Source organism: Trichoplusia ni, chromosome 14 (genome assembly GCF_003590095.1).
Source record: "Trichoplusia ni isolate ovarian cell line Hi5 chromosome 14, tn1, whole genome shotgun sequence".
In the NCBI taxonomy this organism is placed as follows: domain Eukaryota; kingdom Metazoa; phylum Arthropoda; class Insecta; order Lepidoptera; family Noctuidae; genus Trichoplusia; species Trichoplusia ni.
The window spans coordinates 5,640,213-5,928,570 of NC_039491.1; the positions used below are offsets into that span (position 1 = coordinate 5,640,213).

A 288,358-nucleotide genomic window follows, 5' to 3' on the forward strand; every position below is an offset into this window, starting at 1 on the left:
TGGTGTCAAGTAATAGCTAATTATGAGTTGCATTCCCAAATTGACTTTTAAGTGCGGTCGTTCTTTTTATTCTATAGACCCAAATGTCATACATAAGTACTCAAATATCTGCGCAATAGTTCTTCAAACGACACATTATTAAACATGACGACGACAACAACTTGTTATATACGATGACGGGAATTTCTGAAAATACCTTGCAACAACTGTGGATAACACGTTTTCCGCAGTACTGTTTTAGTTAAGTGGAAATGATTTATAATAATGTAACTGTATGATAAACTGAGCCTCCAAACAGTTAAGTGATTTGCAAATGTGGAGAACTGATGCAATGGAACTTTAACCAACGTTAAAGTTGTGAAACTACTTATATGGATCGTCTTTCGTGTCTTTTGCAAACTCCTGTGAGATCCTAAGCATCATTTTTTTATATCATTGTGTTCCTACATATCATTAAAAGTTATGTCTGATTCGTGTTTAATATTTAAACCAAAACCCGACTTATGACGTCAAACCTTCAAAGAAGTATCTGTTAGATCACTATTGAGTAATAAACGATCAAAAAGCCTTTTTGCATACTATGAATTATTATCACGTAATCGTTACAAGCATGAGTTTATTCATACTATTAGTTAACTATAAATCTTATGCACCTTATATTAAAGTTTAACTTGTATTGTTTCAGATGCCCCGAATGATGCGAATTACATGATATGTGGTGTCGTGATCGCAATGGCCCTCGTTGGGCTTATTATAGTGTTGCTGGCCCTAACAATAAAGTAAGTGAATTCATACAAAACTAGGAGCTTACCATCACATACAAAAGTAACTGGTGGAGTTGTGAGACAGAGATCTTCTTTATAGTCAGTTGTCTCGCTTCCTCAACAGCATGACAGGTGATGGTGGTCCCTTGTACTACAATAACTAATATTAAAAATACTATTTCTAACACATCCTTCCCTGAAAGATTTACGCGTGAAAAACGAAGGAATTTCAATTTTTCTTGCTTTAGCAACCGAAAATGTTCAAAGTCCACAATAAATATCGTAGGATGTCTAAGTATAAAAGCACTTGTGAAATTGTTCGTCGCATAAATACCCTATTAATATTATTCTATCTATATCAATCAATTAGATGACTCTGCGATTTACGTCCTTAATTATATTGTTAATGAATAGTTTGTTACGCATATACGCCTTAACTACTAAACAGATTTTGAAAAGTCATTCATCTATCATAAGCTAAATTAGGAGCGAGAAACGCTACTTACACTTTAGCATCAATAGTCGTGATGCTAGTTGAATTAAAAATACGGTAAAATATGATTTAGAACCGATAGAAACTCGTAAAATAAAACTGATTGATCGTACTAGACTGTTCTTTAGCTTCGGTCATGTAACTGATATAAAATATGATAAACTGTATGTTTTCATTGGTCTTCTTGATTGATGTGAGCGGTAAATCAATGATCATTGATTGTAAAACGCAAATAAGGCCAAATTGTACAGACTGAGTATTGTATACGTTAAAAGTATGATGTGTATCTGTAGATGTATTTGATGATGGCATTCAATACAAATATTACTCAAATTTAGTTGAAATTTATTTCGAATAATGTTCATAAAATATTTCTATGCAGCCATTTATTCAAATGTCTGCAGACGGTTTCGTGCCACTCAACTATTTATAAAACTAAAATTTTAAAATCATTTTTAAATCAATGTAAAAGTATATGAATGATACTTAATATAATTGTAATTTGAAAAAAATAAACTTTCTGTGCCTGATGAATTGTCCGGTTTTTGTTATCGCAAAACGTAAAAAATACAAAAGCATTTTTCCAATGGTTTTAAATGACTATCTGTCCCTTTTTACACTTAAAGATATTAGACGGCATGAAAGAGACGGCAACTAAAAGGTAATTAACTTCAGGAATTGGACAATAGATTAAATCGTCACCTTCTGATAAGTCATTGTTCTAGTCACATTGATATATAAACGGGAAACAAAACGTAATCAGCATTAACATTATCAACTTCAATACAAGGTACGGAAGTTAATATAATGGTGGGTGTGTGTAAAAAGGTCAGCTTTATTGAAAAATCCTTCGCAGTTCTATAGTAGTAGATAAGACTTCAGAATCATTCTTAATCTGTTTTTGATTATTAACCGAGGACAAAATTCTTGACACTAATAAATAATTAGGCCTTTCTATAGAGATGAGGAATCTGGTAAAAATTATGGTCAAGGTTCGAGTTTCGTTCGAGTTCGCGAGTTCCCAAGCGATTATCACGATCCTAAAGTAATATGTGAAAGAGAGATGCCGCTCTATACCGTACAATGCTCTGTCACGCTTAAACATTAATAATAATATTTCTAGGTTGCAGTAGACCCATCAGGCATTGAAGATTTTTGTGCCCTAACACAGGTCTTAAGTACTTGATTTTAAGAGATTCATTTTATTACTTATAGAATGACACGTATCACTGCGTAATGTAATAAGACTATGGATACGCTGAACATTCCAACCCTGATTAACTTTCTCCTGGACTGAGCGTCAGTCTATTTTGAACTCAGATGGAATGCTGGCACCAAAACAGCAAGTGGAGTTCATTTGATGTTTCCGTTTGTACTTTTATTCTTTAACTATCTTGAACTAGAAATGTCTAGAACTTGTTTTCGAGGATCAGTCTTTGGATTGAGAGGTTTATTGATTCTATGAGTAATTGCCTTTTTTGCCTTAACTGTTTTTAGGAAAATTTCGTTTGTAAAGTATAACGTGTTTTCAATACACCCTGTGTAAGTACTTGGATTTGATCCTAGGCAAATTTTTGCTCAGAGATAAATTTATATATTCCATTAATACTTAAGTTATATTGTCTACTCTTAAGTTTTCATTAGTAAAATGCAAAAGGCAATCCAGATACTTTTTTTTAGGCTTATTAATTTTAAAATGGAATATAGTGAAAGGAGGTTTTAAGGACAACTCTTTGCTCGCATTCAACTTATTTAAAACACAAAATACAATGACTAAACATTGTTATATAATTTTGAACACTTGTTATACTTACTTACACTACTTATGTATCAATCGATATAAGCAGACTTATCTAAGGACAGACGCAATTTGATTGCAAGTAGATAGAGATACATCATATACGAGGGTGCCTATGTATGCAGTATGTGGGTGACTGCAGTTTTGGCAGTTTGACAAAGATTTCCGTGATTCTTTGAATTCCCAGTCAGTATAATCACTCTGCACTGACGTTTAACGTTTAGAAAGTACTCGTAAAATGATTTATTTAGATTTAGATGACGTGTGAATTAAGTAAGGGAGGTAATTTCTTGAATTCGTCATTTGTTTTGTAAAATGCCGCTTTTGAGGAAAATAGAAAATGTTATTTGCTCAATTTTGCCTGAATATATATTGTTATCAATGGATAAGTGATGTTTTTGTTTTTTATAGATTATATACTTACTTATCTTTTCCTTATATCATCTTACTTAATAGGTGCTCAGATTATCTTGTAATCAATATGTAGGTATTACGTTTTTACAAGCAAAGCGCCACAATATAATAGTGATTCCACGCTAATCGCTTTAATCAAGATAATTATTTATTTGGCAAACAAATAAATTATCAATATCTTCAGTATTTCCTTGAAGTCACATTCGAAACAGATACCTACAATCATTAGCTTTTATTTCCTTATGAACTTAAAAAATGAATTGGAATTATTGTCCTCTTTCAAAAACTCCAAGTTAATATATTCGTGTTAAATCAGTTAATTTATATTTCTTAAGAACATTACACAATAGTAAGATGACGTGATTGACGTTTGATATTATAATACAAACGGCTTGCAGCGTTCACAATTCAAGACTAATCATAACGTCAAGGCAATAGAATGGCAGAACATCTGTACTGGGTCATTTCAAGGATTTGCGAAATGTTCGTACAGTACAGTCTACAACACACCCACAAATAATACCGAAACCCAAAAATCGACCTTAACTGTATAAGAATTAAGTCACTTTATCAATATCAAAGTATTGTTCTCTCAGCGGTCGACTGTACTGCCTTATTGCAATGGTCATGAGTCATACTATGTTTATTTTTTTTGTTTGTGTTTTGTTTTAAATATTTTGAATTTAGAGTTACTGCTCGGTCAAGGAAACTATTTTTGAATGCGGAACCTTATGATTTCAGATTTTAAAAGCAGATTTAAATGTTTTGTAACAAACTAATTGTTATGAGTTTTATTTCAAAACTTATAGTTCTGAGACTTATGTCAGATTTTTTTACTTAGAAATCTTGTCCGTTGAATGAATTATGTTTTGATTTATATTGAATTTAAGGAATTCAACCTTAAAAAAACAGGTAAAAAACGTATTTTATTAAGACGGGTTTAAATACCTATGAGGTATTGTTTATAATGTATCATCAAGCGCTTTTTATGTTAAGGAAAACCACAGGTTTTTCCAACCAATTTCACGAATATCAACACAGGTATTTCTTAAAACCGTATTACATAATACCTACCAGTTCAACGAAATTCCCCTTTTTAAGTGGCATTAAAAACAAAAAAAAAAACGAGACAGCTTCCAATAAAAAACAAGTAATTGAACAGTAACAATCATTCCTTAAATATTATTGATTTCTCTTTGAACTTTCTTTTAAGACTTCCAGCGTTATTCCTTTGTCTGACAACTGCATCGTCAATCACATGCACAAACAAACGGATTTGGAATAAACATTCTAAAAGAAGGTCGCATAAATATTTATCCCGTTGTAGGAATCGAATTAGCAACCTTGACCTCAAGAATTCCTTTCAAGTCAATTGGGTCATCAGATCATCGCTTTGTTCTAACAGTTCTTGTTATGATCTGTTAGTTCATAGTATCAGCATTAGCAAAACTTTCATCACACCATCTTAAGACTATTTACTACAAGACTACAAGCAACTATACAAACTCAAACTTTTTCGTCTGTCTTCAAAGTTGTCGGTTTGTGAAGACGTGTGTTGACTTGTATGAATGTGCCAAGGTGTATAGCTAACTAGTCACTTAAAAAATAATGTTTTCTCTTAACTACCTTCATTTGTTTCGGCTGTTTGTGGGTATTTAACATAAATATCTTAGAAACTTGTCATCAGCTAGTCTGCGCGCTGCCTTTTAAATGTCGAACGTGTCTTTCGGTAAAAATTGTGAATAGTGTCTTATATAGGTATCAAAATGCATTTACTTCGTATCTTTAAAAAAACATTCAAGAAGATTATACTTAAAATGTAAGTTAATTCAAGTGTTAATGTTATTTACACTCGAAAAGTATCGAGGCGACAGAATTTTGCTTGCTCATTACGTCGAATATCTTTTATTAAGTATTGTCAATCAGTTAGAGACAATTTCAAAAGCTATTTATGCTAAAAACACTTATTCGTAATAATTAACGTCTTGTCCTATTATATTACTCTTATAATTATTAAATTATGCAGCGAAGAGAATTTCCAATTATGTCAAGCTATAAAAAACTACTTCGTGACCTGTCAAAACATTTGAATAATAAAGAATTCTTTCCATTACCAAAAAAACCTTGCAAAGTCAATGTCACGCCACACGAGTATTTCGACATGAATTAACATATAGGGTACTGAAGCCCTATATGGCAGATAATTATCTATGTGATAGGATACATTGAAAACCAGTTCCATCCAGTTATCACTAAATATTTCTATTATTACACCAATAGACGTAAAACTAATTTCACTTTATTGGTGACATCGATTTAAGCTTAGTGTTTAAGGTTATCTTTTCCTGTTAAGTAAGCTTTCTAATTTGAAACTTCGTGCTGATAGAATACGTCATAGTTTTGAAAAATACTCTGAACTATAAATGTCTTTGATTCGTAATATCGATCAAAAATCTTTGGGGACTTCAGTACAAAATTACAGTACTGGCCTAAGAAGACATAGCTTACAAGTTCAGAGTACAGACGCCATTTATTTTTACGAAACAAATATCATTGCGTGTCTAGTTCGCACCACAATTTACCAGTAAACGTTAGTTTTTAATAAGCCACGTCCCTAGTTAATTGATATTTCCGCGTTGGATCACTAGAGCTCTAATTAATCCCACAGCTGGTTGGTCAAAGGCTACACAAATTGTTTTGCACATGTTTTTGATTACCATTTCATGTTCACGCAATGCTAGGCGTCGTACACACCTACTATGATGCGTGTGGAATTATAGTTATTTGTAAGGACGAAAAAAGATACCATTTATATAAATTATGTATTATTATATCACAGTCTGAGTGAGTCACAGTGTTTCGAGATAATATATTTAAATACCTGCTTACAACTACTTTAAGCCTTGACTAGCAAATACACAGGTAAAAAATAAATATAAGTCATAGCTAAAGAACATCTGGTTATATAATGGTATGAAATATTCAATGATATAAAAGAGAAATAAAAATATTTCAAGGTGTTAACGTTATTCACAGAGCAGAATTATTATAACATTTGTGTAACAGTCAAACATAATCCTGTATATTATTAGAAAATTTGCAATTTAACGAATACGAAACGCATAAAGAACCCCAAGGTTTGGTACCCACGTTACTCTGGAAGTTTGCCAGATTTCAGCAAGTCTGGACATTACAATGATCTCTGTTTATTTTTGTTAACTGTGCTGTTTTAAAATCGCAAATCACCGCTATCAAATCGCCATTTCGGCCAAAACCACTGGCCATCACATCACTCGGCAAGGGGCAGTTTCACCAAACCATGCAATATGTTTGTGTGTTTACACCTGCAAATAGCTTCAGACCCATCATTTTTGTTAACTGCGAACAATTACCGATACTTTAAATACGAGTGGTACTAAAATAGGATATTAAAGATCAAAACATTGCCGACCAAACAGTTTATTTTATGTTCCACGATAAATTTTTGATAATTATGATACCACTGAAACTGCATGAAATCTTCATCCTATCTGCTGGAATTTTGTATAATTAGATTGAAAATTCTTCAAATTCTTAGATTGTGAACACATGATTCGTAGTTATTATTAAACGTTTTCTTTGGTATGAAATGAAAACAATCAAATTGAAGTAGTTTTTCATTCGATCTATTAAAATTGAACAGTAAAATATAGGCACAAGCAATACAGCCCTAACATTGCTTTTATAGTTATAATTCTTGACCTAAAATTTCCCTGTATCTACATTATTATAGTAACAATGTTTTGAATCAGTTTGCGTATTGTTGAATAACGTCTATTGCTGCATTGAATACAACAATCCAGTGATGTTAGCCACGCCAGTCAAAACGAGGTCAGCTATTGTGGTCATCTACCATGGCTACTCTGCAGGGCATGGCGTTCCCACGGCGTGCACAAATAAATACATGGATCGATATATACCATTTATCCCAGATCTTTTGTACATTTACGTACAACTTTTTTTTAATCCGTTGAATGTCCTTTTACAAATCTTTAACTTATATGATAAGTTTAGCTCCAGTTTTAGTTGACTATCTTATAAAAGTCTGTAATGAACTGCAATTCGTGTTATGAAAACAATATTTCTGGAACGCAATAGCGTGGTTTTGTTTTGTTTTTTCGAGATTACATTAAAAGTGTCGCGTTATCTAATCGGTACATAACAATACTATTAGTTCAGCAATAACATTATCAGCTCGCTTTGCATAACAGAAAGCTGTGTAAGCTTTGACGTCAATGTTTGATCGAACGCTCTCCAATGTGTTATCGGGTTTGTTTTATTTTTGATTTTGTGCTTGCAACATTTCTGAAACACAATTTTAAATCATAGCAAAGGCAATCTACAAGTAAAATATTTAACCGTGATACACAAACAATTCTCATTCGATTGTCTTGTCTCTTACGGGCTACGCTATTTGTTATGTATGAATGCGACGTACGGGGACCGACATCCGTTGACGTCCAACTGTTTTCAGTTAAGCCACGACGAGCGTATAACAAAGCAGTCTTCGAAGAGATCATTTGAATTTGAAAGACGTGCTCGGCTGAAGAAAACAATGTATTAATTTGTTATACTTATCAAATATGCGAATTTGTAAGAGTGTGTATTCAAGTGTGTGTCCAATGTTATTGGTGCTGGCAAATATCAGGATAAAGGATAGTTCGCGTGTTGTGCACAGTCGTCGTCCGCATTGTCAATGTGAAGTTTCCTGGATATGGAAATGGGTGGAAATGAATGCAAATTACAGTAACGCCACGGACTATTACGAAGGGCTTTACAGTGCGGGGTCGGGTCCCCTTAACATTGCAATAAGGTAACGGGAGAGGTGCGTGTTCAGTCGCCACCCACCGCTGCGCGAGGCGTGGTGGCCGGCGCCACGAACGCCGCTCAGGCAGTCAAATAGTCACCGTCGGTACGGCCGTGTGTATTGAAAACTCGCACAGCGGCTGTCTGCCAGTGTGCGCCAAAACGGCCGTCCGCGCGCCTCACGTTGGCGGCTTGCCTCAACTGTCCTCACCTACTAAGTCTCCTATAACCTGTGTCTGTAAAGTGTCTGTGCCCGCGTTTCGATGCTCTTCTCTCCAATCGCCGTCGAGGCGATGAAGTGCAAAGAGGAAAACTGTGAAGTCGGCGTGGTGCTAGAACACAACTCCTTGATCGTGTTGTCCGTTGACAAGACCATCGTCTGCCTATGCGGAAGGGATAGGAACAATCCCTTCGAGCGCGGGTAATTCTCATCGTTCTGCATTATGGTACGACGCTAACTGATTACCTCGCCTTAACTCCTGTCTACTAACAACTGGTAATCGCAAACGCTTTATTGTTGAAATATTTCAGCTGTATTGCTATCGATATTTAGCCACATAAACGGGCTGAATTCCTTAAATCCTTTGAACTGTGATTGTACCATACCATGAGGTCTTAAAAATTGTTCACTATCAAAACTATCAAAACGAAAAACCTGTTCACTATCATTTTAATATGCTCGAAGGTTGTCGTCGATATGGTCAAGGCAAATTTCTTACGAATGGCCATATTCCAGTCTATATTTACCTATTTATATTTGCTAGTACAATAACTGGACATTTCAATTTTGAGTCGCGTTTAGGTTTCCGTGTTCACTGATTGGCTATTTTATGCAACGTTCACCGTTCTATTTAAAATCTAACAATTCGATTGAATGAGTCAGAATATTGTAACCGGTGGCTGACAAAAAACTATAGTGGGATATATACATCTTATATCTATATAATGCTTCTAGGAACAGCATGATGACCGAAGAACCGAACAAGGTCGTGGCCGGCCGTACAATGGCTTTTGTCGAATAATGCCTAAAAACTCGTACGCGACGTTTATTATTACTTATTAATTATTCATATGGAATAATTAAAAATTACGAACCAAGTTTGTGAAATGTTGCGCATAACATTTCATGTAAAATGCTTTCAATCTGGGTAACTTCAAATTGTATAAAGCATAGATATACCTATATCAATTCACAGCTGATTTACGATACCAGAAACTGGGAAGTGGTTAACGAGCTGGGTACTGGGTACGCGGAAGTTTATGATAAGTAGATAAATAGAAGCACATAAATATTGTACGTAGAAAAGTAATTAGTTTACATAGTAGGTTATAACAAAAAAGGTTAAATAAGGCGGAGGTTGAGCATGATAACCTTCTGTCTATATCGGTAACACGTTAACCTACAGTCTCGGCAGGTGTCAGTGTGCAGGTGTGACGGACTTTCTTCAAACATTTAAATAACCTATGTGCCAATGATTTCGTAAACACGGACATGCTCGATGTAAACAAAACATTGCCAAGAACTGTATCTAAGATCAGAGACTCATTACTTCCAACGAGGTTAGATTAAACCCGATTTAAACAAACACTTGAAGCCCGAACTAGGCGGGTACCAAAAAGTTTTAAATAATGAAAGTTCGAAAGTCGTTGCTCTTTGTACTGTGGATTGTCGTCGTGGCCTTATTTAAGGTTGTGTACAAAACAACGTAGTAAAATAACATTGTTATTATTTTGAAATGGTAATTTAGTGGCAATTATTTCGTCATCGTGTGTTAGTTGGGGCCTCATTAAAAATGTACCCCTGTTGACTCCCATCATTCTGTTTGACGTCAGTACTCACAATCGAATGCCGCCAATAACCATTTTATCAATACATATATTGAATGTTTGTTATTGTTCTGAGATCTTGTTCCTCTTGGGAACTTCGTGCGTGGAACATCAGTTGGGCTAGTACAGATTAATGAACCAACAAATAAGAATGTTCTAATTAGAATTCATTCTTTCATAAATAAAAACAAAACTTAAAAAATAAGTGTTACTCAAGATATCGGTAAATTTCAAAAGGTGGAATAACAATCGCTAATGATATTCAATAACGTCAAAATATCGTATGGCATTACAAAGATTACGCCGCAGATAGCCTCTGATTGACGCAATAAGAGGTCAGAAAAAATATTTTGTTACTAAGAGATGTTTCTGCCATCCAATAGTTAGGTGTCATCTATAAACATCGTGCTTGATATGAATTTGTTTATACTTACGTCATTGGAGACAAAAGATGCTGATGTTCCCTAGAACAACCAGTTTATCGGAAATCTAAATTTTTCGATGTTAAACGATTCATGACAAGACACGACTGTTTGGTTACAACTAAATCATCCGTGATACACGAAATCGATCTCTTAGATTTCACGAAGGTCTGCTTATATTCTCAGTGTAATGTTTACATCCGCCGGCTATTGCACAAGCAGTATTTAAAGAAACATTTGACTATGCAATCTTGTGTTAGTACTAACTGATAATGAAACAAATGACACGGCCTGTTGAGTAGACGACGGAGAGCACTTGTCACAGCGCACTATTGTTATTATTTAAGTTTCAATGTCAAACAATTACACCGCAGGTACGCACAACCATCATTTAATCACAGAGTTTAATAGAGATTAAGTCTCTGTCCGTTACAAAGGAGGCTAAAACCTTCTTCAAAAATTACTTTATTCGAAATACCAGTACTTAGATAGATTTTGGTAGACAGCTCAGTCTGAAACGACTTAAAAATCAATATTCATACAGCAGGTACGTCTTCACACAAATATTTTGCATGGTTGTATAAAATGTGGTTTAGGTAAATTGGCATCAAGCGAGTTATGAAAATAACTTGTATAATCGCAAAATAACCTACAACATTTCGCTCTTTAAAGAATCTACTTTTTTTCTGGTTTATAACAATATCCTCTAGACGGATCTCAAGGGTAACGACTTATAATGGCTTACTACCTGTGTTTTTTATCCCACCAGGCACTATTCGAGTCAAAGGCCCGGAGCTTTGCTTAAGTTAGTCGTTGCTAAGGGCATTGCACCTTTGCGTTCTCCCTTGCCCTGCAGCCCTACTTTGAGTTTTGGAGGCGAAAGCTCTCAAAATGAACCTCCCTTACCGTCACGTGAATGCAAGTGTTGGACAGAAAGAGATGCAATGTCAGCGTTGAGTGCGTCTACTTTATCCATAAACCCAACTGTGCGTAAAGTATTAGCTATACATTACTACGCATATTTATATTGTGGACTTTGAACTCGTTTAATGGTGAAATGCAGAACTCTCTCTTGGTTTATCATTACGTCTGAAATCAACAGGAGCGAGTTTCAATACTTAGAGAGCACTTTTTTGCTAGCTGTAATGTGATTTAATAAGTTAGGACATCTCATTTAGGATTTTGGAGTTTATAAATTATACCAGTTTATGATTGCGCTAAATGTTTATTTGTGTTTGTTGTTGTGTTGTTATGAAAAACAGCATGCTACACCTTCATGAGCATAACAACACTGCGTACTAGAAATAATGCTTTTATTAAAAAACAGGTCCAGTTGGCGCAAGAATAACTAATTGCTACGGAATATATTTAACCAGTTTTACACTCACAGTCTTCGCAGATGTTTTAATATGGTATTACCAGTTACTTTTCAAAGAAGCCCAATTTGCATATATAAAATGTGCCGGCTATGCGGGACAAACCAACGGTCAGGCCTTCTGGTGCGTCATAATCACAACGATACGATAGCGTCGAGCGCCGCCGCCACGCCACCATTCGTAGTTTTTCGCGGAAAACGGTCATATCGTCAACCTCAACCGTTCCCTCCCCCCCACTGCCCCTCTCTGCCCGCGCTGGCGCCGCGTCATAAGCGCGTCTATAAAAGCCATGCGCGCCCCTCCACTTCAACTCAGACGCATGGAGTACTCCGTAGAGGTCGTTTGGCACGAGCGAGCGCTTTGCTAGGCACCTGCCGGCCAATCTTCACGATATAATTCTAGTCACCAACCGCGAAGCTCTAGCTCGCGTAACGCGGTTTGCCGCGCGTTCCTACGAACAGTGATATGTGCAATAGCCTTACAACAAAATAATTGTGATAATTTATTTAAATTACTTAGTTATTAGTTACAAGAGTCACGAAGACCGCGATCGGCTGTGAGTGAAAACTGTGAATTGAAATGTTGTGACTGCCCGATTGGAACTTGTTACCTGTGAGCCAACCCAGTGTGATCAGTTATTCTTGCGTTAACGGACCGTTTACCACAATGGTTGGAAATAACGGTACTATGATGGCGATTCGCATCGTCCACAGCAAGCTGCGCAAGCGGGAGGAGCACTCGGCTTCCGTGCACCCAGCTGAAGTTCTTCAGGCTGCGCCTGCACCGCAGCCGGAGCCTCTTGCCTTCCGCCAGCAGCCGCTGTGGCAGTTTCCGCCGCCGCTGCCCCCGCCTTACGTCTATCCTCACGATCAGGTGTGTACACATGTTCATAACAAACAAAAACAACAATTATATCAATGCCGCTTATCTATTTCAAGAATTGAAACCAGCTCCAGTCGTTATACTTGACCCCAATACTGTTTTAACTAGCATCAATGTCCAACTGCAACACATTTCACTACAAAACTCCGTTTGCCTCGGAAACAAACAAACAATATTGAAAGTTGCATGTTGGGAAAGAAACGTTACATTATAATACGAAAGAAATCGTGACTGGTTCGACCCTCCCCGCCACTGAGAGAGAGCTGGTTGAACACGTAGGTAGACACGATATCTATGTGCGAAATAAATTTAAATGTCGGGACATGCTTGTTGAATAGAAAGCTGCACAAGGCGAGCATGTCGTAATACTCCGACCTTCTTTCTTGCCGTCTTATGAACAAAAGAGGCTACGCAAACGTCTGACTAAAATTTAAACTTGTTAAAACGCTGACCCCAATATTACGCTCTAATAACCGCTTCCCGAGGTGAGCTTACCTGCGAAACGGCCTATTGATTTGTTATATCGAATCGTACACTGTGTTTGTACAACGGCTGCATGACCACATATTGAGACGGCACACCAGGAAGTAGATAATGCTAATGTGTCTTTGAATAGCGCATTCAAGGCTTGCCTCATTCTAGCTTGGCCTCAACATTACTTTGAAACATTAGCTTCCTAGACATGTACGAGCTTTTTTTCCAACTTGAAAACGAGTAAAACTAGAAGACCTCTACTTCCGAGTACATGTCTTCGTATAAAAGTAAAACATTCAAACAAAAACGCGTTTCCTACAAAACATAATAGAAAAGACTTCTTTCTCTGCCGGCTTGACAACAGACTAAAAATAACGCTCGACTGATGTATTGTATAACAGACGAAGTTATTTCACGCAACGGGCCAAAAATGTATTGAACGCATTGGGGTCGATAACGGTATTGAAATCGGGTAGATTAGGGGTCAAACACCTGGTGTGAACTCCCAAACGTGTCTCGGAACTCGCCTAATGAGACTAATAATTTCTTCTCCATTGTTTATAGGACAACTTGATGCAGCCGCACGGCAACGAGCGTGCGAGTTTCCGCAGTCTTCGCAAGAACATCGGTGGTCGTTGGAAGCGACTAGTGAAAAAGAAGCCTGAACAGGAAGTTTACACGATCCCGCCTGAGCTCAAGCCACAGCTCAAACAAATATACGTGTACTAACTGCACGTTCTAGTAATTATAGCTGAAGCAGGATACTTCGCTGCGTTGATCTAAAGGCGATGACATCAACCTCAACTCGACGGTTGTAAAACATCAACTTTTATCATTACTCGAATATCAAAATTGTAAACCTGCACGGCTCGACAGCCACTATCTCTGAACATATCCCTTTCGACCAATTAATTCTAATGACCAATGTAACTAAAATATTCTTCTTTCATTCAACACTTCATTGTGATTTTAAAGCCTAGAAATTGTATTATTAAGTATTAGAATTTGATGTTTGTGACTTGTGAGTGTTGTCCCGTTGCAGATCGTATGAGAGTGATAGTCAAATGAATTTAGTTTAATTAATTTAAAGATATGAATGTGAATTAGGAAGATGCGGTCGCGCATACTAGTGACGAAAATCCAATAATTATGAATAAACAATTATGATGCCTTGTTAAGTGTAATTTTGACTAATTAGGGCATTTCGTAGTTCATTAACTTATTGTAGACATGATCGTATTCGTAAGTGAACTCCGATCAAAATAGTTTATGAACTTATACATACAGATGTATATGTGTGGGAGCTGACGTTTGAGACATCTTATTGTTTGATGCAGTATTTTTAGATCATTCATTTTGTGTTGCGAGTGAGACTGAATAATGGTACAATTTTAAGTGTAACGTGACATTGAAATTTTGCGAATAAAATACACAATATTTTCTGATATTATTGACTATAAGTATCAAATATCAAACAATATCACGATGGAATATCAAATGACCTAGTTGTTGAATGTTGAGTTGCTCGAATTGCTTTTGTAGTATAATTATTCAGATTTTCGCCCGGTCCTTACTGTGATAAATAATTAAAATGGAAGGAATAAAGAATATTATTGACAGAAAGATGTAGTTTTAACTTGATTGCCTTAATACCTTGTCAATTAAAGTCTAGCAAGGGCCGACGGTCGAGAATTTTGATAGCTCATATTGAGCCCTGATATTTTGATGATGTAAGCTGATAGATAATAGGTAGAATTGAGCCATGAATATATTTTTTCTTTCATTAAATTAACTGTTGCTGTAGAAAAAAACATGTTATAACTTTAATTTTAACATCGTGAGAAGTTTTTTGTTTTGAAAAAATGTAATCTTTCGTTGAAATATTGGAAAATAAATTCCATCATTATACTGAAATGCTTTGTTTCCTTATTAAAAAACCTTGTACAGACGACCAATAACTACAAGTAAAAATACAAATACGTCAATGAAATGCACCGCGTCAGACGCGTGGAAAGAATTTGAGGTTATGCTGACCCAAACAGTTTTCTCTCCTTAATTTGTGAATGAAAACAAACAACAATAACATTGAAATTTGCAAATGGTCCATCGAGTGCGACGGAAGAAAACAAATCAGATTGTTTTATTATTAAAAGAAGTAAACTTAGCAACCAAACAATACAAACAAAGTGTAGAATTAAGTATCCGTCGAATATTCAATAAGAAGACCCGTCGCTCCATCTGTCGTTTAATATATTTTTAAAATGAGCGCCCTCTACTGTCGAACACTGAAAACTAAAATAAGTCATAAAAGCGCCATCTATACATTTTCTTGCAAACTTCTTAGTCAGAAAAATATCACGTTCCTATAAGTACTTGATTTTTCAAGAAGTCCGTACACCTCAATACAGATGGCAGTGATTTCAACTAAAAGAAACTTTTTTTAACTGAGTTCGACTAAATATTTATATAGGTGTATTACTTAGAATCCCTAAAGTAAATTCATAGATTAATTTATTTCTACAACAACGTAGGTATATGGTATAATTTGAAAAGCTTTCCAGCACATTAATGAGCGAGTTAATGGAGAGGTTTACCGGTTTCCCTTTTCGACACTAAAAGGCTTTGTAAATAATTAACCCGTTTGGTTAAAATGGAGTTGAGAGGAACGCGAGCCCGCATGATATCGGCCTCGAGTCTCGACCCTAAACCGCTAACCTTTGAGAGATTAGTTTGTATTAGGAAATTATCTTCTTTGTGTCAGTAGAGGGTGATGGAGGCATCCGTACTGAATGTTGCTATTAGTCTAGTTAATTACAGTTGTAATAATAAGGGTGAATGCTGTCCGAATTAATAAACAAACTTAATATCGATGCAGGCTGTTCTTATGTACAGTTCACTAACATAAATAATGCTCAGTTTCTCTTTTGTTGCCATTAAACCAACATGGCCGAAATAAATAAAAAAACTGTGAAGTACAAGTTAGCCAATCTCATCCAACTCTCATCATTAATTAATGCAGCTGGTGGCAGCTGCTCGACACATAATATTTTATGTTTAAAACTTATATTCTGACTTAGACCGGCCACTATAAATGTTATGCCATTGTATGCAACGGGTATTACTTCAATTGTTTTGGAATATTATGTAACCTTGTATACACGTGTGCAGATTACACCTGCAATTAGTCAAGAGTAATTTATTGAGGGGCTTTTAATGTACCTACTCATTAAATAAGTAGTAGATACATTAAAAAGTAAACCATTTGGCTCACAACTTATTTACAAAATAATATTGTGTAGGTACTTGTTCATCATACATATTATTATATCTGTTCCCCACTAATAAGGTTCGGCTCAATGTTAACTTTGATGAATTTTTCATGTCGTTTCATTATTTTTTTCATTTTCTTTTCGACTAACTTACTTACCTATCGATTGGATTAAACATACATTATAATTAATACAAAACTAAACTACATTAAACCAAAAAATACTCAACAAGAATATAACAAAGTAAAACTGACCCCTCTACATCTAAAATTAAATTTCCGATCCAGTACTAATGATCTATCAGCCCTTGGATGCGATTACGGGTGTCTAGCAAAGCTCTTGAACGCCTTAGGGCAGCACGTGACGCGGTCCTTTGTTGTTACATAAATAAGCATCATTGTGTGGAAGAGGGCGAGCCCTCATTATAACGGGCGACGTGTCAATCTATCTGACTAGATTTTGAAAGGCTGTGCGTGATTTGGGAGCCCTTCTGTGGTTGCGGAAGTTTGTACTTGTCTTGTCTTCTTTATTCTTGCTTGCTCTGCCATTTATTGTTTTTATCTTCCTTTCATGATTTTTAACTTAAACGGTACGGTACTATTAATGTACTGCAATATTTTTTTTCACAATTTAATCTTTAAAATGATCAAAAACAAACCCTATACCGCGTTAGCTCCAATCTCTAAGTTGAGGAACCTGCTAACCGAGTAACTAGACACGGTTGTTGATTAGATACATAAAATAACGAAATGAGAAGCTGGGTCTGATTTATAGAAGAATATTATTTGTTTTTTGTTAGTAACAACAACAATATTCGAAATTCAACAGAAAATACTTCTAGAACAAGTCAGCTCATAGATAAGCTTGAAAACTAGTCATTTGGATTAATAAAACAGTCATCGTACAAAATAATTAAAAAATTATCGATACACTTAGTCGTAAATATGACTGTCAAATCAGTATTCAACGATATTTTTATGGTATCTAGAATACGTATCGTCGTGTAGAAATATCGCAACTTGCATGTGATATGGTGAATATGGCCCTAAAATCTCTATAAAACCTGTCTGCTTGCACTATGGAGTTTCAATACATTCATTGGTTGTTGTGGAACAGAGACGGTGTTATACAAAACGCGTTATCCGTCTCGTTTCTGCAATAGTAATACAGTTGAGGTACACATAGAATGTTACGAAGGGTTCCTATCTAGATGGTGAGCAAGTCACCTGGTTCTATAAACATTTTACGATCACTTATACACTTATATATTGGATGCGCAATCACTGTGGCATTTCTTATAAGTTTATTTTATGGTAGACAGCACGAAGGTCGATATCTGACTGGATCTGGACTATATGACGTGGTTAACGAGTTGAAAAGAGCATCGTTTCATTTCTCTGCTAAATGTTCTATGTCTACATGAAAACAAATAATTCGGCCACCCAGAAAATGTCACTACATGCCAAAGTAAACTTGTAACTGTTGTAACATACCCTGAATATTTATTCAAATTACAAATCACTAAATCAGGAAAAGCTTTTGTTTTTCTCTGGGTAAAAAGTTAAATCAATAAAACAATCCACTTAGCATTAATTTCGATTTGATTAGTTCCCGCCCCAGCAAAAACCGTAGATTCATGAATAAATATGAACGCCCGTTATCACAAGTAAACAAAGGTTCGGACGGAAACCTTAACAAAAACGAATTTTCTTTGAGAGCTGCTACTAAAACGAAGCGACCTAATTTCTCTTAACAAGTCGTTTTAATCCATTTACTAAAGTGCTAAAAAGTGGGACAATCGACAAATGTAAAAATTCGATCGACGTGTGCCAATGTAATTTGGTTTTAGTTTGATCAGTCATTTTGGTCTGCAGTGGAGAATATACTAGCTAGTAAAGCACAATGACATATACTTTTTAGGAAATATTAAACGGAAATTAAGGTTCATTTATTTTCAGTTACAGATGAGAGTAAATTGTGCCAATAGAGCTGAAAACTAAACTGAGAGGAAACTTTAAAAGCCTTTCGGACCACAAACTGAACATAAAACTATTTAATTTATGGGATCTAAATTAACTTTTTTAATTGAGTATTTGGTTATTTGTAATTAAGGATAACGAAAACAGACTGTGCAGAGACACGTCAAACGTTAGCATTTTACATTAACGGTTATACTATTGTACATATTTAGTTCCAAGCTAGTGTCTTATTAGTCTTGAGAGCTAAATGAAACGAAAGCTCTACATATTGAATACTTGATAGCGTCCAGCTTATTTGTTGGCGTCTAGATCCAGTTTTTTATTTTAACTTATTGAATGAAACGAGCAGATGTCACGGTTGAAGTTAACTTAGATTTTATTTGCTACTTGATGTTGAGAGTGTAATAAAATTCAGCAGTAGGCTACTGATTAAAGGGAAATGTATAATTGCACGAAATTTTAAATGTACATTTAATATTATATGAATTAACGAAGTCTATTTAGTAAGACTTTCTCTATTTTTCTTGTGTTTATCAGAACCTTTTTTGTTATTTTCCGTTCATTATTCTCATTTTGAGAGAAAAGAAATACGAAATAATCACTGTTAACGACTACTTTCAATATGCTTGTCAATTATGTAGATTACTTAGATATTTTTAATATACATTGACAGCTAAGTGCTCTATTATGTAAAATATTTAAAGGTGAAGCAAAATGATCTTCAAAGGAGCATTAAGATTATTCAAAGATGTGAACATTCCAATTACATTTTCCCTTATAACTTTCCGCATAATCCAAAATCTACATACGCCGAAGCTTACTCCTAAATAGGTGTTAAAATTAAAAGCATAAATCTACGTGAAACGTTGAAGTACAGTATAATTACAGTAGCTATTTGTAATTCATGGGCAGGCTGGCCTCCTGAGCCATTACGTGAGTCCCCTCCACTGAATGAGTACAAGTATGCGGTAACATATTATAGGGATTTAATTGCACTAGATACGACACGACACGTGATACTAGGCCGGTTTAAAAAAACACAAAATGAATTAAATACTTATTTTACGGTTGTGTACAAAACGGATTCTACTAAGTAACACAAACAAAGTTGTCACCATATCTGTCACCAGGGTGTATCACATGAACTGGCTATTTAAAAAAAACATGAACCCTGGTATTTCTCTGCAATTAATTCTAAAGATGAACATAAAGGTTAAGCAATTATTGTAACACATTCACCGAAATATTTAACTAGCCGTTATTATTGTGATGTAAATGGTAGTTTGTCTTAATAGATAAAAAAGACAAGACGTAGTTTATTTTCTGCGGCTTGCTTTTTCAATGTCATATTCAGATACTAAAATAATTATATCCATGTACAAAAGTGCGCTTGGCCAACAATCGTCATTTGAATGAACAAGAGAATTCCAGGGGCCTCTTTAGTACGAATTAAGTAGGTTTAAGAGTAGAGGATAGTGCAAATTGAACGTGACAACAGGACGACAGACGGATTTACTCTACCTGTATATAGGCTGTACTTATATATGTTTATGGAAGCTTAGTGCTAGTTTTAATGGGAACTTAGCGGATTTCAAAAGTATTATAGTTTTTTCTGGATTATACGCACCGAGGTTATATTAAAAAACTACCTGAAACCTGTCAGTTATTTTATAAGAAACAAAATACAACAAGCTTTTCATAGAATTAGTTCTTTACACTTTTTAAAAGGGATTCTTATAGTAAGATTTATTGTATTCATACAGATCACATTCAAGAACTCGGCTTTTGTCAACTAGTGGTAATTTTAATCCTTTAAAACGTAAAGAGATAAATTTTACCGCCTTGTTTCCTATGAAGCTATAATCCTTTGTTTCATTATCCTCATTGTGGTCAAGTATAAAAATCTACTGAGAAAAAGGTCGCAAAGATTTTCCTAAGGATAGTAGCAGTGGATACTGCAACTCTATCAAGCCGAGCTTGCATTGTTTATAAACTTCGTCCATCGCACCGTTTTAAAACTGTTTACAATTTTATAAAAGTCGATCAATTTTCCCTTACAAGATACATCAAGATAAGTTCACCTTGTCTTATTATTAAAGTTTCCAACCTAGAAAACTTGAACTTTCAAATTTATTTAAAATTTATTAAGGCGGAATTTCTCAATCCAGCTTTAGCCAAGCGTTTAGCTTTGCCCAGATATTGAAATTTTGATTATCTGCAAACATTTTCAAGAGTATACATTCTCAATACGCATTTTACGGGATCTTATCGGCTTTCGTACAGTATTGAAGTTGTAAAAAGTTTAGCCCCTTTTCATGTAACATTTGCTTGTGTAACCAAATTATCAATACACACAAGATCTGTTGATCCGACCTTAAGGTAAATAGTTTAAGGTTGAAAATCCCTTGGGCATTTTTATTAAGGGTAAAACCGTGGAAGTAAGTGGAAGTTCGTCTCATATCTTGTCATAACATTTTACTGTTACAATACGTATACATATAAGACGTCTGTAAGTATGGCAATGTACTAAGGAAATTGGCTACGTCGTAATCTGAACAGAACTTTGAATCATTTTTCACTACAGATTCTAGAGATTGGTGTCTAGAAATTCACTGGCTTTACTGTCTCACCTGTTTATAAACCCCTCATTCTTTTTGTGGCTGTCAGTGTATATGCATGACCCTTTCGATTATTAATTAGTAGAGACAAATCCTTATGTTTTAAAAAATAGATCGCGTGAATAACATTTTTTTTTGGACAGCTTTAAATAAAGTTGATCGAACCAAATAACAATCCTTGTATGGGGGAAGAGATAGTCCATTGTAAATAAACCGTACCCTACCTAAACTAATTTATTGAAGACCTGTCACTGACAGCTTTAGCCAATACTTTATGCACATAACCCTGACCTAGGGGTCGACGCCCTCGGACTTACCCCAGAGAGCCTACCGCGACCTCTAATATCAATATATTGCTGATATAGAAAAGAGATACTGCTCTACGCTGTATAGAGCGTTGTCATGCTCACACAACGGCATTAATATTACTTGAACAGTTGGTGTTTGGCCCCCTGAAGGCGAATCACATGGCACTACGCATCGCCGCGCTTTCGTGGTTAAAGGATTTAGTGTCACACAAGTTTCTATTAAAACCACCGTACTATTGCTAGGTCAGACTGAGAGACAAGCACATTGCGGTCTCTGTACGAACCACACGTTTCAAGGGCTTTGTAGTTTAGGTTTATAATGGAGAAAGTATATTTTGGTCTATTTTCTACGTAGTTCTACATTTTTATTTTTTGATTTGTGTTAAGAAAATGTTAATTTTATTTTTGGAACATTGTTTGAATTGTCAGAAAATAATTATATTAAATTGAACATTTTGTTGATAACGTGTTCTTTAATTTCCGCATCACTCGGAGCACGAAGAAGAGAGAGAGATCATGAAGAATCTTAGTGACCTCAAAGATTCAAATTTAAAGAAATGAAATTTCGTCCAAGTCCACACAAAACAAACAAAGTTTTCATAAATCACAGAAACATACACAACACCACTTAGTAATGAGTAATTGGAAAAATATCGTACTTGCAAAGCAGATGTCTCTCAATTTTCTCGACAAACGAAGCGCAAAAATAATGTTCCTCCTTTCGTATATAGATTCGATGTATTACAAAGGATAAGTTTCCAATTGACTAGACAATATCAAAGGGCGAGGCATTAACGCAATGAGGGTTGTATTTTCATGTAGGGAAACAGCAGAATGAGATATTGAGACAGTATCACATACGTACTCAGATCCGACGGACTGATAGTCTCGGTACTTATTTGTTTTGAGTACTTATAATTTGAAGAATGAAAAACAAATGTAATAATGAATAATGGAAATGTACGACACACGTGGATTCGAAATTTGTGTTTGTTGTATGTACTTCGAGTTAAACCCTTTTTCTCACATGAAGGGAGTTATGAAAAAGAAAGTATGAACGGCGGCGGCTAACTTGTTTTGATTCTTATCAAAAATAGTAAAGAATACTAACTAAGTCACCTCTCAATTAAATAAAGGTTTTTTTGCCAGGTGAATTAAAATTATTATTTAAAAATTATTTCTACAACAGGTTGTTTGTAATTAGGGACTTAATACGCTATTTTATTTTATTAAATAAACAAAACATGTGAAATGAATACACTTTTGTTCAAAAAAGGCAGGTCATTGCAGGTATCAAATTATTTAATGTTCAACTGCGATTGTCCATTTAGCTACCTTCAACCTTAAACTATGTAATTTATTAAACTTAATATAAAAGCTCTGTCAAAAAAACAATTTTGTTTTGTTCCAGAATTGTATTTGAAGAATTTAATCACGATGATACAAATCCTAACAGTTACTGTGCTTGAAGCTAGTAATATCATTTAGAGTCAAGTATATGTTTTAATTTGCTATTTGTAATCGCTTTTTTCTTCGTCCACATCCAAGTTTTTATTAAAATCATATCTCATAATTTCCTTTTTCGTTTGTTCATTCTACGAGGCTATGAACAAAAGCAATATCTCATTCGTTACATATGACTTTAATAAAAAGTACAATTGAGATACAATTTATGAAATTCATTACAATTTCAAAAATATTAAACAAAGCTTCAGTTTCGCAGAAAATAACAAAATGTAAGTTACTCAAATTACCATTTTGGGACGACCAATCAATTAATTTATAAGATTGTAAGTAAACCCCAACCGGTATAAATTGTAACCCCGAATAAAATTCCAATTTCTCCCTTTGTTCCTTCATTGAAAATCTTGAAAACACTTTTAATTTCTTCCATTACTTAAAACATACCCTATTGGAGACTTTTCATTTGTGATGTTTAACCAACGGATTGACTTTTCGATTGACTTGAGCAGTTCAAAAGGGCGGAGGGCCCGAAATTAACGCAATGTAGGGTGTGCAATGAAGGAGCGATCGCTTCAAAGGGCAACTGATTTTCGTATTTTCTTTGTAAAATATATTCTACAAAGAAAATTGTGTGATAGAAAGTTTATGCGGTATGTGTTGCTTTGAACTGCGTTCTAAAGCGCTAATTAATTAACCAATTAAATCAATGAATCATGAACATTGTTTCTTATTTCTTTGTTTATGATGTTTTTTAATATTATACGGCTTTGCTGCTAATAATTGAAGTCGATTCAGCGCGTGATATTCATTGTCTAACTAATAAATTACTATAAAATTTATCGAATTCGAATCCAAAAACGTATGCAAAGAAATCCTTACAAAACTCAGACTCAGACACAAAAATACATATTTTACTTGGATGATTCGCAGCAATTAGTCAAGTCGAAGTCCTTAACATTTAGCAGTTGCTAATTGAGTGCATCACAATGCAGCCGATGAAATAGCACGGTTCCATTTGGACGCGCATCGTTCACGATCCAATGAATAAATAAATAGCTTTTGGATCCAGACGGCTGTTAAGTGTTATGAGTGATTTTTAGTCCTGGGAGCACGGCGTCTGCGATTACTTTGAAACTTTACAGTCGTTGCGTCAATAATGTGCGTTTTCAAGCGTTTATTTTTTTCCCGACCAATCATTTTCTACTTTTAATAACGATTTATTTTAGGCACTCTGCATGTAGATTTTACGTATGTATATCTTTGTAAACGGCGAATGACACAAGGGAATCTTTTGAAATTTGTCTACAGATCATCGATTTTTTTCTCAAAGGATGAAATTGTGCGTTAGGTTGTAATAAATATTGAACAATGTTACATATACCGATGTCAATATAACATTTCTACAACAATTATAGTAATGTTAATAAATGTCTATTACCATTATTTTGTAAGATCCCATTGTGTACTAAGCAATAATGCTGCATGTTTGTGCATCAGTAGTACTTTCATATCAATTTGTAATGGTCTGATAAATGTATTGATTGGAAGTCAATAGTAGAAAATAACAGACTGCATTGCTATTACACGTGTGGGGTTTTACCCGCCGTATAAGCGATGAGTTGTTTTCAATTTTATTTAACGGTTTCAAATGGATTAAGAGTCAATTCGATTAATAAAGGTACGGTTTTAATTGTATATTTACGGAAATGTTACTGACTTATTAAATTGTAATTAAAATTTTACTTGTTATTGTTAATAAGACTCCGCTGTCCGTCAGTATGCTCAACTGTCTGTTCGGCTGTATATAATGAACCGTGATTGCTAGACAGTTAAAATTTTGACAGATTATGTATTTGAAGCTACTTCTATAACAACAAATATAGATAGACGAAGAAGAAACGAATAAGAAACGATTTCTAAGGTCATAAATATATGTAAGGGAAAAATAAATTTAACGGTGGGCTTCCTGAAACTTAAATTTTCACCCCACTGATTTATTTTATGCATCAATTAAGACTGGTACTTGACCGGTTTGTAAATATCACAATTTCAATATACCATTCACCAATTATAAAAACCATAACACATACAAGTTATTAAGTTGTTGGCACTCTTTTCACATGTCTTGTGTAGACATATTTGCTGGCAAAAGCGATTGAAACACTATCCAAGGCTAAGTCAGGCTTTTAGCAACTTGCCAAACGGATGCCATTGCCATATTTTAGTCTATTGACATCATGTCATAAAGTTATATAATAGCCTACATTATTAAACAACATTTTCAAGATTAAAGGTTATTGAAAGACAACTCTACACATAGGTTACATCTAAGAGCTTTTCAAAAAAATTGGTACTTGAATAGTTTAGTTTAAATCTGCATCCCTAAGTCATAGCCCCATAGCCCTCACAAACAAATAAATAAAACCTTAAAAATAACTACAAATTCTTTTTTAGCCGTTTACCTTAAATGACAATACCTAAGCAGTTACAAAAGAGTCTTCAAATCTTTTAAATACAGAGTTACAATATCAAGACCCGACTGATGGGAGTCATAAAACATTAAAGCGGTTGCTAACGATGAGTAATTGATTCCGGATGACACCTTGCAAAGGGCAAGGGCAATCAGAAGCGAAAAGCTCCTTCATTTGATAGTAGCGTAGGTCAGAAATCATTGCACCTGTTGTATATTTTAAACTGCTCTATTTTTTATAGTTCTGTTTAAGTAAGTAATGAGGGTCTAATATTTTATACGCAATATCTGTGAAAGTTGTGGAATTAAAACTAAACAAAGCTTTTATGAGTATTTGATAACCGATAAACATACTTGACTTGACAAAGAAAAAATGATCGTGCACATCACACATACATTTGTCCTGGGTGATAATCGAACTTGTGGTATATAATAGCAATCGGAGCCTTACCACTGGACCAACAGGCCAGTCAATTTATGAACATCTTCTGAAAACAAATAATCTGATGATCATGTTAAAGTTTGTATCAATATGTTCCAAAAAACACAGGACATTAATTACAAACACGCAGCTTAACCACCTTATCCTCTAAATTTTTTCGACGATTGTAGGTATTGCTGTTAATAATAATATAGATTCTATATGAACTGGTATTTCTACATTGTTACACACGAACATAAATGAAACAAACTGTATAATGGTAAAATGACGCACAATAAAGTAACAATTTTTGAGTTATGATTAGTCATACAATTATGAATCCTAGTCCATTGTAATAAGAGTTAAAATAACCAATAATTGGATATTAAAAGATATTAAATGAAGATTTACACGAATGTCGGTGCACTAAAACCCGTTTTATGGGTTGTTTCGTACTATAAAAATGTTATGGCAGTATTTTGTTGTGAAAAAAACAAGGTAGAAAATATAAAATTGACAGGCCATGTTTTATGTGTCGTCAATACTAAGCTTTGCTGAAACGGTTCATTACGTATTTATGTAAATGTAAAGTTTATTACACAAAGTATAGATTCTGTTCTAGTACCGAGTTGGAAAAGCGGACCATAAATCCGATGAACGACCGTTTAAATGTAACGAAATACGAGAATTACAAAATGGTTCCTATTAAAATTTAGGTTGAGTTTTGAAGCTCAATATTAAATCTAAAACAAAGCTCAAAAGGGTAACGTAAATTGAGAAGACAATGTTTATTAAATCAGAGCTTAATAAAATAAATTGACTGACTGTCAGAATATTTTGTTAAATTCTATCGTATACCTGACATGTATTAAAGAAAAGTGAACATAAAGCGATAAAGTTTTTTGGAGAGAGTGTATATCAATTTTTAATTTCAATTTAATTACACTAGGGTTATATTCAAGATAGTTGCCGTACTCAATTCAAATTAAAATAAATCTCTTTTAACTAAAGCCTGTCTACTGTAAAGAACAATGTTTAGCATAACGATATTTGCTTAAGTGGAGCACAATTATGTCCAAATGCTATTGAGAACTGCATGTAGAGCACCAGCGAACAATCCCAGGAATTTCAAGCTTCGAGTAGTTAACACATTAATGCCAGGAAATATTAAGTAGATCGTTTAGGCAAACGCAATACTAAGCATCTCTAACACTATTTAATTAATTTTCGGTACATAGCGTCGATATTTAAAACCTGACCAAATTTTGATGTTATTTGATGATGATGGTTAATGTAAAGCATTGTCGTATCCAGTATTAGTTATATACCCGAGATATATATCGTATCTATGGTTGCAATATAAGAAAGTAGCAAAATTGCAAGTTTATATTCTTAGCGCAGAGTAATTCTATTGAAAATTCAAATCCTATTTTATTCACAGTAATTTGCCAAAAATGGGTCAGAGAAATTCTAGAAGCACTAGCGTTAGACTTCACTAATAAAGTGATCCTATTTTGTAAATGGGTTGACATGAGTTCAAAAAGATCATTGAAAATAAAAAGAAAATGGGTCTACAAGTTTATACGTACAAAATATAATGGTAAGCTCTCTTCTCATATATCGGATGTTACACCAACAACTTTTATCATTACAGAAATCTTTGTCATTTTCATAAAAGTTAATATCCTATTACGTAAAATGAGTCCAAGTAGATTTTCCATACAGTATTTATAGAATAGTTCTCCTAGGTCGTATAGTCGTAGAACCAATGTCGTAGAATTCGCTACGAGCGTCGTAGCTCCGTAGCTGTGTACGGTCTCGGTATAAATATTTCAGTACAGGAAATTATGCTTCTACTGATACTGTTCCCGTGCAAGGTTTTGAATGGAAAAGCGAGTCTTCGACTGCTAAACTGGAATGGAACCTGAATTATGTATTTCGGATCTGTTTTATTGATAATTCAGAGTAAGGTTTAAAACGCTAGGCATGAATAATATATGCTTTTTATCGAATATCATACTTTGTTAGTCTCAGAAATGTTTCGTCCTATTCTCTCATTGCTAGAACAGTCACAAACTAAAGCTTGAACAAATATATATAAATTCTATTCAATTAAAAAATATAATATTCGGAATCAGTAATTGGCATTATAGCATTCGTGTTTCGTTTTAATGATTCCCATTTGATGTACATTTAATAATATTTGCTAATCGAATTTCACTACGCGTTTGCAATGTGGTGCGTAAATAACACCATTATCGGAACATTGATTTTATTAACATACCTCATTTACAATATTTGAATTATGTTCACTAATATCGTATATCTAATCATAGACCTCAAATGTAATTTGATTTTCAGACATAAATAATCGTAACCTAAAAAAATCGTGACTTATCCCTACTAATATTATACATGCGAAAGTAACTCTGTCTGTCTGTCTGTCTGTTACGCTTTCACGTGTAAACCACTGAACTGATTTTAATGAAATTTGGTACAGAGATAGAGTTGACCTTGAGAAAGAACAAAGAATAGTTTTTATCCCAGACTTTTGAAGAGTTCTCTTGGAAACGCGTATTAACCGACATCGACGCGGGCGAAGCCGCGGGGGAAAAGCTAGTTCTTCAGATAATAATCATTGACAATGACGATGCAATTATTTAATACAGTTTTATATACAAGTTGAAGAATAACTAGACTTTAACACATTGTACTTTCGTTCAAATAATAATTAACTCTAACAATTTAATTAGAATTCCTATTAACGGAACTAGTTTAAAATTAAATTATTTATCTAAACGCATAGCAATTCGCTTTAACGCACTAATGCTATCGTATCCATGACGGCCGTGTATGGAATTATGTATTATTTATTTACGCTTCGTTGATACGGAAATTGCAGTTTTGTAATATTCACGAGAGACGGTGCTGGATTAAATTCGAAGGTTCTAATGTATAAGCTTAAAGCGTAAGCGCTTTGGAATTGGTATTTTGTATCAAAGTGATCAATATACAGACGATTTAAGTGTTATTTGTTCACTGGGTACAATTCAATTACTATTTTTTTTACTTTTGCTTCGATTTTTACGCTAGGCAACAGTACAACTCACTAAATTGTGAAATAATTAAAAACACTTTTACGTTTTTAAGATTACTCTCTGCCACTGCACCTAATTTTTACGATTCCCTATTGCACACTCTTCCACTTGTCAGCCATATTAGTATTTTTTGCTTAAATTTAACTTATCAATATTTCATTGTCAGTTTCTTCGCCATACAACTTTTTACTATGTTAAAAAACGAAAAAGCAAGTCTATGAAGTATTATTTAAAAAAAATGTAAAGAAACATGTACCTAATCGTTTCCAGGTAATATCAATACTGTTATACTTTGCACCACATAGGTACGGGTGCAGCAAACCCGGGGGAGAGTGTTAGTGAGTTCGTTTGAATGATTCGACACCTCCCCAGAGATTCAACCCTTTCAACAACTCGAGGGTGCAATTTCACATTATAATAAGCAATTTTTGAGTTCAAATGTAGCAACGAAAGATGTAACGAGAAGAATCCTTTTGTTATTAATGTAGAGGAAGAGTTTTAATCTTGTAAAAGTAATTGTGCTTTAGTTATGGAAGTATGTATAAGGATTATTTTAAACTTATATACAGCCAATAATACCTATTGCTTTGGCAAATATGTTTTACTTTACAACAATGAAAGTTTTGTACATTTGAATTGTTAAGTTGAGTTTTATACAGCCGTTCAAATAACTGCCGTTGCATTAGTACTCATATTTTGCTAGTTATCAAATTAAAACAGGATATGTTGATTTCATACAAACCAATGCCTTTTATAAATCCCACATAAAAGATTAAAGTAAAAGTGTCAAAAACTCAAGTGGTACTTTTCATACGTTGAAAAGGCGAGGACGTGTCGTGGATTCAAAGCCACGGCCCTCAAGCAACGTCTGACACTTTCAAGCCATTCCAATCAAAGCCAGCCCTTAAATATTAAAAGCTCGTTACACTAATGAATCGTATCTGATTTTGCCGTCGTCTGCAACGCCTTCAATGTCTTTTGGCCTTCTTTACATCAGTTTCTTAAGAAATCTTTTGTTAAAAATACCTGGTTTTTTGCTTGTGTCAAATAATCGTTGTTATTTTTCAACGAAAGTATACATGAAATAACCTTTTTGGATTACACTAAAATTTTCATGTTTTCTCTCAAATATATGAATAATGAAGAAGAATGAAGTCATTATTAATTGAGGTCGCCACTCAAAGCTTCAAAGTCAACTTCTATAAGAAACGTTATGAATAAAGAAAAAAATATCACCGAACTTTCAAACTCTGTCATTTATATCACAAATTAATGTCAAGTTCTAAAAAAAACAAGAGACAACAAACGCCAAACAACAAAAGGAACAAAGAAATGCAACTAACGATCGTCATTTATCACAACAGAATCACATTTAAAGTCCGTCCTAAAGAATCAATGTTTTGTAACAAACATTTCTATCCGTATTTTGTTTTAAGGAAAATCCATTGGCATTGTAACTGATACAATACATTTTACTTATAGTGCAGAGCTGCACACCTCGGTGTTTCACGTCGATTGATCGGGAATAGGGATGCTGATCGAGTAGGCGACACGGAGCGTAAAATGAGTTGTTCGCATCGCCGCTTCGGTCGTCTGCCAACACTGTTCGCCAGTAAACATCTATTGTCTTGCTCGTAAAACGTACAAAGATTTTGTTCGGAAATTGCAAACGTCTTAGGTATCCTCCCCCCGTGCCGTGGCAGTAAAGTCGCTTTCATTACATCAACTTATTGGATAGATTCCAATATTTTTTGTACGATTGCATCCGTTTTCGTATTGCGTACGATTATCGATGAGCTCCATACGTCAGGGTTCAAATACATCAGAACGTGTAATTTTTCTGTTCGATGTAAAAACGGAGTTATTTTAAGAGACAGTTTTTCTTTCAGTTTTTTCTGTAGTCGGTGGATAAAACTTGTTACGCTGAAATTATCATTGTGTTTAATGGGTGTTTGGCGAGGGTTATTATAACTGTTTGTTTTAACTGGTAAATTAACACTAATGGACAATATGGAAACCCAATTAGTGTTCGATAGTTTCGGTAATAGTGATGTGTATTATGGCTCTTGCTTAGTTATCGTGTAGTTTAATCACCGTGTTAAATATGATTTATAATAATTTATGACTTGTGGCATTATAATAATATATATCAAGCAATAAACATGCACAAATACTATTGCTCTACAAACAACAACAAAACAACCAAAAAATAAACAAATTCGTATCCATTCGCGCAAAATTTTAAACCTTATTTAACTTGGCAAACTTTTGTATGCCCTTATTGATATTAAAACATCTTTTTGCTTTGAACAATTTTGCAGGGTTATTTTTCAATCAGCAATTTAGTAAAAGTCAAATGTAACAATTTTGTTTTCGTCATTTCTATTGATTTTATGCCTAAACATTATACTGCTAATAGTCATTCACGTTAATGCCAAATAACGTTATGCGAAGTCAATTTATGGAAAAAAAATAGCCTTCAAGATAATATATTATGCCAACCTGAACTGTATGAGTAAAAGCCAAAGCTCATTATACCAAAACCGTTACGCCAAAGTATATTTAAAGAGGAAGACGAAGGGCTACCAAACTGCATGTGTTTACAAAAATGTTTAAAAATGAAATCTAAACATTTAGTTATTTTTTACTTAGCTATAAACTTTGTTACTTTTCTAGTGTTCCTTAAACAGAAAGAGGAAAGCTAAACTTTTTGAGGAAGCTAGCCACTGGCGTACATGTTTGAAAAGATGCAAGAATGTGGAGGAAGCAATAAGAACATGTAAAGGATGGTGGCATGCGATGTTCTGTTGTTTTTACTTTTCCCCATGAGACAAAGACCCGGTGTTTCGTTCGTGTATTCATGGGGCACAATGTTGTTGTCTTTCTGAAACGTAGATCAGATTATGAATGTACATATTTGGGCTTGCAAAAATTCTAAGATTATAACTTTTGTTACAACTATTCGCCAGGTGAGGTTTGGAACAAGAAATGAATAATTTTATCAACGATTGTAATGATTATCAACCATTCTATCCCATTTCTCGGAGGGTAATAAATATACCCATTGTTCAGCAGTAAATGCATATTTTTGTAGAAAATGTATGTTAGGTTTCTTTAATTTCTCTGCCCGTCCTCTAAAATTAGAAATTCAAATTATTTTTACATTCATTTTACGGTCGCCAAGGATGGCGTAACTGACCGTCTCATAAAGATTTCTTCACCTATCACAAAATGTGCTATAAAAGACAGTTTAATTAAACTTGTTGTGTTAACACTTCGGTAGCTAATAGAGTTGTTTACGATGCCGATGGTCGAATAATTCAAGCTGTGTTATTGCCAATCAGACGTTGAGATTGTTTTTCACATTTTCAATTGAACTCGCGAAGCATTTAATGGGTAACTGAATTTGGTTTAATATTCCGTTGAAAAATATCGTAATGATTGAAAATTAATCGGGCTAAAAATATGGTGACTGAATTAACTGAATTTAAATTAAAGATTATTTTTAATGAAACCAGATGCTTATTTATCATGAAAAAAGTTCGATACCGGGAAATAGAGGTAAATATCACAAAGGGAAGTCATAAAATATTGATACGGATATTATTATTTCGTATTATAGACGGGCTTTAGCCATAATAAGTATTCGCTGAATATGAGACACGAATCTGATCTTTACTGTTTTGACGTAAAACCAAAACGAAAATATAGATAAATGGCGGAATAAAACCTCCTTGTTTATTTTAAGTTTTAAATTATAAAATAAACTAAAACAAATGCAGTTGAAAACACTGCTTCTATTTAAATTGTGAACCACATCCTTTTTAAGAAACTCTATTAAAGTTTTACGACGCTGCTTTTATTATCTAGACGGTAGCTTGTCACTTTATATAAGTACCTCATTATCACCTTTATCCAACGTTAATGTGTATGCTAATCGTGGTTTTTAAATTATGCTTCGGCACTAAACGCCGCTTAGCATAAAGCAAATTGCACTTTACTTAACTCATCAGAATAAAATCATGCTTATTTTTTTTACTTAAATTGAAATAACGATGTTTTTATTTTATGCTATTTTATTAACAGTCATTTTAAATTCAAGCAGGGTTTTTATGGCTTTTGGAAAAATATTGATTATAGAAAAAAATACATTACAATATTTTGTCTTTAATTATTTTATTTTGTTTAAATAAACATAGTATAACGTTCACTGTATTCACTGAAAACTTTCATGCTAATGAAACTTAATTGCGGTCAACAACTTTGAATGTATATTTTCTTCGGTCTGACGTAAAGCTTCAAACTGAAACACTTTGTGTATCGAGAGTAGATTGCAATTAAGGCACGAACTTGTTTCTAGGGAACAACGTTTTTAACACAGCCACTACAGCCAGTGTTTGACAATCAACTGCAGTCTATTGCAGTACCAATTATCGAACGCACGACACGGTAATTTTGATCAATAACGCAAAAGCTTTTTTAATCCATTTGTATTGCAGTTTTTTTTCGCTTCTTTATTGGAATACAATAAGGCTGATACATTGTTTTTTTGCGCATTGAAACATAAACGAATAAGTTTTCGTTGAAAACATTATTGTTTGTTATGTCTTTGTTAAGACAATAATTTAATGTTTACCGAAAATCAAATTGCGACCTTCAAATTTTCTTTATCAATGTTGATGACTAAACAAATCGTCTACATCGCAGACACTCCGAGTATGTATGTTCTTAAGTCGCACATAGAACGGCTAAGTTGGCACCAGACCCCACGACGAAATCCCCAGCCTGTTTGTACGGAACACGTTCCTATTATTATTAAAGTAATTTTCTCGTATGCGCAAAAATTAAAGTTTCTTGCAACAATATGTTCGGGCCGTGTGCGTCGTAACTTTGTTCCTTTAGTTTACACTAACTTGTATGCGAGGCATTATCTTAGTAACACAGGCAAAGTAGTAAGAACGAGTAGAATACGACACGTTCTTGCTTAAGAGAAACTGTTTGTCAAGGTAATATCACGTTTCGTTTTATAAATACGGGAGCTAAGTAAAACTTAAGCTAGACTTGTATGAGTAAGATTTTCATCTATGTTGCAGGGTTTAACAGTCTGCAAGAGGTTTTTGTATACTGGTCTCTTTAGTGTAAAGGTTTAAACTGTTTCACCTTTTTATTACACAGTAGATATATAACACTATTAAGTGAGACCAAAAATAGAATGTCATACAGGACGATCGTCAATATTTTTTTTTAATATAAATTCACAAAAAAGTTTCAGTTGAACAGTTTTTTTATTCACTGCAGTTCGGTGTCCTCGTATTTTTTTTCTTTAGAAAGTCGACCCTGAAATTTCTCTCTATTAAAAAAAAACTATTATGGCCAGCAATATTTACTCAATCTATTATATGGTACTATATAAGATGGTAAGTTAGGTTCTAACTTTAGTATATCTATTCTTACAAGTAGAAATATATACTACAAGGTGCATCAAACTATATGCATCGTGATTAATCCACTATCAAGAATATTGTGCCGTGATCCCATGTGGTATACTGTTTGAGTTATAGAGCGATACTAAAATTAACCAAGTTTCTACAAGGAAAGTGTTTATGTTGCGTCAGATACTACACTTTGTAATAGTTAATGTGCTGATGTTTATGTTGGCGTTGAAAGCGAATTTTACTGCTAGCATATAATGTGTGGAATATAATTATTCGCTTATAAAAGGTATTAATCAACTATAGTTGGTTTAAAAACAGGCAAGTCCAAGTCGGAACCGACACCGAGTTTTCCGTATAAATAGGCAGTAGAAATACATAATATGTGAAAATTTCAACTGTCTAGCTAGCACTTTTCATGAGATGCATCCTAGTGATGGACACACGGACAAAAATAGGACCCTTAGTAATAGAAGTCCGTTTTTCCCTTTGGGTACGGAACCCTAAAAAGTATTAAACATAGAAATGGTACTTTATATCACTTATTTATAGTACAGACTTGCGGGACAGCGTGCGTGACTATTATCATTTCTCCGGCCATTTTAAACCCTGAAATGCTACAGTAATGAGTGCAGTAAAATATTTTTCGTTTGCAATACAGCATATCCTTTTGACATGGCATGAATAAATAAAAAAAAACTCCAACCACAATAATAGTTAGTCCTTTTGAAGGGAAGTTAATTTTTCTTTAGTGGGACCTGAATAAGCAGATTAATTAGTGGCAACAAGGCGACTTTGTATGCTTCCATTTTCCATTGTGATGTTGTGAAAACTGAGACACACCTCATTGTTATACGATCATTGTGCAGCTCGGCTTCTGAATAGACGTGTGTTAAGGATTTTCTTGTAGAAAACCGAAACAAGTTTCAGGGAAAATAAATTAACAGTTTTCTAAAGGCTGCTTTTCTATTCGTTTTTTCGAAACAAAAGGTGTTAAGCTAGTTGGTTAGTTCATTGTTTTATTTGAGCTGAACGTTGAGGCTGAAATCTATTACGGTATACTGGAATTCGAAGATGAACTATAAAATCGTTCTTTCATTTAATTATCATTGTGATTTGATGTTAAAATTATATTATATGTTTTTGTAGTCTGGCTTGGCAATCCTCCTCGGAGGACTAAGTATATTCTTTATGGCAAGAATAGTATTTTGGTAGGGAGATGGTAGCTTAGTAACAATTTCTACAAAAATCGCTTAGCAGTAAATCCAGTACAGTTTCCCTTGAATAAAGCATGGTTGAAATGACACAAAATTTCGACGTCGTGTAAACTCTGCTAAGTCTTGTCGCCAACGCACGTACAAAGGAAAATGAGCGGGGACTTAAACGCGTTAGACTCACGATCTCTTTGCATAGTTGAATTAGCTGACAATGTGCGCAAGCATTCGAATTTAACAGATTTAGATGGTTACATTTATTCATAGGAGATTTTATGAGATATGGCTAAATACGGAAACGTCATTTAAGTCAAGTATTATGCAATCGTATTTTGAAAATGTAGCTACAAGTTTCAGTTTTATAAAATTTCCGATATTTTTTTTCTTATAACCAAATGTCATTCGTTGTAGTTGCAATCTCCTTAGGCACATAATATCTGGCCTCAAATCACGTTCGCTTTTTGTGTGGATAAAAATAAACATAGATTATATCCAATCAAAAAGGTTGGTCTTTTAAAAATAACCCATAATTAGGCTTCCATTTCAATAAAGTAGCTCTAAATATAAGCCTATTAAAAACCGATTTCTTAAAGTATCGGATAAACAATAATGCAGTATTCATTCAGTGTATCCAAGCTGCAACAAACTTGCTAAGAAAATGTATTTTTAAATCGTCGCCGTCGCGTCTTCTTGCTGAATCCACTCAATTAGTAACGGGCTAGGCGTCATTAATTATAGCGCTCAGACACTGTACCTACCCTTGCTGATACTGTGGTAGTTATTGAGACGTAGTCCTCCTTTTATATTTGAATAACTTGTTGGTTGGTTTCTTGAAATGATGTTTTTTTTTGAGATTTTTAGTATGGCGACAGTTAAGCGTGAGTCCAATCTCGTACTCATATTCTTAAAAAAAACAAATCGGTCTCAAACCAAATTTATAACAGTAAGTACCGTACGGTGCGGCGTTAGGTGCAATAGGAACACTTCATTTGTAAAATTAACTACTCAGTTATCACGATCCACAGTAACAGACTTGAATGTTTAGTTTTTACAGAACACTAAAAAGGACTAATGAATGAAATAGTCATTTCATCCGAAGATTTGAAATGACTGGTACTGCGATAAATATCAAGGTATGGTTTTAATTTTATAATTCGGTTACTTTCTACTAGTTTCTAGAAATGCTGTTACGACACAAAGATATTTAGTTTTTTTTAAGTAGTCCTTTGTTTCCTAAAAATTATGGTCAGTGTCATGATAGTTATTGAGATATTTTATAGTTCTTCATAGTAAGCATTGGTTTCTTAAAATGTTGTGATTTCAAGTGATTTAATTTCGTGATAATTCATATCACGAAATTGTCTATAAACGTTTTTGTTGTATGTTGGTTATGCTCTTAGTTTTATTGAATGGGTATTTCTATTTAGCAAGGGAAAAAAATCTCTTTTTCAGTGTTTCTGGAAATGGAAAATAGAGAAGAAATCAATAATAGTGTTTCTAATGAAATTCGTAATTAATATAAAATAACACGAAACTTCGATAGCTGTAATTATGTTTAAAGATAAAAACAATTTTAACAAAATTAGATATTTATTTATTTCTTAGTAGTTAGACGACTGGATAATAAAATAAGTTTTTAGTTAGAATATTGGATAGGACAGTTTTTTGTAGTTAACAATGAATTGAAGTATCCATCAATTTTGCCCAAAGTTAGCTAATCAACCTACTTTTTTCGCTTCGTAATTAAAAAAGAAAAGTTTTTATTCCTCTTGAGGTAAAAAGCTAAGAGAAAGGGGTATCGCTATCTACGTGATAAAAAAGGAAGTCCTTTCAGCATCGCAAGTGTGCTTAGTCACTATCGTTAGTATTTTGTCTTTCTTTCTAAATCACATATTTTTGTGATTTAGAAAGGTATAACATACATTATTATAAATATAAGCAGTTATTTTGATAGAAATATATTCAGATAACAATAAAAAGGATCAATCGTTTTAATGTTTTCGAAACATCTTCACTTTCGAAAAAAACATTTTACTATTAGTTCATTTTATTATCATACACAATTCGCAATACCATCTAAAAGCTCTGAAGAAAAATGTACACAGTAAATCGAAATCATCTCTTGCAATCTGTTAAAGCGACTTCGAAATAGTAAATTTAAAGTCGACCCTCCAATCGATTCGAGTATTCCCCTATTCACAGCACAAGCGCTTCCGAGTGTAATAAAAAACTAATATCAAACTTTTACAACTACTAAGTTTTGACAAGGAAATTCAATACCTGCTCCGAATGATGTCAACTTTTACACAAATTATATTTCCAGTGTAAAACGAAATAGATTTAAGTCCGTATTTTGGTATTAACGCAATGATTTTACTTCAATACCAATATTTATCATGATCAATTTGCTGTGGTTCATAATGATTTATACTTTTGAAACCATTTTTTTATGTAGCGGACAATAAAGCTTTGAGTTTTGATATATTGTCGCGATATATATCCGGCGTTAAATTAGTGCCGAGGAAAAGGAACAGGACACACCACACCGTTAGAGTAAATTTTGAGCAAATAAAACGTGCTATTTGCCAAACACATGCAAGCCAAAACTATAGGTCTGGTCAGAAAGTTTCGTTGCCAAGTTTCGGGCAGACAGGTGGCAGACGCTTTCCGCCAAGCCAATAAATCACTGAGCTACTTGGTATTGCCCAGGATGCCCCGATACGCCGAGCAACTCCTGATTAATGTGCCTGATTTGACCGCTACCCGGATTTATAGAAAAAAAAACTATATTCCAGTCTTTCGCTGGTTTGGGGAAGGTTTATTAAGTAATCTGATGGACTAAAAAAGGAAAGAGAAAATCGCTTTTTAATTCATTTCAGTAAACCACAGCATTTTTATTTTTAACAGGAGTAAGAAAATATATTGACGATTATAACTGGCTGCTAACGCAAGTAACGCTAAATGAAATTTTATAGCTACACTTTCAGAATAGTAAGGCGTTATTGTCTCCGTCACAATATACATATTGACGCGTATAAGTAAAAGCAAATAGACTTTACAATATGTACCAACACATAACCATACGTATGTACACATCCACCCTTCTTCGACAAAGGAAAAGTTTTCAGTTCAAGCGTCTGAAAAATATTACCCAACTTAAGTTTAATCTCTTGAAAACGCTCAAGGAAACAATTGTAAATAGGAACTCTTCGTTTAAACAACGGGGATGTTTGTCGGGACTACGGAGTTGTTGCGACACGAATAAAAATATCAAATACGGGATCATAATGGATTTGTATGTGGGCTCTTTGTTTGCGAAAGTAAGTATTACAGCTAAGATATTCTGGAAAGAAAACGCCTAGTCAAAGCCATTAGCAAGCAAAGTTTAAGCTGATGTCACAACATAGAGAACTGTAAATAGACTACGTAATAGAAATTCACAACTATCCGTTCTAAGTTACGAAGAAAATCATTTTGTGAATTCAGTAAACATTTTATCGTTTCAATTTCGTTGAAATATATTTGTACAGAAAACTATTTGTACTTCGTAATTCTGCTTCTGGCGTCTCTAACAAGATGTCACAATCGATTCTAAGAATCTTACAATTGATAGATTTAATGTTTAAACTAGATGCTGCTGTTGCAAAAACTTATTGCAAAATTTTCAGAATTTTTCTTCGTTCTTTAAACAAATATAAAAATTCCGATAAACAGTTTGTAGTCGCGATATAGCTTTAAGTGCCGAGCTACAAGTTAAACTACTGATAGCAAACATTCAATTTTTAAGGTTTCGCACCCAAAAGTGTAAGGAACCCGATTTTCATTCGTCTGTCACTATGCTGCATCTCATAATAATGCTATGGGCATATTTTCTCAGCCCCGGACCAGCCTGTTCCCTATTATTTTTGAGGAACCTTCGTGTAATGTGCGGCTCAGATGCACAATGAATGAACGGGGCCCCATATAAGCCCCTGGACCGCAAGATCCTTGATGGCTGAAATCTTTATTGCATTTTTTTCTTAGTCCTACCGGTACGAAACCCGTCATCGTCAGTGTCATGAGTTTGACTTATATTTGACCGATTGTATAAATTTAAACTAACTTTAAAATTTTCAAACCTCTTTAAAGCAATACATAACGTAAAACGTATGGTGAAATACATATAAACACCGAGAAAAGCGGCATATTCTAAAAGCCAATTGTTGAGTAAAAACTTTTACATTATACTTACTTAGTGCTAAATAATATTAACCGGATCACGGACACGGAGCAATGATCGGCCATCTATCTCGAAGAGGCATTACTTGCCTCTTTGTACGTAGGCATGAATCATAATGTATCTTAAAAGGATGCGAATATGACTGGATGCTCAAAGGGCCGTCCACTCGAGCTCGCGAGCTGCTTCGAGTGGGTTCGGTTCTTTGAGAAGACCCTTGCAGGTTAAATGCTGCCCTTGTTCACGTCAACGTTGCGTGCCGAGTTATGTAAGTCGTTTTACTTTGTATTGATCTTACTGTAACTGGCTTATATGGTATACAATATAATAAAAAGAAACCCGGTCAAGAATTGTAAAATTATAGGTATGTTTTTTTGCAGAAATATATCGGTTAACGAGATAGAGCCTGGTAACGTATGGACTTACGGAAAGATGAGATGACAGTGGAGTCTAAATAACAGGTTTCCGTTCCTTGGCATGGGGAACCCCAAAGTTAGAGAAAGAAACTTAGTAACACTTTTTAATTTTAAGTTCTAATATACGAAGTGAATATACGTAAATATTACTGTCGTAGTGGCATAATAAAACACTAGCAATGTACAATTAACACTATTTTCATAGTTCTAAATATTCAGCACAGCCAGCAGTAAAAAAGAGTTTTACATAAAACTCTACAGATACGATCAGAATTTCTATCAGATAAGCTAGTAATGTTTAAACTATAAATTAAGACTTCATTCTTTTACATTAATAAATCGGGGAAGTCTGCTTCGTTGCCCAGTAGCTTCATAATATTTCCTTTATTCGCCAATAAGTAGTTTCATTATCGATATTCTACTTTTATTTAAAAACGTATTTGAAAAATCAACCTTAAATCTAAAAAACTAGACTTTAAAATACGCTGTACTCATAAAATCGAAAGAAACCTTGATACCATTGTTCTATGCTAAGAAATATACCTCAAAGGAGAACTGGATGAACTTTTATTTATGTAAGACGTCATCAGATTTAGAATAACGCAAAAAGGGAAAATGTAAAAATAACGAGCACACCACAGCCATTCCTCCGCGATTCTGTAAACAAAACTTATCTTGTTTATACACGAGAGTGACTGTAACAATAATATCATAATAAACTTGCGGAAAGCTTTTTATTGTCATAGCTATGGTCACAAATAAATTGCTACAGTAGTCAGGAAGGTCTATTTATAAAACGTAGAAGATATAATTTTCCCCGCAAGTTGGGGAAAAGCAAATAATTCATAGACACACAGCAGCGTAGGTGTATACAAAGTGGGTAACGGTTACACAGCTGTGTAAAGAAATAAATAAGAATGTCCGTACATTGTTTTGAGTGAATTTGCAATTTCACACTGTCCTGAATTAGATTAATTATAATTATGTAATTCTTTGTTATCTACTTACAGATTTGTTCTACTTAAAGGCTTATTTAACAATACAGACAGAGAGTATGTAAGACTGGTATTGCGGTTAATAAAAAATATCAAACAATTATTTTACTATTTAAGTAAATGTTTCCGCAAAGATAAATAAACCTAAATAATTGGGTCAATATTTACATTTATGTATATGTAGTACTTGCCGAAACTAGTTATAAAAAAAAACCCGAGTCTGACTTACAACTCTGACCGCACCATAGAAATAGGACAACGCAAAATAAATTTGTATGGTCACTTCAATTTATTTGTTGTTAAAGTCAATACATTATTTGTAAAAAGTCAACAGTGTAGCTTGATAGCTACACTGCTGACTAAGGACAAAGACGAACGGACAGACAGCAGTGCTTCTGTTATAGGGATATTTTTTACCAAAAAAGAATCCAGAATTTCAAAATTAAGCATAATTATAATACTTCATATTAAAGTGTAGAGTAGTGGAAACTTTAAAAATGAGGTATCTCATTTCTGGGAGTAATTGGTAACGAAACCGTCCATCCTGAATTTTATTTCGAGCCTGCGTTTTAATTGTCCATATGATTCTTTTTGTACTGCCACTAACAAAGGATTTTCGTTTATAGCTGGGAACGTATGCCTTTTATTTCTTTATGTTTTATTCCTTCATTTTGGCCGAGTTTAACTTTAGCGGAGCGTACCATCATTTTATATTACGCTGCGGTGTGACTGCCGGCATTTTTAATAAGTTTATTACTGTACGGCCACTAACGAACGGTCGCGGGCCGGAACACAAATTGACAATAAATAACAAATGACTAAGTGAATCTTCACCCTTTGCGTGTAATTACTGTGAAGGTATCTTTGTACTTGTTTTTTGTTTACTGGTCGAGTGAAACTTTAGAGGATATTGTGTTTTATTGCCTTTACAGCATGTTGGTTTTTACTGACATTTATGTCATTGATGTGTGTAAATATTTTTTGTCTAGCCAACCTAGAGTACAGGTGAAATCGCCTCTTTCTATTTGGACAGGGAAAAGCGCATCCACGAACAGCGGACGGACAACAAGCTTTAGCTTGATCGGTTATGAAATCGGTTTAAATAAAATTTTAAATTAGTTTATGACCTCCAAAGGTTAAGAGATGAGGTAACAGAAACATCATGTGTATATTAGTCAAATCATTTTCTACTTCTCTCCGACTAGTTTTGGACCTAGCCGGAGTCAAACAACAACAAATACTGTTCTAATTTGACCACGTTACTAAAGGTACTTTTCTTGCAATTAATTGTTATGAATATTAAGAGTGAAGCTTTAAATTAGCGAAAAACATAACGATGACCACAATTCCTATTAATCGTAACCACAACAGCCACAAAAACTATTGCAATAGTTGATGTAAATAAATAATCATTTATTTGAAAACCTTTACAATTGTGGTTGAAACACCATTGTGTTTTATTTTTTATTTGTTCAAATATTAATCGTGAAAAATACTGAATTCGGTATGATTCTATTTTAAAGCCCATAATATTTTTACGATCATTCATCAATCTAGCCTTTTCCTATGTTGGGGTCTTCAAGTCCAACCGGATGTAGCTCAATAAACAAGTAGTTTTACAAGAAGCAACTGCCTGTCTGACCACCTCAACCCAGTTACTAGGGTATCACGATACCCTGTAGTCTTTCTAGCTTCTGACTACCCATATCGACTGTCAAAGTTGTATAAATAACAGCGAAGATCCACAATTTAACGTGCATTCCGAAACAAGTATCAAGTATAGCTTCTGACGATTCCAACAAATATATAAATATTGTAAGATTACAAAGATTTATACAAGGATATAACCCCACACAAAATCCCACACGAATTAATTAAAAGTGCCATTATTATTTAACAGATCGCGTCCGTGTGTCAACCGCCAATTAAGATCCATTAAACATGGTATCGTCTCATCTCAGTCGTTCATCACATAAATTGTTAAGGACTTTCTTGTAGCAGTTAATCATAGGAATAGATGTAATAAATACTAGATATGACCACATTTTTCTGTGTTCTAGTGTAATTGTTTGAAAGTAAGTAGAGTTCTTATTATTGTTTTGCCTTGTGTTTATCCTAATACGTATGAGTTAAATTAATAACTTTCTTGAGGCTTAGTCATTATATTGACCAACATGACTCAAGAACATTTGTCGAAATTGCTCGACTGATTGAGGACTGCCGTTACAACTAGCCGCGCGAAGCTGAAAAATACGCGTCGATTATAATTATAAAGATTGTCTAATATATAAAATTCTCGTGTCACAGTGTACGTAATTGAAATCCTCCGAAATGGTTCTATATATTCTCATGAAGTTTTGTGTGCATATTGGGTGGGTTTGAGAAACACACAAACATTTTTTTTCCTTTTTTTAATCCCCTATTTTTCATATGGCAAACAACGTTTGCTGGGTCAGCTAGTAAAAAATAAAATATTTCGACCAAATCTTATGTCACATTTTTGGTAACACAAATCAACTCCACAATAACAGCAACTTTATCTTAATTGTGTTAGGTTTATTTTGTTCAAACTAACATTTAAATGTAATGTTCGAGACACAAGTGTTACTGCGTTCCATTTCCAACAAAGTCGGAATTCACTAAATCTGTGTAAGTTATCACAGTGATGTTAACAGCGCTTCTAGTACGCAATAAAATGGTTCTTACAATATCGTGTAGTAGTCCTTATTAATGTTACACGAACTTTTGTAATTCGGACGTAGTGAATATTTTCTGGGTTTTAACGTCATTTCACTATTAATAAGACTTATTTTATTATTTATCTTCAAACATTCTAAAACTGTTGTGTTTTGTTTTTTCAAGCTGCGTTCTTTAATCTTAATGATATGAACATTAGGTTTATTAGGATAAGTCGAAGGAGACAGGGGTGACAAAGAGCGCACTGGATGGACGAAACAGCTAAGCTTGCGGGACATTCCTGGCTTGGGGATACAAAGGTATTAGTGAAAATTTGAGACCTCACAGCAATTCGTATTACATTATCCATTATTTGACGAAATCAAAAGGGAACCATTCCCTCTCAACGGTACCAAAACAATTAGCCGTAAAGGAACCAGGATGTACACAAAGTATTATATACAGCTAGCGTCAGCAAAATTGTGTTAAATGCCAAAGTTGTTGACTCGTTTTTTTCTAAAGCTTAAAATTAAAAAAGGGTACCAGATAAAATTGTATCAACATAGTTAAATCCAAGGGTAGCTTTACCTTTGAATTTGTGCCTTGATTTTATGAAAAGAACCCATATTTTAAATTACAGAGGACGCAAGCTGGGTCATTGCTAAAAAATACCTACCAGTAAATGTTTTTTATATTATCATATTTTTGATGATTTTGAAAAGTTTCCAAGCCACATAACAACTCGTACAATAGACATTATTACAAATGTCTAAATGGTTCTTATTTCATTAACAAGCCGATTCACATCGGGTGCCAGTCTTCCGATTAGAAGATTATTATTTAATTAAAGCGACAGCCTTTTAATTGGCTTGCGTTGTTTTCTTCAAGTGCGATTCTGGTACTAATTTAAAGCTCGTAAAGGTTTAAATAGAGTTCAGGATGAAAGCAAATGATATTGTATATTTACTAACTAGCTTCCTCGATAGGACGTTTTCTTTGCATCTTGGATTCACAATATTTTAATAAGTATCTCAAAACTATATTTCAGAATTTAGAATGGAAATCTGATATTACGAGCTTTTTATACTAATATAGACCCAAGCCTGATCTAGATCTGATCTAATCTAGCAAAAATACCTTAAAAACTGATCGTTCAACATGATATAATTTTTAATCTAAAAGTTGACAAAGAATAGGTACACTCATTACTCTATTATCTATATTCTATACTAATATATAAAGCTGAAGAGTTTGTTTGTTTCAACGAGCTAATCTCAGGAACTACTGGTTCACATTGAAAAAATATTTTTGTATTGAATAGACCATTCATCGAGGAAGGTTTTAGGCTATATACCATCACGATGCGACTAATAGGAGCGAAGATATAATGGGAAATATGGAAAAAGCAGGGCAGGTATAAATTATAACTTATATCTTCTAACCACGCGGACGAAGTCGCGGGCAACAGCTAGTATTTAATATAGGCAACAAACCTAAAGGACCATAAACCAAAGAGTACATATTTTCCTGCAGTCATTTCATTCGAGACACGGGTTACTTCACTTACCAGCGATTTTAAGCATTTCCTGAGATTTTGGTCAGAAAGAGTCGATTTATCTAAAACAAGATTTATTATAGTCGTTAACACTGTAGATATCAAAAAGAATATAATTTACGCCTTGGTGTATTGTAAAATTTGTCTTGTACCTAAATTAAATTATATCTTACCAATCTACATAAATAAATGCAAAACGTAGTGGGATATATTTACGTGGAGACGGACTCTGAAATGAAAAGAGGATTTTAACCAGTGGGATTTCTACAACCCTATAAATATTTACATATTAGTATTTTTGCTTGGATTTCTTATTACTAATTTTCACATCAAAAGTTCATAATTAATACGGAAGAATATTATCCTATATACAAACTTGTATTTTAATAACATCTTTTAATAAGTTTTGTTAATTTCAAATAAAATTTCGCAATCGTGCAAAGTAATGACAATGGAAATTAAAAGAGCATCTAGCGAGACGTCGCGACGTCTTAAGATTAAAGTTTACACAACAGAAATATTTCTGAAACGTTGACTTGGAAAAGTTTCGTCTTTGTCATGTAAGAAAATACGAAGCGAGATCGTTTGTCTTGGACCGAGTGAAGCACTAAACTCAAGAGTTTGCATCCCGGCAATAAATATTCGTAAGAATGTATAACCAGATACAGAAGGGAATTAAAACGATGGATCTAGATTTCTAAAAGCTTTTACTACTTAAACAAAGTTGACTTTTTTGGTCTGTAATTCAGTTATTAATAAGGCGATTTGGTACGGTCTGGTAAGCCAGACAAATGGCCATTAGAGTCCATTAAAATTCAATAATACTTGTGAAAACATAGATGCCTAATAATAGCTGGTATTAAATGATTGAAAATTTCCTTAACGTCTAATGTAGATTATAGCTTTAGTATTGCCGATAAAAAAATACTATTATACTTCTATTTTAATTGGTAATTCTGATACAAAGTAAAATAAAATACAATAATTGATTTCTTATAAATTCAGTACCTGCCTATAAAATTTACAAATAAAATCAACATAAATGAAAACCAAAAGCATTAGTCAGATACTTACGCAATTAGACCCAATTTCAGCCTGAATCTCAAAACGTAATCGTTACAAATTAGTTAAATAATGGCGGTCTTTGTTCCATCGTCTTTAAGTTTTAATTACTAATTCCAGTTTTGTCCTTTAGAGTAGTGTTTAGTAGTTGTACGCCTATTTCAGCTTTAAGTTCCCGTTATTTCGTTTATAACACGAGCCGAGCCTAAGCCTAATACAATTTGCTGAGCGCAATTGAAATCGCTGTGAACCGATAATTTCCTAACTGAATAGACATAATGACACGGAACGGCACGGGTAAAACACGGAAGGTTTAATGAAAAATACTTTACTGGTTTAATAAAAGTAGGTACACAGTTTTTTGTTTTTTAAGATCGTAATATTACGCTTTTGTCTTTACGTATGCTTTTTGTTATAATAAAAACTCAAGTTGATAAATAAACAATTTGGCATTGGTATCTTTTTTACAAAATAAAACACAACATTCGATGAAAAGAAAAAAGTGAAGACAATTTATACATCATTAGCACATCTACGTATTGCTTTACCATATATTATTATGTTTAGGTCAACAAATCAATACCAAAAGTTCTTCTCAAACATCCCAAGATACATTATCGTATATAAAAGTAATTTTTTCTTCGAATCAAAATCATAATCTTGCTCCGAGTTTTGATAAAATACCTATATTTTTCAGAAGTATAATGTACCTTACATACCTAGAGCGAATATAAAACAAAAGCGGACACAAACAATAGTTTGTACGATTTCATGGGCCGTGTATTCTCTTTGTGTCTGAATAGTGCTAAAGAAATTACGCGGAGCGCAACAGGCTTATTGTGAAAAATACTTTTAAAAGAGAACCACGCGAAAACTATATTTTCTTTTTTTGAATACGAATTTTTGATGTTGTACATCTACATTGATTATAACTATGAGTCGTACAATGAATGTTAGTGTATAAATGTTTCTTTTTTGTAAATGGCTGCTTTGATTTTGTATGCTTTTATTGCGTATATTACATGTGAAAAACTTCGCTGTTGTAGTAAATAATTTTGACTCGTCAAAATTCGTATATTTCAGTCAAATATCATAAGTCGAGCAATTGAATATTATCCATTTACTATGGTTACTACTTGACAGTTTAAAGTGAAATGAAAAGTCAGGAACGAAAGAACATTAGAATATACTTATCAACTACGATTCAGTAACATTACCAAGAAACAGTAGCAAACACGAACTTTTCCCGAGAATGGTTTGAATTATTTATTTCGTTACCAACCAAGAAATTTCATTACACCACACAACTGTTGAAGAATGGTTTTACCTTTTTAAAGCACGATAAAAAATGAAAACAATAATTTATCAACTATTTTCAGGTATTAGGTACAAGTAATTGTAATTAAAAAATAATATTGTGTGGTAAACACAAAACCCTATTACAAAGGCATCGTTGTCTATCCATCCGTCTGCTACCAGGCTGCATCTCATGAACCGTGATAGGTAGAGAGATGAAATTTCCATATCCAGTTCTTGCATAAATTTGTTTTTCTTAAACCTATTTGTACGAAACCCTTAGGGTCACAAGCTCGAATAACATTGGACGGATTTTACATTAAAAAAGGAGTCACATTTAATATTCTAAAAGACTGACTTAAATTCCAAGCAAGAAAATTAAAGCTGTATTTATTATTTGAAAGTCTTATCCCGTTTAATATTTAAAAGACGACAAATACAAATACATCGGCAGCATACGATGCACTCGAAGAGAAAATCCAATGCCGCAAGTTTTGACCACTAGAAATATGTATATTGTAAAGTAAGCAAAACCAGTAACAGCTACGAATAGAAAAGAAGTTTGTATTCTAGTAGACACCAAGTTTTCTGAAAAACCAAATCCCACCAAAACATTTTCATGTAAAATGTTGCCAAGACGACCTCATATGATTCGCACTGTCAAAAAGTTGATCTCATGTAGAGCCAAGCTTCTAACGCTACACGCCCTAACTCTACAAGGCCTAACTTCACAAACTCTACACCTTAGTCAAAATGTGATACATTGATATGTTCAATAAATCTTCTATTGACAATATATCCGGAAAATTTTGTTGATCTAGCATAATCCAAACCCAAGTTATGAGGGTTCAAAAAAACGACGAAGCGCTTCGAGAAAAGGTAGGTAGTGCCCAGGCCGTTGCGCTTCGCTGGGCTCGTCTTGGCGGGGGCACTACCGTGCCCCCAGATAACATTTAAACGTTGCCTTAAATAAAAAGGCGTAGTTTATGAACCTATCTTTAAAGCCTAAAATAACAAGCCGGTTTCGAATGAAATAAAATCAATACATGAAAATTGAAATCAGCATTCACGACTATATATTTAAACCACCGTGTTTTTAGTTCTATTTACGCCCCGATCCACGTAATTTTAATAAAGGTCATGTACGGTTCAATTTGGAAAATTCACATTACTAATAACTATATTGTTATCATATTTACAAGCGCATGTTTTTCCTTTATCTTTGAAAGTAAAATAAGAAAAGGTCTACTTTATTACAGCATTGAACAAGTAAATAACTACTAAATTATTTTGTTGTACTTACCAATTTTTTTGTTTATGTAAATATACGTGATATAGCTATGTTTAAATCCACTCATGAGCACATAAAGACTTCTCGCTGCATAATGGACTCGGTTGTCTGATTGTTCCATGATTATCTAATCAAGGACCAATCATGTGGATGTACGTCTTGAGTCTTGACATAAGTACTCTTGTCCACACTAGAGTTATGGCGCCAGTGTCGGCTAATGACATATCTGCAATTCTGCAGGACTATTAGCAAGTGGGCGATGATTGAAATTGTGGAATAAAGAAAAATAGATGGAAGTGGCACTCAGGCTATAAGGAGACATGAAAGATCTTAAGATGATTAATTTGACCATGTATATAATATGCCTTTTTTATTAAAATATTTCTTGCATACAAATGTACCAATACACGCTTATCCTACACAGGATATCGATAGGATCGAACCCGAGACGCGATGTGCTCAGTAGGGTTGGTGAGTTAACCTCAACCAGTCAGCTCTCCGAGCAGCCGTTGTATTTTGCCTCGTTTTTTTTAAACTCACTTTAAGATACTATCTTTTTTTATATTTGATGTATTCAATAAAAGCTAAAGAAAATCGGTAGTAAATCTGCGTCACGGGTCTCTCATGGCACTTCCCTCTACTGGTGCATGTTCCGTGAGTGAAATTAAATACACATTAGACTTGTCATAAGTAGAAACGTTTTTTTTTTACAGCAATTGAATTATTCGTGGTAAGACAAGGCTTCTAACTTATTGCTTATTAAGTAAATGACAAGGTGCGAAAAAAAACACTAATCTTAGATGAAAGCTGTTCCGTGGTGGCGCCAATTTGAGGGAGACCTTTGCCGAGCAGTGGGAAACTATAGGATAGAAGAAAAATAAACTTAATCGTTGTATGAATTTTAGTTTATATTCAACTAAAATACATTACATAAAATATAATTGAGCTTTATTTTATAGCTTTACTAGTAAAGTTTGTGAACGTTCCCTGACCAGTACTGGTCGCTAAATTGCGAGGAGTTATAAGCTGTTATGTTCAGCTAGCAAGCACTTTCGTGCAAGTAAATTATAATTAAGCAAAATCATAGTCAAGCGCGTGGCAATTATGACAATAGTTGGTAATTCACTTGTTTCTGCTATGAGTATTTAAGGGGTAGTTAAAACATTTCCATAGGTGTTTACCTATATTTTTGACATCACGAAAATTTGGTGATTCACGACCACAAAAAGTGGTCCTATTGCTTGATAAAGCAGTCTTCTCTTGTTAAATAGGAATTTTCACGTACGAGTTAGCGATTTCAGATCCCAGTTCTTCTCTTAAGCATTCTGGGAATTGGTACCTTATTATAAAAACAATTTGAAACTTTAAAATTGTTCTATAAAATATAGACAAAAAGTCCTCTTATGTAAAACGAAAGAGACTAAAAATCTAGGCCGTAAGAACAATAATAAAAGTTTATAACTGGGATAAGCTTCGTTGCCAAGCACGGATAAGAAGCACAAAATTTATAGGTCACATTATAGGAGCTGCCTCGTGAAGTAGAAAATAGCATCGGAGGTTATACGACTCGAAAATAACTACAAACTAAAATATTATTAGTCATTTGCCGAAAATATAAGGAGCTTTGATATAAAAAAAAAAACAAGTGAGTCTTGAAATGTAAATTGAAAAGTAAGTGTATCGTCTATAATATATTACATTTTTATTAGAAATTCCATTTATGTCTATATTACTAAATAAAATTTTAATATATTCAAACTAAAGTACCTATTTTATCACGCATTTCAACCCTAACACATGGTTTTGAAGCGTAGATAAAAGGCATAAAGATAATTAAAATACAAACACACAAAGGAATGGTCCTAAGCTATGCTTACCGCTAGAATTTATTTTCAGAGTGCTGTCAAAACTTTGATAGTCACCATTACTTCAAAACGTGTGTTTGCGACTGTACAAACAGGGTTGTCAAAAGCATTATAAACGAAATTTCGTGCATATTTGCAACCCTTAAAAGTATTGTGTTAATTTTACCCTCGGATTGGTACGGTTGGTATGCTTTGACGTGCCCTCTACGAGATGATGCAGATGTTCCCATAAAAGCTTTTGTTTCATTGAGATTCAATATAAAAACTTAGATGGGTATGTTGTTTAAAAATATTCTGACTATGTTCCTTTCATCTATTTCCCTCGCTTTAACATTGAATTAAACTCAGCTATAGGTATTGAGATGGTTATAAATCTAGATATTTTGATCACATTATTTATTTATCTACTTTTCTTGTCATTTTGCACACTGAATTTAATAAATTGTTTTTAATGAATATTAAAAAAACGAATTGTTAAGAAAAATCTTTTTTTATTTTCGTATGTGTTGTTTTTCGTGCCGATGGGTAGCTCTAGCCAAATTATTCTAGTAATCGTTTTTAAGGAACTAAAGAAAACACTGGAAATTAAATAAAACTTCCAAAGATGTATATAATTAAACGTTACGCAATGATAACAAACAAGATGACCCTATTGGTCAAGTACAATACTACAGGATGTTCCTAAATTACTTACTTTATAAATGTAAATATTTTTATTGTGTCTAGTCGTTTTTTTTAAGAAATTTTTAAATAAGTAAACGATTACTAGTAAATGAGTAACACGATTACACACAAGTTTTATGTAATATTGAATAATCCATTGTATTGTGTGTACACCTGTGGCCACGTGTGAGGTTATTGGCCGGGTTAGTGGGTTAAGTATTACAGCTGCTTATGATTTTGTTTACATTTCTTTAACTACTATTTAACGCGGGTTTGCTGAAATTCTATAAAAATAATCAATCTAAAATATATTTCTCGTTTATATTTGTAGTTTTCTTACATTTTTATTCACTCAATGAAATTATTGGCATGTCCTTGATTCCCAGCATCGAGAACTTTCACAACTGACCAAGGGCATACTTGGATATTCAGTTCGAAAACGAAAGTTTTTCTTCTTTTTTTTTAATTAATCACCTTTTCCATCTGTACTAAGCATATTACTATTGAAGGAAAATAAATAAATAGCTCAAAAGTATAACAAAACATTTGTATGATTTTTTTCAAACTTGACTCACATTTTGTACCGATATATTTGTCAATAGATTGACACGAAATGCCACTCATGCCTAGATAATTATGTAACGAATTCCAACATGACTAATTATATAATATTTACCGACCTAATTTAATTAAAAATATGTGCAGCTTTAACAAAGCAATTTGTGTAAATGTTGTCTCACTGACTCATTTTACTTTTACTTATAAAAGCATATCTTTGGCCAAACTAATTCATTGAGTTTACACATTTTGCAACACACTGTACATTGACTAGCGATAAAATTGTTTATGACATTTAAATAAGTTTTTTCGCAGAAGACTTAATATAAGTGTTATATTTGTAAACTATAAGAACAGTTTTGTAGGAAAAAGTGAATCGTTTGTTATTAAGCATCTAACATGGAAAGTAAATTGTTATTTTTCATTTGTTTCGTAGCTAGTGTATGGGAAGTTTTCCCAATGGCGCTAAAAGGCCCCGTTATGACGAGGTACGACCCTTGCGGTCTAGGAGTGATACATTTTGATAGGTTGAGAGAAAATTACTGGAAAGGGTTTGTGCACTTTGAACTGTATAAAACGTTGATTCCTACTAAAGTGGAGATAGTTTTTAAGGATGAAGTTACTTTGGCTGCGGTAAGTGGGATATTTTTCTATAAATGAAGGAATGGTATATTCATATTTCTAGTTTTAAGGTTGATTGTTTTTGAAAGTTGAAATATAATTAATGATAGTGTAATGATACTCTTCTTCCTATATAGTCCCTTCATGTTTTTACTGTATTTCTTTCAGATTCCCGGAACACTGAATATCACTGCAAGTCGAACTAGCAAAAACAACTTTATTGTAGAGTCAACTCGCATGATACCTCAGCGCTACGAATTTGTCATTTCCATTGACAATTTAAAAACAAATCAAAGTGATGTGCCCGTGGTTGTGTTGTTAACCATGAATAATATCACATTATGCAACGCTGAAATTAAGGTATGTTTTTAAAACTTTGATTTGAAAAGCATGGAAAGTTTACTGGTCTAAAGAGTTGTGGAGGTCAAATAGGCAAATAAGTGAGAAATGGAAACCTACAGCTGTACATGACGAAAAAAATGTTGGACTTTTAAAAGATAAAGCAAAATAAAAGGAAAAAAGCTGAGCAATAACGTTATTGACTGACTCATTCATACAAAAAAATAAGGCATCAATGCGTTTACTTAATAAATGTAAAAACAAGAACATCAATTTCAGGCATCACAGACTATCAAATCGTTGAACGTGTCCCAGCAGTATCCATACAGCGGATACGCTCAGGTTTGTGGACGAAGGTCTTTAGGCCATACTGAGCTGGTCTCCACAAGGACTGAGGCGGAGGCCGGGGACTGGCCTTGGCATGTAGCTATACTAGTCATAGATAAAAAAGGATTGCCCCGGTATGAGTGTGGGGGAAATATCGTGTCTACTACTGCTATTGTGACAGGTGAGATTTTATATCAAGAAGTTTTGCTCAACCATACTTACATATTGTTTTACATGAAACTTATAAAAATATTATTTTTAAAGGACGAATTCCTGAAAATGGGACAAATGCAATCATAACATTCTTTTTAGCTTTGGGTATGATAGCAATTATAAAAAACGGTGTAATGGAAATTTATGTAACTTTATAATTATTTACAGCGGGCCATTGCGTTTTCAAAAACGGTGCAATAAGGAAAGCGAGCAATATCATCATAGTAGCTGGTACAAAAAATTACAAGGATTTTAATGAAACTGGTCGACAGGAATTTATCGTAAGTATTAAAGAATACAGATGACATTGTATTTTTAAGTTAGCCAACCCCGCATGAGTCAGTAGACAAGCACCAAAATGCTTAAAACAAGTACTCAATTAAACGTAATTACTTAATCCCTACTATAATAATATTATAAATGCGAAAGTAACTCTGTCTGTCTGTTACGCTTTCACGTCTAAAGCACTGAACTGATTTTAATGAAATTCGGTACAGAGGTAGAGTTGACCTTGAGAAAGAACATAGGATAGTTTTTATCCCTTACTTTTGAAGAGTTCTCTTGGAAACGAGATATAACCGAACTCGACGCGGGCGAAGGCGCGGGCGGAAAGCTAGTCTCACATAAAAAGAGTCAAGATCAAAATATAACCGAGATTTATTTCCCAAATAACACGGAATGACTCTATATAAATTTCTTGGCAAAAATTCAAACTAGGATGCTTGTAAGAATACCGTATTGGGGAAACTCAATAACGGTATATAACAGGAAAAGCTTTCGAAAATTTAGTTGAAAATATTTACCTGCTACTGTCTCGTGTTTCAGGCAGAAGAAATAATACTCCATCCAGCTTACGATGATGACTTCGCTACATCCGATGTAGCAGTCATTAAAGTCAAAGGGCTAATATTTACGGAATACGTACAACCAATTTGCATTTATGGGCCTGTGTATGACAAGAGCCAACTCTTTGGAGTCGAAGCTACGGTAAGCAAAAATCATTACTTGAATTTTCTTATTCTATTTTATGACATGCCACATAGTAGTTAATTTGTAGAACGCACACAATATTCGAAAAATCAGTGCTTGCATTGGAATTGAACTGCACCCCTGTGATTTGGTAGTCGTCCGTTCTCCTAACTAGCATATTACAGGTTAATAGTTTTACACTTAGATAAGAGCACCATTTTCCGTCAAGCCGTAAGCCGTCATCTTAACTCTTCCTTTAAAGGTTTATACGTATCCGTTACAATGAAGAAACTTCAATATTGTACGAACTTGCTCGAGGTGAACGGTTCGCTTTTAATAAATTTCCTTGTTTTATAACTAACTAAAAGTTCTGACCTTTCCTACTTGCGCTTACTTAGAATAGAAATACTATATTCCCACTATTTTCATTATACCACCTAATCATTGAGCCAATTAGATTAAAGAACCAAGTAATCCTCCTTTATCAGAAGACTCATTTGGTTTTATTAAATTCCACCTTAACCCAGCCTACTTAAAGTTTAGTTTTCCATATCACGCTCAGATGGTACGATTTCTAAAATATTTTATGTCTCCTGCAGGTTGTAGGATTCGGTACCACCGAGTACGACAAGCTATCAGATGTCTTAAGGTCCACTTACACGGTAATACAAAATGATACCGTGTGTATTGACTTCTCTCCAAAGCTTTACTCCAGTTTGCTGAACGAATTCACTCTCTGCGTTGGATATGGACCTTCTTCTAGTAAGTGTTTTGTTTTGGATTTCAGTTAGGTGAATTCAAATATAATGCTTATAAGGCAGCATGGTACAAGCAGAATAAAGGAATGATGACGTCAGAACTTATTACTGATTTCAAATCAAGATCCATTCTCCTCATTGAAAACTCTTGAAGGATTAAAGATCTTTTATTGCTGCGGCGGTGAAAAGAAAGACTATGGAATAAGACCTATCTCATTAATTTTTCTCTTATCATAGGTTGAAGTAAAATGTATATCAATACAAATAAATCAGTAAATGTCAAACAATAACAACTTACTTCTTTCTTCAGGTATTAACCCTCGCAACGGCGACAGTGGAGGCGGTCTTGTGATAAGCACAGTCCAGTCCGACCACAAGATAAGCTGGTTCCTCCGCGGGGTACTCTCGAAGTGCGGAGTTACCCCGGGACATAAAACCTGTGACCCCAAATACTACGTAGTGTACACAGATGTTGCCCCACACTACGGCTGGATATACCACCACGCTGGCTTGGAGTACCGAAATAACATTATGTGGTGAACAACGGTTAAGTGTTTCTTGGCAATTGAATGCCGAAGTTTCAGTGCAATGTGAAAATGAATTGTCACAATCAGTTATGGTATCTTTTCAACGAAGTTGTGTATTATACGTAGGTGTGTATACCTAACTGTAACTAAGGGGTTTATAATAAAAGTAAGTGTGATATTATTATATGAATAAATATTGTTAGTTCATAGAAATGTTGTAGGTAAATAAAGACTTTTAGAATTACATTAAAAAAATGTATTTTAATTATATTCAAAAACATGTTTCGCCACTAAATTTAAAATGATGTGTAAATGCACGAAATTAAGATGAAAAATTTTGTATAAATGAAACAGAAGGTAAAATATTTATGAACTACGTTAGTACGTTTTCAAATGCAATGCTGTATGATAAACTTAGATAAAAAATACAATAACATTTAAATGAACTAAACTTTTTTTATTGAAACTCAATAAAAATCATGAACATAATAAATATTTTCTAGGAGCTTCACTTCGGCAACCGCTCCTGCATAATTTATTAGAATCTTATTAAAATGTCAGACTACAAAAAAGATTTCGATATTAAAAAAGTCTCTATTATGTTCGGAAACTAGCCGCGTTGTTTCAGCCACTTTATTTTTATTTATTCTTTTTGTTTTGGGGCCTGAATGCAAGCTTTGCAATATTCCTTTTATAACTATAGTTAAAAATAAATAAGATCGACTTTTTTAGTTAACTTCCATTGAAGTCTCAATTTTATAAGTTTGTTTTTGTTTATAAACACATATCCTCATATTTAAATAAAGTGTCATGGTCCATAACAATGTAACGTATTCTTCCGCACAATACCGCATTCTCTTAGTGCTAAGCACGTATGTACAATTCTGGGAGGCGAAATTGAAAACAAAAGCTTGCATAGTAAAACTGCAGTCGTATAATTTGCATTCACAAAAATAAGCAAGGACTAAAAGGGTACTAAGTATGTCGAGGCAGGCGGCGACCTAACGAAGCTTTGCGACTAGACCACCGGTGCATGACCGTGCATTAAATTAGTCGCCAACAAACATACTCTGCTAGCCACGGCTTGTCCTACTACGGAATACTCTGACTTGATACAGTTCCATGACAATTGTAAAGCACTCAGAAATAACACAATTTTTGTGGAATATTTATCATTTTTTGTTTCAAATAAATCAGTCTCGACATCCGAGTTGGTTTCCACTCTATATTTTTGTTCACGACAACCAATATTCGGTCAGCGAAGAGTCTGGTAAATAAAACAATTGAATGTTTTAATTGTTTTTATCAGCTTGCTGACACTTTCACCGTTTTGGTTCAGTTTACTAGCATTCAGTAAAGGGGAAGTAAGGAAGTAATTTAATTAAGTAATTAACTACAGAAACGCGGTAATCGCATGTAACAACGCAGTTTCACTGACTTCGTTTATAAAAATAGAGCTACCATAAAAACTACCACACAAGTTCTAAACATTTTCAACACCCTTATTTCTATTTACATAAGTTTTAAAATTCAATGTCTAAGCCCCTAAAAAGGCGCAAAACGTTTATGACCATTAATGTTTCCTTTTTTGTAGGTATTAAAGTTAGCGTCAAGTAATCCTCTGTTTTCCATGTAAAAGCATTCCACACCTGGGATCCTTACGTGACACTACGCAATAAAGGCTTCTGTGTTGCAAAACTAACTTCTTATCAAAATCCACTGTTATCTTAATAGAAATAAGGTTCAATTTTCGAAATAGCTTGGAAAATGAAGGAACGGGAATGAGGTCAATGGAGCAAGAAGCTGAATGCGTTTGATAACTCGGAATAGGTAAAAGACTAGAATGCTAGTAGTGTGTTGACTACAACAGACTTGAATGTAAGTGCGACTGAGAATATAAAATCGCGTGTCTATTATCACGGAAATTCAAGAAACTTAAAAGGAAACTAGAGAGCAACAAAATGCAAGGAAATATCAATTTACGGAAAGTCAAGTTAAGGAAAAGCCCTACGTGTTTCTCGACAGTAGATACGATTACTAATATAAAAATAGTTTCTACTTTAGGAGTAGAATTTAAACTCTAGAAAACGCCTTAAATTTCAAAACAAAACTCCTCAAAATGATTTTCACTTCATAAATTACCATCGGCTTTAATTTGTCACCTCTATCCAGTTACTTGATCTGAGGTATACAGTGGTTACAAAAACTTTATTGCACGCAATGCGTGCCTGAGCGACGTCAACTGTAGTGTGAACCATGTGTTTCATTTGTTATCCCCTTTTTATATTTCCTTTAAGTTACAGTATACTGCGACAAATTTTACTCATTCTTTAACTTAAATGAACTAAAAGAAAATAAAACACAATGTTTGTTTACTCAGTCAGATGGCTGTTAAATATAAAGTCCTGTCAAGTCAGTAGTAAGTCAGTAGTCAAGGAAATTGATTACTTACAAATGTCGCTACTATTTTATAATTAGGAAATAAAAAAGAAATTTCTAAAGTATTTTCGGCAAGATTCCAGTTACAGATGAAATGGAATTTAAATGGAATGAAATTAGTTTAGAAAAGAAGTCTCATTTTAGTATTAATTGATTAATATAACTGTTTCCAAACCTAAGAATATTTATACCCGAAACACTAGAAAAAAGTTAAATGTAAAACTCCTTGCAAATTCGATGCTAAATAATTATTAGTTGTCATGTTTTTTGTTGAATTATCTAATTTAATAATAATCCACATTATAATGAAAATAATTGAAAGTAAAAAAAGATCTTCGAGTATAGCTATATCATAATGATGTGAAATTTATCTAACGCCCCCTCGTCTATCTGTTAAGAAAGTGGCATAATGATACTGACAAAGCGAGAATTTATTCTGTAGCGATAACAAGAACACTTTTTTATATCAAAATCAAAGCGTTGTTCAAGTTTCTTTGATGTCCCACAATTCCTTTTCAACTGGGAATCGAATTCGAAGCACGTAAAGTTATAATCATGTTGGAGTCCTCCAATGTTTGATAAAGTCTCACTCGTATGTTGTCGGAGAAATGGCGTACAATTTGTGAGCTTTAAATAAAACTTCGGAATTCTATTTTTAGTAAATTTTCGTTTTTATTTAATCAATTTTAAATAAATATCGTTTTGTTTGATTTAAAATTGATCATCTATATGACAATACATGACTTTTCCCAGCTGTGGACCAGTCCAGCTAAAAAGGATTACAAAATTTAATTGCTAATTTATAACTCAAAATTATTTAGATCTTAAGAAAGCAATCAAAATCCTTTAAACAATTATAACCAAGAGCTGAAATTTAGTGCCAAAATAAATAAGGTTGAAATTTATTAAGCTTTATGCTTACTAATTTGAAAATCTTTTATTGATCTCTAGCGGCTAACTCTAAAAGAGTTATGACTGCTTAACCGATAGGCAAGGCTTACCAACTTTAATCAACCGAGTCCACCCCAATGGGGGTTTCAATCTCGGCTTATGACGTAGCGGGCGTAGAGGCTAAAGAGCTGAATCTGATATTAATCATTTACAGGGAACTTGAAGTAAGTAAACAAAAACAGTAAGCAAAAAATGTTTTTTCAATGGGTGAGGTAAGAATTAGTATTTAAAATCTTTGTTGTAAACCAACATAGCAACAATTAGCCTTACAAGTATTTTATTTTAGTATTTTATTTTGGTGCTCGTATTTATACTGGCAAATGGAACAGTTAGGCCGGCCGGCCCGAACGTCCGATTGGCCGGGATTTTAGTCGAAAATTGCCCAAATGAAAGCTCAATGAACGTGTCACGGCGAGTCGCCGGGCACATTTGTCCACGTCTCGAATTCTCCGCAATGCCGTACACTAGGGATGGGAAAAGTCGATGTCAAATAAAAATGATGCCATTTCAAAGTTGACGTCCGTTTATTGAGTATAAAGTTTATAATAAATGCGAGCACAATGCAGAATGTTATTAATTTTAATCGGAAATCGTAACAATAATAAAATCAAGCGTAGAGGTTATCGCAAATTGACATGTGATTGGCACAATCGCCCTTTACTAAGTAAGTGGGCAAATAGGACAATATTGTGATCAATGGTCTCAATTGTTAAATATTATAATATAATTTATTTGTGGTTGATATATTTTTTGGTCAGAACAATTTCCTTTAGTTGGATGAGTCTCCATTTAAGATTAACATATTAATGCTATTTTTATAAGGGTCAGGTTTGTTATGAATATTCTTTTATTCAATTCTCATTTTACTTAGTTCATCCACTTAAAATATGGTATGAACAAATAATATCCCTTTCCAATTTATATTTATCTTTTATTTCGATATATCACCAAAGTCATGTACAGCTCTAGATGACAAAATTCGCCCAAGGGGTCGCGGGTTGGGTCATCACTGAAAACGATCCGGATGCCGTGGCTATGACACAATGCGTTGCCAAATGTTTTCTAATAATGCCATGTATTTATAAAAATAAAAGAGTTATGTAAAGTTGCCGTTTGTATTCTGTTTTATTGATCTATTCGATTTATTTTTTCTTTCCATGATATTTTCATACTTTTTTAATATCGATAAAGCAACAGGCTTTGATAAAACAGAATTTATGTCACAAATACGCGAAGAAACTACAAAATATTTAATCCGAATAAATAATATTGTTTATTCAATTCTAAACTTTCGTAAAATACAAACTTCCGTACAGTATCTTGAAAGGCATTAGAATAAGCAGGTACTATCTACACAATTATTCATAACATGACCTAAATCCGACAACAGCTGTTTATTCATAACTTTTATATCACGAAAACAACTACGGTATCTTTATTTATATTGTATATGTGAGCAAGCTAAGTTTCAGGATTGTTCATAATATCCGGTGTAAAACTAAACCCTTGGACGCTTCCTGAGGGTCTACCACCATCTTTTGTAGTAAAACCGTCGCAAATGAGAAGTTGAGATGCTACTCTAGGCCTGTAGTACGTTGTCTCGCTTCCACGATTGCAATTGACTCAGTTTGAGAAGTGGTGGTAGCTCCCCTGGCCCATTAAATTAAATGTGCAGGCTTTAAGGTAACGGCTACTTATGCTTCCACGTAGCTCGGATATTATTTTGATCCAACCTCTTTTACTTCAAGATTCCAGTGCCGGAAGACATTGAGATTTTTTTGCCTTCTTTTATGACGATATTTCAGAGTTTTTTTGTGGCCAGTGGTCGACTGTGTTTTTGCAAAAATATTTGAAGGTACAATATTAAATATAATATTATTATGTACTTTCATACTTTAAAATTTTCAGAACTTTGATATCTTTCGATAGTGTTTTGATTATTGAATTGTGGGTGTTTTTTAGTTCCTAGTTCGCCCTTGTTCTGATATTTAAAAGTTCACATCACGCTCATATATTTGCGAGTATGTAGAGCTAGTAAACAAAATTCTAAGTTGGTAAACTTTTTGAATTGTTAGTAAGGAAAAGTCAGTCGCATAAAAGTAGTAATAAGTTTTTGCCTAAAACGTAAAAAATATGAAGAGTTAGTTTACAAACATTTAAACCATACACATAAAAGCACAAAGCCTCAAGAAGGTTACATGTTATCGACATATATACGTCAGCAATTTTCTTTATAAACAAGGAAATAAGAAACAAAACAACATCGAATTTACTTATCCCTTTAATGTATATATCCCTTTCAAAAAGGTTGTTAATTACTTTATCCTCTTTCCTTCCCTAACTTTTCTTTTTGGCAAGATACAATTTTTTGTTCTTCAAAATTCAATGAAACGGGACGAAAATTAATATAACTAGTGCCAGTAATATGTTAACCGTAAAGTTTTCTCATTAAACTAAATGTTTAAGGATTGGTCCCGGATTATTTCAACCTATAGCTGGGAGTGAGTGTATGTACATAATACAGATATGTTTCATGATATTATGTGGAATTAACGCTTTGTCACTATAAATATTGGAATTTTAGTCTGTTTGAGAAGCTATTTTAATATCCTCTAGTCAAAAGTTAAATCTACACATCAGATGACATAACTACAGCAAAGTAACTAACATCACAAAATTTAAAAAGAATCCCACAATCACCCTTTAAAACAGACCATTCACACAACCTCAATAAAATGTCGTGATACTCAAACTCAAAGCAAAAAACCTTTCAAGCGTGTGCCGGAGTCGAGAAATATGCACAAAGCCGTCGAAGCCCAATTGACCTAAATGGACACACAAATAGTAAAGGGAAGGCTCGCACGAGGTCATTATTCGCTCCGCAGTCCAGCAAAAGTGTCAGGACGAAGGAAGACGGACATTTATCTAAATCCTAAGGGCACCAGTGATTTTTGGAAGGATGTATTAGTGCGTAATGGGGTTTTTTCGTGAAATCAACGAGCCCCTGAATTATTTAGGCACAGTGGTAATGGTTCTCGGATGAATGGAGTTTGTTTGTTTCTTTGTTTTTCATTTGTTTCGGTATTTTTGCTTTCGTGGTGATGTAATTGTTTTGTATTTACTTAAGTGATGACCGTATTGTTTTCTGTTTATGCAGTTTTTAGATTTGGTTTCTTTATACGCAAAACAAGATATACAATTACATAATACTTGAATAATATATAGCACCTTATTGTGTGCGTAGCTGTAAACTACCGCATGCTTACTCATATTTAACAAACAAAATTATCATATCACCAAAATTACATAAATATGATAAATAGTTAAGCAGCACAAACGGCTGATGATTGCCAAGTAAAATAATGCGTAAAAATAAGTACAGAGCCTTCAATTTTCAAGTCGACTAAACATACGACCGACCAAGCCTAAAACAAAGTCAAGAAACGTCATTTCCGAGATGATTCCATAACTTTCCTTTCCTTCCCTAAATTTTTATTACAACAATAACAACAACGCTTATAACAAAGTATCCCAACGTTGGAAAAAATTATACATCTCTCTAAAAGGAGCTAGTTATATTTAAAAAAACCTTTCTGTAGGCCGAGCAGGAGCAATCTTTTGGTCCATTAAATTGTTCACGCTCTCCGCCTATGGAAATTGGACGTAAAACGAAATAATGTTAGTAAGGAAATAGTTCACTGAGATTTGTAGCGTCGTTAGACAACTAGTTGGGACATCTACCTTCTGTCTTCGTTTTACCGTAAAATAAGGTTAGTGCAAAAAGGTTTAACTGAGATAAACCCCGTCATACCGTTGTTTATATTCTAAGGGTAAGTCTTTTACATTCAATCTGCTTTAAGCTCCCTTTACTTTTGCAACATTGTTGAAGTTTAATATTTGATACAAAAAATCCAAGTTTTTAAAGTCTATGAAGTAATACGAAGATGTTAGAGGAACTAATGTTTTTTACAAGTTCAGAGAGCGTTTGACTCGTTAAAATTCACTGTGGTTAGTACTAACATCTTATAACTTTTGACATGTACACAAAGTGTTTTATCAAAGCCAAGTCGTACCCGTAATACTACTTGAGCGCATAGAAATAAGCAACTTTCTAAGTGACAGTAATATTCTTTTCTGAATAAAAATGTTGGTCTCCTTACATACATAGACTAGCTGTTGCCCGCGACTTCGTTCGCGTGGTTAGAAGATATCAGTCATGATTTATACCGGCCCTGTTTTTTCCACATTTCCTATTGTATCTTCGCTCCTATTAGTCGCAGCGTGATGGTTTACAGTCTAAAACCTTCCTCGATGAATGGTCTATTCAACACAAAAACATTTTTTCAATTTGAATCCAGTAGTTTCTGAGATTAGCGCGTTCAAACAAACAAACTGTTCCGCTCTATATATATAAATAAGTATAGATTACTTGATTATTTTGTAGGGTCCTTGCTGTGCAATATACAAAATTTTTACAAAATCAACCTTAAAAAAACATGTTTATCCACACAAATTTTAATTTTAAACTACCGGGTTTTTATTTACAGCAAGCGTGATGTCACTATAATCCTAACAATTGAAACAATCAAGTCGAATAGCAATTATACACGTTATATTTCGAACGAACTCACAATGCAATATCAAAGTGCAGATTCTAACATAATTTCACGGGCCACTACATTCCAGTTAAATCACGATAGATATAAATCTACTGGAAGGGTCTTTTTATATATAACATAAGCAATAATAAAGGCAACTTCAAATAAATTCAGGGCTTTTTATGTGTATTAATGGATATATATTTTTTCTTACAAAAAGGATCGTATTTTAATTCCTTGCAGAAATAAATGCAGTAAAAATAACTAAAATAAACAAGCGCATTGAAGGCTCTACCTAGCGGTTGAATATTAAAATTTTACTCGAAACAACTGTAATCAGACCTCGTTGAGATATTCCAAGGAATTATCTTGAAGACTAGTTGTCGGACATTTTTCATTCTTATTACAAAGGTGGCTGACTTTCCTGTACCTTGGTTTATCTATATAGCTACAGGTAACGGCTTGAAACAGTTATTTAATCAATAAAATATTTCATTTGATTGGACTTGGTTCACGTATTTGGACATATATTACACCAAAGTTTTGCAAGGCTTCGCAGAATCTTTTTAGCTTTCCATATCATCTTTTTAGCTTTCCATGCTTAAACCTTTTTAGGTTTAAGCTCGAACCCTATCACTGAAACTTCCCTGTCTGTCCGTCCATCACCAGGCAGTTAGGTACAAAGTTGAATTTTTTGCAGTTACGTAACCTATTTCTGCTACTGATATAAAAAGCAATCTAAAAATAAACTTTTAGATTAAGCAACGATTGCTATTGTCATAAATTTAACATCAACGAACGTATTCGTTTATCTGTAGCTATGTTTATACGAATCCCTCTGTTTGACGAGTCCGACTCTCACTTGACCGGTTTTTATTTACATTTTCATTCAGCAGTTAAGACTTTATTACTTTACGTTAAAAACATACGTTTGTTCCTATCTCTATAACCCTCAACTGATTTATTAAAATCTTATTAGTCAGTACTTAGTCATGTCTCTTCATTACGCCAAATTACTTTAATATTATTTACAAGCAATAGCAGTGTTAGCGCACATAAACCTCTCCTAAAATGGAGGCAATACGCGTCGCCAACAGGCTAGGCAAGCGGGTTAATGACCGCAAAGCCAGCCCTTACGCATCGGTGACGCTGCTTAATCTTAGCCCATGTAAAGGTATATGTACCTACTAGGAATAACATGGCCTGTTCATTCAGGCATATATTGTGCTGCAAATTTGTTACAATGCGAGTTACTATAATACTGAGGAATTTTAAGTTAGCATACCTTTTTTTTATAATCTATCTATACTAATATATAAACCTGAAGAGTTTGTTTGTTTGTTTGTTTGTTTGTTTGAACGCGCTAATCTCAGGAACTACTGGTCCAAATTGAAAAATTCTTTTTGTGTTGAGTAGACAATTAATCGAGGAAGGCTTTAGGCTATAAACCATCACGCTGCGACTAATAGGAGCGAAGATACAATGGAAAATGTGAAAAAAATACAGGAGGGGTATAAATCATAACTTACATCTTCTTCTACCCACGGGAACGAAGTCGCGGGCAACAGCTAGTTTCAAATAAACAGTGATTTAAAATATATAAAAAAATAAGAAAAAACCAATGACTCACCTAATTTGTTTTCGAGTCTGAAATTCTGATTAAAATAGAACAATTTTTGTCAAAAAAACATTAAGAAAGAGAGAGAGAGAAAATACAATATGACCTAAGTTAAATAAACAATTTAGTTGTGAGCCATTATCACTATTTTCACCTATTTTATTTTCGAGTCGGAAGCATTGATATTTTTTAGAGCAAAGAAATGTTATTTTTGTTTTTATATTATCTTTCGCTCTTCCTTTTCATTTGTCCTGTACTGTAAGTATGTTTAGGCAATTTTTGGCTTAAATATTCTAAGAAGTGTTTTTCTATGTCCAGTGTCGCTTCTGATAGTGCAATGTTCTGGGTTTGCAGAGAAAACTAGGTTGGAATAATCTAGTTTATCTGCAGAGTTAGCCAGCGTCATGATAAGCCAAGCAAGTCATTTATTTCAATTTAAACTATAGAAAAATATCTAATATGTTCATTAGTGTTTAAATGATATTAATCGTATGACTTGCATGTTTGTGCTATGTTTTCATCATTGCATAGGCATGATAATATATCGATGCTTCAGTGAAATTTAAAAAATAATTTTCTCAAATATCTCACAAGTAGAACGATACGAACTATTTCATGTTCAATGAAAAATAAATAAACAATCCATTCAACAAAATCGGTTCAGGTTTGAGAAAATTCTCATTGCAATATACATAATATGATCGCTGCCTATAATGACTCTGTCAATTTTTAAGATAAGAAAAATAACATAATTTACATCATGACATAGCATTGGTTTTTTTTTCTTAAATATTGTTAGATTTAGAATTCATTTCATTTAAGTAAAAGGAACTGGCCACACAGCACATTTGAATAGAGAATCAGCATCAGTTACCAAACACACCGGTAGTATTTACAGTGCTTCTACGAAGACATTTGCCATCAGGAATATTCGGTTATCGTCGGTAAACATCGTTGCATCACACGATTCCCGGAGTTCCGATAGTGTCAGTTGTAATCAAACGGTCGTGGAGTAAGGACGTATCAATGAATTCAAAAATGTAGAGTCAATGGCAGGTTATAACTGACTTCGTACAAAATGCTGAGGTCGACATTTTTTTGCTTGAATTCAATTTGGATCGGCAACTGTTAGAGGATTGGAAAATATATAAAAAAGCGAATAAATATTAATAATTTAATCATATTCTGCTCATTTGTTAAATTTTTAGACAGCACGATTTCCATGCTTAATGTATATTGAAATCGTTTGAGTTCACACAAATACGATAAACACTGAATTCATATTTAAGTATGAAGAAACTAAAACCAAGCCAAGTTGGCTTATTTTAAATTATTTAAATACTTTGAAAACCTAACTCTATTTTATAGCAAAATTAATTATATTTAAATGTTGATGAATATTTTACACAAAAGAGGGTCTAACCCGCATCGCTGGCTTTATGCAAACTTATATAAAGCAACTTCGTTTAGTTGCAGCTCCGAAATGAGATAAAACAGGTCAAGTAGTTTAATGAATAACAATAACAGCTTTAGCAAAGTAAACTTGGACCCACTTTCCCGTTTGTGGTTAATTAGCTTTCGTAAGTAAACAGGTGGGTCACGTACAGTTATATTGTGAAGTCTGTTGTAGACGTCCAGTAGTCTCACAATAGATCATTGTGAACGGCCGCGAGGGAATATCGCCATAATCACCACGCTTGCCATGTTACAACTTCTGATTAGTGCGAGAAAATTGCAATGGCTTCTTATGAACTTGTTGTTTCTTATGTTCCTTGTGCTTATTGTTGTGTATTAAGTTGTAACTTTTGAATAATATCAACGTATTAGATTTTAATGATCGATTGCTCGTACCTCACCAGGTTGTCCGAATATAACACGGTAAATATGAAGACCTTAATTAACATTTTTTATAATTTTAAATCATTAAGTGTAAAATAACAGACACATTGATGACACGCCAAAGAGTTATAAATTCTTAAGCTTTATTTGAAAACAAAATTGGAGCAGAATCAAATTAAAAGTAGTTCGTTCAGAAAAAAATGGCGCTTCGGCGTTAAATAAACAAAACAACGCATAATATATCATTCGACACGGTGACCACCCGCTGCTCATATTAAATTCGTCTTTCTGACTGTATTTTTCCCATTACTACGATGTTTAGTTACATAAACAAACATTGGGCAACATTAAAAAGCAACTTGGTGTTTTCTAACAGAAATGAACGACAAACATCACATCGAATATTATAATTGGATTTAAAAAATGAATACAAAATATCACGTGGTGCGATGCGCACCTCTATGAAACGAAACGATTAAGCTACAAAATGTCAAAAAGCAAAAGCACGGAGTATTAGGGGCGGCGACCGCGGCTTATACAGGGGAGAGGGGGGCGAAGGGGAGCGTGGTCGTCAGTTTCTCGCCGACCACCGCGCCGCGAGCACGCTTTGTAATGCTCTCAGTAGTTTGACGCGATATGGCCTCGTCTACGAACGGCAACATCGTCGTCGAGTGGTTGCGTTCGCTCCACTTGGGCCAATACGCGGAAAGTTTTATTGACAACGGATATGATGACTTAGAAATATGTAAACAAGTAGGAGAACCAGATTTGGATGCCATTGGTGTCCTTAACCCTGCACATCGCCAGCGACTTCTACACTCTGTCAGATCATTGAGGGAAGAAGGAGCGGCGGCTGTTTACTTTACTTTGGAAGAAGCAGCCGCCGCTCGAGACCCATGTAGATGTGAAGAAGAGGCAAGGAAGGAGCAGGCGACAGCAGCAGTAGAACCGGCTAAATACGTGGACGAATATGAAGAAGGAAAAGCAGAGTTAGTGAAGATACCCCGGATGCAACTAAAGCGTTTGCTTCGCGAACGTCTTGCTCAGGATGGGATTCGTCTTAGTCTTCAGCCATATTCCACAACGGTCAGTGTGTAGCCCTTAATTGTGGGCAGTGCTCTTCGCGGTATCGACACGTGATTTGTGAAAGTGACAGGAATTTTATGAATGTTTAGTGTGTCTGGAGTGAGATGTGAGAGTTTGCACGATGTATACACGGAGCCGACCGCGTAGAGACACTGCCCGCGCCTTGTTATTTCTTTTGAATTAGTCTGTGTGTGGTGCGGCCCGTCTTCGACCGCCCCGAGCGAATCGCTCCTCGGGACGTGTTGCCATAAAGTTTGTTGCGTGCGTGATTTCCCTCGAGATGAGGAGTTTGCGCGCCTTCCTGTCGTGAGAAGATTGTAATCGCGTGCCTGCCGGCTCTAAATTGGGTTTTACGATAAATCGCGAAACCTGTTTTAGCTCCCTTAGGCGTTAATTAGTAATACAGCTTGTTCTGACATGAAACAAAGATCTAATTTTGCAATTACCACCTATATTCCGATGAAAAGTGAAATTTATATTCATAATGTTGTCGGCACTAAAGTTACTCGTGACTTTCTGGTTAGGTTTTTATTCTTAATCGTTCACTGCACTAATAATCAAGGAATTTGAGGTATAATGGAAAACTAAATTAAAACGCCTACATTAAAAATAAATGGCAGTAAATTATAAAACAAATAAACAAGTGTCAATGTTGATAGTAATAAATATGAGAACTAACTGCTATTATAAACAACAAACGAGGGGTCTCATTAAAAGTTTACGTATAAAATAAAGTCCCTTTTATTAGGTCATTATAAGAAGGTAATGATATGTTATTGTACAGAAGTTTATTATTTCACTAGTAAACGTTATCTTCATCACATGGGCGGAAGCGCTTAGTTGATATTTTAATTGAGGTGTTATTAATTATTCCGTTGGGTTGTGATTAAGAGGGTGGAATATTACTAAGAGGGCACGCCTTTCCAAATAGCATAAATCGTAACTAGAAAATGTTCATACGTAACTTCTGCCTGCATGTCGAGTTCTTATCGTTCATTGCTTTTATTCATATCTTTATCAATAATGCATGTTGGTTCCGATTTGATAGCACTGATTACTTTGGGATTATTATCATAATTCAGGAAATTCAGAGGCAAATATTGTTTTTGTAACAATATTTAGATGCTAATTTTAAAGAAAGAGGTTTCAGTAAATCTCTCCAGATTGCTTAATTATCTAATAATAAAAAATTATAATGCTTAATAAAAGTTGTGGTTTTATCTTGTCCATCAAATAATTAGAAAGGTACCCACTTGTACCACCTTTCTAAGATTGCAAATAATAAACGTGAATGTTACTGAGCTTACCTCAATATAATTGACTAATTACGGATGATTACTTCGTGTATTTACTTGGTCATAAATGTCTAATGTTTCGGTGCGGCCATAGGCGCTATTACTTCCCTGGGTATAAAACCCAACACAAAATCCATAAATAGCTTTCCGCGTATTCTTTACTTTTTACTACTTGCAGAATTTCTTTGTTTCAAACCTGGCTTACAATGCATTGTTTCTAATAATTTCGCTAACAAGTGGTTGGAAAATGGCACGCCACAGTGTATTGTACAATACAAAAACGATTCGAAAATAAAATAAATTCCAGAGGAATTTCCAAGGGAATGTTAACTTGCAATGTAAGTTAAGTTTCAACGAAGTTCAGCCTTACATCTATCCAATATTAAGAGTTTATTTCATATTTTTTATATCGCAATGTGAAGCGACGAGCCTACCGTAATTACCTGTGATGATTTTTTTACCGGTTTTCGGTCTCCATGTTCAAACCTGTTCGGTCTCAAGTGCGCCAAGAACCCACGTCAAACAGGCGCGCATTGGATCGCAGGCAAAAAACAATCTAAGAATGCCACTGGCATTACAAACTCCGAATCGAATCCAAGTATAGCTCGCTTAGTTACATTGTGATCTATAAATGTGCTCAGCATTCAATAGGGACGTTAAAGACATTAAATATTTTCACATTGACATTAAACTAATTATTTCCATACAATTTCCCCATCGGAAATTTCAAAAGCACTGACGTTGATGACATTAATGTCGTCATTTGTATCAGTGTTGCTATTAATGTAGCGGGCTGTCATAGTTACATGTTTCGGCTAATTGTTAGCGAGGCACATTGTGATCCCACCCCCATATCTACCTGAGAACACTCCTTTTAACTTTACGGTTAACAATGGCATTGGCTAGGATTTTTTTGTCCACCGGCGCTTTGTTAAGCGATTAGCGCCGGAACTGTGCACAAAAGCTTTGACGAAATTTGGTGGTATCAGTATCGTAGTTCCGATTATTGGCCAATATTTGTATTCTGTTGGCGCACATTGTGTCTTGTACATCCGTTGTACGATCGATGTTTTTGTCAAAAGTTAGGGTCGCTCGTGTCGCAGACTGGGGTAGGACAGTGCCAGTACAACAATTTATAAACAAAAACAATGCTGCAGTATCTAACGGAATATCTGATACTGTTGATGTTTTATGATGACGATTACGAGAACAACTCTTAGAATTCATGCTTAAGCTATTTTCAAAAAGTAATAAATGAAAGTGGTATTCCCGGTCCCTATAGGAACTTTATCCTGCTGGCAAATTGGTATAATAGTAACATTAAATATCATTTTCAGTGATAATCCTTTCCCAGTATCAGTATCTATTACAAATTCTACTCTTTTGTGCTATATGAGTGAGCCCATTATGATCCACAGCTTCCTTTAGACTGCTAATTTTAATCAAGGGGTGGCGATGTGCGGATGTTACGGATTATATCGACATTAACGCCTCTAAATGGATACGATTCCATTATAAATGATACATGACGGCATTTTATTAGCCTGGACGTAAAGGGCAAGAATCATTATCGAATATAGTTACGTCCACAAAATTTTTCGCCTGCTCTAAAAGTTGGAGATCAACAAAAAAAGGAGGTTGACAAAAATAGTCTGTATAGAAAAGTTTGATGAGCTAAGTTGAAGTTTATAAAAAAGTAATTAAAGTATTAAAATCGATAGTCTTATCAACAATTGGAACGTCTAAATTGACAGCTCTAGTCGCGATAGCGTCAGCAAAAAAGTCGGCCCTTTTACATTCTGACTCACATACAAAACGGTTTAAAATACCACATGTATTTAAAAAGTGTCTCACGATCAATCTTTGCTTTAATACGAAAAAAGGCTACTATCTTCTATAAACTAGAATGGTTCACTAAACAAATCCGAGTCGATGAAGAAAAAAAAAATTAATGAACGTTCCAATGGCTCTCATAAGAATTACTTTATGGATGTAGGGAAAAAGGATACCAAAAAGGTCGATAGATATTTGTGAATGAATTTTGTTGAGTAAGAGAATTTTAAATTTCTTGCTTAAATTTCAAAGAAGTGGAGAAAATAAAGTTTTAATTTTCATTTATTTTAAATTGCTTTTGATTTTCTTTTGTTACTAGAATTGGTAAAACAGCTGTTGGTATAATTAGTTAGCAACCTTTTGGTATAAAATCCCGTTCATGCTAAATCAAAAGTTATATTCATTGAGCTATGTAGCGTTTTTTGTTAGACTAATATTTGTTTTAATTAAAATTGTGCTATACAAAGAGTTGTTTGCTTTTGAGGCGAGGTTTAAAATTAGCTCGAGCGGGTTTTTCTACCTGTGTCGCCGCTTTGTTACAATGAATGTGTGCGAAGTCACGCGGTGTCGAGACTCCTTGGTATTCCTCCGTCGCTCGGGTTTTATGTGAGCCTAGTAATTTTAATCACATGCAGCGTAATAATCCTGTAGATGAGTTAACGGGACTTTACTTAGACTTCGGGTCACGTAATAATTAATTGTTATGTAACATCACTCATTATTAATATTTAATTTATGTATTGACAGTGCCAACAGAATATCGTATTTACCACGTGTTTTAAAAGCATTCAAGGTAATATCTAAGTACAAAGAGAAATCTAACTTAAAACAAAAAAAAATAATCATTCATCAAAGAAACTAGTCTAATAATTTCCCAAGGTCAGGAACATCTACAATAGAAGTTCGGCAGGTGCGACACGATCTGAGTGAGTTTGCTTGACGCTTTCAGATGTTTGCTGTGCCCACAGACTGCTGGCCCAAAGTCGACAAACTTAGAGATTTGCTCTACGGCTCACCAAGGAGATTAGCATCAGTAATTGTAAGGCCAGGGAAGTTTGCGGAATCTATAGTTGGCGGAATTAGATTTGTATTTTGTCAAGTCTGGTCTTTGTTGAATGTTCATTATGTTTAATTTGATAACTAAGGAGTTATTTACATCTTGATTAAGTTTATATTACGTTTCGGTGTTGTCTGTGTTTGGTCAATGTTGGTTGAATTTATTTAGGGTTTAGTCTAGCGTCGCGTCGTGCCTGCTGTATTGTTATTTTCTACAAATATGAAATATTATATAGCTCCATTATATAAACGGGGTCGGCCATTGTTAGTATAAATCCAGTGTTACTAGGACTATCTTTATTATACTTTGAACTTAAACTATTATTATTTGAATTTATGACGTTTGAACAGTAAAGATTGAAGTATATGGCCGTGGAAGGAGTATGGCTCAATTTGTGCAGAACGCAATTCCAATCTATCTTGGTTTACTGTTTTCAATAAAAATCGTCGAAGAAATGGGGCTTTGCACGTACAGAGAAATATATATTTGCTTTTGATACGAAGCCGCGAGATTATAGCTTTCTACCTTTCAAGTTTAAACCTTAGCTTCTTATACGAAACCAAACAAAGTTTATACAATAATATTTCTCTTTTGAGGTACTCCGTTAAGAGTTTAAGCTATTATTGCTTACCGATAGCGTAGGTAGGAGCTGTTACTTTGTCATCTTGACATCAAAATGTTTGGTAGCACTATTTACATTAAGTTTAAAGTGCTTGCGATACGACGAGGCTTGAGAGGTAGAGAGTGGATACTTTCATTAAAATTTTTAACGGTACCTACCGAACATCGTTAGTCAAGAAATAATAATTAACACGCAATGGGTATTAAAAATTCTTCATATTAAAATTTGTACATAGGTTGTGACGTAATTTTACCGATACTGTTTTATTTAGTAGTCAATAATAAAAGTAATGAACACTGCAACTTCCTGCCACACTTCCAATTATTTAGTGTCGGCGCATTGCGCAAACAATTGACACTAATTCCGTAATTGTGCTTGGCTAGACACATCGACGTCCACTTTTTTAAAACTCCACACATGCGCAGTAACTTCTCGAAACAGCTAATGAATAACGCTAATGAGAGCTAACTTGCCTAATTATATTTCGATACACATGATTTCGAAAAACAGAAATTTGTATTCGGCCAAGTAAGAAGTACAGATACACATGCTACATATGAAAAAAAAAAACATCATAGGTTGAAATATTTACGTGTCTTTATATCATTACTCACCACTCCACTTATGTTTCTATCAATACTAGGTAAGTGATGCGATAAAATAACTCATATCAGTAAAGAAAAATGTGAATCACCTATCGCTTTATCTTTGCCTTCGCCAGACAACTTATAAACATTAATTATTCCTTCGTGACCTTCTGTGATATTTCTAAGGTTGAAGAAGAATACGGCTATTAATGTACACAATACAAAATAATAGCCAAACAATTCTAATTTCGGAATAAACAAATGAAGAGCGTAAAAAAGTCATGATAACTGCTTCCAAAATAACTCAACCTTTACTGCCCACACAATACGAGTCGATGTTGTTCGATGTAACGTGTAGGTAAAGTATAATACGTAATAATACTATAATATTACCTAGTCAATATACGAACAAGGGTTTCATAATACAATCCTATTAAAATCTTAATACCAAATTACAAAGGAATGGACTTACAGAATAAAGAAGTCCAAATTAAATCACGTAACGTTACGCAAAATTTAATCTGGTCAGTGACAGGATGAGGTTGTGTAGTAATAAAACTAGTTGGATAAGAAAGGAGGTCCATACTCGGGTTTTATGGGAGCGGCTATGAAAATTAAATGAAAAACTCACTGGATATTGGATCGGAGAGTCGCATTTACCTGCTTTGCTTATACGGTTATATTTTAATCTTATTAACTGAACTTGGGGAAAAAGCAAAAATTGTTTATTATGTTTCGATGTTCACATTTTTGACATAATGTGAAAGTTTAGACATTTCGTTCAAGAGGTAACTTGTAAGAGCTTTTGTCTTTAAGCGACTAACCTTCAAATAAACTTATGCTATGTAATATGCACCTATAGATTAAGTGGTTTTCGAGTAAAAACCTTCAAAGCTGTGTAAAAAAAATCACGTAGAACTTAAAATACTCTTCCTAATAAAATAATATTAGGAAGATTATTCAAGTAAAAGAGCATTTTCGAAGTTGCTCATAAAAATAAGCCTTTAAACATCAGTAAGCGATACAAATGACAGTTCTCTTACTACAACCTGTCTACTGGAAGATTTATTTATAAGAGTTCTTAATCAAACACAAGGACCTTCCGAGAAGGTGAACTTCAAAATAAACCTTTGGTGTCTTTGTTTTGGCTTCTTAGGTGGCTTTCTCGCATTGAGTTTGTTAGTTTTTTACTACATAAATAAACGTTTAGTTCATTGGGAGTGTTCAATTCTTTTGTTCTTTGTTAAAACAAACGTTGCTTGATTTACAGAATGACAATGAACTGCATCTATGTTTTTTTTAGAATATAAAACCTTTTTCGGGTAACATCGATATTTTTGATGCCAGTTTCCGCAGTACCTTTTTTATTTTCCCGTAAATTTACAGAATAACAGCGTATATTTTTGTGTATGGAGCGCCGTACCATCCACTATCCAAAAAAAAAATCTTCACTTGATTCCATGCAAAATTCAGGACTGAAACTGGAAACGCAAATTTTAAGGTTCTGTTATGATAAGCGGAAATAGAAAAAAATATTTCCAAAAATTAAACTTTTCAGGAACCTAAAATCCAAAATCTTTTCGTTTAAAGCTGTTTTTTTTCTGTGCACTATGCACTATGCTCCTGCTAACCACCCATAAAAAAATATTTAATAATAACCAAAAAGCTTATAAAAACATGGAAGAGCAACAAATTTTTGGAAGCGTCACAAATTGGTGACAATAGCAAAATAAACTTCGCGGTCCTTTTGTATGCACGTCGTTTCACACTTCAGTGTTAGTTTTAAATGTTAACGCTCTATGCGGCATCGATCAAACATTGGCCGATCGCAAACACAGGATATTAATAGTCACGTCGTTTAGTATTTGTTTATTGTCTACCGTGGTCGGTTTCGGTAAATAAAACTGTTTCGGGTTCAAATATCCTGACTTTTCATTTTGTTCACAGGAACTGTTATTAACTTTTATAGGATTCTACATGTTTAAAAAATCTTTACTAAATATGTACGAATGTTACTTTAGTGATACAGGTACATGCGCTTTAAGCATATTTAACTTTACGAGAAGCAGTTATGTAAACGAATTCTTAATTGACCAAATTGGCGAAATCATTAAGACTGTCTGGTCAAATGGTAACATACGAAATTAATCACTACTGAATGACAAATTGCCTTGCAAATTCTCACAAACATAGATCAAAGCATTAACCTTTTCTGAACCTGAACTTTCAGTAATATTCGTAATAAAGTGTGAATATTCATATTGCGTCTAAAATTGTTATAAATGCAGAACACATTTTCAAAATTCAAGTTATGATTTTGGAATATGAAACAAAAAACCAAAGCTTTTATAATTAGTGTAAAATTGTATACGATTAACGTAGTCTCTTGTTTCGAACATGTTTGTGTACATAACATACCTGCCGGTTGCGTGCTATGTGGGTACTGGAATGCCGCCTTGGTGGTCCTTACGCCACAGCCAACAAGGTCAGTGAGTAAGTGTCCTTCTACGGTTGCATCTTCCAGCTTTCGATGTACAGTCGTGTTATAAATCTCCCTAAAAGTTCATTTAAAAGTCAGAATACTGTGAAACACAAAATTATCATAAAGTTTTCCGATTGCAAATTCTTACAATTTAATGTTTATCTTTTAACTTACTGCGGTCTCATGGACACATTTATTTTCCGAACAAACCTCAGTAAATGCTAAAAGAATAAAAAAGATCAATGTAAACCGCCGACAGCGATTACTTTATATTTGTTCATTGTTCTACTAACAAAATAACAATGTTATCTAAGGATAAGTGAGATTAAATTCTCTTTAAACAGTAAACTAATATTGGCTTGTTTTCTCAGAAAATTGTTTTACCTACTATGATAATACGTTTCTGCTGGTAACAATTAACATCGTTTATAGACAAAGGTAAATCTTGGTTTTAAATAGCTATTGCCTGCAGGCTGTAGTCAATAGTCAAAGAGCTTATTACAGACGTGGTTGTCTGAAACAGATTTGAGTTTAAGTCTATAAATTATTGAAATCTGACTAGAGATCATTAGACAGAGTTCTATTTTTGTTTCTATTAAATGGTAAGTTGATAAGTTAATTTATTATATTGTGGTACTAAATTCTTTTATATACTTGCGTACCCTACTAATATTGATAGTAAAAAATAAAATGCCTAAACTTTTTGCTTGTTGTTCAAGGTAAAAGTATTTTCCATTAATCTTCATCTTGTTTGAATCGTTATTCCGGATAAGTCCGATTTTCGACTTTCTCTATTTAGACCTGTCGATATTGTTCTGAAGTATTTTGGTTCTCACTCGTATTTACTGTAGGGTAAATTTGGTCGTGTTTATGTAATATTAAATAGTTTAAAGTACTGTAAGGAATATTTGAAAGTGCAAGTCAAAGTCATGTTTTGTTATAATACAAGTTTGTTTAAAAACAGGAGCCAATTAAATCAAGAAACTGGAAAGAAAAAACGCAATGAAACTTTATTACATTTGTAATCATGTCGTTTAAATAAGTTTTCAGAAACAAAACCGTAATGATTAAAATTATTAAAATGCTCAATCAATGAAATTGATAATCATTTAAATTTATCTTAAAGACGTGCATCGATTATTCAGATTTTTTTCCTTGCTCCAATTATGTACATTATTAAAAAAGGATACAATTTACGTTTCCGCCTATAATGAGCGACATTCGAATGCTATTATTTTCGTATTAACTCGTGATCGATTCAGACCACTGGACATGAATTTGGTCCCGAACAAAATTGGTTAATAATGATAGGTTGGTCGAAACAATGCAGCTTCCCCGATTTATATTTTTTATTTAGAACGTTTTCTCGAATCTATTAAGTTTACCGTTGAAGGTTAGGCAGGGGTTGTACAATATAGGTCGCTTTTGTTTCAATCAAGTTAAATTTACTAAAAACCAAGAAAATATAATAATAAATTTTTGATGACTTCGTTAATATGACAATAAAATTCTGACTTTACAAAAGTAAAATACATCCACTAGACATCAAAAACCAATAAAATACAACAACAGTTATTAAATAACCCATCAAAGTGACGCTATCTGATAATAACATCACAGAGGAAACTGTTTGAATCAAATTTTCGCCTAAGTAACTTAATATGTAATAGTCCATGAACTTAGATTTACCTCAGGAGGTTAAACTGATCGGGTTTCATGTTTGTGCCGTGAATGGGACGATAAACCGTCTTATTTAATACCTTGGCGTGGGTTGACCACGCACGTACGCATTCGTTGGCTTTTTTCATTTTTATATCCATCAAGTAAGGCGCCTCAGTACGACGGTCGCAGCGGGATGTGCCATAGGTGTCCATGATTCATTTAATTTATTACACACATGTGAATCGTCTTTTTTTGCTGGCACCTCTTGTTTAGGTATGTTTTATTAACGACGATCAATAATTTTTAATGTTGATGCACCGCTATGGGTAATGGAATGCTGGAAATGTGGACAGTAAGAAAACTCTCCATAATATTATTATTGTCTTGAAGTTTGATTATTACTCGTACTTCTCTTATATAATTACCACATAGCCAGCCAATAAATTGTATTTGTACAATATGTTTTCTCTCTAATGAACGTTTAGTTTGAAAACATTGGAGCAACGTAGGTAGGTCCTCACTGGTGTTGTATAGAAGTTCCAGTAAATAAGTCGGTCTAGGCAGCTGTAACCTGAACTTTACTGCTAAATCCGTTAATTGGTTACTGGTAACGTGTTATTTATAGCGGCAATGTTTGGGTTAACTAGGCGAAGGCGCCTTAGAAGGACATCTAAATACATACTAATACAACCTCTCGTAATTAACGTTTCAGTTTACTTGAAATTCTTTAAATCTAGTGACATGAAGTAAATTATTATTGAACATACTAATTTAGCATTATTCAAGTAAAAAAAATGCTCTTATGTGTCATGCTCTCTTTTTTATTATCAACGAACGTAGGTACTAAGAAATATTGTAAAACGTCATGAGTAATGTGGCAATAGCTTAGGGGCGTTAGGTAGTTAATATTGAAAAAAAATCTTCACAAAGAAAAAACGGAAAAAAATCCTCACTAAACTTAAACACAACCCACAAAATCGTTTTGTGGTCTATATTTACTCAATATAACTACAAAATTATGTAATAAGGACCTGTCCCAAACATAGTTCTAGTTTCAAGAGCCAAGAGCCCTTGATACTTTTATTTCAGCCATGAACGATAATCCCACAGTAATTCCGACGATATTCCCCAAACCAGCTGACCAAAGGTCTAGACGATCGTCAAAAGCCCTTATTTCTTTATAAATTGGACGAACTACTCCTCGTGTATTGCTTAGTCAAAGAGGTCTTGGATATTGGGCACCACTTAGGAATTCAATATACATTTATTTTATGTAAGTTATATTATATTCTAATAGGTCTAGAGATTGATGTGTATTTTGAATGATAAATGAATTGATAAGCTCTTCATTGGCGATCTTGAATTGGTTAAAAAAATGAATAAATCTTTAGCAATCAACTAGGCTGTCTTTATTAATGTAAGGTTCCTTTACTAGTGGAATATAAAACCGTTTTATGGAGAGGAATAATGTATAAGAGAAAGTCATCATCAAATCAGGTTTCTTGAAAACTTGTCAATCCAGATGAAAAAAGAAAAACGGAATTTCCACTTAAACAGAAATGAAACTTGCTGTTTTGCCTAAGCGTCTATTACGTATTGATCGGCACCTCTTCCTAACAACACACGTTACAACTTATGAATATTATTCAAAGGAAGATACAGTCCACTACCAAGCGAGTTTTGTTTTTTAATCAGCATATCTACATTTCTAACGTACTTGAGGTCATTATAACAAAACTAGCTAATCAAATATTTAAATGTGCGTCGGCTTACGAACTATTGCTTTCATGTGTAACGGATTCCCATTATCTATCCAAGTGCCACAATCTATTCACATGTTTATTTAATATTTACAACGAAATACATTTAGGACAGCTGATAACGGATTAGTACACGTTTCTCTGAATATCGAATACGTCACGACATGCCTTTTGCCTACCTATTTATGTTGTGTTCCGAGTTTCAATGTAGAGTCGACTCATGAATGTCTTTTCGGAATAAATTGATTATTGGAACTTAAAGGTTAATTTAATTGTCAATCGCGTACCTACTAATAGTTTGTACGTGATTAATTTAGTTTGCAATTACTATTATGGCAAGAGTAGTAGAGACAGAAAAATACTTAAGATTTTGAGAATTTTGAATGACTACCTAATAATGAACAAAATACGTGTCACAATTATAATTAATTTAAATGGTAAAAAGGTTGTAATACTGATTTATCAAGTACAAATCTTCAACTTGTTCAAAAAATAAAAACAATTGAAAATAAAACCAGCGCTTTATGGGCTCTCAATACAGTCCATTGTGCGGAAAGAGATCCTAATGGCACTCGAATTGAAACTTTCACTTAGTTTGCTTGAAATTGATTAAGGCTAAAATTGAATAGGAATCGTGTTAATACCAACTTTTTGTAGCTAAATTCGAAGATTTCTCGGTAACTGTTTCAATTATTCGCTGAAGAAAAGGAATAAAATGATTGTACATCAAGAAATACTTAGTATTTTTGGGCGGCGTATTTATAGACCAAATAAAATATAGTTTCTAGGTAAAGCGGCTACCTAGGTTCCTACACGTTTATAAAGATTACTTTGCGTGTTTACATGCTGCCAAAACAAAATACTTAATAGGAATAAAGACACGTTAACAATGTTCCAACAGGGAAAGTCCCTCAAATGTTAGACACCATAAGATGAATCACTGTCCTAAATTCTTTTACTTGAGTGACGCATTCGCCAGTGAACTGAGTCAGGGTGCTCAGGGTAGATATATATCTTTTTTTACAACTAGCCAACCCGGACCGTGCTGTAACGGGAACAATGCATTCCTGTTGTTACGTTCGGTCAACAAAAAGGCAACAAGAGCAAATGTTTTTTGTCGCCAGCCCCGCTAAATTAAACAGGGAAGCTGATTTTGTTTTATTTTTTTTCGGCGCTATTTTGTTTTACTGAACACGAAAGCTATGCTGAAGCAGTAAATGACCTCTATTATGGCAGTTAATGAAAAAAAAATGGCGTGGCCTTTTTTTTCAAACGTGGTATTTAAATAGGGCTGATTGGAGCTCCTGCAAATTAGTCACCTGTGTTGACTTTTTGGGATGGATTTTTTGTTCTTTTTACAACATGTCTTATTGTGTTTGTTGTTTTCGGTTAGTTTAAGTGAAATACCTTTATTGCTATAATTTCCTAATACCGAGAAGACATTAATTGCCGTAACTTCCAATTCCTTGTAAACTCCACTAAACGCTTAAAGATCACACAAAACTAAAATACAGCTGTAATTAAAGCCAAAAATACCTTCAGCCGAATACGGACCGAAAAAATATGCACAGTTTCGATTTTACGATTACATCCGTTAAGATTTTATTTACAAAGTATAAGCTATATACATAATAAATAACTAAGAAATGCGGCTTAACGTTGTTTTGCATGCCCACAATCGGCAGTAACTTGACTAAATATTATGTCGCGTGCAATATAAATTCGGTAGGCAGACGCAATTAAACATTTACGATTAATTTTACGACTACAGTCCTCAAAGCGTATACTGTTGTATTCAAATCAATGCAATATAATATACAAAATGAGAATTTTGTATACGTGAGTCAACGAGCAAAGAAATTATTACGGGCATAATTTAAAATTTATTAAGCCACATAATTTTGACGAAAATTAAGACAACCGATGCGAAAATAACCATTGATGCCTGTCAGGCAGTTATCCCCTTGGCAAATTTGCATGATTTGACCAAAGAATAAGCATCCTTCGTGAGTGTGGTTTTAAGGATCAAATTAGAGTAAATAAAACATTTATATACAGTTAATGACAAAAGGATACAAAATTAATCAACGATTCCTGGACACGCTACGACGAATCCTTACTAAAATTACCACCATGTCTTTTTCTGAGTATCAGATACATTAATGTTAATTCAATTTGTTGTAGTCTTTATGTTTAATGCATTAAGGAACTTTGTTCGTGTATAACATGGACTAAACGTGTTGTGTTGGCAGTGTTGACCCAACCAAGGGTTCGATTAACATTCCTTGCTCCGTATGATCGCTTCGGGATCCAATCAGGCCGGTGTTCACATAATTGTTTGCGGACATGATTTTATCGGAAAACTACAACGGTTCGGGACAGCGAGGCGATTCATGCCATGCATGAGAGAAATTATACGAGTATGTACCCTCAACAGTTCTGCAACCAAAATTGCGAGCGATAACCCAACGGAAATTCATATCGGGCTTTCAATAAAAAACTGTACAGAATTTTATGACAGTATTCTCACATGGAGAATTAAACGAAAACTCACGATATGTGACAGGTGGACAACGCGGAGAGCAGGATATTAATTATTGCGACGGCAAATGAGTCCTTGAACTTTATATTGTCTGAGTTACAATAAATTAAAATGCAATAAAACTACAGGTATAAATAGTATGAACATCTGTTTTTTCTCAACCTGTTTTGTAAAATATACGCTCTAAAAGAATGTAAGACAAGTCATGATTTTAATATATTTTAGGAATGTGGTCCAAAATGTTTAATTAATTTGCGCCTGTCCAAGCATGGTACTGCGAAACCATCATTTAGCATCAGAGCAGCTACTTTGCGAGGTCGTATATCGTTACCAGTGTCCCTTAATCTAGCGGTAACTGTGGAACAACAAAACTCATTACTCGGCGCTATTCGAGGCTGTACCTGCAAGTACTGGCAAGCTCGCGTTGGGCGCGTGGTGTGAGACAAATGAGGTAGCGGTCGACGTAAGAATTTGTATGCTGGTATAAGAATTAATGATACCGTTTGGAAGTGAGTTTGTTACTAAAGCTAGTGATTAATAAAGCTGAGCAAAATTGAAAACTTTTAACTTCAATTTAATCTGTTTTTAAATTGGATTCAATTTGCGTATTGCAGTATTTAATCTATGCAATATTCAATTCGCGAGCGATTCGGAATTCGTAATAATTTTGTTTTCTGTGAAAGAGAAATAATATACGATCACTAAAAATACTTGCCCCACAAACATGCATTTAAACATCACCATATTAATATCAAACGCACCTAAGCCAGTTCATAACGCAAACCCTTCGGCCCCACCCCACTAAGTCTTATAAAGGAACATAATGCTATAACTTTAACATAAACGCCAGTAAATCTCTCACAACCGGCTATAGACAAAGGTGACATCTGAAATACGAGCAAGCCCTGCGGCTTACTTTTACTATGAAAGTTTATCACTTGCGCCGCCTCGTTATTTGGCTTAGGAGATTAGCAAATGGGGGCAACTTGTTCGGTTTACGAAGCCTAAGCCAGACCACTAAACCCGGGAGAACTTGCCGCTACCTTGGTATGAGGATTTTTAATTATATCATTAACTGGACCGACGCGCGTGCGTGCCGATTAGCAGTTTTATAGCTATGAAGCCGCGCTATGCAGTAATTTATGGGATATAGTGTGGAAAGCTGAGTTACATGAAGCAATTTTGTTCAGTTAATATGTTCCTGTATCACGCTTTTTTAAAGTGTAATTTTAAGTATCAACACGGTGTAATATTGCCTGAATACACGTAAGTCCTGAACTACGTGCATGAAATAAATTTATATTCTTAAAGTATAGGATGATAAAAATAAAAAGAGCTCACTGATCGTCTGTGTTTTGACATCTATTCGACATTCAACTAAGTAGTAACTTTTTATAGTATTTTATGTCAATCAAAAGAAAAATACTCACGAAATAAAACGACTTTTTACGAGGCAAATACAAAATTATTTGGTAGAGACACAATCTCCAAGAATTCAATTTTCTCATTTGATTTTCTAAAAGCGTTTACCTGTCAAAAAGTCGGTTTACAAATATTAAGTATCGTCTTACTTATCTGTCGATCAGATTATGAATCTCAATTCGCAATAATCGGCTTACGTATTAATCTCCTTTTTTCTATTATAAAACTCCTCTGACTTAATGATGAATTTCAAATCGTTATATAACTGGTACAAAAATAAATTAAATTTTAAATTATGTTCATAATATTGGTTTACGAGATGAGTAAATTTAATGAAGGTTAGATAATTCGTTCTGCAGAAGTGTTGTTGGAAACCGTTGTTGCTACAGTTCTTATTAAAACTTTAATCAAGTCCGTACTCTTTTAATCTAGAAACATCGGTGCAAGTCAGCTCGGGGTACATTGCTAATTTAAATTTTAGCAATTTATAAATACACTTAATTAGCTTAACGTGTTCAAAACACATGCTGCCCAGGTGAATTAAGAACACCTGCTGTATTATTCCTGTACGAAACTTAATATGGAGAGCAACTTTTTTATATTCCTTATAATTTTGCAACCCGATAACTCATGTGACCAAGAAGGACAGATGAGCCACTTAACTCACGGTCTATTGAATTTCTGCCGGATCAAACTCTCAATGTAATCAAAGGATATAAAAGGAAGACGGGATTCTTTGTTTTTATTAGCAAGCTTTTTATCCATACTTACTTGCGTATAGGTAGTTCAATCAATCATTTAGCGAAAAGAATTTCGAGCAATGGAATATATTTTTGAGAACCAAAAGAAATTCTCAGTGAACAAAAACTGGGTTAATGTGTATCTTTCGTATTGTTCTAATAGGTATATTTATTTTAAGCATGACAGTGAAAAATCACTCGTGTATTTGAAATTGTTTAACGAAATTTTGAGCATATTATTTCCCGTAGAATGAACAAAGATGTGTTCGACAAATCCAATTTCTCAATTAATAGGAGACAAAACTACCGCTATTGTTCAAGCTCGGTTCCAATCTCTGATTGTAAATAGGCTTTCATAACACGAGAACTCAATCGCTTACATTTCGTACAACCTGTAGAAGCCTCACAAAAGCTAAAATAGATTTTAGAATTTACATTGACAAATGATTTAATCGAATAGAACTACTATCGAACCGTTTTAAGGAAATGTTTCAAGGAACTTTACTCAGAATTCATCTCCTTCCATCGTTTTTGTCGAATACTATCCAAAATAAATAAAGAAAATCGAAGTATTTTAAAATTGGCTACATTAGCGAGAAGTAAACATAACATCAAACGGTGTCCAGTTACGAACTTAGAACAATCAATTAGACTTAAAAGAACGAAATATCTTCAGAAAAGTGGAAACAAAGACCTATTAAAACAATAGCCGAAGCTTTGGTTCGTTATAAGAGTATATTTTCACGAAATTTCTAACGACATCAACTTTAAGTTACTTGTCACTTCGTCCAAATGGCAGTCATTTATTTTGAACAAGTTCAAAACTAACTAAGGGAAAAACTGCTACAGTAGTTACATCACGCTTCGGCCACGAATTGTGAATGGGACACACGGGGCTGTAGATTAAAGCGCTAGTGTGCATTACTTGTGAGGACAATTGTAATATTGTTCTTCTTTGTTAGCCTAGCAGTAGTTTTTTAGCATTTATATTTTTATACTCTCTGTTAAGAATGCCATTGTAGATGAAATTTTAATTTAACAGCCTGTCTCATTTTGTAATTCAATACATCGTAATATATTTGGTCTGTGATATGATTCAGTTCATATTTTATAATAGTTAACTGGCTTATCTTAAATCAGAAGTCGATTTGTAACAACATTGTATTTGAATAGGGCTGTAAACCAGCCTTTTCCTAAGTTATTGTCATTAGATCTTCCCTAAAGGGACTTTCTCTCATTCATTGCAGAGTCGTGCCTGTTTATTTTACTGTCCGTGTTACACACATGTTTGGAAAGGAAAAGAGGAAAACTTTCATTTTTACGCCGTCTAACGGATTCAATATCGACGCGGCTTGAATGAGTTTGGGGGGTGGAAAAATCGTTAATCATCCCTTTGTTGGAATTTTGTTACGGCCTAACTCGTTGCTCGCCTGTTTGGGCTTCCATTTTTCCTTTTGAATGCTGAAAGTGGGGCCGTTCTTGACGAATTGTTTTCATGGGAAAACAAAAACGAATTCGCCGAGATTCGGGTAAGTAATATGTAGGGGGAGTTCAGACAGGAATTTTCTTTGAGACACGCGCATTTGTATTCAATTCTGTAATTACAAAAAGTTTGTGTTCACACAGTGATTGCTTACAATCATATTACATAAGTGGAACACTACGATATAACATGGACTATGCCTCGTATATTACAATCTCAAGAACGATTAAGCTGTCAACTTTTTCACATAAATTCACACGTATAGAATGTAATCCGGTTTCGTATCATCCTATGTAACACGACACTACTTCTATTGCGTTAAAACAAGTGATGTGATAAACCTCAGATCACACTCTCAATTACAATTGCGGTTATCTTATACCTCGGGCTTATTGAGAGGAAAAGAAATTGAATATTACGTTTTAATCTTTTTGTTTGCGGAGACACTGATACCGATAGGCAGAAGTTGATTCAAAATATTGTGTATTGAATTTTTTCTTTTATAGGTACGGAAAAAAATGGTTTCTTTGATTACTTTCAATGTGAGTTTTTGTAGCTGAATTATGTTTTTTTAATATACTTTTCTCATACCTTCTACATGGTACATATTATGTCTATAAAATAGCAAAATATCACACGGCAATAGTCAAGTAGGATCACGGTCGTTTTTGGGAAAGGTTCGTTTTCAAATTAGACTAATTGATAGTCAATCATCAAATTAAATTAAAACAAAGTTTGTTTAATACCTATTAATTACAACTTAGCCGTTACATCGATGTTCTATTATAGGAAATTTCAAATAACTATTGCCTGCTAACGTATCATTTTTGTTTTAACCAATAGTTATAGTTGTTACATTAACGTACAACTACTTAACTTTATTTTATATGGGCAGCACTCTTCAAATAGTTCAAAAGAGCAATTTTTTTTAGTCATCTATAGCTAAAATTTGATTTGGTTAACCGTATTTTTTTATTTAATATTATACATTTATTTCTTGAATGTACTTATATTAAGTACTCATGTTTTATCCTTCAAAGAATATTGCCTAATGATGCTCAAGTTGCCAACAATTTTGAAGCCAAACTTAGCTAAAGCGTAGGTAAAATCTACTTCATGAGTATAAGAGAAACCAAGCTAATTACGATGTGTAACGTCTTATGCAACTACAAGACAAAGCGTTTTATATGAATAGTCGTCCGTTATTTATCCTACTAATATTATAAACGCGAAGCTCGTAAGGAGAAAAGTACTTACGTTTGTTACAATTTCACCCAAAAACCACTGAACGGATTTAGACGAAACTTCATACACAGATAGTTTATAACTTATTTATATATTATTCCGATTGTAAGTTCCCGTGAGATTGTTTTCGATTTGTAGCGGCCTGGCCCGCAGGATAGCTAGCACGCTATATTCTTTGTGCGTCAAACTGTCAATAGCTACGTGAAAGAGAATACACGATATTGCTCGCACCGGATTCCTGTGAAAGCCAGTTACTTGGTCGATTGAAGTCAACTTATTTACAAACTAATCTTCAGACAACTGAAGTAGTATTTATAAATCAGTATGAGACGTACCTAGAAACCAACAAATAAGCTCAACCTGTGATCCTCAACTATTATTATATAATTAACAACATGATATTCTTTTTATCTGATCTTATACCTCAATCACGAACTTTTTATGAAATAAACTCTTTACTAATGAGCCTATTTCTTTTTAACGTAGTTCTGTTGCAGGTTTCTCATTTTGAAATATGAATCGATTCTTGCAAAGGCCTATATTCCATTGAATACAACAGAGGTACTAGCGAATGGTGTTATTACAGTCGAGTGCACTTACCAGTTCGGGGAAAACATGCTTGTAGTTATTTGATATAAGGCGTATTTAAAGTGACATAAATACAACTTATCACTAAGTCGTTGCGGGTCTACCTTACATCTACTTATACTTTTCAGAATCGCGTGCGACTTAATATAAACAGCGCGGGGCAGTTCAAACGTGTTACGTATGAAATGTTTTCAGGTGTTGCATGTTTCAGGGGCTCATTATTCAGATTTATATAAAAGATTAAGCTTTTCGACTCTAATGCGATTAATAGTGGCACTACGTTTTATTGTGCATATTTTATTTATACTCCCAGGTTTTAATTAAATCTAAAATATATCAAAGATTAATAACCAGTGATTGAATAATTTAAAATATATTTTCAATCCATATATCACACAAGGAAAGCACACAATTTTGTACTGGATTTGACGACGAAAATACTCAACAAAAATGTTATCCTCTAATATTGAAATCAAGCACAAAACTACTGTGAAATTAAAAGGAAACGTAAAAACAAACATTTAATCGAAACGTTGTTTGCCGTAGTACACCCATCATCAAAGCCAACATCCAAATTTTAACAAAACAAACACAAATCAAATAGCTCAAACAAAAAATTAAATTGTCCAAACAAACCATGTCTGGCAATAATTATTTAACAAATAAGTAGCGATCCGGTCACAGGTTATCAGTCCCCCAGTTTACACAGCATTGTCGAATCGAAATCAGCGCTGTATAAATACTACAGTAGCTCTCAGATATGCCGACTTACTGGATCCATCCGATTGTTAGAATTAATCCATAAGCGCAAGCGTGTTATGTAAATATGGTTTCTAAGTTTGATGAAAATAAAATAAAATATTATATTTTCCATGTACTGTTTCTTTTTAAGCTTTAAGTAATTTACTTGAATACTATGAGAATGTTATAAAAATATTTATTGTTTAAACAGAAATTCTGTAAAAATGTAGGCAAGATAAAAATATTTAAAAGAATTATTAACACTGCTTGCAAATTCAGTGCTTTTCTACTGTTGAATAACAATTGTATCAAGTACAATAAAAATTAATTAGCGGTTTGAATATTGTTGTTTACATTCTCGCTCCCGCTTATCACTTAGACCAGCCTTCCCAAACGCAACTGTGTCAACACAGTCGAGATAATTCGAATACTCGATGAGGAATGTGTTTTCTTATCTCAAGGTTTGCGAGCAACCGGCGGGTTCTTTGATGAACTTGTAACGAGCAACGCTGCCCGACTAAGATAATAGCCATTTCAAGTTTTGTTACTTTTACTAATGAAGTACGGATCTTCAGAAAATAAATCATTTGATATTAAGGAAGTTTTGCTTTGATTCATTTTAAACTTGAACTTCTTCCTGTTATTATAACTGCATATAAATAACGGTTATCGTCTGTGATTGCAATTTTAAGAAAGTAGTTTATATACTTATAACTTTGTTTCTATAATTGCTTTGTAAACAAAAGATTGTTTACGTACCTCTCAAAATATTATGGCGTAGTTTACAAACACAAAGTCATCACATTGATAACTCAGTTCACAGACAACGGAGCGAAGTTCGGTGTCGAACGCACAGCTTTGTGAATGCTCACAACTCAATCTGAACTTAGATTTCAGGCCTACATGTTCAACCGCCGAATATCTGAGAGGGATTGTATATGTCACTATTTTGTGAAACAATAAAATAAGGAAAAAGCTCGAATAACATATATATTCTTACCAAAGATCCTTAAGTATTTTAAAAGCTACTTCTACATAAAAAAATTGTGTTTAATAATGTTTTAGGAAGCCGAACATCTGAGACCTAGATTGACCATTAGATCAACTGATTGTTGGTTGTCTATACCTACCTAGAAAAATCAAAGCTTACCGATCTACCGTCCCTAGCACCACCCCACACGTTTATCCCATACTAAGGGGTGCCCGTTGCTATGCTATTTACATTGTTTTAAATTCCAATCGCAAATGGAAACAATGTCTTTCGTATAACGTTGACATCCTGCCAGTGATGCAGAAAAACAGCACTTGTATAATATAAATGAAAAAGTTCCCTAAAATCAATAATGTACTTCATAAAATACCAATATTATGAAACAAACCCATAATCTTTAAGCCTTGCTATTTATATCATCGATACTTTTAAGTCCGTTGCATTTGCCGGCATGGCTTTGAACTTCGAGAGTGCAACGACCCCATATCACTTAGTACACAGGTGTAATGTGAAGATCGCCGGTGTAAATATGTTTGTTCTGCATATAAATATCTACTCTATAATTGGATGTTCAGCTACTTTGAGTCACGCACTTAACCGGAGTGAACGTCTAGACTCTCGACGAGTTTACTTCTGTTTTAATTACGTTTAATCAACTAATGTATTATTTGCATTTTATCGATAGTTTTCTGCTTTTAAAGGTTCTTTCCTTGCATTATTCTCCGTGTAATTCCACTTTAAGCCTTAACTTATGGCTTGAAATCCCCAAGACGCAACGCAATTCGGGTAAGCAAGCGTGGTGATCAATACTTGTTCCTTGAGAATGGACTATTGCTGAACGAAAACGGACCATTGTAATTATATACATTTGTAGGTACTTACTAAGACTTGGAAGTTATATGTAACGTTTATAATGTAGTGTGTTATTGTTTGTAAATGAACCTTAGTTGCACATGAGTCGATAACAACCAGCTTTCATGCAGGTGATTGTAGCGTAATTAAATTATGCAAATTGGTTAAATGGTTTCTATCTTGATTTGACTAGCTAAATAGACTCAGCAGACATATAACTCAAGTGCTCAACTAAGCAGGTTACTATATAATAATGAAATTAAACAGCGTTGCTTGAATCGAGCAACAAAAAAAGCTTATGTTCAATATGCGATATGATTACAGATTACCAATGAGTTATGTTTTTATGAGAAATTTATTTTAAAATCTGCTACAAAAATATTACACGATTCTTTCCAATGGTAGTTCGATATCAAACCTAAGCTCTTTTCGACAAATGAAAAGAAATAGCGTGATAAAGGCAATACATAGAATATTCTTTATTGTACACCACATAAGTACAGCGACAGAGACGTGTCAATTGGTGATACATTCGACATCGTGTTAGATAAAAATGTAACATTGCATTAATAAGCAGATTAATAGACAAGATAAAATAGTCCATATTATTTCAAACATTTCCATTGCAAAAGTGATACGGTATAAGCCTACGGAAGTAACCTAAATCCCGACTTTGTTTTCATTTTTCTATTTTTTTCGTATAACCGCTGTCTATAATTCCATGATAGTTAAATCGGCTTGTGTATTCTAACATCGAACAATAGTTCGGTTACGTTTGATTGATGGTTTCAAAAGTTTCATTTCGAGAATAGACCCGTTTTAATTGCTTTGGGGATCAAATAGATTTTTATGAATGTCCGTGAGCCAGAGAGATGTATCTGCAATTTTATTTTTATGGTGTTTGAGATTAAAAGTTTATTTTAAATCAACTTGTTAGTACCCAACCACAAATTACAACCTATATAATTTCATCATTCGAACTAAAAGCAAGGATCATTTAGGCATGAAATAAATTGAATTGCGTTAAGTAAAAATTTACCTGAAGTACGTTGCTAAGCTATACCTAAAAATGAGACCTATATATAACCCGAAAATGAAAATGAAAACTAGTTGATTACTAACATAACTCTGTTAATCATGGATTCAAAAACTCAAATCAAGTTCTATTTCACTACACGAATATTTTATGTGACTTTAATCAACTTGATAAATGTTCATTCACACAGTTAGCGCCAAATTGAAAAGTTTTGATAACGTGAATAAGCTAACCAACACTTTCTTGATTACCTATTTATAAACACAAAAAAGTACGAAACAGCAATTCCAGTATTTCATATCTGTGACAGGTATAACGGTTACGAAAAACTTCGCAGCTCTGTCAACTGAAGGCTATTCAAAATGGAAATCTGTTGGTGTTTCGTTAAGGTTTGTTTTTGTTTGTTGTATAGCTGTTGTGTTAAGGCCTGGGAACATCAGACTCACGCGATACGAATATAAACATGCCACTGAAGGTCTCAAAACTCGGCGTATATTTTCTAATAGACGAACGCATATTTTCTTGTAATGGTCAAACTTCGGCGATGGGAGCAAGCGAAGTTCGGAAGATTTGTTGTGTTTTAAACCTGTTGTAGAACGTTGAAGGTAACGTTTTATTTTATGGTTGCGTTGTTTCAGGTGTATCTACCTGCTAGCTATTCATTTTTTGAGATTGATCAGTTCTTATATAAGATAATACAGGAAGCATTTTGTTTTGTTAAACAAGAGGATAAAAATATTCTAGGAAGGTGCGTAATTAGAATGCACGGATAGCCGAGTGGGTAAGGTTACCACTCGAACCCTCTGCGCGTCTTGTCGTGAGTTCGATCCCTCCAGAGTAAAAGCGTTGGTGCTATCCACGAATTCTTGACCTGAGTCTGGGTGTCTTTGTGCATGTGACACGACATGTTCCCAATTTTATCTAACTTAACTTTGATAAAATACGTACTTTTGATTAGAAATTTTTAAACGCTTTTTTAACATCATTTCAGTTAATTACGGGCTAATAAAACACAAGCTGTCGAGGAAACTTTCATTCACATATAACATTTATATCAACATACGATGTACACTCGCATATTCGATCGCGATATTTATTATTCCTTTGTCACGAATATCGGAATTCGAATAAAAACTATGCATTATACAGGGCGGCCACTCATCCGTATTCCTACAAACTGTAGCCAAGCCTATTCGAAGTCACCCTGGGGTCCTTTGAATTGCAAAATGCCTCAGCCATTACAAGAAATTGTATAAAAAGTGAACCTCGACGTTATAAGTCAGATGGAAACGCTCTCAATGCTCAGTTTTATGTAATTGAAATGGCAAACAAACTTTCTACGGAAAGTAATATTGTGAATTGATAAGTTAAATCTCTTGGGGTTTAGATTACGTACTTACAAGAGAATTTTATTCAAGGATACTTTTTAATTTCTTAAAGTTAAATAAAGAATCTTTTCTACATATTATCTGTTTTTTCTTTCAATAAGCCTAATATTTATTCGGCAAAGAGCCCACTTCTTCATTTCTTCAAAACACGGGACTTGACGGGACACTTATTTCAGGTCGTCGCCTTTTTCATTGAGGAAGGCAACAAATATCTTAAAGGCTTACGCGCGAGCACAGCTAGTGTAATGTGTTTTGTTTTCACACGTTTTCTCCATGAAAGGAGGTACAACATGGTAAAGCAAATAACGCAGAAGGCAACTAATCTGAGACAAACTGTGTCTTACCGTACTAATCGGCACGTTGGGAGCCGTTAACGCATCCGGCCGGCGGTCTTTAGGCTGGTTTATTCGCTTTTCTGCGAAAGCCTTTTTAGCATTACTATTATACCTATAGTTCTTAAGTTCATTTTGACAAGTTTGAAGAACAAAATAATGTCTCGTGTTAGTCGGATAATATTGAAATAAATTTTACGTCACTCGTCGCTTTAGCTCTAGATTTAGATGAAAATAACCAAGATGAAATATGATTATTATATGACCAATTTCCAATGATTTCAAAAGGACTTAAGTTGTTAAAACAACATAAATACATACGAGCTGCTACTAATATTTCTTAGAGTAGGTGCTAAAGTTAACTTCGATTCGTTAGACTAATTAGAACTAGACGAGTGAAACACGAATTCATTGCAGAAACAACCATAAATTACCTCTTACCCTATATTTACATAACAGAGAGTTATTTCCTAAAGCCATTGGGCTATTGAATGGCCGGTATACTTGTTTATTTACGGAGTACAGAGGATGTTCCTCAATTTTGAGGTAAATTAACCCCTGCATGGTTGATAGTAATTATTCCACCCTTTCTATGACACGAATTATTTGTCGGAGACTCCCATTTTGAAAATAAAATTTTGGTTTTAGCAATTTTACAAAAACTAGACTAATATTTGTGTTTTGTTAGGTTCAGAACTTTTTGTGGGTGTAGATAAATGTTTGAAAGTTGGCGATGAAATTTCAATTTAATTTTTATGAATGGAAATATATTTCCATTTTTTCAAACGAAAATACGAGAAAGAAATATATAGGACAAACTACACATCAATAAGTCTGCACATCTAGCGTAATATGCGTGGTTAGTTCCACGTTCCTCGGTAATGCACGGCCGACCTTATTCCCCGATCGGCTGGAAAGATGAAGTTAATGCTGCCATTAGGATATCTCACACATTTGAATAGTTTCCACGGTATGAAGATCTTGTCGCGTACTTGCGAACTAGCTGACCCGTGTTATGGTTTTATGTTATTTTTTATGAAGTATTTTCATATTTATATTCAATTCGATGAAATAATGAATTTGCCTATATTTTAGTGGGCAATATCTTCGAACATTTTGCTTTAAGATGTATTTCATTAAACTTTTCTGTAACCATGTTTATTTTTTGTTACAGGTAAGGCGGTTTTTATACACAGCATTTGGTAAAGTGATTTTTTAAAAATTTGGCTTTAAAGTAACAGTTTCGATGGACACAACAAAATCAATAGAACCGTGCTTTCAAAAGGTAAAATCAAATCAATACAAAAATGTTGTCCAACTGAATCACGTCCAATCTCACGGTACGTAAAGTAACGAATAATACTTACTAGCTTTACGCGAGTGCAAAGGGATTCGTTAAAAGGGTAAAGCAGCCTCGTCACATTGTTTATTTAGTCCGCTCGTCGGTCGGCAAGCCTAATCCGGATCGATCGTCTGCCGGAATGTTCGAGCCGGCGTTTGAGCCATTCCCCGTCACGTATGCAGTATTTACAAGTTTTTAGGGAGCTTGCAAGGTTTCCGTGCGTGTTCTTGAACGACAAAGAAATATAAATATTTAGTCGATACTTTTTTCTACGTAGCTTTGTCATAATTGCACAAATGGATTTGTTGGTTTGCAGATAGGTAATAATTTATAGTGATCATAATTGATAATGATGATAGAAATAGTTAAACAGTTACTGTTGAATAAATTATCATATCAATAGAATTAGGTAGTCATAATTCCTGGATTAGCGGATTTGGCGAATTCGGTATTAGCAAGGTCCCATAAATTATTATGTTTACATTTTAATAGACATATGATTAAATATATTTATTTTAGTTAAAACTATAATAACACGATAATTAAAATTATTCACGGCAAATAACTATATTCGCAACCCTGACATACGTCCTCTCTCATAGCCACTCACTATAAAATTAACATAACATTTTTTGTAATTCTTTGCAGCACTAAATCATGGTCCGACAAATCTAAATTGGTCTCTACAAGTTCCCATCAACTTTATTAAGTAACTTAGTCAAAACAGGATGTACGGGTCTTTTAACAATGGTTGCTTTCACGTCGTCTGTCATCAGTTGATTGTTACTGCTATCCTTTTTTATTTCTTGTGTTTAATGTCGTGCGTCCCTTTCGTCCGTACTGCGAACCTCGTGTTTATAATCACTATGCAAATTGGAGCATTTCAATATAGCGCTTGAACGAGACCAATGCGGCTTATTGTAATTGAGTTCTTTATGTTTTTGATTACGAACGTTTGACGATTTGATTATTACATTTTCGGTATAAGTTTTGATTTAATAGATTTAATCAAGTACTGGTTATTTGAGTTTCGTAACAACCCTTCAATGTTAGAGTTTGGAAGGTGTTTGAAAGTTTTTATTGGTTGTTGTATGTTTTTAATATGCTCAATTGCTTACAATAGAATCTTGTTTGCTTCAAGCATCATTGCGTCAATGTAATTTATTAGCGTAAGTAGAAGTTAAGAGTATTGCTATATTAATATTACTATTATGTCTAAATTCCAAAACAAGTAGCCACCAGTATTTGTTCAAATTGAATAGTTTAATGATACTAATTTATTTGCTAAATCGGGTACTAAACCTGAATAAGCTACCAATTAATTATTCCCTGTAAGTGCTATTACTTACTCTAAAGAATTTATATCATTACTAACGATAACTGCAATGTAGTCCGGTATCTGGTTCAGACCACAAAACGAAACCCGAACAAAGTTGATTTCCGTCAAGTAATGGTCGAAATAAGTCAACATTGTTCAATAGTACATGACATGCTGTCTGCTGTTGAACTAAATACTATTCAACACGTTGATTTACGATTTGTTTAGTCGACTAATAAGCAGGCTTGTGCTTAAGCACTTTGTAATTGGAGAGCGGTGGTAAGGAAATTTTGATTTATCGAACTCGTTTTTTAGCTGTCTCACCAAGCTATTTGCAATCAGTTGTTTGTTCCTTCACACCAATACTAACTATTTAAAGTTCGTACAGTTCTCCGAGTAAAGTCAAATTCCTGCAATAAAGAAGCCCTTTAGGTTTGTATAAATTACAAAGGCATTAACAGTCAGAACAGAATTCGTTCCCTACCCATAAAGATCCGGCCGGAAATAGCCACGCTCAATTTTACGAACTGATAAATACTAATAACATTACTCTAACCATTCAAGACGATAACGGAACCCCGCGTAATTTAAAAGAACGATTACATTAGCATCTTGTTACCGCATGCCGAGATCACCCCTTATAAAGTTGCCAAAACATCCTTTGATCTTCACATTGTTTTGTCCGGCTCACGGAAATTTATTTTGAACACAGTACCCTTGGGCGCCGTATTTTATTCAAAGTTGGTATAAGATCTACACAAATACCCCCTTATGCGTAACCATTGGTAGGAATGTGTTAAGAATAGTTTCGAAGATATGCAATGCATAAAACTTATAGAATGTACGAACATTAGGTAGAGGTTTCCAGCAAGCAACATTAAGAATTATAGTTCATTGTATACACAAGAACAATAGTAAATTTGAGGCTAGAAACAGCGGAGACAGAAAACAAATTGCTTCTAAGAAACGTCGTAGATAAAACGTTTGCAATTTGTCATTCATTATCATATGTTTGCTATCTCAAAGGTAAGTTTGTGGAGTGCGGAAAAAAGACGACATGTGTGGCTTCTTCAAAGCGCCAGCCAATTCAATTTCTTGTGCGCGAAAAAAATGCAACTTGCAGGAGAATATGAATTTATTTTTCCTTGAGTGTTAAGAACATCCAAAAATACTTGATTACTGACTGTCTTGAACTCCTTTAAAGATTAAGACTTCTAATCGTGTCCGTCCCTTGCGATAGAAGCGGTCTTGTGGGAAGATAAAGGACTTACCTCTTCAAAAGTCGGACCCCTTTACTATTGTGAAGTGCATATTAAAGCGGGCGGAGCTTTTCTTGTGAATTGGCTCCTTGATTTGAAGTTTACAGTCGTCGAAAGCCAATTCACGGGTTAAATAATTCCGACTAATTCTTGGATTTGTTATGGCAAAGGGGTTTGTTTATATAAAACAGCGACGGTTTTCTTTGACTTTTAGTAACTGCGGTGACGTAATTTATCCATCTAATTTATTAGTAGTATTATTACCAAATAGTTTAAAAAATGTATCAAGATTTTGATGATTATCATGTAGAATAAAATAATGCTAATAAAAGGTAACTCCAGTACAACAGGTAATAAAAAACTAGACTAGCTTTATGCGATAAATCAACTTGGCTGCTGAATGGGCAATCGAATATTCATGCGTGTAACATGGACCTGTTAATATAACGAACATCCAAAGCCACTTCTACATAGACCTTAATTATGTAAATGTCTATGATATAAAGCCCCATTTTATTACACGCGTAATTGTTTTTGCATATTCAGATTATTTTATTGCTAAAAAACAACGCTCATTACTATAATTAGAATAGGAATCGTATTAAATTTGTCATGTTTATTTAGAACGTGTGCCCAAGGTTTAATATATGGTAAATTTTAATGTGATATTGAAGATAAAAAAGATTAAATGCAATACTAAAATTTTATGACTTCGAAATAGCTATGAATGTAAAGTGAAACCAAACTGTTGGCGACGGTATAAACGAGATATAAAATATTAACTTCTCGAGTATTGTATTAAAACCGGATCAAAGATTTCCTTTCGTTTTATTAAGATACGATATTGTTTTAATAGTTTATTTCTTGACAATAAAACCCGGCCGTTGCATAACAGTTATTAAATGAATTAAAAATATAAATAGAAAATTAAGACCAGCCTGTTGACCTTCCTCCAGTATCAAGAATATCGAATGTTTTAGGTATTCAATTCAACAAATCGATTAGCCTTATTCGATAACATTTTGTATCATTAATATTGACTACAATGTAAACAGCGGATCCTCGAGAGAATAAAAATCTGTTAGTTAATAACAGCAGTATTTTGCAAGCTCTATTCAGTGTACAGTAGTCACGAAGAATAACGTTTTGTACGCCTCCCTTGAGATTGAACAGAGAGATGGAAATTTCTTAGCCTTAGTTACTTAGACTTGAGTACAAAACAAGATTTGTAAATATAAATGCTTTTCTCGTAACGTCGTAGATCGGTGAGAGGATTTTGTTTTTATCGCTGAAGTAATTTTATTATTGTTACTGAAATCGATAGATCACAATTATAAAAATATTTTTTGTCATAGTATTCTATGTAACTGTGCTAAAGTTTAAAACACCATTTCAAAATCAAATATGAAAATCGCTTTCAAAAATAAAAACCGTACTAGAATTTTTACTTCCATATAACGGGCATAAAAGAATCATTTTTCAATTTGCCAATACCGATTCTTGTGAATGTTTCACGCAAAAACGTACACGACACACGATAGCCACCTACGTTGCGGAGTGAAGCGGATTGTTGCTACTTTTTTATTCGCCCGAGTTCCGACAAAAAAGCAATCTATGAATCGGCCGCTTGCCCACCACCGTTTTACCGACGTAAAAGTTCAAATCATGACTTATTCCATCGAAACTCGGTCGATAATCGCGGCATTTTAAATTTTGAAATTATTAAACAGCTCGGTCGTGTAATACGAGATTTGCGGCCATGAAAGCCAGTGTCGCTGAGCTTCGTGTATTAGATTACCTACTTTGCGGTTTGAGGAGACGCCATGAGCATTGTGGTTACAAAGCTTCTCACGGTGCGCACTGTTCCTAGCCCGTACGTGTCTAATCCGAATTCCTTCTATTGTTTCAAGCGGAAGGTGTTATTAACACGTTTTATCTTCGCCTCTAACAGTACAAGCTGGTTAAAAGCTCTAACCGTAATTCGAACACGCTTTTTTATTTAATTTAAAAATATGTAGTTTATATTCACAGCACCTTCGAGACATTTTTCCTCTCGTAAGAATATTATTCTGCGGGGTATTCTAAAGATACTATGAAACTGTATGCGGTGTAAGTCTTGTGAACGGTCCGGGTAATTTATTCGTCCCCTAAAGCAGTGCATCACCGAAGACTGCGCTGCTGCTGCCCGTAGCGTGGGCGGCACCCACCATTGTGACAAAATAATGTCTCCTCACTATAACCTTCTTACACTCACTATTTCAACCAAGAAAACACCTTATTCTTAGAACTACAAAACTCTTATTCGCGCGGATCTTTGGACCAGATGGTACGCCGCGATAGCGCTGAATAATCAACGCTTAAAACGTCTGGAAAAGGAAGATACGGTAATGTAATATGAATAACAAAACGACAGAGATATATTCCTATTTAATTCTTATTACTTACGACCAACAATGGTGATAAATTATAAGAGTTAATTCTATTTGTATATCTCGGACTGTGTAGTCACACTTCTTAATCAATAACTGCGTTAATATGTGGTAGCTAAATAGTATTGTTTGGTTGCGTAGAGTTCGCTTTGATCTATTTTTGATCGGACTCGATAGAGTAGGGCCGCGTTGGTACGATTGCGTTTCTGAGTCGAGTCGGCGTCGCAGCTCCAATTTTCCAGAAGAGTGAGTTTCCAGCAATTGATGCGTTGTGACGCGGCGACAGCTCGCGAGCTTGCGATTAATTACTTTCGCCAAGTCGACTCCGCCGTAGCCGGGTAGGGCTTCGCTTCAACTGTCGTGTAAGTTTTTGTTACACCGTTTTTGCATGCAAAACTTGCAGTCGGAATAAATTGAATTGATACGTGGCAACACTCGACTACACCAGCTGTGTCTGTATCTGACACATCTTAAAACGGCAAAGGCTTTTAATTACTTGTTACAAACGTATCCATTTAAAGATTTTATCTCACTAACGCGCACTAACTGTCGTCATATAAGTGCCCACTATTAACTCTGAATAAACAGTCTTGCTAAAGCGAATACAATTTAAATCCGTTTATTTAGAAAACATATTTTGCTGCTGTTATCTTGTCTAACATTGCTGTGGTCTTTCTGCATTTGTGGAATGTTTTAAATTTAATTCAATGAAGGTCATTTACATTTACCCTACGAATGATTTTTGGCCTATTATTTATTAACCTAAGACTATTTTCAGTAAGTATCGAAATGAGTTTGAAATTTAAAAACAATACATTAGGTAAGGACTAATTTACCTAATACATAAAAATAATTCAATACACAAATACTTGAGTTAAATAAAAATAACAAGGAAACATTAATATACACCTTCATACCTTCCCAGCACTCCTCGTGTCGACAATTTGACATATCAATATTGTACAGACAACTTCAAGTAGCAGTAATTTTGATGTCGTACACGAGAAACGTTTTACCTACCTGGGTCTACCTGGGACCCGCTTCAGGCGTTTAACCTCGTGGAAAATGTGAATAGTAACTTATTCCCGTCAGTGGCATTGCTCGGCCGGCGATGTGTGAATTGGGCTGGGAGTGTGCGTGGCTCAGTGCCAACGCTGTGCCTCCACCCGACTGCACGTACGTGTGTACTGATTTATGAGACTAACTTTACCACTGCTTAGCAGTTTGTGTCCGATTATAAAGGATGGTGATGGAGGCTATAAAGGGCAAACAACAGCTCCAGTAATCATTATTGTTTAGTTTATTTACGTTAGTACTGAGCTGTTCACATAAATTATGAAGAAACGGGTTGTAATCTAGAAGATGTAATGAATAAAATACCTAGTGGTACTGCACAACGCGTCGCGGGTTCGATCCACGAATGCTTTTAGTTTGTCTTAATGTCTTTGTGCATTTGTCTTGAATATTTGCGAAACAACTGGGACATAAGGATCACATTTCTTAAAAGTTGTTTTAAAAATAAAGTATATCAATGTCTTCATCAATATTTGTTTTAAGAATTACTTGTATTTCTGTTTACCAACCATGACACACAATTATAAACTTTCTTTACCTCTAGCCACAATAAGATATTGTAAGGTATTCAATAGAAGTTCCACCTAGACTGAGTCTAGCCTTTGACATGCTAATGTTGGGGACAATCAACATGTGGCGAGTTACTCACGCAAAACCAATTTGATCGGGGCATCAATTTAGAGAGCTGTTACTAAACATTACATAGTACAGTGAAGGTTAAATATTAAAGTGTTATTTACTAAATTGATTAAGTTTAATATACATCTAAAATGAAACAAATTAAAAGGCTATGTAATAGGTATTGTGTTCGTGTCCTGGGGCCCACAATGCTCCCATAATGTATATACCCATTTAACATGAACGTACCAAGTTTGGAGTACTTGCAAGACTTGTTAGAAAAGTATTGTTAAATAGGTTGTTAATCCGTGATTTTTGGTAAATTATAGAGAATCCTACTACTATTATAAAGGCAAAAGTTTGTAATTATGGATGTATGGATGTTTGTTACTCTTTCACGTAAAAACTACTGAATGGATTTGAATGAAACTTTACCACAATATAGCTTATACATCAGAATAACACATAGGCTACAATTTTTGAGGTTTCTAATGTGAGGTCGTAAAAAAACTCATTTTTGCGCTTACATTGCAAACGCTGACTGAATCCTACAAGATAGATAGAAGGCAGATAGATAGATAGAAGGCAGGTATAAATTATAACTTATATCTTCTAACCACGCGGACGAAGTCGCGGGCAACAGCTAGTTAGAATATATAAGGTCTCGAAAGTACCTTTAAAACACGCAATTGTCACACCCTTATCGTAATCAATCAAAAATCTTTACTTTCTGCTTCCAAGGGTTACGAATTCATAATGTTAAGTAATTTGGACTTTAACTACAACACTTAAAGTTGTAAATAAATAAGTTGACGATCAACCCCTGACACGGTTGTCACTTCAAAATTGACATCTGGCATTTGCTTTGATATTATTGACGGGCTAATTCATTAGTCTTCACTCTAGGGGCGCACACACTATAATATTTATGTATAAATGTTAGCAAACAAGACACAACCCTAAAAGAGTAATAATAAAGTTTATTTTACTTTAATCATAATTTTAATGTAAAGATTTTTGAATAATGTTCGTAACTTGGGCAATCTATAATAGTCTTGACTGGTTAACTAATTTTTAAATTGGAATGTTCTTGGGTAACCTTAAATTTGCCCAGTATTGCAAAACCAAATATCATATAAAAATAAATGAGGAAATCTAAACTTTTTTCAACTAAAAAGCTGTCCAAAAATTATGAATAGACTTTCAACGGAAACTCACCTTATTTGACTTACCTTGTACGTTCTTCATGAAAAATCCAGATCGTTATTCAACATCGCGTGACATTGAATTATAAGACAAATTGTACCCATTCTTGTATTCAGTACAACAATTTTTTTTCCCTGTAAGAATGGGTCTGCCAACAATTTTTCTCCCCACTCTTGAACTTCTGGAATAATATATCGCGCTACTCAATTATTTACTCTTGAAACTTGTAAGGGTTGGTTTCTCAGAATTTGATGTTAAATCAGTTATAGGTAACAGTGCTAATAAGCGTGGAACAAACTTTAGTAGGTTACTCTAACAAGCTTGCTTTCGAAAACGATTGAATAAATCAGTCGGAGTGAAGGTTCGTGCATTTTTTTAATTGATTCAGCTTGGTATCATAATTTATTCAGCTAGAACGTAAGGTAAATGCAGTGACATTTAAAACTTAATTAAGGAATTACTGCAACAATGAACAGTCCATAAATTCATACAAAATACATTCATTATCACTTTGCATTTGACTGTACTGCAGTAAAGCAGTAAAGCAAGTCTTACATTATCGATTCGTTAAAACCTCGGTCATTAGCATGTAATTAGAAAGAAGCCACAGGAAACTGGCCATAAATAGATAGATTACTGGTTCATAGAAAAAAATAACAAACACATACGTGCTCACATCATAAAAGAACATTTCCAAATAAAGTTATATTGTTTCCAGCCAGCGTTACTCTACGTCTATTTAATCCCGAAACAGTATTATATCCAAGACTGTAATAAACCGTAGTCGTGTTTAGCAGTGGATCTCCTAAACCCAGTTTTGGTTACGACTCTACAGATTAGGGAACTTCTAATCAAGTTTATTAAGTTCCTAACATTTAACCCGGTTTTACCATTATCGGAGAAAAGGTCGTGACGTGAAATTATTTTTTGCCGTCTCAGCCAAAAAGGTTTCACACTCTTTGTTCTTCTTAAGAAAGAACACAATAGTAATTAAATGTTTGACAAAACAACAACATTATTATTGAGAATCCGAGAAGTCAAAAACGAATATCGAATATAAAGGAAAATACGTTGACAGAAGTAAACGCACTGAAAATTGTGAAATAGCGCAACCTATTTCACAATTTTCAGTGCGTTTGAACAACTTATGCCTAATTCTAACTTTAAATAATTCAAATGCCTAATTCTATAAAGGTTTCTAAAGTAATTACTGTGTGTGAGACAAATAGCTGAGTATGTTATAAATTACTGAAAGGGCGTACTAATAACTCTATGATAAATTCCGTTAAGCTCGCTTGACAATAGAACTAGGCTCCTAGGGTTTTGTAGACTATGTAAGCATAAAGGAGACTAATATAATTGTTAGTTGTCACACATCGTTAGGTAAAATAAGCTTACAATAGGTACCGGTACCAGTGAAGCATGTTTACACTCTATGAAATTCGAATACTACTCGAATATCATTTCAGTCTTGTTTTTAGTACAATTTATTATTTATTTGCAATTTTCATACGTTCGCCTGTTTGATATTCAAATGGTGTTCCACAAACTAGGTATATTCTTTTCAATTCTGTTCTACTGTATGTCGGTATATTTTATTTATGGAAGTTCTACATCGATGTTGTATACGGGTAGGTTCATGTCGTCGCTCGCGCCCTTAGCCTTGCAGTTTCGAAGGGTACGTATTTCCGATTAAAGCACCTTGCTTCCCCCTTACCTTTCCTCACTTATTGTGTCACCCTCGTCACGATTTTTCATAGACGTGGTTCTGCCATCCTCTTCAACACACTTGATTTGCGAAGCACGTATACTTTGCCAACATAAAATTGTATTCAACCCTTTATTTTGAACTTTTATCCTTTGTAATAAGGATTGTCTTAAGCGCAAAGTAATTTCAGTGATGTGCGCAGACTATCTCATCGTATTGTCTGAGTTGTAGGGGCGGTGTTTCGTTCTGCGGCGACATCGTTCAGTGCACCTTATTGGAAAAATAAATCGAATACTCAAAGCTTTCGTGCTTGGCCGTCGTTATCAATAATCCGAGTACATTCTCGACTTCTTGCCTACCAATTGATTTAAACACCCACTTAGCATGGCGTAAAATGATTTCAAATTTTGCAGACAAATTGCGGTTGTTGGTTTAGTTTGCAAATCGTTCTTGATAATAAATCCTGATTTACGTTTATATTGCGACGCAATAAATGATGATTACAACAATATTTTAATCTTTAATTTCGGCCATACAATACATTCAAATCAACTGACTCAAAATGCAATTACAATAATTGCAATTGTAAAAAGAAATAAGCACAATATGTTATGAGTTTATTACGGTCCAATTACTTATATGACGGAACAATTCCTTATTAATAATGATGGTAGTAGTCAGCAATTTATATTTATGCGTCGTCATGGTAACGGGATATAGTTTTTGCGGACCACAGAACCCCTTTGTTGGAAAAACTTCACGTCAGTTAATTACGGCGTGTGAAGTTTTGGCAGGTTCGTGGAGTTTTTACGTTCACTGCATAAGGTAGGGAGTTAGTTTAGCGTAAGCTTTAAGAAAAAGATAAATTACTTTTTCCTTTGTTTTGGGTAAGATTGTATATTGGGGAAATAAATGAACTTGATGTTTAGCCGAATAACAAAGTTAAGTTAACATGCCAAATGCCACAGCGCGACGTGATGCCATTACCATCTAGACTTGTCACTAACATTTATTCTCCAGCACTGGAACAAACATTAGCAAAAAAATAAGCCATAGAAAGTGGTCGTTAAAAACGTTCGAAAAAAAAGCGAAGTAGGATGTCTTGCCTATATTGTGTTCCCAAAAAAAGGAGTTATCTAATTCTCGTAAAATAAGGTACGGTTAAGGTTACGGAGAGGTTGATTGAATTGACGCACAACACACTTTGGCTTTTAAGGCATAAAATATTGGTTCCACCATAAATATACAAGTTATGTGTGTTGACGGACGTTGTCACGCTCGCGTGCTACTTTCATGCATAACAAAATTATCTATCTTTTGTTATGACAGGTTATATTAAGGGATAAAAGGTTTATACGCCTATATTTTGCAGCATAAGTGCGGTATATGATGGCGTATTTTGGATGTAGGTATGACACTAATGTGAGTCATTTTAGATTGCACTGACTTAGATTATAAAGAATGGGAGTTGAAACTTATATGTGTCAAAGCTGCGTCAAGCGGTTTTATCGGATTTTTATTATATTATTTCACGAGTTAGGATAACACAGAAAATACTCTTAAAAATAACTAGATTTTATGTTCTCAGTTCGAAAATAACTATCTAAATTATCCATTAGGTACTAAAAGTTTGTTAAGAAGTCGAACTTAGTGTTATAAATAAATCTGAACTTTGCCCACCAACGTCAAAACAATAGTGCACGGAGACGAGTCGAGGTGTTCATTATTGTCGATAAAAACAACTTTTCTTAGTGAAAAATCACGTCAAAGGCGATACTTTGTGTTGAATACTTTTCACTCGTTTGTTTTTTTTTATCGATTAAACACGAATCGGACAAAGATCTTTAAATTGATAGGGATGTTTAACAATATCTCGAAAATGAGTTGTATTTTGGTAGGTATTAAGTAGAAGTTTTTCTTATACCTACTCGCTGTTTTATTTTTTAAAGGTTAATTTTAAAATATTTCGCAATTAAGGATATGTCAACTTTCGACTCATTTTGAGTTCTAAAAAAGCAGCCTCCCCACCAAGCAACGAGAAACCCACATTTTAAATTAGTTAATTAATTTTCTGATTCAATAAAATTAGGTGCTACTTCATCAAAGGTCAAATTATATAACGTTGATTATTTCAATAGAAACACTAAATCACTTTAGAACTATAATCAAACTGAAATAGTGTGCTAATGATGTTGCGTTTCAAATAACCCGCGGTTTTTTGTAACATGAATACAATCTAATTTAACACCTTCAACCTTTGTAATAAGAATTATAATCGACCCCAAAAGAGAACACATTCTTATTCATTTTAATTTCAGTTAATAATAGCAAAGATTGCAATTTAAAAATCCGAAAATGACAAGTCAAACAAAAAATATATTCAGATCGTACCGTGACAGATTTATTCGAAGTTGAAAACGATTATTAATCCAAGAGAATCCCAAAACAAATAAATGAAAGAAAAACAAACATTCATTGTATATATGACTTACACTCAAAGGAAATTAATCAACAGAGTTCGATGGGTCTGGGGCTATCAGTTCTTACAGTAAGATTGTTGCAGTTGTGGAAGGGAGAGACCGCTATTAAAGTTGTATAGCGCTCTCTCTCTTTCTCAACCACAATTAAATTACTTAGATATTCGGTGCGGCCTCAGGTTCAATATTGATAATAATACTGGCGATCATATTTCATGATCACTTGATTGATTTACAACGGTCGAGATGCTTGCTTTCCAATCGGATTTATTGTTTGCGGTCGCAGGTAAATATTTGGCGCGGAAGTAAAGTGGCTGGAAGTGATTCCGAAAACTGGTTGGACAGTTATTTTGTTTGCTTCACATTTCATTTATAAAAAGGTATAAAATATTCAGGTTTCTGTTTTCTTTTGAAAAATAAAGAAAATGTGTTATGCGAACCTTGGATTTTTTTTAGTTTTTATATGTTATTAAGATAAAGTGTTTTTTTTAAGATATAAAAGTATATAACGAAACGAAAGAAAATTCTAAACAACTCAGACTTCAAAATCAATTAAAAACTTCGCAGCAACAGGCGAAAATCAAAATATACCATTAAGTACTAGAGTTGTATTTATGCTCAATACTGTTTAACTAGAAAATACATAAATAACTAATGATGGAACAACTGTTCGTCATTAAATTGAAGCTTCCTATTGGCTCAATAGTTAAGCAATCATACTGAGCTCTCTTATTTGTAATTAATGTACTTTATAATAGAGAATAAATTAATATACAATGTTGAGAAATACATTGCAGACAAGATTTGTGTGACTATTCATAAATTAAAATCACGGAAATCAATCAATGAATCTATGAACATCTTTGTGAAAGGTTAGCTTGAGCTTTAGTGACATTATTAATAACTACCAATATAATTTTACAATGGGTAATATTAATATTTTTATATTAATTATATTTTTTTATAAATTATCCATGTGACATGATGACATGTGATGTACTTCCTCAGACCTCTAACAACCAACTTTGTGTGACATACACTGTCTAAATATAAGGAACTCCCAATGTTGCCTTCTTTAGTACTTTACATAGTACTCAAACTTTTGTTTTCTCGATTTACTGTATTTAATGGTTTTTTTTTATCACGCCCATTTAAATGAATCGCGCATTACTAACAAAAACTTACTATCAAAATAATTAATTTAAATTAATTATTTTGATATGATTCATAGCTTACAATATAAAAAAGAAACCGCTGTCAGGTCAATTTGTTAAAATAATTGTTTTTCCCAATTTAAAACTTCGAAATATTTAACTTCACATTAGCCATTTAACCTTAGATTAGAGGATTTGATTAACTTTATAGTTTCTTTAAAATAAGTTAAAAAATTGTGACTCTTTATCTTCTCATTGCGTGAGACAGCTACCAATATATTATTCAAGTCGAGACGGCTACAAAAAAAGGTTTGGCACTTCAAGCAGGTTTGTTTTTTTCTACACAATTAATCAGATTTAAACACGACCGTGTATTTGTATATCTAAACATTCAAATTAATCATTCGAAAATATCAACCGCATTTGATTGATACGTTTTGATAAATTTAATTAAGTAGCCGAATATTTTTAAATTTAACAAAATAAGGAAATTTTATTATTAGTAGGAAAAAGGAATAAATAATTTAATAGTTGTGTAAACATATCAATCAAGTGTATTTAATGTACTGAAGACGCTTTAGAACTATTAAAGTTGACAGTAATTTAAAGGAGAGTGCTGCCCGTTAATTTCCTCGGACTACTTCGCTACGATTTTGTTTTAAAACAACCATTATAATTCGTGAACATTATTCTCTAAAGTCAATTACAAACAACCATAACATGAGGACTTCCTCTTGTAAATTACGTAGACAGGAATTTATTTGCGAGTCAAAAGTACTATTTCTGTCACAGAATACGAACTAACAGATAAATTTATCTCGTATGGCTGTAAAATTTGAGCATATTCGTGAAAATAAAGACAGGTTTAGTTAAAAATTTGAAACATGCAGCACTCAAACCAATAGGTATTTTGGTGACGTGTTTTCAAACTAAAACATAGTTTTTTTTAAGCAAACATTTTTCAAAGTATTCTCTCTTAAATCAACATTTATTGGCAGGGTCTTAAAAACGTATTTTTAAAATCTATTTGGAAAGCGTATCTAGAAAATACTCCACAATTATTCATTGATAAGCGATTACTATTAAAATGATTTCGATCGTTCGGAAGTGTACTTACATCTATCAATTTGTTCGGTTGCTTCTGGTCAACAGGTCAAGCATTGATAAAATATGGTTTGTTAAGTGGCCATTCTTTTATAACGGTCGCATCGGGTGGGAAATACACTTTTAGTAACTACAATGGATTGTTTGAAAGTTATTGTTTAATGACTCATAATTCGGTTACATTTAATTTTACAAAGTTATTATTTACTACCGGTTTGAAGATACCCTGAAAATTACAGACCTTATCGGGAACTGCCAAGAATTGAGTTACAAAAATCCTACCGATATAATACTGAGATAGTCACATATGAAATGAAATTTAATTAAGCAAATGCGTATCGTTATCTTTTTTTATTTGTTTTATTGAAAGAGTTACCAATTGCAGCAAACTAACTACTGTTATAGCTAGTGCACCAAATCATAAATTTTAGTGAATAGAGGTATCGACAAAAATCCAATTATAATGTGAAACCCTGCGGCCCGGCTCCCCGGTAGACAAAGAGCGCAAGACAAACTAATCTAACTTATGAACTTCACTAAATTGTTACTGTCCACACTTGTCACCGCTAAGGGACACCGCACCGATCGAAGACTGAGCTTCGCAAGGCCAGAACAATGTACAAGGGGTTAGTGATGCTTGTGACTTTTGCGGTTTTCTTTTTGTTATTCTGGTGCATTTTATAAAAAAATGAATACTGCAAGTTACAGTTTATAATATTTATTGTAAAACTTAAGAGCAGAGTATTTCTTTACCTAAACAGTTGGTTTTTTGGTTACAATCCAAAAATCAAACTTATCCACAAAAATGACCCCAGATTTTGTTCGGACACAATATGAAATGACTTTTTCCTGTCATTTAATAAAGCCGTCGTCGAACATTCATCCATCAGAGCGAGTCATCTGTGCGACGTTGACGTTCCTCCATTATTTATTTGGCAACGATCATCATCATTATAGTGGATTAATCTTTGAAAATGTATAAAGGTAGAGACGAGTAGCGGATTAGAGAACACTCGAGAATGCTAGATAATTTACTGTTTCTAAGTACAATCCAATGATACGTCGAATAATAACCATTACTGTCTGAACATTCGTAGATGCTTTATGAAGCTGAACGAATAGTAAATGAGGAATAGATCTTTGCAGAGCTTTTGAAAATAATACTGGTGTTCCTTAGAATTATTCTAGTGATATTGGATAAAATTTTACTTAAAGCTATTAAAAAAATAGTACAGTCACTCAGTTACCAGACAAACAGTTGGCAGAGTACTTTCTATTCACCGTTACCTAACAAAATAATGTTTCTGGGAGCTAAAACTAATCTGTCCACATACAATTTTCATTCCCAGTACAACTAATAGTCGGAGGAGGAGCTCGTGGCTAAGCTATAACTGCGTAAGTGATTCGATCACAGGTTAAGCTATGCTTGACGCGGTTGGTCCGTAGATGGGTGACCATCTTTGTCATAACGAGTTCCTCCGTGTTTCGGAAGGCACGTTAAATTGTGGGTCCCGGCTGTTATTCCTACATCTTTGACAGTCGTTACAGGTAGTCAGAAGCTTGAAAAAGTCTGACAGCCAGTCTAACCAAGGGGTATCGTGTTGCCCAGGTAACTGGGTTGAGAAGGTCAGATAGGCAGTCGCTCCTTGTAAAACACTGGTACTTAGCTGAAACCGGTTGGACTGGTAGCCGACCCCAACATAGTTGGGAAAAGGCTACGCCAATGATGATACAACTAATAGTCGGAGATGAAAAAATCTAGTTTAGTAATTCTATCATGATTAGTATGAGGTTCTATTGTCCACATCCGGTGTTTACCGCGGTTACCTCTCCCTTGCGCCCACAGAAGTGGCTGCGTCCAATTACATCGAAACGCGTTGTTCCCAACCATAATTTGTCCGAGATCACAGTAATTTGGTATTTTGTAATATTCCATTATAAAGCATCCAAGATCCGCGTGACTTTAGTGACTTATAAATTGTAGAGCCAAATTGATGGCCGGCAAAAACTGCACTGTTGGTATTCCGGTACATTTTAGATGCATGGGAAACGGTTTTGTGCTGAATATCGTAAATACGGTATAAGGTAATTAAGTTTTGTTAATTGGATATGGTAGGACATAAATTGCCGTATTTGCTCACTACGAGCAATTAGATTTAATACTAAATTGTTCTGGGCCCATCGATTATGTATTAGCATTTTGATATTAATGTCTCTATCCTTTCTTAGCAAGCTGATAATACTCCAATATTGAATGTTTGTGAATTTATTGAATCTATAATATTACAATGTCTTACTACATTCGCTTTAAGTATTCGACTGTTTCTCGACTGAATTATTTCATGCTACTTCAAAATGTTTTCTAACTCGTTTTTGTAACGGTTGGATTACTGTTTGTGTCAGTGAATACCAACATTTCAAAGTCCAAAACACTCTGCACTCCCAACTATTTCGAAAGTTACCCTACAAAGGGTATAAATGATTAAAGTGCACACATGTATAGGTACATCATTGTATGTCAGAGGGCACGTCATAATCCACCCAAGCACGAAGATTAACATTTAAACAAGTTTTATGTAAATCATACTGGATGAAACCAGTTTCATTTTTGTGATCGCTCGCTTGGAAATACTTGCTTTCTTTGAAATTGCATCACCCTTTAGATTAGTTTCTAGGTACTGAGTATTCTTAATTTCATCTAGACAGTAGAAAGTATTTACATAAAATACAAATCTCCTTTTAAGTTTACTTTTAATTATTTAATTTACAGAATATTTGAATATTGAAGGTGTAAATAACAGTAGTAAAAATCACCAGATTCGAATTTAGATAAGACCGTATCCTCCTAAAAATTAGAATTGAATTGATATTCATGAAGCAACCAATCACAGCGCCTCAAAACGACCTCACTAGAAATTTACCAATCAACTGATGTAGACGCAAAATCTGAGTTAAGAAGTTAAATATTCAAATACCTAAATTTACTTGGCAACCATTAAGCGACCTTGAAACGTCCGGAAAGTGCCTTTCGGTCTAATAAATTAGCGGCTAACCACGGTCTGAGTGACGTATAGATCTCCATTGAGGGGTTAAGCCGTAATTTAAGTAAATGCTGGTTGAAACTATAATTGTTTGTGTAATATCAGCTCTGTTTACTTTCAATTCGAGCCTCGTACGTAAACATAAGCATATGACTGGCTAACTAAAGATACACAAGTACATGCGTCCATATCAGGTTCTTAGTTCAATAAACCTTAGAAAATAAATCTCATCTTATTTCTTAATTAATGTAATAAGTATTTTATATAACTCGGATGCCGAGCAACGCCGCGGTCATTGCTAGTTGTAAACAAATTATACTTTCATCGGTATTCTCTAATGAAATAGCTTTGTCTATAGGGCCCTATAAGTTTTACAGCGTTCAATATTAAAGGTATTTCAACCAATTAGCAAGCTATGCAGTAACCACCCCTTCGATGTAACCCCGCCTTTTTCTTTGTTCAGTTTGAGAACTAAATAATGAACGACAACTATTGTTTTACCCTATCGTAATATAAGCCGTGATCATAAACTTATGGCTGCAAAAACCATTATTGGCCCGACAAAGGTCCTACACTTATTTGCAGGCATGCACATTATTAGGGTGTTTGCACGGTTCAGTTGTCATGTATTGGCTTGATAATTTGAAATCATAATGCATGTGTATTGTACTTCTCAGGTAACATGCTGCCGTTTCGGACACCTGAAAAGACAGTCAAATTAAAACATGCCTGTTCACATTTTTTATTCATTAAAAATCTTGTAATTTATATTTTAATTTAATTTTTTTTTGCTATGCACACTGAGCATCAATTAAAGTAAAAATTAAATAAAAATCCATCACAGAAGAAAGGGTTGGTTTTGGTAGACAAGGACATGTTACCAAATATGGATATACCAATTTAAATGATAAGTATCAAGGAGATTTCACTCTTTCATTTCCGCTTTTGAGCAAAGCTATAGCTAAGCACGTACGCGGAAAACATCATCCGTTTACAGCCGTGTAAAAACTTCACGGCACATGGAATAGAAAACGCCATTTCCAGCGCATCCGTAATTTACTATCGGAGCTATCGTATCCGTCGACTGACTGATTCGATTCCGCCGCGAGCTCTCCTTGGTGTGGAAATAACATGTCACTCAAATACAAACGATAATAAATTCAATTTTCTCTCACCCGAGCCGTCAAAATGACGGCCGGACAGGATTAAACCGCGTCCCATTCGCCTTTTGTTCGCCACAATTTCTCCCTACGCTGTTTTTTGACCATTTGTATCTTTTTTCAAACGTCCCTAGACTTCAGACAGATGAAAAACCTCTTTGGAGCTCTTTGCGGATAAAAAATAAACTTAATGCTAATGAAAGAATAATAAAATTGTCTGCGCGTTAAATCAAAGTGGTCTTTGATTTTATATGACTTTTTGTTAGCCGATGATTAAACGTTAAAGCTGCTTGCAATTTATATTTATAACAGTTAAATCTCTTCATAAAGTGAAGTGGTTTTTAATGTTTAATTAACATTCTTGAATGTAGTTCTAAGAATTCTGCGTTCTGTTATTTATAAATTGCAGAAGTTTATAATAATCTAATTATATGTAGGTATACAGCAGGACGCTCCAAGATTTTTTTAAAGTTTAAAACATAAATAACGCAAAATATTAGTTAGATGAATATAGCATACCTGATGGATGAGATAACTCAAGAGAACGCGAAGAACCAAAACGTTTCTCTAAGAAGAAATAAAAAAATATTTTGTGACCACATTAGTTAATTTCGTAAGCTAACTTCCTTAATACACAAACATTGTTGCAGAACTTTATTCACAATAAGAGGCAAACCAGTCGTTCTTGGAATTCATGATCGTGTTACCTCGCACTGCCGCCAATTAAACCACGTTCTACCCTCCTTTTATTTTTATTGCACACACGATACGCGGATTGAGTCGGCACTAACTTACGCCGTCTGATAGGTATTTTAAGAGAATTCTTTAAAGCCACAATTACTATTTAAAGCTACTTGAGAATTTAAATGGCTGATATCGTTATTAAGATTGTCATGATTTGGGTTTTAATGCTCATTCGATAGATTACATTTGAATTTAATAAAATATGTGTTCTTACAAACCAGCTTCACCGTATTTTTGATACTGTTATTATAATCAGGTAATTAGAGCTATATTTAAAATTTGACTTTGTACTAATATTGATTCCATAAACGAATCCTATCATTTTACTGTCTCAAAATATTTGATTTGGTACGTGGCGCTCCGGAGATTACAAAACACGTTTTAAATCTTTTACGAAACATTCAATTCCCGAACCCACGTCTATGAAGATTTAATTTCAAAAATCGAATAATCCGAATCGACTTCGTGTACGTTCGGTACCACACGAATATCGGATTCCATAATAGCGTTCCGCAGAGAAAATGTTTTATTGGCCTTGTCGCCTCTCTGGGCAGCAATAAAGGCCAAGACTATCGCGGCTGTATAAAACGCACCTTTATTATTTCTTTGTTTTGCATTGGATTGTTCGACTTAGCGTTTGCCGTATCGACAATCGGATTATGAACGCGACCACAGTCGCAACGTCGAGTCGAGCCGCCATTTTCATATCGTTCAATACAAAGCTATGCATTTGAAGTCCACAGTAAATTGCAGTGAATATTACACAGTCAATTTATTTATCAGTTACTCGAAGATAGTGCGAAATATTAGTATTGTACAACAAAATAGTGTTGTCTTATATCTTATGGTGTTAAAGCAGAATATTTTATTCTGAGTCATTGTTTTCGAACAAATGTTTGCGATTAAAAATACAATGACGTTTGTTTTTCACTTCGCATCGCACGAGCTTCAGTATCCCTATTAATTATCCGCGATAAAGTTACATGCAACAAATCGATTAACTGTTTTTGTCAAAGGTAACGGTACCTACCCAATCCTGTTCCAATAACAAAATTAAGGTTGAAAAAAATGCGTGCTCCATTCACTGAATCGGCAATTTGCATGCGTAACATCAAGCCGTAACAGCCTCGCTCCGGTCCGAATTATCCAGAATAAGGTGCAATAAAAGGTTTTTTTTTCATCAGGTATTCAGGCCCGATTTAGCTAAGTTAGTATTTGGATATTACAGTAATACCTGAACCAGGTTGTAGGAGGCCATTTTTAGTACGTTTCATGTATTTGAACTATTCTAAGATTTTTATATTCTCTAATAAAAATACCGCGTAAATAAATATTGTTTTGGTCGAATAAAACTATCATTACAAAATTCTAAAATTAATGTAAAAATATTATGACTAGTCAACCAATACGATGTATCTATTTCTTGTCTTTGATAGGTATATTATTTTAGGAGATAAAAATAAATGGTCAAAACACGATATCCATTATTTTAAGTGGTCACAGTACATGGTAATAGAATTTTAATAACTCCTACTTATATCAAGCGGCGTCGTTTCAAGTTTAATCGCGAGTGGCAGTCGCCGCTAACCATTCTAAGTCAGCATGATACGTTGACAATTCAATACCTTGCATTAAGATAAGGCTTATTACAAAATATCACATGACGTCTTGAGCGACGCGCCACATAAAATTCTTTGTGGGGGTCCGTAAATAGTACCTTTAAACAAACATAATGTTTGTACCTTCAATTTGAAATCCCGATTTAAAGAGTTTTGCGTAGAAAATACTGTACATAAAAAGTCTTTAAGAGATGAGGTAAAACTAACAGGATTAAATAAATAAAACGAATGTGTCAGCTTTGTTTATGCTAATAACTGATAAAGATATTAAATAAATAAGTTAAAAAAGTACCTTTAAAACTTTTGTAAACACTTAAGTTTTTTGTCCTATCATACCATATGTCACAAATTCATATAAAACCATCTGGAGATCTATAGGCCATTTTTCGGCATTAAGATCTATTTAGATAAGTTAATTCAACTAATACCTACTTCTAATTTTACGTACGGTACTTTTAAGTTACTATTATTACTCCAATACTTTTCGTACACGTGCAGTAGTTTATCAGTCAAGATAACATGTGGGTGTCTTTCTAGACAGCCATGCATGACTAATGTATTTGGTCATGTCTTTCTAGCAAGGTAGTGGCATACTTGAAACTTTATAAGTAATTTTATATAAATAAATGAGAGAAATAAATATATAACATCAAAAAGGCACAGTTTTTGAATATTTGACCTGACGTCTCAAAAATCTGTTCATATTAATGATGTTCACATTGATGCGTTAAATACTCATAGGCATGAGTCAAACATACAAAGCATGACAAAAGTGTTGAGCCCTCATTCGGGGAGTAAACCCCAAAGGTACGGACCAAAGGAATAAAAACCTGTTACGTATCACGCAACAGATCGCGTTCTTTGTGTGCGTGCCTTTATAAAAGTTTGTCCGATACTTCTGTCCGACGCGAGCTTTATCATACTCTACTTAAGTTCTGAGTGTCATTTGTATGTATCGTTCATACCGAGTTTTTTATTTTGAACGAATTAACATAAGTACTTTAATGTGTTTGAAATTGTTTAGCTGGTTAATGGATGGTAGTGGTTTGTAACAGTTATATTAAAAGTGCTTATTCGTTATATTATATTTGCTGTCATGAATATGGTACTTGGTTTTTTCCTAAGATTAACTTATCTTTACCAATTATTGTCAAGTTTCAATCGGAATGATTGATAAAGTAGAGGAAAACTTTCATATCATCATCATCATCTCAGCCTATCGCCGTCCACTGCTGAACGTAGGCCTCCCCCAAAGAGCGCCAACCATTCCGGTCCTGGGCAGCCCACATCTATCCGCAAAACTTTCATATAGCAACATAAATTGATTTCAGACGATAAGTTCAATAAAACTGACCCCGAACTCGTGTCCTTGACCTGATTTTTCCTGTCAGACGAAAGCAAAGAATATTACGTTAACTGATGCGTAGCTTACATGTTACTTAAGGGAATAAGAGTTTTCTGGTTTTATGTGTCAATATGAATTGTTTATTTTTTATGTAACAAATACATTTCTTGTAAGAAAGACTAGATTTAATATTTTCTTTTAATCACAAGACAGAGGTTTAAATGCCGTTCTAAAAAAATGAAATCCGCTATTTACTAATCCAAATAAAACAAAATTGTGTTCTAATTCCAAAATTTAAATTTTCTTCTAACCTTTTTTGTATTTTTGTTTCAGGTAAGCATTACGTCATAAAACGGACCTGAGCAGTCTCAATGAATATTGTACGGCCTACAGTTCAAGCCTCGAACTTGTATTCCCTTTGATGCCTCACTCTAAATGCGTGTAAGTACACACGATGATGCACAGTCACTGGATGTGTTACGATATAATTATCGCGTGCATTTACTTCAATGGAACTTAATATAGAGTGTGGTAAAAGGAAGCATTGCTTGGACTAATGCAGTATCCTGAATTAAAACCTACGTATATGGTAGGTAGGTTTTTGAGCCTTACTTAAATTAAATTACCTAAAACTTGCTGACTTAAGGTAAATTTTTGACTATCTTTGGTGATTGAATTTTGTTACGTAAAAGTTTGATTTTACTCTCGAATGTAGTAACAAAAAAAAAACCTTTTTGTTAGGAATTTATTATGACGGGCAGCTAAAAGTGGATTGGCGGAGTGGGCTTGTGTGCCACTAGTTACCTATGTATATATTAAAAAAACGTTTGTAACTCCGTACAAAAATAACGAACTAGAATATTCAAATAATTTCGATGCACTTTAAAAAATCGATACCGAAAAAGAATCTAACTGGAAGTAAAATATCAAAATACAATAATATTAAAATAGAAATTTGAATAAATCTATTCAGGAAATTGATTATAAACGTTTCCATCGCTAGTATATCCATGTTCTATGATTATAAACTCGAGGGAATGTCCTTTGAAGTCCACCGCTAGACCGGTGGTCCACAATTACACTCTCTTCTTATTGTTTCTTCACATCTCGGCTTCCGTTCATTCGCATTGTCCATTAAAGGATCACAGGCTAATGGTTCACAGTTTGTCGAACGATGTTTTGTTTTATCGCTCCATATACTTTGTTTTTTAAATGATTATGAGGTGATGTATTGAAGTGAGGTGAACTTTGATGTTTATGCCTGTTTGATAATTTTATTACGATCTTTGCTAGCTTTAACGTGAAACTATATGTAACGCGTTACGAAATATTTTAAAATGTTGTTTGGAAAAGTGTTATTAATATTAATTTATCGGACGTATATCTGTCAATTTGCCTCGCTTATTATCGCCACTGTAAATTTTTCTCTATCAAAAAGTTCAATCATGCTATCGTAAAATCATAATAGATTAATACGTATTCTATTTTCGTAGTTACTTATTGCCTTTAAGAGGATTTCGTAGCAGTGAGACGTTTACAAGAGCCCTAACAATGTTATTCTTCTCCTTGACAAGCTGTGGCGGGAAGCCGCGCGATCAATCATCGAATAGTGCGGTACCCGGTACGTTTGAGCGTCGGCGACGTGCCAACTGTCGATCCACTCGATCCGGACCGTATCGATAGGAATCGGAACTGATGTTCGTGTCGTTTTTTGTAGTGTTTTGTTTGTAATTATGCTATGGAGCTAATATTATTGATATGAATATTTTAGTTACGTTTTTTATTTCATAATGTTATACGCTTTGCCGTTTATATGGAAACGTTTTAATGTAATTATAAACCCAGACAAGACCGAGATTGATAAAGCACGATAAAAATAAAATGAATAAGATCTAAAAAAACAACATTTTAATTTTCGAAATATCCTATTCTCTTCACAGAAAAGGTGACAAACTATCGAACTAACTAAAAGGGATGTCACCTACAGACATCACTATATTTGAGCCCCTTTCCAAGAGGATTTAATCGGGATAATACATGTGTCGCATCTTATTACCAATCTGAGATTGTTGCAGGAGCAAACAAGCTTTAGGCCCTCTATATTGCGAGTCAACATGATATCACTTACGGAACCTTTCCTCGCAAAGTGTATTTGTATTGATGAATTCTTTTTCATCTTTTAGTGTATCCACTTACAAAGAGCGGATTACTCTATTCACATTACCTTATTATCGATTTCCGTGAATCGGAGGGTTTTCGGATTATATCGACAACATAATCGACATCCCTAATTCGGGGTAATTAGTTATTAACTTGGAAATAGAAGTTCGCACCGATTCATATTAAAGTGTTAACGATGGTCGAAAGAGCTCCTAATAAATTTATAATTCGAAGTAATCGTAAACGCGTACAATCTGAATCGCTGTTAAATAAAACATATTTGATTTTACAGCTTTCTAGTGACAAACGCAATAAATTTCATACTGGGAACTCGTAAAAAGTGTATCGTATATAGATGTCAGCGCTCCGTCGACTTAATGCGACGTTGAATTAGTTCCTCTTAACTTTTTAATAAACAAACTCAAATGACATAATAGTTAGGTTACGATACTACACGTGATTACTATTAAAGTGGCTGTGAGACCCAGCCATAAAACGTTTCGTGTATTAGAATACGTTATGTCTCTCGAATAGAGTTTTTATTAATAGTTTAACTATTTATGGTTTAATTATGTCAACCTGTTGAGATGAAACGAAATGATTAGTTGTGCGTTATTAAAAGTAGTATTTATGACAATGAAACTTGTTTCTGGGCTTGGCTTGGTAAATAAATTAAAACATGTTTTTTTTCGTGTCGAAGAAAGTTGTTATGCTCTTATATCAGATTCAACTAGGAGAGTCAAAGAGTAACTGCAATTTTCACATCTAAATTTATACCACGGATAATTCTTGTTATAATAATTTTATCTAAATAAGCACCTTTAATTAAATACAGTGAACAACCAACAAAATCGACGTAATTTAGTCTTCGCTACGACAATTTGTCAGTTAAAATCCGTCATAATTAATAATGTTATCGTGTTACTCAATTAATGCTGAGATATTTATAACCCTTCTGTATTTATAATATTTATGGGTAACGAGGCAAATTGATGGCAACAAGGGACACTTCGTCTTTAAAGTGATTGGTTACCGGCGATAGTTGATATTTGATATTAAATTAGATAGAATACACAAGTAATAGTTCATGAAGGTTTACGACAAGTATTTATTTATTTTTATCGATGTAACCAGCATGTATTACGAAATTCGGTTGTTTTTGAGGGAAATAGAAAAACAAATGCGAGTGAAGAAATAAAAAAATAATTTGCAAAAATGATTGGTCACCCACAAAATTGACGACCGTACCGAACGCAGTTTCTGTTATTAGGTATAGTCTCAGTTGGAAAACATAACCTGCAAACATTTTCTTTATCCTTACTATTACGGTTCATGAGTTACCAATTGGTAACAAACGGACGGACGATCGAAAGATAGTGGAGTCTTAGAAATAGGATTCTGTTTACATTGAACGTCGCTAGTCTCTAGTTTATCCCAATTAGTTGGAGTGTTTGTATTAAGAAAATTCAAAGTTATTGAATTTCGAGCTATGCGGTGAATGTTAATAGGCCAGCCTATCCATCAATAGAAAATACCTACGCCTTTTCAAGTATTCCTGAAAGGGTAGGCATCCCACTGATATTTTAATTGAATAAAAGGAATGGAACTTAATCTGATAATCTGAATCCAAGTGTCGGTAGAGGTAGCCTTGAGAATAATTGAATTTAATTAGAACAAAGTACTTACCTGTATAGTAACAGTCATATTTCTTCTAAGACTTCTTACTATCCCGCCATAGAACTCTTTCACAATATTTTGAAAGTTAATTGAAAAGAAATAGGGTCGATTATCACTTAAACATTTTTACAAGGAAGATTTACAAACGTATTCGTCCGTATAATTGTAGTTATACGTGTAAAGAATTTCTTAATTGATATAATAAATTAAATGGCTCGGTAAAGTCTTTCGGCTCTTTTGTGATAACGTTTTAAGATTATGAGATTTATTAGAACACGGAAACTGTGTACTAATTGGCGTTTTATGGGAGTATGAGCGTGTTTGTCTTTTCTTTACAATGTTATGAACATATTAAAAGCTTTAAAAATTCAGCGGTTCCCATAACTTACTCACATATAAGTGCTATTAAATATTGATCGAGGTTTTACAGACCATTGTTTATGTGCGTTCGTTTATATGGCAAATAAAATATAAATATTTATAATTTATTTTAATAAAACTTTCAAATCAAGGAATAGTTTTGTTCAAATTAAAGAGAAGTTAAATTTATAGTTTTTCGCAGTGAATTGTATTTGTTATTTAATCAAAAAATTGAACATTTTACTTTACTGCTTCATACAATTGGTAATTTGTTTTTGATTGCTATTGCTTTAATATAATATTAAACGCTTACAATACTTGCTACTCTGCAATGTTCAGGTTTTTATTTTTTTAACAAATAATGCATAATTCTTCGGCCGTTTCACCGCAAATCATGTATTCCTTTATTGTGCATCAATTCCCATTGACAAGGGAAGTAATTATGGCCTCATTAAAGTGACCATGGGAACGTAGTCTATTTCTATTTATTCCTATGTATAACAGACATTTCTGCAGTACAATTGTACCTGTTAAATGTTTGTTAATTACCTTTTGGGTGTTGCGGTTTTGAACAGAAATTAATCATCATTATACTACAATCATGTCGGTCAAACAAATTCAATAAATTCTATTTGTATTTTCATACATTCGGATACATTTCCCTTGTTTGTACATTTCGTAATGTATTGTTATACCAAGTCAAACATTGATAAGCGTCCATTAAATGCACTTGCTAGTTAAATGTACATATAAAGTGTATTTTAACTGCTTTGCAGCGGATATTAGCCACTAAACGTTCCCGTGGGACTCTACTTGTGATTACACCGCTTCAGTTCACTAAAGTGGCTTTTGTTTAAAGTTTTATAATTTATGACACTTTTGGTAGGTGACATGGTGGCTGTGTTGAGTAAATTACTTAAGTGTGACGATGAAAGACGACTTACTGGGAAGTTTCGTCTAGCACCTTGGAACTACTACCTTAATGTGGTATGACTGCTTTGTTTCTAAACAAAAATTTTGCAATTAATACGTTGTACGTTGTTGTACGTCAATAAAGAAATATATTATGACAAAAGTCAACACAAATTAAATAGCCTGTAAATTGGTGTTTTCAAACAAAAAAGTAATTTAAACTTGACCAGTGTTTGTTTAGAGGGTGATTGGGTATCATGTCGTAATTACCATAATGGTCAACGCAGCCCAATTCCTTTGAGCCCCTTCCTGTATTTACAAGAATGTAAATAATTGCAGAACGGAATAATAATGATATTAACTCAAATTGTTACCCAAATACTTATTATTTTAATAATTTTACAGATTATGTATTAATTTTAACACCGAAAAGGTTGTTTTTGAGTGCAGCAATTTTATAATGACATGAATAAACATGAACCTTGTATAATTAATTGCCAAATTTGCCACATTTTACATAAAACAAGCCCACAATTTATTAAATGACTGATGATGTGGGGATTGAAAATGTTACTTTATTTTTACAGTGACAAAATTGTCTCTACATTGTAGGAGTATTTAACTTAAGCTTAGTCAGTGTAATGTGCTTATGAGTATAATACACTCCTAAACGGAAGCTCGACTACCGCTACATTTAAGTCCGAAACAAAATTAGAATAGTCCACTGGGCATTCCGACAACGAAATACTAAGCTGCATTACAATTTTCATCGCTCGAACAATCACACACGGCTTTGATTTACGTAGGTACGGACTTATCTCAGATGAAAAGCCGACTTCTCTAAGATAAAAGGAATAAATCACATGTCAGACGACCGACTTACGCTGCACGAATCCTGAATCTCGTCGGGAAATACCTTCTCCCTCAAAGATAATCTATAACTTTGTTTTGTTGGCTATATTACTATCAATTTATAGTTTCATATTGGACCGCCGTTTTCGAGGTTCAACTGTTTGTTTTATTCATGTGTTTTTATAGTACATCTTTCTCAACGTTTGACAGCGCTTTCTATACAGAAATGAGGTAAACATTTTAGTTTGTGGGCGTAGGATTTCGAATAAAGTATTGATTAAACGTCACGCATAGCGTTAACGTGTCCAATTCAAGAACGGTTTGGAAGTCAGGATGTATAATGAAGTTGTCATTGCGTTCGGAAGTATATAAGTGAGGGGCGGTAGGCCAGCGGGTCATTAGTGGCCCAACACTCAGGAGCGATAAGATAAGCCAAGTTCGGCCCCTTTACGCCTTATCGTCACGTCAAAATATTTTATGTGCCTGCGATTAGTAGCCCAACAAAAAACTGTAGAAGCAATTATTATAATTGTTTGGCTGTGGGAAGCCGGTCTTAAGGATTGTGGCTCTGACTATATAAGGTAAAACTGCTCTTGAATGGATTCTTATTTGATCCCATACTTAGTATCCAGTTTTTGTCGAGTACAAAAAATGTTGAGAAAATATGGTAAAATAACAGTCTCATACATAAATAAATATACCAATACTTCAAGTGACAAAGCTTAACGTGTTTTTGATATTACTTGTTTTTGGACCGCTTAAGATAAAAACGTTTCTTTAATACTGAGTTTTCAGCTCGTCGTATTCAGTTCCCAATAAGTGGTATCACTAAAATTGAGTATCGCGTGTTACGAATAAAAATCTATGATGACTATGTCGTAAAAAGATTTTTGGTACGCCTGGAACTTATGAATAAGTCATAGAGATTTCAGTCATAACCGTTGCCTCCTTCGCGAAGTAACCTCGCCTGTTCACTTGGACGTAAAATGTTGAGCAACGTTTTTAACCCTCTCAACACGCAAAGAAAGTAATACTCGTAATGTAGGTATAATGCCTTTTCTATTTTCAAGCTGAGCTTGTTATACATTCAATTTAGGATATAAGTACTCCTTTTCGTGAGCTCTTTACTTATTTTGTGAGGAAAAAAATCTAGTTGAAGATATGATAATGTTGGTCTTTCTCCTTGAACATCAAATGGAACTACCGGACGGGTATTAATGGTACTTTGGCTGTTGCAGTCATTAAGATACTCTTGAACAGAGTTCGGATCATTACTTTTGACTTGCTTAAGTTAAACCGATCAGAATAAAAATACGTTTAGACTGGCTTCAAATTGTACAAAGTGTTATGTTTATTTTTGTTGGAGCGGCGAGTCTAGTTTTAATATAAACTCGTTAAGGAGCTGGTATTATTTATATCAATTAAGAGCAAAATAAAATTTTGAAATAATTGTAGTATATTTAATTTATTCTCCAAATGCAATTAAAATTGTATTTCGATGCAAAATATTAATTAATCAGAACACAATACGAGGACCTCAAAACTCACCTCACATTTTTCATGTTAACTGGCGTACTTATTACGTTATGCGAAACTAAAAGAGTAATAATAAAAGGAGTATTTAACAAGTAGGTACCAAAAAGTTTTCAGTTTTCAGCAATTGTTGTGTATTTAATTTGTATTAATTCAAATAAATGGAACATTAGGAATCGAATTTCAAAATAACTTATGACCTTTGTGAAGTGTTGGCAACGATCACACTGTAAATGTCAAATCCCCGCAAGCTATAAAGCTAGGAGCGTAAAAACAAACGAATAACGGAGTTAGACGGACGTCTATCACTTTGTACGGAACTTTTTTCTAATGGAAACCGTTCTATATACTCGTACACAGCTGAAACCCGGATTGGGAATTGTTGCCGGAAAATGGAGACATACTTGCCTGTCACTTGGGACCTTATTAACTTTATGGATCTGTATATTCACGAACGTATTATGTAACTAAGTGTACTTTTGTACGATACGTATAAATGTAATAGCGTTTAATATTCCTTTGTACTTAACAATTGTCTATTAAATTAAAGCTTATATATTATGCTTTACGGAGATATTAAAAGTTGGTTTAAAGATGATTATTTTAATTTGTGTGTAATCGAATTAAGTAGAAGAAAATATTATTTTCTTTCACGTTGATTCACTCTATCTGGGTAGCCTGTTAGCCTTGTAAATTCTCCTTCTCTTCTCCAAGAAGACAACCAATTTGCTCATCATTTTGATGTTATATCGACGTTTATCAATACTATATATCGCCACATTATACATTCAAAAGTTAATACAGAAATCACTACGCGCAGATGTCGAATAACAAGTTTACGTATTCGTAGTACGACACGTACCACTAAGTACGCTATTACGTAGCATTTCCGACAGTAAATTGCGTATCGATGTTCCCGCACTATGTGATTTCACGGTGGAGCGTGTTAATTTTGCCAATATTACCCCTGTTATATGCTAACATACAGAATACATGCGTATACCGTCGTTTCCTGCGCAACATACCTATGTTGTGATTAAACACATGCATGGATTATAATATGAATTGTTCGTGAACTTTTAAGCGTTATACTTAAGTTTTGCCTTTTAGTATTTGTAATGTGTTATGAGGTTATGTATAAGTGTATTTTTTGTTTTCGGTATAACAGGGTAAAAACAGACCCCTATTATTAAGGCTCCACTGTCTGTACCTCCGTCTATATGAGGCCTCGTGAAGATTATGTCTTATTTGTTTTTGAAATTTCGTGAGCCCAATATTTCTGTTGCCGCTTTTACGACAAATACTAAAAACAAAACTCAAAGTTTAGTAACAGTCATGAGTGACCGGTATTTTGTGCCATAAAATGTAATCCAAGTTAATTTTACTTCTGATACTGTTAGCATGTTATAGGTATATGGCATCGCTTTACTTCAAGACAGTGATCGTGAGCTCATTAGCAAGCGCATAATCCATATCTCCATCTACAAGTTTCTGGCCTGAGCAACTGCTGTCTGATCTCCGCGACAATTAGGGATACCAGATTTCTCAAAATGATATCGCTAGCTTTACAAGTTTCAACAAACAATAATTTCAAGGATGAGGAGACAATTATTTGCGAGATAAGACCAAGTTAAGGTAACTTTATTCACACTAAGCCTCAGTATAAATAAAGTTCTCGTAAATCGATGGTAAGAGTATATTCCTTTATATTGTTGCTCGTTGCTTTTCATTCTACGCAATAGCGTATAGGACAGCCCTATTATACGACTAGGCTATTCTTATAAGCTAAAGTAAATTGTTATTAACAATGTCGCGAAGATGAAAGCCTGTAAGTTATTATGCGTCGTCCATTACTTACAGACTCAACATAAATCAAAAAAGTAAAATTACCTTAGAAGCCCCGTACGACTGAACGGTGACACGTACATAATAATTATTGTTATTACACTCATCTATCGCGGACTGTCTCCAACGGGAATGTAAACCCATAATTTTCGAAAGCTCGCATTTAGGAGCTCATAAGCAACATAAATTTGATCAAACAAATAGCTCGTTACATGCGCTCTACGTCACACCGCCACCAGCTGCCCATTCATTGTCATTTACTTTGATGGTCTATTGATCCTGGGAGGCACGCTGGCTTGTTATTAATATACCACAAGCCATAAACTTGGAGCGCATTGTTGTACATCGGTAATTCCTTGACCAAAAATGGGCACTAAATTAGCTGCCTTGTTGATGCCTTAATCCAATGTACTGTTATTGGACATTATTGTCGCTATTCTACGTGTATAAAGTTGTGTTACATTTACAATATGATATACCTATTTTTATGGTAGAAGCTTATATACTTTACCTTCTTTTCCTGATCTGTACTCAAGTTTCCAGATAAAAAGATTATTATTAGATTCGGGATTTTTTTGTCATAGGCGACCTGTTTCAAATCCTTATTGATGTAAACAAACAGTAAGTACTGTATTTATAAATACAATATTTAGTGTGAAAATAAATAAAGCTGTTAATGTTCTTCATAATAACATATCATTATAAAAATATAAACATGTACACTCCCGTTTGAACGACGTGATTGATTAGATTTTAATGCTCTCATTAAATTATCGGATGACTTGATACAATCTGTATTCGACTATTTGTAACAATTTACGGAATTTAAGTAATCTGCTTTAGATTCATTATTCTTAATTGAACTTCTTCACCCAATTTATATTACTAGAATCTGAAGCGTTAACTGGTCTGCCAAAACATTTACTTTGCCAGCGTTCGTGTAGTGTTTTTAAAAACTTCTTTAAATCATTCATTCGTGCTTCGTGCTTTCAAAACGATCAGTTCAACGATTTTTTATTTTCATGTTTTTACTTGTATCGTATGCCAACTAGTTGATATAAAGATTTTTTAAAGACGTTTGGAATGCTTGTCTTACCTTTTAGGATCCCATACCCTTTCTTTTTTCTTTTTTCATTGACCTGCTACTAGCGCCAAACTCTAAACTTAGTAACTCTTCTACTACATAAACGCTAACTCCATTCATCTTGGACCAAATAGTCATGCGTAGACTCCCGAACAGAACTATCCCTTTTGTTGTATAAGATCAAAGAGGCACTTGGTACGAAGGGACACGACATAATTGATGGCATCTTTTGTGCATTATTAAGCAACCATACCTACCTTAATAGAACCTTTATGTGTGATAACTCATTAGTCAATGTTAGTATGTTGTTTAATTGTTATGATAACAATATTATTGGGTTTGAAACTATCAAGTTAATAAATGTTTTAGTTTATTTTCGGAATTACTTCATGGTTAGAGACTTGCTCTTTTTAAGGGCGTACTCATGTACACAGATCCAAAACACGTAATACTTTGTTAAGAACTTTAAAAAAATAAAATATTATTATTATTAATTTAATTACTATATTTGGATATATTTTATGTCATAACCTTAAATTCCGGTTATACGTATGTTCAAATGGATTCTGAGACATCTTGTAAATCGTATTAATTATCTTTATTTTAATCAGTGAACAAGACTTCTGTATTCATAAATCTGGTTAATATGGTATCTATAATTTTAATATATTCATTCCATAATAATTTATGGCACTAATATTTTAAAATTGATTTGAATTTTATGTTAATAAATTGTCATGTAAATGTCTCAACTCCGTAGGGGTCTTTGAACCGGTAAAGGTTTATTGCGGTTACACAAAGAAAATTTGACCATTATAATTGTGACAGAAGGTTATGAGATGAATAAAAAACTTGTTATTTTTTAAATAACAGTTACAATTATAAGGTGCTTTATGGACATTCAATAAACATTGTGATGATGTTTTTTTTACTATTCATATCATATATTGAGTAAAACAAAAAAATGGAAATACGGCCTAACTTCCCTCTAATAATTCAGTTGCAATTCATAAAAGAATCTGCATTTATAAGTTATCTAAGCTTCATAGAATTTCGTAAAGATTTGTCAAATAAACTAGATACACATACATGTGAAAATCTCAAGTACAGTAAGAAGCTTTCTGTCATTCAAAAAATAGGAGAGAGTGAATTAGGCTCAGTATCCCGTAATGCGGTGCTGAATGGAGCTTGACACGAGTAGACACAATGACGAGGATTCTAGTACCTCTGTAATAAATGGGGCATATAATACGACATACTGGGATTCTCAGCTAATGTTAAGCTATTTTTGCATAGGTATTTGCGTAGAGCCCTAAAGAGATAGTAGAAATTGCATGAAAAGGGTCATTTTGCGTGAAATAGGATTTTAAAAAACATTTTTTATGTTTGAAAATATGGATACAGATATATTACATATTAATAATACAATAATACAAGCTCGTTACAACTGTCCTACTGCCTCTATTTTTTTTTCTATTTAGGAAAGAATGACAAAAGTCGGTGCTTACGAACGAACACATTTGAAATAATTCGTGCTTTCCATTCCATAATTACTTTCAACAATTTCAGTAGATACTCTGTTATCATTTTGTATTTACTTCAGTACTGTGACACTTGATGTCATTGGCCTATATAATTAAAAAAAAATACTCCACATGTAATCATTTTCCCTGAACATGTTAATCAAAGTCTATATTTCTAACTAGCGTTAAGTACCGTTAAAGTCACCTGGTACCTATTATTGCCCGTTGTTATTACTTAATTGTTGAACAAAACACGCACGGATTGTCGCATGTCAAGCCACAAAAGTGATGGTTTAATGCCTTTAATAATACTAATACCTTACACTTTTGAGTAATTTAATGTTTGTGCTTATACGTACTCGTAAAAGGCGCATACAGTAAAATACTTTAATATTAATGCAAAATAGTTATTTAAAAGTTTGAAGTAGTGACTTAATGAAGACGACATCAGATTCTTATTAAAAATAATACGAATTAGATGGATTTCATTTTTTAAGGGTAAAACTTAGTTCTAGTCTTTGATCAGAATGTAGGTTAATATACCTACCAACGTATTGAAGTTTTCTGGTTTCCCTTTGTCTTTACTCACATATTGCGTTAGAGTTGCTAAAACAGTAAATCCTCTTTAAATCATAGAATCATCTAAAGACGCCTACGCCTGGCACATATTGTTCTATGCCGTCATTAGTGCACGATAGCCTGAACACAGACGCATTTCACGGGCGAAGCGTGCCCTAACCCTCAGCCGAGTCACGTGCAAACAGTACATTATACGACCACCTTGCATCAAATTGTATTAAAGGTGTATAGTATGACCTATATAACGAAATTGCCACCTGCAGACCAGGAGTTTCAATCGTTGAAGTTCGAACGCCCGAAATGACATAGCTGAGTCACTTGACTGTCAACTATTTGGACAGTGTGGTGACGTAATCAAACGAAGTTGTAGTACCTACTCCAAAAAGTGAGTTAAATCTAATCTACTAGATATCTAAGAAATTAAACCTAACTTATCACTTTACCCAAGATTAATAGACGCTCTATTTTATGTGTCTGAAAAAATAAAGCCATTCTACATCAGAATTAAATTCCTTAACCTCTATCCGGTGTAGGCTATCTAACCTCATAATGCCATCCCCCTACGCCTCTCGCTCTTTTTTTATTATTATTTACCCATCTCATCCCTGGCCAACAGATTTTCGCGTTTTTACAAATGCATCTAAGATAAATTATTAAATAAAAAGTAGTCGTCTTAATTATGTTGTCGTCTTTACAGCAAGAATTTTGAAAATAAATCATTCTAAGACCATAAAATTCTAACCGTTTCTAAAAGCGACTTTAGCTTTCAAGTAATGTGTAGGCGTTAACAGATCTTCCCGTGGGATCGTGTTGATAACTCTATGCCATGTAGGTCTCCTTGCAATTAATGTCAGTAGCTTGTCAGATTGCGGCATCGCACTGCACTGTCGGTTTACGTAGAGTTTGTAGGCACTGTATTGCCACTAAAATAATTGAAGCTCGTGAGATTCGTTTTAACATTGAAGATGGAATAATGATATAAATAGACTTCGATGATTTTTTTTTTATAATTAAAAGGAAACAAATTTATTTCATGGTAGGTAAACGAAGCTCTTGTCGATAAACCAGAATGTTTGGAAAGTCAAATAATATTTCTTTTGTTTAGGAACCTGTATTGAACCTATATAATATAAACCTATGTCTATTAAGACTTTCATAAAGTACACAAAAACGGATATCCACATACATAATACGCAGGCCTAAATTGTTCGACGCCACGTACCACCAGGGACCCTCCGGAGCGCTGTCAATTCAGCAATCGTTAGTATCACAACAACTTCCTTTGTATCTTTTGTTCACACAATTTGCGTCACGTGAGAGCTAATGAAGCTGTCTGGAGCTTTGTGGGGGACCAAACGGTTTGGACGGCGAATAACGTGATAAGAGAATAAAAGCCGAATTAGGGCGCCGCCATTTTTATTGACTGTAGAACAATGTGAGAACATATTTTGATGAGAGGTTTTTTGTGAATGGAGCTTGAATAGAAATATACTTTTCCATATACCTAAGAGAGCGTATATTACCCCGAGTTAGTATCCTTTTACTGATATAAAGTCCGTTTTGTTATTATTGTTTCGTTCAGTAAAATGGTTTATACCAAATTACAAACTAGAGAAGTAAACAAATTACTTATTCACTTATAACCAACAACTAGGAAAAAACATCAAAGCAAAAATGAACAGAAATTATGCATGAAAAACACACAACGCCGACAAAGACGTATTAATTCACCTGCACTACAATTTCGTGCTAAAAAGGCTGGTTTAAAAAATAAGGTTCTAGAATCGTGAATGGGTAAAACACAGTTCATAGTTAACACGTCAAAGTGACGGAAGCAAGCTCTTAATTAAACCTTTGGCGTTAGATTTTACTGGCAGTGTCCGTACAGAATCGATTCTGTATACACTAAATCTCATCAAGGCATTGAAATTTAATTAGCCATGTACCTGACAGGGTCTTCCGTCTCTTTTTGACACTTGACAAATGACAGAGAGGTTAAGGATCCGATAAACTCTTGGTAACGGTAGGAAGTGGCGTCGAGGCGCATATCCGGCGTATTGTTGGCAGTACGGTCTGAGAACTGTTGAATGCTTTAGACTAATTAACAATTACGTAAACACTTCTATGAAGGAGTAATTATGTCAAACTATGTCTCTGTTTCGTATTATAATTATTTTTAGAGGAAATATAAACGTATGGAATCATCTACTACCAAAAACCAGCGATTAAAACATTGTTCTTCTACGGATGTAAAAATTTCGTTCGAGCTTTGTCGTCAAATAAATAAAATCGTTTGACGTTTCACACTGTCACACGGTTCACGCTTGTGATAATGTGTCATTAGTAAGGTCGACTTTCAATTAACTAATTAATTTATAAGTCGTTAAGCGACGAAGAATATAAATGTCAAGTGTTGATCACTTATGACTTTGAATATCTATTTAAAGCATTATGTTTACGACTTCATAAACTTTTAATGTAAAAAGCTATATACGCAAAAGTGAAATTAAAATAGTATAATTAAAACACATAAAAGCCATTATGTTGTTAAAAGTTTAAAAGTATGCAAAATCTTGTGCTTTATCGTTGACTGAGTTACAAAATTGAATGTACCTTCTTAAAATAAATTAAAGGCATTTCTTTTCTTCTATTTGTCATTCCTTTTCTTGTCTATTTTATAGAAACTTTTTCTTCACAATAAAATTCTTCAATTAGGCACACATCCGATTATCAACGCTATTCTTAAGCACATAAGATACTTAAATTTGACTTCGTAAACAATAATAAATTTGCTTTAAGTTTTGTCGTGTACCGCGCTAGCTTTTCATTTAATCCACTCGACGGTACAAGCAGCAAGTAAATGACGCGTGTAAGGCAACGCGAAGCAATTTGGCAGCCATTCCCGTGCCGGCTTAGTGCAATAAGACTACTATTTTCACGGAAAATAATATTTGAATAGGAACATTGATCCTCAAATAGATCTCTTGTAATGTCTGAACATTCTCTTCCGTCTGCCAATATTCGGTTAGTAGATGTTTTAAGGAATTGTAGACTGCATGTGTGACTAGATTCGTCCCGCGTTTTGCGATCGATTTTCATATCAAACAAGAAAATTAAAGTTATGGTAAATGGCGATCTGTAGGTGTAGTCCAGATGTGGTGATTTTCAAACCCAAAACTTAAATAAAATTGTTTTCTCTTTTACCTAGGATCATTCAGACAGAAATTACCTCATTAATGAGATGTATCTTAGGATTTCAAAAGAAATAGGGACGGTATTGAGAATTTTGTAGTCGTTATAAATAGGTCAAACATTTCGCAGATAAACTACATCTCTTATCGCTTAGTTCCACATTTGGCTTGGCAGTAGTAGTCAGATGCACTTTAACTAAAACATTCTATATTTGTTTTTATCCCTGGAGCAAGGTGATATATTTAAATATTTAATTGTGACTGTTAAGCCTTACAAACAGCTCAACAATGAACTCGTAAAATCGTCGTTATTCGAACAAGACAACTTTAATTCTAAATCAATATGTACCCATTGTAACAGCTAACTTAATCAAAATCCAAGTATCCGCTCGAAAAACAAAAGTCGGCAACAAATAAGATTATCCGTTTATCGTTAAAATACTTAGAAAGTAAACAAAACTTAATCAACGTCGTAATCCAACGTCCCTTCTTCATCAATTCTATTTTCAATTGCCAAACTTCAACGCGTAAACTCTTCGTAAACTTTTAAAGTTTAAACACAAATCTTACTATTGTTTTCTTAATATAATTTTGTAGCTCCACTGGCTATTATTACGCCGTTACTCTTATAAAACAACTTAAAGATATTTGGCAGAGGTTTCGCTGAGGTTGGATTGCTACGAGTTCTAAGTTGTAGAAATATTGAACGTTGCCAACTATTGTATAATCAGAATGTAGTATCTATTGGAAATTGAGAAGTAGAATGGACTGTCAAGTTATGTTAAATTGAAGATGGAGATAATTTGAGTGTTGACCTAAAAACTTATTTAGTGTTGCCTTTATAGAAATTTGTTTATCTCGTACTCATCGGCGCTCGTTCTGATTTATCTACAAGAAATTTTGTTAATAAACACGCATTTTAAAAAAGTGTGTTTCTGATATTTAAAACAAAATTATAAATAAGGAAAAAAATCTAATCTCATATTTTTTTATTTGGATTTACTTAGTCAAAACGTTTTAGATTCAAAATATTTTCAATTTCCGCCGTAGGTGTTGTTAAGATTTTATATGAAAGTATATTTATGACACATCATTTTACTTTCATCTCACCCGAATTTTATTAACAAAATTATCTATATCACCGATAATCGAGATATCATTGATCTCAATGGACGTAATTAACTTCGTTGATGGCGTTTTTGTTGCATCAAAAGCCTTTATTATCAATAAACTGTCAGATTTAAATAATATATGCATTATTAAAATTAATTTTACATTATTACGTAAATATTTAATTAATTCTATTAGATGTAATACGAAGCCTAATATTATTGAAATTAAATTGACACTTGATTGAAAATGTAACGTCCTTTCTAATTTTAAAAACATGTTAATAGTGAGGATTAATTTTTATGGATAATATCCTGTTATCTAATTTTTGTTATCTAAATTAAAGAAAATCATGATTTCCCTAATGTCTGAGTTTTTGTTACTCAATTCTAGGATAAATTAGATGGAAAACACGCTTAAAGCTATTTATTTTTGAAATGCAAAAGAAGAGCAGACCTTTCTATAATTTACTACAGCCGTAAACATGCCTACAGAAATTCCTAGTCGAGCCGCGAAACGTTTCTAAAGGAAGTGAAAACCATGCGGCCAGACACATAAAATATTGAAATGTATCCATTGGCCGTGCGAGAGGAATAACCTCACCTGGAGGCCTACCAACTACTCTTAAAAGATAAAAATAAAAATTAATAAATAATGACTGTATCAGATTTAAATCGCACAAGTTTCAGATGGCTCGGTCGACTATACAAACCAAAATTAACTGAACTCGCTTGATCCATTCGGGAGCTATGATGCCTCTTACAATCGCGTCAAGCTAATACGCTAATACACAGCTCTTTTTGCGTCGAGGGTGAATCAGCTGCAGCCATCTTTTGTTGCAGTTGTGGAAGCAAGGTAGTATAGCGCATTGTTTTGCTCCAACAACTTGAAAAGGTGATGGTAGGCCGCCTAGTCCTCCTTGCAATATTCAGGATTCAAGTCTTGCCAGACTCCTAAGTTTACTGCACTTTATTTAAGTTGAGGTTCCACAGAAATAGTTTCGTGACTGCGACTGTGTCTGGGTCTCTGCGGTAAAGGAATGGAATTAAACGCCTCGTCTACCAAATTATAGCTCGGGTGGATTCCTACTAATATAATACTGAAACTATGATGCAGTTGTTTTAATACCGCTACATCACATAATACTGCTTCCTAGATATTGGCATTCGATTGTGTATTTTTATTTGTAAACAAACATGTTTATGACTGATTTTCGTTATGATGTAAGAGATTATCGATATCGTCAACTGTTTTAATGTTTGGCACCAAAGAATGTTAAAAATTGTATTTTTAAATTAAATTAAATAACTCACAAGTTTATGCTTAGTGACAGAAAGGTGATCACCCCTGCAGTAATTGGTTGATACTAACTGTAATTTACTCACATAGCTGTAGGAAAAAGATTGCAATGTAATTGCACATCATTGCGTATTATACAATCTACCTCATTACTGTATCAACTTATTCATTTGATAGCAGACGGTAACAACTTCGATATTAATTCACCAACTATACTATTTTCCTTAGCATCTATCAATATGACGTTTACATTCATCATGAAAAGTACCTAAAACAATTTTACCCACCGCTGTCTAGATTATTACCTTTGATAGCAAACTGTAATTATTACTCGTACAATACAAACTATAATTTACTGTTCACTGTGCTGTTTGCCAACCATCACCTCCCAAAGTAATATTACGCTGTTAATATTAAGCTGTTGTAGAAAAGAGACACCATGAAATCACGTAGAGCGCTGTCACCCTCCCTCAAATTCAATAAAACTGCTTTAAAACATGGTGTTAGAGTCCTGAATTAGGTACGGTAATGACTGAAATATGTCGGTCTTTTTATTTATTTGTTTGCGGCTCTACCTTTCCGTATTCATGCTACGTATCTTTTTAATGTATTGCTTTTCTTTGAGTCTCTATCTTTTAATGTCGAGAATTCTAGAAACGTTTGTCGGTTTTCAATTTAGGTCGTCGTACTGAAGTGTTAGTAGCGAGGTAAATAATGAATTATGTTACTAACTTGTTAAGGCTTTGTGAAATATACTTAAACTAAAATATACTATCATTTGTTATTCTATATATAAAAGGCACTTATATGGTTTATCGTAATTGCTTTTTATTTTGACTTAATGCTTTTCTAGATAAGGAAGCCACTCGAAATACAGGCAATAACTCACTGTTTTCAAGTACTCCATCTAACATAAACTAACCGCATAGTCCGCATACAAACATCAAAGACAATCCGTAAATATTTTAATTGCGAAACACTTGAGCTATTCTAGTGACATCTGTAACTCAGATTTGCTCTGCTATTGCTTTTAATGCCTTACGCACTTACAAAGTTTAAATACCTATGATAGCAAGCAAATAAACCAAGGTAATAAAGTTTATTATTGTAAACAATGAAGTCTATAACAATATAAAGCCTCATTTGGGATGATTGTCTGTGAACCCAAATTACTAAGTCGTTAAGCTATAAATACAACAGAACTCTCAAGAAATATAGGATACCTAGTTGTGGTTCCGTAGTATCGTATTTTGAGGTCGCTAAGCGAGGTCACGGACAGCGTAACATTTCGTAATATGCGTGAGCATAATCGTAAACATCAAAAGCGGTGCGCGTAAATAGCACAAGCGGTAAGCGTAAATCTTTTAAGCGATCGTTAAGCTCAACCGCGTTGTGATCGTCAATGTATTGATTGCATTATATCGCCCTACACTGCGACCGCAATGCGCTCCGATTTCAATTATTCACTTGCTACATTTTTAATCATGTCCCGTGTTTGAAAATTCAGGCGTACAAAAAAGCTGTGCCGCCACAAAATAAAATAATGAAGACAAAATATCACTCAAAATTTCATCCACACAAATAAGTTACGTTTGACATTTCTGTCGTAGCAGTTAAAACAGTAATTACGAAGGAGCCCGTCTAACGTTTCCCCGGGGTATTCAACTAAAACGCAATTTACGCCCGTCGAGATTCGAGGGGTACCAACAAAAAAACCGAGCCGTATCTACATGTCGCTTGCATTCGACGACGCGACTCATTTCTGAGAAGACAAATTACGGAATCCGTGGCAGTTGGCCGCGTAAAAAATGCAGCAATTAACTACCAGACGACGGGACCGGAATAACTATCACTATTTTGGGTGAACGATCATTTCGCTCGTTATTTTAGACTGTTTATGTTTTTTTCGACGTCAATAACTTTCCGTTAGTAGGAATATACAAATTACATATAACTAACTTGCCACTATAAACATCAAAAGGAAATACTTTGTAGACAATGTTTGATTGTTATTTTATTCGAAACGACTCCATTGAAAGATGTTTAATTCTAGCTTCTTATAACATCTCTGGATGCGAACGTCTGTGAGAAATAACAAATGATTCCGGCTAATATTATTGCGGTAGCTTGCTAGCTCGAGGCGTATGCTCGTTTAAACTTCACAGATTTATAGTTCATAAGCCGGTCGAAAAGTAAATCGTAAAAACGAGAGGCCGTTTGCACTTGCAATGCCAATAAAATAATAAAGCAGTAAAAATAAATTCATCTCAACGGGGTGCATGTTTCAAGCGTGGAGAGATTTAATTGCTTTCATTTCATCCACTACGCGCGATAATTGTCAGTTATTTTATAATGGAAGGGTAAATTATGAAACGTAGTAGAAGAGATACGATTTAATATCAAAGTTGCTTGAAAAGCTAATGCCGCTGAGATAGCGGTTGTCAATTAATTATGAAGGCAAAATGCAGTGTAACATAATCAGTTATTTATCACAGATGTGACAGAGCGAGTCGTTTGTCAGTGGTTTCACCCACGGCGCTACGTCTTGGGCATCCGTCAACACATTTACCTTTAAAATTATAATATGAACCTTAAAGAAGGCTCAATAAGGAGTTTAATTGGTAAACAACGGCTTATTAGTTGTTTTGATGACAACCTAAGATTACCAGCTTATCTGATTTCATCGCCTTGAAAGACTTATTTTTAACTCAAGCGAACGTGAGCAACTTTCAAAGATGACGCCGACAGAATAAATAAATTATAATAAAGGCATAAATGGTGCATTAATGTTCCGCAATTGCACTGCTCCTCTAACTTTCCCATATAAAACATAGGAATGTAATGAGTGCATTAAATTTACAACACAAATACGAGGCTCCCAGCGCGCGTACAGTTGGTTAAATCAAAAAGCCGCCGTCAATGCGCCTGTCTTCTTGTGCGACGAACAGAATGCAATCCATGCAGCGTCGGCTCCCACAATCAGGCCGGCAACCGCCCGACTAAAGAGAAGAATTCAAACAACGGCTTTTTGAGCGGCCCTTCACCATTCAAATTAGCTTAATGCGTTCAGCACAAAGCTTTGCGATAAGCGTGGAAACCGGGAAGCTGCTCGTTCCAAAAGATCGCGTAGATATTTTTAATCAAAACATTTGGGGATTTCGTCGAACTTTTCTGAATTGACGGGTTATCGAAACGAAGTTAGAAAAGTGTCGATTGCGCGATTTCCTTTCGTCATTAGTGATTCTTGGGTAAGGAAAGAGTTGTGCCTCGAGTTCCGCCGCAGACAGTAGTCTGTGTAGTGACTTATCTGAAAATAGACAACAGATGTAGGTATCGTTTGCAACCATTCGTCGTCGCACAACACGCGCGCTCGACCGTTGACAGATTGGACGTTTTAAATTTAGAACGCTCATCCTTTATTTTGTACCTTTAATGAAATATGGGCTGCCGATTCAAAAGTTTATTTTTGTTTTTCAACTGTGCGCTGATTTGTGTTCCGAGTTTATCTATTTATGCTATTGAAAAGTGTCACGATTGACAAAAAACAAATGCGAATAATTTATTTAAATTATTCTTTTATCTGTATTATAAAAGCTGATACCATGAAACGAGTTTGGACTTCCGAAGTCAGTATTATCAATTTTCAATATGTGTGGTTCCATTGACAGTATTTCGATGTTTGCGGTAAAATATACGAATAGGGAATATTTACGATCAAACGATTGAGTTTCTGTTGAATGTGTAGCATGCTTCCATTCGGCTGACACTTGCTACCCACGTGTTGTATTCAAATGCTTTTGTTTATGTATTATGTGGTTTATGGACAACGGAATACGCCCGCGATTCTACAATAGATTATGCTAAGTAAAATATTTTATTGTAATACCTATTCAAGCCGTTTCTTTGATCGTATAAAACATTTTATGAGCAGCGCATTATGTTGAAATGCTGATGAGTATAATATAATTCGAAACCATTTTTGTGCAATAAAAAATATTACTATATTATTCAAACAACTGAAAAATTAAATTAGCGTATAATATTAATAAAAGTGGCCTTGGGGAATAAATGACATAATGGTTTCAGGATATACCTACTATTTAAAACGTTATTTTTCTTTATTTAGACGGTTATTGTAGCATTACAACTTCCAAACGTGTTAAGCAAAACTGTAAACATGCGAGGATTTTTTTCCTTTTCTTAATAAGGTAATCTTATTTTGAATAAATAAAAAGGGAATTTACATTCAAAATTTGTGATCTTCTAACAATTTCGTAAGCAGATATAGATGGATGAACTACATCCATCTATATCTGTTATCCAGCCGTATATCACAGAGCAGCCCCATGAGTCATGGAACGTAATCCCTTGTTATTTGACAACCGTGTTATTATCCGATATTATCAAGAGCGTAGGCAGTGTTTATCAATGTACGTAGGTACTATGCAACTTCAACTGTTGAGGAAACAATACGTCATTGTCAATCTTCACTCGCCCAATTAAATGAATAACCTCCGGTTTGTCTGTAATTTCTTTGACTGTCACTTTGAATTAATGCTTTCTCACTTCAAATTCATCACGTTCTTTTGCCTCGATACGTTTTGTTGCGGCCTAAACTGTATTTGTTTTATAATTAATTTTATGTAGCGTTAAATAATTGGTGTGAGATATTTAGGGAGTTCCTGACATTTATCATTTTAAATTTTCTTGTTAGTTTAAATCTCATTATTAGGAGAAGTTATAACTGCCTGAAATGAAACTAAACACTGATATAAAAATAGATACGGCTTTTAATTCTTTTAACATTTTACTTTGAAAAGTTTATCAATAAGGCTAACTTTTAAAAAGCTTCACAGCTTTAACCACATTTCCAATGTCTCAAAAGTTTCATATTTAAGTTTAACTTAAACAAACCGAAGTGAAGGAGGCGTCGCGTCTGCGTTTTTGTTTCTCTTTTACAATAACTCGAAGAAATATTATTCCCGTCGTAATATACTCGTAATACGAGATGGGGCTGGCGTACTATTTTATTATCTCGAGAATACTCCAGACACGCATCATCTATGACATCAAAACTCAATATCCGTCTGGTACATTTGTTATAGATTTCACATTTCCTGGCTAGAGTGCTTCGCTACCCCATTTTGCACGATAAATATTATGAAATACAACTCTCAAGTCAACTTTCCAATACTCGTGGACATTAAATTTTACGAGTGTATGATAGTCTTATTTCACGGGTTATTGTTTGGGTAATCTTCTAGTAATAGGGTATCGTATTCCGTACATAAATGTGGTTTAGAGATAGGGTATTACTAGTATTGTGCAACTATCTAACTGTAGATAGCTAACAATCCTTTGTTAATTTTCAGTTCAAACGATTTCCAATATTGCTGTAATGTTTCACTATATCTAGAGGGAACGCTTTACATTTTACTTCGTTAAGCTATTGTTTGTATTAAGTACACAACAGTATAAAAATATATTTTGACTCTGCTATAACAGCAATCTTGTATTATAATACAACCCAGTCTGTAAAAGTCAAACTACTGAAAAAAAAACTCTTCTCATATAAAGTATCTAGTATGAACGTTGTATTTAATTGAAACTTTCATCCTACAAGAAAAGCATGAATGAGTCCATCCATTTGAGGCTGCAACGCGCGGGGGGCAGGTGAATCTGTATATAAATCGTGTCAGTCGCATCGGCTCTGTGGCACGCGGAACCTCGTCTTATTGTGCGGCCATTTGTTTTGTTCAGCGTCCGACGGGACGCGTTATTTTAGATTCGCCATCTCTAATGTTCAAGATGTGGTTTGGTTGCGAATTGTCGAGATTGTTACATTTTAAATGTAGAGCTGTATTAATACTATGTTTAATTATAATATTATACATGAAGACCTTATCACGTAGGTAATTTATCTTGATCTAATAATTATTATATTATACATCAATATAAATTACTTTATAATTATTTTCAACTATGTAATTAAAAACCATATTGTTTAATTATTTTTTTGTTTAATTATTGTCATTATTATAATTCACACTAGTCTTTGTTTCAAACATTTCTTTGTTGAGTCTAGAATAGAAATCAATGGACAATTTATTCTAGCGGAGCTTTCTACTTATTTCTTTATTTTCTATTTCTAAATTGGGAATATGGTATACCTTTTATTATCACAATCGTTAAAGACGTACTATAAAATGGAAATTATTCTGTTGTCATTTTACACAAGACATTTTCGTAAACATGTTAAATCACATGACAGTGTTTGTGATGAGTCCCGACTCAGAATACAATCTTACCTCAATTCCGCTGACTCAATTCCAGTAATTCCCATTTCTAATGCAAGTAAAGTAGCGCCACATTTTCCATTGTCTCTTCTGTTTTGCTCTCGTCTTTCGCGTGTAATGCTATTTTAGATTCGTGATCTCTTAATAGTATTTGCTATTCCAATACTTGCTACTGAATAAACCCGCTTAGAAAATCTTTGTCGAGAGATAAATTGCATTGTCGAGTTCAGGTTTTTTTTCTAATGTTTTTCTAATACATAAGTTTGTTTTAACTGGTTTCTGGTGAGTGGGGTGTTTTGTTGATTCCTAAGCTTGAAATAAATTGAATAAAACAATTTTATTATGCTCTAATTATTATGCAACAGAACCAGTGACTATAGACTATTTAGTCCTTTTTTTGCGTACCAGTATGGCAGAAATCACCTAATTGCTTGTCTATAGGGGAAAATATATCCAATTAAAAATACATTAACATTCACTATCTGTAGTCATTATATTCGTTATACGGGTTTGGAGGTGATAAAAAGAGATTGTTTATTCAGTTTTACTTCACGTTACTCAAGATTCGTTAGTTTATTTGCACATAACAATTTGTACTGACAAATATCATCAACATTCAGTTATTCTGTAGTTAATTCAGTAAAATAAAATCGTATATGTTGATCCTAACAAAATTCTAATAGCTTAATTTCACATGTATTGACGCGATCTGAGTGAAAAATATAACAACCTTCTTCCACCGTGTTCGGATAATTAATACTGCATCGAATACCTTAGGGTCCGTTGAACCCAGCATACAATGGATGTAATGGCACAACATGAGCCGACAGGCGTCTGCCTCACAAAGGCTTGGACTGTCACAGACCGCCGCGGCTAACTAGGACCGCTGGATAGTAAGTAGATGGTAGATTCCATCAGGGTTGTATTGAAATTTATTATTGAAGACAAGGAAATGTTGAAGATTTTATTGGAAAATATTATGAACGTTAAATGTTGGAAAATATTTTTTTTTGGATGGAATAGAATATATTTCTTTAGCTAAATTTGTCATGTATATGCAGGTCATTTCTATAATGATTAGTAGGTATTTTATCTTATATTTATATTTATTAAACGCCTTCAGTATTCAGTGTAGTACCTTTAGGTGATTCTCCTAAATGGAATAAACACATTTAAAGGGTACAAATATGAGTTAAGCTCTACTGGGCATTAAAAACTCACACAGACCTCAACGCAACCCAACACTTCAAAAATCTGAAAACAAAAATTTAATATTATTTAACATTAGTTGTTCTAGACTCCAGACATATACTTACAGCACGGCATCCGGGACCAGTTTTATGACAGAGCCTTAATGGTGACTCCTAGCCTGTCCGCATCTGTTCCCTTGATGAGCATAAATTACAGATTAAACCAGTATTTTACTGGCTATTATATTCATTTTATACTTTTATGTCCTGAGTGCATCGTTTATAGATTTTTTGTGCACTTATTATCCGCTTTAACTGAATTCGTATGATGATGAGTGATTACTGGACAGACTGTACTAGCAAGTTGTATGTAGCGACAGGTTTCAGTTTTTTTTTTATGTAAAGTATGTACATAATGTATTATGTTCGCGTAGGTCGTAAAATTTGTATCTTCTCGCTTCTGCTGGTAAATACGAGATGTTCTTTGTTACGTTGCGCTATTAATTTTGATGTGTTCAAGAAAATATTGCTCATTCGTTTAAGTTAACTTTACCTTACCGAAACAGATAAAACTATAGTTAGGAAATATGGTTAAAGTGAAGCTAAAATTGGCACGAGAAAGGAGAGGCCTATGCCCAGCAGTGGGAGGCTAAAGGCTGTGGATGATGACAATTTACCAATTTGGATATGACACGATTTCTTTTATAAAATAATACATAAACGTTAGAGTTCCTACTGCATCAGTAAAAATACGTTTTGTTAATGTTTCCATAAGTACCGTTTGTGCCAAGTTGTATCATGGAAAGGCTATGCAAAACGCGTCGCTAAAAGGCTTGCAACCAAGCGCAACCACAAACGCTGGACAGAATCTACACCTATTTATTAACGAGCCGACAATTTAAAGCAAACTAGAAACTCATTTAGTGGCCATTACCTCGAACTAACTACCGGTAAGCAGATTAAAATGCATGCCAAAAGTTTAAATTTATGTACCGGACGCTCTCTTCAATTAAACTTGTTATAATGAAACTTTGGAAAAACTGAGTAAATTTCCACGGAGAGACGACGCAAATAATTCCCAAGTTTTGCAATTTATACTCATTTTAAAGTTGAGTTCGATGGCGCAGACTTTTCACCAGTAACCCACGGACTGAATTGATTATTTTAACGCTTTCGGATCTTTTCAACTTGATAATTTCGTCTTCCTTGTTGTGTTCAAGTTTAATTTAAGCCGGTGACTTGTTCAGTAATCTGATATTTTAATGTAACGGTAAAATATGTTTGATACTTCTTGAAGGTCCATTCGTTAACCCAAAGCGTCTTTAATTAATGAAAAACCTATGATTTGCTTACAAACAATTAATATAATACAAACTCATTCAAGTTTAAAAAATATTTTTAACTGTCGTTTGTTTTTCACAATTGTGAGAAAATTGTCACACCTTCCTATCCCAACAATCATAACATGAATATAGGTACTACAACAACAAAAAGGTTACATCCTGTAACTTCGGTAAAATTAAAATAATTTATTATTCATTATGTAAACAATGGAACACAATGTTAATGATATTTAAACACGAAAAAACATTCTCATAAATACTTTTATAAAATTAACTTAACACACACGGTAATTAACATTTACATACGAGCCAACAATTTATTCAGTAACCAATGCTCGTTGCTCAGTGATACCTGTGCTCGCATAGACAACTAATGCAATTCCACGAATAATCTCAAACAAAACGATAAAAGAATTCCCCGAATGCCATGTTCTGTTTCTATTACCTAACTTTTCGTTTGGTTGTTTTTCGTAAACATTCCAGCTGCCGTTGGCAAACCATTCAATGAACCCGTTTCTATGCTCTAAACGACTGGTCGTGGTCTAAATATACCATTTAAATTCAAGAGCAGTTACTATGCCTTCTACTAAAGCATCATGAGCTATTTATTATTGTCTTTTATGGCGGTTCTTTGACTTAGTTCGCCCACTCTGCAATATTTTTAAGTTTTTCAGCCAGCAAAAGCTATTGAGTATTCTTTTTCGATGAAGATGCAACACGAGCGTGGGAAGCTTCAATAGTCAGCAGCACTCCGCTCGGATAGAGTTAATGAATTTCTTTAGTTGAGTATTCACAAAGCAATGGCATTCCGCAAGAGTTCATTTGAACAGCTTCCACGGGAAAATAAATAAAAATCGGCCGCATCAAATTGTACGGAGTTAGTTCGAAGCAAGGTCTCGCGAGCACTTTCTCATGCAAAAGTCGAACGGTTACTTTAATTCTTAGCTCGAGCACTTGTCGGTTTTACGAGCGTGGAGCGATTTAATCCACTTAAAACGCAGAGCACAAACTCCAAGCCGACAAAGCTCTCAGCCGCTCTCATTTAAAAATGGAAATAAACCTTCGGCCATCTTTGACTCAATGCGACCGCTAGTGGAATTCTAAGTGCGATCTCCAATGATACAGCTTTGATTTTTTACCTATTTGATAGATGGGCTTTAATTAAATTTATGTGATCATTTGTAAGAAGGATGAAGAGAACTTGCAAGGTACAGGATGTCTACTCATGCAAGTAACAGGAAACAGTAGACTAAATGTGACTGCCACATGCAAGACATTGAATTTCTGACGTTGACAATATTAAAGCTAGACCACCAGTGTCGAGAGCGGTAATGTGTGTGTTGACAGATTGAGTGTTTGTTTTGACTAATCCTTAGAATTAGCTTATTTATACGAATTCATGAGAAACTATATTTCATCTCACAAACCACTTTCATCTAGTTTAACAATTTAATTTTAAATTAATTTCATTTTAGCATTTTATTTTTTCATTTTTCAGCTCAAGCTTTCACCGAAACCATATTTCCAATTATCCAGTCTGATATTCAATTAATCTTAGTTTATATTAATACAAGTTATTCAAAAGCGTAAACGAGTTTTAAAAAGCGATTACCGGATAATTTCTTTTCTATCTTCTCCGAAGGAATTTCGAAAATTATCCGCCCTTAGTCCTCGTCTTTAGCTTTTCCTTCATAATGAAAGAGCTTCGCGGCGAGATTATTTTGACTTGTTTATTTTACTCCTCATTGCCGCCGGTCATGGACACAACTTTTTATTTGCATTTGTTTTCATTTCATCTTTTTCCATGAATCGACATTGGTAAGGCACCTACCTAAGTACGATATAAAATAAGATTATAATTAAATTTAATATTCATATCTCGTATTATATCATTAATTACATCCCACATAATATTTTACCTGTATTTCCTGCTCAATTTACCTTAATGACTCTATATGGTTTTGTTTTTGTAAAAACTGATGGGTTTCCACTTTCCTTTCCATTTGAAGCTTAAGTACAAATCTTTGACTGAACATTTTCACGCCGCCATTAGCGTTACAATTCATCCTGTGATTACCAACGAGATTTAAGACGATATTGGTTACGGAATTAACTTTAAAGCGGTTCTCATATTAGCTTTAACGGGTTATTTGTTTGCTGTTTAGTTGTTAATTATTTCATAAACCATGCGTAGGTACTTATCGGGATCGTTTTACTAGTTTTAAAGAAAACCGGCCTTAGTCATACGAGCCCCGAGTAAAAGTTTCATTCAGAAACCACTAAATTAAAATACCGAAGCATACTGAATTCCAGGAATGGTATCTCCTAACATTTGTTTAACTTAATTTTGATAGCATGTAGTTGGTTCTGGTAACTTGTATTTGGTATTACAAAAGTACATTACCAAAACGCCACGAGCAGTCCTAAAACGAAACTCCTTAACCCGTACTCTTTACTCACCACTTCAGGTTACTGAAAGTCTTTAAACAAACAGGAAAGAAAAACATACATGTTGTTTTATGTCTTCGCAGACGCATAAATTGTAAACAAAAATGTTTGCCATATACATTTCAATTTACGATCAAAACCAATCAAACAACAACAAATAACGTAATATCTTTAAACCTTTAAATCTCTCTGACTTTAATTACTTCACTTTACGCCAATTTTCCCCTTTCTTGAGATTCAACGGAAATTGTGCGGAAAAGTCACTTTAGGTAAATAGGTCTAGGTACGTAATTACCTTTTTTCAATTTCGTTAATTATGCTGCGTCAGATTAATTTGGACATTGTTTGTCCTGAAATTGTCAGACGTAAAAGGACTCGGGAGATAGTAAAATTCATATTCATAAGTGCCCATGTTTATATTTCGAGGACGATAATTAAAATTATTATTGTAGGTAGGTATATTCACTTGTCCAAATTGAAAACTTTGTTTAAGGAAATCCATTGTTGAATTTGAAACAGTTTTTTATAAGAGACGGGTTCATTTAAATAAATGTGTCGGTTTTTACTACCGATGCTATTTTATCACGATTGATAAAGATCTGTACCACGCAAGTCATGCTACATGCATAATGTAAATAGGTGTATTGAGGATATTACAACACAGAGTTATCTGGTAACGATCTGGAATAACAATAAATATGGACGAACAAGGATCAGTCTGCACTATGACTGACAATTAGGTTGATTTTATTGGTTTCGTGGTAAGAAAATAAAATGAAACAGTATCGACAGTTAGAGTACTTATAGCAAATAACCCTAGCGATATAACTTGTGAAATATTTTGTCGTAAAGTAAATCGTCTTTAATGTGTCTATTTTGCCTTCTCCTATGTATTGGAATCCTTATAACCTTTAGACGAGCCCTGTTCCTTCTTCTAACAACATGTATTTTCGATGCGAGGTCATCATTAATTGATACCAATCATTTTGGCAAATGGTTATCAACGACCATGTGCTCAAATCAAGAATGTTTCCCATTGCTAATATTTTACCAATTGTTTATCAATATCGTTTCTTTCACAGGATGGAGACCGAGGCTACCTGGAAGGTCTAGCATCCCGATACGCAGACCTGTTCTCCACACACTACGGCGACGTACTAGACCACCTTGAGGAGTTACGGAGACACGAATGGGACGAGATGTCTCCAAGAATGAGGGTGCTTGGAGGCCCTGGAACACCTCAGACGCCACCTTCGGCAAGTCCTGGTTCCCTAGCTTTGAATAACTTGACCACGTCGCATTCGCAGCCCATTTATGTGCCTGGAAAGTATTCGGTGAGTTGAATGAGCTTATCATTTGTTTTAAGGAATGCTCATCATCACGAAACATCGAGACAGTTCAATTCACAAACGTTGATCAGATTCAAGAGGCCTACCGCTACGACTTAAAGTAATTTTAGTGCAGTTATGGAAGCGAAATAAAGCTCTACATGGCTGAGAGCATCGTCTCTCTTCCACAATTGTGGTAATATTAATTTAAAAGCTGGTGGTTGGCACTCAGTAGTTCTAATTTTAGATTCTGTCTGTACTACCCCTTATCACAAGTAGACACCCACTAAACGGTCCTATAGTTTATTCTTAGCCTGGGAACACCATTAATCCTTGTAGTTAGATATGCAATGTATTTTATTATATTATTTACATTTTTTTCTAGTTACTATCTAAATTGTGTACCATAATTATATTCTCTGCACGTCTTTATAATAGTACCTACCCGTAAATAAGACTAACTAATTGTGATAACTATCAGAGTAATTACTTATTCGTATTAAAAATCTAATACTAATTCAAAAGGAGTAGACTTTTGATAGAAAGTCTGTTGGACTTTGGATATAATGACGATCCCCGTAGAGGTTCACAGTCAAAACGGCATGAATAAATAATAAGATCATGTCATATAATCAGACTAAGCGGACCAACTTGTCGCTTTGTATAAAATTAGCCGGGAATATTGGACATCTAACTTTGTGACTGGTATATTTTTTTAATATAATTTATATTTTTTGTGAGAATACTGATAAGCCGGTAATAAGGCTTACCTTTAAAAGGCTCTGCGCTTCGGGATCAGGAGTGATATTACGAGTTATTATTTCAATACAATAATGTAACTGCTTTTGTGTGATTTAAAATTATGTAAATCCTTTCTCTCTACTTATATAATACATTTTATCTATTTTATGAATGAAAATAAAAGTATGAAATATTTTATATAAATTAATGAGAAAGATTAACAATGTGGTCTCTACCATAAAATAATAGCTAACATTAATATTATGGTAACTGTGTAGAGGTCTCGGTCTCCAGTCTTACCGCAAAGTCTGACTATATTACAAAGAGCTTCTGAATATGCCAACTCTTTAGAATGCAGTATAAATGTAATAAAAACATACAAACTTCAGACTCAATTTTTAATTCAAAAATATTGAATAAGTTTGCAAGTGTTTTTATTTGACAGGTGCCATGAAAATAGTATTGTACTTTTTGTAACCTGACCTCTTTTGTCAACAGCCCTCCAGTTGCCTCACAGAGAAAGAGGAGGACGAGATATACGGGTTCGGTTACGGCGTGTTCGGCAAACAGATGTTGCAACGTCAACAGCAACAGAAACAACTGCTGCTAGCGCAACCGACTCAACCACTAATGCACAACCAACAACACAACTATCAAAGGTAAGAAGCTTTAAGGAATATATTCTTAGCTTCAATTTATTTCGAAGTTAAAAATGTACCCAACTCCACTTTATGTACCTACAAAACTTGTCAAAAGTTGAGCACCCAATATAATATTACCAAAGTCCAAAAAGTCATAAACGGATTGCAAGATCGAATCGATTGAAAATGGAATGCAGAACCTTTAAAGGTTTTGCGATTAATTTACATAGAATTCGCATTGACAAAATTACAAAAACATTTTTTACATCGACGGAATTTAGGCTTTCTCTTTATTTTGCGAATATTCGTTGATGACACAGTCTCATACAGTCAGGCTTTCGTTAACTTTCTAAAAAATTATTCAATGCTGTATATTATACTGTTTTATTTAAGAAAAAACAACATAATCACAGACAAGTCACAATAAAACGTACGGCGTATAAGTAATGTAGGTCTTCTTTGTTGTGGTCAAAGAGGGAGCTTGGATTATAAAAGATGACGTTTATTTACTGCGGTGACGAGATCGTAGATTAACTTGCATTTGCTTACCCCTTACGACCACATTTACACAAAAGAGACTTTTCATCAAAGCTATGTAGATAACAGCACAAAAAAAAATAAACGTATAGTAAATAAAAGTTTTTAACGCACAAACGTAATAATATACAGCAGTGTGGGACCAAGCTACAAACAATCATAAGTATATATTTAAGAGATAACGAGCGCCCAGCTTGTTAAAAATCCAATTAACTCTATAATAAAATAAAATAAAACCCTCGAACAGCGATCATTACAACAATAACTTGCAATCAAACCCTGTGAATGCCGACGTAAGCTGAAACGACTTTATCCTTATTCGAGTACGGAAATTCGCGGTCGGCTTACACGAAATGTTAACGATAACGAGAATAGCACGGGACGTAGTCATAAATTATTTGGACTTTAACAGGTGTACTCGTTAGATAAGCTTTTACGTTGCATGTTTAAATGCTAATCTAAATTGAAATCAGACGTTCGATTGGCGACAGAAGCGGCCTCCGTGTTGAGAATAGGCGCTGATGCATAGTGGGAGACGGAACTGCATTCTTCTTGAGGCACTGAATGTATAACAAGAGCTGTTGATATTTGAGAGAAAACAACAGGACATGAAAATGAAGTAGTCACTACAATTTTCTCTTCAAATAATTCTTACATCAAAAAAAGAAATAGGTACTTTTTATTATTTAAACAAAACCTTGTCGCCTCCTCAAATTAAAGTCCTCAAGCGACACAACAGTCATTGCAATAAATATGAAAAAAGAAACTGACAAAAACAGCGAGTTCATTAAAATTCTTACGAAATCTTCAAAATTCAACACCCTCTTAACAACTGGCTTTCAATAACGTGTATAATGAAAACAAAATAAGTATTCACAACTGAAACAGTAGATAGTTCAACTCCGTATATTCTAACTAAGCACCCATTTCGAGAAGGACGTAAACATACGTCAAACGGTTCACAGACTGGCAAGGCCAGAGTAAGTCCTCATTACAGCGGTGCCTGCTGTAAAATAAATTCAAATTAACCACTGATGGATGTGTCCGCTGTATGCTTGTACCAAGAAAGTTTGTGTAAAGAGCTTATTTAAATAAAGGATACTTTATTGCTAGTAGCTTGTGGGACAAAGATAAAGGGTTAAATTGTATAAAATTGCATTACATATCGTTTACACTTGGACTTAGATATGTGAGAATCATTCAATTAAGATTATCAAACTGCACGCCGTTAGTCTTCTTAAAAAATTTCATCTGTGAATCCATAAATAGTATTGTAAAAAATATAAGTAAAATTTTATTACGTTATTTCAAGCATATTCAAACTGCTTTTTAATTTAACATATTATGGAAGACATATTAAAACACGTTAAATTACAAACCTCTATGATAAATTAAAAATGATTAAAATATGACGCGGGATAAAATATGTGCCATCATAACAATTGCAATGCGAGCCGGTACTCTGATGAGCACATGTGCATGAAAACTCATTAAAATAGTAAAAGTAGGTCGAGTTATAGTTTTTCATAAAAAATCTCTCTCTGTCATGCTTATTCGGCAGACTTTAAGTTTGCATTAGTGGCACATTTAAAAAAGAGACTATAAAGCATTCTAGTGGCAAAAGAAGACCTTATTCCATTTTGAAATATGCCTGGACTTACTGGTACCTCGTTTTTGTTTTAGAACAAACAACCATTGTAGTCTTTTTGTAGGCTCAATGAATTCGAATAAATACTCTTCCTGAAATGACGACGAGCTAAAAATGAAATGTTGTCTGTTGTTACTTTCCAATTGCAAATGAAGGAAACGGCATGAGGCGGCGAACAACAAAACCGATTGACGTTTCACTATTCAGCATTAGCCAACCGAATAATTGAATAGTATTTTCATTTCACCCAGATTTAGGTTATTGTATTGTCGGCAAGAAGAAACATAGGTAATAAACGGGTTCACCAATAACGTGTGTTATATGGGCCATTCTATTAACATAAACACTTAAATAATACTTGAGCTGGGAATATTGAGAACTTTCTACTGGACTGGGCGGAGGTGTTCCCATAAATTTGTACTTGTACGGTCAGTAACAAAAGTCGGTTGAAATGAGATTTTCAAAACAACTGTTCGCAATCAAAGTAAGTCGCTGTTATGCTATCAGGTCACTATATAAGTTCGTCTTCTAATGTGTGTACTTGAATCATACTAAACCTCAAATCCAATAATAATTTTAATAAGCATTTTTCGAGGTGCTACTGCTGGAGAAAAGCCTCGCAATTTGCCTTCCATTTTCATCATTTTTCTGTCATTTTTGGTAATGAGTGCCCCTTAGTTGACTGAATCATCAAACTGCCTTTGCCGCTGACCTTATTACATGTCACTGCAAATTATTGGACTTTGCAAATTGACTTCTGTTGCTGTCTGTGCTAAGGAAACCACGTCAGATCGCCCACACATTCAATCTAGCATGTCGTACAATGCTAATTAGATCTTAGCAGCACTAGTTTGCCTAATGAATTACTCGTAAAAGTGTTATTCGATTGCAAATAGAGATTATTTATGGTAATTCTATTTGAGTAGGTGTATGTTAATCGTTAATGTATACAGGATTATATAAGTATGTTGAGCTCTTAGTTGGTGTAAATGAGATTTCTCGTTATAACAAATAATTTAATTAGTGCCTTTTCAAATTAGATTACTGAATTTCCTTTCTAACACTTAAGATTCGCACATTAAATCATCATTCATTGGCCTAGCCTTTTCCCAACTATGTTGGGGTCGGCTACCAGTCCAACCGGTTTCAGCTAAGGACCAGTGTTTAACAAGGAGCGACTGCCTATCTGACCTCCTTAACCCAGTTACCTGAGCAACACGATACCCCTTGGTTAGACTAGCTGTCAGACTTTTTCAAGCTTCTGACTACCTGTAACGACTGTCAAAGATGTAGGAATAACAGCCGGGACCCACAATTTAACGTGCCTTCCGAAACACGGAGGAACTCGTTATGACAAAGATGGTCACCCATCTACGGACCAACCGCGGCAAGCATAGCTTAAACTGTGATCGAATCACTTATGCGGTTATAGCTTAGCCACAAGCTCCTCAATCGCACATTAAATCAATATTTGTAAAAAAAGAAGTTATTTTGAAAACTAAGGTCATAATGATTCAAAAGCGTCTCAAATAAAGGACTATGTACCCTCCATAACTGAGAGTTTACTGCAAAAAGAAATACTTGTATCCAAGTAATAAGTAAAATGTGAATTTCAACTAATAGTTTACATGTATTGATTTCTAACCACGGCTTATACCTTATTCCGCACTGTACATCATAAATTCAACAAAACAATAATATATCATGGTTAGATTGACAGCTAGGGTGTCAAGTACCTATTTGAATGTGACTTATTGCTCCCATAAGTAAAGTGAAACTTGACCGATATAGGACAGAGTTAACTGACGCGGTTTATCATCTTACATCGTTTAAACACGATCGCCAACTAGCTAATATCTTCAAGAATGTTATCCAATTTCTTCTTTAACAAGAGTTTTAAAAGAATTTGATATAGAGCTATTATCTCCAAGTGTTTTATAGAAGCACTATTCTTTGACATAAAGCTCCCGTTAGAGCAATAAAATTGGAATTGTTTTGCATATTTTCTTTACCTTTTATTGCACAATTGCATTCGCAGTAAAAGTAACGTTCAGTTCTTTATTATTTTAATTAACTAGGTGCACTAAAGTACTCGTTTTTTAAATTAATATTATGTCAGCTAATTTATCATTGTAAGGAACTTATCAATGAAATCAAAATTTATTTTTTCATTTTATACTAGCAATTAGAGAAAACTATATTGAAAAAACTATATACGTATTATGTAGTGTAAGTATCTACATTTTACATCAACGACATGTGTAAGTTTTTCGATTCCGATAAATAATGAAAGTAAACGGCATTCAGAACAGAACGAACGAGCAGTTTGTCAACCCTAGGGCTTAATGGACCGCGATAACTCATTTCTTAAGGGAAATGGATTGCAAGTTCCTAGTTAACTGTTAAGGCTCGCAGACATCAGTTTATTGGGAAGAGGCGCAAATGTAGTTAGAAAACCAATCGTCCATCAACGGAATGAATTTTAATTTGAAAGTTGTTTTATGTGTGCATGTTTTAAAGCATCTGAAATATTATTTAAATATCAACAAGTATGGTACAGTGAAGGTGATTATATTGACAGCTGTGCAAAGAACGCGTGGTCAATATATTTTTTGAAATTTTCCCAACGGTAGGTGAGATCTTAATTAATATATTTCTTGTGATATTTTTAGCCCAGACTGCAATGTAAAAGTGGCTACCTAACCATGCAGTTATGTCGCACTCTGTCTGCCACCTGTTACCACTAAATGTAACACGTAACCCATCTATTGGCATTAGACATATTTAAAATGTAAACCTGCACTAACACCTTTTATCCAAACCTTCAAGGATTAAAGAAAAATATAAATAACAAAGCAAACAAAAACTGCCTCCTCCACGAAAAATATCTCGTTACGCGCTGATAAATGTTCGAAAAGTTTTAGGATAACTGCAAATTTTCTCCCATTTCCCAAAATATAAATGAACGAATTCATAAATAACGATCCCTTTAAGAACCTTGAACTCGCATCCGAGCAAGCATCAAAGCTTGCGACTTCTTAAAGTATTAAAGTGAGGATACCCCTGTACTTGTCTTAACAAAGTTTAACTACAAAATTCTCAACTTGATATAAAATCGTCGCGGAAAATTGTCCTTAAATAAGCCTTTGTTTAATGCAAACTGTCGTCATAATTCACAGTAGGTACACACATTTCATGCCTGAACTATTTACACAAAATTATCTTTCGCAGAAGAGTTAAAACCTACTTCACGAAACTTCAAGTTAAACTTGGTAATAAATTTCATGAAGTTCGCAATTAAATTTCATCACAAGATGTATGGGTTAATCAGAAAACTATGTTCTTCATTAAAACTTAATATAAAGGAATTTGTTAAACATGTAAATATTAACATTCATATTTCATAATCAAAACATTTCCATGCGATAAAAATCTTTCTTCACCTTTGACCTTTAATGGAATACCACTTTATCAGTCAAGTATTTGTTGACGATCGAGAATTTCTATGTTAAATACGATAGATACGCCTACATATGGTATAAAACAAACGAACTAACGAACCCACATGATATGTAAATTAGGTACCTTCTCACGAATCACATTATATTTGTTTCATTTGATGGGTGTGAATGATGAAACTAACGATCTTAACACTATGGTATTTGCATACGTAAAGACATAAGTAATGTAATTCTTGAAAATTACGTGTCTTGTTATTTCTGAATTCCTAATAACTGTACGCGTGTAGATTATTATAAATTCATGTTCAATTCGTGAAATACGTGTACAAGCATTACTCGGAACTGCTCTGACATGTACTCAACACGTTTGAATTCCAAATCATGGTCTCGTGTTTCTCTATTACACATAGTTTAGTTTGATATCCGAAGCCGATTAATTTTATAGTGATTTAATCATAAAAATAACTTTATAGTAACTATTTGCCTAAAAAAGTCAATGATAAATTCGCGAACGGATTTGTTTTTCTGTCTACAGTCACAAACTGATACCAATCAACAACCCAAACATTTTCCCCATGATTGAGTTTACAAATTAATAATTCATTTAACGTAAAAACTAAGTAATAAGCTTCACGCCTCTTCTAACAATCTTGCCCACTTATGTGCATACTAAACACTAACATTGCACACAGAGTTTGCTCTGTACAAAAATACCAGCAAGCAATCAAAAGCTGTGTTTATTTGTTTAACTACTTAAATCAACAAAGTAGGTACCAGGTATTCATAAACTGAGTACTGGTTTAAAACGCGATATACGTACTCGTTAGTCAATTAACGATACGCATAGACGGAATCCTATTAACAAGGTACGCGAGAAACTCCGCGATACGCGGCTAACTACACGAAATTTATCTAAGTGCTTTCGAGAATTCGTAGTACATCGTTATTTCTATTTTGTTATCGGTTTTGTTGGCTGAACTCGATTACGTTTCGATATAACTCCGGGTTTGAATAGCTTTTATGAGTCGCCTGACAATTGTAGGCGATGAGTTTTGTCACACGACTTTTAATTGAACTTTATTGGATTAAATGAAAACCGATTTGGAAATCGTTTTGGTAGACCATAGTTAGTTAGGGTTACAGCTTAAAGGACTCTGTTTATATGTTGAATAAGATTATATTATTACAAGTCGTTTTCAATGAAAATGTTTTCAACAGAGGTACGATTTATTATCTGAGCGAACATAGAATGTTTTATCCGAATGGTCAATGTCTAAATTAATATTCATGGAGCTCGCGTTGCATTGTAGCGATATGTTATTAATTCTGATTTATTTCACGATTCGAACTTAATATGGGGTTTTCACATAAAATCAAGAATATTTATCGTTCATTGTTTTGAAAAAAGATTTAACTAAATTATCTCTATGTTACTAAATAGGGATATTCACTAAACGTATAGTTCTTTATAATAGATTTTACATAAACTATCATACTATACTGAGTATGAAAAAGCAACGAAGTGTTGCCAAAGTAAGATATAATAAAACTTTAGTTTTAATATTCATTAAAGTTTCCTATCGCTGTTATACGCACTTCTTATGCAAAAGGAAGTTATAACCACAGTTTAACTTAACCTTGACCGACATAAAGTTTATATTGATTCCAATAAGAATAAACAAATATTAAATGTTAAACAAAACAAAACGTTGTTATATTTCGTTTTAGCCAAAATTAATCTCCATTTTAATATTTTCTGATTGCATGTTCGGATTAAATTTAAATAATTGAAAAAATTGCACAGGTTTTACTATCGGCGCGTTAATGACGATTTAAACGTTCAATTATATTATCAAGGCTCGTTAAGGATGCGGACACATGAAACCGAACTCTTTATAAATTTACGATTTCATTAACCGCCACTCATTACACGGAAAATCATCATTAGCTGAGTATTGTTAATGCCGATGGTGATTAATTTCCCATTTCCCGGATTCCGAATGCTTAGCAAGATATTTTTGGGATTGCACAACATTCGAACTTTATAATTTATTTCGGATGACGAATTGTGGTTTTTATGGTTGTTACGCTGTCGCGTGTTGGCAATTATGACGATTATTGTTTGTATCGAGTATGCATAGTTATGCTCTTTATTAAATTCTATTAACAAAATATTACAGGTAATATAAATGCAATGATTTAGCTATATTGTACAATATAGATACAAAAACACAGTAACAACTTTAATCAAAATCTCTATTTGAAAATGAAACCGACTAAAGTTAATTCCGAATTCATTTTAAGAAATCCTTTCTATACATGTAAAACCTTAATTTTAGATTCTCGGTTATGCTATTAATGAAAATAAAATAAAATAAAATTGTTTTGTTTCAGTTGCCTCAGCCCACGTTCGGCGTATTTCTACGAATTCCCGCCAAGCGGTGAGTACTTTTAGAAAATTAAATACCTAAGCTGATACTCTTGAAACTTAAGATTAAGATTCTTTGTACTTTTTACTTTAAAAGTGAGTAAACGGTTAATATGTTTAATCTTTGACAAATATTTCTTTAATACGTTTTGTGTTTCAAGTTTTTCTTGTGAGAGACATAACGTTAATTTTGTTTTGAAATCTCTTTACTATCTACTATAATGATATCTACTATATTGATGATATTGGCTTGCCATAATATACTTTTTAGCAGACTGAGCGGTTTTAAATCGATCAACAATAATATCTTGGAGAATAGACTTTACAATATGACAGCTTTGGGTAACATAGTCGTAAACAGATATTTGTAGTAACTTATCAAGTAAACTCTGTAATATTCAGTGTAAGTTTTTGGAACATAATTAATTAAGGCTAAGTCTACACGGAGCGACCCTGCGTTCGTTTAATTTCCTGTATGCTTCTTTGCCGTTTGTAATTTATTGAAAGGCAAATATTAGCGAACGTAAATCAAATGGAAAGAAAAACATTGTGCTTCAGCATAAAGCGGAAAATGCGCTATGGCGCCTATGGCTAATTTAAAGACCCTTTAAATTTTAATAACGTCAGAAGGATAACGGGAGTTCTCATAGAACTCCCGTTACTCTCGCTCTCTTTTTAAAATATATGTACATACTATGACAAAAATATTTATTTTAAAAATTAAAAACAAGTGGCATACCTATCTTGTTATGTATCAGAATTAAGAATAAAGACCCCAGTACATGTTTGGATTACTGTATGGTAAAGTATACAAAAACTTAGTAAATTAAATTACTTTAAAAATAAACCAGCATCTTGAGGCACTTTAAGAAATATGAAATTAGGTTACAAAATTTGAAATAACATTCAGGTCTTTACTCTAGAAAATTTCAGGTCATTAAGCGATTAGGTTATTAACAAGCTCATTATAAATCCGTACAAAACACGCGATAAAGTTAAAGAAAAACCAAAAAAATGCCAAGCACTTAAAAGGTTGATTTATTAACATCTAATGTTATAATGTCTAGCCAGACGTGTCGTGACTCAGCTTTTTGTGAACCTAATTTGTATTTAAAAGGCAATTGAGAAGGTTGGAAGAAAGTGAAGTAATATTTATTAGCTTCACTGAAGAAATACATTTTGTTCTTACTAATTTGTTGGTGGCTTTATTTGAACATGTCGGTGTTTTTGATTTATTAGACAAAATTTTGGGCTTACATCATATTTTTGATCCCACCTTTGGGTACCTACCGCAATTGAAAGCTTTTTTTCAAAAAAGCAAAGCCTATTTATTTATTTATTTTATAGTTTTGGCACACACAAAAGAGTAAAAAGAAACTCACAATAACAGAAATGACGTAAACTTAAAATAATATGTTGGCTTTCCCACACAAATGTTGATCCATCAATCAACTCAGTCTATCGCGGTCAGTGCTGGACATAAGCCTCCCCAAATAGCGCTACAAGTCTTCCGCCTTCAGCATCCCAGTTTTATTCAGAAAGAATAAAGTGGTCTTCTTAAATAACGTTCATTTCTTTGGACCGAAACAATATTAAAATACCCCTAAAACGTATGAATAACGTCTGTACACCTTCGTATACGATTTGTTTATTGTTATTAGTAATTTATGACTGTCACAATATTTCAATCAGTTCGCTAACTCAATCATTGACAATCCATGTTCTGAATATTCAGGTCACAGGTTAGTACTATCTTGTAAGGCGTATGGTTCATTGGCGGACCAACAGTGTGTAATAGAACGCCTCTGATTAAATATGTATGTAGATAGATAAACAACATACAAGGTATCAATCAATGGTAAATTGTATGCATACCAAAAACACAAATTCACAGTCTACAATTCTTAAAGGGCTGTATGCTAGTTACTCAAAAGCTCTTAATCCTTATTTGTCTCGGTGATTTAGTATTCAATGTACAAAGGTATTTTATAATAGCCAGTCTTGTGTAAATTGTATGGTATGGTGGAACAATACCTACCGATCAACAAAACAATATCATATTTTATAGATATCTATTAACCTTAATAGAAAAGTACGATTATAATATTTTGTCTCATTAGTACATTTTGTGCTTGACGGCAATCTCCAATCATTCCTGCAAATGACAAAAATAGTCACGAGAACCTCTCTTCACGAGAAAACGTCTTAGTGTAAGATACGAGACTGCGGGTTTTGCACCATCTGTCAAAGAAGACTAGTGACCTTGTAGAAAGGACATGTCTTTATGCTATAGAGCGTTGTTTCTATTCCAAAACCGCAAAAGTCTTCTTTAAGCGCTGGTGATAGGCTCCTCATGTGTTCACAATCATGATTACCTCTATTTGTACAGATAACTGCCTCGGAACTGCGAAGAAGAAAGTCACGACATTCTCAAGGCTGCTTCGAGGGTTGAAATCACATAGGAAAGAGAAACACGGCTCCTGTTCGCCGAAACACACGCATAGTCCTCGACAAGTGCTACCACCTCAACGGGTAAGTATTTATCTCTTTTATAATAGTATTATAGTTAGTATTTATGATACGCAATTTAAATGAAATATGTATGTGTGTGAGTATAATTCTATAGTTTGCTCAGGGGTATTTTTGGTAGTGAATGACTTCATATTTTGTCTTATGATTTGCAATTTATTGGTTAAAGACAAGCCGCTCTATCCAACAAAATGCTCTTGAGTGAACTGTACAAGTACTAATTATTGTATAAACTAATAATAATAGTGTTTATTTTTCTTATTTTTTCTTTTGTTTAAAAGTAACAGGATTGTGTGTGATAAGTAGGATCTTAGTTATGCATAACAGTAACATGTAACTTGGATTGATAATTGTGTCTATTAATTTAGATAATTAATGTTTTGCGTTTATCTTGGTTTTGGAGTTTTGTGGTAAGTGAGTATAATGAAAGTTGTCTACGTAATTATTATTATTTTAATATAAAGTGCCTAATTCTCGATAAAATAATATCTTATTCTAAAAATAGAAAAGCAATTTACTTATAAAAATAATTTGCTTTTCTTTCGTTGCTTATCTGTTTTTGACAGCAATTCAGATAACTTTCTTCTATATCTGCTTTTATAAAATATGGGACGTTACGTAATAATTACGGGACTTAATTCTCTTTAACACTTACTACGTCACCATCGCATTTAATTTTTGATAGTCCATATTAATATATCTTTAGGTACAATAGTTCGAATGTACCTATGTTTTACAGTTTATAACGAAGCGTGGGTGTGCAAATTATGCCGTAAAACGTACGTACAGCCTATAACCTGACACTTCACACCGACAACCAGTACTTTGTACATAGTTTAATTAAGATACCTTTGATACCAAACTTACGTTTCCAATTGAAACGTTGTGTAATTCTGATTAAATCGAATTTACTTTACATTGTAAGCAATAAACTTCTGTTAAATATTAATTCATTCTTTGAAACTGAGATAAATCTTGATAATTTGAAATAATACTGGAAATAAATGGGCTTAAATGTGTGTAAGTTGAATTTTGTAAAATTTTACTTTAAAATCACGTGACGTGACGTGACGTGTTGTAAAGCAAAGATATTGCGTTTTAAATGCTTTGCACTTATTTATTCCGATAAAAGTTTTTATTTAGCTGTAAAAATGTAGCCCACCTGCTTCTAGCACGGTAATTACGGTAATATCCCTTCAGTATCGCTCATTATGTCGGTCTATGGGGGAACGTGTTCAGCTATTAATATTGATACATAAATCCATAACGTTTGGGTAAATCAGCGGAAAATAAACGGAATAACATCAGCACTTTTTTTTTACTCAACCAGCATTTTACACATTGAAAAGAAAACTAAACTAAAGAAATCGTAGTGAAGGAAACCTTGACCACTGTGGAACCGTTAAGAACGAAGAATAGATTATAAAAATATTTGCCTGAAAACAATTGCTTGCGATTTTCGTGAGCCGCCCCACATAAGTATGGCCACCTATTGTCACGGTTTCTCGTTAGTAACAACAACTGTTTGTAACCGAATCTTAGTTTGAGTACACGCTCACGGCGCGGCGTCTGTCTCTCGTTTTTTCATACATTCCTTTTTGCTATCCCCCCATGCACCATTATGTGGATCCGGCGCGACGCCGGTACGCCTTTGACATGCACTCCGAGCAATTAGTATGACGCGTCGTATGTACTCACGTACGTACAATACGTACTAGGAACGCTTAATTTTTTTTAATGTTTTCGTCTTATTTCGGTGCCAAAATTTTTGGACTTTCGGAATTTTTACCTCTAAATCTGTAATCACTATTAGTCAAGTTCATTTTCATGTGTGTGTATGTACTATTATGATACACTTCAATTCCATTTATTCATGCCACTCAAAAGCGACAGTTATATCAATAGTGGCATGCCATACCAACCGTCTCCCAATCGTACAACTGGTAGGCAACAGCAATGACAAGGAAATTCCATAACATGCCAATAACATGCACATACAGAGAAATACACGCTTCGAATACGCAACTCATCTCGCCCAAATTAAGTGCTACATTTTTCCACGTCCACCTATATATTTATTAATCTTCAGACAGGGGAGGTGAAAGGGGGGTTGTACGTCACCGCATGCCTTTTGAGAAATGACGCCTGCCAAAGTTAAGTCGGTTGAGCCAAGCCAAGGCGGTGAGTTATGAACGTTTGTTGAGCCAACGGATAAAGGCCATTAGAGCCCCAGTATAATCCTTATCGGCCAAGTTGCACTTAGGATTAGTCTTGTCAAAAGTTGCCTTTTTTCCGTTTATTGACCGAACCGTGTCCAGCTGTGATTAGGGGATCAGAAGTGGATGAGTCTTATTTGTAATGCTCGCAGGACCCCATTGCTTTACAAAGTTGGAAACTTTCCATTTCTTGTTGAGATTTTTCTGATCACTAATGCACATAAAGTTTAGCAGAAAGGTCAACAAATAGGTACGTTGGTAATTTAGGAAGAAATTATTATTTTGATCAAGTACTATATTTTCCGGTTTCTGAACGTCTCGAAGCCTCTATTGGCTTATTTTTTCCTCAAGTTGTAAATGTCACCTTATAATTTTTTGGCCATTAAGTTCGTTTTCAATTACTTCATCACAACAAGATATAGCTACTAAGCCGCTTATCTTGTGCTGTTTTCATAAATCAGTGTTGCGATTTTAAGTACTGAACACCCATTCCTTTAAAATTAGGTCCAGCCAATTTCCACTGAAGTAAATTAAATTCTGCTTAGTCGCACGCCACGTCATCGCTCGGCGTTCGCCTTCTAAACCGTGGTAAAATTTTATTATCCTTGTTGTTATTTTGCAAAATTAGAAGTTTCAGTTACGAAGATAGATAGAAAATGATACGGGTTTAATTATGACGTGTTTCTTGTTAAATAGTCTCTTGTTTATTTATTTTTCAAAGGCTTTTGTTCCGCTGTGGGACATTTACTGGCCGGTATTAGAATTTTAGCTATATGATTGTAGAAAGTTAACGCTCGTCAAAAATATTATGGAGGTAGAGCGGCATTCCTATTTCAATGGATTCAGCTCTTCATTTGTTCGCTATCGTGATAAGTCTTGTGATTGAGTTTTTAATTAAAATACTTAGAAAACATTCGCACTAGATCGTTAAATTAATTTTAACTTAATGTGCATGTCTAAAGTCCTATAAAATGGAATAGTCGTATAAATTTTATAGGCTATCAATACTGGATATTTTATTAGTTGATAGGGAAACGATTGATAAGAATCCTGAATTATTAATGTATAAATAGATTTCCAAGTACTGTTTATAGTTAGGTATATTATACGGTTTTTAAGGAATACTGTAATATCTTAGTCACGCTCTTTAATATGGGCAAATATTATTTCAATTTTAATGAAAAAAAATACGACTATTTATAGTTCTCAGAGTCAACAATAACTTACTAGTAAAAGTAAAAAAAATGTACTCCAAATCAGCCAGGAGTTACCTACTTAACAATAAACCCGCCAACAGATGCAATAGAAAAAAATAATCCTGCAAACTGCAACTCACTGCTTAACATAATCCCTGAATCTTAATAAACTGCACGTTTGCTTATTATTTGTAGATTTCCTTACTTACCTCGCTATGATTAATTTATTCATACTAGCTTAAAAACCCTCGTATTTTATTTTATAGTTTAAACTCCTTTTTGATGAACTCTTTTTAGGTAGTACCTGCTAGTTAAAAAGAACATTGGTTTTGGATTGTGATTGTGGCAAGTGAGTAAGCTAAATACGACGGCCATCAACTTTTCCAAATCCTTCTATACTTCCCTACACCTCGTTTTATCTTTCGCGAAGTGCGATCAATCCGGTTTGATTACAAAAGTTCTTTTAAAATCTTTAGATAGCTAAGTTAGATAACTAAACCAAAAAATAAATAAACTTTAAACGGTTCAAAAATAAGGCGCTCAATTCCTCGATTCCCGTGCCAATTCTGCAATACGATATGCCAAACGTTATAAACTGCATTTAGTCCAATATTTGTAAGAAAGCGATAAATAACAAAGTTATCATAGTATTGGTTTCGCATAGTATTGGCACATTGCCTTATACTTCTTGTGGGTATTATTGGTCCGTGTTTATGTGTATGGTTTGTTCTCTATAGACGGCAATAAAACGTTATAGTTGCTCTACGGGCGCTTTTACCATTCGAAGACCGTAAATACAAGCATCTTGTATCGATAAACGTGTATTGCACATTGCATTGTTCGACAATTTGGTAGTATGGGTTACAGTGTTTAGGCATCTGTTCTTAGAACTAAAATAGATAGCTTTTGATAACTTATTTGCGTTCAATGTGAACGGGGTAGTAGGATTAAAAGTCTAAATATATGAACAGTTGATGCATGTTTTGATGAATGAAAAACGTCTCCCTGGCAGTAAATGAAGTAGATAAACGCGTTTTGACAATAATATTTTTAGTTTACGCTTTTTTTATGCATCTATTCACTTAACTGATGCACCGAGTATTGATCAACCAAAAGCGGCAACCAGAATAGTGTCCGAAATAAACTAAATAAATTAACACGGCGGTTAAGTGTTTCGGTGTTTGTCAGGCATTTGTGGTGGGATTGTTAAATCATTTCATTATCAATATTTGCTAGACTTGTTATGAGCAATATATTTTAACGTGATAATCATGTTGCTACATATTTTCCTTATGTATTTTATTTGTAAAATTTGAAGCTGGACGATTCATAGCTTGGGAAAAGACTATTAAAAAGGTTAGCTGGAATACGTACCATTTTTCAACTATAGCCTAGCGGCTTTTTTGCCGAAATCAGTTCTTTACATAAGCATTTAACAAATTTGGTCTAAAGTGAACAGGACGACAACACGACTGATGCACCTAAACCTATGTCCTTTGGATGATAAAGATCATTTGTGGTAATTAGGATTCTTTCTTACTGACAATGTATTTCAAGCATAAAATATCAAACAATCATGCATAATAGCACCGAAAACTTCTCTAAAATGAAATTTCCGCGACATATTTTGTCACAAGCACCGTGTATTTCGTTTTTCGTGGAAACGTCCAGTAAAGCAGATTATTTCGAGCGCGCAGCCCTAGCTGCACCGCATTTATCAACTTTACTGTTGTTGTGTATTCAGAACCATTGTTTTTGACACAGATTACTTTCCTAGCACGTTTAGCAATGAAACTTGTATGCAAGTTCGTTTTGAATATTTTTGCATTACTTATTAAATGAGTTTAACGGCTTCGAGTAGGTACTTTGCGGTTCGTTTGAAAGTTTTATGATGTATTCTGTTATCTGAAAAGTTTGGTTTTGCATCAAGAATTAAACCTATGGAGCAATTTTATTAACTTTTATAATACAAATTATTGTCTTCTATGCAGTTTCATTGCATAAATAAATCAGGTTATACATCACATAAGAACATAAAAACTGTTTTCTGTTACCGATGTTAACACGATATATTCGTGTTTCAATCTACAATTTCCAATTAGTTTCCTCCCAACATTCACATTTGATAAAATTAATTATTAATTCAATATCTATCAATGCTTGTCACCAATTATCGTGTCAACTGGAATCCAGAAATACAATTTAAGTTTGCCAATCAAATTTGAATTTTATTGCAATATTCATAGAATGTTTGTTTATTTGTAATTCATAGTTGTATCACTCAACAAGCGAAAATCATGTTAGTGTCAAGTTAAATATTGATTGTGGCGTTGATTTATTTCACTGGTTGACATAAATTAATAATTTAACACTATTTGAATACACCTTATCGTTATTATAAACATTAATCTAAAGTTCGCTTAGCTTTGAAATAACTTGCAATATTGTAATGAATTAGTTCTTTTTTCCGGCTAGATGTTAGGACGTTTAGAAGTTTTATTTTTAATTTAATCATAAGTTTTCTTGATTGATAACTGTTAAAAATTAATTGCATATTTAAAAATCATCATTTCAATGACCTTGTTTCGTGTAAAACAAATAAAATAAATTAATATCGATGTCGTGTGTCGACAACGCGAATACTCCAAATTCAAAATTAAATCCACACGTTAACTCAATCACAAATTCTGTACCAAAACCATTAAGCCGTCAATAGCTCGCTTCAAAACATAATTTTAGAACGATATTTTCGAATAAAGAAAACGTGTGTGACTTTGATAAGGGGCCAATAAATCGTGCAAGGTTCGAGTTTGGGGCATCCGCGCTGTCGCATTATAGAAGCTCCTATTGTAGGCTATTCGCATTATTCCCTTATCAAGTGGGAGTTAATGGGCGAGCATTGTTGGTCCTATGATTAATTGATTCGTACGTACATGCTTTCATTGTGATGCAGATATCCTTAGCTTTTTCCTTGCTTAAGTGAAAATGATAAATTGAAATCCATTGTGTCTAGTAGTTGTGACGGTATGAGCGTATGCTAATTAGCGCGGTGTGATTTTGATTGTTTACTTTAAATTTGTTTGTACAGACAATAGTGAATTATGAATGAAGTTGGAGTTGGTAAATATGGAATAATAGTTTCGTATCCGGCTTGTAATGGAATGTTAGTTTTGTAAGTTCGTTTGTGTGATTTAGTGAAGTGAAGTCAAATAATAAGGTAGTGGAGGGTATCCTGAGTCTATCCGGCAATATCTAAACACTTTTTAGTAGTATAAAGTACCTAATTTAATGGTGAGACAAAGAGCGATTTGTTCGGTGCAATTCAGAAAATAAATGTTCAAAATTCCTTTCCTGTCGACTCAAAAATTCTTAAAGAGTGTTAGTAAAAAAGGACGTATAAAATGGCGTAACTATAATGCATTACGTTCATAATTTCTACAAAAATGCATTCATAACTCTTTCGTAAAAAGCTCTTTTGAAAAAGGTATTCAACACAGGCATTTAGGTGCCAACGTTGAATAATCATAACATGCAATGCACACTTTTATAACCACGTAAATATATTTATGCTAAAGATTAAATAATGGTCTTGTAAATGGTCCTTATGTGTATTTTATACTGCGTACATTTTGCTTTCATCTTGAAAAATGGAACTTCTATGAAGTACTTTACATAGACAAATTTTTTTTTTTAAATTTTCATTGCTTATGATGTTAAATGTGGAACTTTTTTATGGATATTTTAGTGCTGGATTTAGTGTAAAGATAGTACGTTTTATTACCGCTTAAATGAAGTACCTACCACTCACAAAACTTGGTTAATACCTTTTAAAACTGTATTTACACTAAAATTATGAAAACTAAAAGTTCTACTGAGTTCAAGCTATAATTTATCATACCGTCGCTTTCGCGAGAACGGTGATTCGTGAAAAAGTTTAGACTTTTCAAAGTAGCTTACAGTGTATTTGCGAAATCTTTATGAAAAAAATGACTGGCTGATCATATGATAAATGATGGAATTTTTACTTAATTAATATTCTGTTTTGTGAATGACCTAATTAGCATTTGATAAAGATGCAATGAAAGTGTTTAGCTTAACATACTACCACTACGTACTATTAATTTATCTAAGTTTAAATAAGCTATGATGATTGTGCCCTCCGAAATATGTATAATGTATATTTTAGATGATTATTTAGACGTCGATAGCCACACAATAAAAATACTTACGCACAAAAAAAAGCCAAGACTTGGGCTCAAAATTCCAAATTTCCTACAGGTTGATACGCCGGACAGCGTGCTACAAAGTGGCCTAGGCCTTGGGCCTGGTCCCGACACGGCCTTAAGATCCATGGTTGACCCGAGAGACTATGACCGCCTCCGCTTCTTTCAAATGAGTGCCGCCCAACCAAACACCTTCGAAGAAACTATTCATAGGGTGAGCATTCAGCACATTTTCCTACTTCATCTATGACAGGCAGAGCTGGGAAAACCCATTAACCAATCTTTTTCTCCTTGATCTTACTTCATAAATTGACTTAAACTCCAAAATTACTTCAAATAATATCTGAATCATTATAAAATACACTCATTGAATTAAATGATTTAATTACAAAAACCTACTTTGATATAGAGATTTAGTGAGTTTTTTTCTATTAAGTTTTCCAAAAGGTAAAGTGAATGTGTTACTCGGACCCATACAAATAGCTATTACCGAACTAAAAATAGAAAGCTCTGCCTCTCATAGGTGTTTGAGGAAAATGCCGCAATCTGTTATGCTCTGGATGGCAAATATTTAGTATATTTATATTTATGTATAGATGTACTCTCTTAATTCATCTTTAGGTTATTTTTATATAAAATTTGTACACGTTTTGGGTGGCTTCTTGAATATTGTAATATTAAGATTTTACTATTACTTAGATAAAGTTTATGATATTCCTAAAGCTTTTTAAATTCATTTTATACTTGCTTACTTTAGTTTTTAAAATATTGCTTCTTTGTTATTCTTTATGTAAGGGTTTAGTATTTTTAAATAATCTTTTTTATGTATTTTTTTTCACATATTTCACTTTGTTATGATGTTGTAAATTGTGATTTTATATAAAAAGGTATGCGTTTGCCAAACAGAGTAATAACAGACTTCAAAATTCAAAATCTCATTGATCACATTTTGGCTTACTTTATCGGCATGCTCAAAGAATTGGAGGTGGCTCTACAAACGGATCTTATTTAAATAAATACTGTATTATTTTACCATTTTTATGTACCTACATTTTTCTTTATTTCACACAAATATTATTTCTCCACAGCACCGTAGTTTGGCATAATTTGCACGAAATGATTCTGCATGTAACATTACTGAACGAAGCATGTAATGCACGATGAACATCATGTTATTCTTTAAAAGATACACAAACCACTTATTTCGTTAAAATATGCACTTTCTGTTATGTTTTGCATTCATTCTAACGTTATCATAATTGTTTTCAGGGATTCTAAATGATTATTTTGTACATGGGATATAGGATGTTATTTTTTCGTTAAACTTTATTGGCAATATTTTTGTTACAGTTAAAATATCAAGAAGCAATGAAGAAAAAAGATAAACTAGCAAGAGAACAGGAGGAGGTATGATTACACTTTGTAACTATCCCCGAGCAATACGTTAATCTTTTCATTAAATATTCCCTAAAGATTGAGATGTCATTGCTTTAGTAGAACGTCACAACACGTTTCTCAAGATCGCCTCAATGTAGCGTACATAAATGCAGTATAAAGTTCCCCGTTATTTACGAAGCGCGCATCCAAAAATAATCTGATGGTAGCCTCGCACCAACGTGTAATCTCCTGTCAGGCTCAACCATTCGACGCACCTACCGAGCCAAGCTAATCGTGCCCTAATCTCGGACTAAGCCTATTAGAGGCAGTTGTATCGCTTCCCTACGAAACTTCAGAAACCCCTTGCTCAGCACATTTCACTCGTAAAACTATGGGTCGAACTTCGGTATATTGTACATTGAAATTTTACTGTTTCAATAAACTGTTTGCCGCAATTCCGTTCAACATGGAGTGAGTTTTGGGAGTTTTAATAAAAATATTGGTAGCAAATATTTTAATAAAAATAATATTCTTACACCTACAGCTGTGTAGCGAATTCTCGTAACACATTCGTTCCTATAACCCGAGTAAACTATACGGAAAATGTTTCAAACAAATGTTCATGTTTAAATTTTCTCACAGCATGTTTCGGTAAAATTTTGCTTAAATCTCATTTCCTAGAACAGTGCGACACGTAAATCCCTTTCGTGTATAAACTGCGCCGTCTTGGTAACTAAGTGTGCATAAATTAAGTTAATGTTCAATACTTTTCTACTTACGAGGAAGTGGTCCTTTTATTGCCCCCCGTGAATTATTATCGTGTTCACGAATTCTGGAAAATATTTCCTTTGAAAAATATTTAACTACATACTATTGATCGGCTCACGGTTCGTACGCAACTGTTGGAACTGAGTTACGATTTTGCTGCACATGTGTTTAAATTTTGGATAACATAAGCTCAAAAGCGACCAGTAAGTTTGTGGAGCGAATACGAAACACAGAATGTGTATAATAGAGATGTATTCACGTTTTTTAGGGTTAGGTTTACCTTTTATAGTGCGTGTAATTTAAGCCTATATTTTTGTTTCTGCTATAAAACGTACGTGTAGACATGAATAAAATCATCTCATTTGCTTAGTAAACCCGTAAAGATTTTATATCTCACTCGAAGGCATTGCTGTTTTACACAAGGAAACTGGAATGAACTCGGCGGGTGGGAAAAATTGCAAAATCCAAAAATGTTTAGGCACAATGTAACAGACTCGTGAAAATTGCTCATTATTTTTAAAATTAAAAATTTCCTATCTTGTTTCTTCACTCCCCTACAAAATAGCTAGCTCAGTTTCGCTGTAAAATTAAAATAATATTATCCTCTTTAGGGGAGAATTTCTCGCAAAATATTCAAAACATCGGATGATGTGTTGAGTGGTTTTGTAAAGTATTAATTTTTGTTTCAGATATTAAGAGACATAAGACATGGTCTTATGAATATGGGAAGAGACGGTGTCCGAGGGCCTTTCGGAGGTATGTTTTAATTCTTTGCATATAAACCTGTACAAAAACTTACTACATTGAACATGTTTTACAAATTATGCTTATGATTTGAGTTCCTAATTAAAATGTCATTGTTGGGTTTTTTATAATTGAGCTGTACATAAGCAGTAATAACAGTAACATTTATAAAACTTAAAATATCTTAAATAGTGTTAAGGCGGAAATCTTCTAAATAGATATTGATTGATTTACCCCTGTTTATATTTAGTTAAGACTATATTTTTCTTTGCTTTTATGGGATTTTTAAATTCGGAACTTCGAAGTAATTTAGCTTTTACACTATTTAATGAGATATGTAGTTTTACAGTTTGAAAGTATTCAAACAATCAGATTTATTAATTTAAGTTATCGTGATTACGCATGTTGCTTGCACGTTGTTTTGATAATATATTTAGGATCGATGTTTAATCAATTTATTGCGGAATGCTTGTTTTGATGATGATCATTTTTCACGTTGACATTATTATAATCATTCGGTATGCTTTCGATGTGCAACTATCATTCATAAGATTTTTTTTACTGGAATCATAATTCGTACGAGAATTCCTTAATTTTAACGTCAAAAAACAAGCGCGTTAGAATTTTGAGAAAAATAAAACAAATAATAAACACAATCACCTTCATTCATTAAAAAGTTTTTACTTTGCGACAAATGCTGAATGCATGTTCTGGAATAAAAATGTTTTGCAACCACGCACGGCTTACGATGTTCGTATACAGCTTTATCTGCAGTGTTGTCAGTGATTCGCCACTATATGGAAAGCATTTTACGGTAAACTTTTTTGGCAATTTTGTTAGCACGTATTTTTTATTTGCATTACTGGAAACTGAATTAAATTGATATGTGGTCAGTGGTCTAATAGAGAGCTCGTTTACAGACGACACGTACATGTACGACGACGAAGCGCGAGGCCTCTCAGGGCGAGGACATTGGTACGACGAACCACCCTATGAAAGTGATCCTGAAGATTTTCTAATGGGAGCTGGATCGCCGGCAGCGACTTTTCACAATGGAAGAGTTTGTTTCACTCTCAACCTCCGAAATGAACCAAGTGGCGAAGGTGTTATTTCTCTCCGAAGCGCTGGCGATATTAGTGTAGCAAGAACCCCTCGGAGGGGATTAATAATTCCGCAGAGTGGCCCCTACCCAACCACCGTGATCCCCTTGCGAACGGCAAGAGATCGGGAGAGTGGAGATTACGCGGCATCCGACATCCAATCTATAGGCTCAAGATTATCTGGTATCTCTTTAGATTCAAATCGGTCCGAAAGAGAATCCAGACGGGGTTACAGGCAAATGTCTGGATATCGGATAGGTGTCGATCACTTATCTCCAGCTTCATCGGACTACGAAGATCAAGAAAGTGAAACAGATTCACAACACATAGCCACTGTACACAAGGTAATTTAAGTATACTTTATTTTTGTATCTTTAATTATTTTATTTATGTTTTATATTTTGCATAACGTAAAATAAATTTGCTGATACAAATGTTGCTTTTAATTTTAATATCCTTTGCCCAATTAACAATTTTATCACTTATTCCAGTCAGCTGAGGAATGTGAAGGCGTGTCAAACCTGGCAGGGAAGGTTCGAGGTCTAAGACAAGACGTCCAAAGAAAAATATCAAGATTAAGACAAGAAAGGGGCCCAGAAGGCAGCGATAGGCGAACAAGTGGCGACCATGCGTTTCCATGTTCTAATAGTTCTTTTGAAAGTCTTCCCAGCGGATCAGGCAGTAGTGAGTGGATTTATTGAGTTATTCGTTTGTGTTAATATAAATGGTTTTGTAAATAAGTTTGTCTTTCCTTTCTTTCTGCTATAACACCCCACGAGTTACTTACAGATACCTTTTTGTATTATACTTAGATCCCAATTTTATTTGCATCGTTACCTAATCCTACTAATTGCATCGCAGTAAATTACTAAAACTACTACCTATTCACAGTCGAACAAAGATGTACACAGGTATTCTACTTTCAATGTGTTGGTCGTAGACATTGGAATTTATTTTATTTGAGCCTAGAATATTTATGTACAGGCACACAAGCATTGGTTCGCGCCGGTAGTAATCACTCATCTCTCTCGGCAGAAGAAAACATAGAATTAAGTCCAGCCGGGCGGAGTTTACTCGTGCCGCAAATGCTGTGTCGGGCTCGGGCGCTTGTCGATTACGTACCCAATATTTATGAGAAAGATGCCCTGAGATACAAGGTAAGACGACTTAATACCAAAGCGTGCTTCGTTGTCTGCAGTTAGGAAGGAATTTCTAACAACCTGTTATTTGTCAACAGAAAGGAGACATCATAGAAGTAATCAACATGAACGCGTCCGGTATTTGGCGAGGAGTACTTAACAATAAAGTAGGGAACTTTAAGTTTGCTAATGTAGAAGTTCTATCTGAAAGAGACACGGTCCGTTCAAGATCATCTAAATGGTGCAAGAGCCGAGAAAGGTTATGGGAAACGCGACCCCGTACTGTTGAAGAACTATTGAGAAGGATAGATTTACTGGAGTATGCAGTCGCCTTTGCAAGAAATGGATATGAAGACATAGAATTATTTAAGGAGATCGAACCCTCAGATTTGGACTACTTGGGAATAATGACTCCAGAGCATCGAACACGCATCCTGGCTGCTGTACAACTTCTGCATCAGTTAGAATGTAAGCTATAATAATGCTTCTAAATTCTGACATTTTACATATCTTTCATAGTAATCTATACTAGTTATTTATAACAATATAACTGTCTCAGGTGCCGAAGGCGAACCAGAAGCTGATGGAGGTGGCTCAAGTTCAGAAGGTGGTGACTCTCCTTTCGGGAGACGTCAGTTTCCACGAGATTCAGGATGTTATGAGGCAGGAGTCGGAGTTGGAGGCGTCCGAGTACGCACTTCACCTCTAGTCCACAGAGCTGATGAGCCAACACACAGGCCACCAGATCCAGCGCCGCAAGCGAAACGTTCAATCCGTAGACGACAACCAGATGATGCGGAATGTGACAGAATTGAAAGATATCCGGGAACTGGCACTGAAAGGACAACTGTCCGAAGTGGCGGTTTACCTGGCGGTGCAAGGGACGATACTTGTGAATCTGATCATCGACTCAATGTTGTCAAATTTGTAGCTGGTGGCGAGCCGTGTGCGTCTGAGAAAAGTAGCGACTCAGGGGTGAGTAGTTCGTCGTTAAGTTCTGCTCACCCCCACCGTCCCTGAGCGAGGCCCTCCGCGCCCGCGCTTGCCTAGGCGCTGGCGCGGGCGCGTGCGCAAGCCGCGCAACCGCCCGCACCCCCCGCCGACACTGAACCATCCGCGCCGCCCGCGCCTGAAAATGAACAAAACTAGCCAAATATTTTCACCGCACATAAAATTTAGTTTAGAGGAACAATCGTTACGTTACGCATTTTTTTGCAGTTTTATTATGTATATTTTTACTATCATAAATCAGAAGGTCACATATTTCATGTACATTACCTGATCAACTCGAAATAAGACTGAAAAATAATTTCTAAATGAGAATGGAATATGTCAGTGTTACGGGCGGTGCAAAAAAATAAGTGTGGGTAAACTTCTATTTTGGAAGACATTGATTAAAATGGACTTTTGTCTTTGGGGCATAATGGTTTACTGCATCAAACCCACAACTAATATTCTTTGTGAAAGAACTTGTTACTTAAAGACTGACCCGAGTTTCATAGCATTTTCATATGCTGTAATTTTTATGAAACGGTTAGCAGTTAACTTTCTATAATGTATAATCACTCTTCCTCTTTGATACATGTATTCAAGTAATAAAATGTGAACGAGAGATTGATGTCAATAGTTTCGAATGAAAACTGATTTTAGAAAGGAATAATTATTATAAATTGTAGATATTTTATTTAGGTTGCTTGTTACGATTTCACATGCGGATTTGAAATCGCTTTTTATCATTCCGTCATAAATTGGAAAGCATATCATAGATGGCAGCAATTTATTATTATATAAGTTGGTTTTAATTCATTAACCTGTTCAAAATACGAATTAAAGCTTTTTGTGAGTTAGCCGGTCATTTTGTACATAATTATAAGCTTTTATTTTTAGTTTACGTAGTGATAAATGACATGTAATCTTCAACTGTAGAGTGTAGCTGTCCTGTTGTACTTTATCATGATACGTACCCAGTGCATAAAATGTCCGGGTTATGTCCACATTCCCCAGTGTGAGAATGACGATTCATAGATTGCGTATTGATTGACTTGTGTATTTTTCGTTTTTACGTTTCTTGTGTTTATTTTGAACAGATTATTTTAAAGGCTTTCATGACTGTATTTATGACTGTATCTAGGTAATATTAGCGGAGGCAGTATGCCATTCGCGTAAGAACCGGGGCGTTGGAAGCGCAACATTAATAGCAATAACTGTAAATACATAATAGATAGGTTAATTACTATATGTATGTTGATAAAAAAGTTTTTGTAATTGTTTAAGAGAGCGTTATGCGGTAAGCCGTATGTACAGATAATGTAGTGAATCTGTGAAATTTTGAATTTCACCCCGCTATCTTCCGTGTCATGGTAAAGCAATTTGACATATTTTACGATCTTCGCACTTGTGACTGGCCTGTCGTAAAATTGTAACCACTGTCAAACTACCGATGAAACAAAACAATATTAGATTTTGTCACAGAACTGGTTGCGTCACAGAACTTTCCCGTTCACCCATTGTAATAATATTACCTTTCTCAAATGGTACGTACAAATGTGGATTTTCTTTAATATTCTTCGATAAAGTGGATCTGTCTTGAATATGAACGGTTTCATGTATAGCTGTATAAATGTAAAGATTACAGTCGATATTTGTAACAATTACCATTTACATGTAAAAATTAAAGATTCTTTCCTATTTGAGCTATTGAAATCAGGTCGCTTTTACACAAATGATTTTTTAATTAATCATCGAATCTGGTAATTGTTTACGTCTTTTCTTTTCCGTAGGCTCAGCCTTTCGTGTCAAAATTGGGCATACCCGACTGTCCATGGTAAAACGTGTAAATTTTGTAAAAAAATATTTCTTACACACTTTTCGAATACAATCGTGAACTAGTCCGAACTATTGAATGTATATAGTTAAATGTTTGTTACTTGTATATTGTAGATAGAATATATTTCTTTTGAATTGTATATGCAATGAAATTAATTCTTTATTAAAAAACAATGTTAATTAAAAAGATAATTTATTTATAATCAAATTTACGTTGACTATGCTCAGGTAGATGTGAATTTATTCATAGGTTTTGTGGTTATAGAGTTGTTTTTAATACTTGTGATGATAATAATGATTAAGCTGTATAATTCACATTTTCTTTTAGTTCCGTTAGTCATACATCATTAACGGTGCGTACTTTTTGTAGCATTTTTTTAAACAGACCTTATGTGTAAGTTAACTAATCTGTTTACAAACATGGATTCTAAATAAATAAATCCGAAAAATACTCTTGCATTTTATTTATCGCTCAAACGAAAGAGGTCTTGACAACTGCGTGTAACTTAACACGTATTAAAACACTGCTCAATACAAGTGTTAACTTTTCCCAAATAAAATAATAATAAACATAAGTTGATAAATTGTAATAACTCCAAGTGTAATAATATGTTTAAAGTACATTAATTCTCTTCAGACAAGATACATAATCTTTATAGTCTCTTTGAATATAGTATAGATTAACAACAACGCAAAATATTTTATGACAGTCCACTAGAATATTCAGCGCGAATTTTCGTAATCTTAACAGAACCCAATTAAGTATACATGAATCAAGAACAGGCTGCTATAAATAATCCAATAACTACAGTTAGCGCCTGGCTATAAGGAACTACCACCAACTCTAAAAGTTCCTGTTGTTAAAGCGTGATAGAGCTACTTTGCGTAGAGCGCCATCCCTCTTCCACAGTTACGTTTGGGTATCTGATATCTCAGGTTTACTAGATAAATTATTCCTAACTATAAATCTTTGTTACTAAATCATACAAATGAATACATAAGAAATAACTTGTCTGAATAAATAACAGGATTGATATAATCCAATTATCAATCTATGAATTTAAATTTTCGTTGAATATTTAAACGTCGAACTGCAAGCGATTAGAAGTATTCAAAGATCTGTTGATTAAAACTATATTGTAATGTTTTGAAATTCGATTCATGTTGATACATTTTATTAAATACTGGCTGTTGCTTGCAGCTTCGCCTATCTGGATGTGGGTTATAGTTGCAAAAACATTATTATACTTCAATGGAACACTCCATTATAGAATAATAATGTACTACTAAAAGTAGTCTATAGGATAATCCAAGGTGACGGCTACATCCATCCCGAATTTCATCGAAGTCGGTCCAGCCGTTTGGAGCGTGAAGAGGTAACAAGCAAACACACATACTAAGAAAAACACACAGTCATATTACTTCGCATTTATAATATTACTATGATAAAACTTAAAGATGGATTTAAGATTCGATTTTATTCATATCATAAAATCTTTATTATCATTGCCGCATAGTCAAAGCAAAATAAATCTTCACTTGGAGAAAACGGGGTTATCTATTTCATAGATACTGAAATTTAAAGCGAGATTAAGATAAAGTCTTAATCCTTAGAATACTTAAAGAAATGGTTCGCAATTGAAAAGCAATTTAGGAGAAATTATTCCAAACTGTAGTTCTGCAACATACCAACAAGATTGAGACAGATACGTTCTTGTATAAATGTAACTTTAAATGTAATTTCGAGAACATTGTAGGCGGACATCGACTTACAAATCGCAATAAGTAAATACTGGTTATTCAATAAATCATTCTAAATTCTACAAGCCCCGAGCTATCATAAAACTCCGTCAAACATCTTGATACACCCATATCTATTAACAAATGTCATAAAACAAAACTTGTTTACTCAATACCGCAAGCTTTCATATCTTATCTCACTTAATAATGAGAAGCACTTAATCTGTGTCATACTATTTACTTCAATAGATTGCAAATCAGTATTTCTGCGTGGCCAATGGATTATCGATTTGTAGAGTCGTTAAAATTGATTTCACCTTTAGTATTCTTTTGCACATACGACATTAGACTTTATGATATTGGAATAGATGCGAAGATGTGTAAGCAGATGTTGTATTGAATTTATTTAGAGATAACAAGCAGATTCACGGTGCTGTGAAGCTTGTGAATAAATATCGACTGTACATCAATGTTGAAGTGCGTATCCACTAGTTGGCATTCATATGAACTATTCTACTACGAAACGTATTAAATAAACATTATATTCGTCGGCACACATACGTATTCAATATGATATGTTGATAATAGTAAGCTCAATTACTCTTCCCTATTATGTAAGTTTATGGCTATTGAGTGTTTGACCTGTCATAACTCAATATGACATTTTGAAATAATCTGTTTATATGCAATACAATGTAACCACAACATTTATTAAATAACATAAGATAATTAAACAATCTGTACCCAGCGACACAGTCTCAAACTAGTAAATCTTGTAATATGAGAAACAGACCCAGAACAAATGATTGTGCTCATCATACAAATATGTGTCCTATACAGGAATTGAACCCATGACCTGTAAAGCAAACAGGGCAAGTAACCAATAGACCAACAGGCCAGTTGAAAGAAAACAAGGAACAAGAAAATTTACTTATTAAATATTAGTACGTACTTTTGAATACCTTTAGACAACTCTTTGTTGACAAAATCTTGCAAAATCTTATAGTTTATAGTGAAACCCTGACTCTTGAGATTAGTTAGTACGCCTGTGTTTCAGAAGTAAAGAATTCTCATTTTTATAACAGGTAAATATACTTTCAATACCGACAATATTTATTAAAACGTTAAAAGAACCGAGCATTTATCAAATCACTGTATCTACGAGTTCGCTAGGAAGTTAAATATAAAAAACATAATTCTAACTCATCCTGTAACACAACTACATTAATTAGAGATCTCTACAACTAGATACACAGATGTTAACTTGACAGTAACAAGTGTCCATTTTTGCGACCGCAAACGTAGATGGATCGCAGCGATTTGCAGTCAGTGTACCGACTCTACGCGCAATTATACAAGCCGATGACTTATTATACCTCACTGGGAACCTTATATCATGCGGCGTTGAATATTTTTTATTTCTCACGGAATGTAAATCTTGTGGAACTAGAAATTTCTGTTTGTTTCATTCAAGAACTTAAGTAGCTTTCTTACAACTTGTTTTATCTTCATAAATAGATTTACTGCGGTTATCGTAGAAATAGTAAAGGTTAATAGGTTTTTATGAATAAAGAAAAGTGATATTAAAATATGAATTGGCTTTTGAACTGTTTGATTTTAATTTTAGAAAATTTTCAGTTTTATCCAATTGTAATACTGAGAGTCCATTACGATGGACCAAAAATACAGTTCGGTGTAAGAAGACATATTGTTATTTTAACCATACGTGTTTTAATACTAAATCTGTTAAACTAAGTTCAAGGCTTATACTGGATCATAAAAGTATTAGTGTCAAGTCTCAAGTACACTACAACTCTACTGCATAGAACATACATTTATAATACTAAAGGCACAGGAACCAAGTTACGACTAGCGCAAAATTTACGGTGTCCATAAACGTCCGAATGCAAACTGTATGACGGGAACAGCGAACACAAACAGTAAAATTTGAAATTAAAGGCGCTCACTTTGTCGTAAATTTTGGATGGCGGCCATTTATTTTATTTACAAAATATCAGTAAATGCTTTAAAGAGTTATTAAATTAAATAAAATTAGCCTTCATAAAGTAAGAAAGGAGAACCAATTTTATTTTGGCTTCACTGCCCCTCATCTCAGTTCAAATCTTCTCCGTCTATTTTAGAACAGATACACCATTTTACAGACGCCACATAAAGTAAAAATAAGTTAGCAAAATAGCTTAAATTACTTCGAAAAGAACAAAACACTACTTTCGATTAAACCTCAACAACAACCTACCCTAATATCTATTACAAACTCCACACAATATATTGTCGATATCTACGCGTGGAAGCTGTACTATTTAAGATGCACGCTCATGGTTCGCACGCATTCCAACACGCGAATTCGGTCGCGACACTTTACGCGCATATCGCCTACTACAGAATAAAGGGTGTGCGTGCAATATTATCGCTAATGGAATGTGCGCGGCTCTTGTGAATCTCGTGAGCACTCACGTGTTGAGACGACTAAGCTTCGTCTGTCAACACTCTTACTTGAGATAAGCGCGTTTTGACACTTGTTTTTTTTTTATATTTAATCCAAATGGGTCAATTAACAACTTATGGTATATATTTAACATATATTAAACTTAAGAATTGATTGAATTGAAACATTAAAGTGCCCAAAGTAATATATTAAGTGTGTTAAACACCCTTACTGATTCATTGTGACCATTTTTTTCTTCTTTACTTAGTAATTAGATTTAAAGCTCGCACATTGACTGTATCTTTACAGTATTATTATCGTGCAGTACATCTGTATTGACATTAACGGCGTGACTGTACCGGTATCTTAATAGTTGTGATGAAACGGTAAAGTGATAGGCAAGTAAGTTGGTAATCACGGAACTACGTAAGTACCAGTTTTGTGTGGGTGTGAGTTCATTGTTAATACAGATCTATGCTTAGAACTCTTTGAAAGTATAAAATATAAAAACAGCTGATCGTACACGAAATATTAACAAAAAGATGTTTATTAATTGAAAGAACAGCAAACTTCGCAAGTGATGTATTTCTTTCTTTAAAATTGTCAAAAATATTGAGGTTAAACAACGTATCTTAAGGTTACAAATATGAGGGGTGATTTTTTTTTTGTTAAAAACTTATGAAGTATAGGTTTTGTGTCCTATTTGAAAGGAATCCTCAGTGTAGAAAGTTATCGAGCAGTCGTGAAAAACAACACAATTGAACCAAAACAAAAACAGTTCCATGTAATTCTACATTAGGTGTAGGAGCTATTGCAATCAGTCACAATTTTGTGATTACATATACTCTACTAATGACGGTTATTTATATCGCAGCGGGTCGTTACTCAACTCGGCAAATTAGCTTGATAAGTCACAGTGGTACCTAGGTACTTCATATATTCTCAGCTATTTATTAAGGTATCAATTGGTCTTGAAATCGACATAATATTTGTTATTGTTGTTAAATAAGAAAAGAGGAAAGATGTGTATTTGCGAAAAAAAATGGTCGAACAGCTAAATTGTATAGTCACAAGAAATACTGGGGATTCGATGTCGGTGAGACATTGGTCGAATCTGTAAATTGTTTGACTGACTAAGTGAAAACGAACACTTAAACTTGTCACAAATTGGTGACTCCAGACAGATATTAATATGTTCTGTGATTTAAATTATTATAAAAAATTACAGAGACGAAACAACAAACACCTTGTACTTACCTCACTTTATTAGTAGATAAACTATTTTGAACCATGCATACAAAAAAAAATGCGAAAACTTCAAACCAAATGGAACAGTGTACTTAAAATAATAATGCGAGTACTAAAAACGAAATGTGAATTCGTTTCAGTCTTAAGCACTCGCTTATTATCTAACTGGATATCAGGTTACAGTAATATAGTACTACTTTGTCTGGGCCACAACCGGGGTGTTCAGACATGTTTACCTGAGCGAGGTATGTGCACTGTAATTAACTTTTTATTTTCACACGGCCAGACCACCAGCATAGTCTGCCCTTTTAAACAGCCAGACGAATTGCGAATACACCTTGTTGTGTATAGGTGTTATACATAAGACAAAATTCTATATAGGTTTTATTCATTTCATTTATTAGTTGCTAGTCTAACAGCTGATTAAATTCCTCCCGATTTAAAAACTTTTTCTTTCTTCCTCCCCATGTGTCTTTATCATGAGCAGGGAGCGACAAGTGTGGTAAAAACGAATACAGGTCATCCCGCCATTTCTGTCTGGGTATACCTGGCTGACGGTGGTTTGTACGGAACCACACGGTGTTATTGAGTACTCTCTATTATTTAAATTCGAATAAACGTAGCCAAAGTGTTAGTCTAACGTATCAGCTGCTCCCATAACAAATTTTATCGAAGTCGGTTGTGCCGTTTGGCATAAACACTCGACATTCTTTCGCATTGATATATGATGATATGTGATCATCCGAGCAGAATATGATAGGACGAGGTAAAAAAAGAAAACGAAAATCATCAAAAATTAACTTAAAAAAAAAACTCTGGCACAAACTTCACCACTGCATGATTTTATTAAGTACTAAAGACCGCAAGGATATCAGACTTATTTTTAACATCCTTTATTTTCATTGTTCTCATTTTATAGCTCGCAGTCATAATAATGTTATCTCTAAAACAATGAACTAAATGAACCTAACACTTGTTATCACTTTTATTGTAACGACCTACGTGGAACGCATCCAAGTCAATTTAGCAAATGCGTACCTACACTCAGCTCTACTGGGAATCATATAAAAATGATATTTAATACCGTACTCTATTATTCTACGATGTAAATATCCCTTGATTATTTAATCACACTTTGTGACCTGTTCAACAGCAAAAAATGAAATAATTCAAATGTTAAAAATACATTATTTTTTGGTTCAGTTCAACATTCATTCCCCTCAATCATAAAAGAGAATCTGAATTATTTTTGGTAGTAAAATACTCGGTACAAGTCAGGAAAACTGATAAGGTATGTAATACAGTCAGTGTAAGTTGTCCAGATCATACCATATTCTGACTCTCAGTATCTGCAGTCAGATTTGTAAAACTAAGCGGAATGGTCGTTATTTTAAATACTTAGTCCAGTACTGACTATTAAGCCGGATTCACACTGAGAATGGGAAGCTATTTGAAAGGCAATTTGAGCCAATTTATCAAGTGCAAACTACCACATTTATGCCAAACGTGCTTTTTAAAAGTGTATTTTCATTAAAACTGTGTTCATTTTGGGAATATTGTGTCACAGTGGTTAATATGCATGTCAATGATTATTTCTGTTTGAAAAGTTGGTTTCAGATCAATACCTACCTGTATCGCTACAAGTTTTTATTTCAATTGAATTTAAAATTCAAGTTTTTTTTTGGAGTTCTAGTGATTACAACAGTGGATCTAACTAAAAAACATGCCAGAGATACAAATATAATTTTCATTTATCATTACTGTGGATTTCGTCCCTGAAAAAAAATCGGAGTTAGTATTCAGTTGTAACAACTCTGGATAGTAATTGCGCACAGCTGTGTAAGGAAACGAGAATAAATACGAGTATGTTAGGGATGTGACTATTAATTTGAACTTAATCCATTTGTTCCCAAGATTTTCATAGTGCAATCTTACTTCAACATCCTAACTGCTTGCTATCGACATAGGCATTAATAGCGTTTTACGATATTCTATCCCCGTTAATAGGTACCTAGCATCAGATTAGTTTAAACCTTTCGAGGTTTAAATTAATTCAAACTTCTCAGAAAACTCATCGTTCGCAGTAAATAGGTATATTAAATGTTATACGTTGGTAAATGGCTACAGTATGTCTTTTAGTAACATACTAATTTAAGTTATAACTCTTGTATCCGCTAGTAACAGGATTTCTTTATTTGCATAATGCTCGGGTACAAAAACTGAAGAGAACATTAAGATTAAGCTACAGACTCAACATCATCAACCTATTTTTTTTTCCAACTGTGTTGTGGTCGGCTTCCAGTCTAACCGAATGCAGCTAGGTACCAGTGTTTTACAAAGAGCGAACTCCTCAACCCGGTTACCTGGGAAACATGGTACCCCTAAGTAAGTTTGAAGACCGTAACGACTTCATAAATAACAGACGCTAACCATAATTTGAGCCTTGAGAAATACGGAGGAATCGTGACATGACATAGGTTTTCAACCATCCACGGCCGACCGTATCAAGCGTAGCTTAACCCGCGATTGAAGATTGAAAAACTTCAGCAGTTTTAGCTAAGCCACGAACTCATAATTCTAGTACCTATATAACACACTCATTTAAATAAATCTCAACCGTTGCATAGTTGATTGTTTTTCATAGTGATAAAACAAACTTTGACAATTAACTAATTTAAATTTCAAACTACTACAACAACTTTAAATTTTTTACAAAAAAAAGAATCTCAAATACTTCTCACAATTATTGGCATTAGAAGTGAGTACTCATATGTGCAGGAGAAAAAGGCACGCAACACGACTTTCCACTTGTAAAAGCGAGTTTAAATAAGGATCGCATTAGTTGGTAAAAGAAACCTTGAATATGCCTGTCTGTCGTCACACACGGACATGTCGAATAGTTTTTACATTTTATTAGCCGATGGGTATTATAACTCTTTTTATTTATCGTTTCTATTAGGCTTAAGGCTTTGGGTAGTACATCCACAATATTGTGGAATAGGTCAGTCATCAAAAATATAAAAACTGGCTTTGACTGCGATTTCGTCCGCGTGAAAAAGTGACTAAGGTCAGCATTTTTTGGACAGCAAAAACATTCGAAACATTGCCTGTGAAATCATTTGCCCGTATAACAAATTTACACCAATAATTTATGTCGTAATTCATATAAAATACTAAAACTTAATCTACTTATGTTTACTTTGTGTGAAAGACTAAATAAGAACCACTTCTTTTAAATATTTTTATATTTATGACATTTGTTTTATTGTCATAAAAACATGCAAAGAACAAGTTCAGCCGGCCGTATGTAAGTGCCTAAGTCGGCAAGGTCCTGGTAATTGCAGATCTGACCGCGCACTCATAGGTGGTCTAAACGGAATGTTAATGTATTCCAAGTACCATAATTTCTACGTAAACATAGCTCAATATAAATAAGTACTTAAATACATATTGGATTTTCCAGTTCATGAACCTAAAGTAACTTGTGATTTATTTAGAACTCATTATACCTAATATGAAACATGATTTATTTGCTAATTAAAAATTAAATTTACGAGTAGTTTTCGTGATTTCGCTAGAGAAACATAATTAGGCGTGTAGTTCTAAACAATGCTGAGTTTTGGTTTTTAATCAAGAGAAGTGATAAAAATACTTCTATTATAAGTAATTATTCGCAATATCAATTTTATCATTAAAACGAATTTCAAAACATGGCTGTCACATATGTATAATATGTCCATTCAAAAGGTTTGCAATAAGGTTCAGTGACCTCAGGACGCGAATACACTGGATTTTTAATGGTCTCACCCATCTCTAGTTCGTATACTCTCTTTCTCTTATAAATAATCTAGTACCCGTACAGAAACACGCCTGTAGAATAATATGACGTCACACAGGCGTTCCTAAATAAGCACAGTGAAAGCTTGTCAAAATCCTTGTGGTAGGTTTTGTAATTAACCTGGACCTAACGGGAAGTCGCCGTCTGGCGGTTTTATAATGAGTTGCTATACATTTTTCTTTGCACTCCATGTAAATTTTGTTTTTCACTGCAATGTTACTTCCACAATTAGTTATGTTGAATGACTATTTTACGTTGGCTTATTTACTGCAGATGGTTTGTATACAGTTCACTGTTTTATTCTCATTTCACGCATATACCCGTTTATCTATTATACGTGAACATTACACTATTCAATCGCCAATCGTCAAAATGTATGCAGACGTCAGAAAAAAAGGAGAATTCTGATAAAAATATAACAATATTAAGCTTGATGAAAATAAAGCCTGGATTTGACATAAAAACAGAGCGACATTCCCACGCCTTTGCGCTGTTAAATCACGCTAATAAGCCAAGCAAAGTAATAGTAGTAATAAGCAAAGTATTATTTAGTAGGGAGAAGCAAAGCGCACGCACCGAATGTTTGCCAAAGGAATTAAGTCCAGACATGTGATTACACGCGTTTATTGCCGACATCCTTGCAGGTGGTCCCTTGGCGTATAATTTCCGTAGCCGACCAGTTATCTCGCTAATCGATGTTTACTTCGATAAGTCACGGTATACCCGGTAATTTTGGCCACCGGTCACCGTACTTTCAACAAAAATTGGTTTTCAATAATTGAGTATTCCTCGATGAATGTATTTAAAATGCCTTAAAATATACCTTAATTATATGAAATTATCAGCAATAGAGAATACCCGAACGAACCATTTTGGAGCTCTTAGTTTTTATGAATGGCACCTTATAGTACCATATATTTTTATATAACTACAAACTGAACTGGGAACGTTTTGGAATCGTATCCATACGAGAAAAGACCGCTGTGCAAAAATAACACTAACTTGACCGTTCCTGAATTTGAATATCCGTGTGAAAAAAAGGAAAACGATACTTCTTGTTTTTTATTTTATTCACAGATCCCAACTGAGCAGAAAGCGGGGACAAACCACAACAACTGACAACGTCACATAAGTCCTTACTCAACAAACCTCTCGAACGTCAGCCAACCCTCAGAGGAGTTTTAACCCGACACATTTTTCCGAACTCTGAGACCGAAGTCGCGTTCGCGAACCGTTCTACAAAAAGCCCTCTACCCATTTAATTTTATGGCAAGGGCGGCGAAAACTCGTCTCTCGTATCCTCCGCTGGTCTTTTATTGTTTGTATTTTTTCGCAACTCGACGGCATTCACCGGGCGTGCAGAAAACGAGGACTATTCATTGTTCACGTAACGCTTCGTACATGCGAGCTTATGTTTAACAGTGAAGTTTTACTTTTTAGTTTGGGACATTTAGCTTGGTTATGCGGATTAGTGGTTTTTCGACTGTGCCAAGTTTTCAGTAAAGCTTTTTCATGTAAAAACTTTATGGACGATTTAAAGTTCTATGTTTCCTTTGACTTTTATTAAAAATGCATGTAATTGTGAGATATTGTTGTAAGTTATGCGATTAAAAAGATAACAATATGTTTTTCTACTGTCTTTACGCTAACACGGTAGCTGTGGTTTAGATACATTTGAAGGTCATAATATTATTACCTTCCTCTTTAGTTCGTTCTACTTCAACAAGTGAATATCGCCATTAAGCAGGCAATTGTAACTTAATTTTATAATTATTCAAATTTCCTGTTTAAATTTGTAACCTGACATGAAACAAGAAAAGGCCAAACATTCTTAAATGATTCAAAAAATAAAACGTCAGCTAACCAATAATAAAATGCTCGAACAAAAAAGAATCCTAAAAGGGTTTTTTACAAATGTCTGTTACGTGAGACTTTCTATTAGGTCACGGTAGTCCAGTGGCTTTAGTTATGAAAAATTGCGCAAGTTAAAACTTGGAGATAAATCCTTATTACTTTTTGTTACCGTTGTATAAGACCTTATTCGCGTAGGAATAATATAGGTATTAAGATTAACTGAGGCAAAACTAAAGTTTAAAACTGGATTGTAAGGTGGAATGTAATATGAGGAGAATATTAAGTGTTATTCAAGGTTTTGGACTTTTGCTATTGGTTACTTGGGAAAACACATTCTTGTTTATTCTTCTATACCAGTTCTCTTTTATTGGATAGGTTGGATGATCTGATAGCGACTCAAGAGTCGTGTACACGAACTTTTCACACAGTGCCCTGACGTCAAAGGTCCGATGACAATTCAAAATCTCTTGTCACATCCCAACGAGAAATCGATTTACACTCGACATTGTTGAGAGTCCATTGCCAAGGGACCCAATCGTGTAGTGACAGCGCCACGGATATTAACCACTCCATGGCTAATTGTTCCCAGTTCAATTATCGAACAACTGTCAACGGAGTATTCAGCGGACCAGCCGAGAAACAAGTTTAGCGAACGATTCGATTAATAAATTGGTAACTCGATCACTGGATCCGTTGGACCTTCACATTATTAAAAAATGTTTGGAACGTCCAAAGACAAGAATTCGAAATCATCAATGAGATCAGTGTGCTCACGATCAAATCTAGTGCAAAGTTGAATGGAACGTCAAGGTAATATTATCATCTACACAAAACAGCAACACATTACAAATAAAATATTTTCTTAGTTATAATTCAAAACAAGTCCAACACGTTCATTTAAGCGATATCTGATTATATGATTGAACTCAAAATACCAACAGTGAAACGGCAGATTTATTTCAAAGTTTCAAATCACTAGTTACAGTTTTAGAGCAGGTAGATATCGTCGACAACAATAGAACACTATGTTCGAAGCAAACACTGAAACCTAATTTGTGAATCCTGTAAACTGCCAAACGTCTACCGTAGCTTGAGACATTTTCGACAACATCAGGCGCCAAGTAATTTCTTATTCATGCTTCCTCAATAAACAAACGTGAATATTATAATATATTTGGTATAATATGTCTATAAAAAGAGTGCGAGAAAGCCCGGTTGGATTATCAACATGGATTTCACTAAGCAAAATTAAAATATTTATGACGAAAAAAAAATCATGATAAGCTTTAACAAATAAGGCATTTGAATATACAACAATAATTAATGTTGAAGCAATCTCTTTCAATTTCTAATTACATTCAACTAATTGCAGAATTCCTTATGATTCAATGGATACGAGCGAGGCAAACTCAAAAGGAACATCTCGAAATGAATCGTCGTTGAATAATTGATGTCTCCGTACTTTACGACACGATTGTCTACCAAATGCAATGATTAGGGCGCAGATGTGATTATGCGAGCTCCTTTGGAATTCCTTCAGATAATAATTGTTTCGTAGTTAATGATTAGTGTTTTTGCTTACTGGGTATAACATGGCCTTAACAATGAAGGTTACAGTGAAATTTAATTGACCTTTTAAAATATTAATTAATGTTATTAATTATCAATGCGCCTTAGCAATAGGCCTTACTCAGGGGCGCCACAAAACTGGATCTTCCGCCTTCATCCATATTTCATCGATTAATCATGTTTGAGTTTTTTGTGGATTACTTATACTAACATCATTAAGACGGTTCCCTAAGAATGTATTTTTGAATAGTTCCCATTTATCCCAAAACCAGGTTAAAAGAAGAATCAAGCTGAGATCTCGTAATCATTTTAAATGTATACTTTTTCAAAATTAATCTTTCATGTCTACGGAGTTTGAAACAACAATTTCATCTCTAAATAATCTTTGCCGCCGCCTCTTTGTGTTTTGTCTCCAAGTTCTAATTGGATTAAAACCTTCTTTAGAAAAACCTTATGTTATTAGTGTCGCAATCGTTTGTTATAAAATCTTTTATTTTTGACGTTGTATTTTATGTTCGTTGTCCCAGTTTCCCATGCTCAAATGATTTGTGTTGTCAAGGAATTTCATGTTAAAATAATAATTATGTTTGATCTGTAGCCCATAACATTTCTGGGAAGACAAACTTAGTGAAAATTAGTAAGCTTTGTACCTAGTAGCTTGTCATTATTTTTCCTTTAATTAGGCGCCGTGGATTGCTATATAAAGTAGTTAAATTTCCAAAATAGGAGTAATAATTAAAACTGACCATTTAAATAAATATACAAAAAAGTCCTGGTCTTAAATCTCAGTCTGATCACATAACACTGGCTTAACAGAAACGTGCTTGTCTTTATCATCCAAATACGATTTTATTCAAAAGGGATTTAAAATAAATTAAAGATTAAACATTTGTATTAAATACTTTAGACCGAGATTAGATTGCCCATATTGTATAATATATTTATCCTGTAACACCTCACGAAATGGACTGAAAAATTGGAATTGAAATTTCATTTAGCATGAACGATTAACCATTCGTTCGCGATTGCCAGGCAACTACGCTAATCCCTTTCTAATGGAGTATTTGAATGTATAAACTGAGCAGTGGTTAAATTATGAGGGATGACAAATGTTCTTCAGGCTTTCGGTTTAGGAATTAGGATTCAATTCAGCTTAAATTGATTGTCAGAAATTGTGTTGAAGACTTGTTAGGACAGATAAGGATAAAAATCTTGAGTTTTATTGGTGATTGATTATGACATTGATTTAGATAAAAAGTAATTGTTTTAAATAAGAAAAGGTGGCGACAGTTTTGAAGAAGTGATTGTTGTTGGGAATACGGAGGGTAAACGTACCCAGGGACGGTGCGCTATGAGGTAAAGCGAGCATTATGAAAGGCCAAACTTCAACTAAGCTCTGCTCAGTTGTTGGATATTCGATGAGCAGTGATGACGGCAAAATGTACAGAATACGGTAAACCATTTAGCGATGACTTTTATTCTGTGATGAGAGAGCTACATCAGAGAAAGAGAACTCTGGTTTTCCGTATTTTTTTCTGTCTCACCTCCAAATAAGAAACCTATTAAACGAATGACAACAAATAGCTGTCAATGCCAAGGAACAGTTTGCTGTATAGCATGTGAATGACCTTATTAGTACATTTAAACGTTTCCTACAAATCTTATTGATTTCTACAAATGAGTGCCTATGCTGAACTGTAATTCCTTTGCGATTTCAAAGAAAAATAATGAATGCAGTGCGGTAATTCAACTACAGAAAAAATTTCCTGTACCTAATGAACTTTTAAATATGTGTTACATTATCGACATGGTGGTTTGTCGAGTCAATTACTATGTTTTTGCAATAACAGTCTAAAATGAACATGCAATGTGAAAGAACCATTTTAAATAAATAATACTTTAAAAATAAACATTTAACTTGACTACCAAAACAAGATTACGATGCAGCGTCTGTCACAATACAAAAGATATTTTTCTTAAGCTCACGATCTTTAAGAAACAAACCCGTACGCAATGTAATTTGAAAGCGAATGACATAAATTCTTAACGGACAAACGGACAGGACGACTCGTACAAATATCCGATTACAAACAAAAAATAAAAATGTGTGGGCGAAATTTCTTTGGGGAGACCTTATTCTTAAATTGGTCAAGCCTCTTTGATGATCATAATTTTTATGCAAATATGCGAACAAGACAAGAATCCTACCAAAACGTAACTTTTGAAATTGTACCTTATAGCTTGAGAATAGAGTGTATAATTAATATTGAAGCGGTTTTAATAAAAATCTTGAGTTTAAAAGGCATATGGACTGTGTCAAGTTATATAAGATTCATTTTCACTGACTTTGTTGTCATCCTGTCTTGTGGTCCGTATTTATTTCTTCAATTAATGAAAATAACGGAACCAAAATATTTGCGGCATGTATTGTTTTAATCATTTTATAAAATCACTTAGGAAACGAAACAATACCTGTCGATATTATTCTTATTCTACAAAAAAAAAAAAACGATAACGTTCAAGCACTACATTGAATTATTTAAAAACAGTTACAAGTAGGTAATAATTATAATATGAGGAAGCGGCTACTACGTTCAAAAGTAGCTAGAAGGAACAGGTCTGTCACGATCACGATATTTACAGCATATTAAACAAGTGTGACACACAGTTAATGAGTTTAGTGATTCTTATAACAATACCAGTAGCATTTTAATTTCGATTCTTTTGAATTCAATATCAATAGCTTTTTAAAATTATTCCACACCTGCAATTCCACCCTTATATTTAAAGAATCATTGATAGTCTTAACACATTCACGTTCGAAAGTTTTTGTACTTCACGTAAAATTAAACCGACGATGTCCAAATTAGATCCTCAATCCAATTCTACTTAGTCGATAGATAAAAATTGAACACTTATGGGGGCTTGCAGATAAAATGTTGTAATTTAAATATCAGTTTTAATGAATTGCAAATCGAGATGATTAATACCTATTTATAATTACAATTCCAACAGTCTTCAACAAAATACTTCTGTGTATCATGAAGCCTAAAATATCGTGAATTGTCACGCGATTCATGGCCGTTGGACACTCTTATGGAATAATAAATAATAATTGTGGCACTCATTATGAAGTAATTATCGTTAAAATGCGCCCGATGCATTATTTATGCTCAATATTATACGAGTTGGAATAATGAAAAGTTAATATTGCTGCTACAAAGCGCGTTTAATAGTTGCTAATGTATTACTTGCATACAATATTGTTGTCCCCAGCGATTTCATCCGTTTAAAGTTTTATGAGTTTATCTCGTTTTACGTAAGCCCCCTTTTTTAAGAAATTGTCAATTTTTGCAAACATTGAAATGAAATTACTTTTACGGATATTATCGCGGTTTTATTTTAGATTTTAGTTCCCGACGTTTCGACACCTTTGCAGGTATCATGGCCACGGGCAGACTGACATTTGTAAACATTCTAAACGCCTTCTAAAATTGAAATTTATTTTATTCGAATTTTATTTTGTTTGCAACATTTTTATCCTATTCCTGATTTTATATCCACAACCCGATCGCAAACAGCACTTCACAAATAAACGAAAGCCACTTCACCGAAGAATATATTTTCTTTAGCCCGCGAATACTAAACTTAATAAGTAATACGTAGCGATATGCTTTCAAACCGTAATGAGTTGGGGAGTGCTCTTCCCTGTACTTTTATTTTGTAGACCGTAACATATGACAGGTCGATGAACTTTCTCAATATTTTTATCTGAACTCTTGCAAGTTCGTGACAGCCTTTTATAAAGTTTGCTTATAAATCAAATAGCTGGGGCATACAAATAAATGGCGTATATTTATTAACACACATTTGCTTTTCTCTTTTATTGAGACAAAGGGATAGTTGCAACCCCATACGGTTTAGGAATGTTATTTTATGCATTGCTTGGAATCTTGAGTGGTTGACAACGCAAGAAGGCTGGAACAACATAGGGTTAAGTTGCCATATATTCTACTTCACATTGGAGATGATGTGGGCGAAAAGAGTTCGCGGGAAAATGTGTATCTGTCAAAGGGAAATTACAAGTTATGACATGAATTATTTAAACTTTTTGATTTAAGTCAGATATCAGAGTTAGTTGCATATCATCTATACACCTGTTGGAGTACCGTATGAGTTTATCAAATACTACGTAACTTAAAGATTGGATACTTGATTGCTGTTATTTTGTGGCAGGTATATTATAAAAAGTAAGAAAGACAGAAAGGATCACCCGAAAATGTATCAATGCGTTACCCTTATACTAGATCCCTAGTTGTCATAATATTAATACTTAATCATTTAATCGAGTGCGAAAACTGACAAATTATTGAAAGTTAACATATTACACTAATCGAAATTTAATGTTTAGCTTACCTGATAATAATAGCAATTTATAACTTCGATAATATTTCACATTAATACGCATATTTATAGTCATTATACTATAATAAATTACATATCAGTAATAATGTGATAATAAATCAAATATTGACAATTTAATATTCACCATGTCTAATTAGTAATTAGTAGTTACAACAAGGCATTAGGTTGGAAGATTAAGGTGAGTACACATATGCGGAAACTTGTTTAATCCTATTAATATTCAAGGCATTTTGTTGTAAAGCGAGTCGTTCGCTCCCCGCAATTCTTCGTGTTCGATATTCTCGTAGTACTTGGAAAATCGTCGCAACGGGAGATGTGTACGTACCCTTATAATGTCGTAGATTTATGAACCGTCTCGTTGATCTCGCAAGTGTTAGCTGTTTAGTACGTCACTCTAAAACTAATTACTGGTGAGAACAGTCGTGGCGAGTTTATAGTTAGATATTGTTCTATGTTTTTAGAGTAACTTTTGTGAGGATGAATCATACTTAAAAATTACAACTGTTTACTCATGCGTATTTATCGGTATTGCTCTTCTAGTTTCAGAGCCAACTGGAGTACCTAAGCAAGCGTTGACGCGGCGGCTGGGTCAAAAGTCAACAAATACGTGACTCTATAAAACTGTTGCATCTTTTAAATGATTGGAAAAATATTTCGTTTGAATTTCATGTGTAAGTAAAGTATAGGTAATAATAAGGCTTAGATAAGAAGCTGTCATATCATTTTTTCATGGTAAAATCATCTCTACAAACGACTTTCAACCTTAAGTAGATAGATCACTATTTTCACCAAAATTATAAAGTACATAACACATAAAGTACTAACATACCAAACCCGTTTAATATTAGCAAGATAAACACGAAACGTCATAAATGTCACACTTGTGACAATATTGTTATTTGGTTACAGTTATCCTCACAATATGATGGAACCATACTGTGCCCCCGAACATGCGAATTTATTGATTTCCTCAGGAATAAATATACGGGACAAGTGCCAAACGTCAAGGAGTTGTGTTGTCGACGTTGCATAACGTAGGTGGCAGCCAACAGATGTGTTAGTTATGTTAAAAAAATATTGTAAAGTTTTCGTGATACTAGGCTGTAGTAGGATAGTAAAAATAATAAGTCTTTTTTAGGGCTTCTCTAAAGGTAGCCGTCTTCTCAAATTGAACAGAACCCTTTGACTAAAGAACCACTGTATGACTGGCTGTAAATCCATGCAACCGTCTGTAACCAGGCTGTATATCATGAACCTGTATAACAAATGATGTATTTGTGATACAGGTTCATGAGTTAATTCATGAATTTATTATTTATTTATTTTGAATTTAAAACATTACATAGTTGGTGATACAACAATGACAACACAAATTTAAAATAGAGATAGATGTTAAGCTATGTTTACCATTTCAACATTAAGTTGATTAGTAATAATTAAATAGTTCAGATATCGGTAGCAAACTCTCTGCGCATAGCATTACAATAAATTTAAATAATCGGCGTATTAATTTACCCAAGTTCTCAAGGTCACGACCGTTCATTATAACGTGTCTAAGCCCGGTAACATCTCCACAAATTTTCAAACTGATACGCCATAACTCACGATCCGCAAATTTACCTTTCAACCATTTTTATTCCCGTAACCCGTCACAACGCGTTTGATATAGTTATTTTTACAAAGGTAGTGCAGTAGGGGACAGCGGTTGGTCGACGTAACGTATTGGCGGGCTTACACACGATCCCTTGACTGATTTATTGCGTGCGTAAATCTCCAATTTACACGACAATGTGTCTATGTATAGGTAGGTAAGAGATCTAATCGACGATAAGAATCGGGTTTATCCTCGTTTTCGGATTCGGAGTAATTTGCCCTTTACTTTATTTAACCGTTTCGAGGAAATGATTTGTAGAAGTTTTAGTTTTCGTCTCATATAGATCAGATAGTTGATTTTTTTCTACTTCTTAAATATAACCAAAGAATTACCCGAAAAAAATGTTTAAAAATCAATCTAAATTTGAACTGAACAAAATTATTCCAAACGTAGTACTAGAAAGTAAGTAAAAACATAAAGCCAGATCGAATAGATCCTAAAATAAGTCCTTGTTTCTTTTTGTTCAAGCAAACTAGGTGTTGGATTTGGTTGTAGCGCTGTTTATACACTTTGGACTTTCCTGTTTATCGATCAGTCGGTTTAAGCTAAGCCCAGACTTACAACTGTAGGAAACGAATGTACACTTTGTACCTCTTTGTACCTACATGTTGTATTTAATGTTTTCGTATTTTTTTGCGACTACAAATGTCGGTCAGCTCAATCATAATATATGTACTTTTATAATCAATTTCAAATGATTAATAAATAATAAACTGTATGTGCTCTAAGTTTGAGCTTCAGTTATCTGTAAATTCAGACATTGTTTGAAAAGCTTCTTTACATTCGTTTTTTTTAAAAAAACCCCTAGTTTTATTAGGTAAGCTATGAGAAATAGATAGTTGGACATTAAAAAATGCCAAGTCAAAAATTTTTCACCAGTCTTACGATTCGACTTTTTTAAGTTTCTCCTTGTATTGTTCATTCATTCTCATCGATCGATTTGATTAGATTTGAGCGAGTACGTGTGTAAATATTTTATTCGTGTTTTTGTATCAACATGGCCCGATCTGATAAGTTAAATTATTTACAGCGCGCTCGTTTGTAAAGAAATCGTAACAAAGGCGAAAAATGTACGTGGTTTTATTTGTATTAATGTTATGAATAATTCACTTCAAACCACAGCTTGTTCGAATACTTCTTTATTATTGTGACAAAATTTTGATTTTTATTGTTACTTCAAAAACTACTTTTTTACTAACTGTTGCAATTGTGTGAGGTTTGTTAGTCAGAAACTTTAAATGGGTAGACGAAAGGGTTATAACGTTAATAAAAGTAGTCAAAATGTGTGAAGACTAGACAAGAAGTAATGAGAGAAACACAGTGCTTCTGGCTGTCTACCTAAATCTACTTTTATCTAACATTTCGTTTGCTAACAGCCTGTGTAGTCATAATTTACATAGCTAGCTAAATATAAACAGTCCGTAATAAATAAACAAATGAGTGCTACATAATTTAAGTTTAGAAAAATTAATAGACAAATCCTGAACGCTATTTCCACTATCGCACAAATTGACAGTAATCCATTTTGGAACGCGAATTTGCAATTTGCATGGAGTGACGGCTTTATGAATTCGGGTCGTCTATTTCACTCAAATATAACAATGAATATAATGTATCTTAATCATTTTCTAATTAGTTTATTTTTTAAAGTACAAAAACAAATATAATAGCAAAGTATTTTATTTTCCACCACAATTAATTTTGTACAATCATAAAAGCACTCAATGAATTTGACACAATGTCAATTTCTTGTGGCACAACAAGACATTAAATACTATCAGCCGGTCTTACTGGTAGACACATATACCTGTTGACAACAATACTCAATTCTTCTGAACTTGGGTGACGAAAAGAAATAGTGTTTCAAATAAATAAGATGAAAAGGACAAGGCACAAGTTTGTGTGCCCCGCAGTAGTTGCGCAAACGTTTTCCCTCCAAAGCCATGGATGTAATATTTAGTGGCTTTCTTGACCTAAATTCGGAGGGCATGGCAGGGGTAAAATAATTGACATCCAAGATCATGCCATAGTCTTATGGCCAAAGGACGGAATGCTCTCTTATCTTTGACGTTCAGCGATAAACAGATTGGCTTATTGACCGATTCACGACAAACTATGGAAAAAAGGGTCAGTCACTAAGAGGGTTCTGTATTTTCAAGATAAAAAAGATAATCCATTCACACATCTTATACCTAAGTATGTCTATTACATCCATAGCAACTGATCACAAGTTTTCAAGTAAATTTTACTTATTAGATAAGTTACTAACATACCTTTTGCTTATTAAAAGTTTTTAGTCTGATATTTGGGCTAAAACTTTTAAACTAATAAAGGTCGGTGTTGGCAAATTGAAAGGTCGAGATATTTAGATGAAAATGTTTTTTTTTAATGAAATACTGGAGCATTGGGATATCGATGATGTTTTGAAAATACTGTGTGAAGTGTTGTGATAGTGGCGGAATGATTTCAATAAATAAATACGCTTTAAGCTCTTCTCATTACAATTTCAATCATATGAATGCATTTGATTATGATACACAAAGACTGAAGCTCCCTCCAATTACTCTATATTCTAAGCCTTTGGTGTAAGCCGCAACCAACGAACAAGATCCTTAGCACCCCGCCTTCCATGGGATTACAAAGGACTAAGAGCCGATTGAAAGCATCATTGCGGCTCAACTTAAATTGGGTACGTTTACCTGAAGTGCGGCTAAAGCATCCTTTATGCATAGAGCATAGTTACAATAGATGTGTCATGGAACTTATTTCTATAAATAATGATTGATTACGAAAGCTACCTCGCCAAAAACATGTCCGACTGACGTCTTATCATATGTTGTGACTATATAAAAATTAGATTTTAGTAGTTATAAGCGCCACATAATAGTCAACAAGCTATGAACAACAATATTCAAAAAACTTTATTGAAAAAATAAACACGAGTCCAGCCAGATTGCAGGCGGTTATAGCACCGGTCCTAACACACTTGTCTTTCAAACGCCTATTCAATCTCGATTTCAAAACTTCACAATGGTCGGGCAATATAGACAATGAATACTGCATAGTCCAAACTGTACAGGTATTCGCATGAAAAAGGTAGATGCAAAACGTTTGTGTTGAGCTGAAGGCACACACGCGTAACTAGTTTTCAAAATAAATTGTTAGGAATTTTGTAACCTTTATTCCTAGTAGACCTTCCATATGACTTTTTCAAACTTTAGATATTTAGCCCGGAGTGGCATCTTCCTATCACGAGAAAGTACAGTCCTACTATTATGATGGCGATAGCTCATCAATTCTGATCACGAAACAAAAGAATTGATAAATAAAGTAAAAAAAAATGTAGACATCTATTCTGTTCAAAAGTGGCATGGGTAAAACTATCGCGCTACAGCAACACGCAAACTGCGGCAGATTTATTAAAATCACATCATACATTTAGCAGCACCCGAACATGGCAGCAAACACCTCTATAGGCACATAGTCACATCCATTCACCCTAATTCGTGTACATTATTTGCATCGGAGAGGCGGTAGCTGTCATCGAGCACAGTTTATGCAGGACTGACCCATGTTTATAATAACTATGCAAATTATTCCGATATCGTCCCCAATCGGGCCTCGGCGGGCTAAATTGAATTTGTAACTCTGATTAAACCCCCCTTCGAAAAGCCGATATGTACGACCAAAGATTTTTTAATGAATATTTTTAATTAAAATTTTTTGAGCATCGCCATTGGTAAAAAGCTGTAATTATAATTTGGCACAAAATGTCATGAGAAAATTTTATAATTATAAATTAATAAAACAGTAGGTTGTACGTGTTGAAATGCGGTGCTATGAATAAATGACCGGTAAAGTATTTTTATGTACCTATAGGTACGAGGAGAACAGTTTTACTGTAAGAATCGCAATTAAATTCATTCCGATCATTTTCTTTGTTGGATTAACAATACTTCTTGAACCTAATGTCATTTAGATTACAGATAATAGAAAGTAGGAACATAATAACTTACAAACGATCATAAATTCTATTTAATTTTAAGTTTTAAATCCCAGGATTCGACTGTCCCTATTTAATGGCGTGGCTATGACGAACCACGTGGCACCCTTTAGCTATGATTGATACACACGGACAAAAATTACGACAAGCAAATCAGAGGCACTTTGATTCATTTTGTTGCACGAAATCATTTAAAAAAAAAAGAAACTGTACTGTAAGTTTAACTGCTTTATAATATATGTACTATAATTATTAATTATTATGTACTGTAATTTCTAATTGATAAAATTTACCAAACAAATACCTAAAAAGTTACAAGTTTTATTTTATTGCTTACTTAACATTTAGATAAAAATATCTTAATTTAATTTTACATATAAATTTAAAAGATTTCCTAAAATTTAAATTATTTTAAAAAAATGCCACGGTCGTTTACCGCGCACCATTAATAAGCAAACCGGGATTTCAGTGTGTCCAATATCACTACGCACATTCCTATAAGATTATACTAATGCCATTTTGATTAAAATGCACTGCCTTTTTTCAATATTGAATTTTACGCTTGCGAGTTTCAATGTTTATTGACTTAGGCCGACTTCGGGTAATAAATAGATTTTTTAAAGTACACCATACCAAATTTCTTCTGAATACCTACCAGAATGATACGCAGTAGAATTTTTAGCTTACTTTTTGTTATTCTTCTGTTAGTTTTTTTATATATTCCATGAGTCAGATTAGTGTTAGTAGTTACAGTTAGAGTTATTCTTCTGTTAGTTTTTTTTTTATATTCCATGAGTCAGATTAGTGTTATCACTATATAATACTATATCATAGAGGACCCTTTAGCAATTGAGTACTTTCGAAACAGGAACACTCAATAACACTTCGACTGACCTGGGAACCGTCAATACGAAGCCGTTCCACTAAGGACTACGTCAATGGGTTGCTAAGTTACCGTTGCATATTTCTCACGATAACTTTGTTTGGAGAATAATTTGTAATTTTGGAGACATCTGTTGCAACCTCGGGGTAGACAAATTGCAAGTGTCGTCAGAGGCGGTTCGGCCATTCACGTACCTCAGGAAGTAATTTGAGAATGCGGGCCTTAGACTAATGGCTCCCGGAATGTGACTTTGCGGTTGCCCAATAAGGTAAGTTTTATGGATGCAGAATGTCGAGTGAAGGGGAGGACAAGATGAGTTATGCTCGAACTCACCAAGAAGTTCATAATACAAAAGAATTTTATGAATAAAGAAATGTTGCAGACTTACTTGTGACTTTTTAAAGACAGCGATTTCAGCAGTGACTGTCTTTGTGCAATCTTATCTGGGGTCATTCAGGTGCTTGACATACGCAAAATAACACTAATGTGATAAATTATGTTGTTAATTGATTAGCCAGGATCAGGATATAACAAATTAGCAAAACGTATATATGAAATATATAACTCGCCCCATCTAGTGTTACTACACAAGTGAAAGTTTCTAAAAGTTGAACAGACTGCATTGGATAACAAGCACAAACAATCCTTACACATTACTCTATCGCTGCGTCAATCAGAATATTTCAAACCGTTCTTATCGTTGATTTTTCCAAACATTGATTGTTTACTGACAGGCCCGGTGTGCGATAGTGTCACATTCAACCGGAACGATATAATGAGAGATACAATACGGCACGCCTTGCCACACACCTACTGCCATAACGAGACCTACAGACTAACACTTACCCTAACCATTTTGGTGGAACTGCATAGGTCTACTAAAACTGGACAGAGCAATTTCGAATTTAGATCTAAGAATTACTGAAGCGATAGATTGTTTAACAGCGTAATTGTTTATATTATTAGGTAAGTGATAATGTCTTATAGATTTATCCGTCTTGTATTTGCTGTGCATGCATGTAGAAAATTGGAAAGTTCACATAATTACTAATTGGAATACCTTCGGTGCGTTTCGAATCATTATTAAATTTAATCTGTATTATTGTTGTCCTCTTTATGAGAAATATTTACAACATTTTAAGCATTGTATGTGTTAAATATATCCTACAAATATAGTAGCTTATTCAATATAACACGTGATTATTCAATTTAGTACTAAAATGAATGTTAGATCTACGTTTAAATCGAAATACAAAATTGGCAATGGCGTAGTAATAGTTGTAAATCATGTTTGCAATAGATCAGATCAGACATATCCTGTTACACTTTAGTGACATTTCATTGAACTACATACAATTTTTTAGCTTGGTCCCTTCAGTTCCTTGTTAAAATGAATAAATAACTAATTATATGTAAGTATATTGTATTTAAATATGAATATTACGAGAACTGAACATTACCTAAGTAGGACTGTATTTTTTACACTTAGCTTTATAATTATCACAATGTTTTTCTGCAAAGATAATTTAAGTAGCATTCGACCTAATTCCCGTTTTTAACAGATACTATTGTGACCAAACCGTCGTCTCCTAAAAATTTGCTTATTTATAACATGCTAAGCAAATTCGTTTCTTAACAATACTATGCAAAGGGTTCTTTATCACTTGACTTCTCAAAGATGAAGCAAAGAGATAGCGAAGCGTAATCAACTCTCGAGTCTGGTAAAGGAAATGCTAAAGATAGGGAATTTAATGGATATGCTTCAAATATAAATAACGTAAAATAAAATTATTATAAGGAAAATAAAATTTGGTAAATGTATTGAAATTTGAGACCCAACCAATGACTGGTTTGGAATCACGTATTGCTTAGTCTAATGAGTTAATACTTGAATAGGATTCCCAGAATCCGGACTTTAATTATATTAATGTATAAAAGTAGAGGATGTGGTGAAGTATTATTAAAGGAAGCTCAAATTTTTGATGATTGTAATATAAAAGACGCAATGCTGGCTCATCAAATCTGCATCTGAAAATATTCTGTTTCCAAGACACTGCATAACAGCACAGAGACATTCACATTTTCGCACATTAAATATTAATTCAGAACAACTTCATTGCGTACGCTCAATATTCTAAGATACTACGCTCGACATGTCTTTTACATCCATAATGTAATGTGCATGTGAAATATGAAAAACGAAACGCGTAAAGACATCTGTTCGTGTATGAAAACGGGGAAAGAGCAAAATTTAATATTGAATTAAGGCGTTACGTAGAAATCGAGAAAGGAGCAAAGGTGAAAATAAATCCTCGTGATATATGAGGGCAAACCTTAGGGCGTTGACAATTTTTGAGGTAACATTTTTGTGTTTTGTTCTGTTTTGTAATGTACTTTATGATTCTGTATACTTCAGCGAATACTCTTTGAGCTTTCGTTCTGGATGCGTTCGTTTAGGTTGGTTTGTAACTTAATAGCGCTATTGATAACTAACAATAATTTTGTCATTAAACTCACTGTGTTTTGCAAAGTTAAAGCCTACATATTTTTAATCCGGTTAGCTTATATAAATTTTTGTTTAAACCATTTGTAATACATATTATAAAAATATATATGCTGGCGGTTTACAAGTATACAATCAGTTGATGCGTTAACGGTTTTCAATCACACGTCACTCCATATCACTCAACCAGGTTAACTATTACAATCTTTAACGAGGGATTAAAAATGTTGCTGTTTGTGGATTTCAGTAGCTAGTCCGTCGACTGCTTAATAGTCCAAGATGAACCTCTTTCCTCATCCGTATTTTATGACTCTTGTAATTTGAGGCAGATGTAAAGCAGAGATGTGGTGATGTTGCAATGGGCAACACTTTATTATTTCCGTTACCTGGACTTTCCAATTGCAGGAAAAACATGTCTTATTCTTGAACTTTTGTGATATTAGATGATATTTTTCATTAATCTGCCCTGGTTAAACATGATCATTGTTCGATTCAAATACAAAACCCCTATTCCAAAATTCGGCATAGTCCAGTTAACCGTGCGCAAAATAGCACATTTCACACATTAATATACGGTTTGGAGTAATTCGTTTGTCACTAATTTATCAAAATAATCGTTCAAATTACCGTAGTGTTACAATATCAAACTGTCAAGTAAATTCCTCATCAAAATTCCAATTTGTATCCCAAAATGCACCGAAATACAATTGCAGAACGTTACATGGCGATGCCATGAATAAAGCATACAGTACGAAGTCCAATTTTCCGACGGTTTACACTCCTCTACTAATGTGTTTCGACTGTACATCGGAACCTGGATATGAGTTTCGATAGCGTGTGACAGTAAATTTTACAAACATCTTCGAGTGCAATCCCAATAAAATTTGACGAAAATACTGAGAAGTGACAAGTCTATTTTAAATGCTTTTGCCCTATATTTATAACGATTGCTTAGTAGTCTTTTAGTATTTTTAACATTGATTATGTTGCGTTTATCATTTTGATCTTCATTCAATAGATATCCCAAAACAGGAACTTAGATTGAGAAATAATTATTTCAAGTTGAAATATTTTTTTTTAATTGCCACTTTGCACATACTTTGATATCGATACCTTTTATCAGATTGTGTTCACAAAAATCAAAATACATCACTCTACTAGACCAGGAAAAACAAACAGCATATTATTTTCCCTGAGCGTTTTATGGCCGTAGAATTTATTTTCCATTTGAGATTAAGTAAATACAGTTATTTTTATGTCAGATCAAAAATAAACTTAGCTTCGTGTGTGGTAACAGGCAGACAGGAAAAACATAAAACGCGATGAGTTGAAATGCGAGCTCTTTTTGTGTAAATAATTTAACTAATTATGTGGAATATAAAGGTGCGATGATGGGTTAAATAAGTTATTGTTCATTTGAAGATGTCATCATACAATAATAAGATAAGCTAATTATATTCCCTAAAATTTTACTTTGTTTTGGTTTTGTTCCGTCGAACAGTCACGAGGTAAAGTACAAGTGCGTACAATGATCTAAGAATAAACAGGTTGGTAACGTCTTTAAAAGTTAGTCTAATACTTGATAATACGTATTTTTTCAGATAAGCCTCAGTAACACAGTTTCTACGAATCATATTTTTCTTTTTAAGTTTTAACATTTGACCTATACGACAACAGTAGCCAATCCGACTTAAATCAATATACAAACATATAGCTAATGTGCCTCCTATTGAAAACAAAGTTATATTTGAATCGTTCTCTCGTTCCCTGAGGCGCTAAGTTGTCATCAGTGTTCGCAGCCAGATGTCGCATGCCGATTCCCCTTAACAATACTAATTGAGTTTTGATCCCCTAAATGCGACTTAAAATATTCGACAGATTATCTTCTCAAGATATAATATATTTTATGTGAAGATAGAGTAATAACAAATGAAGTTTATATTGGCTTTCACCCTTTAACTGCTGTGCTATAAATTGAAATAAATAAGTACATCTTGGTTAAGTTAGAGAGCTCTTGGATAGCCATTGGAAAGTTTACGAGGACATCTATTAGGTACGTTTTGGTCGTACAGTTCACAATAAAAATAAAAACTTCTATATGAAGGATGTATTGCAATGATATTGCAAGTTACATTTTATTTTTTTGTAAAAGGAAGATTCTTCATGCTTGTTTTGTTTTTTTTTATTATTTATCTATGAAGTCTAACTCGGTCTTTGTATAAGTATCGTTATCAATTGCGTACATAAGCAGTATTAATCAAACAATTAAAACTACAATTAAATATTTCCAGATTAGCAAAGTCTATAACTTGACAATGAAAATTAAGTGTCCCTATTTAATTTGAACACTTACGAGAGTGTCTCGTGTTCTGTTTCTACACAATTAAATTTAATTAATACGAATAGTTCGCGAGTCACACGCGCTAATGGCTTGAATACGTCTGTTTTCACAAAGGGATATAAATATACTGCCGGTGTTAACGTCTAACGCAATCCTCTTACTTTCAGCTACTAAAGCGCTGGCCAGCAATACGATACTTACTACTACTGCAGTTTCCTTAACGAAATTAGTTTTGTTAAAATGCAGCGGCTGGAAGGTAATATTATCTAAAAGCATGTGCTTTACGAAATCAAAGTTTTATAACTTGCAAAGTCTGGAACTTAGTGAGAGGAGTTTACACAAGTCAATATGTTTCTTACCTGTACCTACAGAACGATTTTGTTTTAATAAAAAATAAATTTTTCTACTACTTTAGTTTGACAACTGTAAAATAACAATTACTTTTCATTTGTATATGGTTTTTATTTTGTTTTCAAATAGCGATATAGAACGATCAAGAATCAACATGTTGTTTGTATAACTTAATCGGACACATTGGAGTCATAAAGTATATAACGTTTTAGAAATATAAAGGCAAGAAAAGTGGATACACCGCCTTACAATGCCGTCTCCCATGTGTAGTGAATAGTAAACTTTAGTAAATATTTCCAAGCAATAATGAACGCGGACTACGCTATACAGTTCGAAAATTTTCCGCCAAGAACAAAGAAACTTACAATTTATAGAACATCTGGCCTTCCGTTTTGCAACACTGTGTGCTTTTTTTTAAATAAGTCGCGCGAAACTTATAAGAATAGTTCTAAAATGTATACGCTCGTTAAAATCGCGATAATCACGGAAGTTGGCATACTGTCATTCTGAATATACGACTTCATCTCTAAAGTAGATCTGAAATAGGTGTTATGTTTGATACAAGTAATATTCAAGTCTTCAAAAAGTGAACACATTTCCTTTGGGAACATTGAGAAATGAAACAAAAAAATAATACGACGTTGTAAAACACCTTTACCTAATTACATTGTTGATACTTAAACTTGAATAACCAGAAGAAAAACTTAACTTTACTAATCAAAACCCTAAAACTATACGCCTGATTTAGATTCTCAAATAAAATCTTGCTAAAGCACACAAACGCAATGCAGCTTCGACTAACCAAATGGTACCTGTCTGTGAGCTTAAAGATTTATTTTCTACCGCAACTATTCGACACCAAATCTACTTCACTAAGGAGGTGGTTTATTTTTGACAGAATCTCTTTACATTTGGCGAAGGGATCCAACGATAAGTACACTAAATCGTCTTGGGTCGATGTGTTTAATACTGAAGTAATCTTGTCTTTAATGGAAAAAATGTTTCGTTTTAATTCAGTTGTATAACTCAATTCAGAATGCTGGGGGACTCTCGTTTTTTTCATGATTTTTAAAACTGTGCTTTTTAATTTACAGGTTTTATTACTTTATTTCTCAATAAAAACTACTGGGCCTAACTTCATGAATTTTTTTTCGGACTGAATGACAGCGATTCTGTCCGAGATTACGAAGTAACAAAAAAATAGAGTTGTCGAGAATCTTCTAATAATAAGTCTTTTGAGAAGTACCAAGTTATCCTCTGCCAAGGGGATATTTGTCAATTATTAAGTCGCATGATGAATGCTTGAATTAATGCAACTGCATTCGAGAGTGTCTTAACATTACACGGTCTGTTACCCAATACCGCGATCGATAGCGCAGCTATTGCTTCATGGTTTAAATTGTTTTCCACTAACGATCTTAATAATCTTGATATTATAATGAGTATTTTTAACTATTTTTAGTGGTCAATCCAAGGTTAAGCGATGATGATTAAAGGTAAAGGAAGATATCGATGGCTGTAGTTAGATAATTATGTATCACACAACCTATTTTCACGACAAAAATGATTTTATAGTGCATGCGGCACAACGCTTCAGTTCAAATGCTATGCAAAATATGATGCTCCCACTAAAACTTTTTTATCACGTACGAACAAAAGAAATTCTCATTACTCCGTAATTTTTCGTTCTCTGGTTTTTATAGGCGACGGGACCTGCCCCTTAAAATACTTTTTATATCCCTATACATATCTACGGGAAAAACGGAGGGAGACTAAGCTGATTCGCACCACAATCGGCTTGTGTTTTTACTTTTTATCTCTAAGTTGTTGCGTTAATCTTTTGCTTTTCCTAACTGAGTGGTTTTATACCTGCAAGTGTAGATTTATAATACCGAAATGCAAAAGGGGTGCTTAAAATTGCGGTTTCCTGACATAGATCTTGAGGGGATAAGTGGATTCTTTTGGGTATTTAAGGATCTAATGTTCCATTTCTACTTCAAGGCATAAAAGCAACCCGCAAAAATATAATACGTTTATTATAATAATATTTTTGTGCTTACTTATACTTTGGAATAATAGTATTTTCAGCGTCCTAAAATTAGAATACTTAATTTATTTCAGTTCGAAAAAATAACAATGGATGCTAGATGGATGACTCATTGCCATTTCATACTTTTTCTTCTAACACAAAATGCTGCCAGAAAATGTTACTTCAATGGACACAACTGACAATTTTTACCATCGCCAAGAAATCTCAGGAGCGGCTGTCAATAACAATAGCTACACTTTGTCTTGCTACGTGGGCAATCTGAAATCGCCTCCGTCCTATAACACGCCAATTCTGTTGGCCAAACGAGCTGTGAAAGCATGCTGTTCACGTACACACGTCCAATCCGCCCTGCGGTCTAGACAGTACTGGCACTATAATTTGGAAGGGTGGTCCTGATGTGATATCAATAATTTTGGAACATGGCACGACTGCAATGAACAGGCGTCGGTCGGGTATAAAAATTTTAATGCTCTTGACATTATTGTGCTTGTACGTAGGGTTCGTAATTTTAGATTTGTATTCTTAGGCAAACCTATAGGAACGCTACGTACGTTATAATATCCTACATTGTATTGATAAAAGATTGGTTTTGCTCTTATTAACGTTACCCTTCAAACAAAATTTAACCTATTCATATTCTGCGTGAATAACTCCAATATTAAATTTTTTTTTTAAATAATTTTCCATGCATAAATTACTTTTTGCAATGTCCCAAAATCTGAATTGATATCAAATATTTGAATGTTCATATTAATTTCTATGATGAACAGTTCTGAATGTTTTAATAATATTAATTTATATTTATATTTAGCTCCCTCGAAAGGGCGCGTGCTATGTCATCGTGGACTTATCGCTTTGGTCGCGCGCCTGTCACTGGCCGTCACAGCCCCGTGCCAACCGTTTAAATCCAATGAATTTAAACATGGAACCACGGATTGTTTTTTAATTTTCGATAGTCAGTTTTTGGAGGGTTTCCAGATATGAATTTTAGTGTGTGTAGGATTAAGTGGTTTTGTATCGATATTTTTTTTCATTTATTAACACTTATTTCACTAAATGAAAATATTAAAATTATTGAAGGACAAAACGACTTAAACATTACTAGCATGTGTCTGAAAATTAAGGAAATCTTATTAGCACCACCGAGACCACGTTTTGTATTGAACTCGTCTGTAACCAATTATAGGGGTAATTGAAGATAGGGTATTTGAAAACCACTCAATATACCTAACTATTGCTAAAGAAAAAGTGAAGATAACAATATGTTTATAAAATAATTTATTACCTATTAACAAAAAAACTTCACCAGCTAAAAATTATATTCTATGAAAATAAATAGAGATATTCAGCATCGTGTTCAATGACTATCCATCTTGTGAAAACCTTACCTTCTATCATGTTTCCACAACTTGACGGTTTTTCCTTATCTAATGCTTAACTACCTTGATTAACATTTACATAATACAGAACAAGCTTTACTAGGTAATCTTAGGTTTATTTCAATGACTAAGGAAATAGAGTTTTGATACGACATGGTGTCTTTTTTAAAAGCTATCTGCCTATTATCATTTTACTTGGCTTTCGAGCTGATAATTTCTCTCACATAATCTGCTTGAGGGTTTAAACATCATTGGGCAAAATTTGGTAGTCAATAATTTTTCCAAATTTAAATAAGTATTCTTTAAATGTCGCAAAACTGAATGTTATCTTGACGATAACTAATATTTCCATCTAAAGCGTAACAGCTTATTACGAGAAAGGACACAAATCTGTCTGATTGTCTGCTATTTTTAAACTTTAACCACAAACGCAGTTGCATAACAAAGTGGTTATACGAGTAATTTAACTCTACGATTGTTTTGTAACAAACTAACTTATTTATGCAAGTCTGAAGCTTAGTTTCTTTGTAATTTAAAATTTTCAAACTGTATGTGCTAGGTGTTCTAAGTTGGTTCTGTTTCTCTTGCACATTTAATAAGTTGTATTTTCCACGCAAAGAAACGTGGTAACGAACGGGTTTACTTTGTAAACTGCTTATAGCTAAAAAATTATAGTTTTCGGTAGGATAAAGAAGGTACTAAGATTAGGTAAATGATTGGATAGTCAAAAGTGATATAACATATACTTGAATACATTTTAATAGTATGAAATCAAGATGAAAATATCTCATGAGTATGTATGCTCAATAAACCATTCAACAAAATCGTCAAAACCTAAACTAGATCTAAGATAAACTAACGAGCAACAAACAAACCCTAATAAACTCGAAAAACGACTGTTTAAAAAGGGCTTTAAATTTTTGAGAGCGCGGATTTAAAATGGGGATCAGAGTAAATCCTCGCCATAAATAACCGTTAGTGAAGTCATCAAAAGGGTAGCTCCGTTCAGGGCGAACCATGTCATGTGAACCTACCATCAATCTTGGGTCGGTCGCCCGCTGCACGCATAGCGTAACAAAGGGTCGGAATGTAGTGGTTATAAAACAGCGAATAAAATACCGCCACTAAAATGTGCCCAAAATAACAATTGTTCGCACACGATACGTATAAAAGTTAACGAGCGGCATGGATACCCGACACGGAAAACAGGTATTTTAAAGTCTTCGAATTGCTTTTGTATTAGGTTAATTTTTAGTTTTACGATTTAAGTGCTAAACGTCGGCGGTTACGCGGTAATTTTGTTTTGGACGTATAATTTCCTAAATAGAGCGTGTCTTGGGTAATTATTTCTGTTGTGTGGGCCTTTTTCAGTGTTTAGTAGCTTATTTTACTTGATTATAGGTTAATTATACTTGAATTCCACCAAAAATTTGTAAGGAAATGAATTTTACGAAATATTATTTTTGTACGCAAGTGGCGTAATGGTTCCAAGAATTAGTCGAAACAAACACGTTGACGAAACGTGAGGTCACTGAATTAATTAGCCGGAAAACAATCTTACGGTGACTCGCTGCCCGCTCCGCTACCCGCTCTTCTTGTCACTGTGTACCTGTCAACTCTAAGGGCTCGAAGCGGCTTTGTCTCGCGTCTAGACTCGTAATCCATTATTACAGACGCCTTCAAGGCAGGAAGTAGGGACGCAGCGATACTTCTATACGCGACACTTAGCATATTTTACCGTATTGATAAATGTCGCATATTTATCCTCCGCTATCGTCCTTTAGACGTAAATGGAACTGTTGCATTTTTCTTTCGTTGAAAACGGGATGCGTGATTTTTTGGTGTCGTGTTTGAAATAGGTAGGTACTTGGCAATTGTTGGAATTCGGAAGTTGTTAATTGACAGTGTTCACGATTTTACAAGCTGTGTTTTACTCAGGGTTGACCTTTAAAGAAATTCTGCAAAGCAACTGTTCTGAAATCAAGTAGGTAGTATCGGACTCGTTAACCGTTTATTTTGGACTGATTACTAAGAACTCAAAGTGCAATACAGTTATGACATAAATAATCACGAACGGCTGATTTATTGCTTTTTTATTACCCTTCGTAAGCGATCCGATGAATTCGCAAAATATTCCATATAAGAAATGTAACCCGTAGTTTCAAAGTCTGTTATTTATAAAAATCTTAATTTTTATTTAATAAATGGACATTTTTTTTTAAACCACTTTGTGATATTGATTGGTAGCATAACCTGACTGTCAGCTACATGAATACATTGTCTCAATCATTATCTACTTAATTAGCTCCGAGCAGAATTCATATTTTTTGTAACCATATTCAACGCAAATGAGGTTACACTTAGAAAGTATTTTTTAATTAAAGTAAAAAAACAACCTACTCTGTGTTTATAATAATCAAGTAAGTGTTCAGCTCTTCGCAACTTATAAAAGTGAAAGTAAAAACGTAATTAAAGAATATGCGAAATCACCTTTTAACAAGTGATTGGAAATCGGCCAACATTAATTAACAATTTAAAAAGAAAATAATCACGACAGATTAAAATTTTTGTACGCGAACAGCTCTTCATTGTTCTTTTGTTCAGACAAATGTGCTTAACAATGGAAAATTTAAAATAATCGAAGGGGTGCGTACCCATTTCAATGAACCTTTTTATGGTGCAATATCGGGAGTTGTTTTGCTTAAGTCGCCATTAGTTCGCCTAATAACCGTGAGGGCGTTAGTAGGGTCTTCCCCTTACGTACCACCTGATCAAATTATCATACATAACGCGAATTATTGTCGGCTGAATTGATCATTACAAAGTAATGTAGTTTGTTTAAATACAACTTTCCGGTGGCGTTTTGTTGGTGGCTTCTATAAGAGGGGTCCATATAATTTATAACTCTTGAAGATAAAAAAATCCTAATGGATATTGTTCACGAGACAGAGAGGTCTATTTTATACGCATTACGTGTATACGTTACTACCCCTGACATTTAAGGGGAAAAATATTCTTTTTTCAATTTCACTATATAAATGGAATGGAATTGCGTTTTGTGATCAAAGAGAGATAAAAAAGTTGATGAGAAAATAGATGGAGCTGGAATTGGTCTTAGTTTCTTAAGAAATATTCTAATAGGAATCATTTGTTTCTCAAATTGATTAAGAACAATTTACACCACGTAATGCACAAAAATATGTACATTAAAAACTGATCAATGAGTAAAGAGCTCGTATACAGGAATGGCTGCTGAGTAAGTACCGAACAAGCACTATTGTTTCACTCGCATCGCCAATACCACATCAACAATCTCCCAATCTATTTGATAGGCTACGTAACAACATTAAAACTTGTACAACTACCTTCAATCAAATGAAATAAACATTCAACGGCATGTTCTTTCCTGCCATTAAAGTCTAGCATAAAACTAATGACTTGAAGAGGGGTCAAGACTTTTCTTCCGCAAAACACTAGTAGATTTATTTTATGAATAATCACTCATTTACCACTAATGAACTACCACTTACTTTTACTATTACGAGTGCTCCTCACGTCTTATGTCTAATACAATCTATATAGATGAGTCTCACGTAGACAACTAATTCAACACATTGTCAAGTCCCCCTCATAGCTACACGATAGTGCATCTTCTAAGAAATTGAAACGCATTGTATAAACTTTGGGGCGAGGAATATTCAGATTCAAGAGCTGTGGGAAAAGATAGTAATTAATGATTAGTCATTTATATGTGTAAAAGCTAATGCTATGTAAGGAATAATGAGTAATAATAATTAAGGATTCATTCAAAATACAGGTTCAATGATGAGCATATTTATGTGTGTTTAGTGGTTGTATTTCGAGCAAGCATTTGCAAACAGCCTTTTGATATAACAGTCAATAGTTAGAATCCTTTCAGTCAGGATTCAATCCCTGCGGTATTAATACTAAATTGTCAGTACCAAGTCTAAAGCCCTCAATATTCATGCGATAAACTGGAAGTCGGGTATAGTTGTGGATGTTTGGTATCTATGCGACCATGTTCCATCCGTACCTACAAGCTACAATCCGATCCAGAGGTATTCTGAACACAATACCGCGCAGGCATGGATTTAGTCCCAGCACCCTCCTAAAATAACGTAGTCTGGCCTCTCCATAAAATTGTACGATAAGTTCTATTGTCAACTGAAATCTACACATCCCTACGACCGCTTTTGTCTCCTTATCCTATTGTGATGTATTCTAAAACGATAATACGAGACTGTATTTTTTAACTTGCTCGAAGTATTTGTAATGAACTGTGCGCGTCTCACCTCGGAGAGTCATTCTCTAGTCCGGACACGTCTTTAAGGGAAGCACAGACCCTCCGATGGATGAGCGCTAAAACTTCGCTGCAACAACTTGAAACATTCATCAATCAGCACAAAATCCTATTTTTCCAAAGGATAATCTCAATTTCGTAATGGTGTATTTCTCGCAGATTTGGAAAAAAGCCATATACTAGATACTATCAAAATTAGGATCGTTTTTTCTAGACATCACACATTGTTATTCAAGTCATCATAAGATAACATGTCATAAAAACCCAGCTCAATCAAAACATTGACTTTGTAAAGAGATCGTACACTGATATATATTTCGTGTGTTATCTCGTTCAATACCAGCCGAACAAAAGAGGCCTATCTATTTCGATTAACATACTTTAATCCAGCATCATCTTATGGCTGCGTAACCCCGGCACAATTAACCATAAGTATTAATACTGTTTCCCCTAACGTTTCCGCGCTATTTCGCCTTTGCTTATTGCGTGGGGTGTCGGTCTTGCTGTTTTATTGGCACCGATTGTATGTACGACACTATCCCTTTATGAATGTTATGGTTTATTTCTTGCGCCCCTAGACTGTTGGTGTTGCTGAGAGTAATTGGCACCGCGGCTACTTGCGCCCCTTAATGTTTGAAGGCATTGTGTGACTTGCCACTTTAATACAGCAATAGAACGGATCGGGAATTTTCTATTAATATAAAAACGTGAGCGAGAACCCTTGGTATTAACACTATGACCATTAATCTGAATACCAATAGCATTACAAAAAAAACTAAGATTTGGTTATATGGGAAATGTATAACTGTGGATAAAATGAGTAAGTATTTAAAATTCGTAATGAAGTCAATGTCCTGAAAAAAACTGTACAAAACATTCAAGTTTGTAAATCAGAACGTATTATCAAACTACTGGCACTATAATTCTTTCTGGCCTTGTTCCGAGACAGTATAATAATGTTGAAATTCTGAACCAACATGCAATAACCCGAGGCAGTTGTTTCACTGGCAATGGGAAGCCATGAGAGAGCAACTAGTAATGAATCTGAGAGCAACGATAACTGATTGTGTATTTAGGACTCTGTCCCTGCGTGAGAAATAATATGAAAGAGAAAATTAACTGTGTATGAATATGAGGATTGTATTTGTTTGTTATAACGCGTTTGATAGTGTACTAGTTGTATTGTTTGGTTTTTGGGTTTTGTACCCCGAGGGTACAATTTGGAACGTTATTACGAAGTCCCCTGTGTCTGACCGTCAGTCTGTTACCAGGTTATATATTAAAAACGTAGTAGCTTGATAGTTGTTTTTTTTTAATTAAATTTTATTTTCCTTTTCGTACGGAAATCTCAGTGTCCAACACTTACACCTGACTAGTTGTTTTTAAGAACAGATAAAAATTTGTTGAGTCTGATTATTTTTTCTTAGATATGAATGTAAAACATACAACACACTACTTAAAACTAGTAGAGATCGATATTTAGAAAAACAATAATAATATTGTCGCAGCATAACTATTTCGTACAGAAATATCAAAAGAAAGACTTGGAAGTCCTACTGAGTAAATTATCACACACAATGAGAAACAATTTCAGCTAGTACCATTTGTTAAACAAATTAAATTTAAAGTAGTTCCATCATAATTAAAACTCTATGTCCACGACTTAAAATAACTACTAACAATGAGACTATGAGACCATGTATTTGCTTAAACAAAAACTGTAGTTAAACTACATCTAGCTACCGAGACAATTAAAGTTCCGTTCGTACCTCGCCAGGAATTTGGGGTTCTTGCGGTTACACATACGATACGTACCTACATACATAGGTATAGCAAAGTGGGGTACTCAATCGGCTATCAACTTAATTGATCACAATGTTGGTGTACCTTTTGCAGCAATTTGGACTGGTTAAACGCTTACTTGGGCGTTTCCTGATTAATCTTAGGGGTTGTAATTGCGACTTGTCGGTTTTTGGCATTTGTTTCTCCTTTTATATTAATGTTCGACGAATTCATTGGCTCTAACGCGTTTACAATTCATTAATGCTATTAATTATGGTGCGTTTGGAAGTTAAAATTCAATGATGGTTCAATATTGAATCTTTTTTGTTTGTTAAATGTATCTGCTCTAAAAACTTCATTTTACGAAGATGATTTTTATAAGAAAAGTGTAAATAATTTTGTTGCTATTTGTTCTATGATGTAATTTTAGAAGAAATTCCAATTTATAATTACTCAACATTTCTGTAGCTCCTGTAAGTTAATAACGCAAGAGAACTGCAGCCTCTGATATCTTGACTTTAATATTCGATGAGAAACAATCACTTTTATTTCAATTTGCAGCAAAAAGTCTGAGAAGCAAATTGTTTTACGAACACAGCAAATTCAATATGAAGGTAACATTAATTGTTTATTGAGTTTACCAACAAGTAGGGTGATTTTACACATCAATCAAATAAAATTATAATTAGGTACTATTCCTTCGTAAGTAGAAAATGCATATTATATACAGACTAGATAAATTGAAAGATAAATACTAATTCTGTTGCAATGCCAACGGCAATTTATTGTGCCCGTTGTATTTGTATTAATTATTCCACTAACCACATATTCGTGCGTAGCAACAATGTTTATTATTAATATCATAAATAACAAGCGGCCTAAATCTAAACAGAGTAACGGCTTTTCTATGAATTGTGATCAATTATCGCGTTATGTTATCAGAATCACCCATCTCCATTATTAAAGATGTCAATGTATTGTGGTTCAGTACGTATTAGATTTAGTAACATAAGGATTTATTCATAATCATATTATTGATAATTGCATTTGTATAATAACTTACGAAACCCATTTTGTTCTTAGTATATTTTCTTGACGAAATGATTACTCAAGTCTTCTTGTTGTCATAAGGTTGGCGTACTGCTGTCCTTTAAATCAACCTTGACTTTTTTGACGTGAGTTTAATCACGTCAAAAAAGTACACCCTGAAATAATTTCCATCGTTCTATTTCTCTAGATATTTACTTTACCGTTTTTAGCAAGTGATTCTATTGACGTTAGCTAGATTTAAACCTATTGGCAGTCATAGACTATCACTGCTTTTATGACTCCAAGGATATTTTTAAAATCCTGATACCGAATTCTTAAAAAAATTGCGCATTTTAATTAGGTCAAGTAATATAATATCGGTCACTCGACTGCTCACAAATACATGAACTAATTTGAAGGTATAAAACACAGTTTAAAAAAATATGCATATTTTTTCAATCAGAATCATGTCTCCGCGCGGGCTAAACGAAATCTTCTGCTTCATGGTATTTAACTGACAAACTTTGGTGAAAATTCCCGTAGATTTTAAGTAGGAACTCTATTTGCTTTTTTTTATAATGCTGTGTAAAATTATCTAGAGTACCTACTGGCCTATGTAAAAAAAATACAGGTATAAAGGAATGCATACACCCAAGTATTTCACTTTTGTTTGGAACTTAAGTCCGTCTTTCACCTCACAGTTTAAAGGGTCAGAGTGAATGGTCTTGTGGTCACGAGTTGCACTTCAACTGCATTGCCGTTAACCCACTTTAAACTACGTTTACTTAAGTAAACAGAACTGTTAACAGGAATGGTATTCGTGGCTTAGATTTCGAACTTGAAGAATAAACATGATGTTGGAAAGTTATAGTAAAGTTCAAGATACTCTAGAAGTATCTTCCTTCTAGTACTCTATCTGCTTTTCGTAAGCTACATCGAATACGGCATCCAACCTTACAAGATTCAGTTGAATTCTAAAGCGATGCTTAATTTGTAAAAAATATGAAGTGTTGAGTAAGATCACTTGGTCAAGAGTTATGTGACTTTGACTTCAGTTCAAGGAAATCAACGTCACAGCAAATAGACCAGTGCCCGGCTACATATAATTAAAACGATGACTTGTGAACATTTACACAAAATTTCAGCATAAAATGACTGGAAGTCACTTGATTCAGCTGCGATCTATATTTTCCACTAGGAATCCGTGGTAATCGTATTCTAAAACAACAAGCAACACATCTTCCATTATGGAACTGTCCTAATTTCGCCAGCTTTGCCAATAGTCCGGCACGCCTACATTCCCGATACCGTATCTCCGTATAGTGGATTACTTTAGATGTTAGATTAATGCACTGGGCACGTGTTAATAGCTGTTGCCAACTTAGTGTTATGTTTTGCTAAACTGTGAGAGTATTTGGGTTGCCGATAACAAGAAATTAGGGAAGATATAAATCTTTGTTTATTAGTTAAGGGATGATGTTTGTGTAGATATTGCAGTGCGGAAGATGATTTGTACGTTATTAGGCTAATAATTCATTTTATTATTATTATTATGCCTTTTTCTCCTATCTTGTCATACGGCTATCGAATGCCCTCTACACTTTTCAAAATATCATGACAACAAACGATTCCTACAAAAAAAACCCACACAGACATTTGAAAGTTTTACAATTGATTATTTGTTTACAAAGATGATTTCTTACATACTACCAAGTACGAATGCACTGAATGTGCTCAAGCCCACGTATATCGTAGCTCGTCGATTGGGCAACGTATTTGTCCTATAAATAGCAATGGCTGACTAATGGCGGGCCCGATCTGATATATTGACGTGTTGATATGCGCTGCCGAGGGGACGATTTTCGACTTCATTGACATAAATCCCGTTTTCAAGAATATATTGGGTTTTATAGGGAAACAGACGGCTAGTGTTTGTATGGATTTTATTGTTTTTCTAGAGGGATAACGGGGGAGCGCTGACAGTATAATAAAAGATATTAAAAGATATTGTGTATGATAAGTCCTTCACAAGGGGTGGTTCGGAGAATGGTAATAATATGTATTTTGTCGTGATCTATTGATCTAAAAGATAAGTGAACATTTTATTTGTTTGTTGTATTGAGATTTGAATATACCTACTTACTACAATAGACATTGTAAGTCGGAAAAGAAAATACTTTTAACATAATTTTAGTCTATCTTTCGTAAATAATATTTACTAAAGGTATAGTTTATCGGTGCTACTATGACCCTAAGTCACCGCAAATGAATATTTTTTTTTTTAATTACGTAGATAATTTTTCTCATTTTTTGGTCACGTTACATAATATCCATCACATCGACTACTCAAAAATACTTGATCCAAAATGTCATTTAAACAAAATGCATAATATATTTTAAATCAAATGTAATATATAAAATAATTATAATACCTTTAGTAAATCGTATTTGATGTAATTACAAAATGTTAATTAAAGTTTTCAAAGTTTTAAAGACACTCAAATCAGTCATACAAACATACGATCGCTGAACAAATACGTTCGCTGTTCAAATATTATTCCCGATGCGGAAATCGAACGTTTACTATGCGACTGTACTTACACTCAAGAAAAACTATTTTCCTTCAATCTCGAATGCTATTTCATGATTATTGTTGGTTATAATGGTCTGATAAGAGAGACAAATTAAAAAAAAAAATGATTAGATTTTTGCGTAGGTCTTTGTTTTTCGAGTTATTTGGTAATTTTAATGTAGGTTAATGTAAAATCATGTAATGAAGAAAGAATAACTTTTTTTATTTAGTCTTCATAACTTATGTTAAAAATATCGTCATACAGTGTACGCAAAATTAAAAAAAAAACTTTTTATTCAAATACATTTTCAAATCCTATATTCTCCTGGCAACTGAAATAAAGGTCAGAAAAGAGCAGAAAAAAGGAAAATTGTAAATGGAGCTCTTAAAAATATTCAACTCCCTCTTTGTAATATCGGTTTTACCCTCGAAAACTGTTGACCTATTCCCATAAATGTTTATTATAAGCTATAATCTGCTCGTCTAACGATTCGACATCAAAAACGGATAAAATATTATTATCTGGTCACAATTCCCGTAAATTGGGGACACGCGACCTACTATTTGGTCATTAATGTGCATCATAATAATCATCAGACTTCATTTGACAAACTTTTTGGACTGATGTCATATAGTTTGGAAAAAAAATACTTAATTTTTTTTAGGGTGCCGTACTCAAAGTGCAGAAACTGTTTTTTTACACAGCGACCTGTCCCTGCGTCCATGCGTCTAAAATATACCGTGTGTTGATAGTGTGGACAGTTGATATTTTCACCGATAATGTATTTCACGTTTTTATTGGAGAGCTCAGAAATTTTGCTGGGTTTGCTTGTTACTTAACCAATTGGTTTCTCTAACTTTTTTTTTATAGAACTATTGGTTTGATTCGTACTTGAATGTGTCCCGGCAGGCTTTATTTATTAAACAGTAACTGTCTTTGCTGTGTTTCAATACAATATGTTCGCGTAATAACCTAATATCGACGACATTAACTCATTTTAATAACAGTGTGATTGTTTATTATGTAAGAGCAAAGCTCTTAACTGCTTGTTAGTATTTCTTAACGAGATACGCAAGCTCTACCATTGTTCAAAGTTTATGTAAATACAAGAAGTTGTTAGCCATTAATCAAGCACAATTTCTATCCTGGGGCTAACTGATATGAACTAATAGTGCGGGACTAGGAAGACTTTCAGTTGTTTTTATACTTTTAAAGTCCCGCTTTTTACATAACGTATATCATTTCAATTGAAATATGTTGCGCTGCACGCTTAAAAGCCAAGCTCTTAAATATTTGGTTTTAAGTGAATCGATGATCACTATTTGTGCATAGACTTGCTCAGATAAGAAAAGAGGTACTCGTGGCTAAGCTATAACCGCATAAGTGATTAGATCGTAGGTTAAGCTATGCTATGACGCGGTTTGTCCGTAGATGGAAGACGATCTTTGTCATAGCGAGTTCCTCGCTAGCTTGAAAAGTCTGACAGCCAGTCTAACCAAGGGGTGTCGTATTGCCCAAATAACTGGGTTGAGGAGGTCAGATAGGCAGTCGCTCCTTGTAAAACACTGGTACTTAGCTGAAACGGGTTGGACTGGTAGCCGACCCTAACATAGTTGGGAAAAGGCTAGGCCGATGATGACTTGCTCAGATAAGAAATATATATAAAATATAATATTTTTATTTAAAAAAAACTTTTTTATCGACCTTGACGTGTCCTGTAGTTCATAAAAATACAAAGTGAAAGCTAAACTATATCGAACAAAAGTAAAATCAACAATCCACGCACTCAGATACGTCAAATGTGAAACATATGCCAGTGACAATATTAAAGGCACATTTAGATGCGCACGCCCCATGAGGACCCTTCGCGCGGCGTGTGCGCACGCATCGGCCTTTATTTGCATTTGTAACGCTGACAAATTACTGTTCTCGTTGATAAACGTGATGTCGAAAATGATCTATTGGTGTATGACGTGATATCGATGTATTAAAATGGAAAAATGCGGTGAGGAGTAGGAATATGGATGGCATTGTAGGAAACTATTAATTGACAACCAATTTCTTTTCATCAATACAAAGTTAAATAAAATCGCAGTCTTGTTTACTGTTCTAAATGAATACAAGCAAAAACCTAATCTCATTAGGGTCGCACCATAATTAGTTTTAAAATTTAATAAAAATAATTAACCACTCCACAAGGGACATTCATAAAAAACCTTTACTGTGCAACTCACGTATTTATTTTTTACGACACATCAAAAGAAAGTGATATCACGTAATTTTATGGTAATGGAGGGGTGCCCTACAAGCCCACGTATGGAAGCTTTTAAATTTACGGTTTAAGCCTAGTGATGAGACGAGTGTTTTATGGTTTGCAACATTTTAACTCATATTCCGTTTAATACGTGTAGAACGCTGTACAAAATATACCTCAAGTCATTATAAGTGCAAAGATTTTCCTTCAAACTTCCAAGTGATTGCGTACGGATATTTATAGAGGAATCTAGGCTCCAACTTCGATCATATCTCCGCTACATTGTGTCCTCAAGCGACACCCGGCTTCCTTTATGTTGAACAAAATTTGTGTTCGCTTCAAACTTATCTGTGCGATAAGGATGTGCTCCAAAAGTAACCGTGTTGAGATTATCAAATTTTCAGACATGGTAGCGGTAAACGCTTTGTGTAATTTTGAATACTCCGTCCCGGAAATTCTAAGGTTTCTCGTGAAAACAAGATAAGTATTTGTCCTTAGAACATGAGCTCACAAAAACACCAAAATGTCTGCGACAAACTTCCAAAACACCAGCCTTAATTGCTTTTTACGGGACAAGGAAATAATTATTGAAGAAAATTTCCTTAATGAATTATATTAAATGAAACAAAACCGCAATAAATCTAGTCGCCACTGAATAATTTATTCTTCATATCGAGGTCGAGGGATCTTACGACTTTATTTTTAATAAGTTTCATGCAAATCAGGCACTAGAGACTTAATATAGGTCTGATCAGGGTCTCGGATCAAATTGAAAAGATTTCTTGCAACGTCAAGAGTTGCCTCACTTGACGAAGGTACTGCTTTCAGGGCCTCTCACGATGGTTAATACGGGCAGCCGACAAACCACATTTTATATTCGGTGCTTGCTGGAAAATGTGAGAGGCATCCAGATTTCAAGATTTCTTCTTTTATTTTTAGAAATTATTTCTTAATGTAAACGAAAAGTAATAATTTGTGTACTAAAACTGCGGTTCGTATTTCCATTACACTACATAATTGACAAGGAAGATTGAAGACTAAGGCTAAGACTAATGTAAAAAACGTTTTCACAGCGAACAACATTAACTAACAAATCCTGAAGCAATCTTATCTCCTCTTACATTAGAAATGTTCGACGTGTTCGAAAATTGTTGAATTTTAAACAGAATTTCTGCAAACTCAAGCGGCATTATCCCATAAAATGAAATGAGCGCAAAGATTACACATAACTTCATCTTCTAACTGTTATGTTATGGATCCGCATAGCTTTTATTTACGGATTAAACGATACCAACACGAAGAACGTTATTTGGCTTAATGCTGAAAAGTTGGTAATGGATTTTAAAGTATTATTCCAGATATTTAACAAGTGAGGAATACTTTTTTGCAGATGAAAGCACTGAAAGCCGACCTCAATGTAAGTTGGAAAAAGGTTTTGAATATTTTTATCAAACATGTGTCGTGTATTTGAACTCTTTTCATTTTTGACTAAGTATTAAAGAAAAATTTACTTACTTCTTACCTTGTCAATATTTAATATAGGTGTTATCAATTTTAAGCATTTTATAAGTTTTTGTTTTATTCTTGTATTAAATTCAACATCTGAGCAACCAAAATAAGACAATTATAAATGTTTACATAATTATTTTGAGAATTGACTCAACTCACAGGAAAGTTAGTCTAGTCGTAAGAGGCCCTGACTGCTATACCGGAGGTTTTATCAGGAGTTCGATTCTCACCCAGGATAAATGTTTGTGTGAGGGGCGCGATCATTTGTTATATTTTTGGGCGTAATTTATCTGCAGTATGGTGTTTACAAATATATAAGTGTGTGTATAAGCTTTTCTTACTTTACGACTTGATGGCATTGCGTAAGTAATGATAGCTTCATTTAAAGAAACCCGGTCCTTTTTAGAGACATTTATAAATTTCATTCATAAATATGTTGTTTTCAAAATTCATTTGATTTAATTATCGAATACTATCGCAGCAACTCAGTATCGGTACAGTTGTTCAGTGATAATCGTTGTAAGGCATCTGTACCAGGTAAGGAAGTAATTCCATATATAGCAAGCTTGCTAGGCAGGCAGTTTGATCGCCTTAAAGCCCGTCCTCTTGCACCGTTGTTGCCTGTTCTCTTCAGGAATTTGGGTCACACAATATAAGTGTTTTAGAAGTAAATACGGGACGTAAATTTGTGAAAAAGCTTTAAAGGAGATTCGTTTTTAAAAGCCACTTATTTTGATTTTTTTACAGTACTGTAGATTCGTATTGCCAGCATTTTTATTAAATGGTGTTTATATAATTATTGTGTTAAAACTGATATTTATTTCAAATTTAATTAAACTAAACATTCATCAATTATTTTATGTATTTCTAACAGCAATGACGTAAATCACTGCATTACAGTTACACTGGCGAATAATCTCATTTAAATCACTGTCTAAAACGATTTCCTCTAAATAACACCTAAATAGAATTAAAAACTCTTAAAAAGGGCAAAAAAAAACGTCCTTATTCTGATTGCTATCGTTAGACTCGGTAACGAGGCGGACGATTGATCTCGTCGTGACAGCGATACTTGTGATAAGCTTTATCCATCCAGCGATAGTATCGTCAATTCAATTAACCTAATGATGTCTGGCCCCTTCGTTGAATGGAGTATTCTAGCTTCTATACCTCCATAATAGGGACCCGTCGATACATTTCCGATCATTTTTATCAATTCGCGTTGATTTAAAGGATATATCATTCTATTGGTTTGTGAAACGTTATTCTATTGAATTATTGATCGTTCTGTCACTTTATGTAATTGCTACTACTTGTTCAGTTGTTTTGTTTGTGGTAGCTACGTTGTACTGATACTAATAGAATTCGTTTCTTTACTTCATGTTTCAAAACGATTTCCGAGTTTGTTCTCTTTTTGCTTCGATATTGTAACCTTTTCTTCTTCAAATCGAATATTGTTTTATGTCGTTTATTACAAATTAGATGTTATCTAGTTTAGGCAAAAACATATGTCAATAAGGTAATAATTTTTAATAGTTAAAAAAGTCGTATTTAATTAGTTTTGCAACATATTAATCTTTAACGCTATATTGCAATATGTTACGGTAACACAAGAAGTAATTTCTTTACCTAATAATGATTTTACGGCATCCCTTCCCAGTTTCACGATTGGTTGTGAAAAAAGATGACGGAAGCAAGAAGTATTTATGTAATTCAAGCGGTTTGATAGCCACTTATATTTTATGGTTGACAGCGTGTTATTTAAGCCTTGAACGAGGCTTTCAACAACAACTCGTGAGATTTTCAACCTCGTATTATCTCCGGACAAACATTGACTTAGATCGGAACACTTTGATAAAGGCACTGTTATGTTACTTACGGCTGTAAATTGTGTAAAGCTTGTTGAGACTGTTCGTGTATTACCTTTTAAAGGATCGAATTATATAGGTATATTATGTCTCTCGTTGTTAGATTGAGTGTAAGTATATTACTTTTTTAAAGCATACTGGCTTTAAAAAAGTATTATAATTATATTATATTTAATAAAAAATCTTTCGTAAAAAAAAAATGTTTAAAGAACATTTTCAAAATAATCTCCCATTGAATTACGTAGAGAGCTAAGTGAATAATGTTTCAGCGTGCGTTAATAACATTACTGCTAATAAGAAAAGGTTAATTCGTTAGGTAACTGTCCTTTTTGAGGATAACCCTAAATTAATTCAGGGAATTTACCGGCGACCTACAAACAATTTTGTTTTAACGTTTCTTAAAAGATATAAATTATGCTGTAGAATCAGATTTCTTAAGTCCATAAAACTTTTTAATTGTTTTGTTTTCACATATTTCTGTATGAAGGAGCACGATTAAAAGTAAAATGTTTGAGCATGTGATTGTTTCGTAATGTGTGTTTATTAAACAGAATTGATAGTACCGAGAACAAGGTGAACCTTGCCTATTCAATAAGACATTTGCTATACTTAGAGTACCATGATCTAAATTTTTTTTCAAAAAAAATCATGGTAATCCTATTCCTCCAGTACGCCAGTCTTTTGATCAGTATGTCAGCCTTCGAGTCTTCGGTAGTTCAGCCCTGAGGCTCTATCGCAAACCTTGCAATTTCCACAAAATTTTATAATTTCACTTTGTTTTATAGACCATAATGAACAGTAGGTCGGGCCTAAGGCCCCTTAACTGTCCACTAACATTAAAATTTTACGTAAAACTCAATGCTTCGTATTTTATTTTCTTGATAGCTGTAATATCTTAATTTCTTTCCCTTTATATTAAACGTTATCGCTCTTTTAATTAACATTTTCTTTACGTTCTTTTTTCACACATTTGAGGTAACCCAAATACAACCTCATTGTATGTAGTACATTAAAATAAATTAATGTAATTACTACATTTAATTGCAAATGAATAATGTTCGTTTCGCTTTAAATTAATAAATGTGCTCATAATTTTATTAAATGCCTAATGATTGGAACATTGAAATTGAATGGGTATAAACTCGTAATTAAATTAAGAGTGATGACGCGACAGTGCCCATATGAGCATGATTCTAAACTATTCTGTAGGGATTACAATTAGTACTTATTCATAGTATGCATTGATACTACACATGCAATTAATCCAATTCCGGATGAAATGTTCCGTGAATTTCTAAACATTATTATTGTATTTTAATAACTCCAATTTTCTTATAACGGAAATTCTAACTGTAAAATTATTATGTTAACTACTTACTTAATAAGAATATACAACCTCATTTCCCTGTGGCGATTCAAATTCACCGCAGCATGAAAGTAACTCAAGAAATGCATGAAGACCTTCGAAAGCACGAAATATTTTCGTATTAAATAAACAACGCATCATACATAAATCTTCTCGCTATATCCCCATAGGATTACACGGAGGTGAACTATCGCACTCCGATCGCCATTGCTGTCATCGGTAAACTTAGGGGAAAACGGTCCAACCTTGAACTATGTATTAGGGATCTGATGTAAACAACAAGTTTTCAACTATATAAATAGTGAACTTTTTAAAATAAAGACCTTTAAGACAAAATTATATAGCTTTCGAAAAAGATTCAAATTATTCTGACATTACCAGTTAGATACAACTTTTTGATCGTCACTTGTTTTTCACGATCGCTCAAGTACGGATTTCAAAACCGGCAGGAAATTTAATATTTTAACGAGTCCAGCTCTTATAAGCATGCTTAAATATTTTACAGGTTAAAAGTATATCCTGCTGCTGCACTTGTGAATACAGAAAAGGTTTAAATTCCACATGTTTTAGTAGGTAATGGTAACACCATTTTTTCGTGTTGAACTGTTATCACTAACCACACGTTACTTAAATACACTCTAATATGTGTGTCATTCAGTTTAGCAAGCATTCTTATGATACAATTTTAGTCTTCTCTTACTATATCTTGCAAGTATTTGAAGGAAAAATCGTTTGCAAATGTTCCATACACGAGTGGATCCGCATTCGTGCGAATGTAACCAGCATTATACGTTAAAGATCACGTATATACTCGTATAGAAGTAGCCTCTACAGCGATGGGCAACCATAACAACATACCTAACATAAAAACGTGTGCATGCTAGCATCATTAGTCGAACCTGTCTACCCTCGCTACCGGCCCTCCTGCCCGTTGGGACACGGAACGTGATAACGTCCCTCTGCGTGAATACGGCGATTGTTCCCCGTTTGGCACTGAAATTAGCGATAAGTATTATCTTGCGAATTTAATAAAATACTTTATTCATAAGTAAGTCGTTGAAATTATTTTTATTTAAATTATAACAAAATCTGATTTTTCATTTGGTGCAGTGGCACAATTTCCTACCGGAGCCAAAACTGAAAAATATGATGATTAAAACAACTAAAAAGGTCAAGCATAAACTGGACTCGTGACATTAATTAAAATGGAACGAGATCCCGTTTCGTTTTCGGTTCTTGAAGATAATTAATTCTCAAAAAATGGTAATCCATTACATTTACCAATGAACCATGTACATGTAATCATTACATATCCTCGATTTTTATTTTTGTTGAACATTTCAAATAACCAACTATTTATGAATTGAATTTCATGAATTGGTGATAAACAGACGGACAGATGGATGGTCAAGCGAACAGACCTTACAAATAAACTTGTGTTTTACAAGGTCGATAACTGTAAAAAGAAAAAATCTTCAAAAACAAAATTTTTGCTTAATTAACAATTTGACGTTCACGGAAAAAAGTATCTTATTTCGTGGCCCCAACATTACACTATTGATTAACTATCGTTCCCAATGTTGGATATTGCAATTGGATGATATTTTATTGAGCAGCTTAGATAACACCGATACGATGACAGGTAAGTTACTAATTGACAGTAGCTTTCAGTGTGACAGTATACAGTACTTGGGCTTTACTTAATTGCGTACATTAATTAATTCGAACACTATTGACCGTATCGCGAGTAGGTTGGTACACTTGTAGCGTCTATTAACATAGTATGCGTTGAAAAGTTAGATTATTTTCTTTGCGCTGGTTTTTCAATTGTATTTTTTTTTTGAACATTATTATAAAAATAAGATATTTGACTAAAAAGTATAGATATCCGAAAGATACAGACTGGACATGTAAGTATATTTCATTATAAAAAAGATGTGTAGATAAAACGCATCATATAGTTATGGTAAACCTATGGAAGCGGGGGCTAGCAACGTCACTTGTCCAGACGTCGTTCAACATAAAGTGCCATCTTCATTTTTGGTTTACACAATAAAAATAACTTTATTTGTTACTTTATTTGGTGGCGTTTTGTGGTGTTTTAAATTATTATACCTTTTATATGGTGCATAAGCAAGAATAAACTTATAGAATATAGAATTTTAAACTTAATTAAGATTTATTGTGACATTTGGTAGATATTTAATAACATCGGGCATGGAGCTTGCAGCTTTGCGGTTACTTAATGGATTCGTGGTAAGATATAAGGTGAAAGTGGCTTTTAACTCTAATGTCGGCTACAATAAATAAAAAATAATTCATTATATTATACTTTGATCGTCATTTATCCAACTTCTATACAAATTGGTTTGGTTTGCTTAGTAAAATGAATTTGTGTATCAAGAAACAAAGACGCCAAAATTACGTGTTATTTTATTTATTTTTCCTATATATATCTTTTTTCATTCATTCAGAGTTTGTTAATTAAGAATACTTCAATACCACACTCATTTATACAAAAACATATAAAGATTTATATACGAACAGCAAAAATTTCAGTGTCGCGGGTCTTACTCGTATTCGACTGGTTTATAGGTCAAAGTTTTTACAAAGTATTTCCTAAATCTACATTTTTTCCTAAGGTCGAAAAGATCATGTATTTTACTTTGATAATATCTTCACTGATCCCACCAATATTTTACATACAAAAGTTTCAATATTAGAATATTGGAAAGTTTGTTTCTCAAATAAGACTAAGGATTTGAATAAAATATGGAACAACTGTTCTTTCGCCATACAATGTATTGCGGGCTTTAAGCTGTTTCGGAAAAATTAAATAATACAATATTTTTGTCTAGTTCAATAATACCATTATAACCAGATTTCATAATTACACTACACCCGAAATTCAAAGCTAAATGGAAATTATTAAGTCATCAGCTAGCTGTAAATTAAAACCTTCAAATATAACGTCGACATTTCGACAAAAATAACAAAATCTAATGCATAATAAATACGGTTTTAATTTGTTCCCATTGAAACCGAACTTCAATAAATCGGAATATTAATTAAAAAACGCGACCGCAATTTTTCAATGACGAAAGACAAAGCCGAATCAACATACATGAAAAATTCATAAGCGATCCGTTCAGACTCGATACATGTTATTAAAGAATACCAATGAATCGTTTCAATGCATCGATTTATAATGGATTTAAAAATAAATCAGGGCATTGGGCGTAAAAAATCAGGCGGTCTTTTAATATTTACCATTGTTTTATCTCGAAGTGAAATACTGCCATACCATTGAACTCCACCAACGTAACTTAACCTTCCCGACTGAACTAAGACATCTTCCGGTTTGAAGGAGAAGAGGTAAGCGCATGGATCTTCGTAAGTTGGTTGTTTACCACATTAGTAGCTGTTAACATTCCATACTGATGCCTCATTAGAAAACGCTCGAAGGTATTTATGTGTAGGTAATGAAGGTACCGTAAATGAATCGGTCAAAATGTGTTGGTCAATATTCAACCTTATATTTTAAGATCAAGGTGCATTTAAGGTAGTTTTTTTTGCGTAAAAGATAATTTATTTAAGTACGAATTGTTTGATTTATTATTGGACATGAATTTAAAAGACTATAAATTGCTAAAGCTGTTCTTTAACATTAGCACGAGATAACATTCAAATATTTGAAAATGTTTCGTACACTAACTACAATTTTCGAATTATCTTAACACTACATTATAAGTAATAAAACACTTCTATGATGCATATACGAAAGTACCATTTTTTTGTAAAAAAAAAAACTAAATTAAAACGTCTTTCTAATTCAACTAAACCTCAGTCTAGACAAGAACCTTGTACCTCTCCAGTTAAGCAAAATGTTATTTGTCCATCAAAATATTAAAGCACCTAAGTAATACGTCTGGGATTGAACGTAGCTTCATAATTCCATTAAGTTCTAACAAAGTACAAACTTAAATTATACTCCTACAATTCTTTCCTTTCTGTTAAAACTACTAAGATTGATTCCCTGTTTCGAAATTCCAATTTAATTCACACTTGTTCGCCGAGCTGCGATTAAAATTGCATTATACTTTTATTAACCTCTGTGAACTTGGTTGTAGCTAGAATTTTGTATGTTCCATAAATTCAGAGAAAATCTAGAAATAGAAGTTTACATTCAATTGCACTGTTTTATAATCAATTTATTTGGGTTTTGCACTTGAACATTAAAGCTTCGGCAGTAAATATAAACTGATAGAATAAGAAAAATCGAGTAAGTGCAAGTGCAAATGAGAGTCGGACTCGTGACACAGAGTTCAGAACAAATAAGCTAAGGAAAAACAGATTTATTTCGAAAAAAAATCGTTTCTTATCTTCATGACCTTAGGCTGTCCATTATTTGATTATTTTCATGTTTGAAAATTTGATCTGTTTCGCTATGATGGTTCATAAGATACATAGACCTTTTTTACCGTAAATAAGTCTGCACGAAACTTGAATGATTAGTTAGTACAAAAGCGACAAGTTAACATGATAAAAACAAAACTGGATATATTAAAGTTTTGGCAAACAACTACAGTTAATTACCTAACAACATTTTCATACAACTTTTTACAGTACCACAATTTCTTTTCCGATCTTGTATACGGGACCACAATATAGGTAACAATTACTCAATAAAAGTCGGTTGTCTCGGCCTTCGTTCTGCACACAGGGTACGTACACACGGCTCACGTTTCTCTTTATACTTTTAAACCGCTAAAATATTGTTTCTGGCGGGTACGATACCGACGACTCAGCGTTGTTCGCGTCATAAAAACATACATTCACAAAGATATTTGAGTAATTGGAAACGATATGTGACGTCAGAGAGCGTAGCTTTATTTGACTTGATTTTTCGTAAGTGTTGTGGTGTTAGACGATGTCATTAAAGTTAATATTTTTAAACGTTTTATAGTATTTCATTTTTAAGTAAAGGTTTGTGTGAAACTTAAATGCAATGAGGTATTTAATTCCCGTATGAGTCACTTGTAGTAAACTCAAGTTAGAATTATCTTTTACAATGGGAATATCAAGTTCACCGTAAAAATCTTACCTTAGTCGTTTACAAAACGACCTAGCAACAAAATCCTCATTCAGAGGTTACATTTTAAACCTTAAAAATAACGCATTAACCCCTTCTGAGTAAAGTAATTCCACTTTTATTGTTCAGTTTTATGTTTCCAAAGGTCCAGTTTACAGCGTTTGTGTTTTGGTGTAGACCACAGCACACAAGGGTAGTAAACCAGTAGACGGCTAGACTAAGTCTGTTGGGGTTACCAATTAAATTTTGTTTGCAATTGCGATGTTCCGAACCGATGTGTAACTACAAACTTATTGTTATTGTTGGGATTATTGTCAATATTGTTTGAAACTTGGTTAATTATTTAACTTTATATCCATTAAAAATGTTGGTTATGACAATTGAAAATTACTTCATTTTTGCGATAGTAGATCATTTTTTTGTTTAAACTTATCCATTTTTTAAGTTCCTATTTAATTACTGTTTGTTTGTTCAGTACCCAAATTACGTTATGGATAAAACTTATATTGAAATGTTAACAATGATCTCAAATCATTCAATTCAGTGGAATTCGTTTGGGAAAGCGAGAAACAGCATTCACTCAGGGATTTCATGCAATCTGCATGCATGAGTTTTGAGAGACAAGCTATTTGTTACCTTTCAGATAACATAGCAAGCTTTAACCCCAGGTTGCCGTATCCATCTGCTGGAAATTGGATATATAAACTGAACTCCGTAGCAATATTGTGTAGACACTTTGGTATAAAAAAAACATGTGCGTTTCGTGAAGCTAAAAAGAACTCAAAATGTAAACTAATATGACGGAAGAGGAACTTGTCTACGTATCGTAACGCGCTTGCTTACTAAGAGTCATATCATATAGATAGAGTCATATCTCATGCGCATATTGATTGTGATATTTTCGGGCATTTCAAATTAGGTAATACAAAATAATTTTGAAACGAAGCTTTGGTTAAACTACTAAACTATCATTATATTAAACTATTAAATAAGTAACGATCTATCTCTATTCTCTCTATCTCTAAAAGATTAATACATCAATCATGGCGGATACAACATCGATTAGTATCCGTAATTCAAGTGTAATAACAGTGATAAATAGGATATATAAACGCTTAACATCATGCTCACGCAAATAGCGTTAGTAGCCTCAGGCAAACACATATTTTGTCTTTACTTAGCAAATGTAACAAGTTTGCAATAATGATAAAATATGTAATCACTTGTAAATAGTGTGGCAAAATTAAAATTAACTTTACTGATTGATTGTAAAAATGACTAATTAATCAAAATATATGCAACGTCACACATGGTACCTATATCATATATGTATATATAGGTAGCATGTGTGACACATATAGCTATCATGCAATATATTTATTCCGAATTCGCAATGAACTAGTTTTTTGTCCAGGAATTTTAAATATCTTTCACATTAATTTCAATATAATTGAATTCACTAGCTAAACAAAACGAAATATTTCACTCAATAATCTACTATACGCTTTAGCAATATAAATCTTGTAGCAATTAAATAATACATTCTTTTTAAATTGGAACTCTCTTTGACAACTTTTTTTCAATTAAATTAAACAGGCTCCTTGCCTTATCAACTTTTGATAGCCAAAGTCTCTTAAAGAGAAAAGGGAGATTGTAATTACACAGGACCACAGGAGACAAAATGTAAAAAGTTTGAGGCGTTGTCGTAATGTAAGGGTTAATTCTTTTATAATTCTTTCTTGTTATACTTTGTCAAAGTATTTTTTCGTAGAAATAGTGAATGAGTTGATGTAGGTAAAGGATGTTGTCATGAGTCAAAATTACGCAAAAAAATATTTGTACAGAAAAACTGCTTCTGTATGATCAACTTTTTCCTATTTTTTTTTTTTTTCAAATATTTATTTACTGAAGAGTATGTAATCTAAATTCTAAAGTCAGCAGAGCGTTGTTTTCTTAAAAAATAAATTTGTGTTCAAACACAGATGCGGGATTTGAAAATACCTAACACAAAATAAATTTAAGTCCGATCTCATCCAGTCAGCGTTAAGTCTTTGTTCAATCGTGTGCTCCCACACAATGTATACCCGCGTGTATATTGGACCAGCCAATATCAAGTTAGTGTTACCTACCAGAGTTTGTTCGCAAACCTTGTTATTGAAGCGCCTTTTAGTAGTTAAGATAGGTCTACACGGATTTGTATTGCGAAAAATATAGCGTAAAGGCTTCTTCCCCAAAACACTCCGAACGGTATTATTGTAGAAATTGAAGCGAAATGTACGTGAGTACCAATCTTTATAAAGCCATCGCCGCCAAATCGCAATGAAGCTTAAATATCGTTCTATTTTTTCTTAGAAAATGTGCTGAAATAAGATTAGAACATTTTGTGTAACATGCTTATGTCATTTAATACAGATTTTCCTTACAAATAAAGTTGTTTCTTCGAAGGAAACGTTTACCTTTTTGCGATTTTATTGCTTCATTGACAATTGGTAGAGTTCAATTTCTTGGAAACATTATTTGTATGGTTTTTGACTTTGCTATTTGTTTTCCTTTTCCTCTTAGATATTATAAAAAATAACTACATAAAACTAAAGAAGAAAGACAAACAAGGTAACAGACTTAATATTTTTATAGTACCTAACTCTATTACACCGGTCAAACTATCAAACTACACATAGCAACGGTCCCAAAACAAAGAAATTGCTTTAAACATCCACAATTTTATACACAACACTAATTAATCACATCGGGCCGAGTCTACAGCAGTGACACCGACTAAGTTCATAATTGTATTCTGAGTTGGGACAGTTTGATTGATTACCACACCGGGCTTGTACTGTCCCACGGTATCGGAATTAACCACGACACCTGTAAATTGTTGTGTAGTGACAATTAAATGTTTCCTATGTTACGTACGTTTGTTTTGATGTTTGGGTTGAGTTTACATTTAAGTTAGATAATTTTGTTGGTGTTTTAATGTAGTGTTTTGTGATTGTCTGTCAATAATAGAAAGGAGAGATTCAATTTTAAGCTTATGATATGACTCAAATTAGTGTGATGGGTACAGGACAGGGATTTTCAATATTAGATATAATTTGATTAAAACAAACATCAAAAATTTCAAAATGAAAAATTCTTAAAAATTATTACTTTCGTTCTTAATTATACAAAAATTCCTCACGAATTTTCCTCCGGTATTCAAGTCTAATAAAGCCAGACAGTACTGTCTTTCTCAGTAACCAAGCTGCAACCGAAACCGCATTTCTGTTCAAGATGTTTTGCAAAAGCAGCGGTATCTCGGATTACTCACTAGGAATCTAGCGAGATGTTTAATTTGTTTTAAGGAAAATGTTACTTAAGTTAAAATATCAAGAAATAAGTTTCGGACAGGATGAAAAAAATGAATGATTTTTTTCCTGTAAATGAATATTCATTAGTCATAATTTCTTATAAATAGGGACAATATAACATTGTTTCTATAATACAAATCACTTTTGAAAAACGTTTAATTGGGACGTATAAAAGTTTAATCGAGTCAGACTCGTGACGGGGTTCTTTCTGTGTCTTTCTGCTCAGAAAGACACAGAAAGTCAGTTTAGCGAAACGAAATGGTAACCATCACACTTAGGACTTAGGTGTCAAGTGTTTTTTTTTATTATAGCGGCAATGAAATAATTTAATTTTCCAAGCAAATTACAGCTGCTTAGCTATAACGGTACCTGAGATACAAGCCTCTTTACAGAAGACTTACAGACAGAGACAGCGCAACGTAAGAGTAACTGTTAAAGAGTGTAAGCGTGACCTGAGGAAACTTAGGGTTCCTAATTTACACTTTTTACGAAATCCTAACCATAAAGTTACAAAAGAGTTCTTATGTGTGATACCTACAAGTATTCATAATTAATATGTTATTATAATTCCAAATGACGGACAATGAATGAACAAACAGTGTGTATCTGTATAATTGTGATTCACAACGTGCGAGTCTATTTTGATTCAAAGTTGTGTTTGTATACAAAGTTAATGTAATCCATGAATGTGTCTGAAACTTGTTTCGTTACACCTGAACTAGTTGAGATATCAACTAAAAGCACTAGCACTCGCAAAGTTAACGTTAGTGTGTTTAATTTCGTGTATTTCATAGAATAACAGTGGTTTCGTTTGGTGTATGAAACTGAAACACTCTGATGTAATTACTGGAATGGCCACAATCATGGATATGCTTGACTCCAGTTTTGTTGGTTAATTTTGTTGACTAGTGTGGTGACCTCATCTAAACATTTCGTGTCAACGTGTTTATAATATCTAAGAGAAATCTGTCTCTCTGATTTTTTTTAATTCTAATATATAAAACTCACGTGTCATGGTGTATGTAATTGAACTCTTCCGAAACGGATTCGATTCTTATGTCATATTGAGTGCATATTGGGTATCTTTAAGAATCGAACAACATCTATTTTTCATACGCCCATTTTTTTATTCCCTAGAACACATTTGTTTGGCAAAACAACGTTTGCTGGGACAACTATATTCGTATAAATACGCTCAGCCATTTTTCCGTGTTAAATGGAGTTCAACTTTCAGTTGCTCAATATATTAAGTTTCTTTCTTTTTCTACATAAATGGACAGCGTTTATCTTAAAAAATGTACAGCCGATATTTTTTTATTTTTATATTTTATTATTAAATAGGGCTGCTCTACAATATTCAATTCTAACAAACATTTAACTCAAATGTGTGTCAGAAACGTTGCTTACAATATGAACAATAACACAAGCTCAAAGCAACTAATACAGATTGTTTGCATTCTCACTGAGAACGCGTTTTAATAATGCTTCATTCAACAGATGATACTCTAGAATAAATGAACTATCTAGCGAACTGTTGCTTGCTTTGTTCCTTTGTGAAAATAGCTCTACGTTGACATGTTTGGAGTTAAAAGCTAATCAAAATATTGTGCTAAGAACGAATGAACATAGAATTTTAGTAAAATATATCTAGAGCTTTTATTTTACATTATTTCAAACTTTTAAAATAAAAATAAAAGTTTTATTAACAAAGTACCAAATATCTGGACCATAAGTGCTTCTCACTTCGAACTCGTCTGATAGACGTTTTCAGATTGCAGTATATGGTGTCCAGGTTTTGATAGCATGTCAAACTTCACTGCTTGTGTGATATCTCAAAATAATGGAAAATGCAGAGAAGTGGTAATAAATCTGTCATTAAATGTCTAGATAAATATTATTAATAAAATCTTTGTTGATGGTAAAATTTCTTACTCCATCATTATAATGGATTTCAGGATAACGTAGATAAGCACTCACGTTCTCCCCGAGAATATGAACGTTTCTTTACTTACAAGCACATATTAAAAAAAGTTAAGAGCTTAACACAATACATTTAAAAATAAGAAAAAAATCGTCTCATAAATCTTCGAATGCATGTTTACCTTCTTTTCAACAAAATGTAGTCATATTTATTAATTAAAAAAGAGGCTGGATAAACCTTTGATGACTGATAATAACAAAAATATATTTAGGTTTACAATAATTACGAAATACAATTTAAATTTATTTATACGACTCATACAAACTGTTACCCCAATTAAAACCTCTCAAAACAAAATACGAAACAGAACTAAACACTCAAAATGTACCTATTATACACTGAAACTCGCCAACAAATCTTTAGCTAGTACTGCTAATCGCATATTCCTTACAAAGCCGCCAAGCTAACGACCATGGACAGAACGGCCATCGAAACAAACTTTTTTACTGGTGCGCCGAAAGTAGGGTGACTGTGTAAATTATAAATTAAACATAACGTTTTTATATTTCTGTAATTTTTACTTGTGATTTGCGAATGATTAATTAGCAAGCCAATTCAGCCTTTAGTAAAATTAAGATATGGATAAAAAGCAAGATAGTCATCGAAATATCTACTTTTCTGGTAAAAATATATATCTCGCCAAGTTCAGGTTTTAAAATATGTTGCATATTTTTAAACACTTTTTTGTTTTGTATTTTAGGTTTAGCTCATTTCCTCAGAGAAATTAATAAATTACTGTATCGATCAGCTGGCATCATGTACCGCCTCTAGGGAAAACCACAACCATTACTGAAATCCTTGTCCCGGCGAACATATGCCGAGCTCTTGAGCCTTTGATTAATTCTAAGATTTGGATTATGTACCTACCGTGTATACACAGTACATACAAACCTATTCATCAACGTAGATGAAATACGAAAATGTAACAATATGTCAATAGTTTCGCTAACAGCGGCTATTAAAACAGATACAATAATTCATTTATCAGTACAACTGTCAATAAAATACCACAATTCAATAAGTAAAAACGAAAATCGTTCTGTTTTCTAAAAATAATTTAAAAATGTATTTATTTTTATTTTCGAAGCTATGAAAATACTTAAAAATTTATAGACACGGAATATTTCACGTCCCTCAATCTAGTGGTAACCCTAGTTATAAGGCATTCTGCACACGTGCGACCGCGGCGTCCGCGGCCCCACTTTGACCACTTAATTCAATGAGGCTGGATTCAGCCCAGCGTCGGGTTTACAAACACGGTTTAACTCGCACGCTTTGTTACTGCTTGTGTTAATACGTTCTTTTGTCGAGTTTCAGTGGGCTAATTAATGCATAGTTTATAACAGGCCTTACTTGGCCGAATTACGTAACAAAAGATATCCATTGGCGCCATCTCGTTGAAAAGAAACGACCACGTTTTGTGCAAACCTTTTTCAATTTTGGTAAAATAAATGTTTTTGCTGAACATTTTTTGTGAGACATGTTATAAATATGGATTTATTGTTTGTTTATTCCAGTTTTTAAAATTTTCTTTATTGTACAAATCAATTAAATTGTTGGAAAAAAATCGTCATCCTCAAATGATTTCTTATATTCGTAATCAAAGCTGACGAAGTATCAAATTATATCTAACTAGTATCATAAATAACAAAGAGCTCGTTAAAAACTTTCCATCTCGCAAATACACGCATGTAAATTTTTGCAATAAAACTTTTAGTTTTGACAATAAATTCAATTGGGCCGTCAATAAATTTTCAAAACATAAATCCTGTCGGGGTCTATAGTGTGATGTCGTAAAAGCGTTTTTATTACCGTTTACTCGGGACATAAAGAAATGTGTCAATGTGAAACATTAAAGGGTAATTATATTAAAGCATACCTATTTTATCCGAATGAGCGTCTTTACATTATAAGACAACGTTTTACGGCAAACGGTAGTCCGAGACTACCGCGTTTAGAACTTTATGGCCTACTAAATAATAGGCAAAGCACTGATTTGGGAATCATCATGAAATTGTTATTTGGCGCATTTAGAAAATACATCTAGGCCAATAAAACTGTTTTGGGAAAATAATTAAAATGAGGTAACAGCGTAAAAGGCTAAACCTGAAAAACAACGAATTAAATTAGCGTTTGTCAAAAGTAACATGAATGTTAGACGACAGACTGGAGACTTTATTACCTATTCATTAAAAACGAAATAAAGGTCTTTAGAAAAAATAACTTACCTTATTTACACAATACTAAGGCTCTTTGTTGAAACCTTTTTAATATTTACCTTTATGCTTTTATTACGATTTTTTTTTGTTCAAAGATTTTTCATGTGTTTTAGTTTGGTTTTAACATGATTTAGAATAACGATTTTTCTTTATGAACCTTAATCAAATTAAAGGAATAAGATAAATACTAAAAAACAACGTTCAAACTCTTATATCTATTTGTAAGTAAGTGAAATCAACAAGTAGTTTCTCCGGTGATTATTAAGTAATCGCCGACAAAGATCAAAATTTACTCATTCTTTATAAAATGTTACGATGTATCAAATTCTTACTTCTAGTACTTTCAACAAATAAAAATTCAAGAGAACGCTTTAGACTGTTACTAAGCGTGTGTGTTGTCGCCGTGGTGACATTTTAGTTTTGGTGAGATGTTACAAACGTCACATAGCATGAAGAATGTTACATGTACGTGCCGACAAGAGGGTGTTCCAGTAATATTTCGTTTGTCTTTAGAAATATTACAGTACGTTTATACTTTGATTTGAGAAGACGTGGCTTTAGTATCGAGTGTCGTGTGGTAACAAATTGCCGTCAGATAAAGTTATTGATGGTGTCACACTTCACTACATTTTAGGGCAATTAGAAGACGTGTAAGACAATTTTAGAAAGGTGCCACTTGGACGGGTTATTTTATACTAGTCACGTGACATCTTGAACAGAAGTGTCAGTTTCATAGTTTTCAACGATTTATCTCATGTATGTAATGTAATATTACTTGTTCACGGTGAATTAAGTGTTGCGAAGTTTGGTACTTTCCCAATTTTGAATGTTGCTTTTAACGTCAGATTAAGTAGATGTTTTGATATTTTTAAAACATGTTTTAAGCGCATGGCATCATATATCACTGTCATGTTAAATTGATTCTGACATCCATACCAAAATCAGGTTGTAAATTGGCAGTTAAAACAGATAAGATACGACTTTTTCTTGTTAAACATAATTGCGTTCAAGTTTGCATCAGGTTTCGTTTTATTGGTAGTAGTTGTCAGATATTGAGTATGCTTCAGTGACATTTAATTAAATAACTGTCCATTATTGCGATAAGTATCGCCTTAACATAAGTAATCTGTTGTTTTGAAGAATAATTACTATTTGTAAATTGAAATACCACGTCTCCGTCGATGCTAGAGACGATGATGCTAATATTCTTTGTAGAACAGCTTCTATCAATCCAAAACGTCTTCAATGCTCCAAATTCAAATTTAAATCGGCAGAAATAGAAACATTTGATATTTGGAAACGGGATTGAAAAGTGAACGATGCAGCGTTTCACAGAGCTCTGAGAAACACGATCCGTCTCCTTTAGCAGTCGCCGAAGCGATAAATTTTGTAGAATCTAATAAAGCTGTGATTTGTGCAGTCTAGTTTCGGATTCAATCTGACAGCTTGAATAAAGTTACACACGAATTAGACGACCATAAACTGGCTACCATGAAATTTATCGTTGCAATATTGTGGGTTACTTCATTAGACGTTATTGTTGAAAAGTTTTATTATTTTTCTGGATTATTTCGAGGTTTAGATTAAAGGGATGTTTATGTAAACGTAACGTCTAAAGAAATTTAATGTGTTTTACTCTCTGTTAAATTGAGAATTTTGTTTCATAGGTCTTTGCTTTTGAATTGTGTAAGTTACGAAAAGTAAATCTGAAATAATATATTTCGTGATAAGATGTTTTATTTTTATTATTATTCCAGATTGTAGTCCAGATATCGGTACAATACACAATACACAATGTGAGATACCCCGAAATGCTAAAGTATAATACTCGTGATAAGCATTCTTAGATCTTAGCACGAGTTTGATTGAAACTTTATTACTTCCAATTACATGGTAATTCCTGTAGACCCTGCTGACAAGATTTAATTTAGGCTTGTCATAACATCGGTATGGCAAGTCAAATTGGTAAATCGAGATTGCGAACAATCCTACATTGTCGTCACATCACTTTATGGCGGTACTTAAAACTTTGAAATTATCATTAAATACAACTTTGGAGACATATTAACCTCCGCAAATCAGGTTCGGCTTTACGATCAAGGGACCCAAAGAATTTATTAAACCAAACCTTACTATTTACGATTCGCACAGCAATCTATAACTCACGAACAGGAAAATGCTATCCTTACGATTTCATTACAATAAATCTTATGGCCCGAGTTATAAAGTTTTGTGTCGATCGAAACTAAACTAAGAAGATAATGTACTCTGGTCAGGCCATTCTTTGCCTTGTTATAAATCGCACCAACGAAATTAAACTCGAATTTCAATGAGATAAGGTCGATTATTAAGTATCCGAAATTTTTACTCAACAACTTTAAGCATTTGATAGGTGCAGTCCGATAAGTTGCAAGCGATAATTGACCCATTATTTAGAGGGCAATGATAAGTCTAAATCTTGCTTACTCTAGGATTGCGATTGGAATTCCATCAGGTTGAGAAAACAAGAACTTTACTAAGATAGTGCTTTGATTCTTTGTGTTATCTTATCACGGAATAAATATTTACGATCACGATATAAACGGTTTATGTTAAATTATTCGATTTCTAATTCCGTTACCAAACGCTGCCAGTTCATTTGAATCCACGTTTGATTAGATATCGGAAAAGCGATTAATATTAATGATTATTTGAAATACTAATCTGTTCATAAATTACATAAGTACATATCACGCATAATTAATTAAACAGTTATATAGGTAGGCCAACTAATAAGATATAAAAAATCTGCTTTAAAGAATATGACAATCAAAATCGTTTTTTCCCCTTTTGCTTTTTTTTCACAGTGACCAGTGTTTATATGTATGTTAAAATATATTTATTATGTGTGTTTTTAGACGTAATACTTTCGGATTTTAGGTTAACGGCTATGTTTTGGGCTATTTTTACGTCAGTGACAATATTTGGTGATGCTTTTAAATATTCTTTTTGTAAAAAAAAAAAAATTTGTTAATAACGCCTGTGGTTGTTTTAATGGATTTCGTTAATAATTTAGAACAGTAGTTGCAGATATTTTTTTTTGGATTGTTTTGTAATTATGTAGATATCATCCATCAATCTCCCGGGACGCTTGCTCTACATTTGGGCTCATTGTTTCATAATGCTTAGCTAAAAAAAGACTGAATACTTGAACACATTTATAGAATCATAAAACCTTTTTACGATACCATAGTATAATCCAAACATAAAATTATAAACGTTGTATAGGAGCAACCGAAAATCATAAATCGGAATTTTCGTAACATAAATACTTGCTTTCTATAGAGGGTGGGCACAGTAAGTCTTAAAATAGCTGTAAGAGCGGACAGTTACAGTTAAATATTATGCTATTGTGCCTGCATTCTCTGTAAACGACGTGCAAACCAAACTGGTTGAAGATATTTTCGCTGCACCGCATGCCTAGTAAATAAAAATAAATAAGAGAAACAATTGAGGAATGCAATACTTTGGCATATAGAGCACGAATACGAAAGTTATCATTTCACTTATCATGGGATTAAGGATTACACATAATAAAAAAACTCTGCTCTCTCTAATGGCTAGATAAATTAATAACCTAATCCGTCAGTAAATTATTTTATACACAGCTTCTAATAAATTAATTAAATTAGAATTAAAACATAAATAAAACGGAATCACAATTTGTTCCCAATATTATTTGCAGAACGTGATTCACTTGTACAGAGCCGCATTAAACACAAATACTTATTACCTCCCAATGGAGACCTGACAATAGTTATTGGATCCATTGTTGACGTCACGTTCCTATTCTTCACGTTGACTGCAATCGTGCTAATACAGCTACGTTGAAACGCATCTGCTTGTCATAATGAATTATATACGGTATAATACTATAATAGAAACGGATTTTATAGGCCATGTTCGCAATTCGCTATTTAGGGGATATATTTATACCAGAAGTTACGCGTTACGATAATTGATTTGAAAGTTTTTGCGTGGGTGGCGAATTTGAAGTTTTGTAAATGACACGGGGCAAATCGTTTAGCCAAATGTAGCACATGTTGTATTGCGTGATAGAGCTTACAAATACAAAATTATGTAAGTTAAAATTTTTAATGTTTTCTTAATACGCAAATCTGTATTTATACACCTTCTCAATAACTATTTTAAAACATTCACCAGTATCACCATTAACCATTACCATAAACCAACTTAAACTTTTATCTTAATCGATAAAAGTATCTTCAGATTCTTGGTAATAAATAAAAGAAAATCATCCCACGCGGCAGTAGACACGGCGTAAACTAACATTAGGGATTCGTTGAATAAAAAATCAAAGATCAAAAAGTACGGCGACGAGACGACGGATCAGTACTGAAATATTTACGAACTTACGAAGTAGTAGTTAGTTATGACAAGTGTAATAAAGTTATAAGTAAACTGTTCGGTTAAATATGAATCAATGTTTGGCCTTAAGGCGTATTTATTTCTACGCGTGTAATTTTCAATACGTAATATTTCTGCATGTTTAAACTGTAGCCCGAGGATGTCACAACATCACGAAATATTTATGATAATAAGTTAATTATATTTGTACAATTTGTGAATTCTGTCTTGAAATGTTACATTTAGTATTGTTTATTCCGTCATTCATTTCGCATGTTGTCGTTTTAGACTACGATTAAGCTGCGTTAAGCGTTAAACAAATTAACTACACCCTTTTAAAAAGTCGAGATCGACCATCGACATCAATATGATACAAGATTAGTTCATATTTTACCAATAATTTTCTTTTAATTCATTGATTATTACTGAGTCATTTGTTCTATATACACAAAAACATTTATTGTTCGCAATAACATTTGACGGAAGCTTTTTACAACATTTATTTTATACCATCTTTTAGATAACTGAAAAGCGTCTTAAAAATCAGTATTGTGTGCCCAACAATGAATCTTTGCTTTTTATTTCATTTTTTTGGGCCATTGAAAGTCAGGACATTGTTTGAGATCTGCTATATCACTTAGACAAAATAATACAAAATTAATCTAAAAAAAAACGTGAAATCATTTTTATATTTTTATGATTTAGGAATAAAACAGTATTCAAGACACAACGCGTTTTATATTTCTTATCGGTGTCTTGAAACAGCGATTTATTTTAAAAATGTTTCTGTATTATACTGTATAACATGGTCCATTGTTTAAAGAAACTAAAAAGATCGGGACGTCTTCTAAGCTGGAACGTCAAAGTCCCCATAAATTTTGCGAAGCGGGGAATGTTTAAATGAATTCGCCATTCAATATCACGCTACATTTTCTTTTTAATCTGTTTAAATGACGACAAATTTACTGCTTCCGTTTTTCATTTAACGCCCTGAATATTTTTGACTATTTTTAGTGGTTCTCTTCGAAATTGGGGATTCGGATCGTGAAATCAAATCAACATTGGAACGTTTTTCCGTGTCAAATATTTACATCAGGACTCGCAAAATCTTTTGAGTTTTTTTTTTGCTTTAGCCCTGAATGTTAACTCTCGGCTACTAAACAAAAGACAGCGATTCCTATATATAATTTAAAAAGAATTAATATAATCTTCTAACCTGACTTGTCTCAGACACCTTTGTCAGCGTATAAATTAATAAAGTTCATTTTATTACCAAATTCCAAAACAAAATTAGTTAAGAAAAACCTGAAGACAGAAATATGTCGAAAAACTCGAAACTCATTCAACTTTCCACACGCTTTAATCCACGAAGAGGTGACGCATTTGTTTCTTCATCCAAATCGCTTTTATCTGTCAATAAAGTGGAAAGGTCAAAAAGATCTGTTTCTTGGACGATAAATCGTAATAACGTGTTCGCCTCTCTGAAATAAAGTCCGGATGATACGTATTTGATTATGCGATTAGTGTTGCAACAACACTGCAGTAATTATTGGATGTTATTTAGCCGGCAACGTGATCTGCATGCGATTGTCGACTATAAATATGGAGATCCGAGTTAGTTCGTTTGCAGACGGAATTTTGGGAATTGTTATTTTGATCGGATATTTAATTTCGTTCGATTTCACTCTGTTTTATACAATCACAGTAGTTTGTTTATAAAACCTGGTTGTGTCTTCATGAGAATATATTTTTGTTTAATTATGAAAAGGAAAGCACATTACTCGTTAATATGTCAATTGTAAGTCTGGGTCACTAATGTCTGTCTCATTGTTTGGATTCTCGGTTATCCAAACACCATTCAAGCATGCTTGATATAAACATTGTTTAAGCAAGTTATGTCAACGGACACTATTTGCGTTCCCACGTCCGAGTCCAGTAAGCGACTTAACAACACAGTGTTTTGGCGTTTAATTCATGGCTAACGTTTAATGAACTAGTCATTAGCTCTGAATTAAGGTTAACGCTTCACGTTACGACTGTTTATTTAACGTGGTGCAGTAATTTTTGGTTTAATAGGATGTTAAGGCTACTGCCAAAATAAGTAGTGATTCAATGAGGTTTATTCTTTTTGGGAATGGATACTATTTTCTTTAAGTTTATTCAGTAGCGATGGTACAATAAAACTATTTATCGCGCTACGAGCTTTGTTTGAAAGTCGACCGCCAGTTGTTTTAGTTTTCAACAAAACAAATGAACAAATAAAATGAGGTAATAACTATTAAACAGAGATACGATGAGTCCGTATACAAAACTTTTTGGCTTTATTTTTAAGATCCATTGTATTATGAATACTAATTTGGAACGTCAGTTATCTTTATCCAATATATTTTCATACAAATTTGGTTGACTTTTATAAATATTTATATTCTTGTTCAACTTATTTTGAACTTGTTACCATTGGTGACATAAATAACAAAGTATAATGAGACATCGGACGGGCAAGCCCGTATGGCCTCCTGTCATGTCAATATCAAGTTGTGCCATTCAATAGCGTCACTTATTGACTGTATAATAGATGTATGAGTGACAAACCCGCATCAATTGGAATTAATATAATGTAGTACATGGTGTACGCAGCTCCCATTAATGCAATACATTAAGCGTCTTGGAATTTATGTTCTTAAGTTAGTAGAACTAATATAATTTACAATGATTTCTTTTAATTTTTTACGGTTCTGGTTACGGTGACTCCATTGTCTGTCTTTCTTTTACTGGGCTGTATCTTATGAACGGTGGTAGTTAAACTTCTTACAGATGATTTATTTCACTATTAAAATGTAAAAAACAAATATATGTCTCCTAAGATATTTTTTTTTAACTAGCGTTAGCCCACGTCTCCTCCCGCGTGGGACTTTTCTGTAAATCGAAATCGTGTTTTTTTTAAGTTGATTTTTACAAACCCAATTTTACTTCTAATCAAAGTTTCATGATGATCGGTTAAGTATTTAATGTACGAAAGTACGTAACAAACAAACTAACATGCACATTTATAATATTAGTAAAGATGGTGGGTACTGGAGTCCTAGGATTAGTTTCAATAGCCGAATTTCCGAAAAATAAACCTAGACAAGGCTTAGTTGTTGTTTAATAAGGCCAGTATCAACGCCTACACATATTTTTGTTGGAACAAAAGTTCCTTGTTTGTCCTATATATTGTATAGGTACGAATAAACACAAACCATAAAGCACAATAGTACATTTGTGGTTTTGTAGGTCTGCCAAACAAACTGTGTTTGTACGGTTTCCACAATACGTATATATTGTTTATAGAGAAGCCTTAAGCATGCCCGTCTTGTCTGTCTGTTTTACTTGTCGCGATTGAATATAATACGTATATTTAGTTATGTATTAGAATGATTCATGCTTTCTAAGTATATAGGTAAATACAGTAAGTAGGTACGTTGACGAACTTAATTATTAAAAGTTAAGAGGTGATTGCAACATAGTGTAGGTTCAGCATTATTGTTTCGATTGTTATAAGGTTTGAATAGGCACCGTAAAAATAGAATAAATGCCTTTATAAGGCCTGTGCCCCTCTACTGGGCATAGCCCTCTTCCCGTATTTTGAAGTTTGATCTTTTGATTCATGTCTGGAATGTAGGTTATCTCGTGTTTTTTTCCTAAACCGATTGTGAATGGTGTATTAGAAAAAAAACATGAAACTTTGAAAAATTTACATTAATACTTTGCCCGCGTTGGGATTGAACTCGCTATCACCACGTTTTTAACGGGCAAATTTCACATAAAATACATGTTTTGATGGTTTTTTTTTATATAAATTCTTAAGCGACAGGCATAGTCGCGAACAGCTTGATGAATTCGATATCTACAACGACACCGGAAACAGTATGGTGAGACAACGTTGGCTAGGAAAAAAGAGTGCGACAGAAGAATAAATTTACAAAAAAAAACACAACCGCCGAATTCTATTTACAAAAACAAAAGCGGCTCAAAAAGAATACAAGTTTAGTACATTACACCTCTAAATACAGCTCGTAAATCAATCGACAACAATGCACACAACTCCCTGCTCAGTGTTCATAGTCCTCTAGTTAGATTCGCGAACGTAACAAAAGTATGAAAATGAACGAGGTAGACCATCAATCATGGGGTACAAAATTAAACGTCACACGCGTGTTGGCCCGCACTGGACAACATGCGGTATAGGTTAATGACGACGCAGAGGTTACATGCCGGCTACACTGATTTTTATATTAATATACCGGCCTCTGTTTGCCTGGGAACGGAACAAAGCTTTTTTGCTTTAAGCCGTTTTACTTTTATCAGAGGGAGCTTCTAGGGTAAACTCATAGTTAACGGTATAATATAAGCATTGAGTATGTACGTTTTTGGTATTATCCAAATACCATCATAAGCTGGCTGATTGTACACAATAAACCTGGCGCAAAGAAAATATCTGTTGGCTTTTTGAGTACCAAAACACTAAACGTGTAAATAAACTGACAATACGTATACTCAGTAATACCGTATGCACGGTCAAATAGACGCAGCACTAATATTATGACGCAGAACATACCTTGCAAAGCAACTAAAGTTTATTTTAAGCGTTAAAATATTATAGGGTGAGCTTCAAGACATTAAAACGTCATCAAGATAATCAAAAACTGTTATCCATAATTACGTGTTCTCTATATTACCACATTAACCTACACCCTTTTGCCAAGGACTCATTAATACTACATTTGTCTCGTCAAAAGACAGAATTCCTTCCTTATTCACCGTTATTAATATTGTATCAGTATAATTATTTTCATCCTTTTCAAGATCAAATGTGACAGGAACATAATTAGATTTATTATATCCAAGTGAATGTTCTAAAATCATTATGTTTTATAATATCGTTAATATTCCATCACAAATTAAATTATAAATAGCATTATACAAGTGAAGAATGTTATGTGTCGTCGCTTGTAAATAAAGACGTAATTATTATTTATTAATGATTTTATTTATTCACGCTCCTCAGCATTACAAGTATAGTTATAATTCAAGCTGTAATATGTATAAGCTTTTCTTTTATTTAAAGAGCCTTTATAATTGGATTTTTTCAGTGTTTAACCTCCCGATTTATACCTCTTTCGAGATTTTTTACACCCACATCGAAAGAAGGTTAAACCATACCCGAATCACCCTGCCTCACCTTTGTCGACGATTAACCACAAAACCGAAAAACATGTGTACCAACACGTGAAAGATATAAATAATACGCTATATTCAACTTAATCCACGATAATGGTCCCACATATAAAATAATACAGGTTAAAATTATAACGCTGAACCCATAAAGGGAGATTAAAGGGGACGGGCGTTGACGCAGAGTTACAGCCGTTTGAGTTACAACTGGGACTAACGTTATGCATGATGTTTCGGTTACGTTATTGGAAACTGTATCGGAAGTAAAGGGTTAGAGAGCTTTCTGGTATATTATGGAAATTTGTTCAAATATAAACAAGAAAGTCACACCTATTGTGTGTCGCTGTAAAAGACTTTCATAGAATTTTAGTATGAAAATAATGAATTAAGTAGAATGATTCTTGAGTAATTTTAACTTTAACTCAGAGAATCGTTGACCACATTCGTTTAAAAAAAATCAGGTCGAAACCAATTGTAGTGTATAACATTAACATTCGTTTTATTTTAACAAGACAGATTTGAAAAAAAAAAAAATATTGCCGTTACACTTTAAGATTCCAACAATGCATAAACCACAATTTAAAAAGGTTTTATTCTGCAACAAAGTAACTGGCAGTGAATTATGACCAATTTCGTTTGAAATGAAAATAATAATCACCAGCCTGAGAAATTATTAAACAAATACAAAAGTCAATATTTCAAGCGGCGCATCAAAGCGTCGACGATGATATATTTGTATCGTGCGCACGCGCTAGTAAATGGGACGAAATAAATCAATCGTCGTGGCAAAGACTAAAGCATTCATAATTTTTGAACTTTCAATATTAATTTGATTTTGATATTTATGAATGACGAAATGTGTTTTTTTTGATACGTTGAGTATTTCATTTGTAATTTTGTCTACACCAAGATGTAGTTAAAAGTTTTTAAAAAACTGACGTATAAGACGAGCCGCTAGTTGATTCGTCGGAATGTAAAACCACGATATTGGAATGATACATCAGCGAACTTTACCGACGAGGCATAAACCGCGGTTTCACAAGTCTATCGGTCAGGACTTTGGTCGGGATCTTCATTTGTGGGAAAGAATTTACTAGCTGGATAAAATAATAACGTATTAAGTGGCTACAAAGGATGTTTGTGAAGACACAGCTACTAACCGGTGTCAACCGGTTTGTAAAACATTGCTATTATGAATTTGAGCTTTATCTCCTTGCAATTACTAATGACTTTCCCCTATTAATGAGACCCTTCTCACCATCTTTTAGTAATTATTTTATATTTTTTACTGCCTGCTTTTGTGAAGTAATTTTTACACCATTTGCTAATGACGCTATTGTGTTCCTTTGTTTATTGTTATTACTGCGCTTATTTTATAAATTGACTACTTGTTTCCAGGAATTTTATGTACCTCGGATTTTATCAGCTTTTGCCTATTCAACTATTAATGTTATCTATAATTTATGATGGCGCCTATTACTATCTATTACCAAAATGTGCGGGGACTGCGAACGAAAACAAATACCTTCTACAGAAACGTGAGTTTAAATTGTTATGATGTCATCTGTTTGACGGAGACGTGGCTTATTAACGGGATCTCTGATTCTGAAATTTTTGACAACCGGTATCTAGTTTGGAGAAGAGATAGGGATTACTCAAACACTGGCCAGACTATGGGAGGTGGTGTTTTAATAGCTGTGAATCGGGACCTTGTCGCGGATGCTCGGACTGAATGGTGTTCAACAGCCGAAGACTTATGGGTAACACTGCTGCTTCACAGCAAAAAACCCAAAATAACATATAAAATGCATATTTGCATAGCATATATATGTATTCAAAACTTAGGGAATTCATTAACAACACAATCAAGCAACTTTTCCGATAATCTTGTAGATGTATTTCTTAAAAATACTTCTGACAAGTTTATAGTACTCGGCGATTTTAATCAACCAAACATAGTTTGGCTTCCGTCAGTTGATGATTGCTCTTTATACGCTTCTAATTTGCAAGGAACAGCGCAGCAGAATTTGATTGATAATTTTAATATATGTAGCCTATCTCAGTATAATTCACATTCCAATAATAACGGTAGGATTCTAGATCTAGTGCTTTGTAATGACGACATCTCTGTTACGTGTTGCAGTGATCCACTGGTCCCCGAAGACGAACATCACAAGGCTTTGTGTGTAACAGCGGACTTTGTGCATCTTCACAGTCTACCTTCGCGTTCTTATGTAAAATGTCTGTACGGTCGGGGCGATTACGATTCAATTAATAGAGAACTCAACGTAATTGACTGGCATAACGAATTTGCCAATAAAACATTAGAAGAAGCTGTTACTTATTTTTATGACATAACCAATGAATTATGTCGTACTCATATCCCTAGCAAAACTATAAATCAAAGCACAAACTATCCTCCTTGGTACAGAAGTCCTCTGATAAAATTACTAAAAGAAAAAGCCAAATTTCACAAGAAATACAAAACATATGGCAATCTTGCAGATTATCAGACATTTATAGCATTGCGTCAACGGGCTAAGGACATGGAGAAAATTTTTTTCAATAGCTATATCGAGACAATTGAGTCAAACATCAGCCAAAATCCTCGAGCTTTTTGGAGCTATGTAAAATCTAAGAAGCAATCTAATTCTTACCCTCCTGTACTTCATTACGGACAGCTTTCTTCAAGCGACGGGGATGAGATATGCAATATGTTTGGAGATTTTTTCCATTCGAACTTTCTCATGCCTCCAAGTTACATTCCATCAACAGATCATGATCCACTTATCGGTGAACATGACGAGAATGGCACTGTGGATATCAGCTCTATTGAAATATGTGAAGATGAGGTTTATAGGTTGCTCAAGCGGCTCGACCCGAAAAAAGGTGCCGGACCAGACAGGGTGTCACCGGTGTTCGTCTTGAACTGTGCCAAGAGTCTTTCTGTCCCTCTATCGATTCTCTTCAGGAGGTCGATAAACACAGGATTAGTACCTCAACTCTGGAAATCAGCATTCATAACGCCAATTCATAAAAAGGGGTCCAAGAGCCTGATTGAAAATTATAGACCAATATCTAAGTTGTGCGTATATGCAAAAATCTTAGAAAAAATAGTTTACAATCAGGTTTCCACGGCTCTCAAACATAGTTTTTGCGAACATCAACATGGTTTCTTGAGAGGCCGGTCTACCACAACTAATCTCATAGTCTGTAGTAACTTCTTATCAGAATGCATGGCTCAGCGGTCTCAGGTCGACGTTGTTTACACTGACTTTAGCAAGTGTTTTGACCGGATAGATCATTTTATTCTTATTAAAAAAATATTTTTAATGGGGATAAGGGGTAATCTTTTTCGCTGGTTCTCCTCCTATGTTGAGAACAGATGTCAAATCGTTGTGTTAAACGGTTACTCCTCTAGAGTCATGCACATTCCATCCGGCGTGCCTCAGGGCTCGCTGCTCGGGCCACTGTTATTCAACATTTTCATCAACGACGTTGCTTCCTGTTTCAGTTACTCCAAAATTTTGCTTTATGCGGACGACATGAAGATAATGAAACAGGTATCCACTACAGACGACGCGCTTCTCCTACAACGAGACTTAGATAGGTTTCAACTATATTGTGAAGCTAATAAATTGGAATTGAACGTCGCTAAATGTTATGTGTGCTCGTTCACTCGCAAACCAAAACCTATTTGCTTCTCATATAAGTTCTTGGATACTTCCTTAGCCAGAGTATCCAGTATTAGTGACTTAGGAGTAACTTTTGATTCGAAACTTATCTTTGACACTCATATAGATAATATAGTCAAAAAGGCTTCGAAAGCGTTAGGTTTCATCTTTAGAATCTCGTCAGAGTTCAAAAACATTAAGACAATCAAAATACTATATTGTTCCTTCGTTCGTAGTCACCTAGAGTATGGCTCTCAAATCTGGAATCCTAATTATAACGTTTACATCAATCGGATAGAGAGCATACAAAAGAAATTTCTGAGGTACATTCAATTTCGGTCGAAGCTATATCTTCCAAATTATTTTTTAAGGTGTAAAAAGTTTCACATTCTCCCGCTTCACGAACGCAGGAATATTGCAGATCTAGCCTTCTTATTCAAAGCGATGAATGGACACTCAGATGTTCCCGAGTTTGTAGGCAAAATGGGATTACGCGTTCCAGGAACTTTTTTACGCAATCTTGATTTACTTTATACACCGGCCTCTAGAACCACCTACAGGCAAAATTCTTATCTCATCAGAGCGTGCCGGTCGTATAATGCAACTTGCAGGAGAATTGATATTGATCTGTTCAATACAGGGTTAGATAAACTTAAGAGAACTCTGTGCAAGCACTTTTTTGCTCATAATCCAAATTGATTATTCAATATGTCGCTACGTGCTTTTGGTTTGACCGACATACTGTCTGTATTTTTTTATTTTTCTCTCTACTATCAGTGGAAACTTTTAATTGGCTTTAGTTTCGCAATAAGCTTGTTCAATCTTTGTTATTAGCTGTAAGTTTTCCTAATATAATAAAATAAATAAATAAATAAATAAATAAATAAATAAATAAATTAAAATAAAATAGGTAAATTAACTTTCACGTAAGTGTTTTCTTAGCCCATGAAACAATTAAAAATCATAGTGAAAAAAAATGAATTTTGGAGTCCTCTTTTTTCTTCTCATACCTAACAAAAAATACATTTTAATGCAGTTACTTTTCTACGCATCATACTCTTTGGTAACCCAAATGCACGCCGTCCGTGCGACGAGGGGGCGGGATGAACATGCTCATAACTTACAAATCGTAGCGACGCACAAATTAATTTGAATTCAACGACCATACACCGTAAATCGGCATACACTACTCCCAACATATTAACATACATCCGACTGTTTAAAATATCACGCGCAATGTAATTCGAATATTAAGTAAAACTTGAATGTCCCACTACAATCTAAGAGAAAGAAATGTTAATAAATCTTGGGGATGTCAATATTAAGGCCAAATAAGGAAGAAATTAACTTTTATGTTCAGTGAGTTCTGTGGTACCACAGCCGAGTTAAGCGGTAATAAAAGTAAATTAGTGTGAGATACTAACACTCTTTTATGAATGTTGACAGCTTACTAAGGACTAATTAAATTAGACGTGAAACTTAAAGGGTTTAACCGGGATACCGTAATATATGTTATTGGAAATGTTCTGTTTTTGGAATCAGAATAAAATTTCATTAGGTGGTTCGTCTTTCATTTTATTTGTACTTTATGTTTAATGCGTGCGTTGCTTAAAAGGACGATATCCAGTTAAAAAAGGAATACGGGAAAGCGAAACAACAGAACTTATAAAAATGTTTTGTAGGATGTTCGAATTTAATTAATTAATTAAATAGTTCAACCGCTAACCTACGCATTTTTGAAACGACTCTCTAAATCAAACGCTTAGTCGAACCTTTCGTTTCGCGACTCTGCTGCTCATGTTTGAAGACTCTGGTTGGGTCAAAAACTAGTCGGACGATTCCGACAAATACGCATGACTAAACCGTTTCTAAAAAGTCTAGGCAGAGGCTAGGTGTTGAAAACATTTATGAAGCCAAGCAAGGCCAAGCAATAATTCTTAAAGGAGTTCTGTTGCAATGATCGCATAAGTAAAGTTAAGACTTTACGAGATATGACGGTATTCACTTGCAAGAGGGCTCTGGATGAGTTTCTGAGTGGCATGGATTATGATCGGACTGAAAAATTCATACAAATATGCAAGTAAATGTATTATATTAACAATTTATTTACACACACAAATAAATTATATCTATTATTATATAATTATATAATACGTATATTATGTATTCTTAATTCCTTATATGTACTTACATAATACATAATATTTAATGTAGGAATATTCATACTACTTAAACTATTGTACAACTTATTTGGTATGATTAAAATATGTATTATAGGTAATATTATACGAAATAGAGATGATGTCAAAAAAAAAAAGAAGAAAAAAAATGACAAAAAATAACAAAAAAAAAAAAATGTGTTGTCTGAAAGTTTTGCTTTTACTACTTGTTTACGCCAAACTTTAAAAACAAATTAGCTTATCGCACCTATTGTCCACTTCTTTGAAAAACATTCGACAATGAAAAATTGACCTAATGGCAATAAGTTTATAGTTGGTATTTCTGAGGAGACGAGAATCTTACCTTGCCGTAACACAGTCTTTGACTAGCGCGGAATGTAAAGAATTTTTATCTGTATACCGCCAATTTATTATTGTACGCCATTTGTTATGTTATTTACTTGGCCATAATTTTTAATCATTATAAATGTAGTTCGAACATCGGTTTTTCAAGTGCCTAGATTGTCTAGAAATCAATAAAAAAAGCGGCTATTGACGATCCTTGTATTTAAACTGTATGTAATCTCTGTCGGTCTATTTAGGAATACTTAGTTTTTAGTTATGGTATACATTGTAACACTTATGTTGAAATAAATTCTATTCTATTCTATTCTAATGTCTCAACCTCACAAAGGGATGGTCATTCTTAGAGAGTAAATGATAAATTCATGAAAATCTATTTAAAAAAGTAGTTGACCTAAAATTATAAGTACTACAATCAAATATCATATATTATGGACTCAACTCTTTCGCGTGAAACTGACAGGAAAAGGAAGGTTATTACCCTGCAGTGAGACACTATTAGCTGATAACAATAATAATGACATATAAGAAAAAGAAAATAGAAGTAGGATGTCGGAAGCTACTTATGATTGAATAGCCGGAAAGTTAAAATTATACATTTTCCGTTCCCAAAGTTTGTTTATCATCTAAAGAAAGTCTAACATACAAATGGAAACATATAATAACATCAAAATAAATCTAAATATAAACGAACATGTAAGCGTTCGTTGACATTCGAACGGCGAATATTGGATTTGCAGACATGATTCAACTTTCCGTGTTTATTGAATAAATAATAAAATATACTTGTGAGGGTAATACAATTTTAAGGATTTGAATGTTCCATATTTAAACAAGTCGTATAATAAATCAAGTTACACAAGTAAATGTAAGGAAGGCTAAAAAAGATCTTGAAATTGTAATTGGAACAAGAAATTAGACGGAATTATTGTACAAATTAAAAAACAATTACTAAGGGCCGATTTTTCAATCGCCAGATAACTTTTACTTGAGGAATAAATATGGGCGTTTGACACAATTTCCATACAAAAGCTGTCAAAACGTTAAACTTATTCGTCAAATAAAAGTTATCTGGCAATTGAAAAATCGGCCCTAAAACTTTTTGAATCTCACGTTATTAGAAAAAAAAAACAAAAGTACTCACAGATGAATTTTGTGTATGTCATCATCGCCTTGCCTTTTCCCAACTATGTTGGGGTCGGCTTCCAGTCTAACCGGTTTCAGCTGGTTACCAGTGTTTTACAAGGAGCGACTGCCTATCTAACCTCCTCAACCCAGTTGCACAGGCAACACGATACCTCTTGATTAGACTGGTTGTCAGACTTTTCAAGCTTCTGACTACCTGTAACGACTGTCATAGATGTAGGAATAACAGCCAGGACCCACAATTTAACGTGTTATCCGAAGCACTTAGGAACTCGTTATGATAAAGATGGTCACCCATCTACGGACCCACCGCGTCAAGCGTAGCTTAACCTGTGATCGACTCACTTATGCGGTTATAGCTTAGCCACGAGTGAATGTGTTGTTATATTTGTATTTCTTATAAAAGCAGTTAATTGAGATGAGCTTGTGATTAAAAGGCGTTCATGTAACACAATATAGTCGATATTATTAGTGTAATGTAAAATAAGCCAAGGAAGCCTACTAGATGTGTTTCACGGAAGCCTCCATTGTAACTTTCATATTGTTTGCCCTTATTGTTTACTTTTTCCAATTGCGCATTGGTTTATTGAACTAATTCGAGAGCTTGTATAACAAACATAATTACGTCAATTTTTATAATAAAATAATGAATTTCGAATACAGTCTCAATTAAGCTCGAGAAATAGGGATCTAAGTTAAGGCATATTAAATTACAAAATTAAGTTTTATAACCTTGTATAGGATTAAAACTTGGATATTCTTTATATAAGTGCTAACCAACTTATCTGGGATAAACGGAGATCACATTTCATTCAGGTTTGCTAAAGAAATCCAATCTTAGTTCACACAATGTGGAAAGTACCGAGTGGTGCACAATAGAGTTGCGCCAGCAAACCCCTGGTGCCTTCGTCGCATTCCATATTAAAGTCTATTTTTATTTGTTTAGCTGACAGTCCTTGTCCTGCAGTTCTTTTACTGTGGACAACTAGCAAATCGCCTTTCGCAAACTTCCTTCATAAGTTTCACGAACGGTGTTAACATAGCTTGCAAAATGCATGGCCCATATTAACGCCATGCGCCCAGCTGCAATACCGTAAAACTGCAGCATCTTAATTAGAAAGGAGGAAAATTACTCTCCACGAGTATGAATAACTGCTTACGTGTAAAATATACCGTCATGTAACTTTAGGTATGCTTGGATTTTCATTTCACGCTCCTTCAAATATAATAGACAAATGTAATATAATATTTATCCACACGTGCACTTTGCTATGTAAATGCAAAGAGCATAAACCGGGACGCGTTATTGCGAAACGCTGTTTGTTTTAATGCGAACTCTGTCGCGATGTTATCGTTCTATATAATTGAATTCTGCCCGCCTGTCCCGCCAGATGTCTTCGCTGCTGTCTCGAGGTACGTTGCTATGAAATATTTGATAGGCGCCCGCTTCTGGATATGAAACTGGTTGGAATGAATGTTCTTGTTTGGATCAAATTGGTTTTTACCTTTAAAATTGACAAACCTGTACATTTTTAAAGCAATTCTGCTTTAAGTTGTGTGCATAATTAAAAAAAAGACCTATTATATTATGTATTTGATAAGACAAAATAAAATAAATTTGCTTTATTTATTGAGTACTTACTATGCCAGCGACTTCGCTCGCGCATTTTTTTCTTTTTTAAATAAAGTACGTAGATAATGTTTTTAACTTTCATAACTTTTATTTATGAACCGATTGACAAGAAACGGAAATTCAATGCTAAATAAAGCTTACTCTTAGACATCAGAGAAAACCGTAATTCGGATAAGTCGTTCGGATTCGGTCTGTTTTTGAACCACGCCAGCATTCTTTTTATAAATGTTCTCACTTTTTACCTAAACAAAATGTTTCTTACACTAATAACGTTCAATGGATTTCTATCTAAGCTCCATTTTCTATGTTGGTTGTTACATAAACAAGCGTTCATTTCTAAACATTCTGTCTCGGTGTCTTAGCATCTATGTATATTCAAAGATTTTATACCCCCAGTCACGTGGGTATTGTACGTGTAGAATATTATGATTTCCAATACTGCAGGGCAAAGTAAAGCCAGTCATGCATGCAGAAGACATGGATATTGCCCATCTTGTTCGTTAAGGTTCAAACATGATCTCTTTTAGTGTTTTCAAAAATCGCGCTGAGATTTTGTGTTACCCTAGCACTATCATGAACGAACGTGTTGTCTGATAAAGTAATGTGGTGACTAGCTGTTTACCTTAAACGTAGATACAAGATTTCGTTTAATATCAAAATGACTAAAAGGCAAAACTTTACATACATAATTTATGATCAAACGAACTTACCAAGTGAAGTTCGATCCAAATTATGCGAGAAGCTTAATTCGACGCGATTTCAATTTTACTAGTTGTAGCAACACTTCCAAGCTACTAGCCTTGCACGTTATTTAAAGCAGGGAAACAAAAAATAACGACTGGTATCACTGTCCAGCCACATTATCTATGTTACCCCGCCTTGACTCATTAGTTTAAAGCCCTTAACATATTTGTTTTTAATTATATAAATTATTTTTTTTTTATTTATTTTTTTTTTTTAATAAATAAAAACAAATATGAACGCGATGTATTATTTTTACGTTTATATATTGGGAGGGCTATTTCAAATAAATAATTATCTATAATAAATTTTTGGGTGGGAGCTCCTAAATCGCGTCGAATTAAGCTGCTCGCATAATTTGGATCGAACTTCACTTGGTAAGTTCGTTTGATCATAAATTATGCTACGCAGCTTAATTCGACGCGATTTCAATTTTACTAGTTGTAGATGTTTAAAGTAGATTAAGTAAAAATAATACGAAAAACTTTTAAATAATCATTTATTTATTCCTTTGTTTTTAACAATTGTTATTTAAGATAGATCGTGCGAAACATTCTTGGTCATTAACAATTTCTTTATTGTAATATTTGGCAAAAACTCCAGACGCTTCACTCCAACCAGCTGTCTTTCTTATAATATCTATATTTACTCCTAGTTTTTTAGCAGACGCTGTGGATGCATGGCGAGTACTATGAGCACTAAATATAGATGTATCCACACCGCTATTATGCAAGGTAGTCTTAATCCAGTGGCCTAAAGTCTGAGATGAAACCTCTCTATAAGGTTTCTTTAAACTTAAGAATAATTTTTCTTGGTTACAATTGCGTAACGAACTAGTTTTATTTAAATACTGGATAATACTTAAAGCTGGACAAATTTCAGGCCGAGGAGTGAAGAAAGGGAGTTTTAGCACAGGTTGATTCTCATTTAGTCTAGAAGTTTTAATAAAATCAGATATTTTAACAATTATATAATTTCCTTGATTAATAATTATATTTTTAATTTTGATAAGGGAGATTGTCTGGACACGATGAGCCGTTACCAAAGCCAAAAGAGTAACTGTTTTCTTAGAAATATCATTTAAACTCAAACTCTCATTAGGCCAAAATTGACTTAAATAATCTAAAACTATATTAGGTTCCCAAACAATATCATATCTTGGCGCAGGAGGTCTTAATTTGTATATTCCTTTCATAAATCTTCTTAATCTATCATCATCTATGGAATGGCCCATCAATAAACTAATAGCTGACCTATGAGAGTTAATTGTGCCATACCTTGCTCCCTGATCAAAAAGTTGCGTAAGATAATGTATAATTACAGGAACAGACGCAGATGAATAACAAAAATGATTAATCTCACAATACTTGATCCATGATCTAATACATACATTGTATTGCTTATAGGTATTATCAGACAACGAAGATAATATAATATCCACAGACCTTGAGGAAAGATGTCGATCTAAAAATGTTTTCCGGATAATTTCACGGCAATTAGTTCGAGTGATTTGTGAAGACTGTGATGCGATCTGAAAAGAGATACGAGCAAATGTTTATTTGGTGAAAAAATAATCTCTTCTGAAATCTTAATTCTCTGATATAACGGGTACCATGATTGAGTAGGCCAGTTTGGTATAACTACAATACCTTCTGCCTTATCATTTATTATTTTTCGTAACATTTTTAAAATCAAACAAAAAGGAGGAAACGCGTAAAAGTGAAGTCGAGACCAGGAAAAACGTAAAAGCATCTACAGCCCAGGCATCAGGATCTTGCTTCCAAGACACAAAGGTAGAACATTTCTTATTATTTCTGCTTGCAAACAAGTCAATATTCGGTTGGCCAAATGAATGGACGATCTTATCAAACGCATAATCTGCAAGTTCCCATTCTGTGTCTCGGAATCCTACTCTAGACATCTCATCGGCTTCTACATTATCTTTAGTATTTATGTAAGACGCAAATATAAAAATCTTTCTGTCTTCACACCACTGCCAAATCTGACGACTAATTTCCTCAAGATGTGGATATTGTACACTACCCATTTTATTAATACATGCTATTGCTGTAGTATTATCTATCCTTAAAAGAATTTCCGTATTATTAATATCCTTAGCATACAATTTCAAAGCAAAGAAAGCTGCTTTGAGTTCTAATATATTAATATGCTGTAATCTTTCTTCTTTGGTCCAATACCCAAAAGCTCTATTATCATTACAATATGCTCCCCATCCCGTAAGCGATGCATCTGAGAATATTTCGCGCATATAAACTTGATTTTTTATTATTGCATAATCGTTCTTAATATGCTGTAACCACCATAACATATCTTCACGTAAATTATGTGGAATTTCTACTATTTGATCATAAGAAGAGTTTTTTAACAACGATAAAAATTTAAAACGTTCAAATCTCTTAGTATATAACCAAGCATAGTCCATTGCTGGGCAAGCCGATATTAATATTCCAATAAACCTAGCATAATCACGTAAATAACACCTTTTCATATCTAAAAACTTTAAAATTAAATTATAAATCTTATGTCTTTTATCACTGGGTAATTTTATTATCATCCTTGTAGAATCAAAAATAAATCCTAAATATTTACATTCTTTTGAAGGTGTTAAAAAACTCTTTTCATAATTTATAAAAAATCCTAATTTTTCAATAATGTTTTTAATAGTCAAAACATTCTTGCTACATTCTTGAAAGGAATTACCAAAAATCAATATATCATCTAAATAAATAACACATAATATTCCTTTCGAACGACAAAATTCCATGACTGGTTTTAACAACTTGGTAAAAACATAAGGGGCCGTTGCTAATCCGAACGGCAAACAATTATAATTATAAAGATTATTATTAAACTTAAATTTTAAATATTTTTTATGTGATTCATGTATAGGTAATAAATAATATGCATCTTTAAGATCTATAGAAGCCATGAAGCAGCCTAATGAAATTAGTTTTGATGCAGTTCGATAGTCTTCTAATTTAAAATGGATTGTTTTTACAAACTTATTTAAACATTTTAAATTTAATATAAAACGATTTTCTCCATTGGGTTTTGGAACAAGAAATACTGTGGAAATAAATTCATTTTCTTCATGGTCACATTTTGAAATGGCATTTATATTAATTAATTTTTGTATGCATTTATTATAATGCACCAACTCCTTATCGGAGTGTGAAATAGTATAAGGCATATCCTCACGAATAGGGTTGGATAAGAAAGGGATCTTATAACCTTCTAGCCAAGATAATATTAGCGGATCATTGGTTATCATTTCCCATTGTTTAGAGAAGAAAGCCAATCGGCCTGCATACTGTACCTCCAAGTCTGGCATCAACGTCGCTGATGTCGCTGCCGTTGCCTCGACGCCGGAGGCGGCGGCGGCGGCGGTGGTGAGCTGCGCCGATAATAGCGCTGGCGGCTGCTCGCTGGTGCTGGCGCTGGTGCTGCTCGCTCCTGCATACGTTGCCTCCCCATATTGGTACGCGCCGCCCCTCTCCGATATGGGATCTTGGAGTTTAAAGTCCTAACATTAGGTGTAACTATATTCTTGGTGTTCAAAAAAGGCCTGTTTTGTATTGCCTTTAACATTTGTCCAGATTTGTCAATTGATTGGGCTGCCTTTAATTTTTCACATATGTTATCACCAAAAAGATATTTTCCGGGTACTGTGTCAGTTATTATTTCTTTCATCTTTACGTTAATCGAACTAATTATATATAATCTCCTTCTTTTAGTCTCCGTCTGGTATAAGTCACATAACAACCGACATGCGTCGCTTAGAGGTTTTAATGTTGCAGATTTGTTATCAGTTAGGCAATTATTTGCCTCACATATTAGCATATACATTGATTTGCTAAGTGCTGATAATGACACACCCATCTCCTTTTGTCGGTAGCAAATTGATAGATCTCTCTTTACTAACCCCTCTGGTAAGGCAGCCCTTACCTCTGGATTTAATATTGGTGGTATTAGTAAATCTAAGTTATTTGGTATAGGGTAGTTTTTTATAATCTCATCCCTGTTAACTTCTTTTAACCCTTTTTGAAGGACCTCCCGCCATCGGGCTGCAATATCCTTATGGACGGGAGGTCCTAGGTCTGTATTTATCTCAGGAGCTTCGCCTAACAAAGATAGTATACTGCCTTCCAACTCCAAGTCATTCGTTTCTGATTTTTCACTCTCGACCTGTTTCTTTGGTGAACCAGGCAACTCTTCAGTTAAAGGAATGGGAGGCCCTGTGTTAACCGTTTGGATTAAATCACCATATTCAGGCGTATCAGTGGTAAAAGGTAAGGTATCCGGTACCATATCATGAAGCGTGTCATATTCTATTCTCCTATCTTCCGTCTCTTCTTGAGTGGCTTCTGAAAATTACGTTTGTAATGTTACATTTAATTTTATATGTAACTCATAATCCCATTAAATAAAGCGAGGGTAGGTCTTAAAGAAAAATTAATAAAATTTTCTTTTAATCTTATGTAGCCAAATAAAAAGTTGTTATGGACAACTTATTAATCTGAATTATGAAAGAGGTAACCCAAAAATAGTATCTCGTATCATAACATTTAAAAATAGGAATATAAGAAAACAGAGGTAACCCATTTCGGTATCTCGTATTTTATCATTCAATAATAGCTATTCTAAAGATATGACAGAGGTAACCCATACTGGTATCTCGCATCATAATCTTTTGAGCATAATTGTTAATTTAATATGACAGAGGAAACCCATAGCGGTATCTCGCATCATATATAGGACTTACCCTGGTTTTCATCACTCGAACTTGACGGTAGACGCATAACACGTTTTCTTGTCGGCTCATGTAACTTTTTTTCTAACTTCCTTATCTTTCTGCGTATCTCTTCTTCGTCATCCTTATTCGATTTTCTCTTCCTTCTTCCCATTTGTCACGTTTTTATTAAAATTCTATACTTTTTTTAAAAAAATTAAAAAACCAACGTGCGAAGGCTCTGAGCACGAAAATGTCAATGAGTCAAGGCGGGGTAACATAGATAATGTGGCTGGACAGTGATACCAGTCGTTATTTTTTGTTTCCCTGCTTTAAATAACGTGCAAGGCTAGTAGCTTGGAAGTGTTGCTACAACTAGTAAAATTGAAATCGCGTCGAATTAAGCTGCGTAGCATAATTTGCACACAGACTGGAAACAAAATGACTAAATTTATGGCCGAGTGGTATTGGTCACCACGCCAAATTAACTGTGCGCGACGTACCCCACCCCGTCTTGGTGTCTTTGGTACATGTGAATTGAATTTTTGTGGAACCCCTCTCGATTGAAGAATTAAATTTCTTAATGCGGGAGAGGTATTAAAAAAAAAATGTTCTCTCTCACGTCACTCATGGAATGTGTACCTTAACAGTATCTACGATAATCTATAAAACGTCAGCCAATAATAAAAGAAATGAAATACTAAGATAAAATATTTATGAAACGTCTTATCCAAGCTTCCAAACACTCAAGTGAATACAACTCTTTCAGGAATATACTAACATAAATATCCCGTCTCACCACCAAGTCCTTCAAAGCAAAATTCCTGTGTAGCAATTTAAACTTACCAGGAGTTGCGAGTCACTCCGGGGAACTTAAATCGATTCGTTTATCGATGGCTTACAACCGATTACCCTTATATTGCTGTTTTATTAGCCTATCTTAGACATTCGCTTCCAAATATGCGTCTTAGATGAGTACGTAAGTTTTGAAGAGAATTTTGAAGCTAGTTTCGAGATCATTTTGTTGCTTCGAATGTTTGCTCATGTTATGTGTGAAGTTTGTGGGTAGTTTACATGTAATTCACAAAAATGTTTTCAAGATCAGAGTATCTAGAAATTTGCTCTGATCGAAACAAAATATTTACAGTTGTTGCAATACTGCGCTGTGAGCATGGCCATTTCTCATATTTTCATTTTGGTTTATCAACTTTACCTCAAAAAGGAACGTAGGTAAAGCCTTTTGAGTCATGTATAAGTAGCTTTTCCTCCATCAGAGTCAATAAATAAATCTGTTGGACTTGTTTTCGGAACTAATAATTCTTGATGTCTACCCTCACTATTGTAATCAAGAGCCAATTACCAATTTTGATTCCTAAAGAGTTGAAATTCACAGTTTTTCTTTTACCTACGAGTAAAATATATGCTCTTCCTTAAATAAAATATAGAAAATGCCATTTATAATGAAGTGAAAATAGGAAGTTAAACAAACTAGGTGCGGAATTTCAATTTCGTTCAGTGTTGTAACAGTATTCTATGTAATATGCAAAGTTGTGAACGTGGCAGTTTGTTACTGACAAAGTTTGTAAGTAATATTACAAAGTAACATTCAAAATAATAGAAGTAGGACAGAAGCGACCAAAAAAACGTGGTATGTTTTGTGTATAACATAAGCTTAACATTCGACCAAATTTCTTTTCACCCGTTTTTTCCGCTACCATCCACCCTTTGAAACCCGGTCGGTTAATGTGGCCATGGTCTGCTTTGTTAAAGGAATAAATGTAGGATTCCTGTTTTGAAAACCGCGAACAGAATGCACAGCTTACTATTTAATGCGGTGCACACATTCACTCCGTTGTTATGCAACACTTATTCAAAAACTAAGTAATACGTTTGTTAAGTTAAATTTAGCGAACAATTTGAGATTATTTTAGGCGTTGACCGGAACAAACGGCGATTTGAATAAAAGCGGCCGCCGCCATATGGTAATGGCAACCGGACAGGGGCCGGCCTGCTGATAGGGTTGTCAGATAGATATGAGTGTCATCACGAGATATGAGTTATGTTTTATGTTATTGGGAGCGTACTCAGCGTCCACGTGACGTAAATAAACATGAGGTGTAACATTCCTATGCAATCTTAATATAGGCATAAAATTAACTTTTACTAAATAAGGCATCTAAATGTTTCGGACAAAATTAAAAAGTCCGTTGAAATCGCCAATTGTCTGAAAATATTCAACAAAAGGAATGTTTTTTTTTTACTTTTTATAAACTGGTCGATGAAAACTCAGAGTACCGGTTGGTTTTATAAAATTTACTTTTTATACCAAGAGATTTTACATTTCAAAAATTGCTTTAACTAACTGTAACATGTTTTTGATTTCTAACTTACGTGAAATGTTACTATCTTGCTATTAAATTTTCTGAAATATTATTGTACGGGATCCCCGTTGACGATTATAAGAATCAACCCTACACAACCGGAACGTCAACCATAAACAGTAACGGCTTTCGTCCGGTTCGCAGTGTCGTGTCCCGTCTATTATACCGTGTTAATTGCCTTTAACGATGTTTTTCAAAGGTAAAAAACAATATTGGCTCGTTGTCACGTTCTTCCTCCATAGGAAGCCGCATTATCAAAAATAATTGCTTTTGATGTCGGTATTGTGAATGGTAAAGATTACAAATTGTTAGTGAACAGTAGGTAAATCGTGTTGTGTGATACTCGTCGTAGATTATAAATGTCTAGGTCGAGTTATATACTGAATTCAAACTTGTACAGAGCGTTGTAGAAAAGAAAATTAAATTGAATTGGCGATTTGTCTTTTTTCGTCTAGCCCACTGAGTTCCACTGCTAATGGTAAAGGCCTCCCCCAAATCCTTCCACGATTCTGTATTTTTTATTCACTATTATTCAAAACACCTGTTAAATTAATACCTAATACTTTTCAATATGCCAAACAAAGGATAGCAATACGCCATTCCGTTATGAGTTACAAGGGTTAGGCGCGCCAAAACTACGCATCGATTTCGCGTACTAGGAGTACGGACTGGCGTTTCGCAAACGGATTTATGCCTGAATCCATAAACGGACACACAGCTATTGGAAAAGAAACGTGAGCGAACTGGAATACTTGAAAAGGATAAACAATAAACACGTTTACCCATGTCATATTTGCAATTTTTTCGTTACCTATATAGATCCCTATAAATTGAACAGGATTTTCCTTTGTCTCGAAATCAACAATTCAAATGTATGGTAAATTAAATAAAACTTAGTATAAAAATGTGATTGCATATCTAAGTCTAACGTGTGGACCAATTTAGGTAATTTTGGTGATCGACAATCAACTACTCAAAGAATTTCAGTGGCTAAGCAAACCTCAACAATATATTTATTATCCAACTAAAAACATTCAGCAGAACGGTTCCACATCAAAATAAATAGAGAACCAAACGTCTGAGCAGTTCGGAAAATTTTAGGTTCAACCTCTGTGCAGTTCCGAGAAAAAATCAAGTTAGAAAACATTAGGCAAAGCGGTTTCATAGCCGAAAATTAAATTAGTAGAGTAAGAAAAAGAACTACCATATCAATGCACACAGCTTCACCAAACATACGGATTTTCTGTGAATTTCAAACACAGAAATAAAAAAAAGCCTGTGTTTATTGAGTTCTCTTTTAGATCCGTTTATGTTATGAAATATTTTTGAGAACTCATACTTATTTTTTTCTTTTGTGGAATGATAACAGGATTCGGCCATCAACAGTCTAGATGCTGGAATGAACTTAATAGGAGTAAGCTTGTGCAATGTCCTGCTTGGTTCATGACGCACTTATGTCACTTCAAAATTCGTGCATCAAATCAAAACCAATCAGTGTCTAAAGGAAAGGTTTTTCAGGGGAAACAACGCCATCTAGCGAGCGAACAACGTAAAATAACATACTCTCTCAAATTGAATCAGGGACGTCAGACAAGGTGCAATAAAATTTAGTTATTAGTATTTTATATCGTATAAGCTATAACTAGACAAATCACTTTATCTAATTACAAACAGATCGATTCGTCCGTGTGTCTCCCACCAGACGAAGCTGGCATGAAGCCACGGTTTTCGTTTATATATCATCGTGTTTTGACGCGTACCCTGATGACAACGCCCCGTTAAAAGGTTGGTTAAATTAAATACTGATCCGATACTTTCCATGTGTTGATTAATATTGAGTTAGATGCACATACTCGTGGATAAAAAGCGTGTGTTACTCCAGGATATCAGATGTCTCCATCACCAGTGATATGAAAATTGGTTTTGAGGCTCGAACGCAAACTGTTAAAAAAAATACACATAGTAGCCATTTTTCGCTGATAGTGATACAATTACAATAAAATAGGAAGGTATGGAAGCAGATGACATGTTGCGCCGACCCCAAATAAAATAATTGGGATAAGGGCAGGGGAATGATGATGATGATGATGAGTGATACAATTACAAAACTGAATTAAAATAAAGTCGGCTAGAAAAAGAAACCCAAATTTAAAAAAAATAAGTTTCCTTGCAAATGGTAGATGGTATTAAGGAGAACCGTTCGATTTATTCATATCACTCAATATCCTATAAACCCGATATGAAATACGATTACTGGAAGTCTTATCTCTTGAATTAGGTCAGGGTCAGAAGACCTCCGGCACGCATGCCATATTAGGTGACACGCAACGTAATAAATGTGCACGCCAGTCCATTTATTAAGGGCTTGAAGAAAAAAGCTGAAACTTGTAAAGTATGTTTGTCGTTACCTACCTAATGGGAAAATTTTGATCCAGTATGCCATGTCTTTTCATTAGCTTTAGCATATAAAGCTTTTGTTATCAAACTGTTTGCAGCTAAATACCATATATTATAATGCTTGCTCACCGATCTGACTTCTATAACCAGTTTTACCATTTTCCTTTATAATGGGGCTGTTTTAATACTGAAAAAGTTCGTAATTCCTCATTATCGACGCACGACGCTGATTTTGAATGATTTAAGTGCAGAAATGTGTGTTGAATCATCACACATTATATTCATGGAGTTTTCCTGCACTGCAGTATTTATCGCCCCATTAACCTAAAGATAGGCTTTCACAAAACTATACGTCATTACATGAACGTGAACAAAATACTAAAAGTGTTGAAATGAGCCGTAACATATTAAAGTCGTTACAGGACAACGGCTCAATAATAAATAACGAGCAAAGTTACCTCCCTAACCATCCGGGTAAGGTAGGGTTGCCACCTGAACAAAGAAAATTATTACGGGGGTAAGGTGATATATTAGCGAAACGCTTTTTGGTGGTAGGTTAAAAGGTATGTCTTATTATGTCACAATCATACTATTAGGTTAAATTTCTCCCATAAATGTCATGCGATTTTTATTAAAAGTTCTCATAAAACTTTTGGTTTCGTAAATGTTTCCAAATAGCGATTTTGGGTTGGAAAGGTATTTTTTGAAACTTTAGTTTAATAAATTTATTAAACATTTGTTGGCAGATATAATAAAAATATTGCCTAACTTAATCTAGTTTACACAATAAACAGACACACACACACACACACTAAAGTGCAAAAAAATATAGCTTCGTTTAAAATTAACTAAAAACTTAATTTATTTTTGAAGTGGGTTTTGACAACCCTGTTAAACGCGTCCATTGTACAGTGATATGCACTTTCGCCTTCATTACCCGCGGGCGAAGTGTTTGCAATTAACGCAAACTTTCTGGGTCACAGGTGAAACTGGGCACATTAGTGGCTGACTTTAAACGTTTAAGGAATCATTAGCTGCTCCTTGACAGCGCATCTATGGAGTACCTTTCAACTTCATCGAGCGGGAAATTAATGTACTTGTGCAATTAATTTTGTACTGATATTCTTTGGAAAGTATAAATTTTGTTGGTAGTTTTTGTTGAATAGAGAGAGGGAGATTCTATTTAAGGTTTCGGAAAAGGCAGGATAAGAATTCTAAATTCTTGGTTTCACACTATATGGCAAGTAGCTATATGGAAATAGCTTATCATAGGTAAGTTTATAAAATTTACGCTGAAATAAATGAATTCACAGTCTACGATTAATTGAAACGAATTTGGTGTCATATTGTTTGAAAAAGCGTCTCAATAAATTAATCTTGACCGAAAAAAAAACGCAATGAAACACTAAAAATAAAACGGTCGTAGAATGGAAGTCTATAGACCATTTCTAAAAGCGATTCAATACCAATCAATCGAGGGTCAATACTCCTAGTAAATGTTTAACACACTTATCAAGTAGTGCAGCAGATGTTATTCTCTCACATTAGGGAAGGCAAGGGGACGTGAGGAAGGAAATAATGTACGCCACACCGATCAATATATCTACGAAGTTAATCCCTTCTTATTACAGAAAAAAGTTTTAGTATGAAATGTTCGTTGCATTTTGTCTTCCAATAATACTATTGTGATGAACTATATCTATATGCATAAAAGGAGAAGTTGACTGACTGACTGACTGACATATTAAGCATACAAACCCTTAACTCAAAATTTCTAGTTTCGAACCCCATAAGAGTAACCAAACTTGAAGTTTTGGAAAATTATCTGAGGGAGTAAACGAGAGTTTCAATGGAGGAGTAAAATGTTTTCTGATTTTCAAAGTTACTCACCTTGATACCATCCACGCAGATAAAGTCGGGCAATAGTTAGATTGCAATAGCTATAGAAAAGTGGAGCATAGAATAAAGAACACAAAAATAATTTCTGAATATTTCCCATCTTTAGTTTTTAACGGATAATACTGGGTGGAATAAAATCATTCAAAGCAAGGCATGAAGGAGAGCTCTTCGTTTAAAAATATTACAAGAATCTCATACGGGCACTTCGGTATAATAATACTCGAAAGAATGCCTGATAACAAAGCACTGCGGGAAAACTTATTCAATTTGAGTGGGGAGACAACTGTTCTTGGATTTGAAAGGCACTGTGTACCATTTACCTAGAAGTCGCTTTTTTTTTCATTTTATCTGTTCCTGAACAATACTTTCATTCAATCCGCTTCCCGACATTAGACATGCAAGGCACGTTCTGTCGCGACTGCTCTGCTACCAAGTTCTGGGGATGTGATATGACTATAAGAGAAAGCGGTAGCGATTTTAGTATCCAAGAGAATTGATTATGTAAGTCCATAAAATCTAGTCTGAATTTAATTTCGAAATGTTCTTGAATGTCGTGTACCAACAATTAAGATTTCATTTCCTTTTGTTCCATTTTGCGCAAATTTCGAGTGGAGAAGGATTGATGCATCGGAAATTTTATAGAGTTGTTAAAATATTTACACTAGTCAAGTTTGTAAAGGCAGCAATTCGTAAATTCCGTCGCTCAGGAACATGGTGTTTAATGAAATCACAACACCAACTGGATCTAAAATTAGCTTACCGGAGATCTTTATGAATAAGCTTGTCACTATTACCATTACAAGACCCTTGTCATACATGATATGGTTCAATTTCAGAGCAAACTCGCTTATCTGCTGAACCGTACCCGCGCCATAACTTCAACATGTGAACATCGTGCAATTCTATTGGCACGTGCAAATGAACCACCGTACAAGCGTCGCACAGTGTTTGTCTTCATACTTTGTCGCTTGAAACTCATACATTATTGATGACCGTATGGGAGGTGCCGTAGAAGTTGACGCCGCCAACATGATCGTTTGATCATTTCATAGGACCTCAATTTTCGAGAATTACGATGGCACATATGAATATATTATTATTGTTGCGTGTGCTCTTCTCAATCTCGATTCCACTTTTCACGCAAAATAATCTTTATTTTCACAGACAGTTCCCAACAGCTGTGGGGACTTTTGTTTTTCTTTGTAGAAAAACTGAAAATGTACGATTATTTCGCAACTTTTTCATATAAAAGCTTCATAACCTTTAGCACTGTAAATCAAATGTGAAATCTTGTATCAGAGTATCATATTGTTTTATATTAGGTCTAAAGCCGAGTAGTTGATATATTTATTGCAGTACCTAGTCTATAAGCTTTATTTTTTGTATTTCATTGTTTTTGTTTGTAATAATCTTTTAAGAAGTCCTTGTATTAGATAAAACTATATAACTATATTTCAAGACACCCTGAACTTAAACAATATCCAAACCCATGTCTTTTCCTGTAAACTAAACACAAAACGTGATTAAAAACCTCCATGGTGACGTTGGGTCAACAATTAATCACAGCAGTTAATTTTATTAACAACACGTGGTATGTGGTTATTTATCAAGTGGGTATTTCGTCCATTTGTCAATTGCCACCGTCGAGACTCCCTGTGGGACGGGCCGGCCCTGAAATCGTATTAATTTGATTATGTCATGGAATTTGTGATAGTTCGAGTTGGCGTTTTATCAATTAACGGCCTGATTTTGTTTATTGATTTCGCCATTATGTAATTAGTATATGTTCGATATATTTTAGTTCCGCTGTGTTTACTGTTTATTTACATGTTTAGTAAAGTAATTAACAATCATGTAAATAGAAAAGCAGTATATGCAAATTTACCAAACATTTCCAGTGTAATTGTTTGTGGTATGCATGGCAAATGGAATTCGTCGTAAGTAGCGTGTGAACTATTACAAATAATATTTTTATTGTATATTTATAAAAGTAGTTTCTTACGTAGTAAAGTAAGCCTTTTTTCATCACGGGCTAGCTTCATGGAATTATACTCGGTCCTTTTTAAATAAATCATGTCGCCGTGTACACTTCGCATAGATAGAACACATTTTATAATAAAACAATAGAAAACTATATTCTACATGTACGGCACAATTGTCAATCTTTATTTGCTATACAAAACTCCTTTAATATAACAGAGCTATCCTTAACCAAAAATCAGCTAGTTTATTATCCTATCTGTCCCCATCACTCGTCCGAATTTAATTAATTTCTGCTCGTATTTTTCCGCAATCGCTCCAGTCATTATGAATAGATTACACAGACGAGCAAACAGAGTCGCTTCACTAAAATATACCTAAGTGAAAAAGAAATGGAACAATAAGTACCGGACTGGCTATCATCCAAGCCTAATGACGCATTTAAAACTAGATTTATTTGGGCTTTTTACGCTGTCCTAAGCAAAAATAATATTTTCTTACGTTGACCTTTTTTACTGGACATTTCTTTTGTGTAATTTACTTGGTGAAGCATAAAACGCTGTTGTAGCCCGAAACTTAAGTAGCCAGGCATTTTTTCCCACTGTTAACTTCAATATAACAATTATTTGAATAAAAAAATAATTCATTCAGGTTTGTAAAATGTTGAAAAAAACTTACATAGCTAAAACGCATTAAAGATCATGAAACATATGGAATCGAGGACTAACTACGTCACGTCTTGTCGGTAAGGAAGGGTTGTACTAATGAGTGACGTCACAGGAGATTTCGAATGCGAATCCGATATTTTTTGGATGTCTATCTTAAGGTCAACTTATTATCTTTTAGTCAAATAGGCATTTGACTAAGAGTTTGATGTGATAAAAGATCTTTTTTTTTAATATGCTGGATCCCTAGCCAATACCGAAAATCATACAACGGACTGACTCAACTCACACATTAATTTTTCGATTAATGTTAAGATTGTTATTTATATTCAATTACGTAGATCTATCTAACCAATAGTTTTTGTTTGTTCTAAAGAGATAAATGTGTGAATATAAAAATAAAGCAAATAAACCATGGCAACGGTAAACATCGCGTGAAACTTGGACTTAATCCGACTAACAAGCTCAGTTGGCATACGAGCTGGCGAACTATGATTAATGCTCGTTCCTTCACTACACGACCTTTGCTCTCGAAAGCTATATATAGCTGTGTTCTAGTAGAACCGTCAGCTACGAAAGTCGATGAACAAATGTAGACTTACTAGCTTCCAAAAATATATTATTACATCTATGATATTGGTGTTAAAGCTTCAGAATAAGTTTTTTTTAGGGTTCTGGAAATAAAAAGTAAGTTTTAAAAAGATAGTTGGAGTATCAGTTTCTTTTAAACAAACCGTATGGCTAAAGAACCGCTATTTTATTATCCGTATTTCTGTGCGTCGGGCTGTCTTTCTGTTCCTAAATTACAAGGGTGTAATCTCTTGAAAGACTAGTCATGAATTTTATAGGTAGACAATTAAATTTTTCTTTGTCCTATTTGCACGGAAACCGCATTAAATAAACGCCGTAATAAGCTTTTGTAGTTGATTGTACTATTATACTAGCACAGGTCACAGACTTACGTCAATTTCAACAAGAATGACCTAAACAATCTTTATAAATATTTTATTGTTCCTAAGCCCCAAAATATTACTCTTTTATTTAGGATCATAAAAAAGAAAGTTATCTTGTTTTATGTTTGATCTAATAAATATAGTATTGCGTCTTTATTTACGAAGAGAGATCTGTTTGTAAACGAAAAAAATACAGCTTAGCCTACCAGTTGCTAGGGTTGCTAGGGTATGTATTACCAACTTAGACGCCACTGTCTGTTCGTTTATCACCAGGCGATGTCATGGACCATAAGTTCTTGACAGGTGATTTTTCCACGTGTATTTCTGTTGTAGCTATAACAACAAATGCTAAAATTATCAAAGTTTCGAGGTAAGAAATATTACGGTCAACAAATAGTATTGTTGACCAATTTTTTATAATTGTTCCTTATTCTTAATGTTTGTACAGACCCTCCAGTGTACCCCGACTCATACTTGAACGATTTCAGTCGCTGTCTGGTTGCACATTATAATTAACTATTGCATTATTTTATGCCAGAAGTATCCTAAGTAGATATTAAATAATACTTTTTTGTATGATTTCATTGTTCTTAATCCACCATTCCACGTACAGAATATTGTGTAATATGTAGGTATGCTACTTCTTTCAAGAAAAAACATTGAAATAAAAATGTATATTTTATTCAGGCAATCATGTCTGTTCGCCAAAGCAGTAAAAAGTATATAAAAACTTTCTTTGTGTATCTTCACACTTATTTGTATTCTCTATGTGTCATTTCGAAGAAAACAGTGGGTGTGGGACAACCCCGCATTACTAAGTATATCCTTTCAATGAAGCAATCTACTGAGACGATGAAAGTTCTCAATTGAAGATGGGTTATAGTTATTCTGTAGTTATTTTATTCATGAAAGCCAGAAAATTATGTTACACGTTAAAGATACGACTTTACATCTCATTATGCATTCATACTTTTAATGGACTGTAGGATATGATTTGTTTTTTTTTTCTAATTTGTGATTAGCCAGCCAGTTACTTGACCCCTATAACGCTGTTGTTACCTACATTAGGTATGATTTGTTTCCTGCAGCCTGTACACTATTTTCTTGGATTTATCTGGTCACGATGCTATGTCAGAATGAAATATACAATGCATGCAATTCTGTCGACAGCTGCAAGTGACATTTTAAAACCACGGACCAAATAATCATTGTTTATATTACGCTTTAGTAAACACCAGTTGTAGGGAAAAAACTTTTTGTAGTAGCTGTTTTAATCTGATTTCGATTTTTATCGTGTAAATCATTCTCTCGCAGTACATAATATAATTCTTGAATTAAATTCAAACATATACCTACACACATAGGTGTTATATCTTTACAACAAAAGTCGCGCGGATGCGCCATCGCGCCGTGTCGCCAACGACAGCTGCCTCTACAACGAAACGAATTCAAATTATGGAAACGAAATTTGTCACAGAATTTCCTCTATTTTTACCTTTGAAATTTCACAGTTGTGATTATTTCGCTCGAATGATTTATTACTTTAATTTCGTAGTATCTCGTGACTTACATAATTGACGTTTTCATTTGTCATAACTAATTGGATATCGATAGAATTATGAAGGGTGTTGGTTTGGCACCCTTTAGAGATGTTCTGAATTCTTCTAAGCTCTTAGTGGATGTTTGATTAATTGATTTTTTTATATTGAACGTCTTTTAAATAGTCTTTTCTAAATCAGTTATGAATCATGAATTCACCTGCAAGTAGTAAGTACCAGCAGCTTATAGAAGATATCCCTTTTAATCAGTTGCAACATCCACAAAATAAAACACAAGGGAATATACATGAATCAGTATAGAATCTAAATAGCGTTGCAAAGCTGATAACGTGTTGCCTGTTTAATCTTCTACTCTTAAACCAAGTGCTACCCGGAATACTTTACCGACAATTTATTTACAACTCTTCGTCTCCATTAAACAAGAAATATGTTAACCACAATCGAATACGGAGAATCTTAGTAAGCAAATGTTTTATTCATGGCGCCGCAAATGGCAATTACAGTAACAAAGTCTGCGAAGGAGAGGAAACATTGTTTAAGACGTACCAGCCAGTTTGACTAGCTAACGAATGAGTTTAGTTCTAATATTCTTTGAGAAATCTCGCAAAATTATTTTTTACCTAATTATCGAATACATCTTAATAGGAATGCTTGGAAAAAAATCATTATTGATAAAAAAACAATTCAAACCTAAGTAAAAAAAACCGCTTATTTGACAGATCTTTTACTTAGTACTGTGAGTATAACTATTAATCGTCTCCACATATTTTTTTCTCAGCTATAAGTGCAAATATTTATCCCACCGTTGCATCTATCAATGAGTAGGTACTTCTTCTAAAATCCCTCTCGTACCGTTACTCAGCAGACTATAAACGCCAACAGTCAGCTTAGTGAAGTAATCGGGCTGACCGCACATCCCTAATCAAAAAGGCTTCTGTTACCATTAACCAGATGAGGAGATTAGTTCCCTGAAAGAATTATACTCAATGTTACGTTGATGTGTCGTTTTCCCTTCGAGACATGACCAAATGCGATCGAACAGGCCCAAGGATTTGCCCTTTTTATAAATAATTCATTATTATTTGACATGCTGTAGCAAGCATAGTTGAGGGATGACACGCTGACGAATGAGGCGCATAAATGAATAATTTAGTTATCTAATAAGCCTGCATTTTTTACATGGATTCGCGAGTTCCGCGTTCTGAGTTCATCATTACACCAATACCAACGCTACATCGACGGTATTGGAGTTATTTAGCCACTTGCTTCTTTACAGGCTCGATTCCCGTATGGGATAAAAAATACAATGTAGAGTAAATGCTTGTGCGATTCATTTATTTATTACAAGAATGATCTACAGCCGTAGCCTTTTACACTGAATTGAAATAAATGTCTGCGTAACAATCCGCATTGAAAAATAATATATTCAAGAACAGTCGCTTTAAAAATTTATTCTTAAGGTTATTTTTCATAAAATTTCAATACATTTTTTTTTGTTGCTTTACCATCCACATAGCTGAGAAATTTGGTAATTCGTGGTTTAAATATTAATTAGACATTTCGTCCATTTACGCGAAGATTACACTCTCATATTCTCTCATTGAAGTTGCGTTATTGCTAAGAACCCACTACACTTCTTGGAAACTTTGACTTGCAGAAAGTTATCAAGGGTGTTATGTTAACCAAAAAAACATTGTAGGTACATATTACGTGCGTGACTTAGCAGTAATAATAATTAATCCACTTGCTACCCCCTATTACCAATTACGCCATTCGGTCAAACATTACAAATGGTCAGTTCACATGCAAACAACGTCCACATTTCAGTACGTTGTATGTTATATATGAAAATATACTTTTTATTAAATCAAAACTACTGACCGGGTTAAATGGAGCCGGAAGGAATTTGAAACAAATCTTGGTGAGTCATGCGTAAAGCGTGGGTGAAATAATAGAATTTCCTTTTTTGTTTATTGTATTTAACATGGCTTACTGTAGTTTTGTTTTGTACCAGTAACAATGGATCCAGTAAATATAAGAGCATACTGGTTGTTTTGTAATAAGCTAAAACTACTGTTTATAACGTTAATTTAGACCCTTAAAGAATAGTATGATATCTTTCAATTCGGAAAAACTTGTAATTTTCCTTAAATAATTTCTACTGAATTGAAACGATTAGATACTATCTCTACAACAACTACTACTACAAAACTTACTCCAAAGTGCAAACTAAACTTCAAAAGGAAAGGAGCTGGTATTCATCTACTACAACAGCAATATGAAATGCAGACGGGCAACCTGCCAGCACATCCCCAGAATCAATAAGTCGCTTCTCTACATCGAACCAGATTATTTTCTCAGCGTGTTCACTGATTTTGATACGGCCCATTAGAACGAGAAGACTGAACGAAAAACGAGGAATTACATCAGACGTACAATGTTTGTACGTAAAAAGTCACAGTGTTGTAATTCAAACAGAGCTCAAAGTAAGGGGCCATAAAAGTGATAAAATATCTATTTAGCTTTTTCTCTATAGTCGTTTTCCCCGTACTTGGGCCTGAGAAAACGTTCGTTTCCTTCCCGAGAACGTTTGGTGACTGGGTAATTGCAGTTTATGTTAACTCAGATAAACGTGATAACTTTTTCGTTCACTTCATCGCTTCGTATCGGCTATGCTTTTCCGAAACTCGAAGCTAATAAAATAAACTTTATTATCATGATCTATATTCTAGATAATAAGCGTATAAATAAAATGCGTTATCGTCGAAAATACCACAAATTTATAAGGGTAAAGACATTTCCGCTTCTCCCTAAGTTGAGTTTTATTATTATCGTGTTCATATAGAACCAGTCTACTACTTATTTTCCGGTTATTGAACCGGAAAATTAGGAATACTAACAGTGTGAAATGCTTTAGTTTGTGTAATATAATTAGGACTTGTTGAACAGTATTTAATGTAATTTACTTATGTTCAACCATAATTAATATGACTGTACATATTTGAAGCACGAAGCCAACTGCTTACGTACGGATGATTAACATACACAGTATAATAATGGCTGTGTTTGTTCTAGATAGAAACAAAAAAAAGCTTGACTTTATCGATATTGAAAAAGAATAGAGTTATATGATTAAAATTAAATTAAAGAGCTTGCGAGCCTTCTCTTTCATATTGATATTTAACATCCTCCTTTCATCTAAAACCAAATGGTAAATACAAAAAACCTGAATCAATATTTATATTAATTTCAAACATGATGCTCAAATGAATTCACAAAATTGTCGGCAATTGATCTAGTATGGCTGCTAAATTAAAAATTCTCCACTGTATCCGACACGGGACATTTAACGTTTGGGACTGTACGCTGTGCGGATGTCTATCAAAAAGCACTTTTGTGGCGTGGACGCCACGTGGCGCGGCGCGGATTTACCGCCCGCGGCATTTCCATGTCGACCGCATTGGAAAACACACGGAATCATAATTCCTGGAAGTGTCTAAGTATTTATTAGATCTGTATGAACTGAATTAAGAAACCTTTTATAAGAAAATTGTACGAACGATTGTAGGTTGCATGTTTAAACGAAAAATGCGGGCTAAGTGAAGTGATATCTTTTATATATCAAATGAGAAAAAAACACGTTGGTTTTTTTTATAAAATGAAATTTGATCGTGTACGTATAACGATAATATAACTACACTTTAAGACTGCCATTTATACCTTCGCCTCTAGACTGAAAAACCATTATGAATTGGTTTGAGCTTTAAACAGTGTAGATTGATTAAAAAAAAAAAACGTTGTTTAATAAAGAGAAAAAACAGAACTACGCTTTAATTTTTCTCGCAAATGCTATTTACCTCATTAAGTTATTCTACATCATTGTAACTGCTATGCTATTGCCGAGCTGACAAACGGAGGCTACAATTAATTTCAGAAATACAGTCATGTTGACTCCATTTCGGTTGAGAAATTAAATATAAACATGTCATTGCTCCAGGCTTTTATGCGGTGAAGCGCCCCACGGGCAATGTTTAATTGATATCTTGATTGCCTCACGATTTTGTAATGTGCTACAGTGCCTGCTTACTTAAACCAATAGTTTTGTAGCAATCAAAAGTTAAACGAAGAAGATATCGACAAACAGACAGGCTGGAATTCAAAATTTATTCGTATTTATTAAAGTTTCTGTAAACTATTAATTAACATGATACGAATTTCTAGTAATAATATACGGGGATTAAGTCTTTACAAAATTTTACATTTAATCACTTCGGCGGAATCGTAATTTCCGCTTTTTATCGTAACGACGTCGAATGGCGCGCAATAATGAAACATCACTCATTCGTTTCCGATTGAATAAATGTTGATGCAATTATCTTGTGTGCACATTAACTCAATTTAAATGGTTTAATTAGCCGAAGCCTTCTTTTAATTCTCACGGTAAATTTTCTCTTTGGATTCAGACCATTAATCGACAATCGTTGGTTGTAGTTTTAAGTATCGGCTTTACAAATAATTATCAAGTGTGGTCGAATATTGTGGTAAATCCTAGATAGTGATGCTACAAACGAAATACAGCATGAGTGGTGTTAATGGGGCTTGGTATTTCATTTAGATGTATCTTCTTTATCAATGACTTCTTATCTACTAGACTTGTTTTAGTTGATGATTCTCCCAGAGGTGGTTGAGAGACAAAAGATAAGTTAAAATTTTATAAGAAATTGCGATCATGGGTATAACGTATCAGTCGAAATGATAAAAAATCCGGCACACACCAAGATATCGATAAAATGTACATTCTTCTGCACGTCTGTTTACATATATTACAGGCAAGCATGTAAACTACTTCCCACTGAGACCTTGTCAAATGCCTCCATGTTTTTATTTACTTACCACAATACACTACCATAAGGAAGTGTATTGATAAAAATAATAAGTTACGGACACGTACAAGATTTTTCCCTCACGCAAGCTTGCAAAACCTTTACTATATTTTTATCGTATTTTTTTCCTTAGCCAATAGACCACGTATGGGGCAACCCTACACTTGATACGCGGATGTGTATGTGTTATGGTAAATTTCCATGTTTCGGAAAGAAAACACGGGATGCAAATGTTCATAAATAGTCTTATTTTCCAAGGGTATTGTGTATTTTGGTGTAGGGCCGTGCACCGTGGTCTGTTGATCTATCTCTGATGTTTGTAGTTGGAGTTCAGTGATCTTTTTATTAGTGGCTTGAGTAGTGAACCTATTTGTAAATTGAACTCTAGCGCATACCTGTGTCTTATATATTTTAGGATATTCCTATATTGTTGTCTGACACCATTTTTTTTTTTAGATTTCAATAACATGTTGTCTACAACAAAATATGGCGATTTAGGAAAATTTTGAGGTTAACCATCCGTGGTAGCGTATTAAGCTTCATTATCACCTTTAAGCTAAAAATACGTACAAATTGCAGACGAAAATAATACCTCAGTTGTGTTTTACGGTTTAATTAATAGGCTGATATGCAAGATATTTAAAAATAGCTGTTTCATAATATAAGTACAATTTTGTAATATTCATTTTCATTTTCACATTTATTTCTATTTTGCTGACCGTCCTATTAATCTGAACCCTTGGCATGTAATGTAATATTGCTATATTTACGCTTTAATAAAGGTTTTTGCATTTTCAAATTTCGTTGACGTGATACAGCTTCCAATATGTTATCAAATTATTCAACCTGATCAGCATTTTAGGACGGTCGTAGATCATTGCCCTAAACTTGGGCTGATCCAAGCGTGTCCTCTTGTACGGCGAGAAAAGCCTATTTTGTAAAAGATCAGATATGCGACCTTTTTTAAGGACAAGACAGACTGTAGTCTTGGTAAGTTTTCTCCAGGTGTTCATCTGATTTTATTTCGATACCTTAGTAAACATTTCTACTTATAAATAGTGAGATTAGAGTCTTAAAATTACAAAAGTGTATACCTAATCTATACTAATATATAATCTATACTTCTATACTAATATATAAAGCTGAAGAATTTGTTTGTTTGAACGCGCTAATCTCAGGAACTACTGGTCCAAATTGAAAAATTATTTTGTGTTGAATAGACCATTCATTGAGGAAGGCTTTAGGCTATAAACCATGACGCTGCGACTAATAGGAGCTAAGATACAATGGAAAATGTGAAAAAAACCGGGCAGGTATACCTAAATTATAACTTATATCTTCTACCCACGGGGACGAAGTCGCGAGCAACAGCTATGAGTTATAAAGTTATATTGGACTTATCAGGATAGCCCAAATTTTTGTAGGTTCAACACCTACATAATTTTGGGAAGGTAATTGAAATTATAAGTTACGTTAATCGTTATGACAACATAATATTTATGTGTAAATTCCATCACATTTAACCATTTGTGATACTAAATGTGATTTTCTATTTTAAACTACATATATCCATGAAATCAAAATGGTAATTTTATCGAAACCTAAACTAGGTAAAATTACAACAAAAACATAATTTTATTTATATTACCGACATCCAGTCTAAGCTAGAGTTTGGCAAACTAGAGTGGTTGTTGTTGTCCAACAAATAGTCGATAAAAGTTATCAGATATTTAGGTTCCAATCCAGCAGTTAGAGGATACCGATGAGTTATTTATGATACGCGCACATATTTCAGGTTCACACCGATAGATGCTCTCGCTTTGTCTGTGCCTACAGAATTGAGATAAACGACCTTCCGAATAGTGTTGAGGATCAAATCCAATTTTGCAGTCGCAAATTGAAGAGGGAACATATCGAGTCTATACTTGTTAGTCGATACATCTCTATTTAGATATTTTGTTTTGGCGGACTCGTTTCTCCAGGGGATTTGGTGTATTAAATTCGAGATTGTTTCGCTAAAATATTATTTTATATCTTCAGTAACCTTTTTTGTTTCAAGCCCTCCAAATAGCTAAATTCGGAAACAATTTTTAGAATAAATTAATTACATTTATACTTTTACTTTGTAAATTATTTTATAAATCAAATCTTGATAAACGTTTTTATAAAATGTGAAGAATGGAAAAAATGTTTCTTGGAAGTAGTTTCATTACGATTTATCAAGAGATTGAAGAGCTGTTTCGTTCAAGAAAAGATCGGCAGTGATTCGTGAAATTGACGCCCAACCTTCAGTAACAAAGAGGCCCTTAAAAAAAGAAATTGAGATCAAGCTCGCTTTGGTCCAAGTACAGATAACACAGAAAATAGTAAACGCTTTAACAGTTTAAGTAAATCTTACAAATTGACAAATTGATTTGAACTCAGAGAAAATAATTTTGTAATATAATCGATATGTATAGATTATTCGTTCATGTTTTTATCAACGACTCTCTTCGACTTTTAAAAGAAAAAAGGTTTTATTGCTTTTTTTCTACCAAACCTAGAGTAAATAATAAAGCTTCGCATATGACTATAAATTTTTAATATCAAGTCCATAGCTTTACAATATCGAACACAAACAATCTGCAACATAAAGAAACACAAAAGATTTTAAATTACCAAATAAAAACATACGTAATTTAAATTCAAAACAAAGAAGTGTATTTTACAGTCCCCCTGTTTGTTGTACAAATGTAAATTTCATTTTTGTGCCCCTTAGAACAAGACGTTTACTATCCAAGTACCCTAAGGAAACGTGTAGTAATATTGTAAAATGTTTTCATAAAACATACGCAGTGGGGAGACATGGAGACTTGTAATTGAATTTAGAAAACCCTGCTCATGTGTTCATAACTCATGAATAAGATTTGTCATTCTAATTGAAAGATAGCTGCAATATGCATTTCTATATACGTAGGTAATCTTTTATTTATTTTCATTGGGATTGATGTAGTTCTCATAAGGTTTTTACGGATTATGACAACGGGTTTTTTAAAATCTGCACTAATCCATTTATTCCATGACAAAGACAAAGCATGTTAAATAAGTTAAAATCATATTCATTAAACCGTTTAGTGATAACCTTTCAGCGGGCCTACCGCTTCTCAAAGAAATGCGTAAGTGAAAAGCAGCGTCTCTTTTCCAGAACTGCATAATATATCTTTATGAGATAGTGCTAAGCCCTCAGTTCTAATAAAATGTTGAGCATAATATCGTTGTATTAGGAACTTATAATAATATATATTGGACAACATTCACACAACGCCATCTAGTCTCAAATTAAGCAGAGCATGTGTTATGAGTACTAGACCACTGATAAACATACTTATATAGTTCTAAATACATACATATTATAGATAAACTACACCCAGACACAGAACAAATGATCGTGCTCATCACACAAACATTTGTCCTGGGTGGGAATCAAACCCAAGACCTCTGGTATACCAGTCAGGGTCACTAACCACTAGACCAACAGGCTTAACCACTAACCAACTTACTTAACCTTAATGTTGTTCTTCAGGGAAAGACAAAATAATACCGTCAAAAATAATAATTCTAGACTTATTTCGTGTTATTGTTTACTTTCAAAGAAAAACGCGGTATATTAGGATGCTTAAAAAACGTGGAATAACATTCATAAGAGATATTATTAGGAGGCTTGAGTTGATAAACGGGTTCTCTCACATGGTGTTAACACGATGATATATTACACAATTTTCTTTACGAGCAAAACGGATTTATAACAACGCGACGCCAGAGTTTTGAGCACACAATGTTTCAGCTAAAATCTTTTGTTATTCAATGTACCTGTTCGTGAATATGTGGCTTCGGGTATAAAGTTTATGTTAATCAAGCGATATTATGTATTATTAAGATAAAATACCTATATTTGTTACACGTTAATGTGTAAGATATCGATAAATTATGAACGCGATTTTAAATCATCAATTTAGAGACACTTTCGTTAACTTGTATCGGATTGAGTAATGTGGGATTGATGAACTGTGTTAAAACAATTAAGTTGAATTTAAATAGTAACTAACTTGTTACAAAAATTTGACTAATACTCGTCGTGAACTTTAATACTCACCAATTACATGTAGTACACTACGGACGTTGTCTTCATAAGTCAGACTTTCAATAAAAAAAACGAATAAAAAAAAAAAAACAGTTTGGTCCAACCATCAAAACATTCATTTAATAACACTACATATTTTGAAAGTGATTTTAACTTTAAAAAACTGGCCTTATATTTCGTCTCAGGTAAAAGTATAGTATTTCAAAAAGGGAAATCGGTGGCAAAAGAAATAACTAAAAACATATTTCACAGCGTCACGTACGAACCTAATACTGCTGGCAATCATAAAATGAAACATCATAAGGGGAATAAAAACTGAAAAGAGGTCGTAACGACCGAGGACGGGGTCTTAACAAATCGTTGGTCATCATTCAAGGTTATGGCCTTAGGGTGTTTGGACCTCCGGTGCCCTGTGGACGAAGATAAGTCGGTGTTTCATTGTGTGCAAGCAAACGATAACGTTCGCTGTTCGATTTATTATAAATTGAGGTCTGGTAAGCCCCAGTCTTATTAGCCGGCATAATGGTCAGCTATCTGAAAAGGATACATATTGTGTGGAACCATTGGCCGGCGGAATGTTTAGACGTATTGTTGCTTTTCCCTTTATTGGGTTGTGGAGAAAAATTGTGGTTGGTTCGGTGTTGAGATGCAGTATTGGTTGTTATGATCAGCTTTGTAGCTATTTTTATCTGGGTAGTTATAGTAGGAAGAATAGAAAATACGTTAGAGGAGAATAAGTGGAGGCAAATTAAAAAAGGGAAAATTGAATTTTAGTAATAGTATTTGTGTACAAAAATAACTGTTAAACATTTCATTATGTTAATATAACCAGTAATTAACTGTAAAAATGTTAATAAAAAAAAACTTGAAAATGAAATTGCTATTTTATTTTAAAACAAATTATTTGAACTTATTTTAAACTGAAAGCAGCAATTTTAAGTGATCGAATTCGAGCAGATAGTATAACGTTGCTCTAAAACAGTTTTAAATAAAATTGTTAGTCAGGCGACATAAACAAATAAATTTCGATAATCTTTATCTTTTTGACAAAATAAATATTTTTATTATACTCTATTTTCTCTATACTAATATTGAAAAAAATATATTACCGAGGTTAACTCATTCAAAAATAAATTCAAAGTCTTCTTAAGAAAAAACGAAAACATTCATATAAGCTTGATCAGCACTACTATACAGCAAGTGAATTAAAAAAAATAAAAGTCACCAAAATCATCATTAAAAGTTTAGCTACTCAAAGATTTCAAAGCTTACACGATTATCTCAACATCTCTGATTAATGTCCTTCATTATTCGAGCCTAACTTTGTGAATCGGAAACTTTTAAAAACAATTTGTCTAATGGAGAGAAAATCTGTCACTGACGAAAAACAAAGGAAAAGTTTCACATCAAAAGGAATGGTTTAAGTCTTTGGAGAGTTTTATCTGTGCATTAAATGTTGTCTTTAAATTCGTGACCATTATTTCCTTACGAATAAATTTTGTTACGTTTCATGAAAATTAGGAAACAAAAACAAACACAACAATGTTATTTTTTTGTATTAAGAGATACAAAAAACATCTTAGTGTCGAGGTTATCTAGAATTATCAGCATCAATGAAAATAAATTATAGTTCCCAAGCAATGTTATATTATTTTTTGTTTGTGAGCACGTAAGAAAATTACTTATTTTAAGTTTTAATTTCTGCGTCTCAGCTTGCTTGTTTACATATGTTTAATGGTGTACGTGGAACATACCTACGCTTTATTCTTCCATGATTCTACCTACTCATATGTTTTTTACATCGTCATCATCATTCCCCTGCCCTAATATATTTTTTACATATGACCAAAAAATACAACCAGTAACAAATCTAGTGATAAAATTCGATATAATAATTGCCTACTACAATATATTCCATACCTAATAGTATCACAATTCATTGGCTCCAGTGACCTAATCCAGTAATCTATTTACATTGTTTATACGTGTTTTTAACAAATATTTACGTTCAGTGTGGCTCGCAGTCGTAATCGTACGTCAGGATTTAAGCTGATGTTAAAATAAATACCAGAGGCAAATCCAGCGATGTATGCACCCTTGGTTATAATGTTGGCGACAAAAATACGCTGAACGCTTATCAACTGTCAACTTCGGGAAACACTATAAAAAGTATATTCCTATGAATTAACACTTTATTAAAATATGGAAAAACTTTGCGTGGTACAGATAAAAATGATTTTTGACAAAACTATTTCACCGAAACAATTTTAACCGATTAAAATTTAACCGATCAATTAATTTGTCTCAACTAGTTTAAATAATTTTCACGATTATTCTTAAATTGCACAAATAAAATTAAAATTTAAGGGTGAGTAGAGTCTGGTGGATAAACGAACAGACATCACTTTGATTGAAATACTGATTAACTCAAAGCTTTCCGTATATTTCTGTAATACAACAATGTAACAACTTAGGTGTGTTGTAATATAAGGACACGTAATCCCCTTTTCCAAAAAGGTTAGTTGTATCGTACAGATTGAGTTTATTTCCATTAGTATTACAAGGTTTACTATTTAATTACGTCGTAAAGGCTAAACTCGGGATAAAGTTCTGTGCTTTATTACTTTTCATGCCTAAGGAAAGGAAAAATAGGTCCCTGATTCACCTATAAATTAACAAGACTAATAAGCTACGTATCTGTGTTATGCCTATTATCGCCAGTGTAATTTATAATCTAGAGTCAGATTGACCTTATATAGACAACCTTATGATGTCAGTGCCGATGCAAGTAGTGACCAAGCTAGTGTGGTAGGTACTTATACTACATTTATTAATTATTAGCTGATAGTTACAAAATTTTACTAAGTTAATGCCAAAAATATTTCATGAAATAGCTAATATTTTCCATAGTTTATACGCACCGCTTTCCGCGTGCAATGCGGTATGCCTGTACGTTCATTTCCCGAGTTCATTCGTACGATTCATGCGATTATAGCCATTACATCTGATGTATGCTGTGTTTAAATTTTATGGTATAGGCACTAGAATTTTTGGATTTTTCTATCAGAACCCGCCACATGTGAATGTGTTGAAAGCTGATCCGATTTTTCTGAACTAATGAATTTCAATACGAATTCATATGGTCTGCTTCCTTCTATAGATTTCATTTTGTGCTTCCGATATTCCATATTGTTACATTTTCCGTACATACTACATTCACTAATATTCCATAGAAAAATTATATGTTCATGATTATTATGATTTAAAATTGCTGTTCTATTTGCTTTGCTTATATATGGTAGAGTATTTTATGTCTTGCACAAAAATAAATTCGCCTAAAAACACAATGCAAAAAGCACTATTCAGCTGAATACTATGCATTATTGATACATCCTTTTAACTTCACTGCACAAAAAGTTTTGGTTTTGGTACGGTGCGTTCCTGTTTCCGTTTCGTAAAATAGTTTGCTAACTAAGCTAAAAATGCAGGTCCAGTTTTCAATTTTATTTTGCTTCTAGCTTTTTCGTTGCACGTGATTACATGAATACGTACTAAGAAATTAACAAGTGCTTACTTCCAAAAATGTACAACGCACACTTTATTCTTGCAGTCGCAGTTCAACTGTTGCAAATGGTTAACATTAAGCCACAGTCAAGTGCGTTTAATTGCATCTTTACAGCGAAAACATTAAAGTCCAGAATACCTATTTCCAAGATTTGAAATAAAATCTTATCTAGAACAATGTAGCTAAATGTAACGATAGAAACAAAGCAACAAAAGGTCATTACATATTACAAAACGGGAACGCGAAAGCAATAAATTCAGTAACGATGCTATAATCTAACAAACTAAGTGTGTAAAACTGGAGCATTTAAAATTTATCTTTGGAAAATATTACCCACTTTTGGGCGAAGGAAACCAGCTAACTCTGCAAACTAATGTTGCAGCCAACTTACCTCGGTATAAAAAGAAACGAGCCAACGTAATATTCCTTGGGGAATGTAATTTCTTTGTGAATAATATTTTTTTAAGTGCTCCGTGTCTAGCTAATTTTGAGATTGTGCTACTTTGTTTATGCTTTGAAAGTAAGTAGTTACCCTAAATAAATTAAATGTGTGGTCTCTTTTAATGAATAAGGAGGTTACATTTTAGCCGTTTGAGAGTGTTAAGAGTTGTACTTTGCAGTTGTATATTTTTGAAAGCAAGGCTTTAAAAAAAAGCCTTTACAGTATTATCCGTTTACTGTTTAATACCTGAATAAGTTTATATAGTTCTTATCAGATTGCGTTTTGTGTATTTCGTGCACTGGAATAATCAAATTATTAGGAAGTGAAATAAATGTCAAATATATCAACAGTATATGAACTAGTTGTAAATTTTGTTGTGTTACTAAAATAGGCCATGATTTCTGTATTCATATTTTTTTTTTAAACTACAATTAGCAATAATAAATTTGCAACAACATGTGTGTATCGCAAAATATAAGTAGATGAAAAAAATTACGTTAGTTACAAACACGTAAAAAAATAGTGTTTACTAAATACTTACTCGCACAATTTGAGGCGTCGTAACTTCGTTTACACTTAGTTCTGAAGTCTCACGTACTACCCTAGGGATCTCACTCCAAGATAAGTGAATTGTAAACCGGCACACGTGACTGTGCACCATGGTGTGACTGCTATATCAAACAGACAATTTTCAAAGGTAATAAATATACTAGGAAAATTTACAGCGGCGAGCAGAGTAGCTACTCGGACGAATGGTGAAGAAAACGTAAATGCGAAAGGGAAGAAACCTTTACAAAAGTTATAAAGCATTCGTGAAATAATATTTAAAGAGAAAATATAGTGGGGGACTACTAGCAGGGGATAGGGAAACTACAGAGGGGGAGTTTCTTTTGTAACAATTATTATGTTTAAAAATCACACTATTTCCTTTTTATCAGTGCTCTCCGTAGACGCCAGACTGCCTGTTGACAAATGACAATGACGGATATTAAAAAAAAAACAAACAACAATCTGATATCCAGATTGTTTCTACTTTATTGTTTTTAATGTAGAAAAAGTTTATAGTCTTCAGTATAGTTTATTCTATCCTCAGAATAATTCTGGGTCAGTAAATTGTCGGCTGGCGTATGACAGAACAGCCGTTTGCGTACATTACGAATACTATTAGTCAGATTACTGGTGCAAATTGTAAATTAATGTCGTGACAAACAATTTAGCTGGCCAGTCGGTTTAATTAAAATACATCGGCATTCCAATTTGCGGTTTGAATTTATTTTAATGGTTAAGTAACGTAAAGTTTTGATTTGTTTTTTCTTTCGGAAATGATTTTACATTACCATTGTTTTAATGGTCGAATTTCACATAACATAATATGATTATTTTATTATAACATTAAAGAGGAAAGCCGATTCATATGAATGATAAAATACATTGAAGCTAGATCTTTTTGTGTTTGAAGGGCACACGGATATTGAACGTAAAATAATATATTTTGGGCCTAAAAACTTCCTAACTAGTAAATTATAACAAACTCTCTTCCAGACTTTACCGAGATATATTTTATTAGAAAAAATGTTCAACTCAAAAGTTTTCTTTAGATGTGATTTGGCTGCTGAATTGAAATTTTGAGGTGTTTAAATTTATAAAAATGATCTCTAGTAGAAACATCATCGGCCTAGCCTTTTTCCAACTATGTTGGGGTCGGCTTCCAGTCTAACCTGATTCAGCTCGGCACCAGTGTTTTACAAGGAGCGACTGCGTATCTGACCTCCTCAGCCTAGTTACCTGGACAACAGAGAATATTATTAGAATATTATTCCTAAATTTTTACTAAGTTGTATAAGCGCGAGGTAAGCGCAATGTTTTGTTCATGAATTTTTATTGATTGATTAATTTCGAACAAAAGTTTTCGTCTCTGATTCTTTAGTTCCCTCCTACACTCGTCTATTTCGATCTCTACCAGATATAGTATTATAGGTAAAGTTTTTGCTCATCTATCACAACAGAGCCGAATTGGAGTGCAAAAAAAAAAAACTATACAACAGCTTTCAGAAAACTTTTAAAGTTTGAACCAAATAGAGTTAACGCCAAACCTAATAATGTTCGGATTTAAAATTTTACGTGCCAAAACTTTGGTGAGCCGTTTACTTTTAACGACGAATCGGCAGTTTTGGAATTTCACCGGCAATCCGAAATCGATTTAATCACGGGAATCATGCAAAGTTCCTCACAAAGTTTGTTTAAACTTTGGAACTGGAACAAATTGGAACAGCATGGCTTGCGGCTATGTATTAATAGCAGATTCATGACACCTACAATTTAGTTATGATTATTTCAAGATGTAGTACTTACTGGATGTGATAAAATTGCAGGAACTAACGTCAACTGAAATTCGGTTAATTTAATTTGACTCTATTTTTCAATTTTATTATTTCGGACTTGATATGACATTAGTGTATAGCTATAATCATATACTACTCAAGTAATGATTTTTCTTTTTCAGATGAGACAAGGCTGCAGACAACATTTTTGAGTTAACGCAAACAAAAATACTTACATAATATTTCTATAACGAAATTCACTATACGCCTATTGCTTAATTGTTGAAAAAGGTAAGCAAAAAAATAAATAAAAGTAATCAACTTTTATTTCTTTATTAAAAGATTATTTACGAATTTGCGTTTTCACTTTCAACATTTTTCAAAAGCTGTCTCATCTATAATTTCTATATCAAACCAATAATGACTGTTCCATGCTCTTCAACTACTGACACAGTGCTTCTATCAAAACCAC

General features: G+C 33.8%; 3 protein-coding genes across 11 annotated transcripts in view; all 3 read left to right on the forward strand.

The window, feature by feature from the left end:
* LOC113500653 overlaps window positions 1–14,918 on the forward strand; it is a 211,262-nt gene extending 196,344 nt beyond the window's left edge. For 2 of the 3 annotated variants that reach the window (XM_026881512.1, XM_026881513.1), the window contains 3 exons: window positions 686–779; window positions 12,653–12,812; window positions 13,860–14,918. In XM_026881512.1, the coding sequence (XP_026737313.1) occupies window positions 686–779; window positions 12,653–12,812; window positions 13,860–14,024 (419 nt within the window). In that variant the 3' untranslated portion in view covers window positions 14,025–14,918. Of the gene's footprint in view, window positions 1–685; window positions 780–8,352; window positions 8,736–12,652; window positions 12,813–13,859 lie in introns of those variants that run through there. The other variant, XM_026881514.1, reaches the window with a different exon arrangement.
* A 37,457-nt stretch (window positions 14,919–52,375) lies between these two features.
* On the forward strand, window positions 52,376–56,163 carry LOC113500901 (clotting factor B-like). Its single transcript, XM_026881824.1, has 7 exons — window positions 52,376–52,794; window positions 52,951–53,142; window positions 53,401–53,629; window positions 53,830–53,942; window positions 54,487–54,648; window positions 55,230–55,392; window positions 55,699–56,163. Exons 1-7 carry the CDS (start codon window positions 52,561–52,563, stop codon window positions 55,926–55,928), a joined length of 1,323 nt encoding a protein of 440 aa, XP_026737625.1. The 5' UTR covers window positions 52,376–52,560; the 3' UTR covers window positions 55,929–56,163.
* An 11,511-nt stretch (window positions 56,164–67,674) lies between these two features.
* Window positions 67,675–175,457, forward strand: LOC113500414. Of its 7 annotated transcripts, none has more exons than XM_026881178.1 (13): window positions 67,675–68,446; window positions 147,187–147,360; window positions 148,672–148,832; window positions 156,855–156,901; window positions 159,278–159,420; window positions 167,108–167,266; window positions 168,403–168,459; window positions 169,887–169,953; window positions 170,862–171,385; window positions 171,533–171,725; window positions 172,011–172,198; window positions 172,279–172,648; window positions 172,740–175,457. In XM_026881178.1, exons 1-13 carry the CDS (start codon window positions 67,997–67,999, stop codon window positions 173,198–173,200), a joined length of 2,994 nt encoding a protein of 997 aa, XP_026736979.1. In that variant the 5' UTR covers window positions 67,675–67,996; the 3' UTR covers window positions 173,201–175,457. The 7 variants fall into 7 exon arrangements, with proteins under 7 accessions (XP_026736979.1, XP_026736975.1, XP_026736977.1 ...); XM_026881174.1 differs by having other exon boundaries at window positions 67,676–68,446; window positions 147,187–147,438; XM_026881176.1 differs by having other exon boundaries at window positions 67,676–68,446; window positions 147,187–147,438; window positions 172,026–172,198.
* Window positions 175,458–288,358: the final 112,901 nt, after the last annotated feature.

Excerpts from the sequence above, each read along its gene's own strand:
- LOC113500901 (XM_026881824.1), top strand. The coding sequence starts at position 52,561 with ATGGAAAGTAAATTGTTATTTTTCATTTGTTTCGTAGCTAGTGTATGG. Across the intron at positions 53,630-53,829 it reads TACTACTGCTATTGTGACAG|CGGGCCATTGCGTTTTCAAA; the intron begins GTGAGATTTTAT and ends AATTATTTACAG. Across the intron at positions 55,393-55,698 it reads TGGATATGGACCTTCTTCTA|GTATTAACCCTCGCAACGGC; the intron begins GTAAGTGTTTTG and ends TTCTTTCTTCAG.
- LOC113500414 (XM_026881174.1), top strand. The coding sequence starts at position 67,997 with ATGGCCTCGTCTACGAACGGCAACATCGTCGTCGAGTGGTTGCGTTCG. Across the intron at positions 147,439-148,671 it reads ATGTGCCTGGAAAGTATTCG|CCCTCCAGTTGCCTCACAGA; the intron begins GTGAGTTGAATG and ends TTTTGTCAACAG. Across the intron at positions 172,649-172,739 it reads ACTTCTGCATCAGTTAGAAT|GTGCCGAAGGCGAACCAGAA; the intron begins GTAAGCTATAAT and ends TAACTGTCTCAG.